The sequence below is a fragment of the Mobula hypostoma genome, chromosome 2 (assembly GCF_963921235.1).
Source record: "Mobula hypostoma chromosome 2, sMobHyp1.1, whole genome shotgun sequence".
Taxonomy (NCBI): Eukaryota; Metazoa; Chordata; class Chondrichthyes; order Myliobatiformes; family Myliobatidae; genus Mobula; species Mobula hypostoma.
The window spans coordinates 175,775,582-176,040,816 of record NC_086098.1 but is presented as its reverse complement, the minus strand read 5'-3'; the positions used below and the strand labels follow the sequence as shown (position 1 = coordinate 176,040,816).

General features: G+C 43.8%; 2 protein-coding genes and 3 non-coding genes across 6 annotated transcripts; 4 read left to right on the top strand and 1 right to left on the bottom strand.

The window, feature by feature from the left end:
* The first annotated feature begins 107,964 nt into the window (after positions 1-107,964).
* On the top strand, positions 107,965-174,119 carry pigu (phosphatidylinositol glycan anchor biosynthesis, class U). Of its 2 annotated transcripts, none has more exons than XM_063041122.1 (12): positions 107,965-108,120; positions 116,269-116,333; positions 126,330-126,389; positions 126,482-126,544; positions 131,498-131,607; positions 153,384-153,484; positions 155,981-156,078; positions 161,136-161,290; positions 164,425-164,568; positions 166,000-166,124; positions 169,230-169,372; positions 171,834-174,117. In XM_063041122.1, exons 1-12 carry the CDS (start codon positions 107,991-107,993, stop codon positions 171,945-171,947), a joined length of 1,308 nt encoding a protein of 435 aa, XP_062897192.1. In that variant the 5' UTR covers positions 107,965-107,990; the 3' UTR covers positions 171,948-174,117. The 2 variants fall into 2 exon arrangements, with proteins under 2 accessions (XP_062897192.1, XP_062897193.1); XM_063041123.1 differs by lacking the exon at positions 107,965-108,120 and adding an exon at positions 115,563-115,780 and having other exon boundaries at positions 171,834-174,119.
* A 5,053-nt stretch (positions 174,120-179,172) lies between these two features.
* LOC134342694 (microtubule-associated proteins 1A/1B light chain 3A) lies at positions 179,173-225,543 on the bottom strand. The gene is made up of 4 exons (XM_063041125.1): positions 225,389-225,543; positions 222,749-222,804; positions 214,420-214,526; positions 179,173-180,278 (listed from the first exon to the last, which is right to left on the bottom strand). Exons 1-4 carry the CDS (start codon positions 225,426-225,428, stop codon positions 180,116-180,118), a joined length of 366 nt encoding a protein of 121 aa, XP_062897195.1. The 5' UTR covers positions 225,429-225,543; the 3' UTR covers positions 179,173-180,115.
* A 30,533-nt stretch (positions 225,544-256,076) lies between these two features.
* On the top strand, positions 256,077-256,149 carry trnam-cau (transfer RNA methionine (anticodon CAU)). The gene has a single exon. It is a non-coding gene; the product is annotated as a tRNA-Met (tRNA).
* A 2,933-nt stretch (positions 256,150-259,082) lies between these two features.
* On the top strand, positions 259,083-259,155 carry trnam-cau (transfer RNA methionine (anticodon CAU)). The gene has a single exon. It is a non-coding gene; the product is annotated as a tRNA-Met (tRNA).
* A 4,753-nt stretch (positions 259,156-263,908) lies between these two features.
* trnam-cau (transfer RNA methionine (anticodon CAU)) lies at positions 263,909-263,981 on the top strand. The gene has a single exon. It is a non-coding gene; the product is annotated as a tRNA-Met (tRNA).
* Positions 263,982-265,235: the final 1,254 nt, after the last annotated feature.

Here is a 265,235-nt window from a genome sequence, read left to right as displayed (position 1 = left end):
GAACCAGCCCAACCCTTGCCCCTGGTCCCCAAACCCTGCCTTCTCAAACCATCTGGCCCAGCGCATAAAACACCCAAGTATCAGGTCATTCCTCACTGCAAGACCTGGCCCCTGTTGCATCGATCAGTTCTGGGCATGAGTGTTACTTTTATATCCTCATTTGGGCTCTAATGACACTATGATGTTATATTTCATCCTCCAGGATACTGTGTGCTTTCATTTCATTTATATACAAGCTAAATTGTTCTCAAGCTTAATCATACATGCCAGAACTCCTAACATAGCCAGTCATGTCATAGTATTGCAATCACTCAAGTCAGGTCTGAAGTTCTCCTAAGCGATTGTCTATTGGTAGCTCCTCAAGTAGCTGGAGAGGCTGATCTGGCATCCACATATACTGGTGCAGTGTGGGCAAGGGTAAATGTTGGCTGTGGTTTGTGGTTGGGTCTTTTGATTGTCAGTCTCTCCATTCGCAGCCACCGCTTCTTCTCTGTGACACAGCAGAGGTCGTTCTCGTGTAGTGAGGCTCCCTCCTGAACTGGTTTTCTCCAGGTGTATCTATTGAGTGCAAAGTCCTCCCCGTTTTTAGATGTCATGTTGAAATGTTTCCTTTGCCCAGTCATGTAGCCCACTGTCTCACTCTCACTCAATAGTGAAACAACTAAGGTTGATCACTGTGACAACCCAATGATAGACGAACACCACTACCCTGGCGAAGAGTCTTGGCCCGAAATGTCCACTGCTTATTCCGCTCCATGACCTCATCTGCTGAGTCCCTCCAGCATTCTGTGTGTTACTCATCACCACCGTCTCCTGTTACTCTGACTTCATACCACAGGACAACTCTGCCATGGACGGTCCCAAGCCCAGCTGCAAAGGAAGGAGGGTTGGGCACGGGGCGAGCAACCCCATCCTGTTTAAACCCAGAGCTGCATCACCGTCTGGTATTGTGGGGGTTGGGGATGCCTACTGCACAGGAGCAAAATATGCTGCAGAGAGTGGTAAACTTAGTCAGCTCCATCGTGAGCACTAGCCTCTGTAGTCTCCAGGACATCCAGGAGTGATGCCTCTGAAAGGCTGTGTCCATCATTAAGGACCCCCACCACCCAGGTCATGCCTTGTTCTTATTGCTACCAGCAGAGAGGAGGTACAGGAGCCTGAAAGCACACACTCAGCATTTCAGGAACAGCTTCTTCCCCTCTGCCATCCAATTTCTGAATGGACATTGAACCTATGGACACTATACCTCACTTTTTTTTTAACTTCTAGTTTTGCATTACCTATTTCTTAACTGCTTTGTATATATACATACTGGATGGCATCCGTTAGTCTTGCGAGAGCATGGATCTGCACCTGGAAAGTCTTGCTTTAGTCTCTCCAGGGCGCAGGCCTGGGCAAGGTTGTATGGAAGACCGGCAGTTGCCAATGCTGCAAGTCTCCCCTCTCCACGCCACCCATGTTGTCCAAGGGAAGGGCAAGGGCCGATACAGCTTGGCACCAATGATGTCGCAGGAGTTGCCAGAGCGAGGTTGAAAGCAACCTCGGACTGCCTTAGGGACTCAATCGCCGGATTAGTCATAGTCATAGTCATACTTTATTGATCCCGGGGGAAATTGGTTTTTGTTACAGTTGCACCATAAATAATAAATAGTAATAAAACCATAGCTAGTTAAATAGTAATATGTACATTATGCCAGTAAATTATGAAATAAGTCCAGGACCAGCCTATCGGCTCAGGGTGTCTGACCCTCCAAGGGAGGAGTTGTAAAGTTTGATGGCCACAGGCAGGAATGACTTCCTATGACGCTCAGTGTTGCATCTCGGTGGAATGAGTCTCTGGCTGAATGTACTCCTGTGCCCAGCCAGTCCATTATGTAGTGGATGGGAGACATTGACCAAGATGGTATGCAACTTAGACAGCATCCTCTTTTCAGACACCACCGTGAGAGAGTGCAGTTCCATTCCCACAACATCACTGGCCTTATGAATGAGTTTGTTGATTCTGTTGGTGTCTGCTACCCTCAGCCTGCTGTCCCAGCACACAACAGCAAACATGATAGCACTGGCCACCACAGACTCATAGAACATCCTCAGCATCGTCTGGCAGATGTTAAAGGACCTCAGTCTCTTCAGGAAATAGGGACGGCTCTGACCCTTCTTGTAGACAGCCTCAGTGTTCTTTGACCAGTCCAGTTTATTGTCAATTCGTATCCCCAGGTATTTGTAATCCTCCACCATGTCCACACTGACCCCCTGGATGGAAACAGGGGTCACCGATACCTTAGCTCTCCTCAGGTCTACCACCAGCTCCTTAGTCTTTTTCACATTAAGCTAGAGATAATTCTGCTCACACCATGTGACAAAGTTTCCTACCGTAGCCCTGTACTCAGCCTCATCTCCCTTGCTGATGCATCCAACTATGGCAGAGTGATCCGAAAACTTCTGAAGATGACAAGACTCTGTGCAGTAGTTGAAGTCTGAGGTGTAAGTGGTGAAGAGAAAGGGAGACAAGACCGGGTCTCAGGGTTTACTCCTGAAGCCTTTCCCATGAGTGGATATGGCCGCAAGGCAGTGGAGGTTTGAAATCAGCGTTTTCCCTCTCTTCGATGGACTGCCTTCCCAGGCTGACGAGCTCCATCTACTCAAAATATCTACATACACACTTACAGTAATTCATATTTTTTCAGTTATTATGTATTGCATTGTACTGCTGCTGCAAAGACAACAAATTTTGTGACATATGCTCAGACATCCCACCCTGTAAAAACTCATTTCAGGGAGGTAGCACTGTCAATTTGCGGGAGACTCCCGGAGCTTCCGGGAGAGGTGGGATGTCGGTATGCTAGAGACATTAAACCTGATTCTGAGCTACAGAGATGGCAGCAGAAGCTCCAAAGACTTCATCCCTGGGAAAGGAAGGCTCTTTGAAGATGGGCTACACCTGGGGACAACTTGAAAGACGGGCCCGGGACAGAGGGCTCCAGTGAGCTGCTGTTGGTGGCCTATGCCCCAGTAGTGGGGCTGGGTGTAGCAGGAAGAAGAATATCTCAATACGTTCAAAATTCCGATGAGGTGGTTGAAAGAAACAGACAAGGGATTCATCAGTGTTGTTCAACAAGTCCTTCAACTTCCTCATTGCCAATTAGAAATGTCCTCACAATGTATTAAGATGCAGCATTTCAATCAAAAAGAGGTTTATTTACAAAAGAATGCCCTTATTTACATGCTCTTAGAGTTTGCTGAAAGGGAATATCTGTGAAACAGTCCCGTTGTATGAGAAGAAGGCAAACCATGAGACTCGACTGCCCAATAGGATCACAGTGTAAACGTACACACATAGAGGCAGAAAACAGAAGATTCCATGTTTAAAGAAATGTTACATTCTAAAATTTTTTTTTTGCAGGAGGCTGCTACATTGGTACTCTATGTTCAGTAGGCTTTGTGTCATGGGAAAGATGTCATACAGCAGTTCCATTTTTATTATAAAACGGAGGGAATGACATTTCAGATTGAGGTATTTCATCAATTCCTCATGAAACAACTCGGTCCGAAACATTCACTTCTACTGATGCCGCCTAACTTATAGGGCAGGTTTTATTCAAAGTTCAAAGTAAATTGATTATAAAAATACATATATGTCACCATATACAACACTGAGATTCATTTTCTTGCGGGCATACTCAATAAACCCAATAACTGTAATAGAATCAATGAAAGTCTGGACTAACAGGGTACACAACCAGTGTGCAAATACAAAAATAAAAAAAATAAAAGAAATAATAGTAATATTGGTCATAATAATAAAGACATAGACAGAAATGAGTCCATAGGTTGTGGGAACTGATCAGTGATGGGGCAAATGAAGTTGAGTGAAGTTATCCCCTCTAGTTCAGGAGCCTGATGGTTGAGGGGTATTAACTGTTCCTGAACCTGGCGGTGTGAGCCCTGAGGCTCCTGCACCTTCTTCCTCATGGCAACCGTGAGAAGAGAGCACGAGCTGAGTGTTGGGGGTTCTGATGATGGATGCTGTTTTCCTGCGACTATGCTCTGTGTAGATGAGCTCAGTGGTGGGGAGGCCTTTAGCCATGACGGACCGGGCTGTGTCCACTATTTTATGTAGGATTTTCTGTTCAAGGACACTGGTGTTTCCATAACAGACTGTGATACAACCAGTCAATATACTCTCCACTATACACCTATGGAAGTTAATCAAAGTTATAAATGTCATGCCAAATCTTCGCAAAGTCCTAAGGAAGTAGTGGCGTTGTCATGCTTTCTTCGCAAATGAGATTAAGTGCTGGGCCCAGGACAGGTCTTCTGAAATGATAACACCAAGGAATTTAAAGTTATTGACCCTCTCCACTTCTGATCATCCAATGAGGATAGGCTCATGGACCTTGGCTTCTCTTCTCCTGAAGTCCATATCAGCTCTTTAGTTCTGCTGACACCGAGTGAGAGATTGTTGTTGTGATACCACCTAGCCAGATTTTCAATCTCCCTCCTATATGCTGATTCATCACCACCTTTGATTCAGCCAACATTAGTGGTGTCATCAGCAAACTTAACTATGGCATTCTAGTTGTGCTTAGCTACACAGTCATAAGTTTAAAGTGAGTAGAGCAGGGGGTAAGCACATCGCCTTGTGGTGCACCTCTGCTGATGGAGATTGTGGAGATGTTGTCGCCAATCTGAACTGACTGGACTCTGTAAGTGAGGAAATTGAGGATCAAATTGTACAAGGAATTATCAAGGCAAAGGTCTTGAACCTTATTGATTCATTTTGAAGGGATGATCGTATTGAATACTGAGCTGTGGTCAATAAAGATCATCCTGATGTATCTTCGCTGTCCAGATGTTCCAGGGTTGAGTGAAGAGCCAACGAAATGGCAGCTGCTGATGACCTGCTGTGCTGGTAGACAAATAGGAGCGGATCCAAGTCACTTCTCTGGCAGGAGCTGATATGTTTCATCACCAGCCTTTCAAAACACTCCATCGCTGTGGATATAAATGCTCCTAGATGATAATCATTGGAGCGGATCACCACGTTCTTCTTGGGCACGGTATAATTGAAGCCTACTTGAAGCGGGTGGGTACCTCAGACTGCCGAAGTGAGAGGTCAAAGATCTCACTGAACACTCCAGCCAGTTGATTAGCACAGGCCTTTAGTACTTGGCCAGGTACCCCATCTGGGCCGGATGCTTTCCATGGTTTCACTTTCCTGAAGGATGGTCTCGTGTTGGCCTCAGAGACTGAAATCGCAGGATCATCCGGGCCTGTGGGAGTTTGTGTTGGTTCCTCCATGTTTTGATGTCAAAGCAAGCATAGAAAGCTTTGCACTCATCTGGAATTGAAGCCCCCTTTGTAAGAAGTGATAACATTCAAGCCCAGCCACAGCAGTCGAGCATCCTTCATTGAATCAAGTTTAATCCAGAACTGCCACTTTGCCTGTAAGATGGCTTTCCAGAGATCGTACCTGGACCTCTTGTAACTTTCTTGGTCGCCAGACCTGAATGTCACTAATCTGGCTTCTAGTAGATTGTGGATCTCATGGTTCATCCAGGACTTCTGGCTGGGTAAGACTGAATGATTTTGTGGGGACCCATTCATCCACAGATGTTTGAGTGAAGTCCATGACAACTGTGATGTATTCATTCAGATCTACAGATGTGTCCTTGAACACGGCACAGTAAACTGACTCAAAGCAATCCTGTAGCCACTCCAGCCTCCTGCGACCACCTCTATGTTGTCTTAATCCTTGGAGCCTTGCTCTATACAGGCAGGAGAAGAACAACCAAGTGATCAGATTTTCCAAAAGGCGGTCTGGGCATGGAACGGTAGGCATTCCTTATCTTAGTATAACCGTGATCTAGTATGTTGGGACCTCTAGTGCAACAGGTTATACGCTGATGGTAATTAGGCAGGGGTTTCTTCAAACAAGTCTGATTGAAATCCGCAACATTCTTATCGAATGGAGATAATATGAATTTTATAATTCAGGGCAAGACCCTTTAACAAGTTCTGATTCTGCATATATTTCATGTGTTCAAATATAACACCTGCAGTCCTCTGTTCTTCACCCTTTTCAAATTCATCCCATTGATTCCAACTTTGCTCTATCATCTGCCTGTCCTCCCTCACAGTCTCACTACTTGTTTATCAACTGCCCCATCCTCTGCCAAATTCCCCTGCCAAATTAGTTTAAATCCTCCTCCTCAAGTTCAAGTGTAACCCATCCTCCAGAATGGGTTATACCTTCTCCAGAAGAAATCCCAGTGATCCCGAAATCTGAACCTGCACCAGTTCCTCAGCAACACATTCATCTGCCAGATTACCTTACTTTTACCCTCACTGGTGTATGGTACAGACAGCAATCCAGAGATTACTAGCAACACACACAAAATGCTGGAGGAACTCAGCAGGCCAGGCAGCATCTATGCTGAAGTACAGTTGATGTTCCAGACCGAAACCCTTAGGCAGGACTGACTGTACTTTCTTCTATAGGTGCTGCCTGGCCTGCTGGGTTCCTCCAGCATTTTGTGTGTATTGCTTGGATTTCCAGCATCTGCAGATTTTCTCTTGCCAGAGATTACTACCCTGCAGGTCCTGTTTTTCAGCTATCTATCTAACTCCCTGTATTCTCTCTTCAGGACCTCCTCTCTTTTCCTATCTATGTCGTAGGTACCAATATATACCACAACTTCTGGCTGTTCACCCTCCCATTTAGAGCTGCTATGCAATATTTGTTTTACTATCCTGATGTAATTATGTACAGTATTCCACAATCTGTCTGCATGACATGTAAAAAAAAAGCACAAGAGATCCTGCAGATGCTGGAAATGGACAAACAAGCACAAAATGCTGGAGGAACTCAGCAGATCAGGCAGCATCTATGGAGGGGAATGAAAAGATCACTTTACGGGCCGAGAACCTGCATCAGGACTGGAAAGTCAAGTCATTTATTGTCATTTAACTATATTCATGTATATAACGTATATAACCATATAATGTATATAGAAATGAGACAACGTTTTTCCGAACCAGGGTGTAAAGCGCATAACGCACGATAACTTATGAAGGTAAGGATACAATCTACAGATGAATCACACATAACTAACAAACTAAAGTGCATTAGTATTAAACTTTGTAAGGTATGGAACAGATTAACCAGTTACACTTCGAATGCAGACAGGAGTTCAGAAGCCTGTCTGAAGAAACAGGCGTGGGGGAAGAAACTGTTTCTCATCGGGACCATTCTTGGTTTTTTGCAAGAATAAGAAGGGGGGAAAAGCCAGAATAAGAAGGTGGAGGGTAACAGAATATTTCCTCTCGTTCTCAGTACGTCTCTACTCTACTGCCCATTATGCCACTGGTGTTTAGGGCATAAAGGTTCTCCATCTCTGGCAGTGTTCAGGGCTTTCTTCATTGTGTCAATTGCTCAGTTTTCACACTGTCAGTCATGCAAGTCCCAGGTGGAGACTCAGGAATACTGTCGCACTCAGATGTAGAAGGATTCTTCATTGCTCTTTCAACTTTGTTTTACCAGCCAGGGTTGTTAGCCCTGAGCTGAACCCCCAAACCTGGAGGACCGGTGGTCCACCCTTAGTCTGGCCCCTACCCTTTGACCTGTTTGACATGGGTGACCCTACCAAGAGCCAAAGCGTAAAGCCATGACCCCAACCAACAGAGCTCAATGAGACACTGAGGCATGCAAGCCTCCGAACCACGTCAAGGATGTTGTCCTCTTGGAGGTTCTCAGCACATAAGACAATAATAAACCAATACCAATACTTTTGATCTTCCCTTATTTTATTCTACCTTTTATTTCTTGCACACCCCAAGATCATGCTACTAAACAAAAATAACATCAATATACTCCCTGCGGCCACTTTTTTGGGAACTTCCTAAGTTACAATCGTGGTCTTCTGATGCCGTAGCCCATCCACTTCTAAGTTCAACAAGATGTATGTTCAGAGACGTCCTTCTGCACACCTTTGTTGTTACGTGTGTATGCGAACACAAAATAATCTGCAGATGCTGGGATCAAAGCAACACTCACAACACGCTGGAGGAACTCAGCAGGTCGGGCAGCATCAGTGGAAACGATGAGTCAACGTTTCGGGCCAGAACCCGTCGTCAGGACTGAAGAAAGAAGGAGGGGGAAGGATTTGAAGAATGCTTGTAGGTTCAGTTGAAAAACCAGTAATTTGAAAGACAAAGGGGTGGGGGAAGGGAAGCAGGGACGTCATAGGCAGGAAAACAATGGGTAGTAGAAGAAGGAGGCGGAACCATGAGGGAGGTGATAGGCAGCTGGGGGAGGGGGCAGAGTGAAACTGGGATAGGGGAAGAGAGGGGGAGGGAATTACCGGAAGTTGGAGAATTCTATGCTCATACCAAGGGGCTGGAGACTACCCAGACGGTATATGAGGTGTTGCTCCTCCAACCTGAGTTTAGCTTCATCATGGCAGTAGAGGAGGACATGTATGGACATACGTAAATGGGAATGGGAAGCAGAGTTGAAGTGGGTGGCTACTGGGAGATCCTGTCTGTTGTGGCGGACGGAGCGGAGGTGCTCGACGAAGCGGACCCCAATCTGCGTCGGGTTTCACCGATGTAGAGGAGGCCGCACCAGGAGCACCGGATGCAATAGATGACCCCAACAGACTCACAAGTGAAGTGTTGCCTCACCTGGAAGGACTGTTTGGGGCCCAGAATGGTGGCAAGAGAGGAGGTGTAGGGACAGGTGTAGCACACGCTTACAGGGATAAGTGCCGGGTGGGAGATCCTTAGGGAGGGACGTGCGGATAAGGGAGTCGCGGAGGGAACGTACCCTGCGGAAAGCGGAGAGGTGTGGAGAGGGAAAGATGTGCTTAGTGGTGGGCTCCTGTTGAAGGTGGCGGAAGTTGCGGAGGGTAATGTGCTGGATCCGGAGGCTGGTGGGGTGGTAGGTGAGGACAAGGGGAACTCTGTCCTTGTTGTGTTGCAGGAGGATGAGGTGAGGGCCGAAGTGCAGGAAATGGAGGAGATACGGGTGAGGGCATCATTGATGACAGTAGAAGGGAAAACACGATCCTTAAAGAAAGAGGACATTTGAGATGTCCTGGAACGGAAAACCTCATCCTCAGAGCAGATGCGGCGGAGACGGAGGAACTGGGAATAGGGAATGGCATTTTTGCATGTCGCGGGGTGGGAAGAGGTATAGTTGAGGTAGTTATGAGAGTCAGTGGGCTTGTAGAAGATGTCAATGGACAGTCTGTCTCCAGAGATGGAGACCGAGAGATCGAGAAAGGGGAGAGAAGTGTCCAAGATAGACCAAGTGAATTTGAGGGCTGGGTGGAAGTTTGAAGTAAAGTCGATGAAATTGACGAGCTCAGCATGGGTGCAGGAAGCAGCACCAATGTAGTCGTCAATGTACCGAAGGAAAAGTTGGGGAGCAGTACCAGAATAGGTTTGGAGCACAGACTGTTCCACATAACCAACAAATAGGCAGGCATAGTTATAAGCCTATCACCTCCCTCATTGTTCTGCCTCCTTCTTCTATTACCCATTGTTTTCCTGCCTATGACGTCCCTGCTTCCCCGACCCCTTTGTCTTTCAAATTACTGGTTTTTCAACTGAACCTACAAGCATTCTTCAAATTCTTCCCCCTCCTTCTTCCTTCAGTTCTGACGAACGGTTCCGGCCTGAAATGTTGACTCATTGTTTCCACTGATGCTGCCTGACCTGCTGAGTTCCTCCAGCGTGTTGTAAAGTGTGCATGTGAGTTCCTGTCAAAACACCTTCCTGTCAGCTTGGATCAGTCTGACCATTCTTCTCTGACCTTTCTCATCAACAAGGCGTTTTTGCCCACGGAACTGCTGCTCCCTGGATGTTCTGTTTTGTTTTTCGCACAATTCTCTGGAAACCCTAGGCCAGTGGTTCCCAAACTGGGGCCCACAGACCCCTTGGTTAATAGTAGAGACCCATGGCATAAAAACGATTGTAAACTCTAGAGCCTGTTGTGTGTGGAAATCCCAGGAAATCAGCAGTTCCTGAGATACTCAAACCACCCTGCCTGGCACCAACAATCATTCCATGGTCGAAGTCACTTAGATCACATTTTTCCCCATTCTGATGTTTGGTGTGAACAGCCACTGAACCTCCTGACCCTGTCTGCATGCTTTGATGCATTGAGTAGCTGTTACATGACTGGCTGATTAGATATTTGCATTTATGAGCAGGTGTACAGGTGTACCTAATGAAGCGGCTACTACAGTATAAATGTATTGTTTTAATCTGTGCTACTGATTCTCTCCTGTGTCCATTCTTAAATGATCAATTAGGAAGCATTCCAGGGTACCGCTGTCATCAGGAGTATCGAAACCATCTGTTGCCTGCACTGCTGGTCCTTAAACCATTCTTATATCTGACAAATAGATTGACATTGTCATCCATCAATCTCTAATTAACAAAATAGCAATTCTAAATAGGTACTTTTGAGGACTGCTTTTTGTCCCAGTCTTGATAAAGGCATTGAAGAATCTCTTGCGTGTCATAGTTGGTATAATTATTTATCTTATCTGCTGTTGCATTTCTTCTGGTAACCTTTTTGAATTGAGCATGTGTTCTAAATTGGTTAGGTAATCTTTGTCCGCTGTATCTCTCATTTTTCTTTCGGCGTGTGCCTACGTGCGTGTGAGTCTGTGCGTGTGCGTGCATGCGTGTGCATGCGTGTGTCTATGATGATGTCTTTTTCATGGTTTTTACAAGGCACGGAGCGAGAGAGAGACTGTGTGACACGCCACTCCTCGCGCAGACATTTTCACAGTATTTTCCCTTTGTTTTACGAGGTCGAGTTGAGATCTCGACACTCAACCTGACGCGGATAGAAAGCGTACTCGGGAGCGGACCCGACTGGTTTCGAACCCAGGAACCTCCGCTCCCGGGTCTGGCGCCGATGTCATTGTGCCACCAGCCGGCCCTGCTGTACTTTTAAATTACAATTGAGACCTCTTACAAGGACTTCTTCTGTACTTGACAATGGTCTATTGGACAATCCAACCATCATCAACCGCCTGAGCTATACATTTTTTGAGCAACACACACAAAATGCTGGAGGAACTCAGCAGGCCAGGTACTATAGATGGAAAGGAGTAAACAGCCGATGTTTCGAGCTGAGACCCTTCATGAGACCCGATGAAGGGTCTCAGACCGAAACGCTGAATGTTTACTTTCTTCAATAGATGCTGTCTGGCCTGCTGAGTTCCTCAAGCATTTTGTGTGTGTTGCAACACACATAAAAGTTGCTGGTGAATGCAGCAGGCCAGGCAGCATCTCTAGGAAGAAGCACAGTCAACGTCTCGGCCCGACGTGTGCTGCTTGAAATTCCAGCATCTGCAGGTTTCCTTGTGTTTTTGCGTGTGTTGCTTGGTTTTCCCGCATCTGCAGATTTTCTTGCTTTTATACACATTTTCCGAGTAATTTCCAAAATAGGTATGGATGTTAAGCTTAAAATTCTCATTAAAACAACAGAAAGTATCAAATCCAAAAATCACACAATGTGCAAATGATCAGTTTAACGCCTTTGGTGTACATCAGTCATGAAACAGCTCAAACAAACTGGCAGATTAGCCTTTGTTCAAACCAAACGACCTGCTAATCTGCTTTACCGAGCGTATTATCTTTCTTGATCACTGTGCATTATTTGATAAATTTATCATATAATTCTTTAACAATGCTCATGTAACGCACACACAAAATGCTGGAGGAACTCAGCCTGTCAAGCAGCAACTATGGAAAGAACATCAAAGTAAATTTATTGTAAAAGTACAAACATGTCACCATATACAACCCCGGGATCTATTTTCATGTGGGTGTACTCATTAAATCTATAGAGTAATAACCATAACAGAATCAATGAAAGAACACCCTATTTGGATGTTTAACCAAGGTGCCTAAGACAACAAACTGCAAATACAATACGAAAGAAATAATAATAATAATAATAATAATAATAATGATAATAAATAGTGAGGGGTATAGGTCAGGTAAATGTAAGCTGGTTATTTCCATTGAGGTTGGGTGGGACAACAACTAAAAGTCATGGGTTAAGGGTGAAAGGTTAAAAGTTTAAGAGGAACATGAGGGGAAACTTCTTCACTCAGAGGGTCGTGAGAGTATGGAATGAGCTGCCAGCACGAATGGTGCATGATTTCAACATTTAAGAAGTCTGGATAAGTACGTGGATGGTAGGGATATGGAGGGCCATGGTTTCTGTGCAAGTCAATGAGTTGAAGAGCCTGTTTCTGTGCTGTGCTTTTCTATGACTACATGAAAATAAGCAATAAATATCAAGAGCATCAGAGGAAGAGACTTTGAAGGTGAGTCCATTTGTTGTGAGAACATTTCAGTGATGGGCCAAATGAAATTGAGTGAAGTTATCCCCTTTGGTTCAAGAGCTTGATGGTTGAGGAGTAATAAGTGTTTCTAAACCTGGTGGTGTGAGTCCTGAGGCTCCTATATCTTCTCCCTGATGGCAACAGCGAGAAAAGAGCATGCCCTAGAAGGTGGGGTCTCTGATAATGGATACAGAGGAATAAAGAGTCAATTTTTTGGCCTAGACCTGGAATCAGGACCAGTGTCTCAGCCCAAAACATGTACTGTTAATTCCTCTCTATAGATGCTGCCTGACCTGTTGAGTTCTTCCAGCATTTTCTGTGCGTGTACCATTCATTGGGGCCCTTAGTATTATCAAGGATCCCACCCATCCATCCAACATCCTTTTTGACTTTCTATCATCAGGCAGGAGACTACAATGGATAAAAACAAGAATGGTCAGGATGAGAAACACGTTCTTCCTCCAGGCCATTCAGCTTCTGAACTCCTAGCTGCACCCTCTTCAAAATGTCACTGGTTAATCTGTTCCATACCTTCCAATATTTCATATTAATGCACTTTAATTTGTTCTTTATGTGTGATTCATCTGTAGATTTTATCCTTACCTTCATAAATTATCGTGTGTTATGTACACTACTGTGCTTTACACCCTGGTTCAAAGGAACATTGCCTCATTTCTGTATATGGTCATATGGTTATATGGTTATATTTATATATATATATAAATGTATATATACATTTTATATACAGGTATATAGTTAAATGACAATAAACCTGACTTGTGTGTTACTCTGGATCTCCAGTATCTGCAGAAACTCTGGTGTCAACAATATCGGTTTCATTGAATTAATTTGTTTGGTCCCTACCCCATCCAATTACAGCTGACTCTGCTTTTGTCATGGACATTCAGATTCAGCCTCACTTGTTCCAAGGTTCAAGATTCGAGATTGTTTAATCTCATTTCCACTGCACACCTGTAAAGGAAAAGAAAAATAATTGTTACTCCAGATCCGATGCAAAACCAAAACAACACAATAAGATAAAAAAACACAATAAATATATAAATACATATGAAGCTCCCAGGATCACATAGACATCAAAAAATACAGTGAAATACGTCATAAGCACAAACAACCATCACAAGTTAAGATATGCTGGGGACAACCTGCTAGCGCTTTACACATTTTGATGGATACATAGCATGTCACAATCCCTGAGAAGGGGGGAGACTCCTTGTTTCCTTGTGCATAAACCCCTTCACTGAGATTCAGGAAATACATTGTCCTTTTCCTCGGTGGCATAATTATAAAAAAGGAGAGAAAATAAACCTCTTCCAGTGCACAGTGCAACCTAGTTTGCCTCTCTCAGTAAATGTTAATTCCTAGGAATAGCCTAGAAAAATATCCGTAGAAAATTCTTTGAGGAACTTCTGGGAATACTGGTCCATAATTCATTGAAAGTGACGTCACAGGTTGATAGGGTGGTGAAGAAAGCTTTTGGCACATTGGCCTTCATAAATCAAAGTATTGAGTACAGGAGATGGGATGTTGTATTGGACATTGGTGAGGCCTAATTTGGAGTATCGTGTGCAGTTTTGGTCACCTACGTACAGGAAAGATGTAAGTAAGGTTGAAAGAGTACATAGAAAATTTATAAGGATGTTGAAACCACTGGAGGACCTGAGTTATAAGGGAAGATTGGATTTTATTCCTCGGAATGTAGAATATTGAGGGGAGATTTGATAAGAAACAGATACACAATTATGAGGGGTATAGATAGAATAAACGAAGCAGACTTTTTCCACTGAGGTTGGGTGGGACAACAACTAGACTTCACGGTGTAAGGGTGAAAGGAGAAAAATTGAAGGGGAACATGAAGGGGAACGTTTTCACTCAGAGGGTTGTGATTGTGTGGAACGAGCTGTTAGTGTAAGTGGTGCATGTGGGCTTGATTTCTACATTTAAGGGAAGTCTGGATAGGTACATGGATGGCAATGGTCCCGACTCAGGTTGAAGGGACTAGACAGTTTAAACGGTTCAGCATGGGCTAGATGGGCTGAAGGACCTGTTTTGGTGCTGTACTTTCCTCTAACCCTATGGCTCTAACTTCCTTATCAACTCCCAAGGAAGCCAAGGAAACCATGGCTACTAACACATAATGCACCACGAGACACAAAATGACTGTCTTCCCCACTGCCCCATTACTCTTAGGCAGATGTTTCAACACTCAAACAAAAAAAAATTATAACCATGCTTGAATATTTTGTTTTATTTTTGATTTGTTTCTAGTGTTATTAGCCTTTGGCAAACTTGGGTCTTCTTAATTGTGAATAAAACTTCTGACTTCAAATTTCTGAGTCTGTATTCAGTAATGATAGCAAAAGATGTCCAAACAAAGTCTTCTTAATGTAACTGGTAACCATGAGGTCAGCACCATCACTCCATTGACCAGTCCAATCCACATGGAAGTGGTGTCGGTCACTTCCCTGGGTACCGCTTTATCTATTCAGAGATGGTAACAAGCCCTTCCAGCCCAACGAGCCTGCGCTGCCCAATGACACTCATGCGACCAGTTAACCTACGTGCTTGGATTGTGGGAGGAAAGTGGAGCACCCGGAGGAAACCCACACAGTCCTGGAGAGAACGTGCGAACTCCTTACAGACAGCGATGGAACTGAATCTGTTTCAATTGAGCTGTAATAGTGTTATGCTAACTATACCGCCATGCCACCCGTAAGTCTCAATCCTGTTAGACCTCACATACCTAAAAACAAACCCCAAATTCTCCTACCACCGATCAACTTACAGCACGCAATAAACCTACAGTAAGTGTCGTACAAAAGTACATATACACAGCCAGGGAGCCGAAGACTTTTGCACAGTAAAGTAAAGGCATCCGTTAGTCTTGCAAGACCATGGATTCTGCGCCTGGAAAGTCTTCACTCTCCAGGGCACAGGCCTGGGCAAGGTTGTATGGAAGACCAGCAGTTGCCCACACTGCAAGTCTCCCCTCTCCACGACAGCGATGTTGTCCAAGGGAAGGGCATTAGGACCCATACAGTTTGGCACCGGTGTCCTCGCAGAGCAATGTGTGGTTAAGTGCCTTGCTCAAGGATACAACATGCTGTCTCGGCTGAGGCTCGAACTCGCGAACTTCAGATCGCTAGTCGAACGCCTTATCCACTTGGCCACGTGCCCACGTGCACAGTACTGTAGTAATATTATGTACTGCATTGTACTGCTGTTTCAGAAAAACAATCTTGACATATGTGAGTGATGTGATATGGGTTCTGATTCTGATATGGGTCTCTATTGTGGACGAGGAATGGGAATGGGACAGGGAGAGGGTAATTGTGGTTGGGAAAGGGGGAAGGGAGAGGGGAGGGAGCAGGAAGCACCAGAGAGACATTCTGTAATGATCAATAAACTAATTGTTTGGAATCAAATGGCCTTGCCTGGTGTCTCAAGGCTGGGTGTGTCTGCACATGTGGCACCTCCCCCGCACCCCTAGTGCTCTGTCTCTGCCACCTGTCCCACACCCCTCCTGCGGCACTCCACCCTCGCGATTCCTGCCTTCCTTTGCTCCCGCCAGATTTACAAACTCGCTCTCTGCTCCATGTTGACAAGGACAGTACTGTGCAAAAGTCATAGGCACCCTAGTTCTGTATACGTGTTCAAGACTTTTGCACGGTACTGTACCAAATCAGCATGCCTTTCAGACAACCAGGAGACTGCTCACAGGAATCTGGAACAACAATCTGCAGGAGGAGCTTGGCAGGTCGAGCAGCACCCTCAGTGGGGAGGGGCAGGACTGTCAACACTTCAGGTCAGAGGTCAGGATGCAGCATCTGGGTTTCATCTTTGGGATGTGGGAGGACACAGGCATTCCAAGGAGGCATGCACATGGTCGTAATGAGAATGTGCACATTTCACACAGCATACCAGGTCAGCGTCGAACCTAGCTCCCTGGGGCTGTCTGGTAGCAACACGATCCTCCAGACCACAATGCAACTGCTCATGGTCATAACAAACTGTGTGTCAGCATGGTGAACGGTAGGGTAATGCCTTCACACAGTGAGATTCACTGCAAAGGCAGAAATTAATTGGTGAAAATGAAGAATTGACTAAGTAAATCTTTGTGGATATTTTAAATCATTTTATCATTTAAAAAATCAAAAACTGAAAATACAAATCAAAATATATTGACAGAAAATGTTTGTTGGCAGCTAATTTTTAAGAGTTTTTAAAGGATTGTGATGGTGATACTGTGCTACTAACGTGGAATTTCCAGTGCTTTACGATCATTGTGTAGATATTGCCAGCAGGATTAGGATTTAGCTTAATCTAACATTGAGAGTGGTGGGTGCGTGGAACGCACTACCAGGGGTGGTGACAGAGGCAGATACATTAAGGGCATTTAAGAAATTCTTAGATAGGCACTTGAATGACAGAAAATAGAGGGCTATGTGGAAGGGAAAGGTTAGACAGGGTGTTTCGGGTCTTTCAACATCCGACACCCTCGCCCGGACGACCCTGGTGTCTGAGTAACATTCTGCCACAGATCTCCGCTCCTGATCCACAGCTATCTTGAGGCTCGCATTGATGCCTGTGTGGTATTCCTGATGGCTTTCCAGTTCTGGGCTCCCAAGATGCCCACCTGACTGCAGGCTTGGCAGAGGCATTGACCAGCAAACGCCCCCCCCCGCCACCCCGCAGCCCACCTCTACGGGCATGCAATGTGCCCGCCACCCCTTGCAGCAGCACTCCTCCACCAAGTCTTGGTACTTTGTCCAGGAAGGTTAAAAAGTCCGGCCAGAATTGTGGGCTGAGGACCCTGCGCCATGCCATATTGTTCTATGTCTGTATTCTACACTCCGCACTCAGCCCATCTTCCTGCCACTTTAACAATGATGGAGTTCCCCTTGTCCTAACCTACCACCCCCTGAGCCTCCACATCCAACACATCATCCTCCACAACTTCCACCATATCGTACCACCAAACATACCTTTCCCTCCCACTCCTCTCCGCTATCCACAGGGATCGCTCCCTCCGCAATTCCCTTGCACATTTGTCCCTCCTGGCACCAATCCTTGAAAGCAGCCAAAGTGCTACCCCTGCCCATTCACCTGCACTCAGGGCCCCAAGCCGTCCTTCCGGGTGAGGCAACACTTCCCCTGCAGATCTGCTGGGGTCGTCTGTGGTGTTGGGTGGTCCTGATGCAGCTTCCGCTACACAGGCGAGACCCGTCGTAAATCGGGGTACTGCTTCGTTGAGCACCTCCGCTCCATCCACCAGAAGTGGAACTTCCCGGTGGGCAAACATTTTAATTCTGAGTCCCATGCCTATTCCAACATGTTGGTTCCTGTCCTCTTGTGTCAAGATGAGGCCACCCTCAGGGTGGAGGAGTAACACCTTAGATTTCATCTGTGTTGCCTCTAATTTGATGGCATGATTATCGATTTCTCCTTCCAGATAAAAAATATTTCCCTCCCCCTCCCCACTTCCTCTATTCCCCACTCTGGCCTCTTACCTCTTCTCACCTGGCTATCACTTCCCCCCGTGTCCCGTCCTCCTTCCCCTTCTCCTGTGGTTCACCCTCATCTCCTGTCACCCTCGTCTCCATGGTATTACCATGGCTAGAACACTGCCCAACTTCACGCAGTATGTGAGCTGTACAACCAGAGGGGAGAGGACTCTGGATTTGATGTACGCTAACGTTAAAGATGCATACAGCTCCTCTCCTCTCCCCCCACTGGGAAGATCAGATCACGACCTGGTGCATCTAAAACCCTGCTATGTGCCTCTGGTGAAGAGTAAACCTGCAACCTCGAGGACAGTGAGGAAATGGTCGGAGGAGGCTTATGAGGCGCTCCAGGGTTGTTTTGAGGTGACAGACTGGCAGGCACTCTGTGAGCCACATGGAGAGGATATTGATGGCCTCACAGAGTGCATCACTGATTACATCAACTTCTGTGTGGACTGCAATATTCCGACAAGACCTGTCCTTTGTTATTCAAATAACAAACCATGGGTAACAGAGGACATTAAAGACATCCTGAACGCTAAAAAGACGGCGTTTAGAGATGGAAATAGGGAGGAGCTGAGGGCAATACAGAGGGACCTGAAAGCCAGGATCAGGGAGGCTAAAGACAGGTACAGGAGGAAGCTTGAGTGGAAACTCCAGCAGAACAACTTGAGAGAGGTCTGGAGGGGGATGAGGACTATCACTGGGTTCCAGCAAACTAGCAACAGAGGAGCCGAAGGCAGTGTGGACAGGGCCAACGAACTTAACCTGTTCTTTAACAGATTTGACAGTGTGGCCCCTGCCCATCCCCCACGTGAGCCATCTGTTGTCGGCCCCCAACCAACACATATTCCACTCTCCCCTCCTACCCCTCCTCACAGTCCCCCACCCTGCTCTCTTGACTATACCCCTTCCCCACATGAAACCACCACGGTGGGCTTCACAGCTGAACAGGTGAGAAGACAGCTGAAACGTCTCAACACAAGCAAGGCTGCAGGGCCGGATGGTGTCAGTACCAGGGTGCTCAAAGCCTGTGCCCCTCAGCTATGTGGAGTACTTCGCCATGTATTCAGCCTGAGCCTGAGGCTCCGGAGGGCTCCTGTGCTGTGGAAGACGTCCTGCCTCGTCCCTGTGCCGAAGACGCCGCACCCCAGCGGCCTCAATGACTACAAACCGGTGGCATTGACCTCCCACATCATGAAGACCCTGGAGAGACTTGTTCTGGAGCTGCTCCGGCCTATGGTCAGGCCACACTCAGATCCCCTCCAGGTTGCTACCAGCCTCGACTAGGAGTTGAGGATGCCATCGTCTACCGGCTGAACTGTGTCTATGCCCACCTGGACAAGCCAGCGAGCACTGTGAGGGTCATGTTTTTTGACTTCTCCAGTGCGTTCAACACCATCCGTCCTGCTCTGCTGGGGGAGAAGCTGACAGCGATGCAGGTGGATGCTTCCCTGGTATCATGGATTCTTGATTGCCTGACTGGCAGACCACGTGTGCTTGCAACACTGTGTGTCCAACAGAGTGATCAGCAGCACTGGGGCTCCACAGGAGACTGTCTTGTCTCCCTTTCTCTTCACCATTTACACCTCGGACTTCAACTACTGCACAGAGTCTTGTCATCTTTGGAAGTCTTCGGATGACTCTGCCATAGTTGGATGCATCAGCAAGGGAGATGAGGCTGAGTACAGGGCTACGGTAGGAAACTTTGTCACATGATGTGAGCAGAATTATCTCTAGCTTAATGTGAAAAAGACTAAGGAGCTGGTGGTAGACCTGAGGAGAGCTAAGGTACCGGTGACCCCTGTTTCCATCCATGGGGTCAGTGTGGACATGGTGGAGTATTACAAATACCTGGGGATATAAATTGACAATAAACTGGACTGGTCAAAGAACACTGAGGCTGTCTACAAGAAGGGTCAGAGCCGTCTCTATTTCCTGAGGAGATTGAGGTCCTTTAACATCTGCCGGACGATGCTGAGGATGTTCTATGAGTCTGTGGTGGCCAGTGCGATCATCTTTGCAGTTGTGTGCTGGGGCAGCAGGCTGAGGGTGGCAGACACCAACAGAATCAACAAACTCATTCGTAAGGCCAGTGACATTGTGGGGATGGAACTGGACTCTCTCACGGTGGTGTCTGAAAAGAGGATGCTGTCTAAGTTGCATGCCATCTTGGTCAATGTCTCCCATCCACTACATAATGGACTGGTTGGGCACAGGAGTACATTCAGCCAGAGACTCATTCCACCGAGATGCAACACAGAGCGTCATAGGAAGTCATTCCTGCCTGTGGCCATCAAACTTTACAACTCCTCCCTTGGAGGGTCAGACATCCTGAGCCAATAGGCTGGTCCTGGACTTATTTCCTGGCATAATTTTACATATTACTATTTAACTATTTATGGTTTTATTACTATTTAATTATTTATGGTGCAACTGTAATGAAAACAAATTTCCCCCGGGATTAATAAAGTATGACTATGACTATGACTATTCCTTCCTCTCCAGCACTTTACCTTTCCCACCCACTGGCTTTCCCTGTCAGCTCCCAGCTTTCCTCCTTCCCCTCCCCCCACCTTTTTTTTCTGACGTCTTCCCTCTTCCTTTCCAGTCCTGAAGAAGGATCTTGGCCCAAAACACCGACTGTTTATTTATTTCCACAGATGCCCCCTGACCTTCTGAGTTCCTCCAGCATTTTGTGTGTGTTGCTCTCTGTATTCTATGTTCCCTATTATGAAATGCACCATTCCGTTCATGATCACCTAAATTTCCTAACTTTATAAAAATGGTTTCCTGTTTCAAAAGAGTCAGTAACCAGGAAGTCACTCAGTCCTAGCAACAAGCCACCATTAATTATGCTCACCTAATAATTTCTCACAACCTCCAATAAACTGGTCTTTCAGGTTGTCGAAACAGAGTGAGATAGAGTAACTGAAAGGTATGAAGTTTCCATGGAGTCATGGAGAGGTACAGCACGCAAGCAGGGCCCTGCAGCTCACCGAGTCCACACCAAACACAAACCATCTAGTGTAGTTATATGAAGGCAAATCCCACTGCTGCCTGTAAAGAGTTTGCACGTTCTCCCTGAGACTGCACGGACCTGCTCCAGTATCCTGCCGCATCCAGTCAGCAGCAGCTCTGTGGGCGAAAATGCCTTGCTAATGAGAGAGGTCAAGAGAGGAATGGCCGGAGTGGGTCAAGCTGACGGGAAGGTGACAGTGACTCAGATAACTAGGTGTAACCTCAGCAGTGTGCAGAAGAGCATCTCTGAACACAACGCGTCAGACTTTGAAGTGGATGGGCTACAGCAGCAGAAAACCATGAACATACACTCAGTGGCCACCATGTACGGGAGGTACAGGAGGAATTTAACAAAGCGGGCGCTGAGTGTAAAGCAACACACATCAAAGTTGCTGGTGAACGCAGCAGGCCAGGCAGCATCTACAGGAAGAGGTACAGTCGACGTTTCGGGCTGAGACCCTTCGTCAGGACATAAAAAATGCTGGTGAACGCAGCAGGCCAGGCAGCATCTACAGGAAGAGGTACAGTGGACGTTTCGGGCTGAGACCCTTCGTCAGGACATAAAAAATGCTGGTGAACGCAGCAGGCCAGGCAGCATCTGCAGGATGAGGTACAGTCGATGTTTCGGGCTGAGACCCTGAGACCAATTGCTTGAATTTCCAGCATCTGCAGATTTCCTAGTTACTGAGAGTAAAGGCTGATTTATACTTGTGTGTACTAGCTTATGCCGTGGCCTACGCAAGTGGGCTACGCTGTTGTGAGCACTTATACTTGTGTGTTGGTGTGTCTGCGTCACTCTGCAATTCACCGCCAAAACGCTAGTTGGTGATGGGATTTCTATGCCACTCTGTTGAAACTCAACACGAAGAAACTCAAACTTCAAACAATGGCGACTGAAACTGAAGGAGGGTGAATTTTCTGTGCTTGTCCGACCACTGAGAGACATGGACGAGGAAATGCATTTCAAATATTTTTGGATGTCGGCGGGTAGATTTGGCAATTTGGTTCATCGTCTCCAACAGTGTACGCACAGTATACTCAGAGACTGGCAATCACCATTCGAGTTTTAGCTCCAGGTGGAAGTCAACAGGCTGCAGCAGCTAGATACAAAACGGCGTCAAGCACAAGGTCCTCCATAATTTCAGAGGTCTGAAAAGCTTTATGGAAAGCATTGCAGCCAGAGTTCCTTCCCTGCCCTTCAGTCGCCCAGTGGGAAGCTATTACAGGGTAGGACGAAATGCAATGCTACCAAGCGGACCAATCACAGTTGTTCACGGTCTGCATTGCCGTGACGCGTAGTTACATTTTGGGAGAGGTTTGCGTTAGGCTACGGCGTCGGGTTCGGCATAGGGTATGCAGCTACGCTGTACCTACGGCGTGCATTTGATGCACAAGTACAGATCAGCCTTAAGTCAGAATCAATTAATATTTCGATGATCAAAATAAACTTTATTCATAATTTAAAAAATATTTACAAGACTAAGCCAGCAATACATTTTCATTCTTACATTCATAGTCAATGCTTTCAGTAGTGTTCGATTACATTCCTTAAAACCAGTAGGACTGCTGCCACTCATGTGGCTGCCTGCGGGGGTACACTACTACAATAATCGAGGGGCTTCCTCACCCATCCTGGCCCCTCCCTCTCCAGTAGCGGAAGAAGCCTTTTCTGTGGTCCTTTCCCACTAAGGATCAATGAAATTAAATTGTCAAGGAATATAAAGCACATAAGTCAAAGAGGAAACGGTGATAGTGATTTGGCAGCCGTTTTGTTCCTCTTGTTTCAGGGCGTATCAAAGAAATGGTTCAAACGATGACAACTGATGACGAGATGAGAAATGAAAGGCTGCATTTTAAAACAAAGAACGGAAATATTAAGTGCTATTCAAAGGAAGACAAATGAAATCCTGATCTGGATGAAATGCATGCAGGCATTTTCTATCATTCAATAGAACAGATAGTTGAGGGGCTGCTACACAAATTAAATATTTATTAGAAAAGATCCTGCAGCCCATTATTGGTGAACAACTTACATGGTTACTGCTAGTTAGTGGAGCGGAATATCCTTGGGGAGCACTTTGAAATCCCAACTGAACATGAAGAGGAAAAGCAAACATTGAGCAATATCCAATAAAATCTGAAATTATTATATTGATTCAAAAACATACATCTTGCTTCACCAACCTCATTAAATTATTTGAAGTCAAAGTCAAATTAAATTTATTTCAAAGTACATATGCATATGTTCAAAGTTCAAAGTACATTTATTATCAAAGTATGTACAGTATACATTATGGAACCTTGAGATTCATCTCCTAACAGGCAGCCACAAAACAAAGAAACCCAATAAAACCCAATTAAAAGAAGAAAACCATCTAACACCCAGTTACTTGTAAAAATGCCATTCCCTTTTCTCAATTCCTTCGTCTCAGCTGCATCTGGTCTCAGGATGAAGTTTTTCATTCTAGGATGAAGGAGATGTCCTCCTTTTTCAAAGAAAGGGACTTCCCTTCCTCCACCATCAACGCTGCCCTCAACCGCATCTCCTTCATTTCACACACGTCTGCTCTTACCCTAATCTCCCGCCACGCTACCAGGGATAGGGTTCCTCTTGTTCTCACCTACCACTCCACCAGCCTCCGCATCCAGCATATAATTCTCCCTCCGTGACTCCCTTGTCCATTCGTCCCTCCCCACTGATCTCCTTCCTGGCACTTATCCTTGCAAGCAGAACAAGTGCTTCACCTGCCCCTACACCTCCTCCCTCACTACCATTCAGGGCCCCAATCAGTTCTTCCAGGTGAGGCAACACTTCATCTGTGAGTCTGTTGGGAGCATATACTGTGTTTGGTGCTCCCAGTGTGGCCTTTTGTATATCGGTGAGGCACAACGTAGATTGGGGGACCACTTCGCTGAGCATCTATGCTCGTCTGCCAGAACAAGTGGGATCTCCCAATGGCCACCCATTTTAATTCCACTTCACATTCACATTCCGATATAGAAACATAGAAACATAGAAAATAGGTGCAGGAGTAGGCCATTCAGCCCTTCGAGCCTGCACCGCCATTTATTATGATCATGGCTGATCATCCAACTCAGAACCCTGCACCAGCCTTCCCTCCATACCCCCTGATCCCCGTAGCCACAAGGGCCATATCTAACTCCCTCTTAAATATAGCCAATGAACTGGCCTCAACTGTTTCCTGTGGCAGAGAATTCCACAGATTCACCACTCTCTGTGTGAAGAATTTTTTCCTAATCTCAGTCCTAAAAGGCTTCCCCCTTATCCTCAAACTGTGACCCCTCGTTCTGGACTTCCCCAACATCGGGAACAATCTTCCTACATCTAGCCTGTCCGATCCCTTTAGGATTTTATACGTTTCAATCAGATCCCCCCTCAATCTTCTAAAATCCGACGAGTACAAGCCTAGTTCATCCAGTCTTTCTTCATATGAAAGTCCCGCCATCCCAGGAATCAATCCGGTGAACCTCCTTTGTACTCCCTCTATGGCAAGGATGTCTTTCCTCAGATTAGGGGACCAAAACTGCACACAATACTCCAGGTGTGGTCTCACCAAGGCCTTGTACAACTGCAGTAGTACCTCCCTGCTCCTGTACTTGAATCCTCTCGCTATAAATGCCAGCATACCATTCACCTTTTTCACTGCCTGCTGTACCTGCATGCCCACTTTCAATGACTGGTGTATAATGACACCCAGGTCTCGTTGCACCTCCCCTCTTCCTAATCGGCCACCATTCAGATAATAATCTGTTTTCCTATTTTTGCCATCAAAGTGGATAACTTCACATTTATCCACATTAAATTGCATCTGCCATGAATTTGCCCACTCACCCAACCTATCCAAGTCACCCTGCATCCTCTTAGCATCCTCCTCACTGCTAACACTGCCGCCCAGCTTCGTGTCATCCGCAAACTTGGAGATGCTGCACTTAATTCCCTCATCCAAGTCATTAATATATATTGTAAACAACTGGGGTCCCAGCACTGAGCCTTGCGGTACCCCACTAGTCACTGCCTGCCATACTGAAAAGGTCCCGTTTATTCCCACTCTTTGCTTCCTGTCTGCTAACCAATTCTCTATCCACATCAATACCTTATCCCCAATACCGTGTGCTTTAAGTTTGCACACTAATCTCCTGTGTGGGACCTTGTCAAAAGCCTTTTGAAAATCCAAATATACCACATCCACTGGTTCTCCCCTATCCACTCTACTAGTTACATCCTCAAAAAATTCTATGAGATTCATCAGACATGATTTTCCTTTCACAAATCTATGCTGACTTTGTCCGATGATTTCACCGCTTTCCAAATGTGCTGAGGTATGTCCATCCATGGCCTCCTCCACCATCGGGATAAAGCCACACCTATGCTGGAGGAACAACACCTTATATTCCTTTTGAGCAGCCTCCAACCTGATGGCATGAACATCGATTTCTCTAATTTCCAGTAATACCTCTACGTCCCGCCCCACCCTTTCACAATTTCCCATTCCCTTGTCCCTCTCTCATGTTATCCCTTTGTCTGACCATCACCTTCCTTTGGTTCTCCTCTCCCTCCCCTTCTTTTTTCCATGACCTTCTGTCTCTTTCACCAATCAACTTCCTAGCTCTCTGCTTCATCCCTCCCCCTCCAAGTTTCACCTATCACCTGGAGTTTCTCTCTCCCCTCCCCCCATCTTTCAAATCTGCTCCTCAGCTTTTTTTCTCCAGTCCTGCTGAAGGGTTTCAGCCCAAAATATCGACTGTACTTTCTTACATAGATGCTGCCTGGCCTGTTGAGTTCCTCCAGCATTTTGTGTGTATTGCTTGGATTTCCAGCATCTACAGATTTTCTCCTGTTTCTGACTATGGCCTATTTTATCTTGTGCTCCAGTACCCTGAGACCTCATCCTTAATTATTAACATCTTCCCAACCACTGAGGTCAGACTAACTGGCCTGTAGTTTTCTTTCTTCCACCTTTCTACCTTATTGAAGAATGAAGTGACATTTTCAATTTTCCAGTCTTCTGGAACCATTCCAGAATCTAGTGATTCTTGAAAGATCATTACTAATGCCTCCATGATCTCTTCAGCCATCTCCTCAGAACCCTGGGGTGTACACCATCAGGGCCAGGTGATTCATCTACTTTCAGACCTTTCTGTTTTTCCAAGAACCTGCTCTCTAGTTACGGTAACTTCACACACTTCATGACCCCTGAACTTCCACTATATTGTTACTGTCTTCCACAGTGTAGACTGATACAAAATACATATTCTGCCCATCTGCCATTTCCTTACCCCTCATTACTATCGCTCCAGCATTATCTTCCAGCAGTCAATATCTAGTCTTGCCTCTCTTTTACACATTATATACCTGAAGAAACTTTTGCTATCCTCTTTGGCTAGCTTGCTTTTGTATTCCATCTTTACCTGCTTAATGACTTTTTTAGTTGCCCTCTGTTGGTTTTTAAATGCTTCCCAATCCTCTAACTTCCAACTAATCTTTGCTCTATTATCTACCCTCACTTTTATGTTGGCTTTCACTTGTCTCGTTAGCCATGGTTGTGTCATCTTTCCTTTAAAATGCATCTCCCTCTTTGGGATTATACCCTGTGCCTTGCAAATTGCTTCCAGAAATTCCAGCCATTGCTGCTCTGCTGTCATCCCTACCAGTGTTCTTTTCCAATCAATTCTGGCCAACTCCTGCCTCATGCCTCTGTAATTCCCTGTACTCCTCTGTAATACTGATACATCTGACTTTAGTTTCTCCTTCTCAAACTTCGGGGTGAATTTGATCACATTATGATCACTTTCCCCTAAGGGTTCTCCTACTTTAAGCTCTCTAATCAATTCTGGTTCATTGCACAACATCCAATCCTACATAGCTGATCCTCTAGTGGGCTCAACCAGGAGCTGCTCTAAAAAGTCATCTCATAGTCACACTAGAAATTCCCCTCCCATGATCCATCACCAATCTGATTTTCCCGATCTACCCGCCTATTGAAGTCCTCCATGACTATTGTAACATTGCCCTTATGGCATGCATTTTCTATCTCCTGTTGTAGTTTGTAGGCCACATCCTTGCTACTGTTTGGGGGTCCGTATACAACCCCCATCAGGGTCTTTTTACCCTTGCAGTTCCTTAGCTCAATCCACAATGATTCAACCCCTTCTGACCATATATTACCTCTTTCTCATGATTAGATTTCATTTTTTACCAACAGAGCAATGCTACCCTCTCTGCCTTCCTGCCTATCCTTTCAATACAATGTGTACACTTGGACATTAAACTCCCAGCTATAATTTTTCAGCCATGTCTCCATGGTGCCTACAGCATCATACCTGCCAATCTGCAACTGTGCTGCAAGTTCATCTATCTGATTCCGTATACTGCACGCATTCAGATACAACACTTCCAGTCCTGTATTCACCCTTTTCAATTTTGTCACACATAGAAATATAGAAAGAAACATAGAAAACCTACAGCACAATACAGGCCCTTCGGCCCACAAAGCTGTGCCTTACCATTAGAAATTACCTAGGGTTACCCATAGCCCTATATTTTTCTGTGCTCCATGTACCTGTCCAGGAGTCTCTTAAAAGACCCTATCATATCCACCTCTACCACCGTCGCCGGCAGCCCATTCCACGCACTCACCACCCTCTGCGTAAAAAAACTTACCCCTGACATCTCCTCTGTACCTACTTCCAAGCACCTTAAAACTAGGCCCTCTCGTGCAAGTCATTTCAGCCCTGGGAAAAAGCCTCTGTCTATCCACATGATCAATGCCTCTCATCATCTTATACACCTCTATCCGGTCACTTCTCATCCTCCGACGCTCCAAGGAAAAAAGGCCGAGTTCACTCAACCTATTCTCAAAAGGCATTGCTCCCCAATCCAGATAACATCCTTGTACATCTCCTCTACACCCTTTCTATGGTTTCCACATCCTTCTTGTAGTGAGGTGACCAGAACTGAGCACAGTACTCCAAGTGGGTTCTGACCAGGGTCCTATATAGCTGCAACATTACCTCTCGGCTCCTAAACTCAATCCCACGATTGATGAAGGCCAATGCACCGTATGCTTTCTTAACCACAGAGTCAACCTGCACAGCAGCTTTGAGTGTCCTATGGACTCCCCAAGATTCCTCTGATCCTCCACACTGCCAAGAGTCTTACCATTAAAACTATATTTCGCCATCATATTTGACCTACCAAAATGAACCAACTCACACTTATCTGGGTTGAACTCCATCTGCCACTTCTCAGCCCAGTTTTGCATCCTATCAATGTCCCGCTGTAATCTCTGACAGCCCTCCACACTATCCAAAACACACCCAACCTTTGTGTCATCAGCAAATTTACTAACCCATCCCTCCACTTCCTCATCCAGGTCATTTATAAAAATCACAAAGAGTGCAGGTCCCAGAACAGATTCCTGAGGCACACCACTGGTTACCGACCTCCATGCAGAATATGACCCGTCTACAACCACTCTTTGCCTTTTGTGGGCAAGCCAGTTCTGGATCCACAAAGCAATGTCCCCTTGGATTCCATGCCTCCTTACTTTCTAAATAAGCCTTGCATGGAGTACCTTATCAAATGCCTTGCTGAAATCCATATACAATACATCTACTGCTCTACCGTCATCAATGTGTTTAGTCACATCCTCAAAAAATTCAATTAGGCTCGTAAAGCACAACCTGCCCTTGACAAAGCCATGCTGACTATCCCTAGGTCTCTATTATGCCTCTCCGAATGTTCATAAACCCTGCCTCTTAGGATCTTCTCCATCAACTCACCAATCACTGAAGTAAGACTCACTGGTCTATAATTTCCTGGGCTATCTCTAGACCCTTTCTTGAATAATGGAACAACATCCGTAACCCTCCAATCCTCTGGAACCTCTCCTGTCCCCATGGATGATGCAAAGATCATTGCTAGAGGCTCAGCAATCTCCTCCCTCATCTCCCACAGTAGCCTGGGGTATATCTTGTCCGGTCCCGGTGACTAACCCAACTTGATGCTCTCCAAAATTTCCAGCATATCCTCTTTCTTAATATCTACATGCTCAAGCTTTTCAATCCACTGTAAGTCATCCCTACAATTGCCAAGATCCTTTTCTGTAGTGAATACTGAAGCAAAGTATTCATTAAATACCTCTGCAATCTCCTCCGGTTCCATACCCACTTTTCCACTGTCACACTTGATTGGTCCTATTCTCTCACGTCTTATCCTCTTGCTCTTCACATACTTGTAGAATGCCTTGAGGTATGCTCAACCTTTTGATTCCTAACTTCGTCTGAGGTCTTAACACTATCTGCCTCCACAACTTCTCCACTGTTCTGGCACTCTGGTTCTCATCCCCCTGCAACTCTAGTTTAAACCTCACCATGCAGCATTAACAAACCTTCCCACTGGGATATTAGTCCCCCTCCAGTTCAGGTGTAAAGCATTCCTTCTATACTGGCCCCACCCTCCCTGGAAGAAGACCAATGATTCAGAAGTTTTCTGCCCTCCCTCCTACTCCAACTCCTTAGCCACATATTAAACTGTATAACCTACCCAGTTCTGGTCTCACAAGCATGGAGCATGGGTAGCAAACCTGAGATCACAACCCTGGAGGTCCTGCCCTTTAACTTAGCACCTAACTCCCTGAGTTCCCTATGCAGAACCTCGTCACTCATCCTACCCATGTCATTGATACCTACATGGACCACAACGTCTGGCTGTTCACCCTCCCACTTTAAGAACTTTGAGGACTCAAGGACTGGGCCTCAAAACTATGGTGTCATCTAGAGGGCGTCAAGGTGTGTTGACATATGATCTCAGTGGGCTGGGGGGGGGGTGGTCTGGACTATATCCATGCATTTTCTGCCTTATTGTATTTTATTGATACTCATGGGTTTGTTGACGTGTATGTTTGAGGGCTGGGCATCAGGCCACGGTGTTGCGGGGGAATGGGGCATCTGTACTCTTATTTCGTGAATGTGTCCCTGTGTAGGTAATGTGCTTGAACCCAGAGTAACACTATGGGTTTGACTGCATTTATGAATATTCATATACGGTTGATGATGATGATGTGATGATGATGATGATGATGATGATGTCATCATCGTCATCATCATCATATGGTTGAAAAACAATTAAACAAATTGAATTGAATTAAATATTGATAATGGCTGTGGTCACCTGCTTTGTGAAGACACTGCCCAGGAGAAGGCAAAGGCAAACCACTTCCGTACAAAAATTTGCCAAGAACAATCATGGTCATGAGATCATGATCACCACCGTCATACGACATGGTGATGATGCTCTGTGTAGATGTGCTCAGTGGTGGGAGGGCTTTTCCTGTGATGGACTAGGCTGTATCCATCACTTTCCATTCCAGAAAACAAGAGGAATCTGACATGTTCCTGTTACAAATAGCTTGCAGGAACAGAGGAAGCAAGGATCATGTGTGCAAGATTCATTGAAAGTAGCTGGGATCTCAGGAATCAGAGGCATCATTCGTGAAAGTTATGTTTATTACTAATAGTGCCTATAGCCTCCTTTTATGTCTGAGAAAATATGAGATGCAATAAAAGAGTGCAAGATTATGACTTTATTTTTCTCTATTATGTATGCTTTGAACGACCACCACAAAGACAGCAAATTTCACAACATATGCCTTTGATATTGAACCTGATTCTGACTAGAAACATAGAATCATAGAAAACTTACCGCACAATACAGACCCTTCAGCCCACAATGCTGTGCTGAACGTGTACTTACTTTAGAAATTACTAGGGTTACCATAGCCCTCAATTTTTCTAAGCTCCATGTACCTACCCAGGAGTCTTTTAAAAGACCCTATCGTATCCACCTCCACCACCATCACTGGCGGCCCATTCCACGCACTCACCACTCTCTGCATAAAAAACTTACTCTTGACATCTCCTCCATACCTACTCCCAAGCATCTTAAAACTGTGCCCTCTCGTGTTAGCCATTTCAGCCCTGGGAAGAAATCTCTGACTATCCACACGATCAATGCCTCTCATCATCTTATACACCTCTATCAGGTCATCTCTTATCCTCCGACGCTCCAAGGAGGAAAAGCCGGGTTCACTCAACCTGCTCTCATAAGGCATGCTCCCCAATCCAGGCAAAATCCTTGTAAATCTCCTCTGCACCCTTTCTATGGTTTCCACATCCTTCCTGTAGTGAGGTGACCAGAACTGAGCACAGTACTCCAAGTGGGGTCTGACCAGGGTCCTATATAGCTGTAACATTACCTCTTGGCTCCTAAACTCAATCCCACAATTGATGAAGGCCAATGCACCGTATGCCTTCTTAGCCACAGAGTCAACCTGCACAGCAGCTTTGAGTGTCCTATGGACTCAGACCCCAAGATCCCTCTGATCCTCCACGCTGCCAAGAGTCTTACCATTAATACTATATTCTGCCATCATATTTGACCTACCAAAATGAACCACCTCATTGAACTTCATCTGCCACTTCTCAGCCCAGTTTTGCAGTCTGTCAATGTCCTGCTGTAACCTCTGACAGCCCTCCACACTATCCAAAACACCCCGAACCTTTGTGTCATCAAGAGACGATTCTAAGAGAAGTTGTTCCAATTAGCAAATGGTTGAAGGATCAAGGGGCAGCTATTTTACATTTTGAGCACGAGTGCACAGAGGATGTCTGATTACATCTCTACTCGGAATAGCTCTTGTCTGAGATTCAATGGCTGTAAGTCTAGTGGGAACAGAATCACCCAGAGCCTTCAAAGGGGAATTGGATGGGCACTTGGCATGAAAACATAACGCTCAAGTCTGAGGGGTGGGAGGAACAGGAGAGAGAGGAACTGAATGAGAGAGAGAGAGAGAAACAAGGAGACAGAGAGGGAGGCAGAATAAGGAGAGAGGGAGGAGAGAGAGGGGGAGAAAGAAAGAGAGGGAAAAGGAGGGAGGGAAAGAGGAAGGAAAGAAAGAGATGGAAGGAGGGAGAGAGAGGGGGAAAGAGCTATAGAGATGGAGTGAGAGGGAGGGAGTAGTGAAAAAGAGAGAGAGAGAGAGAGAGAGAGAGAGATTTTGTCCAACTTTCCAACTTTTTCTCAAATCTCCAACAAGGGCTTGAACACCACAGCTCCTCTCTCTGAATCACCAAATGATGCTGCTCTAGAACACTCTCACTGATCCTGCCCATCATCCCCTATTCTCCTGTTCATTCCTCTCCCCATTTAACTTCCTGCGTATGTAAAAGGTCTGCTCCAACCTCACGACAAGTTGAGCCCAGTACAAGGTGGAGTATCATAACTTTCCCTTTCAGTGTTCAACTTCTACAGCTCATATCAAGTCCTGATGAAGGTTCTCAGCCTGAAATGTTGAGTGCTTACTCTTTTCCGTAGATGCTGTCTGACCTGCTGAGTTCCTCCAGAGTTTTGTGTGTGTTGCTTTGGATTTCCTACATCTGCAGATCTTCTCATGTTTGTAATGCCTTGTCATTCATGATAACTGTGCAATATCAAGTGGTCCAAACTGTGTATTTTTACTTTAGATGTAAAAGTTCAATTTGAAGTCAGGTTCCTTAAAGATGGTGTGACAAATAGCAGGAACATGGGCAGTAGGGAGGAAGTGGGGAAGTCAACCAATGGGGCATCATCTCATGGAGCCTCCCTAAACACATTGTTACCAAACCCAGCGGTGTGAAAATCAAGTGTCAGTTCTCAGTAACATAAACAATATGTGACTAATTTAGTCACTGTACGGTCATAAGCTTAAATTCAGAACTGGACTCAGTGGCTATTTTATTAGGTACACCTGTATATCTGTTCATCAATGCAAACATCTGGCCAAACATCAGAATGGGGAAGAAGTATGATCTAAGTGCCTTTAACCATGGAATGACTGTCGGTTGCTGCCAGACGGGGTGGTTTGAGTATCTCAGAAACTCTTGATTTCCTGGGATCTTCACTCCCCTCGAATTTACAGAGAATGGTGTGAAAAACAAAAAGCGGCAGTTCTGTGGGTGAAAACTTGTTAATGAGAGAGGTGAGAGAGGTCGGACAGGCCGGTTCAAACTGACAAGAAGGCGACAGTAAATCAAATAACCACACATTACAGCAGTGGTGTGCAGAAGAGCATCTCTGAACGCACAACACGTCAAACCTTGAAGTGGATGGGCTACAACAGCAGGAGGCTATGAACGTGAACATACAGTGCACTCAGTGTATTTAGTCACTGTAAGGTCATAAGTTTAAGTTTGGAGCTATTTTGAGTTGTCACCTTTTCTGGTGCTGCCTCAGCTCTTTGCGCACTTCTTATCGGCTTTCACATAAATTGTAGGATGGCGTGTCTGGATCTTTCTCAGTAAAATTTCCATAGAACATCCTATCACTGAAATGTTTGTGCCTTTGCTCATATTTCCTTTAAAGGAGAGCTGCAGGGGAGTGGATGTTCCAGTGGATTAACACAATGTCCTTCCAACACACTATTTCAACAGCTACAGTACTGAATCCCTTGGCAACCAGAGCTTTAAATCAACCCAAGCAGACTGATTGGATGGGATTAGAGCTCTCATGACTGCAGAAGCATCAGGGATGTACAGAGTGGTTAACATAACTTGAATATTCTTTACTTCATAATGTAAAGCAGGTTACAATGATATCCTAATGTGAAGTTTCCCCACCCACCTTCCTTCCCCCTCATCTATCACCTTCCAGTTTATATTCCTTCTCCTCCTCCCTCCCACTTTCTTATTCTGGCTTCTTTCCCCTTTCTTTCCAGTCCTGATAAAAGCTCTTGGCCTGAACCGTTGACTGTTTATTCCTTTCCATAGATGCTGCCTGACCTGCTAAGTTCCTCTTGCATATTGTGTGTGTAACTCTGGATTTCCAGCACCTGCAGTATCTCTTGTGTTTAACCTGGACAACAAAGGTTTTGCTTCCTGAATACTTTTTGGGTTTATCTTATGGATTTTGTGCTATTGATCATGAAAATTGCTATGAAATTTCCCTATCAGGCACCATTTTTAAAAAAATCATCTATATTTGTTATTTCAATTAATAATTCAAGTCAATTAAAATGTAGCTCACAATGTAGGCTGAAAAGTTTTCTATCTTGTCCAGGTATGCTTGGGCATGCTTAGGCAGGATGATGCTGAGTGGCAGGACAGGTTTTAGAAAGGCTATAAATTTCCGTGAAGGATTTTTATATTTGAGACAGATGTTTCCGAGAATAACTGAAAGCTTTTTTGTTGATCCACAGATCAAACAGGTCATCAGTGACAGGCAATTTGAAGAACTTCTAGTGGGACCGGAGAAAATTGCATGGAAGGCATTCAAGGATGTCGCTGAAAATTTTCCTGGCAACTGCAGAGCACCAGACTACGTGCAGCTGGTTGACAACATGCTTCAAGCACACAAAACCATGAAGTGCAACATGTCACTAAAGATTCATTTTCTGCATTCCCATTCAGACTGCTTCCCTGCAGATCTTGGCACTGTCAGTGACACACATGGTGAAAAGTTTCACGAGGACATTGTGGTCATGGAGAAACAGTATCACGGCAACTGGAATCCATCAATGCTGGTTGATTATTGTTGGACACTTAAGCGAGAAGCTGCAGACCCTCAGTACAAATGAAAATCATCAACACAACATTTTTAGCTTGGTTGAATGATTGCAAAGTGTCAGCACTGCTATGCAAGTCAATGCATTATATTCAATAAGTTAATTTCTTGTTTCTCCAAGTTCCTACGTGATACAAGTAGTCTGAAATTATATTGTGTTCAGCTTCAAGTGGTCTATCATAAACAAATAAAAAATTCTGAGGAAACAACACTTCCGAAAAAAATTGTTGTCCAGAGTAATTGTCATTCCTAATGTGCTGAGTCATATATCACAGAATGAGGTTACTAGTCCCTTTGGGGCTTGTTCTGCCCAATAGGTTCCACTGAAACCTCTCCTTGAACGGAAATGGGAGAAGTCCACAAGACCATTACCACTCAGTGAGATCATGGCAGGTCTCCACCCAATCTACTTCAGGGTTATAGAGCCATAGGGCTCTACAGCACAGAAACAGGCCCTTCCGCCCATCTAGTGTATGTTGAACTATTATTCTGCCTAGTCCCATCGAGCTGCACCCAGACCAGAGCCCTCCATATCCCTTGATCCATGTACTTATGCAAACTTCTCTTAAATGTTGCAACCAAAGCCACATCCACCACATCTGCTGGCAGCTCCTTCCACACTTGCACCATTTTCAAAGAGAAGTCCCATTTGCTTCATTTAAATGAACAATTTACCATTAACCTGGTATAGACAACAATCATTCTCTCAATGTCATTGGCTTAGATTTAAGTTTCCAATTGTCAAGTGAACAGAGGTACAGCGAAAAGCTTGTCTTGCAGACTGTTCATACGGATCAAATCATTACACAGTGCACTGAGGAAGAACAAGGTAAAACAATAATAATGCAGAATAAAGTGTAAAAGCTACAGAGAAAGTGCACTGCACTTAGATAAGGTCATAATGAGGTACATTGTGATGTCAAAGGTCCATTTTATTGTGCTGGGGAACCATTCAATAGTCTTATAAAAGCAGTGTAGAAGCTGCCTTTGAGGCCAGTGGTATGTGCTTGCAGGCTTTTATATCTTCTGCCCGATTGGAAAGGGAAAAAGAGAGAACGTCGGGGGGGGGGGGGGCGGGGGAGCCTTTGATAATGCTGGCTACTTTTACTGAAGTACCAGGAAGTGTTGACCATGGAGGGGAGCCTGATTTTCCACAATTAGCGTGGAATAAGAACAAAGCACCCATCAGCAAGTGGGTGGAGGGGGTGGGCGACATTCCATTTGTCACCCAGGCAACTTACTGGATGATAGCCTGGATCCATGATCAGCAATCCAGCAATCAACATGTCTCCCTGAGCTTCAGAGGGCATAGTGGTGTACCTTCCTCAGCAGGAGCTGTCTGTGTGGAGTTTGCATGTTCTCCCTTTTACTGCATGGGTTTCCTCCGGGTGTGTCGGTTTCCATCTACACCACGAAGGCATACCAGTCAGTAGCTCATTGCCTATTGTAAACTGCAGTCGAGGTGAGTAGGGGAATAAAATGAGATCAACATAAGATGAGAGGAGATGGGTGCTTGGTGGTTGGCACGGACTCGAGGGCAGTTTCCTTGCCGTTTTTCTCCATAACTTTTTTCTAGTGTAAAGTACCTTCTTTCAAAAGATAATAGTATGATTTTAAGCATTTCTGTAAACACTTGCTAAGATGAGTTTTCTTTGCCATATGTACATCAAAACATCAAAATATGTAGTGACTAATCATCATCATTATACACCGTGTCGTATGATGTGGGCGATCACAGTCTTTCCATGACCGAGATTGTCCTTGGCAAATTTTTCTACAGAAGTGGTTTGCCATTGCCTTTTTCTGGGCACTGTCTTTACAAGACAGGTGACCCCAGCCATTATCAATACTCCTCAGAGACTGTCTGCCTGGCGTCAGTGGTCACATAACCAGGACTTGTGATATGCACCAACTGCTCCCATGGCTTCATGTGAGCCTGATCAGAGGACTAAGCAGGTGCTACACCTTGCCCAAGGGTGATCTGCAGGCTAGCAGAGGGGGTAGAGCGTCTTACACCTCCTTTGGTAGAGACCTGTCTCCACCCCACCGCCACCCTTTTGGACTGATACAGTCCGTATATGTGCTGGAAGCAACGCACCAGTGTTGCCACGATTCTGACGCTAATACAACGTGCTGACAACTCACTTACCCAAACTCTAACTATCTGTGTGCCTTTGGAATATGGGAGGAAACCGGAGCACCCAGAGAAGATCCATGCAGTCATAGGGAGAATGTACAAATTGCTTACAGCAACAATAGAAATTGAACCTGGATTTATGATGGCTGCAGAGCGATTTTGCTAACCACTACGCTACCATGCTGTCGTGTGAAATGTCTGGCTTTCCCAACTAACTGAAGTTAAAGGAGCTAGGGTCTGTGGATGTGAGGTGTGGGTTCAGCTGAGGTCTTCTTGGATGATAGAACGCAAAACTGCTGCTGTTCCCTACTACCTTGGCGGAATTACTCCTGTCTGCTGGCAAATTAAACTGTGGCTCAGGTTTAGAATCTGTCAGTTATTTTTGAGGGCTCTGCCACAGCTGTTGATGATCTATGTCAGGGGTGGCCAACCGTTTACATTCCATGCGTTAATCTTTTCACGCACGAGCTCAGATGCGATTTTTTTCAGGCACGAGTTCTATATTAACATATTTTTACAAGAATTGAATGGGGGTACAAGAGTGAAGAAATTGATGCATGGGATGTAAAAGGTTGGCCACCCCTGATCTATGTGATATTTGCCCTGTGAATGTCTCACCAAAGACAGCTCCTAGAACCTGTCAGAGTCAGTGACACCCCTCATTGTGGGAAGGAGCTAGTGAGACAGATCCAATAAAGCATAGCCACACCTTAAAGTCACAGAGTTATAGAAAACTACAGGACAGAAACAGACCTTTCATCCCATCTAGTCCATGCTGAATCATTTAAACTGCCTAGTCCCATTGACTTGCATCCAGTCCATAGCCCTCCAGAATCAGAATCAGAACCAGGTTTACTATCACCAGCTTGTATCGTGGAATTTGTAAACTTAGCAGCAGCAGTTCAATACCTCTGTTCAGGTCTATCAAGTTTCCCTCAATTTCCTACATTCTAGAGCAGGGTTTCTCAACCGGGGTTCCACAAGAGACCATAATTTTTAAAAAATTCAACTTTGTGCGATGTTAGCGCTCACAGTGGTAGGCAGTGACCGAGCAGCCCCGATAGCAATCTCAGCTCGGTGTGGCAGTGTGCAGTAGGACCGTGGTTATTTAGTTGAGTCCATTCTCAGTTTCTGATGCAAGGTAAGGGAAGCCGTTGGTAATTGGTGAGCGCTGTATTGCGCAGGAGGACGGCAGGCTGATGAGCATGAAGTGTGGTTTCCAAGCATTGAATGGACTTGCCCAACTTGGGCTGTGACGTCAACCTCTTCCTCCGGAATTGCCTCCCCAGTTTCCCCTTACAGCCGCCGACTGGATTATAGGAGCAAATAGACTGCCAGAGTCAGAGAAAATTGGAGGGAAATTTTCATTCTAAAGACAGTCCAGTGTGGTGATTTTTGGAGAGGATGTGTGAGGTGGAAGAGGAGGACTCTACGCCTACGAACAATTCTGATAAGGTTAATGATGAAGAATTACAATCTTCTGAGTCATTTCACTACACCAGTGCAACAACGGAAGAGAACGTCTGACTTTAAAATGAAAGCTATTTATCAATGGGTTTTACATGGACTGGTGATCCAAGTTGTCCTGTTCCATTGTGCCTAGTCTGTGGCAAACAACTTACAAATGTAGCAAACAGATAACAGACAGATAACACGTAAAAGTGCTGATTATATTAAATGACTATTGGAATCTCAAATCAACAGATTAAAGCTTTTGAAAATAAAGTCACAATCAGTAAAAGAACTCAGAAAGCAAGCTATTTAGGAGTTTTATGACCAGCTCACTCGAGAGCATTTAAAAAACTGTGTGAAAATCTGGACAAAGAGCACACCAATCTCCTGCTACATAGAGAAATCTGGAGGCTTAGCGGGGGAAGAGTTCTCAACAGGGTGCTTGAGCCGAAAGGTGAATTGCAGGAGTACTTTCAAGAAAGTAGTAGGCCAGATTTTGCGAAGTGCTTTGAAGATGAAGAATGGCTGCAGAAATTAGTCTACTTAACAGACATTTTTCATCATATGAACCAGTTGGACAAGGATCTGCAAAGCCCTGGAGAAAGTGTTTTGACTTCAAGTGATAAGATTCTTGGATTTAAAATGAGGCTGAACCTTTGGAAAAATCATGTTAAAAAAGGAAATCTTGAAATGTTCCCACTGTTACTTGGGTTTGAGAGTGAGGAAGGATATCAGAAAGTCTTAAGTCCTATTGAAAATCACCCAGAAGAACTGGAGAACAAAATTGAATAGTATTTTTCCTCTCTTTTGACAAAAGTGCATGACTTGGTGAGGGTCCCTTTCTCTGAATCTTCTGCTCAGCTTAAGAACTTGATTTTGAGAGAAGAGGACAAACTTTGTGAGCAGTACTCTGATCATGCACTCAAGATGAGATTTACTCACCTACCTCGGATAAGTTCTGGATTTCTGTGAAAAAAAGAGCATCCTGGCATTCATAGCAAAACAATAAACATTTTGCTGCAGTTTTCAACTTCCTACATGTGTGAGCGAGCTTTTTCTTGTTTAACAAGTATCAAGAACAAAGATAGAAATCAACTAATTTCAGTTGAAGGTGAAATCCGTGTGTGCTTATCTCAAGTTCGACCCAGAATTGAGAAATATATTTTGTTTTCCTTATGAGTTTTTAAAATTTATGAAAGGGAAAGAAAGAGATTAATTTCAAGAAAGGTAAGCTAAGCTTAACTATCTGTATTTTTTTCAAGAAAGGTCGGCTAAAAATTCATTCTGTACTCAAAAGAAAATTGACAATTATTTTTGGATTATTATATCTACAACTCACTGATAACACTAATGTACCGTGAGCTGTAGATAAAACAATTTTTACACGGGGGGTTTCCTGAGACCTGAAAGCTATTTCAAAGATTCCTCCAGGGCAAAAAGGTTGAGAAAGGCTGTTCTAGAGCATAAAGTTCAATCTTTCCTTGTAACTCAGGTCCTCCAGTGCTGGCAACATCCTTGTAAATTTTCTCTGTACTCTTTCAACCTTTCAGAATATGCTGCAACATTCCCCTAAACCGAAGGTACCCTGAAGAGGTGTAAAACAATGGCCTTATTGAGAGGAGCTGAGGGTCTCCGAACTTGCAATAGATCAGAATAAGAATCTGGTTTATTATCATTGTCTTATACAACATGAAATTTATTGCTTTGCAACAGACAAAAAAAAGAGATGAAGTAAGATAAAGTCCTGAAGAAGGTTCTCAGCTCGAAACATGGACTGCTTACTCTTTTCCATAGATGCTGCCTGATCTGCTGAGTTCTTCCAGCACTTTGTGTGTGTTGCTTAACATAAAAGATTAACTTTATTTGTCATTTTTATATACACTGGAAACAATAGTCTGTAACTTCCCTTTCGGAGTTGAGCTTTTGAACCGCCTGCATGACCTGGCATTTGTGCGGTGTGAAGCCTTGACTGTGCAATATGGTTGCAGCATGGTGGGACGGAGAGTGGGGAATGAGACAATGTACAGTCATTGCTGGAGCAGACTTGGAGGCATATTGATGTGGTATGGAGGACAGGTAGAGTCAAGGCAGAGCCCAAGAGCGAGGAAAGACCTGAGGTTTGATTGATGTAAGTGCTGGGTTGAATTGGAAAGGTCTGGTACAGGTCAAATCGAGCCGGCAGGATCTGGGCCCCAGAGCGCATCGAAGTGACAGAGCCTGGATCTGAGAGCGAGGAACGGCCTGATGTGCGCACAATTGAAGCACTGGGCCACATTGAAAAGGTCAGGGTGTTGGGTCCGGAGGCGAGGGACAGGCTGGTTCAGCGCACTGCTCTGCGCAGAACTGAGGCTGTGGCTTCATCTCTGAGGATGGACTCTCTTTTGTATACTTCAGTTCTGAATACTTGCTTACTTTTATTGTTTCCACAATTCGTTTTTTTCTCTCTCTGCACACTTGATAGACATTTCTTTTATGGGTTCCTCTGTTTCATTGTTTTCTGGCTACCTGTAAGGAAACAAACCTCAAGGTTGTATAATGTACACATACTTTGATAATCAATGTCATTTGAATTTTGAACTTTGAACATACAGCAAAATGGATTATTTGCATCCATTCAAATTGGTGAGGAGGTGCGGAGTCCAGCCCAGAAGTGCCACCGTGGTCCCAGTGGCAATATAACACAGGCACAACTGTCGAACCCTAACAGTACGTCTTGGGAAGGTGGGAGAAAACTGGGGCATGCAGAGGAAGCCCACGTGATCACGGAGAGAATGCACAAACTCCTTACAGCCAGTGGCGGGAATCGAACACCAATCAGTGATCGCTGGCGCTGTTATAGTATTACGGTAGATGCTACACTACCGTACCTCCCACAAATAGTTCAGGGAAAGAGGATAGTGAGGGAGTGGTCATGGACCATTCAAAAATCTGACGGCGGGGGGGAAGAAGCATTAGGACAAGAACTGTTAGGATGGGAAACAGCTTCTTCCCTGGGCCGTGAGCCTACAAAACTCCCAGCCACCATCCAGGTCTCATCATGAATGAAACTCCAATAACATTACACTGTTTATTTTTTACCTTGTGATGTAAATGCACCTTATTATTTGTTAATTTATTTGTGGTAACATTACTTCGTATGTTGTGTGAGTCAGATGTACTGTGTCGTGCACCTTGGCCTAGGGGAACATTATTTTGTTTGGTGGTATACATGGATGCAGTTGAGTGCCAATAATTTCAAACTTGATTTGCTCTGAGAAGCACTTTGCTCCTACGATGTGTCTCTTAGAGATACTGATAGGTGAGACACTGTCCCCAGTATCAAAGCTCAGATAGTAATGGACTAACAGATCTGTAAACTGCTTTTGCTGCTATCCTTTCTGGCTACAAGATGGTACCTCTTGAAAGGCTGACAACCGCTACAGTATATTTATACTCCATCCAGCATAAATTCAGCTGCATTATCCATCATCCTTTTAGTATAAGTAGAAATCTTCCATGTTTAAGCAGCATCTTCTTAATACATAATGTTGTTTGTCAAGGGACAGCCAACATCAGCTGAAATGGAATGTATTTTTTCTGCGTTTTGCTGGTGAAATGTATTGTTGCGTAGATGAAACAGAGTTGTCAACCTCAACCCATCTCCATAAGACATAGGAGCAGAATAAGGCCGTTCAGCTCATTCAATCATGGCTGATTTATTTTCCTTCTCAACACCATTATCCTCTCATCTCTCCATAACACCCTTACTAATTAATTACTTATCAACCTCTGCTTGAAATCTATCCAATGACTTCATACCATAAAATGTAAGAGCAGAATTGGGCCATTCAGCCCATCAAGTCTGCTCTGCCATTCCATCTTGGATGATTTACTTTCCCTCTGGACACAGTCCTCCTCCCTTCTCCCCATAATATTTGCCAGCCTTACTACCTAATTGCTTATCAATTTCTGCTGCTTCCTTAAAGTTGTTATTGCCGGCGGGACAGGGGGTTGGAGGTAGTGGGGACAAGCTCCCACTGCCTACTTAATGCTCCCAATAGTGTGTGTCTCAAATAGCCTCTGACAACCACGTCCAGCTCCCGGCCTTCACGTGTGGCTTAGCTGCCAAGCCGGGCGGAACTGCATCTACTGACAGGAGAAGGGGCAAAGGTGGGTTACTGGAGCCTTAAAACCAGTCGCTTCAGGCAGACGGGGCTTGTCAGCCATGGTTGGCAGCTCTGCCTTCAATCCTGCACTGTTTTGCGGCTATACCTACTCACTGGGAAGGCTTTGGGAGTAAACCCTGTGGGAAAAACCCAGAGCTGGCGTCCCTAAGACAGTCCTACATTGAGTTCAACACTGACTGGCAACTCCTGTGATGCTGCCAGTGCCAAGCTGTATCGGTCTCTGCCGTTCTTCAGCTGCATGGAGAAGGGGAGCCTGCTGTGTGGGCAACAGCATTCTCTCCATATCGTACCGCCCTGGCTTGTGTATCACCCACAGCTAGATCGCAACATCCATGGCTGACGCTGACTAACGGATGCTCTGAACCTCTGTTTTAAATATGTCTGGCAACCTGGTCTCTAAGGCCATCTGTGACAATGAATTCCATAGATTCACCACCTTCTAGCTGAAGAAATTCCTCCTCATCTCCATTCGAAAAGGACATCCTTGTACTCTGAGGCCGTGCCCTCTGGTCCTAAACTCCCCCACTACAGGAAACATCCTCTTCACATCGCTGTATCTTGTCCTTTCAGTCTCTTTTCCATGCAGTTTTGATTCAAGTCATTAAGAAAATGTGAGTATCTCTTGCAAGGCCAACATGTAAAATTTGTCAGCAGCTTCCACTAAGGAGATGGCATTTAGCTGTCATTTTCAGCAGTTGCAATCCTGGTCATAGAGACAGGCCCTTTGGTCCATCTAGTCCATGCCAAGCCATTTAAACAGCCTACTCCCATCAATCTACACCAGGACCATAGCCCTCAAAATTCCTACCATCCATGTACCTATCTAAAGTTCTCTTAACATTGAAATCTAGCTCGCGTGCACCACTTGTGCTGGCAGCTCATTCCACACTCTCATGACCCCTTGAGTGAAGACGTTTCCCCTCATGTTCCCTTTAAACTTTTCACCTTTCACCCTTCACCCATGACCTCTAGTTGTGGTCTCGCAATAACCCAGGGTACAGAGATCCAGGGTTTAGACCCAGCACCACAGAGGGAATTGCAACTCGTCAAGCCAGTAGAGACATCAGAAAAACATCAGGTATCCTTGCCAATCTGGTAACTGAAGAGAGTCAATGGCCAAACCCCTCTCCCACTTGACATCTTAATGGCTCCAATACCTTTGGTTGCTAAGACCCTAAGCTCTAGAACTCCCTCACTAGATCATCCCACTTCTCCCTCCTTCTTGTATTTTAACCCTTTTTTGCCATGGATCCCTACCAGTAACCAAGGGGCCCGTGGAACCCCTGCTTTAAGTAGATCAGTGTCACCTTTTGCCCCTGTCAGATGCTACGTAAATGGTTCAGGTTCGGATTTATTTATCAGATGTACATGGAAATTTACTGTAAAGTGAAAGGCATTGTTTGTCTTAACAACTGAAGCACCTAAGGGTGTTCTGGGGGCAGCCCTCAGGCAGGTCTCACCACCCATTCTGATGCCAACATAGCATACCCACAATGCTCAGCAGAGCAGCACGGAACACAACAAGCAACCAAACAACAACAGCAAAACAGACCCCGTTCCTCCCTCCCACCCAGGCACATGGACAGTCTTTCAACTCCAGTTCAGTAGGACCAGAAGGCAGAGCCTCAGAATACAAGGATGTCCCTTTAGAACAGAAATGAGGAGGAATTTCTTTAGCAAGGGGGTGGTGAATCTGTGGAATTCATTGACACAGGCGGCTGTGGAGGCCACGTCATTGGGTATATTTAAAGTGAAGATTGATGGGGTCTTGATTAGTAAGGGTATCAAATGGTAGTAGAATGGGATTGAGAGGAGTAATAAATCAGCCATGGTGAAATAGCAGAAGAGACTCAAGGGGCCGAATGGCTAATTCTGCTATTATGTCTTGTGGTCTTATGGACAGGCCTCTGGGACTCCAGTCTCCAGATTCCATCAGTGCTCAACTTCCAGTTTTCTGATTGACCTTTAAGCTTTGATCTTCGGTATTGACCCCCGGAGTAACTGATGACAGGACCTGAAACTCCAGACTTGAACTCTGGGCTCACCAACCGGCTGTCCCTTTTTCTTATCCCAGAACCCACCGACTGGCACAGCCCAATACCCGCAGACGTCACTTGTCACCTGTCCACTCTGCTGCTCTTCAGCTGTAGAGCAGAGGCCTAGTCTCCGAATGTTCCTCGTCCCCTTGCCACATCACTGGGCTCTGAGCTCAGAGCAGTGTCCTTGCAGTTATTGTTGTTGTTAAAGAGAGCAGAGCAATGGTTGGTTACTAAATCAAAGGCCTGCCTTATGATGTTTGAATTTGGTTTATGTTTTTATCAGTGGAGATGATTCCAGCTTCAAACTTGTAATGGGCAATTGCTGGAAAGATGGTTTGTACACACTACACAAATCTTTCTCAGCTTGTAGACAGAAAATATTGCCGGCCGCAGACCAATAATATTGAGATGAGTTTGACAATGTCTTTGCTCTTGTCACACATTTAGAAAATGTCAGCTTTTGAGTGTGGCACCATGCCACGGATCAGTCAGAGGGCAAAAGTACCAGATGGCTAATGGAAAGAGGCAACTAATGCATGGGTGCTGGAGTAATCTCAGGCAGCTAACAAAGACATTATTCACCAACATGACAAAGGCTTAGGTTTAAAATCTTCGGTAGATTTCAGTAAATTTGAGACAACCAACATTAAATGATAAAAATAACAATTTAATAATTTGAAGATGTAAAAAAGATTTAAAGCACCCATTGGATTTCAGTGGAGAAGAACTTAGAACAGAATGGTGCCAAGATGAAGCAACTTACATCCTTGTTCCCTTGAACCAAAATATCTTTCAAAGCCTGCTGTTGCTATGGTGACACTGCCCATTTAAGGTGTCCATTTAAAAATAACAATTCACATTCCAAACTTGTTCTGTTTACAAGAATGCATGGTTAAGATTTGGGATCAAGGTCTAAGGATTTCTGTGCTTTAGATAGCATTCTTCCCAAGATAATTCCCCAAATGGGTTTGAAATGTGGCATGTCTATTTACTAATAAGGATTCTTTTTTCAAATTCTGGCTCAGATGAAAAGGTGCAACCTCAACCCAATTCTAAAACAGGAAATTACTGGACAATATTTTAATAAAGAAATTGTACCAAAGTAGAGCACATATACAGAGAGGCACATTACTAGGTACAGCATGTACCTCATAAAGCGGCAACTGAGTGTGTGTTCATGGTTTTCTGCTGCTGTAGCCCATCCACTTCAAGGTTTGATGTGTTATGCATTCAGAGATGCTCTTCTGCATACCACTGTTGTTACATGTGGTTATTTGAGTTACTGTTGGCTTCCTATCAGCTTGACCTAGTTTGGTTGTTCTCCTCTGACCTCTCTCATTAACAAAGCATTTACTCCCACAGAACTGCCACTCGCTGGATTTTCTTTTGTTTTTCACACCATTCCCTGTAAACTCTAGAGGCTATTGTGCGTGAAAATCCCAGGAAATCAGCAGATTCTGAGATACTCAATCCACCCCGCCTGTCACCAGCCAACAATCATTCCCCATTCTGAACCTCTTGACTATGTCAACATGCTTATATGCATTGAGCTGCTGCCACATGATTGGCTGATTAGATGTATGCATTAATGAACTGGCATAGAGGTATACCTTATAAAGTGGCCATGTGTATGTTCTCATATGCATGGTAATGATGAAGTAAGCTTTGAACATTCTGATGTTATTTGTCTCCATCCTATGAACCACTCTGTTCATGATATGGGGGCAGCACTGTAGAGTCGGGGTTAGCGCGTCGCTACTACAGCTCGGGGCGTTCTGGAGCTTGGAGTTCAATTCTGGCGCAGTTCTGTAAGGAGTCTCCGTACATCCTCTCTGTGGAATGTGTGGGTTTTCTCCAGGATCCCTGGTTTCCTCCACAGTGCAAAGACACAGCGGTTAGATTAATCAGTCATTGTAAGTTGTCCCGTGATTAGGTTAGGGTTAAATCAGAGTTTTTGGGGTTTGCCGGGTGCGTGGCTCAAAGGGCTGGAAGACCCTATTCTGTTCTGTATCTCTAAATTAAAAATAAATATATAAATAACACTCTGGGCAACCTGGGCACAAAGTACGTGGGCAGGACAATGGATTATTACTGTCAGATGTACTGAAGTACAGTGAGAAACTGAGTTTTGCATGCCATCCATACAGATCCTTTCACCCCAGTAGGCCGGAAGGGCTAAAGAAACAATTACAATTCTTCCCTTGTTTTCAGACAAAGATTCCCTCCTCTAGCGCAATCCCCCGATGATTTGACCCACAGGGTATTCATTTCCTTGTGTTTATGCCCTGATCCAGTACCACAGTGTCACTAAATGCTGAAATCCTTGCAGCATAGAGCGGTTAGCTTAACGCTTTACAGTGGGTTCAATTCCCGCCACTGTCTGTAAGGAGTTTGTACGTTCTTCCCTGTGACCATGTGGGTTTCCTCCGGATGCTCCGGTTTCCTGCCACATTCCGAAGGCGTATGCGTGTCGCCAGCCCTGCGAGCCTCTGTGGTGTGCCATACAGCGTTGGGCTTCTGAAGCACCTGTATTTGCTAATTGTTGTCTTAACGAGGGCCATTAAGCCCTGGTGCTTTCTGCTTAATCTTGTCACCTTAATTGTGAGTGGCACGGGTTTCCCACATTCTATGATTATGTAAAGGGGACTCCTGTTTAGCACTGTTTCTGAGTCATTGTGTTTGTGGAGAATGATTTGTCTCACGGTGTCGCTCGGTTGTGCCTCCAATGTTCTGTCGGTATTCCTATGTCTGAACTTTTGCTTCCATCTCTTCATGGGGACTCTGCTGTCCTCTGAACCTGGGTGAGTCGTTACCAGTGCTCGCCGTGACAGAGTCTGCTGTTCCTCCACACCTGGGTCCAGTCCTGCTAGCAGCCACCGTGACCATACGTTAGTAATTTGTTGGCACCAGAAGCACGAAGAGACTCGTGACCTGCCCCCGCACTTCTCAGACTGTCGGTCACTGACAAAGCCGACACATTTCACTATTTGTTTCAATGTCCATGTGACAAATAAAGTTTCTTCTCCGCAACTCCAAGGAAGTTCATACTGGATGGTGTACGATGGGCTGGTGAGGTATTTAGAATATTGAATTCGGTTCTGACCCTCTGCTACAGGACAGATGCCACTAAGCGCTGCAAAAATGCAGAAGGGATTTACAAAGATGTTACTGCAACTCGAGGGACTGAGGGACAAGATGTAAATGGTACTTGGGCGTGTACATGGATAGGAAGGTTTAGAGCGGGAGTTCCGAACCTTTTTTATGCCATGGACCAATGCATTAAGCAAGGGGACCGTGGATCCCAAGTTGGGAACCCCTGGAAACTGAACCAGTCACAGGGAGAAAGTACAGACTCCTTATAGAGGTACATATAGGGATGAAACACAGACAAATGGGACTAGCTTAGATGCTCAGCATGGACTTGTTGGGCTGAAGGTCTGTTTCTGTGCTGAAAGACTCTAAGGCTAGGTGCAGACACACCAACTGATCAGTCTCAAGACATCCTGGGAAGTTGATCTGTAGGCACACTCCCTAACTCCCATCTCTCATCTCTCCTGGACTGAGACGTTTCTGAAGAGGAACATCTTCAACTACAACCACATTGGCTAACAGACAGTCCAAGACATACTTAAAGTCCCGAGGCTGTGGAAGCTGCAGCACAGCAAGAGTCCTTTTATCAAAATAATCTTTATTTATAATTTTTAAAAATTATTTCATTTACTTAAAGATACAAATTTCAAAGCTCAAAGTAAATTTATTATCTAAGTACATATACAGTATGTCACCATGTACAACCCTGAGATTCATTTTCTTGAAGACATACTCAATAAATCCATAATTGAATAATAACCATAATAGAATCAATGAAAGACCGTACCAACTGAGCCTTCAACCGGTCTGCAAAACACAACAAACTGTGCAAATACAAAAATGTCTGTCTGTCTAGGTATCATATCCGATGCGGACTTTGGTGACCGTGGTTTTCCATATAGACCTATCCTTCGTTTTTTGGATGACTTCCATTTCCTCGATGTGTAGCCACCTGGCTATGCTTTTGATGTACATAAGCCGAGGTCTTCCTCTAGGTTTGCTCCCCTCAATCTTTCCAGAGAGTATGAGTTTTTCTAGTTCATCTTTCTGCATGATGTGTCCTAGGAATCTGAGTTGTCTTTCTCTTATTATTGGTATGAGTGATCGAACTGCTTGGGCTCTTCTGAGAACTTCTTCATTTGAGGTGCGTGTGGTCCATGATATTTTTAATATTCTCCTGTAGAACCATAATTCAGCTGCTTCTAGTTTCTTTTCCATTGCTGGGGAAATGGTCCAGCATTCACTTCCGTAAGTCAGGATAGAATAAATGTAGCATTGCAGTATTCTGTTTTTAGTGTACGTGCTCATCTTTCTGTCTGTTAATATGGTCTTCATTTTTTTCTTTTTTTTACAAAAATAAAGGGAAAAAAGAAATAATAATAATAATAAATAAGCAATACATATGGAGAAGATGAGATGAAAAGTCTTTGAAAAGGAGTTGTGGATATAGCGTAGAACAGGCCCTTTCAGTCCAATGAGCCGCAGTGCCCAGTGACCCACTGATCTAACACTGGGCTAATCACAGGACAATTACCCTACTGACCGGCACGTCTTTGGACTGGGGGAGAAAACTGACCCGGTCACGGGGAGAATGCACAAACTCCTTAATGACGGCGTCAGATTTGAACTCTGATGCTCCAAGCTGGAAGAGCGTCGTGCTAACCATTACATTACCTTTATTTATTACTGTTTACAAGAATAAACCACCTCTTGCCTTTTCATTCTTATATTCACAGTCAATGCTGTCAGTACCCTTTTATAACTTTCCACAAAACCAACAGGACTGTTGCCACTAACCTGAAAATATCTGCAATGGGAAGTCAAAGCAACAGACACAAAATGCTGGAGGAACTCAGCAGGCCGGGCAGCATCTATGGAAAAGAGTAAACAGTTGACGTTTCGGGCCGAGACCCTTCATCAGGACTGGAGAGGAAGGGGAGAAGACAGAATAAGAAGGTGCAACTGTTGCCACTCATGTGGCCCCCTCGGCTGATACATGATGACAATAACTGAGGGGCTTCCTCACCGAACCCCACCTCTCCTTCTCCGGTAGCGGAAGAACCTTACACTGTGGTCCTCCCCCACTGAGCCCTTGTGGTGGCTGCACCAAGCGTCAGTGTGTTCTTTCAGCTCTGAGTGTGCCAGTTGGCAACGTTCTTCCACAGGTATCTCAATGTGTTGGCAGACCAAAAAGTTTCAGACAGCAAGGCAAAGGTTAAGGTAATGTCCAGGCAAGAATAGTTTACAGACAGTGTTCAGTCAACCCAGGCAAGAAAGGTCTTTGAAGAGCATAGATTCCCTTTGCACAGCAGGGAACCGGAGCCATTTAGCATACCAAAACGAGATATAAAGATACAGCCAACGGTGACATTTTCCATTGTTCAGTTACTTTACTCATTCTGAAGTATTATTGGCCTTTATAATATTTTTATAAAAGTCTTGAAGAGCTTATTAGAACTTTTCAGGTTAAAGACAGATGGAAGACCTTGATTGCCCCCCGTCATACAAGACAGCACATAATGATGATAATGATTGGCCTTTAACACATAGATTCTATTGGCTATTAACACCTGTATTATTGTAGTGTGATTGGTGGTTGGTTATTCAAATGAGGAAGTTGAGCATCCACAAGGTTACCAATTGGTTAATATCTGTATCCAACTTGTCAATTTCTGTATAAAAATGGCATTTCTTTCTTCATACTTCCTAACAGTTTGGTGTCAGGGACCAGGCTGTTCTCCTTGAGCACTTGTAAATAATGTGTGATTGAGGAACAAGTGTGAGCTTTCAGAGTCCGGTGAATCACCGATGACAAGGAGAGCAGAAAACGTACTCTAAACCAAATTGGGCTCTGCCAAATCACGTTGCTCACATCATTTTGCAAATCATCCCATCACCAGAACCATCCGGAAGGCATCAGAAGATAGGCTGGATGATGGAGAGGAAGGACCTCTCTTTGTGGTCTTGCAGACATGCTCTGAGGCTCAGCGTTGTCCTGAGATGAGCTGAACTCTGCAATAGGGGGAAGTCTGTCAGCTACCTCCCACTGCCCTGCCATTCAATCAAGGCTGATTTATAATCCCCCTCAACCCCATTCTCCTGTCTTCTCCCCATAATCTTTGCCCTTACTAATCACAAACCTATCAACCTCCATTTAAATATACCCAACGATGTGGCCTCCACAGCCATATATGTACACATCCCACAGATTCACCACCCTCTGGCTAAAGAAATCCTTCCTCAGCCCTATTCTAAAATGACACCCTTCTATTCTGAGGCTGTATCCTCTGGTCCAAAACTCTTCACTATAGGAAACACCTCTCCACATCCATCTTTCTAGGCTTTTCAATATTGGATAGGTTTCAATAAGATCCCTCTTCATTCTTCCAAACTCCAGCAAGTCCCAAAGCCATTAAATACTTCTTATACATTAACACTTTCATTCCCAGGATCATTCTCATGAACTACCTCTGGACCTTCCCATATGCCAGCACATCCTTTCTTAGATAAGGGGTCCAAAACTGTTCACAATACTCCAAGTGAGTCCTCACCAATGCTTTATAAAGTCTCAGCATGACATTCTTTGCTCCTGAATTCTAGTCCTCCTGAAATGAACGCTAACATTGCATTTGCCTTCCTTACCACTGACTCAACCTGCAAGTTAACCTTTAGGGAATCCTGCAGGAAGATTCCCAAGTCTCTTTGCACCTCTGAGTCCTGAATTTTCCCCCCATTTAGAAAATACTCTATTTGTGATATATGCACCTCCGTGGGCTCCTGGACACAGGTGCAGTAGCATGCAATCTGCAAACAGTAACACTAGGAGCTCAAAAAGGTATGTCTGATTTAATTCTTTTTTTTTTCAGTTTGCCCTTATGCACACAAGCATATACGTATGATTATAAACACAAGAGATTCTGCAGATGTTGGAAATCCAGAGCAAAATGCTGGGTGAATGCAGCAGATCAGGCTGCATCTGTGGAGAGGAAGAAATAGGTGATGTTTGGGGTGCAAACTGTTTATTCTTTTCCATAGATGCTGTCTTATCTGCTTAGTATTATTTATTTAATGGTTCAATGGTTCCATTTAATATCAAAGAATGTGTATATTATACAACCTGAAATTCATAGTCTTCACAGACATCCGCAAAATAAGAGAAAAACCACCAAGAATGAATGATAGAAAAAACATAGGAATCCACCTCATGCACAAGCAGCATCAGCCCTCCCCTCCCCCCACTTATTCCAGCATGAAGCATCAGCTTTCCCACTGCACACCTTGTCAGCAAAAGCAAACCCCAAAGAGAGACCATGGTCTACACTCCATCAAAAACTACTGTTCACCCCAACAGTTCGACATCACTCAGGCTCTCTCTCAACTGAGAGCCGTGGGTTCATCCTGAAAGACTTATTCCTCAGTCATACTCTGTGCTTTAAGTACACCTTCCCTCTTGCCATCAGATTTCAGTACGGTCAAGGGAGAGACAGATACCACCCCTTCCACAGCGGGAGGGGAGACAAACAGTTGCTGTCTCGATGTTACAGTCACAATCTGCAGTGTTGCTTTTTATTTCGCTCCCCCAACTCAAGAATCAGCAGCGAACTCCCACTTACCATCGAGAGAGAGAGTGAGTTATTACTGGAGAGCAGAGGCTTTTGACAGCCGCTCTCTTTGTCCCAATGTTCCAGCTCCCTGTGACACTCCAGTTCGTGACACCAGCGAGAGTTCATGTCCACAGGGCTGTGCAAGGCCAGACCTCGAAGGCGCCTGACTTCAGACCGCACCTCAAGGTATCGAAAACGCAGCTGATCGCCGAATTCCAAGAACGGGAACACACCACTGTAGATCACAGACTCCGACAAGATCACAGCCACCTTGAAAAAGAAAATAGAGACATTTATTTATTATTTACTTGTTTACATATTTATTTATTATTATTATTATATGTCTTGTTTTGTATTTGCACAGTTTTCTTCTTTTGCACATTGTTTTTTTGTCAGTCTTCGTAGGTTTTCGTTGAACCTATTGCATTTCTTTGTTCTACTGTGAATGCCTGCAAGAAAATGAATCTCAGGGTAGTATATGGTGACATATATGTACTTTAATAATAAATTTATTTTGAACTTTGAGTTCCTCCAGCACTTTGAGTGTTTTATATATGATTAAATCCATCAAATTGGTGCATCACATTTATTTACATCCACTGTGCTGCTTCCCTGTTTAAAACATGAGTCAAACGAGTTTAACAACATTTAAAGATTTGCAAATTAACTGGGAGTCAAATGCTCTTCACCATTCATATCTGCAGGTGCTGCATATTTTGGAATATGGAGACTCAACAGAAGTTGATGCAATGTCCACCTCTGGGCCCCACTGAAAGTGACGCTTCCTGTCTCTCCTCAGTCACATTTTTGGTGGGGCAAAACTTCCTGAACAATTGTCAGACACTTACACAATCTCCTCATCTTCCTCACTGTTCTCCTGAGCATCTTGTACTGTGTCAAATAAGCTGATTTGAATCTTTCACACAAAATAATCTGCAGTTGCTGGGGTCAAAGCAACACTCACCACACACTGGAGGAACTCAGCAGGTCGGGCAGCATCTGTGGAAATGATTGGTCAACGTTTCGGGCCGGAACCCTTCGTCAGGACTGAAGAGGGAAGGGGCAGAGGCCCTATAAAGAAGGTGGAGGGAGGGTGGGAAGGAGAAGGCTGGTAGGTTCCAGGTGAAAAACCAGTAAGGGGGAAGATAAAGGGGTGAGGGAGGGGAAGCAGGGAGGTGATAGGCAGGAAAGATGAAGAAATAATAGGGAAAAACACAATGGGTAGTAGAAGGAGGCGGAACCATGAAGGAGGTGATAGAAAGCTGGGGGAGGGGGCAGAGTGACATAGGGATAGGGGAAGGGAGGGGGAGGGAATTACCAGAAGTTGGAGAATTCTATGGGGCTGGAGACTACCTAGACGGTATATGAGGTGTTGCTCCTCCAACCTGAGTTTAGCCTCATCATGGCAGTAAAGGAGGCCATGTATGGATATATCTGAATGGGAGTGGGAAGCAGAGTTGAAGTGGGTGGCTACTGGGAGATCCTTTCTGTTTTGGCGGACAGAGAGGAGGTGCTCGACGAAGCGGTCCCCCAATCTGCGTCGGGTTTCACCGATGAAGAGGGGGCCGCACCGGGAGCACCGGATGCAATAGGTGACCCTAACAGACTCCTTTCTTGCCACCATTCAGGGCCCCAAACAGTACTTCCAGGAGTTGTCCTGTTGTGACACATAGCATTGTTCCCTAGCTCAGAAGAAAATCTGTGACGGTTGACGTTTCATCCTGAGGTCCCATCTGCCATGATCAGACCTCACTATGAAACATCAAATCACAGGTATCAAAGTTCAAAGTGAAACCTTATATTCAAAATATATATATGCCACTGTATACAACCCTTAGATTCATTTTCTTGTGAGCATACTCAACGAATCTATAGAATAATAACCATATCAAGATAAATGAAAGACTGCCCAACTAGGCTGTTCGACCAGATTGCAGAAAACAGCAAACCGTGTAAATACAAAAAGAAGAAACGATAATATAAAGAAATAAGCAATAGATATCGAGAAGATGAGATGAAGAGTTCTTGAAAGTGAGTCCATTGGCTGTGGGACATATCAGTGATGGGACGAGTGAAGTTATCCCCTTTGGTTCAAGAGCCTGATGGTTGAGGGGTAGTAAGTTTTCCTGAACCTGGTGATGTGAATCCTGAGGCTCCTGTATCTTCTTCCTGATGGCAGCAGTGAGAAGAGAGCACGTCCTGCTGGTGGGGATCCCTGATGATGGATGCTACTTTCCTGTGACGGTGTTTCATGTAGACGTGCTCAATGGGTGGGGTGGGCTTTACCTGTGTTGGACTGGACCATATCCAATATTTTTTGTAGGATTTTCCATTCAAGGGCATTGGTGTTTCCATACCAGGCTGTGATGCAGCCAGTCAATATGCTCTCCACTGCACATCTAGAGAAGTTTGTCAAAGTTTTAGATGTCATGCCAAATCTGTAGAAACTCCTAAGGAAGTCGAGGCACTACAGTGCTTTCTATGTAATTACAACAGTCCAGTTAACATTACTTAGGGCATTGTCTATGGATGTAAATTGAAAATCTTCTTGTAAATAATTTTTGTTATGAATGAAGTTTATTTTGATAAAAAAAAGGCTGTACACTCACTGACTTGTTCTTCCAATCTTTGTCTATGGTGAGCGAGAACATGCTTTCATTTTTACAAAGGCCAAATGTAATGAATCAATTTTCCTGCGGCGGTTCCATTCACAGATCCCCCCATTCAAGAAGAAAAAACAATCACGCAATGAAACAAGAGCAACAAAACACCCCACGCTCAGAAAAACAAATCATGCAATCTGCAAGAATATTAAACCCCAACCACTTCCCCGCACAAAAAAAACTTACAAATAGCACCAAATTAAATCACAACAAGAAAGAACGGATGAAAACACAGAATATAAATGACATAAAACTGAAGACCCCAGTCCAATCCATAAATTCACAGTTCCTTAGACAGAAATACCTGTGTTCAAATGTGCCCATCTACTTCAACTATATGCATTTACTTTCTTCAATATCCTGAGCAAGCATATTCTTACCTACGAGAGAATGAACTTGCTATATGGAGAGCATGACAACGTTCACTAGACTGGGTCTAGGAGAGGCAGGTTTTCCACAGGAGGAGAGAGTGATTAGACACCATGTTGTCACTGGACTTAAAATTATCAGTTCTGGACACATAAATGCAAATTTTTATAAAACAAATGTTTGCCTTTTAACCAACACCTCTGGAACACAGCATCTACTGATCAACTTTACTAACTATGCGATGAAGCAATTTAAAGTCACACATTGTTCACTGTGAGAGTTTACATAAGGTGAAACTTCTTAAGATTAGCTTTATTTCTCACATGTCCATTGAAACACACAGTGAAATGCGCTGTTTGCGTCATTGACCAACACAGCCCAAGGATTGTGCTGGGGGTAGCCCGCAAGTGTCGCCATGCTTCCGACTCCAACATAGCAAGCCCACAACCCACTAACACCAAGCCTTGTGTCTTTGGAATGTGGGAGGAAACTGGAGCATCTGGAGAAAGCCCACACAGTCATGGGAAGAACATACCAACTCCTTACAGACAGTGGTGGGAATCGAACCCACCACTAGCGCTATAAAGCGTTTGTGTTAACTGCCATGCTGCCTCCCTTTTGGGTCCCAATTGGAAGTTCAAGCAAGAGCAGGGCCACGGAATTCTCTATTCCTGCGTACTTCCAGCCTTTAACAACTCGATCAGGGTTTCCCAACCCGAGGTCCACTGGCCTCCGTTAATGGTAGGGGTCCATGGTATGAAAAAGGTTGGGAGCCCCTGGTTTAGATGAAGCTAACTAGAAAGAATAAGCGCTTCCACAGGAAGTGTGTAGCAAAGGTCTTCCTGAGATTCTGCAAATGCTGGAAATCCGGAGCAACAACACAAAATGCCGGAGGAGCTCAGCAGGTCAGGCAGCACCTTTGAGGAAAATAAACAGTTAACATTTTGGGCCAAGCCCCTTCATCAGAACTGGAAAGAAAGGGGGGGGGGAAGGATAAGAAGTTGGAGGGTAGGGATGAGGACAAGCTGGCAGGTGGTAAGTGAACGCAGATGAGGGGTGAGGTGGGATGAAGTAAGACGTTGCGAAGTGATAGGTGGAATAAGTAAATTTATTGAGATACAATGTGGAATAGGGCCTTCCAGCCCTTTGAGGGATGCCACTCAGCAACCCCCTGATTTAATCCTAGCCTAATCACGGGACAATTTACAATAACCAATTAACCGGCCAACCCGTAAGTCTTTGGACTGTGGGAGGAAACTGGAGCACCCGGAGGAAACTCACGTGATCACGGGGGAAACGTACAATCTCCTTACAGAGAGCGGTGGGAATTGAACCCGGGTCAACTGCACTGTAAAGCGTTGTGCTATGGAATCTGATAGGAGAGGACATCAGACTATGAAATAAAGGGGAAAAAGGTCTTTGTGAAATGTCAGTGGCAATTTGGTAGATAGTAGCTGTGCTCAGCTGGTAGGACTCTTGTCTGTAAACCAAAGTCTAGTGGACTCAGCGTCTCAAGCACAAGTCCAGATTGACGATCCAGTGCGGAATTGAGGTCAGGCCGTGTTGCCATACAGATAGGCTCTCGGCACCACTATAGTGTAACGATTAGTGCGAAAATATTACAGCTCTGGGTGTCGAGGTTCGGAGTTAATTTCCTGTGCTGTCTGTAAGGATTAAGATTAAAGTCTGTCCTGAGCCTGTGGCCCATCAGGCCGGTGCTTATGCCAGTTTCCGTGGCGTGAAGCAACTGACAGCACGAGACATCCCCCCCCCCCACCGGATAGGACGCCAGTCTATCACAAGGTTAACCCCCAGCATTTTTGCTGGTACCCATTCTCAGCTGGGTAGACTGGAGCATTGTGTGGTCAAGTGCCTTGCTCAAGGATGCACACACTGCCCCAGCCGAGGCTCGAACCCACGACTTTCAGATCGCTAGTCCAACACCCTAACCACTGCGCCACATGCCACTGTCTGTAAGGAGTTCTGCCCATAATTGTGTGGGCTTCCTCTGGGTGCTCTGGTTTCCCCCCACATTCCAAAGACGTACGGGTTAGTAGGTTAATTGGTCATTGTAAACTATCCTGTGACTAGGCTAGTGTAAAATAGGTGGGTTGCTAGGCAGCACAGCTTGTTGGGCTGGAAGGGTCTGTTCCACACTGTCTCTCTAAATCAGGGGTTCCCAGTCTGGGGTCCATGGACCCCTCGATTAATGGTAAGGCTCCATGCCATAAAAAAGGTTGGGAACCCCTGTTCTAAATAAAATAAATAAAATAAAATACTAAATCAAGGCCCTGTAAAAGACGCAATGGTTTTGTTTTGAAGCAAGTGCAAGGATTCTTCAATGGTAGTTTATCAACATCAATTGAAAAATCAAGCTTACTGGTTATTAATATATTGATTAGTAGATGCTGCTCGACCTGCAGGTGATTCTTTGCTATTTGGTAAGCTAGTTGGCTGCTGGAGATAATCCCTAGTTTAGCTGGGCAGTAGGAAAGTTAGAAACGAGTTAATAGGCTTGTGAGAGACTATGTTAAAGGAAAATAAGTGGGGGAATGGATTGATTGGGTTGTTCTAAGGAAATACGAGTTGCCATGGCACTTGCTTGCATGGGTTGCTGTCAACTTTTCCTTGCTAGTACTCCCTTGAAACTTCACAATGTCGAAGATGCTAAATATACAGGGAATTAGAATCAGCTTTAATATCACCAGAATATGTCATGAAATTTGTTGTTTTGCAGCAAAAATACATTTATTATTATAATACATAATAATAAACTATAAATTACAATAAAAGTATATATTAAAATATATTAATTAATTAAGTAGTGTGAAAAAAAGCAGTGAGGTAGTGTTCATGGGTTCAATGTCCACCGAGAGGGGAAGAAGCTGTTCCTGACTCACTGAACATGGGACTTCAGTCTCCTGTACCTCCTCCCTGATGGAAGCAACAAGAAGAGGGCATGTCATGGGTGATGGGGGTCCTAAATAATGGATGCCGCCTTTCTGAGGTATCGCTTCTTGAAGATATCAATGCACAATGATTCTCAAGGTTGTATACGTACTGTGTCCTGAGTAAATTTATTTCATTTGGCTGTATACATGTGTGAGGTATTGCCTTTTGAAGGTGTCCTGGACGCTGGGAGGCTAGTGCCCATGGTGGAGCTGTCAGATTTAAATACTTGCTGCAGCTTTTCTCTGATCCTGTGCAATGACCCCTCCAGACCAGACAGTGATGCAACTAGTTAGAATGTCCTCCACTGCTATAAGGTCACTATTGTACCACTAAAATCTTCTACATCAGGGGTTCCCAACCTGGAGCCCACAGACACCTTGCTTAATGGTATTGTTCCATTTCCATTTATTTCAAAAGGCAGGAAATAAGTGTTGATAAGGACAAAACATATATTGAACTTCAATGTCCAAAAGAACAAAAAGGGAGAGTTTGCAATGTGGGCTTTTGTTTGCTCGCGAACACGAGGAAATCTGCAGATGCTGGAATTTCAAGCAACACACATAAAAGTTGCTGGTGAACGCAGCAAGCCAGGCAGCATCTCTAGGAAGAGGTACAGATGACGTTTCGGGCCGAGACCCTTCGTCAGGACTAACTGAAGGAAGAGCTAGTAACAGATTTGAAAGTGGGAGGGGGAGGGGGAGATCCAAAATGATAGGAGAAGACAGGAGGGGGAGGGATGGAGCCAAGAGCTGGACAGTTGATTGGCAAAAGGGATACGAGAGGATCATGGGACAGGAGGCCCAGGGAGAAAGAAAAGGGGGAGGGGGGGAGAGAAGCCCAGAGGATGGGCAAGGGGTATAGTGAGAGGGACAGAGGGAGAAAAAGGAGAAAGAGAGAAAGAATGTGTATATATAAATAAATAACAGATGGGGTACGAGGGGGAGGTGGGGCATTAGCGGAAGTTTGAGAAGTCAATGTTCATGCCATCAGGTTGGAAGCTGCCCAGACCAAGTATAAGGTGGTGTTCCTCCGACCTGAGCGTGGCTTCATCTTTACAGTAGAGGAGGCCGTGGATAGACATATCAGAATGGGAATGGGAGATGGAATTAAAATGCGTGGCCACTGGGAGATCTTGCTTTCTCTGGCTGACAGAGTCGGGTCTCGCCAATGTATAGAAGGCCACATCGGGAGCACTGGACGCAGTGTATCACCCCAGCCGACTCACAGATGAAGTGTCGCCTCACCTGGAAGGACTGTCTGGGCTCTGTTGCACAGGTATCAGCTTGCACCATGCACGTATATGGTCAAATCTACTGTCTGACTCTTTTAGTCTTGCCATGGTGATAACTTGCGTTGTTCTTTATGTTCTGACTTTCATTAACAGTCCACACCCTTTGGGATAAATTCTATGACTGGCAGAAATCTCAACACCCTTTTAAATCACTCTTTTTAATATCAAAATACAAAGTAGCACTGTGGTTTGCATAGCATCAGTGGAGCCTCCAACTCGATGTCATGAATATCTATTTCTCCTTCCAATATAACAAGTTTTCCCTCCCCCTCTCCTCTTCTTCTATTCCCCACTCTGGCCCCTTACTTCTTCTCAATTGCCTATCACCTCCCCCTATCTCTATTCCTCTTTCCCTTTCTCCTATGGTCCAATCTCCTCTCCTAACAGAGTCCTTCCTCTCCAGCCCTTTATCTTTCTCACCCACCTGGCTTCACCTAACCCCTTCTAGCTATTCAACTTCTCCTCCACCACCCGCTACCTCTTCATTCTTGCGTATTCCTCCTTCCATTTCAGTCCTGAGGAAGAGTCCTGGCCCAGAACACTGACTGCTTATTAATTTCCGTAGATACTGCCTGGTCTGCTGAGTTCCTCCGGCATTTTGTACACGTTGCTTTGAATTACCAGCATCTGCAGACTTTCTCCTGTAGAGGATACAAAAGCCTGACAGAACATACCACCAGGTTCAAGGACAGCTTCCATCCCATTGTTACCAACTCTTGAACAAATCTCTTAAGGCCTCTTGGCATACAATCTACCTCGTTATGATCTCATACTTCAACGTTGACCTTTCCATGCTTTGAAGTGCATCGGGCAGCAACCTTGCCATCTCTTTTGCATTTTAGTCTGTTTTTTACAAGGCCAAGTTGCTAGCTCAACCATCAACCCAGCACAGGTGGAAAGCATGCAAGGAGCCTGCTGGTTTTGAACCTGTGACCACTCGCCTCAAAGTCCAGTGTGGATGCCACTACACCAGTAGTCACTTACATTGATAATGTTTTACCTTATTCTACCTCAATGCACTTCGACTGTATCCTGGTACATGTGACAATAAGAAACCAATACCAATACCCTGTGTGTTCCACATCTGCTCTGTCAAGCACCTCCAAGTCATCCTCGACTTTAAGGAATTGCCACAGAAGTAGAAATGATATGAACATTAGCAGATGGTAGAAGAAATAAATATTTTCCTTCACACCTTTAATGGAAGTGGGATCACCAACAGAGACTTGGAACAATGTCGATGATTGTGCTCAGACAGTGGTTCTGATAATACGGTGCGGCAGCGTAGCAGTTAGCCCAACGCTATTGCAGCTCGGTTCAATTCCAGTGCCTTCTGTAAGGACTTTGCACGTCCTTCCTGTGAACGTGTGGGTTTCTTCCGGGTGCTCCAGTTTCCTCCCATAACCCAAAGATATACTGGTTAGTAGGTTAGTTGGTTATGGTGAATCGTCCTATGTTTAGGCTAATGTTAAATAGTTGGGTTGGCGGGCATCTTGGCTCATTAGGCCGGAGGGGCCTGTTCTGCACTTTAATTGCTAATAAATAAATAAATAATCAATCAATCAATAAATACATGGATAAGTAAATAAATAAATATGCAGCTTAATTTCTTGATATACCCTTTATTAAGTAATAGAACCTGGTTGGTCTTCCACTGCTGTTCTTCTGCACATCACTGTTGTAACATGCGTCATTTGGTTATTTGTTGCCTTCCTGTCAACTTGAACCAGCCTGGCTATTCTCCTCTGACCTCTCATTAACAAGGCATTTTTGCCCACAGCTCTGCAGCTCTCTGGATGTTTTATTTTATTTTTGCACCATTCTCTGTAAACCCTAGAGACTGTTGTCTGTGAAAATCCCAGGAGATCAGCAGATCCTCAAACCACCCTGTCTGGCACCAACAAACATTCCACAGTCAAAGTCACTTGGATCCCATTTCTTTCCCATTCTGATGTTTGGTCAAACAACAAATGAAACATAGAAACATAGAAAATAGGTGCAGGAGTAGGCCATTCGGCCCTTCGAGCCTGCACCGCCATTTATTATGATCATGGCTGATCATCCAACTCAGAACCCAGCCTTCCCTCCATACCCCCTGACCCCTGTAGCCACAAGGGCCATATCTAACTCCCTCTTAAACATAGCCAATGAACTGGCCTCAACAGTTTGCTGTGGCAGAGAATTCCACAGATTCACCACTCTCTGTGTGAAGAAGTTTTTCCTAATCTCGGTCCTAAAAGGCTTCCCCTCTATCCTCAAACTGTGACCCCTCGTTCTGGACCTCCCCAACATCGGGAACAATCTTCCTGCATCTAGCCTGTCCAATCCCTTTAGGATCTTATACGTTTCAATCAGATCCCCCCTCAATCTTCTAAATTCCAACGAGTACAAGCCCAGTTCATCCAGTCTTTCTTCATATGAAAGACCTGCCATCCCAGGAATCAATCTGGTGAACCTTCTTTGTACTCCCTCTATGGCAAAGATGTCTTTCCTCAGATTAGGGGACCAAAACTGCACACAATACTCCAGGTGTGGTCTCACCAAGGCCTTGTACAACTGCAGTAGTACCTCCCTGCTCCTGTACTCGAATCCTCTCGCTATAAATGCCAGCATACCGTTCGCCTTTTTCACCGCCTGCTGTACCTGCATGCCCACTTTCAATGACTGGTGTATAATGACACCCAGGTCTCGTTGCACCTCCCCTTTTCCTAATCGGCCACCATTCAGATAATAATCTGTTTTCCTATTTTTGCCATCAAAGTGGATAACTTCACATTTATCCACATTAAATTGCATCTGCCATGAGTTTGCCCACTCACCCAACCTATCCAAGTCACCCTGCATCCTCTTAGCATCCTCCTCACTGCTAACACTGCCACCCAGCTTCGTGTCATCCGCAAACTTGGAGATGCTGCATTTAATTCCCTCATCCAAGTCATTAATATATGTTGTAAACAACTGGGGTCCCAGCACTGAGCCTTGTGGTACCCCACTAGTTACCGCCTGCCATTCTGAAAAGGTCCCGTTTATTCCCACTCTTTGCTTCCTGTCTGCTAACCAATTCTCCACCCACACCAATACCTTACCCCCAATACCGTGTGCTTTAAGTTTGCACACTAATCTCCTGTGTGGGACCTTGTCAAAAGCCTTTTGAAAATCCAAACATACCACATCCACTGGTTCTCCCCTATCCACTCTACTAGTTACATCCTCAAAAAATTCTATGAGATTCGTCAGACATGATTTTCCTTTCACAAATCCATGCTGACTTTGTCCGATCATTTCACTGCTTTCCAAATGTGCTGTTATCACATCCTTGATAACTGACTCCAGCAGTTTCCCCACCACCGACGTTAGGCTAACCGGCTTATAATTCCCCGGTTTCTCTCTCCCTCCTTTTTTAAAAAGTGGGGTTACATTAGCCACCCTCCAATCCTCAGGAACTAGTCCAGAATCTAACGAGTTTTGAAAAATTATCACTAATGCATCCACTATTTCTTGGGCTACTTCCTTAAGCACTCTAGGATGCAGACCATCTGGCCCTGGGGATTTATTTGCCTTCAATCCCTTCAATTTACCTAACACCACTTCCCTACTAACATGTATTTCACTCAGTTCCTCCATCTCACTGGACCCTCTGTCCCTTACTATTTCTGGAAGATTATTTATGTCCTCCTTAGTGAAGACAGAACCAAAGTAATTATTCAATTGGTCTGCCATGTCCTTGCTCCCCATAATCAATTCACCTGTTTCTGTCTGCAGGGGACCTACATTTGTCTTTACCAGTCTTTTCCTTTTTACATATCTATAAAAGCTTTTACAGTCCGTTTTTATGTTCTCTGCCAGTTTTCTCTCTCATAATCTTTTTTCCCCTTCCTAATTAAGCCCTTTGTCCTCCTCTGCTGAACTCTGAATTTCTCCCAGTCCTCAGGTGAGCCACTTTCTCTGGCTAATTTGTAAGCTACTTCTTTGGAATTGATACTATCCCTAATTTCTCTTGTCAGCCACGGGTGCACTACCTTCCTTGATTTATTCTTTTGCCATACTGGGATGAACAATTGTTGTAGTTCATCCTTGCAACCTTTAAATGCTTGCCATTGCATATCCACCGTCAATCCTTTAAGTGTCATTTGCCAGTCTATCTTAGCTAATTCACGTCTCATACCTTCAAAGTTACCCCTCTTTAAGTTCAGAACCTTTGTTTCTGAATTAACTATGTCACTCTCCATGTTAATGAAGAATTCCACCATATTATGGTCACTCTTACCCAAGGGGCCTCTCACAACAAGATCGCTAATTAACCCCTCCTCATTGCTCAAAACCCAGTCCAGAATAGCCTGCTCTCTAGTTGGTTCCTCGACATGTTGGTTCAAAAAACCATCCCGCATACATTCCAAGAAATCCTCTTCCTCAGCACCTTTACCAATTTGGTTCACCCAGTCTACATGTAGATTGAAGTCACCCATTATAACTGCTGTTCCTTTATTGCACACATTTCTAATTTCCTGTTTAATACCATCTCCGACCTCACTACTACTGTTAGGTGGCCTGTACACAACTCCCACCAGCGTCTTCCCTTGATCATGTCTGCATGCTTTTATGCATTCAGTTGTTGCCACATGATTGTCTGATTAGATATTTACATTAATGAGCAGGTGTACTGGTGTACCTAAAAAAAAGTGGTCACTGAGTGTAGGTTTTCTCTGGGATATGAACGCTTGACTAACTGTTAAGTATAGTCCACATATTCAGAGGAGTGTTTGGGAGATGGGAGATGGGAGATGGGAGACGGGAAGGATGGATTTGTTGGAAGCTGCAGGCAACTGTTCTTGATGCCAGCTGGAACACTGACAAGCTAAGAAGAATACATTTAAGTTAACAACACATTGATACCCATTTTGTGAATCCTATCCAGAGACATGCCATAAGACCATTAGACATAGAAGCAAAATTCAGCCATTTGGCCCATCAGATCTGCTCTATTATCCCTCTCAAACCCATTCTCCTGCCTTCTCCCCATACCTTTGATGCTTTTACTGATCAAAAACCTATCAACCTTCTCTTTTGATACACGCAATGACTTATCCTCCACAGATTCCCCACCCTCTGGCTAAAGAGATTCCTCCTCATCTGTGTCCTAAAGTACATGCACATATACTATGGCTTTGCCCTCCCATCCACAACTTCCTTCATTATAGGAAACATCCTCTCCATGTCCACTCTAGGTAGGCCTTTCAATATTTGCTAGATTTCAATGAAATCCCCACCCATTCTTCTAAACTCCAACAAGTACAGGCCCAGAACCATCAAATGCTCCTTTCTTTCCCAAACTTCCTACATGACTACATCCCAAACCATCTACTCGAGGCACTGCAGCATCTAGCTAAGGATTCCTTAGCTCACTTCTCAAACCGCCGATGTCTGCGATGTAGAATGTACAAGGGAATGGCACCACGTTCCCATTCTGAGTCTCTCACTATTCACTTGGAAGTCTGGGCCACCACTTCAGCACTATCATTGCTAAATCAAGAAACTACTTTGCCAAAGGCATCAAAAAATTACCTTCAATGGAAAGATTGCAGTAATTTGAGAAGCTGACACACCACCACCTCCTCAGGAGCAGTTAGGGATGGGCACTAAATATTGGTCTTGGCACTGACATCCACATCCTTAGCACAGTTGAAAAATAGAAACAGTATCTATGGACAAAAATAAACTCTGGCAAATATTTATGATGGACAAATATCTACATCAGAAAGTAGAGTATCCACTTGAAACAGGCCAATAGGTGGGATTGAACCTTCACTTGAGTCACTGGCAGCTGGATCAGAGAGGGATTACTGATGAGGTTGTACTTCACACTTTTCATCTTCGTGTCACGTCCTGATTCATGCAATCTACACACCCTTCCACAAACCACACCATTTCATTTCATCCTGGAATTACTGGATCACGGAAATTTATTCTGCAGGATGTGACCATTCAGCCCATCATGCCTCTGCCTGCCAAAAGAGAGCCTGAGATTAATAAGCACAAAATGCTGGAGGAACTCAGCAGGTCAGGTTTATGGAGAGGAGTGAACAGTCAACATTTGGTACCAAGATACTTCATCAGAACTCGGCCTGAAACTCAACGCTTCATTGCTTGAGCTGCTGAGTTCCTCCAGTATTTCACACAAAATGCTGCCTGGCCTGCTGCGTTCCACCAGCATTTTGTGTGTGTTGCTTGAATTTCCAGCATCTGCAAATTTCCTCGTGTTTGCGTTCCTCCAGTGTTTTGTGTTAGTTCCTCTGGATTCCCAGCATCTGCAGAATCTCTTGTGTTCCTGAGTTTAATTCCAGTTCCCATTTCCCAGTGCATAGTCCTGCAGATGAATGCTTTTCAAGCGCTCACACAGGTACCTGTGAAACACAGTGAGAGCTTTTGCCTCCACTGCCATTCAGACTTTCAAACCTCTGCTTACCAGAATATTCTTTCCCCCACACTTCTTTCTTTCTTTTCTGGTTTCCTAGGCATTGAACTCTCTCCTAAGTAAAATCATTGTCATTATGTGCCATGTTTTATGACGTGGGCGATCATGTTCTTTGAACATGACTGTTCTTGACAAAGTTTTCTACAGAATTGGTTTGCCATTGCCTTCTTCTGGGCAGTGTCTTTTCAAGACAGATGAACTCAGCCATTATCAATACTCTTCTGAGATAGTCTGCCTGGCGTCAGTGGTCATATAACCAGGACTTGTGATGTGCACCAGCTGCTCATACGATCATCCACCACCTGCTTCAAATGACCCTGATCAGGGGTGGGGGGTGGGGGGGGCTAAGCTGGTGCTGCACCTTACCCAAGAGTAACCTGCAGGCTAGTAGAGGGAAGGAGCACCTTAGATAGACATCCTTTGGTAGAGATGTCTCTCCACCCCACCACCCTCTAAGAAAAATAGTTCTCTCTTGTTCAGTCTGCCCCAGCCTCTGGTAACTTGGAGGTTCTAGATGGCAACTGAGATGGATTTTATGCTTACAGGTTGTATCTCCCCATGACATCTTCCTCATTGGTTTTCATTAGTCCGGGTCTGAGCTAAAGAGCCGTGAATTAATGTTGCAGCTTTATAAAACCCTGGTTAGAGTATGCTTGGAGTACTGTGTTCTGTTCTGGTCAATTCAATATAGAAAAGGCATGGAAGCTTTAGAGAGGGTGTAGAGGAGATTTACCCTGATTTCTGCCTGAATTAGAGAGCATGTGTTTATAGGGATAGGTTGAGCAAGCTAGGGCTTTTCTCTTTGGAGTGAAGGAGGATGAGTGATTATTTGATGGAGGTATTCAAGATGATAAGAGGCATAGATAGAGTACACAACCAAAGATTTTCCCAGGGTGGAAACGGCTAATACGGGGTGGGGGGGTGGGCATATTTTTAAGAAGATTGGAGGAAAGTCAGAGATACAGTAAGTTTTTTACACCATGAGTGGTGAGTGCATGGAACACTATGGCAGTGGTGGTAGTGGCATATACATCATGGTCATTAATGAAGATCTTATTTAGGCATATAGATGAGAGAAAAATGGTAAGCTATGTATGAACTTGGTTTTGAGAAAATTGGGTTGCTTTCTCTGGAACATCAGAGGCTTAGGGGAGACCTGATAGATGTTTGATGTTTGCCGCTGAACACCTTTTATGTTTTTTCTTTGTTGCATGGCTATCTGGAGAAGACGAATATCAGAGTTGTATACGGATACATACTTTGATAAATAATGAACCTTTGACCTTTAAAATAATGAGAGGCAAGTCTTTTCCCCAGGGTAGAAATGTCAAATATCAGAGGACATGTATTTAAGGTGAGAGGGAGGAAAGTTTAAAGGAGATGAAGCTTAAAGTTTAAGGACACATTAGGGACATTTAAGAGACTCTTCGATAGGTACATGGATAATAGAAAAAAGGAAGACTATATGGGAGGCAGGGGTTAGATAGATCTTAGAGTAGGTTAAAGGGTCAGCACTACATCGTGGGCCAAAGGGCCTGTACAGTGCTGTAATGTTCTGTGACTCTGGAATCACCTTGCACATCAAAATAGCAGTCACCTCATCTCGGGTAACCAAGCCATCAGGAGCCAGACCAAGCTGATTCTTTTCAGAGCTCAGCTCTTGGCATTCAATCAGCCCCAAGTGTTGATAGTTCCATTTGGATAAGCAACACTGTAATTTCTGTTGCTTCTATTTAAAGCAGTTTTCCCATCAAAACAGACTCACAAATCCTTAAGCTGCTGTGAGCGGCTAATTATAGTTGAGACACTTTGAGGGGTTTTTGTCTCATTTATTCAATTCATTCATGGGTTTTGAGTGTGATTGGCTGGGACAGAATCAGACACCGGATAGAGTGCCTCTCCGGAGCAGTTAACAGTTAACCATGTTGCTGGGTCTAGGATTGTATACAGAATGGCTAAAAATAGCAATCATCAGTCAGTTATTAAGATGACTTCAAATTATAGAGACAATTTCCCTTTGCGGCTTTATTTAGCCTACTTATTTATTTTTTGTAAGATAGTATTTTTTATGCATTGCACCCTACTGCTGCCACAAAACAACAAATTTCTCAACAGATTCAAGATTCAAGATTCATTTATTATCGAAGAATGTATAAATTATACAACCTTGAGATTTGCTTGTTCACAGGTAGCCACAAAGCAGGAAACCTGAAAGAACCTAATTTAAAGGAAAAAAGAATAATAATTAAAAATAAAAGAATGCTCATTGCCCAAGAGAGAGAAAAACCATGCAAACAATTGAAGCGAACAACAGCATTCAGAACCAAAACGGAGTCCTCAGATCCAAACCCCAGAGCAGCCCTGAGTGTTATGTTCTCTATATTTATATGTACCATGGGTTACTAATAAAGAATCATATTCTGGAAGACATAGAACTTTTATTTACGGCAACAACCAAACCACGTTTTTACAGTACCATGTTCTCGATCATTCTAACATTTCTGTACATGCTCAGAACTCTCTCCAATCACGTTCAGACATGTCATATCACCACATCTTCCTTTCCTTAGAAAGAAAAATGATTAGCAAGATTGACCATTAAAATACATAATTTAACCTGTCTCTATCAGTCTCTGGGGGTTTACAAACATGAGTACACCTTCTAAGTGATTCACACAGTTCTTGTGTTTTGTTGTTATTTCCATGTTTTGCCTGGTCTGCATCAGTTAGCTGAAACTCTGAAGTTGGTTCTTTCTTAAGGTCTTTGTGATTTCTTCTTAACACTGCTCCTACTTCTGTTTGGACCATGTATGATCTGGGTTGGACTTCTTCAAGTACTGTAGCTTTCTGTGTCCATGTGCTCATTTTGTCTTGTGTCCTTACTTCATCTCCTTGATGCAGTTCAGGTAATGGACGAGAACATCTGTCAAAGTATGATTTCTGTTTTGCTTTGTGACCATTATTGTATATATTGACTAGATATTATATGAACAAAGCCCCATTCATGAACAAAATGTCTCATGCATTAACCATTGAATTGTGGACCATTGTCTGTGAAAACTTCATCAGGTACACCATGTCTGGAAAAAACTGATTTCATGCATGTAATTACATTCTCTGCTGTTGTTCTGCTCAGACCACACACTTCAAGATACAATGAGTAGTAATCTGTTATTAATAGATAATCTTTGTTGTTAGTTATAAAAAAATCACCTTCTGATAAGGTCTCTGAGGTCTAGGATGTGGATGCAGTGGCTCTTTAGGGTTGCTAGGTTGGTATTTAAGGCACATTTGACAAGAAGACACCAATTCTGCAATTTATTGATTCATCCTGGGCCAAAGCATCACTTCCTGCGCCCTTCTCTTACAGTTTTCAATACCTAGGTGGCAAGCATTCCCAAACATTTCTTTTCAGAGACTTTTAGGAATCACAATTCTGCTACCTTTGTACAATATCCTATCCACAACAGACAGTTCTGATCTGTGGTTCCAACATTCTTGTACTACTGAGGTACAGTCATGCTTATTATCTGGCCATCCATCCATCACCACTTGTATTACCTGACTGAGAATTTTGTCCTTCTCTGTCTCAAGACGCAGCAGTTTCAACTTTTCAGCAGAAACAGGTACGGTCTCTATGATCATATCAACAAATGCCTGAACATCAACAGCGTCCCTGTGACTGTCTATTGTTGTTGGATCCACAGCTCTGGAAAGTGTATCAGCCGTGTACATGAATTTCCCAGGTGTGTATGACACATTCAATGCATATCTTTGCAATTTGATTATCATTCGCTGAATTCGCAAAGGACAGTTTTTTACAGGTTTACGAAACAATGCAATCAGAGGCTTATGATCAGTTTGAACATCAATAGATTGCCCTGACACAAACTGATGAAATCTCTCGCAAGTAAATATAACGCTGAGCAATTCTTTTTCAATTTGGGCATACCTTGTTTCTGGATCAGATAATGAATGAGATGCACATGTCACTGGTAGCCATTCCTGATCATGTTTCTGGAGTAATACTGCCCCTAAGCCTCCCTGAGATGCATCACATGAGGTCTTGATGGGTCTCTCAACATTGTAGAATTTCAACACAGATTCTTTGGTGAGCACTTTCTTGAGGTTTTGCCATGCCTTCTCCTGTTCATGATTCCAGCTCCATTCGTTTCTCTTTTCTGTTAGCTACTCAATTGAACAAGCTGATCCGAAAGACTGGGTATGTATTTTCCCATGTAGTTGACCATGAACCTTTGAACATCCTTTTTACATTGCGGTCTTGACATGTTCTCAATAGCAGAAACCTTCAATGGATCAGGACGCACACCCTCAGTGCTGATGATATCACCCACAAAGGTAAGTTCAGTCTCTCCTAGCTGACATTTGTCTTTATTCAACTTCAGGTTTGCCTTCCGTGTTGCCTCAAAGACTTGTCCGAGTCTGGTGTCATGCTCTTGTTTAGCTGATCCCCAAACAGCAGTATCGTCCATGGAAGAATCTACCCCCTCAATGTGCTCATATAGCATGTGAATGGTTTTATGGTACACTTCAGGTGCTGATTCAATTCCAAACAGAAGCCGAAGAAAACAGCATCTGGCAAAAGGAGTGTTAGAGGTACACAACTTTGAACTCGGTTCATCTAGTTTAAGTTGCCAGAATCCAGAGGATGCACCTAATTTACTAAAGTACTTGGCATTAGCAAATTGTGACATAATTTCTTCACAAGTAGGCAATTTGAAATGCTCTCTTTTAATGGCTCGATTCAAGTCTCTTGGATCTAAGCAAATCCACAGATTTCCATTTTTCTTATCAACAATGATAAGCGAATTGACCCATTTAATAGGTTCATCAACTTTTTTATGACTCCTAGCTGTTCCATTCTGTCAAGCTCTGTTTTCAGTTGATGACATAATGCACAAGGTACTTTTCTACATGGGTGTACTACAGGTTGCACTGTGTTGTCAACTTTAATCGTGTGCTCTCCTGGAAGACAACCAAGCCCTTTGAACAAGTCCTCATACTCTTTCATCAAGTCACTGTATTCTGACTCTGAGTTACTGTCCAGGACTAATACTCTTTTCACCAATTCAGTCTCCTACAGGCAGATAAACCCAGTATTGACTCTACATTCCTTGGCACCACTACAAATGAAAGCCTGTGCAGAATATTTTTGTGTGACACTTTTGCCACACATGTTCCTTTAACTGAAATGTCTGCACCTGAATACCCAGTCACTTTTATATTTGTCTTATGTAACTTTGATCTTGGCTTTAATGCAGTAAACTCAGATTCTGCAAGAACATTTACTTGTGCTCCAGTATCAAGTTTAAACAGAATATTGTTTTGGTTCACTTGCAATGAAATAGTCCAGTCATTCTTACTTTGTTTGTTTTCACAAAGCACATCTATATAGAACTCCTCAAGTTCATTTCCAAGCGCTGCATTTACGTGTTTTACTTTCTTTCTACTTCTGCAACAGCGTGAAAAATGATTACTCTTACCGCAGTCGTTGCACATTTTCCCATACGCTGGACGCTGTTTTGGCCGATGCTGCTGCCCACAGCGATCACATAGCTTTTTTCTCTCAGATGACCTCTTGCTCTCTGTGGGTTTTGTCATCGTTTTATTAGTTTTTCTAATATGTTTGCTTTCTCACAGCGTCTATGTTGTAGCTCTCAATGAAAAGGTTTTTAGCCTGTGACGTCATGGTTTCCGAAGCTTTACAGAGCATCAAAGCTTTTTCCAAGTCTAAATCTTGTCCTCTTAACAGTCTTTCTCTCAGACCATTATCCTGAATGCCACAATTAATTCTGTCTTTAATGAGAGAGTCTGTCAGTTCTCCAAACTTGCATGTTTTACTCCGGTGTCTCAGCTCAGTAACATATTGATCAATTGTTTCACCAGCTCTCTGTGCACATGTGAAAAATCTATTCCTTTTGTACGTCACATTACGCTTTGGTATACAAAACGCTTCAAATTTTTCCATTATCAATTCCAACTTTAAATTATCTCCATTTTCAAAAATAAAATGATTATATACCTCAATTGCGTCGTCACCTATTATGTGGAGTAGAAGCGCTGCTTTCGTTTTTTCCGGTTTTCCATCCGCTTCGATCACCGATAAATACAGTTCAAAATGCTGCTTAAATTTTCTCCAGTGTTCAGCTAAGTTACCAGATAATTGAAGTGTCGGTGGAGGTTGCAGCCCTTCCATTTGCAAAACTGTTAGCACAGGGGTCCCCAACCTTTTCTGCACTGCGGACCGGTTTAATATTGATAATATTCTTGCAGACCGGCTGAACCGGGGGGGGGGGGGGGGCGGGGGGTGGTAGGGATGCCAACGGACAAGAGTAGCAGTCAAATACGTTGTTTACCCAGAGAAAGACTACAATGACCACGAAGCCTTGCGCGGGCACCAGTGCGCATGCGTGTACGTGCCAATTTTTTTTCTACAAATCGTTTTTGCCAATTCTGTTCGGGTGGTGGGGGGGGGGGTGTTAATCACGACTGGAATATAGGTGATAAGTGGCTAATACACTCAATTTCCTTTCTAAAAGGGTTTATCTAACGAATTTAATATTAAACACACAGCGCATATTTTCCTCGCATGAATATAGTGATAAGCCAATTATCAGGGGAGCTTGAAGTAAGTGTTGAAGGAATTTCCAGTAGAAGTGGTAGAGGCAGGTTCAATATTGTCATTTAAAGAAAAATTGGATAGGTATATGGACAGGAAAGGAATGGAGGGTTATGGGCTGAGTGCAGGTCGATGGGACTAGGTGAGAGTAGCGTTCGGCACGGACTAGAAGGGCCAGGATCGCCTGTTTCCGTGCTGTAATTGTTATATGGTTACATAAGTAAGTCAATAGCATCATAACATTTTAAGTAACGTTTGGATATTAAACACATAGCACATATTTTCCCTGTATGAATATATAAAATCATTGCAACACACCAATATCGCTGAATCAGTGGGAGCCCTGGGCTTGTTTCCCTGCAACAGGACGGTCCTATCGAGGGATGATGGGAGACTGCGATACTCGAAGGGGGTTCCTTATGTTCAGTCTATTCTGAAATTTAGTTTTCGTTGCATTCATTGCAGAAAACTCCGCCTCACAGAAAAATACTGGAAATGGAAGCAATGTTTTCAGTGCTTTCGTGGCTATCTCAGGATATTTAGCCTTGACATTGATCCAGAATACGGAAGAGATGTTATGTCAAACATACTTTTCAGCCCGTCGTCATTTGCAAGCTTGAGGAGTTGATCTCCTTCCCGCGCTGACATAGATGACGCGCGGGTAATGACCTCGCGTGCGTTCAAGCTCAACAGTGGGCTTGACAGGGAATGAGGGAAGGTGCAGCTGACTTATGTCGCCAAATCATATTGTTTCCTCGCGGCCCGGTAGCACATGCTTTGCGGCCTGTTACCGGTCCGCAGCCCGGTGGTTGGGGACCACTGTGTTAGCACACCAAAACAGTTCAAACTCCTTTCGATTATCTTCGATTCTCCCGTGTTAGGTAACGTATTATTCTTCCAGACCGACTTCTGACACCATGTTGTCTTCCAGATCAACTTCTGACACCATGTTGTGTCCTTTATATTTATACGTACTGTGGGTTACTAATAAAGAATCATATATTCCGGAAGACATAGAACTTTCATTTATTGCAACAACCGAACCATGTTTTTACAGTACCATGTTCTTGATCATTCTAACATTTCTGCGCATGCTCAGAACTCTTTCCAATCACGTTCTGACACGTCATATCACCATACTGAGTAGGCCCAAAGCCTCCCTTATCAGCTCATCCTATTAGCAGGCACGGAGCACCGTAGCCGAGGCAGTCTCCATGGTCTTAGTGCCATGGAGATGACCATTGCAGAGAACATATGTCAGTGATAATAAACGTGATCTGGATTCTAATTCAACACCCTGGACATGCCCCCTTCTTGTTACTACCACGAGGGAGGAGGTACAGGAGCTTAAAGACCCCCACTCAGTGTTCTAGGAAGAGCTTCTTCCCCTCTGCCATCAGATTTCTGAGCGGTCCATGAACCCATGAACACTACCTCACCATTCCTCTTTTGCACGATTTACTTTTTTTTGTAACTTACATTAATTTTTTATGCCTTGCTGCCAACAATACAACAAATTTCACAGTTTACTGTATGACTGTGATAATAAACCTGATTCTGATTTTAATAATACATTCAGTAACAAAATAACATGTCAAACACAAGAAAATTCCGCAGATAACACCTTACATTCCGTCTGGGTAGCCTCCAACCTGATGGCATGAACATCGACTTCTCTAACTTCCGCTAATGCCCCACCTCCCCCTCGTACCCCATCTGTTAATTATTTTTATACACACATTCTTTCTCTCACTCTCCTTTTTCTCCCTCTGTTCTTCTGAATATACTCCTTGCCCATCCTCTGGGTCCCCCCCCCTTGTCTTTCTTCCTGGACCTCCTGCTCCATGATCCTCTCGTATCCCTTTTGCCTATCACCTCTCCAGCTCTTGGCTCCATCCCTCCCCCTCCTGTCTTCTCCTATCATTTTAGATCTCCCCCTCCCCCTCCAACTTTCAAATCCCTTAATCACTCTTCCTTCAGTTAGTCCTGACGAAGGGTCTCGGCCTGAAACGTCGACTGCACCTCTTCCTAGAGATGCTGCCTGGCCTGCTGCGTTCACCAGCAACTTTGATGTGTGTTGCTTAAAATTCCGCAGATGCTGGAAATCCGGATCAACGCACACAAAATGCCTGAGGAACTCAGCAGGTCAGGCAGCATCTCTGGAAAAGAGTAAAGACTTAACGTTTCAGGTTGAGACCTTTCACCAGGATTGGAAAGGAAGGGGCAAGGAGTCAGACTGAGAAGGCGGGGGAGGGGTGGAAGTAGTACAAGGTGGCAGGTGATAGGTGAAAGTAGGAGGGGGGAGGGGGGAAGTAAAGAGCTGGTAAGTTGATTGGTGAAGGAGATACGGGGCTGGAGAAGGGGGAATCTAATAGGAGAGGGCAGGAGATCATGGAAGAAAGGGAAGGAAGGGGAACAGCAGAGGGAGGTGATGGGCAGGTAAGGAGGTAAGGTGACAGAGGGAAATGGGAATGGAGAATTGTGAAGGGGGGGAGGAACAATTACCGGAAGTTCAAGAAAATAATATGTTCCTGTTTATATATTCTTATTGTAATTTATAGTAATTTTTATGTATAGCACTGAACTGATGCCACAAAACAGCACTCCATGATGTATGGCTGTTGTAATAAACCTGATTCTGATTTGATGCTTGGATTTCAACAGCTGGTTGTGGTTAAAACAAGGAGTTGTGCAGATGACAGCTGCCTGCTTACAAGGACTGTAAGAATAACACCAGCAGTTAAAATATCCCTTTCACAGTGCGGGAAAAAGGGGATGTTGTCAAACCTAGTCACCACACCAGTTTTGGGAAGTGGCTGGAATCTATGTTTCGAAGAAGGAAATGGAAGGAGTGAGGTAATGAGGTTGACAAAGGGTGTTCCAGAGCTGAAGATCTTGGCAGTTGAAGCACAGCCTCGAATGGAAAAGCAATTGAATTTGTTCCTCTGCCTTTCACAGCGCTGAGTTCAGGCACTTTCTCACAGTAAAACCAGTGTGCAGGGTGGGGCGAGTCATCACCATCATGTGCTGTGTCGTATGACATCACCATTGTGTGCCATGTCATATGACATCATCATTACGTGCCGTGCCGTATGACGTGGGCGATCACGGTCTTTGACCATGATTGTTCTTGTCAAATTTTTCTACAGAAGTGGCTTGCCATTGCCTTCTTCTGGATAGTGTCTTTACAAGATGGGTGATCCCAGCCATTATCAATACTCTTCAGAGATTGTCTGTCTGGTGTCAGTGGTCGCATAACCAGGACTTGTGATATACAGTACACCAGCTGCTTGTACAACCATCCACCACCATGGCTTCACGTGACCCTGATCGGGAGACTAAGCAGGTGCTACACCTTGCCCAAGGTTGACCTGCAGGCTAGTGGAGGGATGGAGAACTTACACCTCCTTTGGTAGAGATGTATCTCCACCTTGCCACCCATGTGGAGCGATTATCAAAGCAAAATATACCAAGTCACTAGCTTACATCACTGATTGCAGATTTGAAAAAAAAATCCAACTACTGCCAATTTACGACAAATAATGATATGATTGTCATATTTTGGTATAATGAGTTAATCTCCTCTTATCATTACAGGAGCATAAGGGTGTCATCTTAAATCATTGCCTATAAATAATCTCCAGTCAGTATTAGATTGCAAACATTTTTGTGGTGCTAGATCAGGTTATACTGACCCAATTACGTCTAGTTTGTTTGACATTAAATTACAGCTGGCTTATTGATCCGAGTAACAGTAAACATAAACCTGTTGGATTGTGGCAAAAACTCATCTTGTTTAGTGATGTCCTTCAGGGAAGAAAGTTTGCCATCCTCACCCAGTTTACCCATGCGTTATTCCACAATAGCTGATCCTCAGTTGCCATGCATTGATGGCATATAGTTCAAAGTGGTACTTATTATTAGAGTACATATATTTCACCATATACAATCCTGAGATTCTTTTTCCTGCTGTCATACTCAACAAACCTATAGAATAGCAACTATAGCAGGATCAGCGAAAGATCGAAAGATCGAGTGCAGAAGACAACAAACGGTGCAAATTCAAATATAAATAGCAGTGAATAACAAGAACATGAGATAACAAGATAAGAGGTCCTTATTTTGAGATAATTTGCTGTGGGAACATCTCAATGGATGGGTAAGAGAGCGTAGTTATCCCCTTTGTTCAAGAGCCTGATGGTTGTGGGGTAGTAACTGGTCTTGAGCCTGGTGGTGTGAGTCCTGAGGCTCCTGTACCTTCGACCTGACGGCAGCAGTGAGAAAAAGAGCATGGACCAGGTGCTGAGGATGTCAGATGATGGATGCTGCTTTCCTACAGCAGTGTTTTATGTAGACATTTTCAATGGTTGGGAGGGTTTTACCCATGATGTACTAGGCCAAATCCACTACCATTTGTAGGATTTCCCATTCAAAGGCATTGGTGTTTCCAGACCAGGCCATGATGCAGCCAGACAATACGCTCTCCACTACACAACTATAGAAGTTTCTCAACGTTTTTGATACCATGCTGAATCTCTGCAGACTCCTAAGGAAGTAGAGGCTGTGACAAGAGTCCTTGCCAAGGATAGCTTGGACCCAAATGCTGAAGTATCCAAACAAGAATTGAGACACGGTATCAAACTGGATCGAGAACTGAGCACAAAACAAGCACTAGGTGAAATCACGAGTGAGGCTTCGATTGAGCATCGAGCCACAACTCAGGTGTTCCTTAATTAGTCAATTTTTGAACCATGATTACCAATTAGCGGGACAGTTCTGAACCCTTAAAGAAGCCATGTCAGCTATCTGTACTCCAGTGAGTTTGAGCGTCTAAATCCCAGAAGCTGGCGCTGTTGGGGGGGCGGTGATGCTGGGACCTCTCATTTGCATAGACTCTAGTGCTGCTGACCTGCACGGGTGCGACTGGATCTCGAGCAGGTGATGGGCTGGTCTTGGTCCAAGGTTAGGGAGTGGAACTGTGTTGTATAGGGACCAGGCTCGGACTGACTCTCTTCAACCTCCTAAAGGGGTCCTACTTTTACTCTGTCAGACGATTATTGAGAAGAATGGATTGGTTGATCAGAACCTGTAAGTCTTCAGCTGATTCTCCTAAGATGAGGGCACCCTTCAGTTCATCTCAGAGTCTGGGTGGTATGGCATGGTCAAGGCCGCCCCGTTCCAGCCACTCTCTTGGACCACGGTCCAAAATTCAATTGTGTAGTCAGCTGCTGATCTTCATCAGGTGGTCTGAAGCTTTGCTGATTCCAGTGGCATGATGGAACTCCTTTTTCATAATGGCCACAAATTCCTCCAAATCAGGCAAATCTCTGATCTGAATTCCAATGTGCGATGGCCCAGGCCAGGGCTCTTCCAGTCAGAGGAGGGATAATGAAGGCCACCTTTCTGCACTCCGAATGGAACCAGGGTGGCTGGAGTTCAAAAGCTAATGAACACTGGATGTTGAAGCCCCAGCAGGAGCCCAGGTCACTGTCGAATCTCTCCAGGGTTGGAACATGGACTGGCTCCGCAGAGCGACCGACAGCCTCATTCGAACGACCTTGGCTTCCCTCCTGCAATAGTTCGGACATGACGACCTGGAGGTGATGTATCTCCAGGCTCTGTCTGGAAATTTTCTCGCTATGGCTGGCCACAACTGATGAAAGGCTCCAATACTCTGCTGAGTCCATGTTGGCCCAGTCGTACTGTGATGAGAGTCCTTGAGAAGGATGGCTTGGACTCAGATGCTAGAGTATCCTTGGCAAAGATCGAGACATGGTTTCAAGCTGGATCGAGAACTGAGCACTAAACAAACGCTAGGTGAAATCACTAGTAAGGCTTATGATTGAGCACCGAACCACAGTTCAGGGGATCCTTAAATACTCAATTTTTGAAACATGATTACCGATTAGCAGCACGGTCCTGAACTCTTAAAGGGGCCACGTCAGCTATACCTCAGGGAGTTTGAGCGTCTAAATCCCGGAAGGTGCCTCAATTAGCGGCTCTCGTAACAGAGGTGCTGAAGTGCTTTCTTTGCAATTTAATTTATATGATGGGTCCAGGACAGGTCCTCTGAGATAGTGACATCCAGAAATTTTTTAAGTTACTGAGCCTCTCTACCTCTAATCTTCTGATGAACACTGGCTCATGGACCTCTGGTTTCCCTCTCCTGAAGTCTACGATCAGCTTCTTGGTCTGCTGACATCGAGTGAGAGGTTGTTGTTATGACACCACTCAGCCAAATTTTCAACCTACCTCCTGTATGCTGATTCATCACCACCTTTGATACAGTCCACAGCAATGGTGTCATCAGCACACTTGAATACAGGTGTTGGAGCTGTACCTAGCCACCAAGTCATAGGTGTAAAGTGAATAGAGCAGGGGGCTAAGCACACATTCCTGTGTTCCCGACCAAGACCGGAAGAAGCTGTAGAAGATCACACAAACCAATCTTCTGTCCTTGGGACTCACTTCACACCGCACGCTGTCGGAGCAGTGCTGCCAGGATAATCAAGAACACGACCCACCCAGCCAACACGCTTTTCGTCCCTCTTCCCGCCGGGAGAAGGCTCAGGAGCTTGAAGACTCACACGGCCAGATTTGGGAACAGCTTCTTTCCAACTGTGATAAGACTACTGAACGGATCCTGACCCGGATCTGGGCCGTACCCTCCAAATATCCGGACCTGCCTCTCGGTTTTTTTGCACTACCTTACTTTCCATTTTTCTATTTTCTATTTATGATTTATGATTTAAATTTTTAATATTTACTATCGATTTGTAATCCAGGGAGCGGGAAGCACAGCATCAAATATCGCTGTGATGATTGTACGTTCTAGTATCAATTGTTTGGCGACAATAAAGTATAAGGTATAAGTATAAAGTCCTCCTGTGCTGATGGAGGTTGTGGAGGAGATGTTTTTGCCAATCCAAACTAACTAGGGTCTGCAAGTGAGGAAATCCAGGATCCAATTGCACAAGAGGGTATTGAGGCCCAGATCTCAGAGTTTACTGATTAGTTTTGAGGGGATGATAGTATTAAATACTGAGCCGTAATGAATAAAGAGCATCTTTGCAGTCCAGATGTTTCAGGGTTGTGTGAAGAGCCATTGAAATGGTACCTGCTGTGGACCTGTTGTCCCAGTAGGCAAATTGGAGCGGATCCAAGTCACCACTTATACGGAAGCTGATATAGCAGCACCAGCCTCTCAAGACATTTTATCACTGTGGATGTAAGTGCCACTGGGCGATAGTCAAGGTGTGATACACTTCATTAGTTTGGGGATTGCATTCAAGGTCCGCAAGGTAATGTTGCAGTTCTATCACACCCTGGCTGGACAACACTTGGAACATTGTGTTGAATACCAGTCCTCTCATTACAGGAAGGACATGGAAGCTTTAGAGGGTGAGAGGAGATTTTCCTGGATGCTGCCTGGATTGTAGAGGACAGGGTGACCAAGCTAAGGCTTTTCTCTTCGCAGTGAATGTGCATGAGAGGTGACAGAGATGTACAAGGTGATAAGAAGCATAGATAAAGAGGAGAAATGGCTAAGATAAGATTACATAATATTAGAGTAATTGAAAAAAGTGTTGGGGAGATGTCAGAAGTAGGTCTTTTACAGAGAATTGTGCATGCATGGCACATGCTGCTGGGTGTGGTGGTAGAGGCAGATACATCGGGGACATATAAGAGGCTCTTAAGTAGCCACATGAATGAAAGGGAAATGGTGGACTATGTGGGAGGGAAGCTAACCCTGGAGTAGGTCAAAAGATCAGCTCAATATCGTGTACTGTGCTGTATTGTTCTATGTTCTAAGAGATTCAGAAAAGTATGTGCAAAACAACACATTAGAACAAAATCTCAGGGTTCCTCCATCTCTGTCTGTCCTTGGCCATCCTGTCACACACCATATAGGATTCTTCATTGCTGTGTCCATAACAAATTTTTTTGACCATTCAGTGTTTATAGCTCTGAGCTGAACCCCTGACCACTCTTAGTGTGGCCTCTACCCTTTGACCTGTTTGGCATGGGTGGCCCTACCAAGAGCCAAAGCACAAGGCCCTAACTCCAAGTAATATAGCTCTGCAGGTTATTGAGGCACGCAAGCCTCCAAACCCAACACAAGGCTGTGGTCCTCTTGGAGGTTCTATAGCATGCTGTCTGATTTTATTTAATAAGACAACTTGGAATGTTTCACCCCATCAATATGACTATAAACACACAGTGGTCACTTTATTAGGTGCCTGTCCTCCTGTCAGGTATCTCCGCTTCATTTACCTAATAAAGGGGTCACTGAGTGTATCTTCATGGTTTCCTACTGGTGTAGCCCATTCATTTCAAGGTTTAGCGTATTATGTGTTCAGAGGTGGTCTTCTGCACGCCACTGTTGTAACACATGATTATTTGAGCAATTGTTGCCTTCAAGTCAGCTTGTACCTTTTACCCAGTTCGGATATGGCCCAAGTGCGGAGTGAGAGACACTGAAGCAGGTCGATAGTTCACAGACTTTAAAGTGAGCAGTGTTAATGGGAAAATAAAACAATAAACACTAGGCCAAACAGGGCTTTTAACTAAAACTCTCAAAAGGAAAATGAAGCCTACACTGTGGCTGAAAAGAACAATTAAACATTAAACGAATACCACCAGTCTTCAGAGTCAGTTGACTTGAAAGTCCAATATCACAGGGAAGCTAGAAAGCAAAAACAGCAGCGAAACGTGGCTATGCTCTGTCCAAGTCTTGACAAGCACTACGACGACAAGTATTGAGTTAAATACTGTCATGATTAAATAATAATTAGCTTACACATGCAAATTCACAAGCGCAATTGCCGTATCTACTGCACTGCCGAATCTGTGGTTATGACAGTACCAGTCTGGCCATTCTCCTCTGACTCTCTCATTAACAAGGCACTGTCACGCACAGAACCACCGCTCACTGGATTTTTTTTTTTTGTTTTTTGCACCATTCTCTGTAAATTCTAGAGACTGTTGTGCATGAAAATCCCAGGAGGTCAGCAGATACTCTGAGATACTCAGAGTATAGTCTGAGATACTCAAACCATCCCATCTGGCACTAACAATCATTCCATGGTCAAAGTCATTTAGATCACATTTCTTCCCCATTCTGATGTTTGGTCTGAACAACAACTGAACCTCTTGACCATGTCTGCATGCTTTTATGCATTGAGTTGCTGCCACATGATTGGCTGATTAAACATTTGCTGAATCAATCAGGTGTCCAGGTGCACCTAATAACTTAGCAACTCAATGTAAATGCTACTTGTTGTCACATCTGCTGACAGATAATTCCATGGCTGATCAACTCAAGAAACATAAATAACATTAAACAGGAGATAAGTAATTCAGTGCATAAGGATGATCTTCAGTGCAAAGGACACTTCTGTCACATGAATTATATCTCTGCATTTGGATTGTTAGATGCTGCAGCAATGATTTTTTAAAAGGTAATTTTGGATTCCTTTACAGAGGACAAAATCCAGCATAGAGGCGATGTCTAGGAGGCTTGTAGAGTCACAGAATGCTGTAGCATTAAGGCATCCATTGCATCTGTTCTGGCTTGCTTAAAATGCCAGTGAGTTAGTCCCACATTTCCCCGAGGCTATTTTTCTTTGCACAGTGGGATGGACCTCAGTGGAGTTTTGACATTGGATCAAAGGCTTCGGTGAACTGGGGTGGGGGTGTCAGCTAATTCACATGTGTGCTGGACCATCCCCCCAGGCAGCTTGCTCTGCTCAGAAAGACTCATCAGTTCCCCCTGAGAGTCTTGGAGCTCGAGTTAGCAGGACGGAATTCAAAACAATTAGTCACTCACGAAATTGCCAGAAAAACTTTATCTTGTTACTTCCAGTCAAGATGGCGCCAGCAAACGATGATTCCTCGGGCGCCATCTTTCAGATAGCAAATCTTTCCAATTATTTCACTTTTTCTACGCTTTCTGCTTGTTCTTTTTGTCTGTTGCAGAAACTGTTGAAGCCTGTGATGTACAGTTTTGAATCTCAGTCGAAGGATCCAGCAGTATGCTATATCTGGAGAGCTGCCCTGTGGAGATTAGAGACGGGAAGGGGGAGAGCGAGGGGTTCGAAAAGGACCGAGACACAGGCTGACTTGGGGAAAAGATGAAAGACAAGGCAACAGGGTCATGAATGGCTCTATCTTGAAGAGGTGAGGAGGATTGAAGCATCGAGATGAATATGGTGGGGGTCAGTGATGGCTCCCAATGGAGACGGTCAGCAGCCGGACCAGCGTGTTCGGCCATGGACCTGCAGCATTAGCAACCGGGTCTGTACTCCCTCCTTACAGAAGGACTGAGCTCGTGCGACTGCTCTCCTCATATGCAGACGAAAAGATGTTTTTGATATTCTGCGATTTGTGTGATTATTGAACTGTACTTTATATTGGTTTCCTTCAGTTTTCAGTGTTTTCTTTCTTGTGGCTGATCTGTTAATTTTTTGTGTGGGGGGGTTGGGGGTTGGGGGTTTGGTGCTACTGTCACTGCTCTATTCTACAAGTGAGGGGATTGGGGACTGTTATTGTTGCTGTTATTTTTGTTGCAGGAAAGGGGTGGATTTTTGGAGTCTGCGAGTTTTATTTCTTTTCTTTTATGTGCTGGGAGGAGGAGGAGTTGATATCTTTTCTTTCATCAACACCAATAGTCTTTCTGTATTTAACGGCTATCTTAAGAAGACAAATATCAGTGCTTAGCCCACTGCTCTACTCTCTGTATACACATGACTGTGTGGCTAGGCATAGCTCAAATACCATCTACAAATTTGCTGACGATACAACTATTGTTGGTAGAATTTCAGGTGGTGACGAGAGGGTGTACAGGAGTGAGATATGCCAACTAGTGGAATGGTGCCACAGCAACAACCTGGCACTCAACGTCAGTAAGACGGAAGAGCTGATTGTGGACTTCAGGAAGACTAAGATGAGGGAACACATACCAATCCTCAGAGGGATCAGAAGTGGAGAGAGTGAGCAGCTTCAAGTTCCTCGGTGTCAAGATCTCTGAGGGTCTAACCTGGTTCCAGCATATCGATGTAGTTATAAAGAAGGCAAGACAGCGGCTATACTTTATTAGGAGTTTGAAGAGATTTGGCATGTCAACAAATACACTCAAAAACTTCTGTAGTTGTACCATGGCGAGCATTCTGACAGGCTGCATCACTGTCTGGTATAGAGGGGCTACTGCACAGGACCGAAAGAAGCTGCAGAAGGTTGTAAATCTAGTCAGCTTCATCTTGGGTACTAGCCTACAAAGTACCCAGGACATCTTCAGGAAGCGGTGTCTCAGAAAGGCAGTGTCCATAATGAAGGACCTCCAGCACCCAGTGCATGCCCTTTTCTCACTGTTACCATCAGGAAGGAGGTACAGAAGCCTGAAGGCACACAGTCAGTGATTCAGGAACAGCTTCTTCCCCTCTGCCATCTGATTCCTAAATGGACATTGAAGCTTTGGACACTACCTCACTTTTTTTTTAATATATAGTATTTCTGTTTTTGCACATTTAAAAAAATCTATTCAATACACGTAATTGATTTACTTGTTTATTTATTATGATGTTTTATTTTATTTATTTTTTTTCTCTCTCTGCTAGATTATGTATTGCATTGAACTGCTGCTGCTGAGTTAACAAATTTCACGTCACATGCCTGTGATAATAAACCTGATTCTGAGCTGTATTGTACATGCATACTTTGACAATAAAATTAACCTTTCAATCTTACATGCTCTCATTATTTATTTCTATTTATTTATATTTGCATTTGCACAAATTGTTGTCTTCTGTGTTCTACTTGATCTGATCCTGTTTACAGTTACTATTCTGTAGATTTGCTGACTATGCCAACAGGAAAAAGGAACCTTGGGGGTTGATTACAGTGATATATATGTGCTTTGAGAATAAAATTTACTTTTGAACTTTTTTTTAGAAATATAGGGCAGCATGATGTTGTAGTACAACAACCCAGGTTCAATTTCACTGCTGTCTATAAGGAGTTTATACCTCCTTCACCATGTGGCTTTCCTCCGATGCTCTGGTTCCCTCCCACATTCCAAAGAGATACAGGCGAGCAGGATAATTGGTGACATGGATGTAATTGGGCAGCCTGGTCCCATTGGCTCATTAGACAGGCATAGCGTTCTGTATTGTGCTCACTGCAGTTTCTTGGGATTGCATGCTGAGCAGTTGCCTTGCCAAGCCATTATACATCCAGACAGAATACTTTCTATGCTCATTCGTTATGTGCCGTGTCGTGTCACCCCCGGTTCAGATATGGCCCAGTGAGAGTCACTGAAGTAGGTTGATATTTCATAGACTTTAATGCGGACAGTGTTAAAGGGAAAAGAAAACAATAAACGCTAGGTCAAACAGGGCCGTTAACTAAAACTCTCAAATGGAAAACGAAGCCAACACTGCGGCTGAAAAGAACAACTAAGAATAAAATGAACGCAAACACCAGGAAATCTGCAGATGCTGGAATTTCAAGCAACACACATAAAAATTGCTGGTGAACACAGCAGGCCAGGCAGCATCTCTAGGAAGAGGTACAGTCGACGTTTCAGGCCGAGACCCTTCGTCAGACTAACTGAAAGAAGAGCTAGTAAGAGATTTGAAAGTGGGAGGGGAAGACGGAGATCCAAAATGATAGGAGAAGACAGGAGGGGGAGGGATGGAGCCAAGAGCTGGACAGTTGATTGGCAAAAGGAATATGAGAGGATCATGGAATGGGTGGCCTAGGAAGAAAGAAAAGGGGAGGGGGGAAGCCCAGAAGATGGGCAATAACGGATGGAGTACGAGGGGGAGGTGGGGCATTAATGGAAGTTAGAGAAGTCAATGTTCATGCCATCAGGTTGGAGGCTACCCAGACTGAATTTAAGGTGTTGTTCCTCCAATCTGAGTGTGGCTTCAGTGTGGCTTCATCTTTACAGTAGAGGAGGCTGTGGATAGACATGTCAGAATGGGAATGGGATGTGGAATTAAAATGTGTGGCCACTGGGAGATCCTGCTTTCTCTGGTGGACAGAGCGTAGGTGTTCAGTGAAGTGGTCTCCCAGTCCGCGTCGGGTCTCGCTAATATATAGAAGTCTGCATCGGGAGCACCGGACGCAGTATATCACCCCAGCTGACTCTCAGGTGAAGTGTCGCCTCACCTGGAAGGACTGTCTGGGGCCCTGAATGGTGGTAAGGGAGGAAGTGTAAGGGCATGTGTAGCACTTGTTCCGCTTACAAGGATAAGTGCCGGAGGGAGATTGGTGGGGAGGGATGCGGGGTGGGGGGGGGAACGATTGGACAAGGGAGTCACGTAAGGAGCAATCCCTGTGGAAAGCAAAGAGAGGGGGTGAGGGAAAGATGTGCTTAGTGGTGGGATCCCGTAGGAGGTGGCAGAAGTTACGGAGAATTATATATTGGACCCGGAGGCTGGTGGGGTGGTAGGTGAGGGCAAGGGGAACCCTATTCCTAGTGGGGTGGCGGGAAGAATAAAATGAATACCGCTTGTCTTCAGCGTCAGTTGATGTGACAGTCCAATTTCTCAGGCAAGGCGAAATGTCGAAAACGAAGTGCAGCTATGTCCTGTGTTCAAGTCTTGACAAACACTACGACGGAGTGATTGGAGTTAAATACTATCACAGTAAAATAATATTAGCTGACACTTGCATATTCACGAACACAATTGCTGAATCTGATGTGCTGCTGAATCTGTGGTTGTGACAGTGTCGTATGACATGGGCAATCATGGTGTCCATAATCATGATTGTTCTTGGCAAATATCTCTACAGAAGTTCATTGCCATTGCCGCCTTCTGGGCAGTGTCTTTACAAGATGGTGACCCCAGTCATTATCAATGCTCTTCAGAGATTGTCTGCTTGGCGTCAGTGGCCACATCACCAGGCCTTGTGATATGTACCAGCTGCTCATACAACCGTCCACCACCTGCTCCCATGGTTTCACGTGACCCTGATCGGGGGGACTAAGCATGTGTTACACCTTGCCCAAGGGTGACCTGCAGGCTAGCAGAGGGAAGGAGCACCTTACACCTCCTTTAGTAGAGACGTATCTCCACCACGCCATCCAAGTGGTGCATCAATGAAAACTGGCAGGAGTCAACAGGGATGTGTCAAAGTTCTTTGGCCTCCTAAGGAAGTAGATGGAGAGGTGAACATCTTTGGCTGTGACATCAAATTCATTGGACCTTGCCAGGCCATTGGTGATGTTCACACCTTGAACTTGAAGCTTTCAACCCTGTCAAAGTCAACACCATTGATGCAGAGAGGCACAGGTACTCTGAACCCCCTCCCCCCGCATCCCGTTCAGAAGTCAGTGACCAGTTCTTTTGTTTGCTGACATTGAGGGAAAGGTTGTTGCCATGACACCCTGTTACTAAGCTCACTATCTCCTTCCTGCACTCCAAGGTCAATTTTGAATTTATTTTCAATGTACAGGCACATGAGTGTACAGGTGAAATGAAAGACTGACTTCCTGCTGCATCACAGGCACATAGTATCAGAGACACCACATTCACAAGAGCAACACACACAAAATGCTGGAGGACCTCAGCAGGAAAACTCAACTCAACCCGTTGAAGGGGAGTTCAGTGAAGCCTTCTCTGACTGCTCCCCTTCTGTGATCTCAGCTGCCCTCCGATTATTTGCACTTTTTACCTGTCACATTGCACTACTCCTCCCTTATCCCCGTCTTCCTATCCTGACTTCTCCCTTCTCCCCTTCCTTCTCAGTCCTGAAGAAGGGTCTGAGCCCAAAACGCGGCTGTTTTCTCTTTTCCATAGAGTTGTCTGGCCTGCTGAGTTCCTCCAGCATTTTGTGTATGTTGCCCTCGATTTTCAGCATCTGCAGATTTCCTCGTGTTTCTGATTCACAAGAGCTACGGCCAAAACATACAGCCTTAAAGTACACCTGTATTGATAGTCAGCGAGGAAGAGATGTTGTTACAAATTCTCACTGGTTAGAAACATAGAAACATAGAAAATAGATGCAGGAATAGGCCATTCAGCCCTTCGAGCCTGCACCGCCATTCAGTACGATCATGGCTGATCACCCAACTGAGAACCCTGTACCTGCCTTCTCTCCATACCCCCTGATCCCTTTAGCCACAAGGGCCATATCTAACTCCCTCTTAAATATAGCCAATGAACTGGCCTCAACTGTTTCCTGTGGCAGAGAATTCCACAGATTCACCACTCTCTGTGTGAAGAAGTTTTTCCTAATCTTGGTCCTAAAAGGCTTCCCCTTTATCCGCAATCTGTGATCCCTCGTTCTAGACTTCCCCAACATCGGGAACAATCTTCCTGCATCTAGCCTGTCCAATCCCTTTAGAATTTTTTACATTTCCATCAGATCCCCCCTCAATCTTCTAAATTCCAGAGAGTTTAAGCCTAGTTGATCCAGTCTTTCATCATATGAAAGTCCTGCCATCCCAGGAATCAATCTGGTGAACCTTCTTTGTACTCCCTCTATGGCAAGAATCTGGTGAACATAGTCATAGTCATAGTCATACTTTATTGATCCCGGGGGAAATTGGTTTTCGTTACAGTTGCATCATAAATAATTAAATAGTAATAAAACCATAAATAATTAAATAGTGATATGTAAATTATGCCAGGAAATAAGTCCAGGACCAGCCCATTGGCTCAGGGTGTCCGACCCTCCAAGGGAGGAGTTGTAAAGTTTGATGGCCACAGGCAGGAATGACTTCCTATGACGCTCTGTGTTGCATTTCGGTGGAATGAGTCTCTGGCTGAATGTACTCCTGTGCCCAACCAGTACATTATGTAGTGGATGGGACATATTGCCCAAGATGGCATGCAACCTGGACAGCATCCTCTTTTCAGACACCACCGTGAGAGAGTCCAGTTCCATCCCCACAACATCACTGGCCTTACCAATGAGTTTGTTGATTCTGTTGGTGTCTGCTACCCTCAGACTGCTGCCCCAGCACACAACAGCAAACATGATCGCACTGGCCACCACAGACTCATAGAACATCCTCAGCATTGTCCGGCAGATGTTAAAAGACCTCAGTCTCCTCAGGAAATAGAGATGGCTCTGACCCTTCTTGTAGACAGCCTCAGTGTTCTTTGACCAGTCCAGTTTATTGTCAATTCGTATCCCCAGGTATTTGTAATCCTCCACCATGTCCACACTGACCCCCTGGATGGAAACAGGGGTCACCGGTACCTTAGCTCTCCTCAGGTCTACCACCAGCTCCTTAGCCTTTTTCACATTAAGCTGCAGATAATTCTGCTCACACCATGTGACAAAGTTTCCAACCGTAGCCCTGTACTCAACCTCATCTCTCTTGCTGATGCATCCAGCTATGGCAGAGTCATCAGAAAACTTCTGAAGATGACAAGACTCTGTGCAGTAGTTGAAGTCCGAGGTGTAAATGGTGAAGAGAAAGGGAGACAAGACAGTCCCCTGTGGAGCCCCAGTGCTGCTGATCACTCTGTCGGACACACAGTGTTGCAAGCACACGTGGTCTGCCAGTCAGGTAATCAAGAATCCATGACACCAGGGAAGCATCCACCTGCATCGCTGTCAGCTTCTCCCCCAGCAGAGCAGGGCGGATGGTGTTGAACACACTGGAGAAGTCAAAAAACATGACCCTCACAGTGCTCACTGGCTTGTCCAGGTGGGCGTAGACACGGTTCAGCAGGTAGACGATGGCATCCTCAACTCCTTGTCGGGGCTGGTAGGCGAATTGGAGGGGATCTAAGTGTGGCCTGACCATAGGCCGGAGCAGCTCCAGAACAAGTCTCTCCGGGGTCTTCATAATGTGGGAGGTCAATGCCACCAGTCTGTAGTCATTGAGGCCGCTGGGGCGCGGCGTCTTCAGCACAGGGACGAGGCAGGACATCTTCCACAGCACAGGAACCCTCCGGAGCCTCAAAGAACCTTCTTTGTACTCCCTCTATGGCAAGAATCTGGTGAACCTTCTTTGTACTCCCTCTATGGTTCATATCTAGAGAAATAAAGAAGAGAATAAAAGTGAAAAATAAGAGACAGAATGGAAAAGAGAGATAAAGTTAAAATGTTATTTTTTTTTTCAAATCACCATAAAAAATGCAGCCAGAGTAAGGATCCAACTAAGGAGCTCCAGGCCATTGTCTCCCACACCATCACCAACCTATTGACTCTGAGGATCTCCCATCCACTGCCACCAACCTCATGGTTCCTGCACCCTGCACCTCCTGTTTCTACCTCCTACCCAAGATCCACAAACCCGCTTGTCTAGGTAGACCCATTGTTTCAGCTTGTTGCCACCCCACTGAACTCATATCTGCATACCTCAACTCTGTTTCATTCCCCCCTAGTTCAGTCCCTTCCTCCCACATCCGTGACACTTCACGCTCTGGACCTTTTCAATGATTTCAAGTTACCTGGCCCCCAGCATTGTCATGGTCCGGTCCGTGAAGTCTGCATTCCGGTTCACGGTCCGGTCCATCGATCCTTGTTCTGGGATTTCCTGTTTTCTCCCTTGTTCTGTTGGGTGCCTTAACTGAGGCACCTGATTCTCATTGTGGGCCGGCACATAAATACCTCTCAAACCAAGGATTCCCTGCTGGACTGTTCCCTTCCCCTTCCTTCTGAAACCTCGTCAGTATCCCTATCCAATTCAACCACTGGAGTGAGAGCGGAGCCTTGCCACGCCAAGATAAGGAACTATCTATTGTTGAGTTTGGAACTGTCTCTTTGAGTCCCTGTGTTTGGTGTCTGTGTTCTGCATATGAGTCCTGGCCCTACATCCTGTCCCCAAGGAGAGGTTCTGACTCTGTGTTCTCTGTTCCTGTGCTCAAGTCCAAGGCTCTGTGTTCCTGTGCTCAAATCTAAGGCTCTGTGTCCCCGGGTTCCAAGACCAAGTCCAGGCACCATGTTCCAGCCCTGTCCAAGTCTGAGCTTCGTGTCCTCATCCAGTTCTGGTGCCTCACCCAGCCCGGTGCTGGAGATTCCTTGCCCGGTGCTGGAAATTCCTCACCCTGTGCTGGATCGTCCCCATCTGAATCCTCAGCAGTTTACCTCGGCAGTTCCCTCGGCAAGTATCCTCAGCAGTCATCCTGGCCCTGTGTCCTAGAAAGGGTCCCAGCCCTGCGCTCAAGGAGGAGCCCGGGCTCTGTACCAAAGAGCCTAACCAAGCTGAGTCCAAGAGCCGAGCCAAACCTAGCCCAGGATTACCTCGTCCAACCTGGTGCTGGAGATTCCTCGTCCTGTCCTGTAGCCACATCCTGTCCTTGCCAAGATCCTAGTTCCGGTTCCTTGCCTGGACCCGGGTTCCGGTTCCTTGCCTGGACCCTGGTTCCGGTTCCTTGGCTGGACCCGGGTTCCGGTTCCTTGGCTGGACCCGGGTTCCGGTTCCTTGGCTGGACCCGGGTTCCGGTTCCTTGCCTGGACCCGGGTTCCGGTTCCTTGGCTAGACCTGAATTCCGGTTCCTTGCCTGGACCTGAGTTCCGGTTCCGAGTGCTTGTCCAGACTCTGGTTCTGGAGTTGCGAGTTCCTAGTCCAGGCTCCTTGTTCCTAGTTCCACATCCGGGTCCCGTGCTTCTAGCCCAAGTCCTAGCCCAGGCCCTGAATTCTAGTCTCATCCAGGGCCTGTGTCAATGTCCAGCATAATTTCTTCCTGACTCACCTTGCTATCTCGATAATCCTAGTCCTGTTCCTAGAACTTCAGTGTCTGTGCTTTACAGTTGGGTCCACTACCAGTGCCCCACTTGTAACAAGCATCTTATTTTCACTATGGATGTCTACTCCCTTTACACCTCCATTTCCCACCAGGAAGGCCTCAGAACTCTTCATTTCTTTCTGGATACCAACCTCAACCAGTTCTCCTCCATCTGGTGGAAATTGTCCTCTCAATAATTTCTCCTTTGGATCCTCTCACTTACTTCAAACAAAGAAAGCCACGGGCACTCGCATGGGTCTCAGTTATGTCTGCCTTTTTGTCAGCTACGTGGAATAGTCTGTGTTCAAAGCCTACACTGGTGCCCGTTCCCCACTTTTCCTATGCTACATCGATGACTGCATTGGTGCTGCTTCCTGCACCCATGCTGAACTTGTTGACTTCATCCACTTTGCCTCCAGCTTCCACCCTGCCCTCAAATTTACCTGGTCCATTTCTGACACCTCCCTCCACTTTCTCTATCTTCCTTTCGCTGGAGACAACTTATCTACTGATATCTATTATAAACCCACTGACTCTCACAGCTATCTGGACTATACCTCTTTCCACCCTGTTACTTGTAAAGACACCATCCTCTTCTCTCAATTCCTCCATTTCTGCCACATCTGTTCTCAGGATGAGGATTTTCATACCAGGAAGAAGGAGATGTCCTCCTTCTTCAAAGAAAAGGGCTCCCCTTCCTTCCCAATCAATGCTGCCGTCAACCGCATCTCTTCCATTTCAGGCACATCTGCTCTCACCACATCCTCCTACCACCCTACCAGGGATAGGGTTCCTCTTATCCTCACCTACCACCCCACCAGCCTCTGCATTCACATAATTCTCAGCAACTTCCGCAATCTCTGATGGGAGCCTACCACCAAGCACATCTCTTGCCTTCCCCCTCCCTCCCACTTTTTGCTTTCTGCAGGGATAGCTCCCTATGCGACTCCCTTGTCCATTCATCCTTCTTCACTGATCTCCCTCCTGGCACTTATCCCTGCAAGCAGAACAAGTGCTACACACGGCCCTACACCTCCTCCCTCACTACCATTCAGGGTCCCAAACAGTCCTTGCAGGTGAGGCAATACTTCACCTGTGAGTCTGTTGGTGTCATTCATCCACTGTAGCCAGTGCTCCGGGTGTGGTCTCTTGTATATCGGTGAGACCGACGTAGATTGGGAAATCGCCTCACAAGCAGAAAAAGTGCCAGAAAAAGTGGGATCTCCAATGGCCACCCACTTTAATTCCACTTCCCTTTCCCACTCTGATATGTTTGACAGTCTCCTTGACAGTCGTGATGAGGTCATAATTAGGTTGGAGGAACATCACTTTATATTCTGTCCGGGCAGCCTCTAACCTGATGGCATGAACATCAATTCCTCTGAATTCTGATAATGGCCTCCCCGCCCCCCCAGCACCTTCACCATTCTCCATCCCCTTTTCCCTCACTCATTTTATCTCTTTGCCTTCCCATCACCTCCCTCTAATGCTCCTCTCCCCTTTTCTTTCTTCCATGGCCTTCTGTTCTCTCCTATCAGATTTCCGCTTCTCCAGCACTGTATCTCTTTCGCCAATCAATTTCCCAGCTCTTTAGTTCACCCTTCCCCCTCCCGGTTTCACCTAGCACCTTGTGTTTCTCCCTTCCCTTTCCCCACATCTTAACTCTACACCTCATCATTTTTTCTCCAGTCCTGATGAAGGGTCTCGGCCTGAAACGTCGTCTGTACTCTTTTCCATAGATGCTGCCTGGCCTGCTGAGTTCCTCCAGCATTTTGTGTGTGTTGCTCTGGATTCCCAGCATCTGCAGATTCACTCTTGTTTGCAATAAGGCTCAGCTGTGTATTGATTGGCTTTTGACTAAAGGGGGCAGCACAACACTTTATAGTACAGAGTTCAATTCCCACTGCTTCCTGTCAGAAGTTTATATATTCTCCCCATGACTGTGTGGGTTTCCTCCGGGTGCTCCAGTTTCCTCCCACAGTCCAAAGACATACTGGTTGGTAGGTTAATTGGTCAGTGTAAATAGTTATGTGATTAGGCTCAGATTAAATTGCAGATTGCTAGGCAGTGCGGCTCAAAGTGCCGGAAGGGCCTACTTCGCACGGTATTTCAATAAATAAATGCATTTTTAAGTTGTTAAAGAGTGCTTATTTTGTTGCATACCCATTTTAAATTTTGGCAGAGATCAGCTTAAGAGGCAATCCACCCATTAACCCACCCCATCACACCCACCAGCATTACATCCACATCAACCACTCCTCTCCACAGCCCCTCAGCACCCTTCACCCCCTCATACATGGTCACTTTACACTTACACTCCACACCTCACGCCTACAGTGACACAGTTACTGGCCTGAAACGTCAACTGCACCTCTTCCTAGAGATGCTGCCTGGCCTGCTGCGTTCACCAGCAACTCTTATGTGTGTTACTTGAATTTCCAGCATCTGCAGAACTCCTGTTGTTTCAGTTACTGTCCTACTGTGTTTTCTGCTGCTACCTAGAGGAGTTCCTATCGCCAAGAGCCATTTTGTTATTTTAACTGCTCATTGTAAATTGTCCTGTGATGAGGGTGGGAGTAAATTGGGGTGTTGCTGGGCAGAGTAAGGGCTCAAAGTAAGGGCTTATTTCGCATTGTATCTCAACGAAAAATAAAAGTGAAATCATTTCCTGTTGCAGTCACATTTGTGCAGATACTCCTGCACCTTGGGTCATTTTAGGTGTGTTTATGTATATAAACTAATCTTATGTACTCAGTAACTTAAGTGTTGTTTTTTATAGGATTGGGTGGCGGGTTGGAGATAAGCCTCAGCCAAAGGAGGTGTAAGGTGCTCCTTCCCTCTGCCAGCCTGCAGGTCACCCTCGGGCGAGGTGTAGCACCTGCTGAGCTCCCTGATCAGGGTCACATGAAGCCATGGGAGCAGGTGGTGGATGGTCGTATGAGCAGCTGGTGCACATCACAAGTCCTGGTTATGCGACCACTGACGCCAGGCAGGCAATCTCTGAAGAGTATTGATAATGGCTGGGGTCACCCATCTTGTAAAGACACTGCCCAGAAGAAGGCAATGGAAAACCACTTCTATTGATAAATTTGCCAAGAACAATCATGGTCATGGAAAGAACAGATCGCCCACGTCATACAACACGGCGCATAATGATGACGATGATGTTTTGTGTATATATTTATTATTTTTTTATGCGGCATTGGATCTGGAGTACCACCTTTTTTTTCCTGCTTTACACTCATGTACTGAAGAATGACAATAAACAATCTTCAAGTTGTAAGATTGACGGTTAGAATGGACAGAAGTAAATCAAGCAAAGTGCATTTTCTTTCGTGCAGTGAGTCTCTGGGACCTGGACACCAGCGGCAAAGTTGTCAACAGAAGTGAATCAAACTAGTATGTTGGAACTTGGTAATACATAACCATAAGCCCATAAAATATAGGAGCAGAATTGGGCCATTTGGCCCGTCGAGTCTGTTCCACCATTTCATCATGGTTGACTCATTTTCCCTTTCAGCTCCAATCTTCTGCCTCATGCCTGTATCCCTTCTTGCCCTGTCTAATTAAAAATCAATCAACACTGCCTTAAATATACCCAGTGACTTGGCCTGCATAACCACCTGTGGCAATGAATTCCACAGATTCACCACTCTCTGGCTGAAGAAATTCCTCCTCTTCTCCCTTATAAAATGGATGTCCCTTCTAAGGCTATGTCCCCTGGTCTTAGACTCCCTCACCATAGGAAAGATCCGCTCCAAATCTACTCTATTGAGACCTTTCAACATTTGATAGGTTTCAAGAAATTTCCCCTCATTCTTCTGAATTCCAGTTAGTACAGACCCAGAGCCATCAAGCACTCCTCAACAGGGCACTTGCTGGGACTCTACAATGAAGCAGAATGCTGGAAATACCCAGCAGATTAGGTAGCTTCTACAACGTCTGTCAAAGGCAAAGCCCTTGTACAGTTGCAGAAAATCGGAAACCTATCTTCTCCATAAAATGATAGTAGATTTTAAAACACTTTCAAGTACTGGCACATAAGAACCATGATTGCTTCAACTTAAATTGGGACACCACAACTCGAAGTCAAAGTTGAGTTTCATTCGCACAAGTACATATTTGCACAGTCTTCTTGTTCTTGGGCCCTGAGCTCCCAGTGGAGTATAGGCTATTGATGACTGTCCATCATCCAAAGTCGATGGTCTGGTTGGAGTTCATCAACGTTTCTGCAATCCTTCGTATCCGCTGTACAGGGGATTGGCCTAAACAGCTTCACCAGAGCCCTGTTGGTTAACCTTACCCATTTCGACCTCTCATGATGGGCTGGACTTTGAGAGGCAATGTATGCACAGTAACATTCATAAAGTGCTGAAGGAACTCAGCAGGACAGGCAACATCAATGGAGAGGAATAAAAAGTCAACATTTTGGACCTGATGAAGAGTCTCAGCCTAAAACTTTGACTCTTTATTCCTCTCCAAAGATTCTGGCTGTCCTGCAGGGTGCCTCTGGAATTCTGAGTGTGTTGCTCTGGATTTCCAGCATCTGCAGAACCTCTTGTGTGTGTAACAAGTATGCCCAGGTGCATTGAAAAACTCACTTGCAACAGCATCACAGGCACATTGCATCATGTAAGTAGAATTCACAAGAAAAACATAAACAAATTATACACAGCTTTTACAAGAAAGAACACAATTTAACATAGAACATTAACTATATTACTATACTGTATTGATTAAGGTTGTGCCAGTTCGTTCAAGAACTGATTGGGATCCAGCACACTATCACTATCTAGCACACCTAGAGCAGGGGTTCCCAACCTTTTTTATGCCATAGACCTATACTGTTAAGCAAGAGGACTGCGGGCCTCAGGCTGGGAACCCCTGATCTAGAGTAGCACAAACAAATGCTGGAGGAACTGAGCAGGTCTGGCCGCATCAATGGAAAGGAAAAAATAATCGACATTTCGGTTTGAGATTCTTCATCTAGTACATTGCCTAACTAACTGCAGTTATTGGCCGTTGCTATGGAAAATGAAATTAGTTTTAATGAAAGTTGTTTTCCAAATAGGTTCCCTTCTTGATATTTCAGACATTCATAAATACAAAGAAGCAGCCCGGTCGATTGCCACAGTAAACTTGGCGTCCATTTCTGTTTCCGTGGATGAATAGAGGACATATCTTTAAAGAGCAAATGAACAATTTGCTGGGATAAACCTCTGGCTTGAAGCTGATTGGGTAGATGCACAGTTGTATAGATAAATCATAAATGTACTAGGAATTAATGACCAATAAGATATAGGAGCACAATTAGGCCATTCAGCCCATCGTGTCTGCTCCCCATTCCATCATGGCTGATTTATTATCCTTCTCAATCCCATTTTGTGCAAACTCATTTACAGTGTCACAGTGGAGATAAGAGTGCCATAATACAACACAAAAATCTTTCATTTTGTTTATTCATGGAATTGCAGGCACAGTAGCTTAGCAGTTAGCATAACGCTTTACAAAGCCAGTGATCGGGGTTCAATTCCCACCACTGTCTTTACGTTCTCCCTGTGAACGCGTGATTTTCCTCCAGATGCTCCTGTTTCCTCCCACATGCCAAAGACGTAATAGGGGTTTAGTGAGTTGTGGGCTTGCTATGTTGATGCCGGAAGCATGGCGACACTTGCTGGCTGCCCCCAACTCATCCTCGGACTGTGTTGGTTCTTGACGCAAATGACATATTTCGCTCTAATGTTTCGATGTACATGTGACAAATAAAAGCTAATCAGGGCGGTACAGTAGCATATTGGTATGTAACACTGTTATAGCACCGGTGAACTGGGTTTATTTCCCTCTGCTGTCCATACATTTTCCTCGTGACTGTGTGGGTTTCCTCCGAGCATGCCAGTTACCTCCCACATTCCAAAGAAGTATGGGTTCGTAGGTTAACTGGTCATGTGGGTTTAATTAGGCAGCATGGGCTCGTTGGTCCAGAAATCCTGTTGCATGCTGTATTTCTAAATAAATACAGTAAACATGTACATCATTCATCTCCAACTGGCACCCGAGACTGAGTGCCTTCACAGCCCATTTCAAAAAGAGTTACCAGTTAACCACATGGACTCAAATAAAGGCCAGATTTTCTTCCCTGAAGCACCTTAGGTTTTCCAACTGGCTGGTAGTTTCACGGCTGTGATTACTGATTCTGCCATTTTAATTCCAGCTTTATTTCTTTGCTTGAATATAAATCCTCCATCTGCCATTTGGGGATTTGAGCTCCAGCCTCTAAGCCAACAGCCCAAGCTTTGTTCAGGCAAGTAGGTGAATCTCCATTCTGTCGTACTGCTCCACACAGTAAATGGATTGTACGTCATATTCTACCTCCGACATTGAATGGACTGGAGTGTGTGTGACATAGGAGCTGGTATGTGACTGAATGTGAATTGCACGGCTGTGTTGTGCAACACACAGAGGAACATGGGTTTTAGCCGTGTCACTTACTCTGACATGTCAAATAGAACATAGAACCTGGAACACCACAGCACAGTACAGGCCCTTCGGCCCACATTGTTGTGCCAATCTTTTAACCTACCCTGAGGTCAATCTAGCCCTTCCCTCTCACGTAGCCCTCCATTTTTCTATAATCCATGTGCCTATCTAAGAGTTTCTTAAATGCCCCTAATATCTGCCTCCTCCACTCCTGCTAGGGCATTCCATTCATTCACCACTCTCTGTAAAAAACTTACCTCTGACATCACCCCCACTATACTTTCCTCCAATCACATTAAAATTATTCCCCCTTGTGTTAGCCCTTTCCACTCCGAGAAAAGTGTCTTATTGTCCACTTGATCTATGCCTCTTACCATCTTGTACATTTCTGTCCAATCACTTCTCTTCCTCCTTTGCTCCAAACAGAAAAGCCCTCGTTCACTCAACCTATCCTCCGAGCAAATGCTCTCTAGTCCTGGCAGCACACTGGTAAATCTCCTCTGCACCCTCCCGACATACGGGTGAACATCTTAGGGTAAAATAATAAAGGGTTGTGCTCTACTTCTTTTCATCTCCCTAAAATGCAGCATAAATTGCGGACGAGGTCAATGGTTTGATTTTGCGGATAAAAAAAACTCTAAATTCCTTTCTATAAATTTATTGATTGAGATACAAAGTGGAACAGGCCCTTCCGGTACTTTGAGCCATGCCGCCCAGCAGCCCATCTATTTAACCCCAGCCTAACCACAGGATAATTTACAATCACCAATAAACTACTAACTGATAGGTCTTTGGACTGTGGGAAGAAACTGGAACACCCGGAGGAAACCCCACACGGTCATGGGAAAAATGTACAAACTCCTTACAGGCAGCAGTGGGAATTGAACCTGGGTTGTTGGTACTGCGAAGCATTGTGCTGACCACTGTGCTACTATGCCATCCTTTTTGGACATTATCCTCATAAATATAATAGAGAAATTTATGCCGAGGCCAATCAATATGAACTCTACAAATTTCTGACTGTCTTTTCTGAAATAAAAACAGAAAATGCTGAAAGCACTCTGCGGGTCAGGTAGCACCAGTGCAGAGAGTAGGAGCATCTTTAATGCTTGAAACATTAACTGCAACTCTTTCCCAGCTGTCTGAATTGCTGAGTGCTTTCAGCATTTTCTATTTTTACTTCAGTCTCTAGGATTTGTAGCGTTATGGGTGTCAATTCAAAGACATTTTATAATGAAAATTACATTATGGTTACACCAGATCTTCCTCGAACATTGAAGGCAGAAAGGAGTAGAGCATGATAAACTGTGTACTATGAATAGTGCACAGTTCAGTCGCAGGCACAGTAGTGCAGCAGTCTGCAACCCGGGTTCAATGTAGGTCAAATATGATGGCAGAATATAGCATTAATGGCAAGACTCTTGGCAGTGTGGAGGATCAGAGGGATCTCGGGGTCCAAGTCCATAGGACTCTCAAAGCTGCTACGCAGGTTGACTCTGTGGTTAAGAAGGCATATGGTGCATTGGCCTTCATCAATCGTAGGATTGAGTTTAAGAACCAAAAGGTAATGTTGCAGCTATCTAGGAACCTGGTCAGACCCCACTTGGAGTACTGTGCTCAATTCTGGTCGCCTCACTACAGGAAGGATGTGGAAACTATAGAGAGGGTGCAGAGGAGATTTACAAGGATGTTGCCTGGATGTTGCATGCCTTATGAGAGTAGGTTGAGTGAACTCGGCCTTTTCTCCTTGGAGCAACGGAGGATGAGAGGTGTATAAGATGATGAGAGGCATTGATCATGTGGATAGTCAGAGGCTTTTTCCCAGGGCTGAAATGGTGGACACGAGAGGGCCTAGTTTTAAAGTGCTTGGAAGAAGGTACAGAGGAGATGTCAGGAGTAAGTTTTTTACGCAGAGAGTGGTGAGTGCATGGAATGGGCTGATGGCGGCGGTGGTGGAGGCGGAAACGATAGGGTCTCTTAAGAGACTCCTGGATGGATACATGGAGCTTAGAAAAGTAGAGGGCTATGGGTAAAGCCTATGTAGTTCTAAGGTAAGGACATGTTCGGCACAGCTTTGTGGGCCAAAGGTCCTGTATTGTGCTGTAGGTTTTCTATGTTTCTAATATCACTCTTGTCTGAAAGGAGATTTTTACGTTCTCCCCGTGACCATGTGGGCTTCTTCCAGCTGCTTCAGTTTACTCCCACGTTCAAAAGATGTACGGGCTAGTAGGTCACTAGGGTGTAAAATTGGCATGATGGGCTCGCTGGGCCAGAGGGGCCTGTTATCATACTCCGAAAACTAAAACAAAACTAATTAACAGTAAAGACAAAACTCTAGATAAATCAGTCACCAAAGAAATATTTGTAACAGTTGCTAATTTACTCTTCAAAGCACTTTTAAAAATTGCCCTTCCTTCAAGTGAAGGTAAAACTTGGAAAGCGAGCGAAGTGCCGGCTAAAAGAAGTAGCAAGGGCAACGATTAATAGAAGGCAAGAACATATGTCAGGGATAATATACCCAGGGGATTTGCAATGGAAAATAGACTGCCAAGGTCCTAAGCTCCCTCTCACTCTTCTTTTAAATTCTACCTCTTCAAACCTACCCTAAGGTGAATAACGTTAATTTTTGCCTGATGATTCTCCTCTGTGGCATCATGGGATATTTGTGATGGCTGAAAGGCGCTATATAAACACAATTTGTTTTTTTTTAAACTTCTCTCCCCCCCCCCCCCCCCCGCAGCAGTATGGCATAATTTTAGCCTGTAATTTCCTATTGCATCAGAGTGTAAACAGGATACAGGAGGAGTTGTGCCGAACACAAGGCAAAAGCCTGATTGCCAGTTTTCCACTCTGATGTGCTTATGTGGTTGGACAGATGGTCAGAATACAAAAGTCTGGACATCTCCATTCCTATCCATAAGACAATGGAGCAAAATGAGGCCATTTGGCCCATTAAGTCCACTCTACCATTCCATTCATCTCAACCCCATTCTCCTGCCTTCTCCTCATAACCTTTGATACCCTTACTAATGAAGAATCTATCAACCTCCACTTTAAATATACCCAGTGACTTGGCTTCCACAGCCATCTGTGGCAATGAATTCCACAAATTCACCACCTTCTGGCTAAAGAAATTCCTCCTCACCTCAGTTTGAAATAATATCTTTCTAATCTGACATGGTGCTCTCTGGTCCTAGATTCCCACACAGTAGGAAACATCCTCTCCACGTCCACCCTGCCTAGGCCTTTCAATATGACAGAACATCGAAGATTTTGCTTCCTGAATACTTTCGAGTGTATCTTATGGATTTTGACTGATCATGAAAATCATCGTGAAATTTCCCTTTCACGCACCATTTTTTATAATCACCTATGTTTGTTATTTCAATTCATAGTTCAAGTCAGTTAAAATGTTATCCACAATGTAAGCTGAAAAATTTTCTGTCTTGTCCAGGCATGCCTGAGCATGCTTAGGCAGGGTGGATACTGCACGGCAGGACTGGTTTTAGAAAGGCTATAAAAGCATCACACACATGCTGTTCTATGCACAAACAAGAGAAAATCTGCAGATGCTGGAAATCCGAGCAACACACACAAATGCTGGAGGAACTTCAGCAGGTCAGGTAGCATCTATGGAAAAAAGCACAGTTGACGTTTTGGCCTGAAATGAAGCCTAGCCTGCTGAGTTCCTCCAGCATTTTCTGTGTGTTATACCGTTCTATACATTGTGTTTACATTTATATTGGTTTGCTCTACACACATAGTATATTGAGAGTGAGCAGTTTCAAGTTCCTGGGTGTCAAGATCTCTAGGATCTAACCTGGTGTGTAGTTATAAAGAAGAAAAGACAGCAGCTATACTTCATTAAGAGTTTGAAGATATTTGGCATGTCAACAAGTACACACAAAACTTCTATAGTTGTTCGTTGGTGAGCATTCTGACAGGCTGCATCACTGTCTGACATTGGTGGGGGGGGGGGCTACTGCACAGGACTGAAAGAAGCAACAGAGGGTCGTAAATCTAGTCAGCTCCATCTTGGGTACTAGCCTACAAAGTAACCAGGACACCTTCAAGGAGCGGTGTCTCAGAAAGGCAGTGTCTGTTATTAAGGGCCTCCAGCACCCAGGGCATGCCCTTTTCTCACTGTTACCATCAGGTAGGAGGTACAGAAGCCTGAAGGCACACACTCAGCGATTCAGGAACAGCTTCTTCCCCCCTGCCATCTGATTCCTTAATGGACATTCAATCCTTGGACACTACCTCACTATTTTTAATATACAGTATCTGTCTTTTGCACATTTTAAAATCTATTCAATATTGGTATACTGTAATTGATTTACTTGTTTATTTATTATTATTTAATTTATGATTTTTAATTCTATTTATTTTCTTCTCTCTTCTAGATTGTGTATTGCATTGAACTGCTGCTGCTAAGTTAACAAATTTCATGTCACATGTTGGTGATAATAAACCTGCTTCTGATTCTGATTGTGTTTATTTATTATAATAAAGTAATTATATTTTCAGGAGTGTTTGTGATAGTAAAATATCTCACCAATATTGCAACAGCTGAGTTACTTTCTGTTATATTTGTGGTGAGTATACGTTTAAATCTCAAAGATGGATCATGACTCCTCTTATTTAAAAAGCTCTACTTTGGCTGTAATATTGGTGACCAAGGCAAAGCCTAGGCTCCACACGTTTGCCGCATTCCCATTGTAACTTCTTCCCTGCAAATCTTGACACTGTCAGTGACGAGCATGGTGAAAGGTTTCACCAGGATGTTGTGGTCATGGAGAAATAGCATCAGGGTAACTGGAATCCATCTGATTTTTGTTGGACACTGAAGCAAGAAGCCTCAGACACTGAGTACAAATGAAAATCATCAACAAAATATTTTTAACTTAGATGAACTATTGCAAAATATCAGCTCTGACATGCAATTAAACACATTATATTCAATAAAAGTTCACTTCTTATTTCTCCAAATTTGCATTCAGCTTCAAATGGTCTATTATAACCGCAAATGAGGAAGTAATACTTTTGACAAAGTTTGTTGTCCAGTGTATTCGATAGGTTACAATGAGAATCCTCCTCATTCTGCTAGACTCCAGCGAGTGCAGGCCCAATGCCACCCAACTTCCCCTCATACACTCCTCACTCCCTTGAAGTCTGAACACAAGAAATGTGTGAGCATTGACTTGCATGTGTCAGTGTGACTAGGGGTCCCCCTGCTGGGTTAGGTTCAAGAAGGCAGTGTGAAGAAACAGTACTGACAAGGTAACAGAAGAACAATGAGCCCAAAACGTCACTTCTTTTACAGCAGCATGAGAGGAGGTTTCTTCCTTGACCAGATATGTGTTTACTAAAGGAGGTGTAAGGTGCTCCTTCCCTCCGCTAGCCTGCAGGTCACCCACGGGCAAGGTGTAGCACCCACTTAGCCACCCACCCCGATCATGATCATGTGAAGTCATGGGAGCAGGTGGTGGATGGTCGTATGAGCAGCTGGTGCAAATCACAACTCCTGGTTATGCGACCACGGATGCCAGGCAGACAATCTCTGAAGTGTATTGATAATAGCTGGAGTCATCCATCTTGTAAAGACACTGCCCAGAAGAAGGCAATGGCAAACCACTTCTGTAGAATTTGTCAAGAACAATCATGGTTGTGGATAAAGAAAAGAACTTGAAGAGCTTCAGATGAAAGACAGATGGAAGACCATGATTACCCACGTCAAATGACACCACACTTAATGATGATGATAATGATGAGAGACTTGTAATCATAGACCCATTCAACAAAGAAACAGGCACTTTACAGGAAGTACAGAAACCCTTGGTCCCACAGTGGAATTCATGCCACAGATGGGTGTGGAGGCCAAGTCACTGGGTATATTAAAGTGGAGGTTGCTAGCTTATTGATTAGTAAGGATATTAAAGATTATAGGGTGAAGGCAGGGGAGTGGGGTTGAAAGAGATAACAAATGCATTGGTGTTTCCATACCAGGATGTGACGCAGCCAGTCAATGTACTCTCTTTGAAAAGCTTTGATACATGTGTAGTGGAGAGTATATTGCCTGGCTACATTACAGCCTGATATGAAAAGACCAATGCCCCCTAAGGGAAAAGGCTACAAAAAGTAGTGGATACAGCCCAGCCTGTCACAGGTAAAGCCCTCCCCTCCATTGAGCACATCTACACAGAGCGTTGTCGCAGGAAAGCAGCATCCATCATCAGGGACCCCCACCACCCACGTCATGCTCACTTCTCTCTGCTGCATCAGGAAAAAGGTACAAGGAGCCTCAGGACTCACACCACCAGGTTCTAGGTCAGTTATTACCCCTCAAACATCAGGCTCTTGAACCAAATGCAATAACTACACTCAACATCACTTGCCCCATAACTGAACTGTTCCCACAACTTATCAAATCACTTTCAAGGACTCTTCATCTCATGTTCTCGATATTTATTCCTTATTTATTTATTACTATTAATTCCTCTTGGTGTCAAAATGGTTGTTTTGACGTGTCCAGTGTGGTAGTGTAGTAGGTAGTGCTTGTCACCCTCACTTTCAGCTTCCTCCATTGGCTAGCGGTCTCGCAAAAAGGAGAATTGAATGAAGTGAATTGAATTGACTTTATTACTTACATCCTTCATATACATGAGGAGTAAAAATCTTTACATTACTTCTCCGTCTAAATGTGCAATGTGCAACTTATAGTAATTTATAATAAAGAGTATGTGCAACAGGACGGTCAATATTACATAGAAATACAGTTGTATCAGCATGAATTAATCAGTCTCATGGTTGGTCCTAGCATTTACATTGTGGTACTGTTTACCGGATGGTAAAGTTTCTCCCTGCCAGTACATAGCCTCTCCAACAGCAAGCCTCATGTAATGCCTCCTCGCCTGCGACACACGGAAACTGAACCCCTTTTGGTCTCTGTCTGAACTACAGAGGACGGGGAGGAGGTCTGGCCCCTGCACGTGTAGCACCCAAGCCCACGGGTGTGAGGACACGCCCTGGTGCTTGTGAACCAGATCCCCAGCCGTGGGTAAATAGCCCTACTGCCTTGTGGGCAGCCTCGGGAGAGACGAAGGCTACGGGAGTAAACCCAGACAGCAGATCCAGAGTGGTGCACCTAAGGTGGCTGGATGTGATTGAACATCCTTCCGGCAGCTCCTGCAGCCAAGCTGGTGACAAACGTATTGCTTCATAAGCTTTCCTTTGGACTACGCTGGTGAGGCCGAGAGGGGATCTTGATGACTGGGCATCTCAGGATCTCCATACCTTCCGCCCAGGCTTGTGATGGTGATCATCATCACCCATTGTCCCGCGAGACAGATGGTGCCAACCTCCACCAACTATTATTTCTTTTTGTACTTGCACAGTTTGTTATCTTTTGTACACTGGTTGAACCCCCAAGTTGGTGCGGTCTTTCATTGATTCTGTTTTGGTTATTATTCTGTTGAGGATTTACTGAGTATGCCTGCAAGAAAATGAATATCAGGGTCACATATGGTGACATATTTGTACTTTGATAATAAGTTTACTTTGAACTTTGAAGTCAGCTTTGATCAAATGGTAGAGTAGACTTGGTGGGCTGAATACCTAATTCTGCTCCTATGTCTTAAGGTCTTATGGTCTATGTAGGCATGCAGGGGAAAACTGTGCAGTTCTGGTCACCACACTAGGGGGAGGATGTGATTGCAGTGGTTCAAAGTTGAAAGTTCAGCGTTCAAGCAAAAATTATTATCAGAGTACATACATGTCACCACAAACAGCCCTAAGATTCTTGTCTCTGCAGGCATACTTAGCAAATCTATCGAACAGTCACTGTGAACAGGATCAATGAACAAGCAAATGCAAATGCAAATACAAATAAAAAGTAATAAATAAAGAGTGCATGAAAAAAAAGATAAAGGGTCCTTAAAGTGACAAAATTGGTTGTGGGAACACCAAAAGTAGAATGAGTGTAGTATCTTCTTTTGTTCAAGAACCTGATGGCTGAGGGTAGTAACTGTTCTTGAACCTGGTGGTTCAAGTCCTGAGCCACTTGTACCTTAAACCTGATGGCAGCAGCAAGAGAAGATCATGGCCTGGTTGGTGAGGATCTCTGAAGGTGGATGCTGCTTTTCTACAGCAACGTTTCATTTAGATGTGCTCAATGGTTGGAAGGGTTTTTCCCATTATGTACTGGGCTGAATCTACTATCTTTTGTAGGATTTTCCGTTCAAAGGCACTGGTGTTCCTGTACCAGGCCGTAATTCAGCCAATCAATACACTCTGCATTCCACATCTGTAGGAGTTTGTCAAGTTTTTTGATGACATGCTGAATTTCCGCAGACTCCTAAGGAAGCAGAGGCACTGCCATGCATTCTTTACAATTACATTTATACGACGTGTCCAGGACAGGTTCTCTGAGATAGTGACGCCCTGGAGTTTAAAGTTACTGACCCTCTCCACCTCTAATCTTCTGATAATTACTGGCTCATGGGCCTCTGGTTTGCCTCTCCTGAAGTCTACAATCAGTTCCTTGGTCTTATTGACACTGAGTGAGAGGTTACTGTTGTTACATCACTCAGACAAATTTTCAATATCCCCCCTGAATGTTGATTTATCAGCACCTTTGATACGTCTCACAACTGAGGTGTCATCAGCTGTACCAGAAGTTCATTGGGATGTTGTCAGATCTGGAGCTATTCAGCCATGCAGAGAGGTTGTGTAGTCTGGGTTGTTTTCCTTGGAGTGGAGGAGGCTGAGAGTTCATCAATGGTGGCATACAACATTAAGATGAGTAGATAGTGAGAAACCTTTCCACTTATCAGAGGCATCTAACATCAGAGGCAGTGGTTTAAGGTAGAAGGAGAGCTGAGGAAGATATTTTTCTCCCAGAGTGTTGTTGGAACCAGGAAAGCAGAGGGGGTGGGGTTTGGGAGATAATGTCTTTGTTGAGATTTCTCAAGTTTTGCTTATGCAGGTGGAGGTGAGCTTGGAACATTGAGGAGAATTTGAAAGGCGAGCAAGGGTTCAGCGCCGACTGCCTGCCTTTTGAACCACTGGTGGGACGGATCTGTCTGATGCCAGATGAGGAGTCTGTGGATCCTATTGCAGTGGTTCAAAGTTGAAAGTTCAACATTCAAGCAAAATTTATTATCAGAGTAGACACATGTCACCACATACTGGGGTGGGGGGTTGGTTTGATTTTTTTTTTGTGAATGACCTCTATTTTTTCTTGTTTCGTGGTTATCTGGTAAAGACAAATCTCAGAATTGTGTATGGCACTTTGATAATAAATGAACCTTTGAACCTGAGAGAATGGCGGAGGCTGAGACTTACACAACATCTCAGAAGTTTTTTTGATGAACACTTGAAATGTCATGGTACAGAAATCTTTGGCTGAGTGATGGAATACAGAAGTATAAATAGATTCCTAATAGTCAGTACAGTCTCTGTAGGATGAAGGGTTTGCTTTCATGCTTTGTGACTCCATGACTCCTTAAGGTAAATGCAAACAGGTCTTTTCCACTGAGGTTGGGTGGGATAATGAACAGAGGTTATGGATTAAGGGTGAAAGGTGAATAGTTTAAGGGGAACATGAAGAGAAACTTCTTCACTCAGATGACGTTGAGGGTGTAGAATGAACTGACAGCGCAAGTGGTGTGTGTGAGCTCGACTTCAACGTTTAAGAGCATTTTGGATAGGTACATGGGGTATGGAGAGCCTTGGTCCGGGTGCAGGTTGATGGGAGTAGGCAACTTAAATGGATCAGCATTGTCTAGAAGGGCCTGTTTCCGTGCTGTACTTTTCACCGACTCTATGACTCTGCAGCAAAGTTTCCCATAATTCATAAACACAAGAGATTCTGCAGATACTGAAAAACTTGATCAACACACATACAATTCTGGAGTAATTCAGCAGGTCAGGCAACATCTATGGAGGGGAAGGTTCCTCCAGCATTTTGAGTGTGTACATCCACATATACTGCTGCTTTAAAAAATGTATTAATTACAAACTGTTTAATAATTCAAGAGGTAATAAATTTCCCAAAGTATCTCTCCCAAGCAGGAATTCCCAACCTGGTGTCCACAGACCCCTTGGTTAATAGTAGGGGTCCAAGGCATAAAATAGATTGGGAACCCCTGCTCCCAAGAATAAATAAGAGGTTTAATATTTTAGAGACTGCAGATGCTGGACTATAGAGGAATAAACAGTCCCCTGGAGGAACTCAGCGGGTCGATAAGCATCTGTGAAGGAGGAGGAAGGAACAAAACCCCAGCACCTTTAGGGTCTGTGAAACCCTACTGGTTTGTTGCCGAGAGGAACTACATATCCCAGTGACGATCGCGCGCTGACGTCATTTCCGTTGTCCTCTCCACTTCCCCAACTGGGGCTGGTGGTTGGGACAATGGCAGCTTCCTTGGTGCTGCTGGTGGCCGTGGCGATCACCGTCAGGGCTGTGCTGTTCCGCTCTTCGCTGGCGGAGTTCATCTCGGAGCGAGTTGAGGTGGTGTCTCCTCTGAACTCCTGGAAGAGAGGTATTTGTTGTAGTAGTGTCGGGAGTGGAGGTGGCGGGCCGGCCTTGAGTGTCAGCTCCATGACAGACCTGCATGGATTCCCGGTGGGCCACAGCTCCAGGTGTCGACACACCCCCGGCACCGAGACACAGGAGATACCGCAGGTGCTGGAAATCTGACCCAACACATAGACACAGAATGTGCTAGAGAAACTCAGCGGGTCAGGCAGTATCTATGAAAGGAAATGCTCGGTCAACGTTTCGCGCGAAAACCCTTCATTAAATGCTGGTGAACTCAGCAAGTTAGTCAGCTTCTATGCAGGAGAGCATCTCATATTCCATCTTGGTAGTTGTAGAGTGCTTCAGCGCAGAAGCAAGCCTTTCGGCCCATCTAGTCTATGCAGACCGATCTGCTTAGTCCCACCTACATGCACCCAGACTACATCCCTTCAAACCCCTCCCATCCATGCACGATTGCAAACCTCTTAAATACACAATTGAATCTGTAAGTATAACACTTGTGCTTGTTCCACACTTGCAGTGAAGAAGATCCCACAGACTCCTCTTAAATATTATGGCCTGAAATGTTACCATTCCTCTCCTTCTTCCACAGTTGTTACTCACCCCACTGAATTCGCACAACAATTTGGTGCTTCAAAATCCAGAATCTCTAGTCTCTTGTGTCACTTCATTGTGACTCTAGTTTCATTAGTGTGGCCTGCTGGATTGGAACTAAAATTGTGAAATTATGGTAAATGTCTACATTTAAGCAGTTATTTTTTATTTATTGAGATACAGCAAGGAATCTCCAGCCCTTCGAGATGCACTGTCCAGCATCCCCTGATTTCATCCTAGCCTAATCACGGGACAATTTACACTGACCAATTAACCTACCAACTGGTATGTCTTTGGACTGTGGGAGGAAACTGGAGCACCCGGAGGAAACCCACGCAGTCAGGGGAGAACATAAAAATTCTTTACAGGCAGCGGGTCAGAATATAGTAATTGCAATTGTTTTTTATTGTCACATGTACAGAGACACAATATGGAAGTAATTTATGGTCATATGCGCAAGTGCGTGTATGCATAGGTGCAGTGAAAAACTTGCAGCAGCACCACAGGCACATTGTATCAGATGAGCAGCATTCACAGGAAAGCCATAAATTAATCAAATTATACACAATTTTTTACAAGATGCACCATTAGAACAAACAAAAGTCTATTGCAGTGCAGAGTGATGATAGTGTTGCTATACTGAGGGGAGTGGTTAGGGTTGTGCAGGTTGGTTCAAGAATCGAATGGTTGAGGGGAACTAGCTGTTCTTGAACCAGTAGAACAAGAACAGACCTTTCACCCCACGATGTTGTCTCATACTAATTAAACCAGGACCTAGCGAAACTAATCCTTGTGTCCAGATCCCTTCATTCTCTGCTCATTCACGTGCCTGTCTCAAACCCTTTTAAATTCCTCAACCATGTTTGCATCCACTACTACCTCTGGTAGCGCATTCCAGATGTCCAGCACTCTTGTTTAAAAAAGAAATTCCTTCGCTCACCTTAAATATACGCTCTCTCCAGCAGGGGTTCCCAAGCTTTTTATGTCAAGGACCAATATCATTAACCAAGTGGACTGTGGACTCCAGGTTGGGACTCCCTGCTCTACAGTATTGGACATTACACTCCCCCCTCTGTGTACCCTCTCTCTCTCACTACTCCCCCTCTGTGATCTCTGCGGCTCTCCGATTCTTCGACCACGTGCTCGCCCAAACTCACTATAACAGCACCGTATCCTTCCTGCAGAATATGTCTTTGCCGTTTCGACCCTCTCCTACCAGATTCCCCCTCCAGCCTTTTTATCTCCGGTCAACTTCCCAGTTCTTTACTTCACTCGCTCCCTCTCTTCCAGTTTCACTTATCACCTACCACCTTGTACTTCTTCCTCCCCTCCCACTACCTTATGCTGACCTCATGTTTTTTTTCCAGTCCTGATGAAGGGTTTCGGCCTGAAATATTGACTGTTAACCCTTCTTCATAGATGCTGCCTGACCTGCTGAATTCCTCCAGAATTTTGTGTGGGTTGCTCTGGATTTCGGCCAGAATCTTCGACTGTACTTTTTTCCGTAGATGATGCCTGACTTGCTGAGTTCCTCCAGCATTTTGTGTGTGTTGCTCAGATTTCCAGCATCTGCAGATTTTCTCTTATTTGTGATGATCAACTTTTATCAACCTCCACTGCTCCAGTGAAAAAATTTGTTTGTACACCATCTCATTTATAGCTGTAGTTTTTGCCTGTAGTCTTTCTTGAATTAATGGTTCAAGTATTTTCCAGATACTTGTTGTGAGAAGAGTGAAACACTTTGCATGTCATTCGTACAAATAGATCCAAAACATGAGTGAATATATGTAGTTTGTTCGTTATGTGCCATGTCATATGACGTGGGTGATCATGGTCTTATCCATGAACATGATTGTACTTAACAAATTTTTCTACAGAAGTAGTTTGCTATTGCCTTCTTCTGGGCAGTAGCTTTACAAGATGGGTGACCCCAGCCATTGTCAATACTCTTCAGAGATTGTCAGCCTGGTGTCAGTGGTCGCATAACCAGGACTTGTGATATGCACCAGCTGCTCATACGACCATCCACCACCTGCTCCCATGGGTTCACATGACCCTGATCAGGGGGCTAAGCTAGTGCTACAGGCAATGACAGAATGCAAATATGTTTCAACAAAAGTGCATTGTAGGTAGATGCAGCTTACCAGCTGCTTATTACAGGTCAGTTTGTGCTCTGCAGTCCTCCACAAAGAGCATAGAATGAGATTGTAGAATCATTGCTGCACTGGTCTGTTCAGGCTCCTTGTAGAGCCTTCCACCTCTGCTCCATTTGCCAAAGGCAGAACTTCCCAGTGGCCAAACACTTTCATTCCAATTCACAGTCCCATTTCAACTTGTCGATCCATGGCCTCCTCGGGCCAAGATGAGGCCACCCTCAGGGTGGAGGAGCAACATCTTGTATTCCGTCTGGGTAGCCTCCAACCTGATGGCATGAATATCGATGTCTCCTACCAGTAATTAAAGCTCCCGTTCCCCACTCTGGCTTCTCACCTGTCTTTCACCTTCCGCTGGATCCCCTTCTGTCCTTTCTGCTGTGGTCCACTCTTCTGTCTCATCAGGTTCCTCCTTCTCCAGCCTTGACCTTTCCCACACACCTGGCTTCACTTATCACCTTCTGGCTAGCCTCCCTCCCTTCTCCACCCCTTTTTATTCTGGGGTCTTCCCCCTTTTTCTGTCCTGAAGAAGTGTCTCGGCCTGAAGCGTCAATTATTCTTTTCTCTAGCTGTTGCCTGACCTGCTGAGTTGCTCCAGCATTTTGTGTGTGTCACTTCATTCCCATTTCCCACACTCTTCAGCCTTGAAAATTATGTTCTGCCAAGTGTGTGCCTATCAGCCTCTCTTTTGAAAGATCTTTCAGGCAGCCAGTTTGAGATTGTGTCCATCTATCAAAGTATGTTTCCTTGATCGATTGGTAAAATGCAATGCTTATGTTAGCCTCAATGACGCTTAACCATGCAGGTTCGGGTCACGACCAGTTTTTATGCTTAAAACTAAAATTTAATTTTCTCATTCCCACATCAAGGACCAGATAATTTCTTTAGGTTGTGAAGACACACAGTCCTCTTTTATTGTCATTTAGTAATGCAAGCATTAAGAAATGATACAATATTTCCTCCGGTGTGATATCACAAAACACAGGACAGACTAAGACTGAAAAAAACTAACAAAACCACATAATTATAACATATAGTTACAACAGTGCAACAACACCATAACTTGATGAAGAAGTTCACGAATGTTGGTTGCTGAATAACAATTGACTAGGATGCTGGGGAAATTCTGTCTGCTATTCTTTGAAATAATGCCAAAGTATGATCTGTGCATACCAGTAATGGCGTGTGGTACCTCAAAAGAATGGCACTTTGTAGTTTACCACAATCTTACCACTGTTTCCCACAATACCACAACAGGGGCAATATGGCAGCGTAGCGGTTAGTACGACACTATTACAACTCGGGGTGTCAGAGTGCGGAGATCAATCCCAACGTTGTCTGTAAAGAGTTTGTACATTCCTCTCCTTGAACTGTGTGGGTTTCTTCCAGGTGCTCTGGTTTCCTCCCACAGTCCAAAGACGTACCGGTTAGTAGGTTAATTGGTCATTGTAAATTGTCCTGTGATTAGGCTAGGGTTAAATAGGTGGGTTGCTGGGCAGTGCGGCTCGTTGGACTGGAAGGGTCCATTCCTTGCTGTGTCTCTGAATAAAATAAACCTTATTAAAGTGAATTCTAAGTCCTGAAAGGTAGTGATACTTTGAAGTTAGTTGCTGGAACATTTTTCTGCCTCAGTGACTATTGTCTATTAGCACTTGCATCCACAGTGATGAAGTGTTTGAAGAGGTTGGTGATGAAACTCCTGCCTGGGAGAGACTTGGATCTGCACCAATTTGCCCACCAGCACAACACATTCACAGCGGATGCCTTCTCATTGGCTCTTCACTCAATGCTGGAACATCTGGCAGCAAAAATACATACCTCATACATAAATGCATGACTACAGCTTGGTGTTTAGTACTATAATCCCCTCAAAACTAATCAATAAACTCCGAGACCTTGGCCTCAATACCTCCTTGAGCAATTGGATTATCGATTTCCCCACTTGTAAATCCCAGTCAGTTCAGATTGGCAACAACATCTCCACCACAATCTCCGTCAGCACAGGTGCACCACAAGGCTGTGTGCTTAGCCCCCCGATCTACTCACTTTGTACTTATGACAGTGTGGCTAGCACAGCTCCAATGCCATATACAAGTTTGATGATGACACCACTGTCGTAGGCCGAATCAAAGATGGTGACGAATCAGCGTCTAGAAGGGAGATTGAAAACCTGGCTGAGTCGTACCTCACAACAACAACATCTTACTCAATATCAGCAAGATGAAGGAGCTGGTTATTGACTTCAGGAGGAGGAAACCAGAAGTTCGTGAGTCAGTCCTTATCGAAGGATCAGAAGTGGAGAGGGTCAGCAATTTTGAATTCCTTGGTGTTATCACTTCAGAGGACCTGTCCTGGGCCCAGCATGTAAGTGCAGTTACGAAGAAAGCATGGCAACACCTCTACTTCCTTAGGAGTTTGTGCAGATTTGGTATGACATCCAAAGCTTTAACAAAGCTCTACAGATGTGTGGTGGAGAGTATATTGACTGGCTGCATCACAGCCTGGTATGGAAACACCAATGCCCTTGAATAGAAAATCTTACAAAAAGTAGTGGATACGGACCAGTCCAGTCTATCAAAGCCGTCCCCCTCTTCATTTCATGTTCTTGATATCTATTATTTGTTTATTATTATTTATTTCTATTTGTATTTTCACAGTTTGTGCAAATCAATTTTAACCGATATTTTGATGACAAACTCTGCCACCTTCCTCAGGCATGTCTAGTCTGGTGGTATTTATACCCCCGTCATCCATCCTTCCTGATTGGTTAGTCCTCATCCAATCAGTTTTCCGCTGTCCCACCTTGTTTACAATCAAATTCCAGTTGTTACTTAGAGTGAGACCTTATTCTTTGTTAAAATTCATTTACTCTAGTTTTATTTCAATGGCTTCCTTCACCAGGCGACCCCAAAAGCCATTGTCGCGACACTGTAGTTTTGCACCATCGAAGTCAATTCTTTGGCCATTGCGAGTACAATGTTTTGCTGCTGCTGATTTCTCTGGGTAACCCAAATGGCATCTCCCATGCTCCTTGATGTGGATATCCACTGTGCGTCCCATCTGGCTGATGTACACTGCTTTGCTTTCACAGGGAATCCTGAGAGTCTCCATGAGGAAATAAGATGATGATGCATGATGTTCCTATAGAATGGCTACAAGGTGAAGGAAATCAGTCAGGCCCTTAAAAGGGCTGACGGAAAAACCAGGAAACCTAACAATGAGGAGGAACCCTTTGTTACTGCTACCTTCCCTATATTTCCACCGTTTCTTGAAGGATCGCCAGGATCCTGAAGAAAAACTGGATTAATACCATCCACAAACCCCTAAGGAAGCTCAGATCGCAGCTTATGTGTGTCAAAGATGACCTGGGACTCAGGATGGTTGGCGTTTACAGGATTCCCTGTGAATGGGAAGTGAAGTGAGGTATGATCCACCTGATGTGCAAGATTTCTCGCAACTTCTCTGCTTGCAGCAGACACTGAGAAGTCCTGTGCATTGATGGGAAGTATCTGAATTCTTGATTGGAGCAAAATCCCAAGACTCAGATACATTTTTAGAAGTGGCAGATGGAGTTCAACCCTGAAAAGTGTGAAATCATACATTCAGGAAGGTTAAATTTGGAAGCAGAATGCATGGTTAATGGTAGAATTCTTAGCAGTGTGGTGCAGCAGAAGTACCTTGAGATCCATATCTGTAGATGCCTCGAAGTTGCCATGCAAATTGATAGGGTGGTTAAGAAGGCATATGGGACATTCAAGAGCCTAGAGGTAATGTTACAGCTCTATAAAACTCTTGAAGTATTGTGTTCAGTTCTGGTCACCTCATTTTAGGAAGAATGTAGAAAATTTATAGAGGGTGCATAAGAGATTTACCAAGATTCTGCCAGGACTGGAGGGCATGTCTCATGAGGATAGGTTGAGAGAGCTGTGACTTTTCTCTTTGGAGCGAAACAGGATGAGAAGGGACTTGATAAAAGTGTACAGGATGATAAAAAGCATAGATACAGTAGACAGCCAGAGACTTTTTCTCTGGGTGAAAATGCCTAATACAAGGGGACCAACAGACCTGAAAGTCAGGATGCAGAACAGCTCTTCCATCCCCATCATCCTCAGCATGGGTGTCCCCCAGTGCTCTGTGCAGTCGGCTCACGTATGACTGCATGACCAAATGCCCGAGTAATCACACTGTCAAGTTCTCCAATGACTCAGCAGAGGTGGGGCTCATCACCAACAATGAGATGGCCTACAGAGTGCAGGTGGAAGAGCTTGAGGCCTGGTGCCAGGTAAATAATCCCTTCCTCAATGTCAACAAGACAAAGAAGATGGTTATTGACTTCAGGAGAGCTCACACCCCTTTTTATGTAGATGACGCCGCAGTGGAAGCTGCAATCTGTTTCAAACTCCTGAGTATATCTCGCACAACTTATGGCCACAGAGCATATTCTGCACAATTAGGAAAGTTCACCAGTGCCTCTTCTCTGTGGGAAAGCTGAAGAGAGCTGGACTATGCACATCTATCCTCAGTGCCATTCTATAGATGTGCAGTAGAGAGCATCCTAATAAGCTGCATCCCTGCATGGTATGGAAACTACACTGTGGCAGACAGAAAGACTTTACAATGGATAATCAAAACTGCACAATGCATCTCTGGCACCTGCCTATCTGCCATCAAGGACATATATACAGAAAGGTTCCGGAAAAGAGTCATTAACGTGATTAAGGATCCCACCCAACCTGCTTGTGGACTGTGTGTGCCACTCCCATCAGGGAGGAGTCTATGTAGCATCCACACCTCCTCCCACTAACCCACCTCTCCACACCCCCACCACCATCACTTAATAATTTCCTGTCAAGTCACCTTATGTAGAGACACGACTATGCCTAGCATCACTTTATGGACATACAACCGATCTATGTACGTAAGCTATTTTATGTATTTATATTTATTGTGTTTTTTTTTCATTATTCTTTATTGTGCTTTTTTGTGCTGCATCAGATCCAGAGTAACAATTATTTTGTTCTCCTTTACATTTGTGTATTAGAAATGACATTAAGTAATCTTGAATAATTTTAAGTTGATTAGAGGAAAGTATAGGGAGGTCAGAAATAGGTTATTTACACAGAGGCTGGTGGATATATGGAACACCTTGTCAGGAGTGTGGGTAGAGGCAGATGCAGATGCATTAGGGACATTTAGGAAACTCACAGTTAGGCACATGGATGGGCTATTTAGGAGGGAAAGATTAAATTCATCTTAGATTTTAAGGGTGGCACAATATTTTGGGCCTAAGGGTTTGTAATGTTCAATGTTCTAAGTCTCTTAAATTGATGAGTTCAGTCACTTCATATTTGATTCTGTGTTTTGCAACTGAGTTAAGTAATGTTTGTTTGCATTTGTTTCAGTCGTGGAAGGGCTATCTTTGCTGGATCTAGGTGTGTCCCCATACACTGGGAATGTGTTCCATGAAGTAAGTACAATATTATCAATTATATATTGGTTGTAAACCTTGGTTTACATAATGTGAGATTTATTGACAACTTAATTTATAACGAGACATGTGGTTCTGGATCATCGTGTCTTCTGAGTCCCAGTGTGCAAGTTTGACCACAAGACACAAACAGAATTAGTCCATTTGGCCCATTAAATCCGCATCGCCTTTTGATCACGCTGATTTATTTTCCCTCTCAACCCCATTCTCCTGCCTTTTCCCCATAATGTCTGACACTCTTACGAATCAAGAACCTATCAGTTCTCAGCTTTCAGTATACCCAATAACTTGGCCTCCACAGATGTCTATGGTGATGAATTCCATAGATTCTCCACCCTCTGGCTTTAGAAATTCACCCTCATCTCTGTGCCAAAGGGATGCCCTTGTATTCTGAGGCTGTTCCCTCTTGTCCTAGACTCTCCCATTATTGGAATCATATATGTGCTTCATCCTGCTCAGAGACTCAATTCCCATCAGATAACCTATAAATTGATCAAAATTAATGTATGTATTGGAAAAGTAAATTTTTGTGGCATGGTAGTGGAACATATTTTATGTAAGGTCTGAAACTCACTTTCAAGGGCTCTTCATCTTATGTTGTCTATATTTATTGCTTATTTATTTATATGACTGTTTCTTTCTATATTTGCACAGTTTGTGATCTTCTGCAATCCAATTGAGCACCCTAGTTGGGCTGTCTTTCATTGATTCTGATATAGTTATTTTTAACCATGTATAACCATATAACAATTACAGCACAGAAACAGGCCATCTCGGCCCTTCTAGTCCGTGCCAAACTTTTACTCTCACCTAGTCCCACCGACCCACACTCATCCCATAACCCTCCATTCCCTTCCTGTCCATATAGCTATCCAAATTAACTTTAAACGACAACATCGAACCTGCCTCAACCACTTCTGCTGGAAGCTCGTTCCACACAGCTACCACTCTCTGAGTAAAGAAGTTCCCCCTCATGTTACCCCTAAACTATTGCCCTTTAACTCTCAACTCATGTCCTCTTGTTTGAATCTCCCCCACTCTCAATGGCAAAAGTCTATCCACGTCAGCTCTGTCTATCCCCCTCATAATTTTAAATACCTCTATCAATTCTGTAGATTTGTTGAGTATGTCCACGAGAAAACGAATCTCAGGGATGTATTTGGTAACATATATGTACTTTACTAATAAAATTTATTTTAAACTTTATATTAAAGGATTTGTTGATTGTATGATGTCTTCCACAATCTTGAGTTGTCCCAAGGTATCTTACAGCTACTGAAATGCTTTTAAATAGTAATCAATGTTGTTGGATAAGCAACCAATTTGCAATCATCTAGATCCTACATTGGGTAATGAGAACCAGTACCGGGCTTATTATCACTGTCATATGTCGTGAAATTTGTTGTTCTATGGCAGCAGTACAGTGCACCACATAAAAATTACTATACATATATAATGATAAGAATATACAATAAATAACACATAAAACAAATTCGTAAGGTAGTGTTTGAGGATTCTTGGTCTATTTATTCAGAAATCTGATGGCAGAGGGGAAGGTGCTGTTCCTAAAATGTTGAGTCTTCAGGCTCCTGCAGCTCCTCGCTGATAGTAATGTGAATAGGTATGCCCTAGGTGGTGAGGGTTCTTCGTGATGAATGCCACCTTCTTGAGGCATTACCATTTGAAGATGTCCTCAGTGCTGGGGAGGCTGGTGCCCAACATGGGCAACATACAGTACACAAAATGCTGGAGGAACTCAGCAGGCCAGGCAGCATCTATGAAAAAAAGTACAGTCAACATTTCGGGCCAAAACCCTTACAACCCTTTGCAGCTTTTTCCAAGCCTCTGCATTGGAGCCTCCATACCAGGTTTCAGGATGCTCTCCACAATAGGTCTGTAGAAATTTGCTAGTCTTCAGTGACATTGTCTTGTCTACATCAGAACAAATGACATAGGTAAGGGTAGGCTGTCAGTTCTGCAAGACAAATTTACAGAGTTAGGTTGGAAGCTTTGGGACAGAACTGACCAGGTGGTCTTCTCAGATGTTCTCCCTGTGCTGTGTACCAGTCCAGGTAAGGTGAAGGAGGTTAGAAAATTTAATGCCTGGCTCAAATTATGGTGTAGGTTAGAGGGGCATAAGATTTACAATCACTAAAAAAAGCAATCAACCAAATCACTGATTGATGAGCCAAAATTCCCTCCAGTTAAACAAAGAAATAACTGAAATAATTGTTTTGGTGCCAGAAAAGAATGATTAAAAGTTAATACTGATTTAGAATCCCTGTCATTACAGACCACAAACTAAGCCAGAAACCTTGGTGTTGTGATGGATTTTGACTTAAATTTTAACTGCTGCATTAAGACAATTGCAAAGCCAGCCTACAACCATCTTAAAAATATAGCGAGAGTCAAAGAGCTTATGTCTCAGCAAGATCTAGAAAAACTTGTCCGTGCATTTATTTTTAGTAGGCTTGACTACTGTAATGGCGTTTTCACAGGCCTCTGTTTAAAAAAAATCCCTCAGACAGCTGCAGCTCATTCAGAACGCTGCTGCCAGAGTCCGCACTAAGACCAAGAAAGTAAAGCATATCATCCTAGTTCTCAGATCGCTACACTGGCTTCCTGTCCATCAGATGATTGACTTTAAAATATTACTACTGGTTTATAAAGCACTGAATGGTCTAGGGCCAAAATACATCTCTGATCTCTTGTTGTATTATGAACCTTCCTGAGCTCTCAAGTCGTCTAGGGTGGGTCTACTTACCGCCCCCAGGGTCAAAAGTAAATATAGTGAAACAGCTTTCAGTTACTATGCTCCATGTATCTGGAATAACCTTCCAGAAGATTTGAAGTCTGCCCCTACTTTAAGCAGCTTTAAATCGAGGCTTAAAATTTGCTTTTCCCTGTAGCTTTTAATTAGAATCTCCTGCACTGTAACTTCTATTTATCATATCTATTTTTTGTTTGATTTTATTCTCTTATATACTGTCTGAAATTTAATGTTGGTTTTTATATCTTGCTCTATGTAAAGCACTTTGAACTGCCTTGAGTTTGAAAAGTGCTATACAAATAAGCTAGCTTGTTTATGGGACATTTAGTCCCTTTTGGAGCAGATGGAACTTGTACCACTGGGACAAGATGTATTTGAACTGGAGGGGCACTAATGTACTGGGCAGGGGTAGGCTTCAGTTAGCTGAGGACGGTTTAAACTAGGGATTTGGGGGGGCGGTTGGAACAGGGAACATGCCAGGTACAATTGTTTAAACATCAATGTGGAGAATAACATATTAAGACATAAACTGATTATAGGCTTTAAAAATATATAAATGGGTCGGAATAGGATGAAAGCATCAGTAATAGTCTGAGGATGGCTTGTATGAATGCAAGAAGTATTAGGAATAAAATAACCAAGCTGGAAATATATGCAAGTGTGTATAAGTATGATATAATAGCAATAAATGAAACCTGCCTGACCTCAAAGGATGGTGATGAATATAGTATTAAAGGATATAATTAGAAAAGATCGTAAAGGTGGAGGAGTAGCCATTTACATTTTTTAAAGTTTTTTTTAGATTATGAGGACACGCAGTCCCCTTTTATTGTCATTTAATAATGCATGCATTAAGAAATGGTACAATGTTTTTCCAGAATTATATCACAGAAACACATGACAAACCGGCTTAAAAACTAACAAAAACCACATAATTATAACATATAGTTACAACAACACAAACAATACCGTAATTTGATAAGAACAGACCATGGCATGGTAATAGTCTCAAAGTCACTCAAAAGTCCCATCATCTCACTCAGACGGTAAACCCCCAGCACCGCCAACTTGCCGATGCAGCATACTGGAAGCATCCGACCACAGTCCGACTCTGAGTCCGTCCGAAAACTCCGAGCCTCCGACCAGCTCTCCGACACCGAGCACCATCTCTGCCAAGCGTTCCGACCCTGGCCCCGGCAACTGTCAATAATGTTATGTGGGACCTCATTAATAAGAGAGAATTTAAACATGAGGCTACTTATGATAGGAAGTGAATTGAGATTTAGTGAAGATATTCTGGGTGAGAATTGAAAGCTATAAGGATAAAACAATAACATTGGGTGTATGTTATAGACTCCCTAATGCTGAAAGAGATTTTAATAAACAATTCTATCAGAATATTAGAAAGGCATGTTCTGAGGGTACTGTTATAGTTATGGGGGACTTTCTTAAATATTGAGTGAGAAACTGCACTGTGGTAGACAGAAAGGCATTACAACGGGTAGTCAAAACTGCCCAATAATGCATCACCAGAAGCAGCCTAGTTGCTAACAAGGATATATGTTCAGAAAGATGCTGAAAAAGGGCCAGCAACACACCCTATTCATAGACTGTTTGTAGCCTCCTGCCCGATGGGAGTGGGATGTAGCATCCACGCCAGGACCACCAGGCTCAAAAACAGTTAGTTTCCATAAGGAGTAAGGTTGGGCCAACACCTCCACCCTTCCATACACCCACCACTACTTTATAACTTCCCTTTAGTCACCTTATGTACAGCCTAGCGTAACTTTATGGACATAAAATCGATCTATGTATAGAAACTGTCCTGTTTATTTATATTTATTATGTTTTTAAAATTATTATTGTGTTTTTTGTGCTACATTTGAAACAGAGTAACAATTAATTTGTTCTTTACATTTGTGTACTGGAAATGACATTAAACAGTCTTGAATATCCAAAATGTTGAATACTTTGGATGTAATATGCAGGCGCAATAATTTAATGGTGCTTTGTGGGCATGATATGCATTATTGTTTTGGGAATCTTTAAGGACATCCAGAGAGTGAGAGAAAGAAGGTTCAGAAAGGTGGTGCCAAGAACATCAGTGTGTAAGGTTGTAAAGAAATAAAACATGTAAAAAGTCTGTTAACACGTTGTACTTGTACATCAATGTGTACATCTCTGGGCTGTTTCTGAGTAATTGAAATGGAGATTACATGCATTGCAGTTCTTCAAGTATTGTATTTTTGATCAGATAGGAATAAAAAATGGTTTCACTTGTTATTAGGATTATCAACTCAGAATTTCAAAGAATTCTTGACTTTGAAGATTAACTTTGTTTGTCACATATACATGGAAACATACAGTGGAATGTGACATTTGTGTCAATGACTCAGCACAATCCAGTGATCTGCAAGTGTTGCTGTGTCTCCGGCTGTTCACTAACCCTAACCTGTATATCTTTGGAGGAAATCAGAGCATCTGGAGGAAACCCACACAGCCATGGGAAGAATGTATAAGCTCCTTACAGACAGCAGTGGAATTGAACCCGGATCGCTGGTGTGTAAATAACATTAAGTTACGGCTAAGCTACCATGTCTCCTGAACCAAATCAGATGCTTTGAGTGCAGGTTAGGAAGTAATTGTGGTCACACCACTGAAGGAAATCATTCTGTCTTTTCTAAGAGGTCAGGTTGATCCTTCATTGAAGAGGAGAGCAAAAGCAGCTACAGTCCATCATTCCAGCACTATGGCACTGGAATGACTGCTTTGATATTCATGTTCAAATGTCCATAGGAGCAGACTTAGGCTATTTATCACACTGAGTCTGCTCTGTCATTCCATCATGGCTGATTTATTATCCCTCTACATCTGACATCCTTACTAATCTAGAACCTATCTCTCTCCACTTTAAATATAATCAATGACTTGGCCTCCACAGCCATCCGTGGCAATGAATTCCACAGACTCACCACCCTCTGGCCAAAGAAATTCCTCCTCATCTCTGTTCTAAATGGACATTCCTCTATTTTGAGGCTGTGCCCTCTGGTCTTAGATTTCCCCACTATAGGAAACATCCACTCCACATCCACTCTATCTAAGCCTTTTAGGTTCAATAGATTCAATAAGATGCCCCCTCATTCTTCTAAGCTCCAATGAGGAAAAAGCCCAGAGATATTAAAATTTCTCATATATTAACTCTTTTCATTTTTTGGATCATTATCGTGAACCACCTTTGGACTCTCTCCAATGCCGGTACGTCCTTCCTTAGATAAGGAGGCCAGAGCTGCTCAGAATACTCGGTGTGGTCTGACCAGTGCCTGTAAAGCCTCAGCATTACCTCAATGCTTTTTTTTTGTTCTAGTCTTATGGAAATGAATGTTAACATTGCATTTTCCTTCCTTACCACCGACTCGACCTGCAAGTTAACCTTGAGGGAAATCCTGCAAACAGACGCCTTGGTCCCTTTGCAGCTCTGATTTTTGAATTTGATTCCTGTTTAGAAAATTATGCTTCCATTCCTTCTCCCAAAGTCCATGACCATACACTTCCCTATTGTATTCAACCTGCCACTTCCTTGCCCTTTCTACTAGTCCATCTACGTCTTCTGAATTCAACCTTACAATTGAGGCAAGAGTATTATCAACAGATCCACCAAAGGTCAATGTCGTGTCTTACTGTGTTTTTGAACAGACTCAGTGCAGTGGTTGTATGTGAACTATGACAGATTGGGTGAAGTGCTAAGAGGGAAGACAGTATCCCCAGAACCATCTCCCCTTGGGTCATTTTATCATCTGCACAGTTTTGGATTTGCACTCAATTGGTTATAAACACAAGAGATTCTGTAGATGCTGGAAATCCAGAGTAACACACACAAAATGTTGGAGGAATTCAGCAGGTCAGGCAGCATCTGTTGAAAGGTCTCAGCCCATAATGTCTACTGCTTATTTATTCCTCTCCATAAATGCTTGATCTGCTGAGTTCATCCAGCATTTTGCGTGTGTTACTCAATTGGTTCTGGTGCTTTTATACTGGTATCTGTTTGGATCACAAAACATTGGCATTTGCAATGTTATAGGATCCCCTTTTTCATTTAACTGTTGATCCCGCCACAATGACAGACATGGTGAGCTGCCACAAGGAAGCAGTATCGATTATCAAAGACCCCTATCAACCTTGCCATGCCCTCTTCTCATTGCTATCATTGGGCAGGAGGTGCAGAAGTCTTAGATTCCACAACAGCAGATTCAGGAACAGTTAGTACCCTACAACCATCAGGCTCTTGAGCTGATATGGATAATTTCACTCCCCACCACCCTGTGGAATCACTACTCAGAACTGATTCCACAGCCTACAGGCTCACTTTCAAGGACTTTTTTACAATTTATGTTATAAGTATTATTGTTTGTATTTTTAAAATTTGTCTTCTTTTGTGCGTTGGTTGTTTGTCAGTCTTTGTTTATGCATGGTTATTCATAAATTCAATTATATTTCTTTATTTTCTTGTAAGTGCCTGCAAGAAAATGAATCTGAATATTATACATATTTCAATAATAAATTTCACTTGACTTTTATCATAAGACATAGGAGCAGAATTAGGCCATTTGGCCCATCAAGTCTGCTCCACCATTCAATCATGGCTGATTCTTTTCTCCCCTCCTCACCCCCACTCCCCAGCATTTTCCCTACAACTTTTGATGTCGCGTCCAATCAAGAACTTATCAAGCTGTGCCTTAAATACACCCAGCAACCTGGCCTTCACAGCGGCCTGTGTTAAATTCCACAAATTCACCATTCTCTGGCTAAAGAAATTTCTCTGCATCTCTGTTTTAAATGGATGCCCCTCTATCTTGAGGCTGTGTGTGTCTTTTTGTCCTGGACTCTCCCACCATTCTTTCCACATCTACTCTGTCTAGGCCTTTCAACATTCAACATGAGATAGTTTCAAAAGGTTTCAACTTTGACTTTGAATGAAGAGATGGATTTGAGAGTAAGTACAGTTATGGGGAGTAGATGCTAAGCTACTCATCTGCTGACTGAATAGGCCACTGTGGTAAATAACTGAACAGGCAACCTCTGGGTTGTCTCACTCCAGTAGACATGGCTTTCCCTTCTTTGTCATTTCAGCCATAATAATATTTATTTTATCACTGAGCTACAGTTACTTTCCTTATGTAAGTTAGTTATTTAAATCAATGATCAACTTTGTTTAGGTATATTAGGAATTTGCTGTGGTGTGTTGGTGCCTATGTTCTCTCTTAATTTATAATGAACGGTGTGTGCAAAAATCTTGTGCTGTGCAATTTTTTTGCCGAGTGACAGCAACATGTGCGCACTGAAAAACTTCTTCAATAAAAGCAGTATAAACAAGTCAGTTCTAAAATATACAGACAAATTAGAGCAAACTCCACGTTGTCAGCATTGTCCACATCAGAAGCCGGAAAAGGAAATGTGATTGTGTGTGATCCTGAAATATACTTAACATGCTAATGAGGTAGAGGGTGACAACCTTTTGTGCACAACTTAAATTTCTTTGTGCGCTTGTAGCAAAAGATGTGTGCACTCACACACAGCACAACTTAGAGAGAAAATTGGTTGGCTTGATAGGAAATAAAAAAACAATAACATTGCAACAATTATAAGAATGAAGAATTACAGTGGATTCCGGTTAATTGTCCCATTAGTTAATTGGGGCAGTTGCTTTTTTTGGGATACAAAACTTAATCGAAAAAGTAAACAACAGGAATTCTGCAGGTGCTGGAAACTCAAGCAACACACGTCAAAGTTGCTGGTGAACGCAGCAGGCCAGGCAGCATCTGTAGGAAGAGGTGCAGTCGACGTTTCAGGCCGAGACCCTTCGTTCTTCCTACAGATGCTGCCTGGCCTGCTGCGTTCACCAGCAACTTTGATGTGTGTTGCTTAACCGAAAAAGTAGCTGGGATTTCCTCGTTTGTTTTGGGACACTGTCACTTAATTGGGACAGGAGACTTGTAGAAAAGTTTCTAACTAACATCAGTCACATGAACTTATGTGGCCGTTAGACAATATACTGTGCTTAGAGCAGTTTTTAATTAGCATCAGTTGCGTGTATTTGTGTTCAAAAATCAGTGATTTTTGTCACTGTTAATTGGTGAGAAATAAGCAGTAAGACAATTCAGAACTGTTTTGCTCACTGCGGTTTCAAGCATTCAGACTTGGAGATGCGAGAAACAGCCCAGAGTGAAAATGAAACTATTTCACCACTGCAAGTTAGGATCTATGCAGAATTTGATGGTATCAACAATCAGCTTGAATGTTACAAAGAAAGTGGCCACCTTCTGAATCTACTCCTCATCATTTTTTCTCCAATCCTGCTGAACAGTTTCGACCCAAAACGTCGACTGTACTTTTTTCCATAGATGCTGCCTGGCAGTTCCTCCAGCATTTTGTATGTGTTGCTTGGATTTCCAGCATCTGCAGATTTTCTCTTGTTTGTGCGTGGACTTGGAGGATGTAACAGTTTCTAATTAGCATCAGTCACATGCACTTGTGTGGTCGTTAGAAATTACGCCATGCTTAGAGCAAAGTTTTTAAATAGCGTCAGTTGTTTGTGGTTGTGTTATGTGTTCATTTGGACTGACCGACACCTAATTAAAAAGCGGTGATTTTTGACACTACTTCACGCAGGAAGGCAATGAAGGTCGTCCGTGGTCTATACTAGGTGTCTGTGCTGATTTTGTTCATTTACAGCCAATCAAAAGAACATGGCAGTGTGTACTGTATGAATTCTTCTGTCAATAACTATTAGGAACTGATACACAGTTTTATAGTACTGTAGTAATATTACTAATGTTCTAGTTTGTTCTATAGTTCATTCAAATATGTAATTTGTTACTCAGTTAATAGGTAGTTTGCCTTTCAAAAAATAACTGGCAGCATGTATTTACAATGTAAACAGCATTATAAAATGTGATTTAAAGTGTTTGCAGTGCAGTGACTGTGGTAGTAGAGAGGGGCGGGGTGGCTAACTAGAATGGTTGATCAGATTGACTGTCTAGAGGAAGAAATCAATTGCACTAATGCATATGAAATGGTTCAGATATTGTGACCCAATACCCTGTTGAAATATTACAATAAATTCTGATGTCTTTATCTTTGTCATCAAATTTATTTGGTGAGAAGTTATCTTTTGTTAGCTGGTACATTTATTATATTTTATTTTACAGACTCCACTTATTATCTACCTGTTCCATTTCCTTATTGATTATGCAGAGTTTGTCTTTATGGTAAGTAATGTTAAAGAATATTGTCTCTTTGAGTATCTTTTAACTTCTGCTATATGGGCTTTTGACATCCCAGCTCCATTTTGTATTTGCAGGCAATGGATGTTATAACTGCAGTTGCACTCTATCTTGTTGCTGAGGATTTCAATAAAGTTGTGGTAAGAATATTGTACTTAATTTATTATAACGTTTAAGCTTCTCTTTTAACAACCAACATTTACCTACTATAAACACAAGAAAGTCTGCAGATGCTGGAAATCCAAAGTAGTTGTTTGTGGATGGCTCTCCAACAATAAATCCTTTCCCATTCATACTCATTCCAGATATGTCAAAAACTCCCTTTTCAAATTTTAGCAAAAGCAAATCATAGGTGTTCACCACGACCCATTTTTGTTTGTAGTTCACAATTTGGACCTGGCTAACTATGGGTTTATTAGGTCATTAAAATTTTATTTTCTTCATTTTTAATCTTTGTCCTGTTGTTAGTAATGGATAATCGTACGGCTAGCTGCAAACTAGCAGGTTCTATGTTTAGTTTATAAAGTGCTGATTCAGGTAGATGCATTTCCTGGCAAAGCTACTTTTAATAGGTGATATTTACATGAGAGAGGTCTGGAGGGGGATGAGGACCATCACTGGGTTCCGGCAAACTAGCAACAGAGGAGCTGAAGGCAGTGTGGACAGGGCCAATGAACTTAACCTGTTCTTTAACAGATTTGACATTGTGGCCCCTCTCCATCCCCCACATGAGCCATCTGTTGTCGGCCCCCAACCAACACATATTCCACTCTCCCCTCCTACCCCTCCTCACAGTCCCCCCACCCTGCACTCATGACTATATCCCTTCCTCACACAAAACCACCACGGTGGGCTTCACAGCTGAACAGGTGAGAAGACAGCTGAAACGTCTGAACACAAGCAAGGCTGCAGGACCGGATGGTGTCAGTACCAGGGTGCTCAAAGTCTGTGCCCCTCAGCTATGTGGAGTACTTTGCCATGTATTCAACATGAGCCTGAGGCTCCGGAGGGTTCCTGTATTGTGGAAGATGTCCTGCCTCGTCCCTGTGCCGAAGACGCCGCGCCCCAGCAGCCTCAATGACTACAGACCGGTGGCATTGACCTCCCACATCATGAAGACCCTGGAGAGACTTTTTCAGGAGCTGCTCCGGCCTATGGTCAGGCCACACTTAGATCCCCTCCAGTTCGCCTACCAGCCCCGACTAGGAGTTGAGGATGCCATTGTCTACCTGCTGAACCGTGTCTACGCCCACCTGGACAAGCCAGCGAGCACTGTGAGGGTCATGTTTTTTGACTTCTCCAGTGCGTTCAACACCATCCGCCCTGCTCTGCTGGGGGAGAAGCTGACAGCGATGCAGATGGATGCTTCCCTGGTACCATGGATTCTTGACTACCTGACTGGCAGACCACAGTACGTGTGCTTGCAACACTGTGTGTCCGACAGAGTGATCAGCAACACTGGGGCTCCACAGGGGACTGTCTTGTCTCCCTTTCTCTTCACCATTTACACCTCGGACTTCAACTACTGCACAGAGTCTTGTCATCTTCAGAAGTTTTCGGGTGACTCTGCCATAGTTGGATGCATCAGCAAGGGAGATGAGGCTGAGTACAGGGCTACGGTAGGAAACTTTGTCACATGGTGTGAGCAGAATTATCTGCAGCTTAATGTGAAAAAGACTAAGGAGCTGGTGGTAGACCTGAGGAGAGCTAAGGTACCGGTGACCCCTGTTTCCATCCAGGGGGTCAATGTGGACATGGTGGAGGATTACAAATACCTGGGGATACGAATTTACAATGAACTGGATTGGTCAAAGAACACTGAGGCTGTCTACAAGAAGGGTCAGAGCCGTCCCTATTTCCTGAGGAGACTGAGGTCCTTTAACATCTGCCGGACGATGCTGAGGATGTTCTACAAGTCTGTGGTGGCCAGTGCTATCATGTTTGCTGTTCTGTGCTGGGGCAGCAGGCTGAAGGTAGCAGACACCAACAGAATCAACAAACTCATTCGTAAGGCTAGTGATGTTGTGGGGATGGAACTGGACTCTCTCACGGTGGTGTCTGAAAAGAGGATGCTGTCTAAGTTGTATGCCATCTTGGACAATGTCTCCCATCCACTACATAATGGACTGGTTGGGCGCAGGAGTACATTCAGCCAGAGACTCATTCCACCGAGATGCAACTCAGAGCATCATAGTAAGTCATTCCTGCCTGTGGCCATCAAACTTTACAACTCCTCCCTTGGAGGGTCAGACACCCTGAGCCAATAGGCTGTCCTGGACTTATTTCATAATTTACTGGCATAATTTACATATTATTATTTAACTATTTATGGTTTTATTACTATTTATTATTATGGAGCAACTGTAACGAAAACCAATTTCCCCCGGGATCAATAAAGTATGACTATGACTATGACTTATCCCAGCTGGGTGGCAGAAAGTTACTTTGAGTCTAGGGCCAGAGGACTCAGCCATAGAATAGAAGGATGTCATTTTAGAACAAAAGTGATATTTCTTTAGCCAGGGGGTTGAATTCATTGCCACGGATGGCTGTGGAGGCCAAGATATTGTGCATAAATAAAGCAAAGTATGATAGATTTTTGATTAGTAAGGTTATGGCAAGAAAGCAGGAGAATGATATTGAGAGGGAAAATAAATCAGCCATGATGGAATGGCAGAGCAGATTTTATGGGCCGTATGACCTAATTCTGCTCCTGTGGCTTATAAAGTGGCTGATAACAATCTTTTCTTCATGATTATCTTGAGATTTAAAATTAGCAGGCAGCAGAGAAGGAGCCGGAAATAGGGTTTAACCTGTTGCATGTTGTAAGGCCTCGATAGAGTGGATGTGGAGAGAATGTTTCTTATGGTGGGGAAGTCTAAGACCAGAGGGGACAGCCTCAGGATAGAAGATTGTCTTTTTAGAACAGAGCTGAGGTTTCTTTAGCCAGAGAATAGTGAATCTGTGGAATTCGTTACCACAGGTGGCTGTGGAGGTTAAGTCCTTAGGTATATTTAAGCAGAGGTTGATAGATTTGTGATTAGTCAGGTCTTGAAGGGATACGGGGAGAAGGCAGAAAATTGGGGCTGAGAGGGAAATGGATCCGTTATGATTAAATGGCGGAGCAGACTCAATGGGTTGAATGGTTTAATATGCTCCTAAATTTTCAGAGTTTCAAAAGCAGTTTACAAATCTTAAGCACAAGAGACAGGGTTCCTCTTGTCCTCATCTACCACCCTGCCAGCCTCCATGTCCAGCACATAATTCTCCGAAACTTCCGCCATCCATAACAGGATCCCACCACCAAGCACATCTTTCCCTTCTTTCCCCAATTTCTGCCTTCTGCAAGGACAGCTCCCTTTGCGACTCCCTTGTCCATTCGTCCCTCCCTGCTGATCTGCCTCCTGGTATTTATCCTTGCAAGCGGAACAAGAGTTACGCCTGCCCCTTCACCTCCTCCCTCACTACCATTCAGGGTCCCAAACAGTCCTTCCACGTGAGGCGACACTTCACCTGCGAGTCTGTTGGGGTCATCTACTGTATCTGGTGTTCCCAATGTGGCCTCCTGTATATCGATGTGACCCGATGTAGATTGGGAGACTGCTCCACCAAGCATCTACGTTCCATAAGCCAGAAAAAGCAAATCTCCCAGTAGCCACCCATTTTAATTCCACTTCCCATTCCGACATGTCAATCCATGGTCTCCTCTACTGTCGCGATGAGGCACACCTTGTATTCTGTCTGGGTTGCCTCCAATCTGATGGTATAAACATCAATTTCTCTAATTTCCAGTAATGGCCAATCCCAGCCCTTCACCGTTCCCCAGCCCCTTTTCCCTCTCTCACCTTATCTCCATACCTGCCCATCGTCTCTCTTGGGTGCTCCTTCCCCTTTCTACCATGATCTTCTGTCCTCTCCTATTTAGATTCCCCCTTCTCTAACCCTGTATCTCTTTCACCTATCAACTTTCCAGCTCTTTACTTCACCCCTCCCCCATTTCACCTATCACCTTGTGTTTCTCTCTCCCTTCGCCCACATCTTCTAACTCTGACTCCTCATCTATTTTTTTCCAGTCCTGCTGAAGGGTCTCAGCCTGAAACGTCGACTGTTCTCTTTCCCATTGATGCTGGCTGGCCTGCTGAGTTCCTCCAGCATATTGTGTGTGTTGCTTGGATTTCCAGCATCTGCAGATTTATCTTGTTTTTAAAGTCTGCAGAGGTTCAGAGCCTCAAATTAATAGCAGAGAATGTATATAGTATACTGAAATTCGTACTCTTCAAGACATCCATGAAACAGAAAAAAACCCAAAGAATGAATAACAGAAACATCAGAACCACAAGGCCCCCCCCACACACAAGCAGCAACAAAAGCATCCTCCCTCCTCACTCACCCTCTCCTCATTTGCTCCAGCAAAAGCACTAACCCCCCTCCCCACCTTGCAAGCAATAGCAAAGCCCCAAAAGAGATATTGATCTAGAGTCCATCAGAAACCGCAGTCCATAGGCCAATTTTTGGTATCTTAGACAGGCTCTCTCTCAGAGAGAGGTCGCTCCTGCAAATCCAAAACAACACACACAAAATGCTGGGGGAACTCAGCAAGTCAGGCAGCATCCGTGGAAATGAATAAGCATTCAACGCTTCGGGCCAAAATCCTTCATCAGGACTGAAAAGGATGGGAGTAGATACCAGAATATAAAGGTGGTGGGAAGGGAAGGAGGATAGCTAGAAGTTTACAGGTCTGCTGAAACCATTTTTACTTTAAAATAATTTCAAGCTAGTTCTTGTTGAATATATCAATATCCAGTTTTTAAATAATATGCATACCAGTATTGTCGGCAATATGAATCAAAATCTTCAGACCAAGTAGCAGAAAAATTTGGGAATGAGTGGAGAAATAAAAACCCATTTCTTTTTGATTTGTTAGAAAAGCTGCTGTCTGTGTATTTTATAATCCTGTGTACAGTAAAGCAGTGACAAGGTTTACTGAGTGCTGTTAGGGGGAGAATGCAGTGTAAAGAAATTTAAGTAGAATGTGAAGAATTAATTTATAGGTGTGACGTTAATTTTTTTAAATTTTTATTTTTATTTCCCAGTTTAGGAAACAGCGGCTTGCATTTGAATTCAAGAAATATGCTTCAGATATCATCACACTTGTCAGGACTCCTAAAGAAATGTATCATATTCCTCTTAAGGTAGCACTGTTGTAAGTAAGAAAGCATATTGTCATTATCAGTACTGTGATATGTGTATGGTCAATCAGTTGGCCAGATGCCACAATATGTGCAGCATGACACGGATTGAAGTAGACTTGTGTTGTGATGCTGGCATTTTCCTTAGGAGCAAATGATGAATTGTGATCTTAGGCAGAACTGAGGATGAAGGAAGACATTTGGAGTGATTATATTACATCTTTGATATCCCCAAGCTTTCAGCCGATGAAAAACTTTGAGGTTCAGTAACTTATACCACTTATGATACATAGCAGCCAATTTTGCAGTGGGTGCTTTCATTAGCAATTGTGTGATTAGTGCCTAGATAATTTGAGTGGCACAGTAGCAGAGAGGTCAGCATAACATTGTTACAGCACCACTGTCCTGTGTTCGATTCTGTCACTGTCTGTAAGGAGATTGTTCATTTTCTCCGTGACTCCATGGATTTCCTGCAGGTGCTCCAGTTTCCTCCCATGTTCCAACAACGTACGGTTTAAGTTAATTAGTCACGGGTGTAATTGGGCGGTGTGGCTCGTTGGGCAGGGAAGGCCATTATTGTGTGTCTCTAAATAAGTAAAAATAATCTAATCTAATTTGGGTTTTCATGATGTTGAGGCTTATTAAGATAGGTGTATTGTAAGGACACTGGGGAGACCATTCCAACACTAATCTAGAATTATATCTATTTATTTGATTCTCAGAAAACTCTGCAGTGGCCCCTCCATACCAGACGGTGATGCCAGTTAGAATACTTTGCATGGTACATCTGTAGAAATTTGTAATGTCTTTGGTTATGTGCCAATTCTTTTTTAAACCCCGAATGTCATGCCTTCTTTGTAATTGCATCAATATGTTGGGCCCAGGATTGATCCTCAGAGATGTTGTCACCCAGGAACTTGAAACTGATCACCCTTTTCACTTCTGATCCCTCAATGAGGACTGGAGTGTGTTCCCTTGACTTCCCCTCCCTGAAATCCACAGTTAATTTCTTGGTCTGCAACACCATTCAACCAGCTGATCTCTCTCACTTCTGTACGCCTTCTCACCACAATCTGAAATTCTGCCAACAATAGCTGTGTCATTGCCAAATCCTACTCTTCTTGGGCACTGGTATGATTGTCGCCCTTTGGAAGCAGGTGAGAACCTCCGACCGCAGCAGTGAGAGATTGAAGATTTCCTTGACCATTCCTGCCAGTTGGTTGGCACAGGTTTTCAGAACTTCACTAGGTACACTATCAGTGCCTGATGCCTTGCGAGGGTTCACCTTCTTGAAAGATGTTCTGACTTCGCCCTTTGAGACAGATCACAGGGACACCAAATGGTGATCTTGTAGCGCAGTTAGAGGTTGGCAGGTATGATGTGGGCATTACTGAGTTGTGGCTGAAAAAAGAACATGCAAGGAATCACGTATCAAAAGGACAGGCAGGTAAGCAGAGGAGGTGGATGCCTCTGTTGGTTTTTTTTAAAAAAAAAACAAAATCAAATACTTAGCAAGAGGTGACATAGGACTGGAAGATATAGAATCCTTGTGGGTAGAATTAAGAAACTGCTAGGGTAAAAAAAGACCTTGATAAGAGTTACATTTTAGGCCTCCAAACAGTAGTCAGGATGTGGGATACAAATTACACCAGGAATTAGAAAAGGCATGTAAAAAGGGCAATGTTACAATAGTCATGGAGGATTTCAATATGCAGGTAGATTGGGAAAATCAGATTGGTGCTAGATCCCAAGAGAGGGAATTTGTAGAATGCCTAGAAGATGGCTTTATAGAACAGCTTGTGGTTGAGTCCACTAGGGGAAGGGCAATTCTGGATTGGGTGTTACGTAATTGACCAGATTTGATTAGGGAGTTTAAGGTAAAGGAACCCCTAGGAGACAATGATCATAATATGATGTAATTCACCTTGCCTGAGAGAGAGGAGATAAAATCACATTATGGTGGAGTAAAGGACATGAGAGAGGAGCTGAGAGGTCTGAAGGTAGATAAGTCATCTGGACCAGATGGGGTTCTGAAAAGAAGTAGCTAAAGGGATTGTGGAGGCATTAGTAATGATCTTTCAAAAATGATTAGATTCTGAAATTATTATGGAGGACTGGAAAATAGCAAATGTCACTGCACCCTTTAAGAAGGAAGGGTGCAGAAGAAAGGAAATTATAGGCCAGTTAGCCTGAATTCAATGGTTGGGAAGATGCTGGAGTCCATTATTAAGGATAAGGTTTTGGGATCCTTGGAGGCACATGGTAAAATAGGCCAAAATCAACATGGTTTCCGAAAGGGGAAATCTTGCCTGACAAATCTATTGGAATTCTTGAGGAAATAACAGGAGGAATAAACAAAGGCGAATCAGTGAATGTTGTTAACTTGGATTCTCAGCCGGTCTTTGACAAGGTGCTGCACTTGAGGTTGCTTAACAAGATATGAGCCCATGGTACTACCGGAAAGATACTAACATGGATAGAAGATTGGCTGACTTCAGGGGCAAAGAGTTGGAATAAAGGGTGCCAGTGCCTTTTCTGGCTGACTGGAAGTGACTAGTGGTGTTCCACAGGGGTTGGTGTTGGGACTGCTGCTTTTATGTTAAATATCAATGATTTGGATGATGGAATTGATGGCTTTGTGGCCAGGTTTGAGGACGATGTGAAGATAAGTGGCGGGGCAGGTAGTTTTAAGAAAGCAGAAGGCTTAGACGGATTGGGAGAACGTGCACAGGAGTGGCAGATGGAATATAGTACAGGAAAAGTGCAGTGTCAGGCACTTTGGTAGAAGGGATAAAGGCATAGACTAATTTCTAAATGGAGAAAATTAAAAAATCTGAAATATAAAGGGACTTGGGAGTCCTCATGCAGGTTTCCCTAAAGGTTAACTTACAAGTTGAGTTGGTCATAAGGAAGGCAAATGCAATGTTAGCATTCATTTGGAGAAGACTAGAATATAAAAGCAAGAATGTAATAGGCTTTATATGGCATTGGTCAGACTGCACTTTGTGTATTGTGAGCAGTTTTGGGCTCTTATCAAAGAAAAATGCATTAGGCAGGGTCCAGAGGAGGTTCACAAGAGTGATTCAAGAAATTAAAGGGTTAATGTATTAGGAGCATTTGATAGCTCTGGGCCTGTACTCACTGGAGTTTAGAAGAATGAGGCAGGATCTCATTGAAATCTATTGAATATTGAAAGGCTTGGATACAGCAGATGTGGAGAGGATGTTTCCCATAGTGGGAGAATCTGGGTCAGAAGTAACAGCCTTGGAATAGAAGGATGTTCATTTAGAACAGATAAGGAAGAATTTCTTAAGCTAGAGTAGTGAATCTGTTTAATTCTTTGCCCCAGATGGCTATGGAGGCTGGGTCATTGGTAATGTTTAAAGTAGAGTTTGATAGGTTCTTGATTAGTAGGGAATCTGAAGACAGGAGAATGAGGATCGGGGGGATCATAAATCAGCCATGTGGAAATGGCAGAGTTGACTTGAGGGCCATATGGCCTAATTCTGCTCCTATGTCTAATGGATACAAACAGGTTACAAGTCAAACATTTAAGTGTAATGGGTTAACAGAACAATGCAAAACCAAATTATTTTTAAGTCCAAAATCAATGCAAAAAATGTCAGATTGATTACATCATTTGTCAGGCTTGGCATTCAACAATATTTTTTTCAAAGCCTGTCGGGTGTTTTTGTAGATCAAAGAAGTGAATTTTTGATAAAATGTTCAATTAGCAAACTCCAGATTGTAGTGAATGCTTTATTAATCATATATCTGTCATTAATGTTCCTTTTAAAAAAAAGTTTATGTCACTTAATATCATCTAGTACTGGTCTAGTTTGATATGCATCAAGGCACATGGTCAATACAAATAATTCTGCAGTATATCCTATAGTTGAAGGTGGGTGGTGAGTGAAGATGCATCTCTACCACAGGAGGTGTAAGGTGCTCCTTCCCTCCGCTAGCCTGCAGGCCACCCTTGGTCAAGGTATGGCACCTGCTTAGTTACCCCGATCAGAGTCCCGTGAAGTTATGGGAATAGGTGGTGGATACTCGTATGAGCAGCTGGTGCATATCACAAGTCCTGGTTATATGACCACTGATGCCAGACAGACAGTCTCTGAAGAGTATTGATAATGGCTGGGGTCTCCTGTCTTGTAAAGACACTGCCCAGCAGAAGGCAATGGCAAACCACTTCTGCAGAAAAAATTGCCAAGGATAATCAGGCTCATGGAAAGACAATGATCGTTCATGTCATCTGACACAGCACACAATGAACGAACAATTGAAGGATTAAACTCATGTATTTGACTGGCAGTAATTATTTAAATAACAGAATTAAATGAGTCAGAAGCTCATTGTGTTTTAACTGGTTTCAAATGAAGCTAAGGAAAAAGATAAGGGGGCAATTTATCTATCTCTTTTTGTTCTCTTCTATTCTTTATTTCTAATACCTGGGTATTGTAGCGATGTGCTACACACAGAGCTAGAAATAACGACAGGCAGTCTTTAAGCTGCACTCGAGACTCGTTTATTCAAACTTCGCAGCACTGGCTTTTAAGCAGTTCCCTTCCAGTCCTCTCTGGGCGGAAATGACGTCAGAGGTGCATTACAAAAGTCTCTCCCCGCACGCAGGCTATTTTGTGAACCGGTTCGCTTGTGTAGAAAGTGGGTCACCACATAACCCCCCCCCCCCCGAACTGGCGATACACCCCCCCCAATGTCCACAGTCTGGATCAGTCTCTGTTTGGGCGGTCTGCCTCCGCGCCGCGGTGCCTGAACCTCGACCGGCTGCGCCAAGTCCACATGGGCCGGTTTGAGTCGGTCCACCGTGAAAACCTCTTCTTTCCCCCCAATGTCCAGTACGTACGTGGACCCGTTGTTACTGATCACCTTGAACGGCCCCTCGTATGGCTGCTGTAGCGGTGCCCGGTGTGCGCCCCTTCGTACGAATACAAACTTAGAGTTCTGCTGGTCTTTGGGTACGCAGGTCGGGATCTGTCCGTGTTGTGAAATAGGTACGGGGGCCAGGTTGCTGAGCCTTTCGCGTAGTCTGTCCAGGACTGCTGCGGGTTCTTCCTCTTGCCCCCTTGAGGCTGGTATGAACTCTCCTGGGATGACCAGGGATGTGCTGTACACCAGCTCGGCCAACGAGGTGTGCAGATCCTCTTTGGGTGCTGTGCGGATTCCAAGCAGGACCCAGGGAAGCTGGTCCACCCAGTTAGGCCCTTTCAGGCGGGCCATGAGAGCTGACTTTAAGTGACGGTGGAAGCGTTCCACTAGTCCGTTCGACTGTGGTTGGTAGGCAGTTGTGTGGTGTAATTGTGTTCCCAACAGGCTGGTCACGGCTGACCATAGGCTGGAGGTGAACTGGGCACCTCTGTCGGAGGTAATGTGGGCCGGTATCCCGAGCGTGCTACCCAGGTTGCAATCAGTGTTTGGGCGCAGGAATTGGTGGTGGTGTCGTTGAGCGGGACCACCTCTGGCCATCTCGTGAACCGGTCTACCATAGTTAGGAGGTACCGCGCTCCTCGCGACACTGGCAGGGGCCCCACGATATCCACATGAATGTGGTCGAACCTCCGGCGGGTGGGTTCGAACCGCTGCGGCGGGGCTTTGGTGTGCCGCTGCACCTTGGCCGTTTGGCACTGCATGCACGTTTTGACCCATTCACTGACTGTCTGCGAAGTCCGTGCCACATGAACTTGCTGGAGACCATCCGGGCGGTTGTCCTGATAGATGGGTGCGCCAAGCCGTGTATGGAGTTGGAAACTCGCTGCCGCCAGGCTGCCAGGACGATGGGGCGAGGTTGGCCGGTAGCCACGTCACACAGGAGGGTCCTCTCACCTGGGCCTACGAGGAAGTCTTGTAGCTGCAAACCCAAGACTGCGGTCCTGTAACTGGACATCTCGTCGTCTGCCTGCTGCACGTCCGCCAGTGCTGCATAGTCCACCCCCTGGGACAGGGCCTGGATAGCTGGTCTGGAGAGTGCGTCCGCCACAACGTTGTCCTTTCCCGAGACATGCTGGATGTCCGTCATGTACTCGGAGATGTAGGACAGATGTTGCTGCTGGCGGGCTGACCAGGGATCGGACACCTTTGTGAATGCAAAGGTCAACTGTTTGTGGTCCGTGAACTCAGTGAACGGCCTGCCTTCTAAGAAGTACCTGAAATGCCGGATTGCCAGATATAGTGCCAACAGCTCCTGGTCGAAGGCACTGTACTTGAGTTCGGGTGACCGTAGGTGCCTGCTGAAGAACGCCAGGGGTTGCCAGCGCCCCTCGATGAGTTGCTCCAGCACCCCACTGACAGCTGTGTTGGATGCGTCCACTGTGAGGGCGGTTGGAACGTCCGTTCTGGGGTGCACCAGCATCGCGGCGTCTGCCAAGGCTTCCCTGACTTTAACGAAAGCGGCTGCGGCCTCTTCATCCCAAGTAATGTCTTTGCCTTTACCCGACATCAGGGTGAACAAAGGGTGCATGATACAGGCTGCTGAGGGGAGGAAGCGGTGGTAGAAGTTCACCATACCAACGAACCCCTGCAGGCCTTTGACTGTGTTGGGCCGGACGAAGTGGCGGATCGTGTCTACCTTGGCGGGCAGAGGTGTTGCCCCATCTTTGGTAATCCTGTGGCCCAGGAAGTTGATGGTGTCGAGCCCGAACTGACACTTGGCCGGGTTGATTGTGAGGCTGAAATCACTCAGGCGGGCATAGAGCTGGCGGAGGTGGGACAGATGCTCCTGATGACTACTGCTGGCTATGAAGATGTCGTCCAAATAGATGAACGCAAAGTCCAGGTCGCGTCCCACCGCGTCCCATTAGTCGCTGGAACGTCTGTGTGGCATTCTTCAGGCCAAATGGCATTCGGAGGAACTTGAACAGGCCGAACAGGGTGATGAGTGCTGATTTGGGGATGTCTTCAGGGTGTACCGGAATTTGATGGTACCCCCGGACGAGGTCTACTTTGGAAAAGATGCTTGCCCCATGCAGGTTTGCTGCAAAGTCCTGTATGTGCGGCATGGGGTAGTGGTCTGGAGTTGTAGCCTCATTCAGTCTGTGGTAGTTGCCACATGGTTTCCAGACCCTGGCTGCTTTGGGCACCAGGTGCAAGGGGGAGGCCCATGGGCTGTCGGACCGCCATACGATCCCCAATTCCTCTATCCTCTTGAACTCCTCCTTCACCAGGCGGAGCTTGTCCAAGGGGAGCCTTCGTACGCGGGCATGGAGGGGTGGTCCCTGGGTCGGAATGTGGTGCTGTACTCCGTGTCTGGGCATGACTGCTGTGAACTGTGGTGCCAGAACCGATGGAAAGTCTGCCAGGATTGTGGTGAATTCGTTGTCAGACAGCATGATGGAGTCCAGGTGTGGGGCCGGCAACTTGGCTTCGCCCAGGGAGAACGTCTGGAAAGTCTTGGCATGGACCAGTCTTTTCCCTTGCAAGTCGACCAGCAGGCTGCGAGCTCGCAAGAAGTCCGCCCCCAGGAGTGGTTGGGCCACTGCGGCCAGTGTGAAGTCCCACGTGAAGCGGCTGGCGCCGAAATGTAGCTGCACTGTGCGGGTGCTGTGGGTCCAAATTGTGCTGTTGTTTGCGGCCCTCAGGGTGGGTCCCGGCTCCCTGTTGTGGGTGTCATACCCCTTCGGGGGTAAGACGCTGATCTCTGCTCCAGTGTTGACCAAGAAGCGGCATCCCGACTGTCCCAAACGTACAGGAGGCTGTCCTGGTGGCCAGCCGCCATAGCCATTAGTGGCGGCTGGCCCTGGTCGTTTCCCGGGAACTTGCAGGGCAGGCGACAACGGCGGGCTTCTGTGCCTCACCGCTGGTGGTAGAAACACCACTGTTCATTGGCCTCCTCACTCCTTCCTCTGGGTTGCATGTGCTCCGTTTCCATGCCTAGTCTGGCCTGCTGTTGGGCGCGTGGCTTGGTAATCTGTCCGACGGACGCCCTGCTCTCCCTCTTGGCTTTCCACAGCACGTCTGCCCGGGCCGCCACTTTCCGGGGGTCACTGAAATCTGCGTCGGCCAGCAGCAGATGTTTGCCCTCGGACAGTTGTTCTCGGGATGCCTGCACAAACATGAGGCAGGGCTTGTGTCCTTCAACCAGGGCCAGCATCTCATTCATTAATGCTGACGGCGGCCTGTCTCCCAAGCCATCCAGGTGCAGCAAGCGGGCACCTCGCTCACGCCGTGAGAGGCCAAAGGTCTCTAAGAGCAGCGCTTTGAATGCTGCATATTTGCCTTCTTCGGGGGGTGACTGTATGAAATCCCCAACCTGTCCAACTGTCTCCTGGTCAAAGGAGCTCACCACGTAATAGTAACGTGTGGAATCCGAAGATATCTGCCGAATCTGGAACTGGGCTTCTGCTTGGTCAAACCACACGTGTGGTCACAGCGTCCAGAAAATTGGCAGTTTTAGCGAAACTGCGTGAACAGATGGAGAAGGGTCGATCATCTTTGGTCCAAATCCCGTTTGGACCATCGGGGTCACCGATGTAGCGATGTGCTACACACAGAGCTAGAAATAACAACACGCAGTCTGTAAGTCGCACTGGAGATTAGTTTATTCAAACTTCGCGGCACTGGCTTTTAAGCAGTTCCCTTCCAGCCCTCTCCGGGCGGAAATGACAACAGAGGTGCATTACAAAAGTCTCTCCCCGCACGTGGACTATTTCGTGAGCCTGTTCGCTTGTGTAGAAAGTGGGTCACCACAGTATCAAATTAACATTAAGTACCTCTGTACCAACAAATGTCTTTACTTTTGGTGATGTTCAACACCATCCGCCCTGCTCTGCTGGGGGAGAAGCTGACAGCGATGCAGGTGGATGCTTCCCTGGTATCATGGATTCTTGATTACCTGACTGGCAGACCACAGTACGTGTGCTTGCAACACTGTGTGTCCGACAGACTGATCAGCAGCACTGGGGCTCCACAGGGGACTGTCTGGTCTCCCTTTCTCTTCACCATTTACACCTCAGACTTCAACTACTGCACAGAGTCTTGTCATCTTCAGAAGTTTTCGGGTGACTCTGCCATAGTTGGATGCATCAGCAAGGGAGATGAGGCTGAGTACAGGGCTACGGTTGGAAACTTTGTCACATGGTGTGAGCAGAATTATCTGCAGCTTAATGTGAAAAAGACTAAGGAGCTGGTGGTAGACCTGAGGAGAGCTAAGGTACCGGTGACCCCTGTTTCCATCCAGGGGGTCAATGTGGACATGGTGGAGGATTACAAATACCTGGGGATACGAATTGACAATAAACTGGACTGGTCAAAGAACACTGAGTCTGTCTACAAGAAGGGTCAGAGCTGTTTCTATTCCCTGAGGAGACTGAGGTCCTTTAACATCTGCCGGACGATGCTGAGGATGTTCTACAAGTCTGTGGTGGCCAGTGCTATCATGTTTGCTGTTCTGTGCTGGGGCAGCAGGCTGAAGGTAGCAGACACCAACAGAATCAACAAACTCATTCGTAAGGCTAGTGATGTTGTGGGGATGGAACTGGACTCCCTCAGGGTGGTGTCTGAAAAGAGGATGCTGTCTAAGTTGTATGCCATCTTGGTCAATGTCTCCCATCCACTACGTAATGGACTGGGTGGGCACAGGAGTACATTCAGCCAGAGACTCATTCCACCGAGATGCAGCACAGAGCGTCATAGGGAGTCATTCCTGCCTGTGGCCATCAAACTTTACAACTCCTCCCTTGGAGGGTCAGACATCCTGAGCCAATAGGCTGGTGCTGGACTTATTTCATAATTTACTGGCATAATTTACATATTACTATTTAACTATTTATGGTTCTATTACTATTTTTTATTATTATGGAGCAACTGTAACGAAAACCAATTTCCCCCGGGATTAATAAAGTATGACTATGACTACTTGTCCACAAGTGAAATAATAACTTTTTATGCATCCAGCTAACTAACAAAATGCTGGAGGAACTCAACAGGTCAGGCAGCATCTATAGTGAGGAATGACCATTTGACATATCAAGCTGAGGACCCTTTATCAGGAATGATCGTCCCCACTTGACCCAAAACCTCAACTCTTTATTCCTCTGCGTAGATATTGCCTGACCCTGTCAAGTTTCTCCAGCATTTTATGAGGGTTGCTCTGGATCTCCAGCACCTGCAGAATATCTTATGTTTATGATTTATAGCCATTAGACAATTTATTTTAAGTGTTTCAGCAAATTGTTCTTTTCTGATTTGGTTCTAAGCTGTCAGACTATTGAACATTAAAAACATTCACGGATGATAGAAAAATGGAGGGAAGGTTTAAATTGATCTTGGAATAGGTTATTGTAGCTGGCTGTACAGCTTCCTCTCAAAGTTCATTCTGTAATGGCACAGCACTGTGGGCTGCAGGGCCTGTACTGTGTTGTAATGGTCTATGATCTGAAAAAATCAAGTGGTAATAGTGTAATTGCATTTTCAAATATCCTTGAAACTTGGTTACCCACCCCTGCAGTTAGTATTATATAAGTTGTGAGTGCTCTGCTGAAATAAGATAACAAATGCATCCTTTTTGTCAGTTAAGGAGAACTTTTTGTCTCCGTAATTTGCTTCAAGCATTCCATCTTGGTACATTGTAGGAAAAGAAGTCAATGTTCAATGACTTCAGGGTACTGACTGTCATCCAATGGAATTGAGTGACTGTTAAATTTAGAAGAAGCTGCCAGATAATCATGTTTATGGAACAAATTGTGCAGAGTATTTGAAATGAACGCCTGAGGAAGGAACTAAGACAATTGACCAAAAGTGAAGCAATCAATTGGTGCTGGAAATGTGTCAAGTTAAAAGCTCAAAGCAGGGCTTACATTTCCATTCTTACCTCCATAGGCATCTCAGAGCTCTTTAAACCATTTATACTACAACTGTAATATAGGAAGCATAAATCCATATTCCCCTCAGCAAATTTCCACAGCAATGTGCTAAATGCTTACAAGAAAATTGTTTTGTTTTTGTGGGATAAATATTGACAAGGACACCACGCAGTTCTACAGAATAGAATGATCTGTGTTTGGCCTCAAGGTCTTTTCTATCCACGTACATGTCCAAATTGTTTTAAACATTGTTATTGTAGCTGGCTCTACAGTAGTGGTTGCCAACCGGTCGATCTTTGAGACTTTCCCAGTAGATCCCGAAAAAAAAAAGAAAAAAGAAATACACAAATACATTATGCCTGATAAACTTTTTGATGCAAATATGTAGTAACTTCTACTTTGAAAAAGGACCACTCGACAACTTCATGCCCAAAAGGAACAATTTTATCTAGGACGGTAATATGATATTCGCATACAGAGGTTTTCACTAATGCGCACCGGGCAGAAAAGACCGGAAGGAAAACCCCGCAACCCCAGAAACAATCTCTCTTTACAAACAGCTTTCCGTAGTGGGAGTATTGCTATATTACCATGGTCCTAATTGGTATTAACTTATCTTTATAATGCTCACATTACAACGCCTCTCCCCCTTCAAATTCCAACATTCCCCAAATGTAAAAGAAATGGGAAACAAAGACGGTGTCATTAGCTTGCGTACCCCTGAAACTTATACTAGTGTCTCAGTAACAGTTTACCAATACCAGGAAAGTTGAGGAGCTGAAATTGGGGTTGAAGGCCCAGCAAACATGCTACTCAGAGGACGTGGATCGATAAGTGTTAAAGGACTTGTCACCCTGTGAGTATTTTTCACGACTGTTTGATGAATCCCTGGATGTAATGCAAACAGCTCAGTTTGTTGTATTTATCAGAATGGCTTTCCAGGATTTTACAATAAATGACTTCCTCACTCTTTTGCACTTAAAGGAGAGAATGAGAGGTGAGGATATTTACAATGAGTTTTAAAAAAATGTCTGTGAAAATTACATCCCCATTCATAAACTGGTGGCAATTACTACAGATGGGGCCCCAGCAATGCGCGGTGTGCACGTTGGTTTTATAGTACTGTGCCATAATGACCCTGATTTTCCCGACTTCCTGAATTATCACTGTGTGATTCATCAGCAGGCCTTGGCTGGGAAGGTCATGGACTTTTCTCATGTAATGACACTGGTGGTCAAACTGATAAACTTGATTCGAGCAAAAGTGCTTCAGCACCGCTTATTCAAGGCATTATTGGATGAGCTCGATGCCGCTATGACCTGTTTGATATGCTAGTTACAGTGTTTTCTTGGTTGAATTAATTTGAAAGTTTGACAAAAGCATTTTATTTAATTAAAATACAATTAGCCCAAATAAAGGGCCTCAAGTTGGAAGTACAATCTGAGCTGTTTATTTCTCTAAGCGGTTTAGTAGGTCGATCTTGCTTTTCACTAAGGCCTAGGTAGGGGATCTTGCGTTTAAAAAGGTTGGTGACCACTACTCTACAGGTTCCTCTCAAAGCTTATTCTGTATATGCACTATCCTCTGTGTAGAAAAAGTTGCCCTTCAGCTCTCTATTAATTGTTTCTTTTCTTGAAATGTGTGTCCTCGAGACACGCTGGAAATAGTTCTAGTCCTTTGAAATTGTATCTATTACGTTTGCTCTTGGAGGCATGCAGGGAACCTTGTTTTAACCTCAGGGAACATCTACATTCCTTCATACCTGGATAAATTTCTGTTCTAGTTACTAGATGACTCTGATACATCAACGTCTTTGCATCCTTTGTCCTGTCCAACACTTTAAGTTGCCATGTTGCACATCTGAATGGAAAATCCTACAACAAGTGTGGGTATGATCCAGCCCATCACAGGTAAAGCCCTCCCAACCATTGAGCACATCTACATAAAACGCTGAGACAGGAAAGCAGTGTCCATTATCAAGGACCCCACCACCCAAGACATGCTCCCTTCTTGCTGCTGCCATTGGGAAGGTGGTACAAAATCCTCAGGACTCTCACTACCAGGTTGAGGAACAGTTATTACCCTCAACCATCAGGCTCTTGATCCAAGGGACAAAACTTCACTCAACTTAATTTGCCTCGTTGCTGAAATGCTTCCACAACGAATGGCCTCACTTTCAAGGACTCTTCATCTCATGTTCTCGATCTTTATTGCTCATTTATTAATTATTATTTTTGTATTTGGGCAGTTTGTTGTCTAATGCTGTCTGGTTGAACACCCTAATTGGGTAGTCTTTCATTGATTCTGTTAAGGTTATTATTCTAAAGATTTATTGAGTATGCCCACAAGAAAGTGAATCTTAGGGTTGTATATAGTGACATGTATGTATTTTAATGAAATGTACAAACGTTTGTACTTTAACTTTGCTTCTTTCTCTACCATGGTGCAATTCCCTCTTGCAATTTTCACTTGTGCTATCTCCTGCTTTATTTCTGACTACTATCTCTACAGATCAAAGCATCTACTGCTCAACTTGGGTGTTGCAGTTTTCATTTTCAAATATTGTTAGGGCTTGTAAGTTTTGCTTGACCAAGACTTCGCATAATTAAAAAAACACCAGCAACTGATGTTGTATGTCTAAACACGCAGACTGGAACTCCTCTCCTTAAGTATTGCTGAATCCTTATTTGTTTGCTTAAGCTTTGGCGGATGCCTACAAGATGAGAATTTTTTCTACTTCATACCATGTGTCATTTACAGTACATATATTTAAAACCAAGATATTGGTCTCTTCAATTTAACCTCCTACGGAAGGGCAGGAGATGATAGTCAGTTCCGGAGTGCCTAGGTGCAACTCAAGTAGCAGCAGTACCCTCAATGGATATGATTAAGTATTCCTATTTCAGCCTGATACAGCTAAAAAGCACAACTGCTTCCAAGGTCAGTACAGTCAACAAAGATGTCTTAATATGTTTAAATGAAGTATTGCTGCTTAAGACCGACGGAAACAACACCAATTGTGGTCGGAAACGCCCACGTAGGATACCTAGGAGGAAGCACAGGTGTAGAGCGGGGTTATAAGTGCGTTTAAAGAAATGGGGTTTTTTAAACTCCCTATACCGACTACCTTGCTGGGAAATGTGTAGTCTCTGGTGAATAAAATTGATCTCAGAGCTAGGGTGCTGAATCAGAGGGACATTAGGACCTCATGTGTCCTTTGTTCCAGGGAATCCTGGTTAACTCCTTCTGTACCGGATGCAGTGATTCAGATCAACGGGTTTACTATACAACATCAGGATAGATCTATAGAGTCTCTCAAAAGCAGAGGTGGAGGAGTATGTCTCATGATCAACTCTTCTTGGTACACAAATATATCATAAATATAAATATGCTGTCCCAATTCTGCTCACCAGACATGGAATATCTAGCAGTAAAATGCCGTCCTTTTTACCTACCATGAGAGTTCTCTGGGTCATTTTGGTAGCAGTTTACATTCCACCTCAGGCCAATGTCAAGCAGGCTTTAGATAATCTGAGCAATGGAAACAACATGCACAAAACAGTGCACCCTAACGCCTTCACCATCGTTTTAGGAGATTTTAACCAGGCCAGTCTGAAAAAAAATCACTAAGCAACTACCATCAATAGATCACTTGCAATACCAGAGGAAACAGCACACTGGACCATTGCTACACCACCATCAAGAATGCCTACTGTGCTATTCCACGCCCTCACTTCAGGAAGTCTGATCACCTAGCTGTACTTCTACTCCCTGAGTATAGGCAGAGGCTGAAGACTGCAGCACCAGCAGTGAGGGCCAAGAAGGTTTGGACAAGAGAAGCACAAAAGGACTGCTTTGAATTGATGGACTGGATTCTATTCAGGGATTCATCTTCGAACTTGGATGAGTATGCTGCAGTTGTTACCGACTTCATTAAAACCTGTGTGGATGAGTGTGTGCGTACAAAGTCTTGCTGTACATTCCCAAATCAAAAGCTGTGGCTGAACCAGAAGGTACATTGTCTGCTGAAGGCTAGATCTGTGGCATTCAAGTCTGGCAACCCAGGCCTGTACCAGAAAACTAGCTATGATTTGCGGAAGGCTATTTCAAGGGCAAAGAGACAATTTTGTACGAGGTTGGAGGCAACATTGGAAGTACGGAAACTCTGGCAGGGTCTGCAAGACATTGCTTCCTACAAAACGAAACCCAACAGCGTGAATGGCAGCGATGCTTCACTACCAGATGAACTCAACGCCTTTTATGTAGGCTTTGAAAGGGAGAACACTACAGCTGTGAAGATCCCTGCTGCACCTGATGACCCTGTGATCTCTGTCTCAGAGGCTGATGATAGGCTGTCTTTAAAGAGAGTGAACCCTCGAAAGACGGAAGGTCCTCATGGAGTACCTGTTAAGGGTCTGAAAACCTGTGCCAATAAACTGGTGGGAGTATTCAAGGACATTTTCAACCTCTCACTGCTATGGGCGGAGGTTCACACACTTGCTTCAAAAAGGCAACAATTATACCAGTGCCTAAGGTGAATAATGTGGGCTGCCTTAATGACTATCATCCGGTAGCACTCACATCGACAGTGATGAAATGCTTTGAGAGGTTGGTCATGACTAGACTGAACTCCTGCCTCAGCAAGGACCTGAACCTGTTACAATTTGCCTAGCACCACAATAGATCAATGACAGACACAATCTCAATGGCTCTCCACACGGATTCAGACCACCTGGACAACACAAACACCTACGTCAGGATGCTGTTCATCGACTATAGCTCAGCATTTAACATCATCATTCCCACAATCCTGATTGAGAAGTTGCAGAACCTGGGCCTCTGTACCTCCCTCTGCAATTGGATCCTCAACTTCCTAACCAGAAGATCACAATTTACGTGGATTGGTGATTACATCTCCTCCTCACTGAGGATCAACACTGGTGCACCTCAAGGGTGTGTGCTTAGCTCACTGCTCTACTTTCTATATAAACATGACTGTATGGCTAGGTATAGCTCAAATACTGTCTACAAATTTGCTGATGATGCAGTCATTGTTGGTAGAATCTCAGATGGTGATGAGAGGGCCTACAGGAGTGAGATATACCAACTTGTGGAATGATGCAGCAGCAACAACCTGGCACTCAATGTCAGTAAGATGAAAGAGCAGATTGTGGACTTCAGGAAGGGCAAGATGAAGGAACGCATACCAATCCTCATAGAGGGATCAGAAGTGGAGAGAGTGAGCAGTTTCAGATTCCTGGGTGTCAAGATCTCTGAGGATCTAACCTGGTCCCAACATATCGATGTAGTTATAAAGAAGGCAAGACTGCAGCTATACTTTATTAGGAGTTTGAAGAGATTCAGCATGTCAACAAATACACTCAAACACTTATATAGTTGTACCATGGAGAGCATTCTGACAGGCTGCATCACTGTCTGGTATAGAGGGGCTACTGCACAGGACCGAAAGAAGCTGCAGAAGGTTGTAAATCTAGTCAGCTCCATCTTGGGTACTAGCCTACAGAGTACCCAGGACATCTTCAGGGAACGGTGTCTCAGAAAGGCAGCATCCATTATTAAGGGCCTCCAGCACCCAGGGCATGCCCTTTTCTCACTGTTACCATCAGGTAAGAGGTCCAGAAGCCTGAAGGCACACACTCAGCGATTCAGGAACAGCTTCTTCCCCTCTGCCATCTGATTCCTAAATGGACATTGAATCTTTGGACACTACCTCACTTTTTTTTTATATACAGTATTTCTGTTTTTGCACATTTTTTAAATCTATGTATACTGTAATTGATTTACTTGTTTATTTACTTTTTTAAAATTTTATCATTATTCTTACTTTTTATTCTCTGCTAGATTTTGTATTGCATTGAACTGCTGCTAAGTTACAAATTTCACGACATATGCCAGTGATAATAAACCTGATTCTGAGTGGTGGGCATACAGCGATACAGAAATAGTGTGGGGTAGAGAGTGGATTCCCTCGTACAACCCTGTCACTCCCAAGGTATAAAATCACAAAATTACACAAATCATAATGTGTGTAATTTTGAAAATGATAAACCTCCTTAAAATTAGCTTTTTTTACACAACTAAAATTTATATATTTATTGAGATACACCATGGAATAGGCCCTTGGCACTTCGAGCTGCCCGCCCAATGACCCCCAATTTAACCCTAGCCTAATCACAGGACAATTTACAATGACCAATTAACCTATCAACCGGTCTGACTTTGGACTGAGGGAGGAAACCAAAGCACCCGTACAAAACCCACATGGACATGGGGAAAATGTACAAGTTCCTCACTGACTGCAGTGGGAATTGAACCTGGGTTGCTGGTACTGTAAAGCGTTGTGCTAACCACTGCGTTACCATACCACCTTGTTGTTCTGTATCTGAGAAAAGTTTGGGCCACCTGCAGGTGAGACTATGTGAGCAAAGGCAAACAAGGAAATGGTCCCAGGAACTTGATGTTGCCTTAATCTTCTTAGGTCGGTATTTGCTTATTTTACTTGTTACCAATTCTCTAATTAGCAGTTGTTGCCAACTGATGGTAAACTAACAGGTGAAGCAAGTGATTAGGAGGACAAATGTTATGAAAGCTTTTATTATGAGGGAATTTGATTAGAAGAGTAAGGAAGCCTTATTGTAATTGTGAAAATTGGGGAAATCACACCAGTGGTATTGTGCACAGTTTTAGACTCCTTGGCATAGAGCAGAGGTTCCCAACGTTTTTTCATGGCATGGAGCCTTACCATTAACTGAAGGATCCATGAATCCCAGATTGGGAACTACTGGTATAGAGGGAATGCAACAATGGATCACCAACACACATCGAAGTTGCTGGTGAACGCAGCAGGCTGAGGTGTAGGAAGAGGTGCAGTCGACATTTCAGGCCGAGTCCCTTCGTCAGGACTAACTTCGTCAGGATGGATGGATCACCAGTCTAGTTCCAGGATGACATGTTTGCAGTACGAAGGAGTGACTGAGTAGAAAGAAACTGTACTTTTTGTTGTTTAGAAGGATGTGAGAAACAATGTTTTTATTTATTTTATTTGGAGATGCAGCGCGGAACAGGCCCTTCTGGCCCAGTGAGCCGTGTCACCCAGCAATCCACCTATTTAATCCTAGCCTAATCACAGGACAATTTACATTGAGCAAATAACCTGCCATCAGGTATGTCTTTGGTCTATAGGAGGAAAACAATACATACACAGGAAGAACATACAAACTTTCTTACAGAGGACGCCGGAATTGAACTCTGGACTCCGCCCCGAACTGTTATAGCGTGGCACTAACCACTGTGCTACCGTGGATGTTCTTAAAGGTTAGGTGCAGGAAAGATGTTTCTGCTGATTGATGTCTAGAACCAGCAGGTACAACGTGAGAACTAGTAATAAGCCATTTAAAGCTGAGGAGAAGCTCAGTATTGTGTTAATTTAAAACAAAGTTTTAGATATTTTGGCATTAAGGGAATTGGGGGATAGGGTGATAGTGCGGGAACATAGCATTGATGTGGAAGGTCACCCTTGATCTTGTTGAACGGAGGAGCATACTCAAAGGACCATAAGGTCTACTCCAGTTAATCTTGTTGAATCTTACTGTTGATGATTCTGTGGCCTTTAATTTCAATCCTCTGTACAGACTTAGTCCTTCTTGTTCAGCATTGTTATAGAGTCATACAGCATGGATACAGCCCATTCAGTCCACCAATCCGTGATGATCAGTGGGCACCCGTCCATATTAACATAGAGAAGATATTAATCCCATATTCCATCAATTGGCCCTTCCTTCAATGTGCTGATAGTTCCAGTGCTCAGCTGGACAACTGTTAAATGGACTCTATTTCCACCACTACCCTGGTACAACCGTACAATCAGTACAACCAGATACCCACTGCTCTTTTGGTTTAAAAGGCCCCCCTCAGATCCACAAGTAATCTCTCGCCCCTTACCTTAAATCTATGTCCTCTAGTTTTATTCACCTCTGCTGAAGTGAAAAGATTCCTGCAATCTTACCCTAGCTGTACCTCTTATCATTTTATATCTCTGAGTTTGTATTTGTTGATCAAGTTCACATCTCCTATACCAATTCTCTGATTGCTCATCTCTGCTGTTTCAAAATGAGCTACCATGAGTCGACAGAGAAACCTGACAAGGGTCCAGAGCAAGAGTGTAACCTAGAAGCTAGAGCCAAGTTATGTTGGACTGATGTCAGGAAACACTTCTATGCACAAAGGATGACAGGAAATTGAAATTTTTCCTTCAAAAAAATTTCTCTCGAGGTTGCATGGTACATGACCATTTTAGCATTAAAACTAAAGGATATTTGTTAGGCAAGGAAATTAGAGTAACAGAACCAATATGGATAGTTGCTAAGATCTGGAACGAATGGCAGATTAGCTTCACTGTTGGGTTAGCATAGAACTAGGGGACATAGCCTCAAAATGTGGGGCAGTAAATTTCGGATGGAGATAAGGGAGGAATTGCTTTTCCCAAAAAGTAGTGAATCTGTAGAATTCTCTGCCCAATGAAGCAGTGGAGGCTACCTCAGTAGATATATTTAAGACAAGGTTAGATGGATTTTTGCATAGTAGGGGAGTTGAGGGTTATGGGCAAAAGGCAGTTAGGTGGCGAAGAGTCCATGGTCAGATCAGTGGTGATCTTATTGAATGGAGGAGCAGGTTCAACAGGGCAGGTGGCCTACCCCTGCTCCTTGTTCTTATGTTCAAGGAGTTGAGTGGACTTTATTATAAGCATTTTGCACCTTTTATACAGCAACATCTGATCAACAAAAAAAGCCTCAAAAAAGATGGTTTGCCAGCTGTGTTATCTTCCTGCTGTGACTTTATTCTCTGAAGAAGTGTAGTATGAATCAGAATCAGGTTTAATATCATTAGTATACAGTATGTCATGAAATTTGTTGTTTTGCTGCAGCAGTAGACTGCAATAATAATAAAAATCAATAAATTACAATGAGAAAAAATATATATGCACACAATTATAATTAAACTAGAAGTGCAAAAATAGTGAGATAGTGTACATGGGTTCATTGTCCATTCAGAAATCTGATGGCAGAGGGGAAGAAGCTCAAGTCATGTTTGTCATTTAACTACATACATGTACACTGTGAAACGAGACAACGTTTCTCTGGACCAGGGCGCAAAGCACAGTAATACATGTAACATGCAATAACTTAGGAAAGTAAGGATAAAATCAGCAGATGAATCACACGTAAATAACAAACTAAAGTGCATAAATTAAATATTGTAAGGTATAGAACAGATTAACCAGTGACACTTCAAATACGATGCGGCAGGGATGTATTGCTAAAGGCCTGAGGGAAGAAACTGTTTCCCATCCTGACCGTTCTTGTTTTTATGCATTGGAGTGCCTGATGGTAGAAAGCCAAAGAGAGGATGCTGGATGGATGAGTAGGATCGTTGATAATACTAAGGGCCCTGCGTACGCAGTGTTCCTAATAAACGTCCCCAGTGGATCGTAAGGAGACCCCCAATGAACCTTTCTGCCATTCTCACAGTCTGTAGGGACTTGTGGTCTGTTGCTCGGCTGCCCCCAAACCAGATGGGGATATAACTGGTCAGGATGCTCTCAACGGTGCTCCTATAAAATTCAGTTAAGATAGGGAATTTTAGGGTTCTGAAAACATTGACTGGGTGTCTTCATGCTCCTGTTTATTGATTATTCATGCTGAATCAAAATTCGAAAGGCCATCTGTGTTTAATTTGACATAATATAACTAATACAATAGAAGACTTGGACAGATTAGGAGAATGGGCAAAAAAGTGGCGGATGGAATACAGTGTTGGAATGTGTGTGATCATGCACTTTGGTAGAAAGAATAAAAGCATAGACTATTTCTAAACCAGGAAAAAAATTCAAAAATCTGGGGTGCAAGGGGACTTGGGAGTCTTCATGCAGGCTTCCCTAAAGGTTAACTTGTAGGTTGAGTTGGGGGTGAGGAAGGCAAGCGCCATGTTAGCATTTGTTTCGAGAGAACTGAAATATAAAAACAAGGGATGTATTGCTGAGGCTTTATAAGGCACTGGTGAGGTCTCACCTGGAGTATTATGAGCAGTTTTTCTTAGAAAGGATGTGCTGACACTGGAGTAGGTTCAGAAGGAGGTTCATGAAAGTGATTCCAGGAATGAAAGACTCCTCGTATGAGAAGTGTTTGAAGGCTCTGGGCCTTTACTTGCTGGAATTTAGAAGAAAGAGCGGGTGCTTATTGAAACCTATTAAATGTTGAAAGACCTAGATAGAGTGGATATGGAGGGGATATTTCCTCTTGTGTATGAATCTTGGACCAGAGGGCACAGCCTCAGAATAGAGGATTGACCTTTTAGATTGCAGATGAAGAGGTTTCTTGCTCTGACTCCTCATCTTTTTTTCTCCAATCCTGATGAAGGGTCTCGGCTCAAAACATTGACTACTCTTTTCCATAGATGCTGCCTGGGATGCTGAATTCCTCTAGCATTTTAAGTGTGTTGCATGAACAGGAGTTTCTTTAGCCAGAAGGTAGTGAATCTGTGGAATTTGTTGCCACAGGAAGTCATTGGGTATATTTAAGATTGATCATTCAGGGCGTGAAAGGTTACGGGGAGAAGGTGGGAGATTGGGACTGAGAGGGACATGGATCAGCCATGATGAAATAGCATGGGCTAAATAGCCTAATTCTGCTTCTATGTCTTGTGGTCTATAAGTAAGAAAATATCAGATACTAATGTAGACTAAACCAATTTGGATCATCTCCATGTCAGGCAAAAATGGAATACCATAATCATGAATTAACAAGCATTCAGAAGTTATATTTGTTAACATTATTTTCACTTATTCAAATAAGGTCATGCTCGGGATTGTTGTTTGTGCACAGGACTGAACAATGTGATGAACTCTGTCCCTCATGGTTGCTGCATATAAACAGCTCTGTTTTCTCTTCCAGTTACCTCCTGAATCCATTCACTGTGCTCACCTGTGTGGCAAAATCAACCTGTGCGATCAACAATGCAATCGTTGCCATTTTTATTTTAGCCACCGTGAAAGGTGAGAATTGCTTATTTCTTTGTCAGTCACGCAATATGCAATATCTATTTCTTGGCAGTTGATCAGTTGTACGTAATCATAAGCTGAGATGAATTTAAACACCAGAGATCCTGCAGCTGTTGCATATCTTGGAACACATGCAGAATGCCGGAGGAACTCAGCAGGTCAGGCAGCATCTGTGGAGAGGAATAAACAGTCGAAAGTTTGGCGTGAGGCCCTTCAGCGGGGCAGTAAAGGAAGGGGGAAGAAGCCAGAATAAGAAGGTGGTGGGGTCGGGGGGTGAAGGAATACAGACTGGCAGGTGATAGGTGAGACCAGATGAGGGGGAAAGTAGGGGGGATGAACTAAGAAACTGGGAGGTGATAGATGGAAAAGGTAAAGGGCTAAAAAAGAACAAATCTAATAGAAGACAGTGGACCATGGGAGAAAGGAAAGGAAAAGGGTGGTGATGAGCAGTTGAGGAGAAGAGAACTGGTAAGAGGGGAGCCAGAATTGGAAATGGAAAAGGAGAAGTGGGGTGGGGGAGAGTGAGAAATCAATTTTCATGCAGTCAGGTTGGAGGGTGCCCAGAGGGAATATGAGGTGTTCCTCCTCCAACCTGAGAACATCCTCATCATAGCAGTAGAGGAGACCATGGACATATGTTTGAATGGGAATGAGAATATGTCCATGGTCTCCTCTACTGCTATGATGAGGATGTTCTCAGCTTGGAGGAGGAACACCTCATATTCTCATTCCCATTCAGACATATGAGGTGTTCCTCCAACCTGAGAACATCCTCATCATAGCGGTAGAGGAGACCATGGACATATGTCTGAATGGGAATGAGAAGGTGAATTGAAATAGTAGCCACTGGGAAATCCTGTCTTCAGTGCCGGACGGCACAAAGATGCTTGAGGAAGCAGTCCCCCAATCTACGTTGGGCCTCACTGTTGTAGAGGAGGCCACACCAGGAGCACAGGATTTACCTGTTATTCTCTGAATGCTGGTGCCACTTAAAATTTCATTAAGGTGAGGTAATAATAAATCAAATTAAATTGGTTTAAATTGGTGGAATTGCAGAGATGAGGGAAGAAGTAGCCTTTGATGTGATATTTTAGTTGTCTCACCTTACTCATAAAATCTTGACAGAGACCCACTTCATCGGGGTTGGTGACAAAAGCTGTTATCCCGGTATTGAAGCTGGATGCAGGTGTTGTAGGTTCCTCCCGCATTACAAAGATGTGCTAGAGGGTGGGTTACGGGCCATAGTAACTTATGCATCTGTGGGTATGTGGAGAATAGTAAGCGTACGAGGGAAAATAACCTACAGTGGAAGAATGGGTTTGGTGGGGTCGCTTTGAAAGCCAGCATGGACTCGCTAATGTTATAAGGTTGGCTTGGTTAAATTTGTGATTCCTTCTTGTCTCTACTACAATAAGAATTGGTCTTTAACCTCTTTTGGTCAATCAGGGCTCCCTCTCTGCTATATCAGCATTCAGTAGCCACTTTCTGTACAGGAGTGTATCTGATAAAGTGACCATTGAGTGTATGTGTGTGGTCTTCTGCTGCTGTAGCCCATCCACTTCAAGGTTCAACATGTGCCTTTAGAGATGCTCTTCTGCACACCAAACCACTGTGTGACTAATGAAGATCAATGAGGGAGATGCAATGGGAAGAAAATGGTAACATTCAACCTGTGAGCATAAAATCAATCTCAGATGTCACCTAAGACATCTAGCTTGGCAAACACAAAAGATTCTACAGATGCTGGAAATGCAGAGCAGCATACACAAAATGCTGGAGGAACACAGCAGGCCAGGCAGCATCTATGGAAAAGTACAGTCAATGTATTGGGCCAAGACCCTTTGGCAGGACATTTAGTTTGGCTATTAGTTATGATAGACAGAGACAGACTGAATAAGTGATCTGTTTTACTTAGGAGAGAGTTCAATGTCTAGGAAACAGGAGAGTGTTGAGGAAAAATATTCTCACACTAAGATAAGCAGGCATTTGAAAGGCAGTGCAGACAAAAGCTCTCACCACATTTCAGAAGTAGCTGAGTGAGCACTTGAAGAACATTCACCTGCAAGGATCAAGTATCAACTTTCAAGGCTGGAGCGTCAACTTTATTCAGCATATACTGTATACTCAGTGCCCATGTTATAGGTATCAACTGTGTGTTTTATATGTTCGTGGTCTACTGATGCCATTTAGGAGGGGAAATGGAAAGTAAATATACAAAGCATTTCATATTTTGGAATAAAGCATTTAATTGTTCAAATAATGGAAAGAAAATTAAGAATCTGAAATGAGAATGCAAAATACTTCATTGCAATAAGCTAGTATCTTGGGAGATGTGTATTTGATCTAACCTTGCAGAGTCCTTTGAAAATGTTTTCAAAACATTGACTTTTCTTGTTGTGTTCTGTGTATTGTTCAATAAGGCAGCATTTTAAAATTGTCTGGAGCTTTCAAATGTCTCTCAAATTGAATCAACCTGTTTTCTGATTTCAGGAAATGCCTTTATTAGTGCGATATTCTTGTCCTTGGCTGCATACCAATCTTTGTATCCCATGGCATTGTTTGCCCCTGCCTTGCTGTACCTAGCACAGGTGATGTATTTTTAATCAGCGATTTCTTATGACTGATAGGTTTTTAATACAGCCAATTCCTTTCCCGAAAGGTTCATGAACAGCCCCTGAGGTGGTAATGGGTTAGTTAAACTGTGTGTAATGTGGTCTATGACCTGTAGACAAGAGCACAGTCAAGTTCAAAGTCTAAGCTGCGCTGTACTACATAAAGGCTGTGCTGGACCTACAATAATTATGCTTAGACAGCATAAGCATACTCAAGTGCATGTTAGCACATTAAGTGAAGAATGGCTTGTCATGCACTCCTGAATCAGTGTTTTTGGGAAAGAATGTTGGACTATTTGTTTATACAATACTGTGCAAAAGTCTTAAGCACATATATGTAGCTAGGGTGCCTAAGACTTTTACACAGTACTGTGGTAATTTTATGTATGGCACTGTACTGCTGCAAAAAAAAAATTCCCGACGTATGTGAGTGATGATAAACCTGATTCTGATATGGGTGTCTATTGTGGACTGAGAGTGGGAAGGGGGCAGGGAGAGGAGAGTCATGGTTGTGAAAAGGGGAAGGGAGAGGGGAGGGAGCAGGAAGCACCAGAGAGACATTTTGTAATGATTGATAAATCAATTGTTTGGAATTAAGTGACTGCCTGGTGTCTCAGGGCTGGGTGTGTCTGCAACTGCACCAACCCCCTGCATCTGGCAGTCCTTCGCTGCCACCTGTCCCACATCCCTCCTGCGCACTCTGCCCTCACCATTCCCAGCATCCTTTGCTTTTGCCAGATTTACAAACTCACTCCCCGAGGGCTCCACATTGACAAATATAGTACTGTGCAAAAGTCTTAGGCACCCTAAATATATATATATATGTGTGTCTAAGAGTTTTGCACAGTACTATATATTAAAAGTTTTCCACATTTAATGCCCTGATTTTTAAAAACATTTCAATTAGCTAGCATGAATTGAAAAAAACAATTTATTTTTAAAAGTTATTTCAGCAATATAGACTTGAATCCCTGTTATTATGATACATTATTGATTAGAAATTAAATTTTTAAACCTACCGTGTGTGGTCAGTTAAGACCATAAGTCAGAGGAGTGTAATTAGGCCATTCAGTGCATCGAATCTTCTCCACCATTGGATCATGGCAGATTTATTTTTCCTCTCACCCCCATTCTCCTGCCTTGTCTCCATACCCTTTGACGTCCTTGCTAATCAAGAATCTATCAACTTCCACGTTAAATATACCCAGTGACTTGGCCTCCACAGCTGTCTGTGGCAATAAATTCCAATGATTCATCACCCTCTGGCTAAAGTATCTCCTCCTCATCTCTGTTCTAAATGGACATCGTTCTATCCCGAGGCCGTGCTGTCTGATCCAGATTCACCCACTACAGGAAACATCCTCTCTGCATCCACTCTATCCAGGGCTTTCAATATTCAGTAGGTTTCAATGAGATCCCGTCGTTCTTCGAAACTCTTTTACTGAGTTGTCCATGCCAAGCAAGTCTTGGGATTGATCTTGGTTAGGTAATTTTAACCAATGCAAAGAATGTGTGTGGTGCAATTGGCTCCTTGTTTTTGGGCAAGTGATCAGAAACGATATTCCAGATTATACTCAGTGATGTTCTTGGGGATTAGCTGAGGGCAGCAGTACACCAATGACATAATATTTCTCTCTCTACCATTGACAAAGTTCAAAGTAAATTTATTATCAAAGTACAGATACGTCACCATAAACAACCTTGAGATTCATTTTTTTGTGGGCATTCACAGGAAAATAGTAAATACAATAGAATTTATGAAAAACTATAAATAACAAAGTCTGATAAGCAGTCAATATTTAAAAGAAAGCTGATCGTGCAAATAATGTGAAGAAGTAAATAAATAATACTGAGTTGTAAATTTTTTAAAAAGTGAACCGGTAGGTTGATGAATCAGTTCAGTGTTGAGGTGAGTGAAGTTATCCATGCCAGGTCAGGAGCCTGATATTTGTAGGGTAATAACTGTTCCTGACCCTGATCGTGTGGGACCTAAAGTTCCTGTACCTCTTCCCTGATAGTATTCGCCAGAAGAGAGCAAGAAGGGGTCTTTGGTGATGGATGCTGCTTTCATGTAGCAGTGCTGCTTGTAAATATGCTTTGCCTGTGATGGAATGGGCTGTCAAAGTAACTTGCTGAGGCCTGCTGAGATTAAGATTTCCTTATGATTTGAGATGCCACTGACTTCTGAGGTTTACGGAATTATGTATTAGCATTGACAGGCGAGATGGAGAAGAGAAAAAAGTTGAGGGAAAGATCTTCAGTTTGATGGACTGGATCCCTCTGAAGAATGAGGTTACAGAGATGTTAGTTGATATCATAATTTGGTTCCAGCAAGCTCCAGGGATGTTCATCAACTTAGCATTTGTAGCTTTGAATTAGACCATTTGGCCCATTGAGTCTCCTCTGCCATTTCTTCATGGCTGATCCATTTTCCCTCTCAGCCCCAATCTCTTGCCTTCTCCCTGTAACCTTGCATGCCCTGACTCATCGAAGATCGATCAACTTCTGCCTTATCTCAATAACCCTCATGTCCTGACAAATCAAGAATCTTTCAACCTCTACCTTAAATATGCCCAATGACGTGGCCCCCACAGCTGTCTGTGGCAGTGAATTCCACAGATTCACCACTCTCTGGTTAAAGAAATTCCTCCTCGTCTCCGTTCTAAAAGGACGCCTCTCTATTCTGAGGCTGTGTCCTCTGGTCTTAGTCTCCCCCTTGAATCACCTGCAAGGAGTTCTTTCCTTGTAGCTGGTTCCCTGTGTACCCTGCTTCCCGAGTTTAATCACTTGGGATGGCAGAGTAGAGCTACTGCCTCACAGTCCCAGTGATCCAAATTCAGTCCCAATCTGTGTGGAGTAAACATATCCTCCCTGCATCTGCGAGGGTTTCCCCTGACTGTTCCAGTTTCCTCCCTCATCCTAGACAAGCTGGTTAATTGGTCATTGTGAGTTGTCCCTTGTGTGGAAATGAATGGTAGAAGTGAGGGGAGTCGGTGGGAATGTGGGGGGGGGAGTGAAATTGGATTAGTTTAGGAATAGCGGAAATGATACTTGTTTGCTGTGAACAAAGAAGGCATAATTTTAAGGTGATTGGATAAAGTGTAGGGGAGGTGACAGAGGTAAGTTTTTTTTACACAATGAGCACATGGAACCTGGCAGGGGTGGTGGTAGAGGTAGCAACATTAGAGTCATTTAAGAGACTCTTAGATAGGCACATGGATGAAAGAAAAATGGAGGTATATGCAGGAGGAAAGGATTGAACTTGGAGTAGGTTAAAAATTCAGCACATCATGGGCCGAAGGGCCTGTATTGTGCTGTAATGTTCTATGTCCTAAAGCAGGGATTTCCATCCTTTTTATGACATGGACTAATATTATTAAGCAAGGGGTCCTTGGACCTCGGGTTGGGAACCTCTGCTCTAAAGGAAATACTGCCTTTAGCATGAAGTTAGCATTAGCTGACGAGCGAACACTTCCCTGGTGAGCAACTGGAAATGGCATTGTATGCACTAATAGTCAGGAGAATTGGGAGTTCAAAACTCATCTTCAGATTTAAGAACAACTTCTTCCTCACTGCTATCGGACTTCTGAACCAATCCCCTCTTTCTCACCCCCTTCCCGGTGGTACAGCTACATCTTTGTACTCTTAACTCCGCCTCTGTCAGTTACCCTGTTATTGTCACTTAAGGAATTCTTTTTGCCCTACTTTAGTCTTTGCATCATTCTGCTGTTTTTCACTTGTCGTTGTATTTATTATTACCACATGTACAGTTAACACTGTGAGCTTGATGTCAATAAGGAATTTCATTGCACCCTTGTGTACATAACGATGAGCTAATCTAGATCTGAATCATATGGAAAGGAAATGAATTTTAATATCAGAGGAGACAAATCCATTAAGTCTCATTAACCAGGCTCCCTTACCTTTTAAAGCAAATATCTGAGTAGATGCCATAAAATGGTGTGATAGAATTTTAAGAGACATTTAAGAACTTGCATTTTGACTAAATATGTCAATGACATTGAAAATAACTGCCCCCTTGACAGCCGAGTGATGCTCTTGTATTGATTCAAGATTCAAATTTATCCATCACATGTACATCAAAACATACAGTGACTGCGTTGTTTGTGTTAACTGCCAAAACACCCGGGGGTCTGCTTGGGCAAATTGATACAATATAATGGACCACTGAGTTTGAAAATGCAGATGTGCTTAGAAAAATCACATGCACTGTGTTTCCTCATAAAATATTTTCTCAATTCCAGATCCTGCTCTGTAGTTTAAGGATGTAACCATCGTTCCTATATTATTAGCTACTGCAGTGGATCTGAGGTACTATCTGAGCAAAATAAAAGAACCTTCATTCTGTCTCAAATGTACCTGAGCTAAAGGTCCTCCAAGCATATAGCAGCACTTTATCCAAGTGTTTGATGGCTTTGGGGCAGTACTCAATGGAGTTCTTAAAGTTGAAGAGGTTTCTCATTGAGATCTACAAAATACTGAAAGACCTAGATAAAGTGGACATGGAGGGAATGTTTCCGTTATTAGGAGAGTCTAAGATCCAAGGACACAGCCTCAGAGTAAAGGAGTCCCCTTTAGAGCAGAGATGAGGAATTTCTTCCTGCAGATAGTGCAGCAGTTTCCAATCTGGAGTCCACGGACCCCTCGGTAATGGTGGTGGGGGGGGGGTGGTTCATGGCATAAAAAACATTGGGACCCCCTGAGATAGAGGTTTAGCTGTGGAATTCATTGCCACAGAGGGCTGCGGAGGCCATCATTGGGAGTAGATGACAGAGCCTATTAGGTTCTTGATTGGAAAGTGGATTCAAGGTTACGGAGACAATGAAGCTGAGAAAAAAATTCAGCCGTGATTGAATAGTGGAGCTAATTTGATGGGCTGAATTGCCTAACTCTGCTTCTATATCTTGTGGTTGGAATATCCATACCATTTGCAGAAAACAGTATTTTTAAACATTTGGTGAAAAAGAGCACTCAAGTTATACCTAAAATTCTTTTTTTATATGTTGCTACAGAAAAACCATGTAACAGTGAGTCTCCATAGTACGACTTTCCTGGCACTTTTGCTCAAATATGCAGTCATGTTTATTGGCTGTTTGCTGATCAGCTTATGCTTGTCGTTTTTCTTACTGAGTTCGTGGAGTTTCATTCCCTCTACGTATGGCTTCATGTGAGTTTTTCTTTTTAAAAAATATTCTAAGACAAAGTGTCAGCTGATTTCTGAAATCATTACTTCCAAAATTATAGTCTTTTTTTTTACAGTAAGGTGTGTGGTAACAGCTGTTGCCTAAGGTTGAAAGGGAATGGAACAGACATTTGAGAGGCCAAGAAAACTCCTACAGGTTTTCAATCACCTTTACAATTGATTAACCTGTAAGAGGTAATGGGAACAAAGTGAACTTTTAAAGATATACCCACCTTACTGTCTAGCCGCCACAAGTCAGAAACAAAACGGAAATTCTCTTATTTAGAGTCTATGATCCTCACATTTAAGGCTGTTTAATCAAAGTTAAGCCTCCACTACTTAGACACCAGGGCACCATCTCAGTCAACCAATAGCCTCACCTGAGCCAAATTATATGTAGTCATTCATTTTCATCCTTGGATATCCAGGACTGTTTACACCTTCCTGTCCTTTAATCTCACTTTCAAAAGCAGGTGAGTTGCATGTCACAAGTTAAAATAACAAAAAAAAACAAAAACTAAGCCAGCCAATTTCAAATTTTAACAAAGGCCTAGTAAGGTAACCACTCTAGTTACAGGTACAGGCATTCAAAATTTATTTTAATTATTTAGTGATACAGCGCAGAGTAGGCCCTTCTGACCCTTTGAACCAGGTCGCCAGAACAACCACTGACATACCCGATTAACCCTATTCTAATCACGGGACAATTTACAATGGTCAATTAACTTACCCGGTATGTCTGGTGATGAGGGCTTTCAGGAGCGAGATATACTATCTAGTTAACTGGTGTCACTGTAACAACCTTGCACTCAACGTCAGTAAGACAAAAGAACTGATTGTGGACTTCAGAAAGGGTAGGACGAGGAAACACACACCAATCCTCAGAGAAGGATCAGAAGTGGAAAGAGTGAGCAATTTCAAGTTCCTGGGTGTCAGTATCTCTGAAGACCTAACTTGGTCCTAGCATATTGATGCAGCTATAAAGAAGGCAAGACAGTGGCTATATTTCATTAGGAGTTTGAGCAGATTTGGTATGTCACCTAAAACGCTCGTAAATTTCTACAGATGTACTGTGGAGAGTATTCTAATTAGCTGCACCACCTTCTGGTATGGGGGAAGGGATGGGCACTGCACAGGACTGAAGTAAAATTAGTCGGCTCCCTCATGGGCACTATCCTCCATAGTGTCCGGGACATCTTCAAAAAAGTGACATCCATCATTACGTACCCCCACCACCCAGGACATGCCCTCTTCTCATTGTTACTATCAGGAAGGAGGTACAGAAGCTTGAAAGCACACGCTTAATGACTCAGGAACAGCTTCTTGCCCTCTGCCATCTGATTTCTGAATGGGCATTGAATCCTTGAATACTACCTCACTTTTTTATATTTCTGTTTTTGCACTACTTATTTGATTTGACTGTTTAAAAAAATATATATATATACACATATGCACACATGCATACACACACACTGTAATTCAGTTTTTTTCCCTGTATTATCATGTATTGTATTGCATTGTGTTGTTGTTGTGCAGTTAGCAAATTTCACATATATGCCGGTGATGTTGAACCTGATTCCGATTCTTTGGACTGTGAGAGGAAACTGGAGGACTAGGAGAAAATCCACACAATCCACAAGGAGGATGTGCAAAGGCATCTTACAGAATGGAGCCAGAATTGAACTCCGGACTCCAAAACGCCCCAAGCGGTAACAGCGTCGCGCTAACCGCCACACCACCATGGCGCCAAAATTTCCGGTCATCATATTCATGATCATTCTGTTTTTAGCCACAGGTAGTTGTGTTTTGCAGACTGCTTGACACATTGTAGCTGCAAGAGGCCGGGGAGGACTGAATCCATAAGGTGAATGCCTGTAGTATTGGTGTTGGTCAGGAAGTGCAGAAGTGCTTCTTCCAACTGGTACATCAAAGTTCAAGTTCCAAGTAAAATTATTATCAAACTTACATATATGTAATCATGTACTATCCTGAGGTTCATTTTCTTACAGGCATTTACAGGAAACTGAAGAAATGCAGCAGAAGTTATGAAAAACTATAAGACTGACAATCAATCAATCTGCAAAATAAGTAAAATTGTGCAAATAATAATAAAAAATAAATAATACTAAGAACATGAGTTGTAGAGTCTTTGAAAGTGAGTCTGTAGGTTGTGGAGTCACAACCCAGAAAGCACCTTTATCCCTTCACCCATCAGGCTCCTGAACAGTATGGATAACTTCACTCACACTGAACTGATTCCGCAACGTATGGATTCACTTTCAATGACAGTACAATTAATATTCTCAGTATTTATTTATTTTATTTGCTCAGTGTGTCTTTTATAAATTAGTTGTTTGTAGTTTTTGATTATTTTGTGTTTCTTTGTTCTACTGTGAATGAAAGAAAATAAATCTCATGGTTGTATATGGTGACATATACAGTACATAATTTGATAATACATTTACCTTGAACTTTGAATTACCTACTCTTGTGATGTCTTCTGTCCCTTGATTGACCTCTGCCATCTTCTCACCATTTTCACCACTTGCCCAAACAACAAGATCCATGTAAATTATAGAAGGAGCGCAAGAGCTCTAATGATTGTTAAATATATTTAGAGGTACATTTTTACTAGGTTTTGTACGTGGCATTATGTTAAAGTGAGAAAAATGCATCTTTCTTCCAGTTTCCTCTAAGCCATTCTCTGAGTAGCATTTTGGCAAAGCAGATATCTCGGCTGCTTCCTAGCTCCAACAACCCAGTTTTGATTCTGACTTCCTTGTGTTGTCTGTGTGGAGTTTGCATTTTCTCCCTGTGACACCATGGTTTCTAGCATCCCAAAAACACATGGTTACTTGCCAGCTGTAAATACCCCCGAGTGTAGGTAGCAGATAGGAGAATCAGGATGAAGTTCATGAGAACGTGAGAAAGAGCAAATTACAAAGAAATAGGAGAGTTGAATTGCCGTGAAAATTAGCATAAATTCAGTGGGCTGAACGGTTCCTTGTGATGAGAAAGGACGAAATTAGTGTGAATTGGCTGTTAAATATCACTAGGCATAAGTTTGTGAATAAAAGCTAAACCCATTTTAACACCTAAGATCTTTTTGTTTCTTCTAGCCTTTCTGTTCCAGACCTTACACCAAACATTGGCTTATTTTGGTACTTCTTTGCCGAGATGTTTGAGCACTTCCGGCTATTTTTCGTGTGTGTGTTTCAAATCAATGTATTCTTCTATACTCTTCCATTATCCGTGAAATTAAGGTAAGATTTCCTTTACTATTTACGATGTTAACTCCATTTTTTGTTATAATGACATAAATTTGCTGAGAAAGCAACAACTGTGGAATGAGAAACAGTTCAGGTCTGAGTTTCCTTAGACACACCTTTGTGGTGCTTTATTTTAGACCATAAGATGTAGGAGCAGGTTAGGCCACTTGGCCCGTCGAGTCTGCTCTGCCATTTCATCATGGCTGATCCATTTCCCTCCCCAGACATTGTTGTACATTGTTCCACAAGTATTGCCATCCCTCTCATACATCATCCATACATCCTTATACACTAAGAGCATGACTGCTGGAAAGCTGTTTCGATAAAGTGACCATTCCCAGTACATTCTTTGCCGGACTTTAGTAACAGGTTACTGCTTGCTTTCTATATATAATCTCTATGATCTCACCCACCCTGCTCATGGACTATTGGTCCCACTCCAATCTGGGTGGAGGCTACGTAGCATCCATGCCAGGACTACCAGACTCATAAACAGTTACTTTCCCCAGGCAGTAAGGCTGATCAACACCTCCACCCACTAACCCACCCCGTCACCAGTACTTTATCATTCCCTGTCAGAGTCACCTTGTGTACCGCCACTCCTGAGCCTAGCATCACTTTATGGACATATAATCAATCTATGTATATATGCTATTGTATGTAATTATATTTATTCTGTTTTTTTATTTTTATTTTGTTCTTTGTCTTTTGATTTTTGTGCTGCATAGGATGTTGAGTAACAATTATTTCATTCTCCTTTACACTTGTGTACTTGAAATGACGTTAAACAATCTTGAATTTTATGCCGGTGTCAAACACGCTGTCAAATTAAACTGAATCCCTTACACCCGTACAAGATCCTTATCCCTTCCTTCTCAGCATATTCATGTGTCATTGTAGTATCTGCTCCCAGTAACCAGTTCAGACACTTACCACTCTGCAAAAAAAAACCTTACCCCGTTCAGTACATCTCCTTTAAACTTTCCCTCTCTCACCTTGAGTGCATGTCCTCCAGCAATTGACATTTACCAAGAGCACAAAGAAAAAAAACTCCTTTGCTCACTGGAAGAAGAGATCTATATTTGTACCATCACGGTGGAGGGTATTTCTTATATTTCATTTATAATGAATGGATCATTTGAGGTGATCCTTAACCTATCTTTTAATTCATTCTGTTGATGGAAAGGATGACTTAATAAGGCAAGCAAGAACAGCCCACTCAAATAAATTACCATTCTTTAGTTTGTAATGAATTATAAAAAGATTAATTAACTGCCAGAATTATGTGGCATCGTGTCAGCTGTTGGGCATTTAATGTTCAGAACTGACTGCAGTGCGTGGGTTCTACATCTGTTGGCTTATCCATAGTTTTTGTTTTTACTAAACTGTTCCTGAATGATGTATTACTCTGTATTCATTTTGCAGAGATCATCCCATGTTCTTCATGTTCATTCAGATTGCAATCATTGCAATTTTTAAGAGTTACCCGACTGTAGGTGATGTAGCACTGTATATGGCATTCCTACCCATGTGGAATCACCTTTACCGATGTAAGTATAAAACTGAATTAATATGTCTGACACTAACAATATGTTTCTTTCTCTGTAATATTTCTTGCCGATCAAGCAGATCTCCACAGGGAAATGTCGCCTCCTATATCATCAATCCTACAGTATCTTACTTTCTTTCTCAATCTTTTTTATTAAGTTTCAAATTGATAAACCTAACAATGATAATGATACAAAGAGATCAGGATTACATTAACGTATACAGACACAGACTCCGAGTAACATGTAATTTAAGCCTCCCAATCTCTTAATAACTGAACATGAAAAAGATTCAAAAAAATTTTATACAAAGGAAAAAATCCCCCTACACTAAAAAAAACAAAACAAAACAAAACAAAGGCTGGGCTGCCATGTTTCATCGGTTAAAATCATTATTTTGTTATTAACTCCGCTCCTCTATACACAAACAAAAAGTTATTGAAAGGGACTCGGAAAAGATCAGCTTACATCATATGAAAATGCTGAATAAATGGCCTCCAGGTTTCTTCAAATTTAATCGAAAGATTGATAGTATCACTCCTAATTTTTTCCAAGTTTAAAGATGTTATAGTTCGGGAAAACTATTGAAATGTAGTAGGGGGATTAGAATCTTTCCATTTAAATAAAATGGATCTTCTGGCTATTAATGTAACAAAGCAGTCAAACGGCAAGCTGAAGGGAATAAATAATTAGAGTCCATCACTGGTAATCCAAAATTTGCAGTAATAGGATGAGGTTGTAAATCAATACGCAAAACTACTGAAGTAATATCAAAAATGTCTTTCCAATATTTTTCCAAAAGAGAGCAAGACCAGAACATATGTGTCAAGGAAGCTACCTCAGAATTACATCTGTCACAGACAGGATTTATATGGTAATAAAAACGAGCTAACTTATCCTTGGACATATGGGCCCTTTGAACCAGCACAGTATCTTAGTTACTTGATGGCTTTTTGTACAAGCCAGCAGTGGATTAACAACCAGGTTAACATTGGAGAGCAATGTTGCAGAGTCTGAGCTACTTCAGCCTCTCCATGTAATCACAAATCCTCATTCTTGGAACCATTCTGGCTAATCTCTGAAATCTCCAAAGCTTTGAGACCCTTCCTAATATGCGGTGCCTAAAACTAGTCGTCCGACTCTGGATGGAGTTGTAATGCTGTTTCATAGGGGTTCATGATAATTTGCTGCCTTTGAACTCTGGATCATTGCGAATGAAGTTGGGTCCTGTTCTTTTCCACTCTTCCTCATCTTATTGACGTATCTGTCAGTCTAACACTCTCACGCTATAACTCTGGGATCTGATGTGGGTCAGTTATCAGGCTCTCGAATGGACCTCTTATACGGAGGTGAACTTTTGGGCTCACTACCTACCTCCTTACGATTTTTGCTCTTTATCATCTATTTGTACTGCACACTTGGTGGCATACTGTGCCAAAGTCTTAGAGCCATGTAAAAAAAACTCTAGAAAGTGAAGAGGCTTTCAAAAATAATGAAATGAAACATTTCTAAATATCAAAAAATTTACTATAAAGAGCAGTAAAGAGTAAAAAATCTAAATCAAATTAATATTTGGTATGACCACCCTTTGCCTCTAAAACTGCATCAATTCTCTTAGGTACATTGTCGTGCAGTTTTATAAGAAAATTGGTTGGTAGATTGTTCCAAGCATCTTGGAGAACTTGCCGCTGTTTTATCTATGGGGATACAGTGCAGAGTAGGCCTTTCCAGCCCTTCCAGCTCCTCAAGCTGCACAGACCACATTCCTCTGATTTAACACTAGCCCAATCATGGGACAATTTACAGTGATCAGTTAACTTACCAACCAGTACACCTTTGGACTGTGGGAAGAAACTGGAGCACCTGGAGGAAACCCACATGGTCACAGGGAGAGCGTCCTTCTGCAGACTTTGGCTGCCTCGGTTGCTCCTGTCTCTCCAGGTAATCCCAGACAGTCTCGATGATGTTGAGATCAGGACTCTGGAGACCATACCATCTGAAATCATATAAAAAAATCTAGGGTGCCTAAGATTTTTGCTCAGTATTGTACATTTTATTCTGCATTACTATTGTTTTACCCTATATTAGCTCAATGCACTGTGTAATGATTTGATCTGTATGAACAGAATTCAAGGCAAGCTTTTCACTGTATCTTGGTACACGTGACAATAATAAACCAATTCCAATAAAATAAACAGGCTAATAAGTTTGTTTTTCTTTCATGGTCAAGTGACCTAAATGCTCATCTTTGAACCTTTTACATTCTAGCAAAGCAGAAACAGTTATCCTTCAAGTCTGTTGAGTAAAGCAAATGGCTTTTCGGTTATGATGTACTGTCATGTTGGTGAGCAGCAGGCTTATCTCTCAAGCTCTGATCAAATTCAGTGCAAATCTGCAGCATTGCAATTATGCAAAGGAAAGATACAGTAACCTCTCCTGTTGGCTATAGTAGGACTGAGATTGATTGCCTCTTGCTTCAGTATTTAAATTAAAGAAGCCAGATAAACTATGGAAAAGGCGAGCAGCTTCAAGTTACGGGACGTCAACATCTCAGATGATTTATCCAATATTGATGCAATTACAAAGAAGGCACATCAGTGACTACATTTCAGTAGAATTTTGAGGAGATTTGGTACGTTACCAAAGACCCTAGCAGTGTCTACAGCTGTATCGTGGAGAGCATTTTGACTAGTTGCATCATCGCCTAGTACGGAGGGTCCAAGGCACACAATTGAATAAAGCTGTAGGGAGTTGCAGACTCAACCAACTCCATCATTGAAGATATCTTCAAAAGAATGTGTCTCAAGAAGGCAGCATCCATCCTTAAGGGCCTTCACCATCCAGAACATATCCTCTTCTCATTGCTACCATGAGGAGTGAGGTACAAGAGCCTGAGGGGGTCACTCAACATTTTAGGAACAACTTACTCCCCTCTGCCATCAGGTTTCTGAGCAATCGATGAACCCATGAACACTACCTCACTACCTTGCTTTCTTATTGCACAGTAATTTTTATTTTTATTGCATTGTACTGCTACTGTATAACCAACTTCATGGCATCAGTGTTAATAAAATTCATTCTGATTCTAAAATTGTTTGTACTTTTCAGTCCTTCGGAACATCTTTGTGGTATCGTGCATGCTGATCTCCTCATCTGTGTTGTTCCCAGTTTTGTGGCATCTTTGGATCTATTCTGGAAGTGCAAATTCCAACTTCTACTATGCCATTACCTTGGCATTTAATGTTGGGCAGGTAAGAGGATAGGGGATCCTGGTGTTCGGGTCACAGAATTCCCTAGCCAAAAATTTGAGAAACAGTGTTAGAATTTGCTCTCTCAAAATTTATGAGTAGGGTGGGGGAGAACTTAATAAACTGCTTAACATGGCTTCATGTTAGGGAAAGTCATGATATGGAGCATTTTCTAAGAACGTAACTTGGCCCTAGTATTGCGGGGGTTTGCTGTAATTGTTGAGCCCATTGGATTGATATCAGAGAAGGTTTGTCTGGGTAAGTGGGAGAGTAATTGTCTGTGCATTTTCCCCACTCTCATGAGATGAGGAAGGGTGCTTGTCATTTGTGTTGTATGCAGACTGGAGTCCTATAGGACCTGACACTGTACGCATTGGGATCAAGTCAGATATATGTTTTGAAAGAACCTATAGGTACAAACCAGAGGGTGTTGTGCTAGACAGATTGGATGATGTATCCATTTCAGGGTTATTTGCTTGGTGTCATCTTGTGCATGCTTTACTTTTGAGTAATAAATACAGCAGAGCAAGTCTGTTTTTGTTTGTGTTTCTGCAAATGCACTTGATTGATAGCTCTGGGTCAGTACTTGGAGTTTAGAAAAATTGCAATCCTTTTGAATATTGAAAGACCTGGACAGAGTGGATATTGAGAGAATGTTTCCAATAGTAGAAGACTCAAGGACCAGAGGGCACAGCATCAGAATAGAAGCCTTCCCTTTATAACAGAGATGAGAGGAATTTCAGAGGGTGGTGAGCCTATGGAATTCATTACCACAGACAGCTGTGGTACCAAGTCATTGTTGGGTATTTAAAGCAGAGGTTGATAGGTTCTTGATCAGTAGAATGGGGTTGAGGGGCATAATAAATTTGGCCATGTTTTTTTATTAAGGCACAGCACGAAGTAGGTCTTTTTCAGCCCTTCGAGCTGTGCCACCCAGCCCTCCCCGGATTTTAGTACTACCTTCATCACAGGACAATTTACCTACCAACCGGTTCGTCTTTGGACTGTGGGTGGAAACTGGAGCAGCCAGAGGAAACTCATGCAGTCACGGGGAGAACATACAAACCCCTTACAGACAGCGGTGGGAATTGAACATGGAATGCCTGTACTGTAAAGTGTTGTACTAACCACTACACTGCCGTGCCGTCCCTAAATTGGAATGATAGAACAGACTTGATAGGCTGAATGGCCGGATTCTGCTCCAATGTCTTATGGTCTTAATTGCAGAGGACTACATTTATTGCCATTCCTAATTGAGCTTGAGATTGCAGTGGTGAGCAACTACTTCGGTCTGCTGCAGTCGTTGTATGCCGGCAATAGTGTTGGGTAGAGTGTTTCAGGATCTGCCTATGAACTAATGACCTATTTCCAGGTCAGAATAATGTGTGACATGGAGGGGAATTGCAGGCAGCAGAGTTTATGTCAACACAAGATTCTACAGATGCTAGAAATCCAGAGTAACACACAAAATACAGCTTCTATGGAAAGGAATAAACAGTCAACATTTTGGGCCAAGACCCTTTCATCAGGACTGATGTGTTATACTGGATGTTGATGAGCCGCTTAAGTATTCTCGGAGCTGCATTCATGATCTTGTAAAACATTGCAAGCACCTCACCCAACTTGAATAGCACCCTGGAACACTTAATTTATTTTAATAGTGATGGGTAATAATGGTTACAAACTTTATAACAGCAATTTATAGAGTCATGAAACACTAAAGCACAAAAAGAGGTCCTATGGCCCGTCTGGTCCATGCCAACCTATTGATCTACCAAGTCCCATTGACGAACAGCGCCTGAACCATCCCCTTCCTATCCAAATTTCTCTTAAATGTTGAAATCAAATCTGCGTTTACCATTTCTGCTGGCTGCTTGTTCTACACTCTCACTACCCTCTGAGTAAAGAAGCTCCCCCTCAAATTCCACTTGGAATATTTAACCTCCACTCTAAACCTGCGACCTCTATTTCTTTCCATAGATGCTGACTAACCTAAGTCAGGAGTTCCCAACCTGGGGTCCACAGATCCCTTGCTTATTTGTCCATGGCATAAAAAAATCGGGAACCCCTGCTCTAAGTGAAAAAGATCCAATCATGTTCCTCTTAAACGTTTCATCTCTCACCCATAACTCATGACCTTCCTATCAGAGCATTAGTTAAAGCAAAGGACATGTGCATACGTGTGTACAGCATTACCTGTTTTAAATCTTTAGCAAACACGAGGAAATCTGCAGATGCTGGAAATTGAAGCAACACATTCACCAGGCCAGGCAGCATCTATAGGAAGAGGTACAGTTGACGTTTCGAGCCGAGGCCGGCCCAACACGTCGACTGTACCTCTTCCTATAGATGCTGCCTGGCCTGCTGCGTTCACCAGCATTTTTTTTTAACTTTTATCTGTGTAGTTTGAGGCATTGGTATTTAACACTTTTGTATTGACTGGTTATGTCTCATTCTTCCACAGATTCTGTTGGTTTCTGATTATTTCTACGCCTTCTTACGGAGAGAGTATCATCTTGTCAAGGGACTTCATTTAAAATCCAAGGATGGGAAAGAAGCACACGTCATTCTTTCTTAAAGGACCATTAGCACCCACTTATTAACACGGAAGTTCCTGATGTTATTTTGTACGAAAGATACTGTTGCTAAGGGCATCGTTAACTGATGTACCTATTGTGGGGCAGCAACGGATTGCAGGATTCAATCACTTAAAATGTATTTGTTTTTAACAGAGCTGAAAACACAGGAAGATTTTTAAGTTCAGATTGCAGTCAACATGAAATGTTATAGAATATGTTTTTTTTAAAGTTGTCCTTAATTTTATTTTCTAATTCTGAACAACAAAGGGGCATTTCACTGGAACAATACCGGCCTGAGAGTTCAGGTACTTCTGGCTCAGTATTTGTATTTGTACACGTTTCCTTTTGCAATACGTTACCTGATGGTGGGTCTCTAAATACAAGGGCTCCCACAGAATGTGAACACATTTCCTTTTTCTCAGGTGTTTTCTAGTTTGAGTCACAAGGCAGGAACTTCCAACACTGCTATCAAGGGGCTCAGGAAAACCAGTCTTAATGGCTGAGTTACATAAATGCCAGGTGAAGGGTTGTCTTTTCTGTTGGGTTAATGTAACATCTGGTCAGCTGTTCATCATAATGGGAAGTGGAGTTGGTCTTGCTGCAAAAATGTGTGTCTGTGTGTGTGTGTGTGTATGTGTGCCGCCTGTGTCTGTGATAAATGGGATAAAGTATTGTCAATCATTAACTGTACAATACATCATCTTCCTTACAATCTTGTGTTATACCACACTCTGCTCTACATCCCAAAATGATTGAAAGATGCTATTGATAAAGTTGATCAAAAGCTTTTCTCTGAATTTTTTAGTTCACATTATTATCCCATGTAATGGAATGTTTTTCTTAAGATATAAGAGTCCATCAGAATAAGACAATTCCATTAGAACAGAGAGTGTGGAGAGCAAGTTTCCTATTATGAGGGAGTCTAGGACCGGAGGCCACAGCCTCACAACATCCTCTTAGAACAGACGAGAAGGATTTCTTTTATATAAAAGTTCAAAGTAAATTTATTATCAAAGTACTTGTTTGTCACCATGTGCAACCCTGAGATTCATTTGCCTATGGGCATACTCAGCAAATCTAGATTAGTATCTATAAAAGGATCAACGAAAGATCAACCAGAATGCAGAAGACAACAAACTGTGCAAATGCAAATATAATTAAATAGCAATAAATGATAAGAACATGAGATAAAGAGTCCTTAAAGTGAGATCATAGGTTGTGGGAACATCTCAATGGATGGGCAAGTGAGTGGTGTTATCCCCTTAGTTCAAGAGCTTGAAGGTTAAGGGGTAGTAAATGTTCTTGAACCTGGTGGTGCAAGCCATCTACCTGTAGCAGCAGCAAGAAAATAGGATGGCCTGGATTAAGGGATCATTGGAAGGTATGGGGGTTCGTGAAAGCTCGCCATGTTCTGACAGTCAAAGTGAGCATGGAAGGCATTGAACTCATCTGGAAGCGAAGCCTTGATGTCTCCCAGGTTGCTTGATTTAACTTTGTAGGCAATGATAGCATTCAAGCCCTGCCACAGCTGTCAAGCATCCCTTGATCTGTTTGGTCCCAGAATCTCCATTTCACCCATGAGATGGCTTTCCGGAGATCATACCCTCAGCAAATTCCAGATCTTATGGTTCATCCAGGGCTTCTGATTGAGGAAGACTCAATCATTTAGTGGGGACACACATCTACAGCTGTTTTAATAAAGTCCATTACAACCATGGTGTATTCATTCAGATCTCTAGATGAGTAATTGAATACAGCCCAGTCCACTGACTCAAAGCAATCCTGTAGCCTTTCCTCTCTCCCCACAATCACCTTACAGTTTTCCTGATCTCTGGAGCCTTTCTTTTTAGGCTTTGCCTGTATGCAGGTAAGAGGAGGACAGCCAAATGATCTGATTTACCAAAATGCGGTCTGGGCAAGGACCAGCAGGCATTCCTCATCTTAGTGTAGCAATGGTCTAGTATGTTGGGACCTCTGGTGCTATAGGTTATATGCTGGTGATAATTGGGCACCATTTTCTTCAAACAAGCCTGGTCTCCAACTATAATTTGAAATGTGTCAGGAGTTTAGGCAGAGGATGGTGAATCTATGGAATTCATTGTCACAGATGGCAATGGCAGCCATGTCATTGGGTGTATTTAAAATGGAGATTGATAGGTTTGTGATTAGTAAGGGCATCAAATGTTGCAGGGAGAAGGCAGAAGAGTGGAGTTGAGACGGATAATACATCAGCCATGATGGAATGATGGAGCAAACTCAATGGACCAAATGTCTTTATCATCTTATGAGCAAATTCTTTGGTTAAGAGGGCAGTTTGAGTGGCAGTCATCAACACTTGCTTTAAAAATAGTTCAAGTGGATGTGGACCACTATAAATGTCACTGGGGAACATTTCTAGAGTGTACATGATATTCTTTCATACGCTTGCTCTATATCTTTCTCTTCATCCTTGACTTGTAATGAGGACAACAAAGTTATATTCCCAAGGATTATAATATTGAGAGGCTGGATAATGTAAACATCTTCTTGTTATGAAAATGGTTGGGCGATGTTCTGGGCCAGAGCATCTTTAGCTGCTTCATCTGTGACCTCTGCTCCATCACAAAGTCAGACTGTGGGCGTTCGTTGCTCACTGCGCAAGTATTCCATTTCATTTACAAATCCTCAGGAGATGAAGCTGCGTACACCTGTCCCTCACAAGATCAAGGCACAGGCTGATGTGGTAAGTGACACTTATACTGAGCATGTGTTGTAGGCAATTACCACCTCCTGGGGCGGCACGGTAGTGTATCGGTTAGCACAATGCCTTTATGGTGGATGTGACCCTGTAAGGAGTTTGTACGTTCTCCCCATGTCAGCATGGGTTTTCTCCTGGTGCGCCGGTTTCCTCCCACAGTCGGAAGATGTATCAGTTGGTAGGTTAATTGGTTATTGTAAATTGTCCCATAATTAGACTAGGATTAAATTGGGCAGTGTGGATGGAAGGGCCTATTCTGCACTGCATCTCAAATAAATAAAATAAACGGAGACTAACTGCACAGTAGTGTAGTGTCTAACACAACACTTTACAGCAGATCGGAGTTCAATTCCCGCCAGTCTGTGAAGAGTTTGTACATTCTACCCGTGGCTATTCTCTGGCTCTTCCGGTTTCCCCCCACATTCCAAAATGCATGGTTGTGGTTACTAAGCTGTGGGCATGCCATGTTGGCATCAAAAGTGTGGCGACACTTGTGGGCTGCCCCCAGCATAGTTAACTGATTTGACGCAGATGACACATTTCACTGTACATGTGACAAATAAGCCTAATTTAAGAATAAATACATCACTCCGCCCAATACACTTTTCCAAGCCCAGAAACCAGTCGCGTAATTACTGTGACAGGAGGAACAGTTCAGAGGCTTGGTATCTTGTCACTTGTTTTCATTATTTTTAGTTACTTTTTGTACTTTGTGATACTGCACAGAACGGGCTCTTCCAGCCCAACGAACCTCACTGCCCAGCAACTTACCTGTTTAAAACTAGCCTAATCACAGGACAATTTACAATCAGCAGTACATCTTTGCACTCTGGAGGAAACCAGAGCCCCCAGAGGAAATCCACAGAGTCACAGGGAGAACATGCAGACTCCTTACAGATGCAGCCGGAATGGAACTCTGAGCTCAGAAATGCCTAGATCTGTAATACTGTTGCACTAACTGCTACCCTACCATGGTGCCCTGCTCTTGATATTCCAAAGTTTTTTCTACTTTCTACAAGAAGCAAAAAACAAGTCAGGAGTGCAATAGAATGCTTTCCGCTGGAATTCCCAGCTGGATGAATGCAGATATAACACTTCAGAAACTATGTTCCATGCAGGATAAAGCAAGCCACGTGGCTGGTACCCCCCCCCCCCCTTTACTAGGAGTACTAGTGAAGGGACATTCTGCATAAGGTCATAAGATATAGGAGCAGAATTAGGCCAATTGTCCTGTCAAGTCTGCTCCCCTATTTCATCGTTGCTGACTTATTACCTTCTCGACCCCATTCTGCTGCCATCTCCCTGTAACTTTTGACAACCTCACTAATCAAGAACCTATCAACCTCCACTTCAAATACAGCCAATGACTTGGCCTCCACAGCTGTCTATGGCAATGAATTCCACAGATTCACCACCTTCGGGCTAAAGATAGTTCCTCCTCATCTCTGTTCTAAAGGAACATCTTTCTATTCTGAGACTGTGCCCTCTGGTCCTGCTCTCTCCCACTATTATAAACATACTTTCCGCATCCAAGCCCTTCAATATCCTGTACACCCCGCCCCCCCCCCCATTCTTCTAAACTCCAGCGAATACAGACCCAGAGCATCAGAGGCTCCTTGTATGTTAATCTTTCCAATCCCGGGATTATTCTCAAAAGCTTTCTCTGGACTCTCTCCAATGTCAGCACAGCCCTTCTTAGATATGGAGCCTAAAACTGCTTACAATCTCCACAAAGCACACCACAACAACTGGATACCTTCTCTGACAGTACCTCCCAATACCATGACCTCTACCACCAAGCAACTGGGGACACCACCACCACTTGCAGGTTTGCCTCCAAGTCACACCTCATCCTCAGCTGGGAATGTGTTGCTGTTTCTTAATCATAGGCTTAGCACAGGGGTTCCCAACATTTTTTATGCCACGGACTCCTACCATTAACCAAGGGTCCACAGACACCAGGTTGGGAACCCCTGGCTTAGTGAGAGAACCCAGGGATTGGTAGTAGATGATTGTCGTTCTAACTGGAGGCCTGTGACCAGTAGTGTGCTGCAAGGATCAGTGCTAGGTCCATTGCAATTTGAATGATAATATAGTAAATTGGATCAGTGAATTTGTGTATTGGGGCATAGCAGACAGCGAGGAAGACTATCAAACTTTCCAGTGGGATCTGGACCAGCTGGGAAGGTGGGCTGAAAAATGGCAGATGGAATTTAATGCAGACAAGTGTAAGGTGCTGTATTTTGGGAGGACTTATACGGTGAATAGTAGGGCAGTGAGGTGTGCGGTAAAACAATGGGACCTGTGAATACAGATCCATAATTCCTTGAAAGTGGCATCACAAGTAGGTAGGATTGTTAAAAGGAGACTTCGGTTCATCAACCTTCATAAATCAGGGCATTGAGTACAAAGGTTGATGAACGTGATGTCGGTGAGGTTGAATTTAGAGCCCTGTGTGCCGCTCTGGTTTGCTACCTCCAGGAAAGGTAATTCTCCGTAACTTCAGCTATCTCCAACTGGATACCACCACAAATATATCTCCCCCCACTTTCTGCTTTCCGCAGGGATCACTCCCTGCACAACTCCCTTGTCCATTCATCCCTCCCTGCACAACTCCCTTGTCCATTCATCCCTCCCCACTGATCTCCCTCCTGGCACTTATCCTTGCAAGCAGAATAGGTGCTACACCTGCCCCTACACCTCCTCCCTCATTACCATACAGGGCCCCAAACAGTCCTTCCAGTGAGGCGACACTTAACCTTTGAGTCTGTTGGGGTCATACACTGTGTCTGGTGCTCCTGGTGTGTCCTGTACAGTATGTCGGTGAGACCCGAAGTAGATTGGGAGACCGCTTTGCTGAGTATCTACGCTCCATTTGCCAGAACAAGCAGGATCTCCCGGTGGCCACCCATTTTAATTCCACTTCCCATTCCCATTCCGATTATGTCCATCCATGGCCTCCTCTACTGGCAGCATAAGGCTACACTCAGGTTGGAGGAACAACACCTTGTATTTCGTTTGGGTAGCCTCCAACCTGATGGCATGAACATCGATTTCTCAAACTTCCATTAATGCGCCCACCCCCTTCACCATTTCCCTACCCCTTGTCCCTCTCTCATGTTATCTCCTCGCCTGCCCATCGCCTCCCTCTGGTGCTCCTCACTCCCCCTCCCCCTTTCTTCTTTCTTCCATGGCCTTCCGTCTCTCCCAACAATCAACTTCCTAGCTCTTTGCTTCATCCCTCCCTCTCCAAGTTTCATCTATCACCTGGTGATTCTATCTCCTCTCCCCTCACCTCTCAAATCTACTCCTCAGCTTTTTTCCTCCAGTCCTTCTGAAGGGTTTTGGCCCGAAATGTCGACTAAACTTTTTTCCTTAGATGCTGCCTGGTCAGATTAGGCGGCACCTACAGAAGGGAATAAATGGTCTGAAACATCAGATGAGTCCCTTTATCAGGACTGGGAAAGAAGGGGGAAGAAACCAGAATAAGAAGGTGGGGGAGGGAAAGGGAAAGAGTTCAAATAGGCAGGTGAGAGGTGAAGCCAGGTGAGCAGGAAGGTAGGTGAGTGGGGAAAGGAGAGATGAAGTAAGCTGGGAGGTGAAAGGTGGAAGGAGGAAAGGGCTGAAGAAGGAGGAATCTGATTGAGGACAGAGGACCACGGGAGAAAGGGCAAGAGGGAAGCCAGAGTGGGGAATGGAAGGGGGGGGGTAGAAATTACTGAAAGTTAGAAAAATCAATGTTTATGCCATCAGTTTGAAGGCTAACTAAATGGAATGAGGTTTCCAATCTGCATCAGCTCTCAATGAGTTCTGCACCAGATACAGTAGATGATAAAACCTAAGACTTCCCTGGACAGTGGGGTTGTAACTGTTCACTCCCTGTCCTGCATCAGGGGCACCAGCTTACCCACCATCAATGATATATATAAAAAAGGTGCTGGAAAAGGGCCAATAACCATGAGGATCCCACACACTCTGTTCGTGGTGTGTTTGTCCCACTCTCAGCAGGGAGGAAGCTACACTATCATCCACTGCAGAACTGCCAGACTCAAAAACAGCTACTTTCCCCAAGCAGTAAGGCTGATCAACACCTCCACCCACTAACCCACCCCTCCACACCCCCAACCAATGCTACTTTATCATTTCCAGTCAGAGTCACCTTAATGTACAGATACCCCTGTGCCTAGTGTCATTCTACAGCCATACAATCTATGTCTATATAAGCTATCTTATGTCTTTATATTTATTGTGTTTTTATGATTATTGTGTTCTTTATTATTATTGTATTTTTTTTTATCTTATTGTATTTCTTTATGTGTCACATCAGATTCGGAGTAACAATTATTTTGTTCTCCTTTACACGTGTACTGGAAATAACATTAAACTTGATAGTACCCGGCTCCTTAGAAGAACTAGAAATCCTAGATAAAGACAATTTATGCTTTTCACCATACAACATAGATTAAGGAGACATGGGACTTTTTTTTTTAAATCAAAAATTTTGTATTGGACATTTTTTTTTGCAAATTATGTCATTTTGTTCCAAAAGGAGAAATAAAAATCAACAATTATGAGAATTTCCATGAATGCAATTTCCTTTTTATCACGCACACACACACATTAACAGGCACCGTAACTACATTAAAAATTAAATATTACCCAATGCAACTGGAGAGCAACGTAACTAGAGTGACGAATTTATAATAGTGTTACGATTAACAGGAGCTGATTATCTACATTAAAACCGACTTGGTTTACGCTACACTGTGACAGTAGATGGGTCCTCCTACACACCCGTGCTGTTTATAAAGTGCATTAAAAGCAAATTCTACATAAAATAGCCGATTGTGAAAGCCAGGAAAGAGCATTATGCAGTCCCAAGTTGCTTTTTACCATTTCTCTCACCCCATGCCCTGTCCCATCCAACACCTCACTCTGTGTTGTAAGCACCAATATTCAATATGGACTTTGAATCAGTTCTAAAGTCATTGGTACTTTTTTAAAATATATATATATAAGTATCTATGTATATATATCCCTCAATCTCTGTCTCCAGCCTCCAGAATTTCATATCAGTCATCAATAACGTCTTAAAACTCCTCACTGCTTGGGTAGGTGGACCATGCATTAATCACATTTGTTTTTGTTTAATTACAAAACCATGAAAAAAAATAAAGTAAAATAAAGACCGATAAGTAGCAAATAAACAATTGCCAATCATATAGATACAGGTGAGAGAAGACTGTTCAATGTTTTACATAACCCTGGTACACTATGCGACCTTAGTATGTGTGAGTGACAGAGTACAGGATGGCAATCCTGATCTTTTGCTTTTTTTGTTTTCTTTTTTAAAAACACAGTGAAATTTGCTCTTCCTCGACCAGTTAATGAAATGCAGGGAACTTCGGCATGAGTCCGCTGCGGTCACCCTCAGCATCCAAAGGTTTCCTGGGAGGCGTACACCATGTAAAGGAAGCCATCCTCGTCCTTCTCCTGCTCGTAGATCTCCGAGATGGAGGTCGAGACACTGACCATGCTCCTTTGGTTCACCAGCAGAAAGAAGGCCTGGTTGGGGTTCAGCTGGAGTCTGCGCCTGTGGAAGAAAAGACAGCCTTTAACTTCTAACAAAAGGCAATGGCCAACGTGGTCTGAGCTGCCGTGTGTGGCACACAGAACGCTGGAGGAACTCAGCAGGCCGGGCAGCGTCTGCTGAAAAGGGTACAGTTGGCATTTCGGCAGGAGCTTTTGTGTGTGTGGCTTGGCTTTCCAGCATCTACAGATCTACAGCATCTTGTTTGTGGCACAGCAGCATAGCGGTTGACACAACGCAATTATAGCTACTGTTCAATTCCCGCCACTGTCGATAAGTAGTTTGCACGTTCTCCCCATGACTGTCTGGATTTGTTCCGGTTCCCCCTCCTCACCCCCCATAAAAAGACATATTGGTTAGTCGGTCAATTGGTCACGGGGGTGTAATTGGGCAGTGCAGGCTCGTTGGGCCAAAGGCCCTGTTACTGTCCTGTATCTCTAAGTAAAATAAAAACAAAACACTGATACACTAAATGACCTCCTAAGGAGCCAAGATCCTGACCTAAATAAAAACAGAAATCGCACAGAAACTTAACAGGTCAAGCAGCATCTGTGGAAAGAGATAGGGTCAACATTTCAGGTCATACTCACCATGGTCCCACCCTCACTGCAAACACTGAAGGGTCAGCAACTCTACATATATTTTGGAGGTTTCTTCTAACACCATGTTGGACAGACGTTGAAGTCATGAGCATTGGAAACAGGCCCTTTGGTCCAACTAATCCATACTATCTAAGGTGCCTCACCCAAGCTAGTCCCGTTTGCTAGTGTTTGGCCTAAAACCTTCTGAACCTAAATCCAAATTTGAAGTGTGTGGCACAGTAGCATAGAGGTTAGCACATCGCTTTACACTGCCAGCCATCACTGACTGGGGTTCAATTCCCGCCACTGCCCGTAAGGAGTTGGTATGTTCTCCCCCATGATTGCCTGGGTTTCCTCCCACAATCCAAAGACATTAAGCTTAGAGTTAGTGATTTATGTAGCTGCCAGAAACATTGCAACAATCCCTGCTGATCAGATTTGACACAAACTATGCATTTAACTGTACTTTTTGATGGGCATGTGACAAACAAAGCTAAAACCCGCCGATAAAGGGGGGTGCTGTTGTAGTCTGGCGTACTGACCTCTACCTTGCCGAGACACAGCGACAACTCCCGGATACCTCCTTTTATTTACCCCTCAATCGTGACCCCACTAAGGATCACCAGGCCATTGTCTCCCACACCATCACTGACTTTATCCGCTCAGGGGATCTCCCATCCACTGCTACCAACCTTATAGTTCCCACACCCCACACTTCCCGTTTCTACCTCCTACCCAAGATCCACAAACCTGCCTGTCCTGGCAGACCTATTGTCTCAGCTTGCTCCTGCCCCACCGAACTCGTTTATGCATACCTCGACACGGTTTTATCACCCCTTGTTCAATCCCTTCCTACCTATGTTCGTGACACTTCTCACACTCTGAAACTTTTCGACGATTTTAAGTTCCCTGGCCCCCACCGCTTTATTTTCACCATGGATGTCCAGTCCCTATATACTTCCATCCCCCTTTAGGAAGGTCTCAAAGCTCTCCGCTTCTTTTTGGATTCCAGACCTAGTCAGTTCCCCTCTACCACTCTGCTCCGCCAGCGGAATTAGTCCTTACTCTTAATAATTTCTCCTTTGGCTCCTCCCACTTCCTCCAAACTAAAGGTGTAGCTATGGGCACCCGTATGGGTCCAAGCTATGCCTGCCTTTTTGGTGGCTTTGTGGAACAATCTTTGTTCCGTACCTATTCTGGTATCTGCCCCACACTTTTCCTTCGCTACATCGACGACTGCATTGGCGCTGCTTCCTGCACGCATGCTGAGCTCGTTGACTTTATTAACTTTGCCTCCAACTTTCACCCTGCCCTCAAGTTTACCTGGTCCATTTCCGACACCTCCCTCCCCTTTCTAGATCTTTCTGTCTCTATCTCTGGAGACAGCTTATCCACTGATGTCTACTATAAGCCTACTGACTCTCACAGCTATCTGGACTATTCCTTTTCTCACCCTGTCTCTTGCAAAAACGCCATCCCCTTCTCGCAATTCCTCCGTCTCCGCCGCATCTGCTCTCAGGATGAGGCTTTTCATTCCAGGACGAGGGAGATGTCCTCCTTTTTTAAAGGAAGCCCCTGTCCTTTTTTAAAGAAAGGGGCTTCCCTTCCTCCACCATCAACTCTGCTCTCAAACGCATCTCCCCCATTTCACGCTCATCTGCTCTCACTCCATCGTCCCGCCACCCCACTAGGAATAGGGTTCCCCTGGTCCTCACCTACCACCCCACCAGTCTCCGGGTCCAACATATTATTCTCCGTAACTTCCGCCACCTCCAACGGGATCCCACCACTAAGCACATCTTTCCCTCCATCCCTCTCTCTGCTTTCCGCAGGGATCACTCCCTACGCGACTCCCTTGTCCATTCGTCCCCCCCATCCCTCCCCACTGATCTCCCTCCTGGCACTTATCCTTGTAAGCGGAACAAGTGCTACACATGCCCTTACACTTCCTCCCTTACCACCATTCAGGGCCCCAGACAGTCCTTCCAGGTGAAGCGACACTTCACCTGTGAGTCGACTGGGGTGATATACTGTGTCCGATGCTCCCGATGTGGCCTTCTATATATTGGCGAGACCCGACGCAGACTGGGAGACCGCTTTGCTGAACACCTATGCTCTGTCTGCCAGAGAAAGCAGGATCTCCCAGTGGCCACGCATTTTAACTCCACATCCCATTCCCATTCTGACATGTCTATCCACGGCTTCCTCTACTGTAAAGATGAAGCCACACTCAGGTTGGAGGAACAACACCTTATATTCCGTCTGGGTAGCCTCCAACCTGATGGCATGAACATTGACTTCTCTAACTTCCGCTAATGCCCCACCTCCCCCTCATACCCCATCCGTTATTTATTTTTATACACATATTCTTTCTGTCACGCTCCTTTCTCTCCCTCTGTCCCTCTGACTATTCCCCTTGCCCATCCTCTGGGTTCCCCCCCATTTTTCCTTCTCCCTGGGCCTCCTGTCCCATGATCCTCTCATATCCCCTTTGCCAATCACCTGTCCAGCTCTTGGCTCCATCCCTCCCCCTCCTGTCTTCTCCTATCATTTTGGATCTCCCCCTCCCCCTCCCACTTTCAAATCTCTTACTAACTCTTCCTTCAGTTAGTCCTGACGAAGGGTCTCGGCCTGAAACGTCGACTGTACCTCTTCCTAGAGATGCTGCCTGGCCTGCTGCGTTCACCAGCAACTTTGATGTGTGTTGCTAAACTTTCTTTACCCTTCTTTTTCTTTAAATTTTTCCTATCCATGTACTTGGCCAACTATCTTTAAAAATTTTTATTTACAACTAATAAGAGTCTTTTTTTGTCATCAGAAACAAGAGAAAGTCTGCAGATGCCGGAAATCCAAGCAACACACACAAAATGCTGCAAGAACTCAGCAGGCCAGGCAGCATCTATGGAAAAGAGTACAGTTGACATTTCAGGCCAAGACCCTTCATCTGGACTTTTTTTTTAAACATCATCATCATGTGTTGTGACCTATGATGTGGGCAATTAAGGTCTTTCCATTTTGGGGGGGGGGGGACACGAAGCAGGTGCTACACCTTGCCCAAGGGTATCCCGCTGACTAACAGGGAAGGCATGCCTTACACCTTTTTCTGGAGACGTATCTCCACACTGTCACCCCATTTTTTAAAAAAACATGCTCCTGTATCTTTCTCTGGGAGTTGCTCTCAGCAAACTTTGGTGGGTGTTGGGGAAGGACTGATCTTCCACGATTGGAATCTCTGACGAGCAGACAGCCTGTTCTCAGGCTCTGAGAAAACTACCCTCAGTTAGACAGAGAGGATGCTCGGTTTGAAGCGGGGATGAAGCCCATTTATACTTCTAGTACCCGCGGCATTTCAAGTTCATCACAGCAAAAATTTTACTCACTTAACTAGAAGGAAGGAGAGCTAGACTCACTTTATCAGCTTTAAAATTAACACCAGCTTTAAGAAATTTTAAAATGTGAATGTCACAGGATCTGTAGTTTCTAAAAATCCTTTTGTAATATCAGGACACCCAAAAGCACTTAGCAATTTGATATTAATATTTAAAGTCTGTTTCACTCTAATTGTTTACATTTACTGACGACTCTCAGCACTTCCATTTTTTATTTTATCTTACCGACATGCAACGTGGAGCAGGCCCTTCCAGCCCTGCACTCAGCAACCTCCCAATTTAAATCCAGCTTAATCACGGGACCATTTACAATGACCGATTAACCTACCAACCGGAGCACCCTGAGAAAAGCTGTACCATCACAGGGAGAAGGTACAAACTTCTTACAGGCAGGGCCGGGTCACTTGCTCCATAAAGCGTTGTGCCAAGCACTATGCTACGGGCAGCAGCAGGAATCCGGCTCCTGCTTTAGCTTCTTGGTGAGTTTGGGTAATGATGTTACTAAATACCATAGGGCAGGGGTTTGCAACGTTTTTTTATGCCATGGAGCCTTACTATTAACCAAGGGGTCCATGGACCCCAGGTTGGGAACCCCTGTCACAGAGTCATAGAACCTTACAGCACAGAAACAGGCCCTTCAGCCCATTTAGTCTGTGCCAAACTATTATTACTCCCATCAACCTACACTGGGACCATAGCCCTCCATACCCTCCCAACCATGTACTTATTTAAAACTTCTCTTAAACGTTGCAATGGAACCCACATCCACTACTTCTGCTGGCAGCTCATTCCACACTCTCATGACCCTCCGAGTGAAGTCGTCCCCCTAAATATTCACCCTTAACCCATGACCCTTAAGACATGTTCTTGTCTTTCCCCAACCACAGTGGAAAAAAACTGGTTGTATTTACCCTATTATTAACCCTCATAATTTTGTATACGTCTATCACATCTTCTTTCAACCTCCAGGAAATAGAGTCCCAACTTATTCAGCCTTTCCCTATAATTCAGGTCCTTAAGTCCCAGCAACATCCTTGTAACTTTTCTCTGTACTCTTTCAATCTTATTGATAACTTCAGAAGGAATTCCTTTGGTTCCATGACCAAGGAAATCTGATGGTATTGGATTATTATCATCACACTTATCGAGATGCAGTGAAAAGCTTGTCTTGCCTACTGCTCATACACATCCAATCATTCCATAGTGCATTGAGGCAGAGCAAGGTAAAGCAATAACAATGCAGAATAAAGTGTAAAAACTACCGAGAAAGTGCAGTGCAGGTAAATGATAAAGTGCAAGAATATTACGAGGCAGATTACCAGACCAAGAGTCCATCTTATTTTTATTTTGTTGAGAAAGAGCGTGGAATAGGTTGGAGGAGTCTATCGAGCCACGCCTGCAAGCAGCCCCCCAATTTAACCCTCACCTAATTATGGGACAATTTACAAATGACCAAATAACCTACCATCAGTATGTCTTTGGACACTGGGAGGAAACCGGAGCACCCAAAGGAAACCCACGCTGTCGCAGGGAGAACAAGCCAACGCCTTACAGACAGCATACATCAAAGTTGCTGGTGAACGCAGCAGGCAGGCATTGTGCTAACGACTACACTATATTGAAGAATTTGATAACAGTGGATAGAAGCCTGGTGGTACATGCTTTCAGACTTCTGTCTGTTGGGTGAGGGGAGAAAGAGAATGTCAGGGATGGGTGGGGTCTGATTATGATGGCAGCTTTACTGAGGCAACGAGAAATGTAAACAGAGTCCGTGGAGGGTGATGTGCTGAGCTGTGGAACTTCCTGGTCCAATATTTTGATCTCTCGTAGAGATCTGTACTCATCAGTTCATTCTAACTAAATACAAAAAGTAACTAAATACAGTGCTAATCAAAGCTCAAGTTCAAAGTACATTTATTATCAAAGGACATATATGTCACCATATACGACCCTGAGGTTTGTTTTCTTATGTGATACACAGTAAATCCAAGAAACTCAATAGAACCAATGGAAGACCACATTCAACAGGGTGGACAAAAAACTGTGCGAATATAAAAGCGATAAAATTATAATAAATAAATGATAAATATCAATTACATGAGACGAAGAGTCCTTGAAAGTCAGTCCATAGGTTGTGGGAACAGTTCAGTGATGAGGCAAGTGAAGTTACACTCTCTAGTTCAAGAGCCTGATGTTTGGTGGATAATAACTGTTCCTGAATCTGGTGGTGTGAGTTCTGAGACTCTTGTACTTCCTTCCAAATGGCAGCAATGAAGACAAATTTGTAGCTAATTAACTTACCAGAGCAACCTGAAACCACAGTGTTTCTGACTCAGGTAAACTTAGGAGTACAAAAAGTGAGGATGATACTTGGGGGGGGGGGGGGGTTCAATTTCAAGGTTCCAAGGGTGACATATCAAGTTGTTTATTGTCATTTAACTAGATACAGGTATATAATGTATATAACCATATATAGAAACGAGACAATGTTTTTTCAAACCAGCGTGTAAAGCACAGTAGTACCCATAACATGAAGGTGAAGGTGAGGACAAAATCTACAGGTGGATCACACATAAAAAACAAACTAAAGTGCATTAATATTAACTATTTTAAGGTACGGAACAGATTAACCAGTGACATTACGCAAACACGAGGAAATCTGCAGATGCTGGAAATTCAAGCAACACACACAAAATGCTGGTGGAACGCAGCAGGCCAGGCAGCATCTATAGGAAGAAGCACAGTTGACGTTTTGGACCCTTCTGGGTAGCCTCCAACCTGATGGGAACAACACCTTATATATTGTCTGGGTGGCCTCCAACCTGATGGCATGAACATTGACTTCTCTAACTTCAGTTAATGCCCCTCCCCCCTTCTTACCCCATCCCTTATTTATTTATTTATTTATTTTCCCTTTTTTTCCTCTCTCTGTCCCTCTCACAATAACTCCTCGCCTGCTCTCCATGTTCCTCTGGCGCTCCCCCCTTCTTTCTTTCTCCCTAGGCCTTCCATCCCATGATCCTTTCCCTTCTCCAGCCTTGTATCCCTTTTGCCAATCAACTCTTAGCTCCATCCCTCCCCCTCCCACTTTCAAATCTCTTACTATCTCTTCTTTCAGTTAGTTCTGACGAAGGGTCTCGGCCTGAAACGTCGACTGTGCTTCTTCCGATGGATGCTGTCTGGCCTGCTGCGTTCCACCAGCATTTTGTATGTGTGACCAGAGCCATTCTGAAGATTACGCAGCAGGGAGTTCAGAAGCCCAAAGGCCCAGGGGAAGAAACTGTTTCTCATCCTGACCATTCTTGTTTTTATGCATCGGAGTCTCCTGCCTTATGGTAGATGTTTTTGGGGGGGGGGGGTGCCTTACTTGCCTTAATCTTAGGAAGTGGAGGTGCTGCTGTGTCTTCTTGTTCAGGAAGGTGATATTAAGGGACCAGGTGAGCCCATCCATGATGTGAAATCCCAGGATCTTGGTGTTCTTAACTCTCTCTACAGTAGCCATGAATTCGCAAAAGGGGATGGTTCATCTGCACTTCCCTGAAGCCCACAATGATTTCCTTTGTCTTTAGGCTTAGGTTGTTGTTCTCACACCAATCCAGCAGCCTCTCCACTTCTTCTCTACACTCTATACTATATAGATAGGAGCTTAACCTGTATATTTATTGATTTATTCAGTACAATAACCAGCCTTTTAACATAACTTATTCATGCCAACCAAGGTGCCCATGTGAGTCCCATTTGCTCAGCTTTGGGCCATATCGCAGGGGTTCCCAACCTGCAGTCCATGGACCCCTTGCTTAATAGTGTTGGTCCGTGGTTGGGAACCCCTGGTCTAAACCTTTCCTATCTATGCACCCGTCCAAATTACCTAAATATGATGTTTGTACCTTACTCAACTATTTCCTCATTCTGCACGGAGATGTTGCCCCTCAGATCTTTTCCCTCACCTTAACCCTGGTTTGTGATTGTGTATCCCTATGGAAGAAGACTGGTCACTGGCCCTCATAATTTTATACACCCCCTAGTCTTCCCAACCTCTCCCTACCGCCTGGGCCCAACGTTCTTATAAACCTTGTGATGCACTAACAATTACTCCAAAAGACTGGAAGTAGAGTAAATACTGAAAGGCTTTTATTAACAGTAAATGGACCAACGTCCATGCTGAGTATCTGCCCCGGACGAGGGAGGAGCAGTGGCACAATGGCCTTTATTCAGGGGTCTGTGGGAGGAGCAACAGGAGCTGTCAGCAGAGGGGCATGTCCAACAGGTAACCCAATTACAACCTACATACATGGTTTACTACACCTTGTCCTTCTTTCCAGCCTAATATGATGTGAAATTTGTTGTTCTGCAGCAGCGCAGTACACAAACTGAATAAATAATACAAAATAAAAGGAGTGAAGAGGTCGTGCTCATGGTTGAAGGGAAGGAGCTGCTTCTCGGTTGTGTCTCTTTGCTAAAACTGTACAGAAATACTCTGGGTGTGACTTCACCCATATGCTATATATTCCTTCATGAGATAAAAACCCGATTGCTAAAGTCTGTGTTATCACTCAAACATAGGGATGAGGCTGGCCACTTGAGACAAGGATGGCAGATTGACCATTCTGTGAGACGTAGCTAACCCCTGAACTGTAGTCATTTGTGTAACTTAGGAAGCCCCGCAGCCACAATCTGTACTCTGCAGGATCTCACAGACAATTTAATAATGGCCAGGTATTCTGTGATGCGAGTCCAGAGACAAACAACCAGGGCACCGGTCAGGCAGCACGGTATCAGAACTATTACAGCTCTGGGCATTTCAGAGTTCAACTGTCTGTAAAGGGTTTGTACGTTCTTCCCTTGAACCGTGTGGGTTTCCTCTGGGTGCTCCAGTTTCCTCCCACAGTCCAAAGATGTACCTGTTAATAAGTTAATTGTTCATTGTAAACTGTCCCATCATTAGGCTAGGGTTAAAAAGGTGGGTTACTGGGGGATGCAGCTTGTTAGGCTGAAGGGCCTGTTCTGTACCATCTCACTAAATAAATAAATATTGGATATTGCTCCAGAAACAGTGGGATCTGTTACATCCACCTGGGTATCAGTTTAACACATAAATAAACCTTAGCTGAATTTACTGGTGCTTGCAAAATGCAAAAAGAAAATCCAGAAGCTTCTTATTGCTGATTAAGCCAAAAGCAGCAGCTGTTGACTGGAGTTAAATATTTATTTCTGCAAGAGTGCATGTGTAATACAATCCCATCGTTTTTGTTCAAGTACTTAAGAGAAAGAGGATTAAGAAAAATGACTGATCACTCAAGCCGTGTGCTGATGTGTCGTTTGTTGTACCTTGAAGGCACTCAGCGAGTGATTACTTCTCGGGAATTTAGCACAGTAAGACGGCATTACAGAGCGCAAACTCACAGCAGGGGTCAGAAATTTTATTTATTTTTATTTAGATATACAGCACGGAACAGGCCTCTCTTGCCCAACGAGCCGCGGTAGTGTAGCGGTTAGCGCAACACTATTACAGCGCGGGGTGCTGGAGTTCGAAGTTCAGCTCCTCTCAGAAAGTCCTTCCCTGTATGCCCATGGGTTTCCTCCCACGGCTGGTAGGTCGACTGGTCATTGTACGTTGTCCTGTGATTGAGCTATGGTTGCTGGGCAGTGTGGCTTCCTCTTCTTTAGATACAGCACGAAAGAGGCCTTTCCAGCCCACTGAGCCACTCCGCCCAACAACCCACCTATCTAACCAAAGCCTAATCACAGGACAATTTACAATCACCAGTTAACCTACCAACTGCTACGTCTTTGCACCGTGGGAGGAAGCCAGAGCACCCGGTGGAAACACACAAGTTTCACGGGCAGAAAGTGCGAACCTCCTCTGGAATTGAACTCCGACTCCCGCAAGCTGTAATAGCGTCTTGCTAACCATAATGAAATGCTTCAGTGAATCCAGGGCCATGAAATGAACTAAAAGTAAGGTAGCACAAAGGCGAGGAAATCTGCCAACGCTGGAAATCCAAAGCAACACACACACACACACACACACACACACACACACACACACACACGTAAGTGCTGGAGGAACTATTTAAAACAGACTATTTGAGGCTGCGTCAGCAGTATTGACCTTCAAAGGAGCATGCAGACTTTGTCACCAGTCTACCAAGGTTGCAGTGATCCAGACGGATGTGAACTGGATGCTGCAGGCACTCGGGATGTCAGGCAGCATCTATGGAAAAGAGTAACAGGGACCCAAACCCGATGAAGGGTCTCGACCCAGAATGTCAACTGTTTTCTCTTTTCCATAGATGCTGCCTGGCCTGCTGAGTTCCTCCAGCATTTTCTATGTGTTGCTAAAGATAAGGTACAATCAACTTTCTGTAAAAACAAGACAACAGAACAAAAACCCCGAGAACAACAACTGATTATTTTTTGCCAGGTGCTTACTGAAGCTGAAAGTTTTGGCCACAGTTCAGAGAAAACATTTCTCTTCTTCCAGAACTGCTGAAGGACTTTTGTATCCATCTGGATCACCGCAACCTTGCAGACTGTTGAAAAAGACCTCATGCTCCTTTGAAGGTCAATACTGCTGATGCAGCCTCCCATCATTTGTTTTTAAATTGGTTACTTGCATTCTAGGGTGGTGGGGGATGAAATATGTCTTTACCAAAGGAGGTGCAAGGCACCCTTGGGTCAAGGTGTAGCACCTGCTTAGCTGCCATCCCACCACTGTCACCAGGCAATCTCTGAACAGTACTGATAATGGCTGGGGTGACCCATCTTGTAAAGACACTGCCCAGTAGAAGGCAATGGCAAATCACTTCTGTAAAAAAAAATTGCCAAGAACAATCATGGTCACCCACATGATGGGACATCATAATGACGACTTATGCTGAGCTCCAAAACTAGACTTTGTAAGGTTTGGATTTTCCTTCCCCACTCTAGACATTTTAAAATGTATCCAGCAACTAAACCCAGACAGAGTTAAGGTGGTGTATGGATGTTGGCCTTCATCAGCTGGGGGACTGAGTTTAAGAGCCATGAGGTAACGTTGCAGCTCCACAAAACCCTAGACAGACAACCCTTAGATTCTGCATTCAGTTCTGGTCACATTATAGGAAAATGAATGCAGGTGGTTTACCAGCATGCCCTCCGGATTGGAGACCATGTTTTATGAGGAAAGGTTGAGTGGGCTAGCACTTTTCTCTGTGGAGCAATGGAAGATGAAAGACAACTTGATAAAGGTGTACAAGATGACAAGAGGCACACATAGAGTGGACAACTAAAGACTTTTTCCCTGCGCATAAATGGCTAATATGCACATAATTTTAAGGTGAGTGGGCAAAAGTATAATGTCAGAGGCAGGCTTTTTACACAGAGCGTTAGGGGCATGGAATGGGAACATAATTTTAAGATATTGGAGGAAAGTATAGAGGGGATATCAGAAGCAAGGTTTTTTAAAAAAAAAGATTCATAAATGTGTGGAGAATGATGCCTAGGGTAGTGGTAAAGGAAGATATGTTAGAACATTTAAGAAAGTTTTCAAAATGGAGGACTATGTTGGAGGGAATGTTTAGATTGATCTTAGAGTAGGTCAAAAGGTCAACACACATTGTGGGCCGAAGGGCCTGTACTGTTCTGTGTTTAAAGAGGCTGCCTTTCCTCACTATTCATAACCATAACTGATGATTGCACCTGGAAAAAGAAACTGTGACAGCCAATTTGAACACAGTAGACCCCCCACAAAGAGGCACACGATGAAGACGAGTTCCTTCAGGGCTGATTGTGGGATCATTATTGGCTAGATTCCTGGACAAGACTGCCAACGCTTCTTCACAACTGTACTGTGGGATTGTCTATCCATGTCTATCTAAGTATGCAGACAGGACCTCGATTTAGCACAGGACAGGAAGAACTCACCACAACTCTGAACTGATTCTCTGTAATTTTTTTATTTGCAGAGTTTGTCTTTTGCACATTGGTTGTTTGTCAGTCATTGGCCAGTTATGTTTTTCATTGATTCTATTGTACTTTATTTTTCCGTAAATGTCTGCAAGAAAATGAATCCCAGGGTAGTATATAGTAACAAATACCTACTTTGATAGGAACTTACTTTGAACATTGCCAACTTCCTCCAGGACCACAACTTTGTCGGAGGGTTTGGAGGCTTGCATCCCTCAATGACCCAGAGAGTCACGTTGGTTGGAGTCAGGGCTCTATGCTTTGGCTCTGGATAGGGTCACTCATGCCAAACAGGTCTAAAGGTAGAGCTGAGATTAAGACTAGGTCCAGTGGTCCTCCAGGTTCGAGGGTTCAGCTGAGGGCTAACACCCCCGACTGGTCAAAAAAATTTGTTACAGAATCAGCAATGAAGAGTCCTATATCTGTGTGTGACGTCACATGGCCAAGGACAGACAGAGATTGAGGACCTTCATTACTGCCCTAAATGCCAACTTTATCTCGGGTAACTCTTCAGAACTGATGATAACTTTCATCTCTGAAGATCTATCCAGGGCCCAACAACAAGGGCACAGCAGCGGCTATATTTCATTAGGAGCTTGAGGAGATTTGGTACGTCACCAATGACTGCAGATGGACTGTGGAGAGCATTCTAACTGGTTGCATCACCGCCCGGTATGGAAGGCCCACTGCACAGGATAGTGACAGACTGCAGAGGGCTGTCAACTCAGACAGCTCCACCACAGGAACTAGCCTTACCACCACTGAGAACATCTTCACTAAGGATCACCCAGGACATGTCCTCTTCTCATTACTACCATCAGACACATACTCAATATTTTACGAACAACATTTTCCCCCTCCGCCAACAGAGTTCACAACGAACAATAAACCCATGAACACCAACTCACTATTTTTGCTCTCTTTCTGCACTCACCATCGTTATGTGCCGTATCATACAACGTAGGCAATTATGTAGAAAAACTTGTCAAGAACAATCATGATCTATGACCATGATTGTTTCTTGGCAAATATATATATTATATAAATATGTAAAAATAACAGAAGTGGTTTGCCATGGCCTTCTTCTGGGCAGTGTCCTTACAAGACAGGTGACTGCAGTGATCATCAATACTCTTCAGAGATTGTCAGCCTAGCATCAGTGGTCGCATAACCAGGATTTGTGATGTGCACCAGCTGCTCATACGACCATCCACCACCTGCTCCCATGGCTTCACATGGCCCTGATCTGGGGCTAAGCAGGTGCTACACCTCGCCCGAGGGTGACCTGCAGGCTGGTCGAGTGAAGGAGCGACTTACACCTCCTTTGGTAGAGATGCATCTCTACCCCACTACCCAACTTACTTGATCTTTTAAAAAATACACATTTAATGCCTTATTACCATTTACAGAATATTTTACACATTGCAATGTATTGCTACTGCAAAACAACAAATTTCATGACCTATGTCAGTGAAAATAAACCAGATTCTGGGGTTTCACTTCATCTCACCTTTTGGTTAATTTATTGAAATGAAAATAAACTTCACTTGGCCGCCATGGAGGCTTTAATTGGAAAGCAAATCATCAGGGATGCAACAACATAAGCAGCCGAAGTTTTTGCAAAACCAGTGATTGGTAACGTGAGGACAAGAAGAGCAGGCAAGTGCGCATTCTATCCCTTCCCCATCGAGTCACTGACAACATGAATGTAATCGCTGTTTCTTCACCATCACCAGGCCAGAGTGCTGCAATGCACTGCACTGGGGAGGACCTCCACCACAAGGACTGCAGGGGTTCAGCTCAAATCAAGGCTACGGCAACGAGTGGTAAATATTGTCCTTGCTTGCCACTTACCGTACCGTTTGGTACTTTTTCCAGTAGTCTTGAAGAAGCAAGGGGTTTACAGGAGGACCCAGACAGATTAGGAAAATGGGCAAAGAAAGAACACAGTAAAGGGAAGTGCAGCCATGCATTTTGGTAGATGGAATAAAGGCGTAGACTATTTTCCAAACAGGGAGCTAATTCAGAAATCAGAGGTGCAAAGGACTTGAGAGTCCTTGTGCAGGATTCCATAAAGGTTGTGTGGGTGGTAAAGAAGGTAAATGCAATGACAGCATTCATTCAAGAGGACTAGAATTTAGAAGCAAGGATGTTATGTTGAGGCTATACAGGACATTGGTCAGACCACAGATGGAATATTGTTAGCAGCTTTGAGCCCCTTATCTAAGGAAGGACGTGCCGGTATTAGATCCAGATGAGGTTCATGAGAATGATCCTATGACGAGTGTTTGATGGCTCTGGGGCCTGTACTTGCTGAAGTTTAGAAGAATGAGGGGAGAATCTCATTGAAACCTCTCGAATATTGAAAGACCTAGATAGAGTGGACATAGAGAAGATGATTCCTATAGTGGGGTGGAGAGTCTTTGATCGAAAGACACAGCCCCAACATTTAAGGACATCCCTTTTGAACAGATGAGGAAACAAAAATTCTCCAGCCAGACAGCTGTGGAGGCTACATCATTGGGAATATTTAAAACAATGGTTGATGGGTTCTCGATTGGTAAGGGTATCAAAGGTTACAGGGAGAAGGCATTAGATTGTGATTGAGAGGGATAATAAATCACCTATGAAGGAATGGTGGAGCAGACTCAATGGGCCGAATGGCCTAATTCTGCTCCTATGTCTTATGGTCAACTGATCAGATTTACTGTTTTAAACTGCGCATTAATATTTGATGTGTTTATCAGTTCAAGTTTTTATTTTAAACCAAAATGTTCAGGTATTAATGATCAGAAATGCCTTGGGCTATGTACATGTGACACCAGATCTCATTCTCACATTACAAACATTAGCTTAGTTTACTGATGTGTTTCAGTGTAGGTCGATTTGGAAAAGGACAGGGTTTCATAAGGCTGAAATTAAAGCAATTTGGAGATGTTGGAAACCTGAAATAAAAACGGAAAATGCTGGAAACATTCCTCAAGTTAAAACATTAACTCAGTTTCTCTTTCCACAGATGCTGCCCGACTTGCTGAGTGTTTCCTGCACTGACTGATTGCCACAGGTTCCCATTTATGAGCAGAGAAATCGCTAATTTTAGACATCCTAGAGAGGTTAATGTTTAAAGGTTGGGTTCCTCAAGTCATTAGAAAAGTATACGCACCAGTGATTAACTAGTAATCGGAACTTGAGAACAAAAGCTAAAAGCATTTTTTAAATGTTTTATGAGGAAGCAAATTTAGTTACTAATTGGTTTATTACTGTCACATATTCCAGAAGAGAATGCGTGAGGTGAGAGGGACCACTGATTGCGGTATCTGTTATACAGAAGCCACAAGAAACAGTACAGTTTTAGCATACAATTTATGAATTTTCCAAATCAGGTTTATTATCACCGGTATATGTCACGAAATTCGTTAACTTTGCAGCAGCAGTCCAGATGAAAGCCGCAAGGATGTTGCCGGGTCTTGAGGACCTGAGTTATAGGGAAAGGTTGATTCGGTTTGGACTTTATACCCTGGAAAGTAGGAGAATGGGGGGGGGGGGTATACAAAATTATGAGTGATATAGATACGAGAAAAAAGCCTGCTTACATTAACCTTAAGGTTGAGTGAGACCACAACGAGAGATCATGGATTAAGGGTGTAAGTTGAAGTATTCATGGGGAACACAAGGAGGAACTTCTTCACTCAGGGGTTGGTGCGAGGGTAGAATGTGCTGCTCGTGGAAGTGGTAGATGTGGGTTCGAGTGCAATATTTAAGAGAAATTTGGATAAGTAATGGATAGGAGGGGTATGTAGGGCTATGGTCCAGGTGCAGGTCAATGGGAGTAGGCAAAACAGCTCAGCACAGACTAGAAGGGCCTGTTTCTGTGCTGCAGTGCTCTACAAATTCTCACACCCTTTGAAAATTTTCTTGTAAATTAATACAGAATGGGTCAGAATTCACAAGATCACCACTCACAAGCATCACATTCAACTTAAAGGAATGTTTTTACAGCAGAATTGGTAACAAAGCACAGTAAAATTTGAGCAGGTTGCAACCTGTTTGACGAGAGATTGGATTGTATCTGAACACACCAGAACTTTGGTATTTATAATGCTGAGGCTGTGAGTTTGTGCCTCAGGCAGAGCATTTGGTGCCAGGGTCGTGTAGCGGTTTGCACAATACACAACAGCTTGGGGCATTCCAGACTTCAATTCTGGTGCCATCCTGCAAGGAGGCTGTACGTCCTCCCTGTGGAATGCGTGAGCTTTCCCCGGGTGCTCTAATTTATTCCCACAGTCCAAACACGCACCGGGTAGATTAACTGGTCATTGTAAATTGTCCTGTGATTAGGTTAGGGTTAATCGGAAGGGTGCTGCTGGGGTGTGGTGACTCGAAGGGCCGGAACGGCCTACTTCACTAAATAAAATAACGATTTTTAAAAAAGATACTTCTAATAATTAGTCCATGTTTTTGGCTAGGATTTAATCTTTTAACAGAAACAAATGCTGTGAAAAATATAACACAGAGACAGGCTGCCTGGACCAATAGGAATGTGGTAATCCTCATAGTTAACAGGAGGATCAGTGCTCATCTAACATCCCAGAGCACTGCATTCAGATTCTTTTATCACATGTACATTGAAACAACGAGAAATACATTGTTTGCATTAACAACCAACCATACACTCAGGGACGTGCTGGGGGCAGACCGCAAGTTTGCCACACATTCTGGCGCCAACATTGTTTGCATTAACAACCAACCATACACTCAGGGACATGCTGGGGGCAGACCGCAAGTTTGCCACACATTCTGGCGCCAACATTGTTTGCATTAACAACCAACCATACACTCAGGGACGTGCTGGGGGCAGACCGCAAGTTTGCCACACATTCTGGCGCCAACATTGTTTGCATTAACAACCAACCATACACTCAGGGACGTGCTGGGGGCAGACCGCAAGTTTGCCACACATTCTGGCGCCAACATTGTTTGCATTAACAACCAACCATACACTCAGGGACGTGCTGGGGGCAGACCGCAAGTTTGCCACACATTAACAACCAACCATACACTCAGGGACGTGCTGGGGGCAGACCGCAAGTTTGCCACACATTCTGGCGCCAACATTGTTTGCATTAACAACCAACCATACACTCAGGGACGTGCTGGGGGCAGACCGCAAGTTTGCCACACATTAACAACCAACCATACACTCAGGGACGTGCTGGGGGCAGACCGCAAGTTCGCCACACATTCTGGCGCCAACATTGTTTGCATTAACAACCAACCATACACTCAGGGACGTGCTGGGGGCAGACCGCAAGTTTGCCACACATTCTGGCGCCAACATTGTTTGCATTAACAACCAACCATACACTCAGGGACGTGCTGGGGGTAGACCGCAAGTTTGCCACACATTAACAACCAACCATACACTCAGGGACGTGCTGGGGGCAGACCGCAAGTTTGCCACACATTCTGGCGCCAACATACCGTCTACTTGGTTAGAAGTTTATGCAGATTCAGCATGACATCTAAAACTATGACAAACTTCTATAGATGTGCGAAGGAGAGTGTACCAACTGGTTGCATCACTTCCTGGTATGGAAACACCAATGCCCTCGAACGGAAAATCCTACAAGATCTAGCGGATGTAGCCCAGTCCATCACAGGTAAAGCCTTCCCCACCACTGAGCACATTTACAAGGAGTGCTGTCACAGGAAAGGACCTCCTCACCATCCAGGACATGCTTTCTTCTCGTTGCTTCCATCAGGAAGCAGGTCAGGAGTCTTAAGTCCCATACCACCAGCTTCAGGAACAGTTATTACTCCTCAACCACCAAGCTCCGAACCAGAGGGGATAACTTTACTCATGCGAACACTGAGCTGGTTCCATACCCATGGACAACTTACAGACTCACTTTTAAGGACTCTACAACTTATGTTAGAAGTTTATTGATTATTTATTATTATTACTTTTTTTCCCCTCTTTGTATTTGCACAGTTTGTCTTTTGCACATTGGTTATGGGGTGGTCATTCTTTGATTCTATTGTGTTTCTTATATTTACTGTGAATGCCCACATAAAAATGAATTTCAGGGTTGTAGATGGTGACATACTGTATATGTACTTTGATAATAAATTTACTTTGAACTTTAATACATCATTATGACATTGAAACCCCTACAAAAAGTCAAAGGAAACATATTCAGTGGTATTTTTTCCCCCAAAAGGGATTTAGAAAAGTATTTGGAACAAAAATCAGTGTTGGGGAGAATGGGGTACATCTATGAAAAAAATGCATCCTCCTTGGGTATTGTGAATTGTTACCCTAATGGATTACCCTATTAGCTTAAAATGCAAATGTTTTTTCTTTGTTTGTCCCAGCTCTCCATCTTTACCAGCTGTCATCATTCAGCAAGCTAATTTTGTTTTTCTTCTTACCCCAGTTCACAGAAACAGTTAATAGTTCTTGGTGACGTTGTAAGCACCAGAGCAATTTCTCACAACAAGTATCCAGTGACCTCCACTTGGAACATGTGCTCACTTGGCCAGACTCCAGCCACAACATCTGAGCACCCAAAGTACCTTCTGCAGCCCTGTTGACAGAAAATAACTCCCAATAACCTTCCAATTTTATTTGTTTACAAGACCACAAGCCACAGGATTGGAATTACGCCATTTGGACCAGTGAGTCAGTTTTGCCGTTCCATCGTGGCTGATTTATTATCCCCCTCAACCCCAGCTCCCTGCCTTCTCCCCATAACCCTTACTAATCAAAGACCTATCGACCTCTGCTTTAAATACACCCAATGACTTGACCTCCATTACCATCTGTAGCAATGAATTCCATAGATTCAACAACACCTTTCTTAAGAAGTTTCTCCTCATTCCATTCTAAAGAGATGTCCTGGTATTCTGAGGTTGTGCTCTCATCCTAGACTCGCCCACTGTCGGAAACATCTTTTCCACATCCACTCTATCTAGGCTCTTCAACGTTCAATAGGCTTCAACGAGATCCCTCCCCATTCTTCTAAACTCCAGTACATACAGGCCCAGAGCCAAACACTTCCCATAATTTAACCCTTTCATTCTCAGAATCATTCTTGCGAATCTCCTCTAGATCCTCTTCAACGTCACAGGTAAGGGGTTCAAATCTGCTCACAGTACTCCAACTGTAGTCCAGCCAATGCCTTACAAAGCCTCAAATTCAAGTAGTACAGGTCCTTCCTCAATTCTGAATACCCAGCCTTGGACACTCCATACATATGAGCAAATGAATGGGTTGAATTTGCTGGTTGCTGCAACCATTTTTGAAGGGTGGGAACGGATGGTGCATTTCCGTGTGCTTTCCCAGACACCCTCACTTAAGCAGAGCAAACTTGCTCACTCACCAAGCGAGTGAGGCTGGTGTTTGCTCTTCCCTCACCAGCTCACTCTCCCCTCAGCTGTTTCTGTAATCCTCTCCCTCCCTCTGTTGTTCATTTCTGACTTACAAACAGTTTGGTTACACAAAATTCTCAGGATCAGTACCCCATTTTGAGATGGGAACTGTTTGTCTAAGAATTTTTGAAGATGCAATCCCATATTTCTTGAACCATGTTCATATTTATGAACCTCTCGCTTGTTTACGTTGTGGTATGGATTGTCATGGTGGATTCTGAGCTCTGTAGTTCTACACTCAGTGGGGAATACATAATAGGATACACCTGCTTGTTAATAGTCATTGAGTCATACAACACTACAGAAACAGGCCCTTTGGCCCATCTAGTTTGTGCAAAAAGGTCTTAAGGTGGATAAGTCACCTGGACTACATCCCACAGTCCTGAGAGAGGTGCATTGGTTATGATCTTTCAAGAATCACTCGATTCTGGCATGGTCCCTGAGGACTGGAAGATTGCAAATGTCAATCCACTCTTTAAGAAGGGAGGAAGGCAAAAGAAAGGAAATTATAGGCTAGTTAGCCTAACCACTGTGGTTGGGAAAGTATTGTAGTCTATTATTAAGGATAACATTTCAGGGTACTTGGAGACTAATGATAAAATAAGTCAAAGTCAGCATGGTTTCTGTTAAGGAAATCTTGCCTGACAAATCTGTTAAGAGCTCTTCGTGGAAATAACAAGAGGATGTACAAGGGACAGGCAGTTAATGTCATTTACTTGCATTTTCAGAAGACATTTAATAAGATAACACATGAGGCTGCTTAACATGATTAAATCCTATGCCATTACAGGAAAGATATTGGCATGGACAGAGGAATGGCTGACAGGCAGGAGGCAGCGAGTGGGAATAAAAGGAGCCTTTTCTGTTGGCTGCCATTGAATACTGTTATTCCTCAGGAGTCAGTATTGGGACTGCTGCTTTTCACATTGCTTGTCAATGATTTAAATAATGGAATTAATGGCTTTGTGGCAAAGCTTGCAAGTGATACAAAGATAGGCGGAGGGGTAGGTATTGCCAACAAAGCAATGTGATTGCAGCAGGATTTAAACAAATTAGGACGATGGGTAAAAAGGTGGCAGATGGAATACAGTGTTGGGAAATGTATGATAATGCATTTTGGTAAAAGGAGTAATAGTGTGGATTATTATCTAAATGGGGAGAAGGTTCAAACATCAGAGGTGTAGAGGGACTTTGGAGTCCTCGTGCAAGACCCCTGGAAGGTAAATTCACTGGTTGAGTCTGTGGTAAGGAAGGCAAATGCAATGTTGGCACTTATTTCAAGGGCAATCGAATACAATAGCAAGCAGATAATACTGAGCCTTTATAAGACACTAGTCAGGCCACACTTGGAGTATTGTCAACAGTTTTGGGCCCCATATCTCAGAAAGGATGTGTTGTCATTGGAGAGAGTCCAGAGGTTGTTCACAAGGATGATTCTGGGAATGAGGGGATTAACATATGAGGATCATTTGGCAGCTTTGGGCCTGTACACACTGGGATTTAGAAGAATGTGGGGGGGGGGGGAATCTCACTGAAACCTTCCAAATGTTGAAAGAACTAGATAGAGTGGATGTGGAGAGGACGTTTCCTATGGTGGGGTATTCAAAACTAGAGGGCACAGCCTCAAAATTGAGGGACGACATTTTAGAACAGAGGTAAGGAGTAATTTTATTTTGCCAGAGAGTAGTGAATCTGTGGAATGCTCTGCCACAGTCTGCAGTGGAGGCCAAGTCTGCAGGCATATTTAAGATGGAAGTTAATCTTCTCCTCATTGGTCAGGGCATCAAAGGATAAGGTGAGAAGGCAGGTGTATGGGGTTGAGTGGGATCCAGAATCAGCCGTGATGGAATGGTGGAGCAGACTTGATGGGCTGAATGGCTTAATTCTGCCCCATGTCTTACATCTTATGGTCTTATTAAGTTGCTTACTCCCATTGACCTGCTCCTGGACCAAAGCCCTCCATACCCCTCTCATCCATGTATCAAATTTCTTTTAACTGTTGAAATCGACCCCGCATCCACCACTTGTACTGGCAACTCATTCCGCATTCTCACCACTATCTGAGTGAAGTTTCCCCTCATGCTCCCCTTAAACATTTCACCCTTAACCCATAACCTCTACTTCCAGTATCACCACTCTCAGTGAAAAAAGCCTGCTTGCATTTATCCTGTCTCTATCCCTCATAATTTTGTATACCTCTATCAAATCTCTCCTCAATCTTCTATTCTCCGAGATAAAGTCCAAAACTATTTAATCTTTCCTTATAACTCAGGTCCTCAAGTCCTGGCAACATCCTTGTAAATTTTCTCTGCACTCTTTCAATGTTATTTACATTTTTTCTGTAGGCAGGTGACCAAAACTGCATACAATACCCCAAATTACACCTTACCAACATCTTATACAATGTCAACACAACATCCCAACTCCTGTACTTAATGCTTTGATTTATGAAGGCCAACGTGACAAAAGCTTTCCTTATGACCCCCACCTGTGTGTGATGCCACATTCAAGGAATTATGGATCTGTATTCACTGTTCCACTACTCACTGTGTAAGACCTATCCCGGCTGGCCCTCCCAAAGTGCAACACCTCAGTCTTGTCTGCATTGAATTTCATCTTCAATTTTTCAGAGAGTTTCCCTTTTGATCCTGATCCCACTGCAAGCTGTGATAGTCCTGCTCACTGTCCACTACACCCATAATCCTGGCAGACATCTGCAAATTTGCTGAGCCAGTTGACCACATTATCATCCAGATCGTTGATGTAGATGACAAACAACGAAGGATCCAGCACCGATCCCTGAGGCACTGCACTAGTCACAGGCCTCCAGTCAGAGACTCTCTGACTTCTCCCACAAAGCTAATGTCTAATCCAATTTACTACCTCATCTTGAGTGCCAAATAACATCTCATGCGGGACCTTGTCAAATGCCTTGCTAAGTCCACGTAACAACATCCACTGCCTTGCCTTCATCCACTTTCCTGGTAACTTTCTTGAAAAACAGATTGGTTAGACATAGCTTACCACACAGAAAACCATGTTGACAACACCTAATCAGTCCCTGTCTATCCAAATACTTATACATCCGGTCCCTTACAATACCTTCCAATAACTTTCCCACCACTGACGTCAGGCTCACCAGCCTATAATTTCCTGGCTTATTCTTAGAGCCTTTTTTCCTTAAACAATGGAACACAAGTTATCCTCCAGTGCAAATATCTGATCAGCCAATCATGTGGCAGCAACTCCATGCATCAAAGCATGCAGACAGGGTCAAGAGGTTCAGTTGCTGTTCAGAGCAAACATCAGAAGGGGGAAGAAATGTGACCTAACTGACTTTGATTGTGGAATGATCGTTGGTACCAGATGGAGTGGTTTGAGTATCTCAGAAACTGCCTCTTGGGATTTTCATACATGACAGTCTACAGAGGTTACAAAAAATAGACCAAAAACCAAAGAAAATCCAGTGAGTGTCAGTTCTGTGGGCAAAAATGCCTTATTAATGACAGATCAGAGGAGAATGGCCAGACTGTTTCATGCTGACAGGAAAGTGACAGCAGCTCAAACAATCATGCACTACAACAGTAGTGTACAGAACAGCATCTCTGAATGCAAATGTCAAACCTTGAAGTGAATGAGCTACATCAGAAGACCATGGACATACGTTCAGTGGCCACTTTATTGGGTACAGGAGCTAGCAAGTAAAGTAGCCACTGAGTCTATGCAGAAAGTGAAAAACTACAATCCCCAAGATGCCTGGTTGGCTGAACCTACTGCACTTTGCCTCAAGGATATAAAACTTGTGGCCAAGTTGAAGTTCCATGTCTGGACCCTCCTCTCCACGCCCCCCCCCCCACATCACCATTCTCTGGGGCGCCTACAGTGTGGGATGTCACAACAGAGTATTCCTAACAGCAGCATGCATTGTGAATTGATATCCTATTCCTCCAGCCCTTCCCCCGTAACAAATCAGAGACACACAGCATGGGAGCAGACCCTTCAGCCCAAATGGACAACGCTGACCAAGAGCCCCACTCGAGCTAGTCCCATTTGTCTGCGTTTGACCCACATATTTCTCAACAGGGGTTCTATCCTGGGGTCTATGAACCCTTCGGTTAATGGCATAAAAAAGGTTGGGAACTCCTGCTCTAAATGTATCTCATCCATCTACCTGCCCAAGTATCTTTTAGAAGATGTTTCTGTACCTGCCTAATCAATTCCTCACAGGGTCCATGGCATATAAAAGAGGTCAGGAACTGCAGATCTAGCAGACAGACAGACAGACACAGACACACAGACACACACACACACTTACTTCCTAGGGCTTTACAAGTTCCTACCACTGATGAGTTCACAACACTGTCAAACAGAAACCAGAATTCCTTCGCTGTGTGTACATTTTGTGGATAAGTCACCTCAACTGACCCAATGCTTCGGTTAGTCCAGGTCAGTATAATTAGTGCCCCGCTCAGCTGCCCATGAACTGGCACAGTGGAGAGAGGCCCTCTGAGTTAATAAATAACAGCAGTAATCTAACACTCAAATTCCACTGACTGCAGATCCCTCCAATCCACCAGATTCAATGGCTAGCAGTGTCCAGCTTTTCCAAAGCATATTCCATTTGGAATCAAGGATTTTGTTGGTAATGCTGGAGCAAGCAATTGAGTACATCCACAGGAAAGCAACATCCATCAAGGACCCCCACCATCTGAACGATGCTCTCTTCAGGAACAGTTATTACCCTACAGCCATCAGGCTCCTGAACCAGCGTAGATAACTTCACACAGCTCAACACCAGACTCATTCCACAAACTACAGACTCATTTTCAAGGACTCCACTCTCATGTTCTCCGTACAACTTGTTTACCTTTGCACAATTTGTCTTCTTCTTCACAATGGCTGTTTGTCTATTACAGTTTTTCATAAAGTCTATCGTATTACACCAGCAGGCACAGGAAGAGCTTCTTCCCTGAGGCTGTAACCTTGCTGAACCTCACATCCCAGCACTAAGCAGTATTGTACTGTCTCAGTACTTTTATATTTGTGCTGTAGCACTTTTTATTCACAGTTATTTTGTAAGTAACACTATTCTGTGCATTTCTGGTCAGATGCTAGCTGCATTTCATTGGCTTTGTATCTGTACTCGGCACTATGACAATAAAGTTGAATCTAATCTAATCTTTCTCATTTTCCTGTAAATACTGAATTGACTGAACTCAATGTTTGGACGGAGACTGTGCCAAATCAGAAAGGTCGGTTACAGGCTGAATCGAGGCACTGAGGTCCTGGCCTCAGAGTGTTCTGAGGCAACTGAACCCGATGTTTGGATGATGATCTAAGACCATAAGACATAGGAGGAGAATTAGGCCATTTGGCCCATCGAGTCTGCTCCATCATTCAATCTTGGCTGATCCTTTTTTTTAAAATCCTCCTCAACCCCATTACCTCCCCTTAACCTGGTGCCATGTCCAATCAAGAACCTATCAATCTCTGCCTTAAATACACCCAGTGACTTGGCCTCTACAGTTGCACATGGCAACAAATTCCACAAATTCACCACCCTTTGGCTAAAGAAATTTCTTTGCATCTGCTTTGAACGGATGCCCCTTTGCTCTCTGTCCTGAGGGTGTGCATTCTTGTCTAGGGACTCTCCCACCATGGGAAACATCCTTTCCACATCTGCTCTGTCTCAGCCTTTCAACATTCAAAAGGTTTCAATGAGGTTCCACCCCGCGCTCCCCCCCCCGCATCCTTTCGAATTCCAGCGAGTACAGACCCAGAATCAAACGTTCCTCACATGATAACCCTTTCATTCCCAGAATCATCCTTGTGAACCTCCTCTGGACCCTATCCAATGCCAGCACATCCCTTCTAAGATGAGGAGTCCAAAACTGTTCACAATACTCAAAGTGAGGCCTCAACAGTGCCTTATAAATCCTCAGCATCACATCCCTGCTCTTGTATTCTGGATCTCTTGGAATGAGGTGCTGGGCCAGACTGAAAAGGTCAGGGTGTTGGGACCTGAGGCAGTTCAGGTCACTGCTGCATGACTCGGCTCTGCCCCGAACTATATTGATTTATGGGGCTCTTTGCCGACTCCAGTTCAAAACATTATTTGCTCGCTCGCTCGCTCGCAGCATATTGCATCATTTGCATGATGTGTTTTGTTTTCTCTCTGCACACTGGTGTTCTGATAGTCTTTTTTTACAATCGGGTTCTTTTGGGTTTCTTTGCCTTGCCTGTTAGGAGATAAATTTCAAGTTTGTAATGTATACAAACATTGATAATTAATGTACTTTGAACTTTGAAATACCTGCAAGAAAATGAAACTCAAGGTAGTATGTGGTAGCAAATACGTACTTTGCTGTACATTTGCCAAAGTCAAAGTAAATGTGTTCTCCGAATTACAGGTTATTAACAGTCACATTAATGCTGTGTTCCTGGTCAAGCATACAGTGGCCATGCAGTGGTTAACAGACTCATCCCCCTTCGAAGTGTTGACTCAGAGTAGGAAAGCACTCCTGAAAAGCCATCGCCAAATCTTAGCAACTCAATGTGGCTCCAAAGGTGTCCTCTAATAAAGATCTGTGCAGAGCAATTCCTAGTGGGAGACCTACCTAAACTTTCCATTCCAGACACCCCCTCCACCTGCGCACCCCCCCCCCGCCTGCATGGCTGCTTGTAGCCCACAGGTAAAAATTCAACAGCATTCATGACATCTCATCCCACAACTCTTGAAGACTAATACATTCCTCCGACTCCAGCCTCTTATGCACCCGCATCCTTTGTGCCTCTTCTAGCGCCCAAAGCTGAAGCCTAGAAACCCGTCCCTACACTGCTCTAACTTCCTACAACACCTCCATCTTTCACCACACTTACTCCCTCTTTGGGTGTCTTAATTTGTTTTGTTCAAATATGCTTCTAGAAGCATGTTGAAAACATTTGCTTTCTGAAAAGTGCTATATAAATGGAAGCTGTTTCAAAGTTATTAGCAAAGTATGTATATATCACCATATACTACCCTGAGATTTATTTTCCAACAGGAACTTACTGGAAAGTAGTGAAATACAACAGAATTTATACAATACTATAAGTAAAAAAGACTGACACACAACCAATGTGTAAAAGACAAATTGTGCAAATAGAGAAAAGATACTGAACACGAGTTGTAGAGACCTTAAAGTGAGCTCATTGGTTGCAGATCGCAGTTGCAGATTGCAGACCCAGGTCAGAAGCCTGATGGCTGTAGGGTAATAACTGTAGGGAACTGGTGGTGTGAGACCCAATAAAGGTTTCCTCTGCCATCCGAAGGTACAGCGTTCCTATGAAATGGTTGGTAAGCCGAAACGTCGTAAAGCGAAGAAGCAATTACCATTTATTTATATGGGAAAATTTTGTGAGCATTCGCAGACCCAAAAATAACCTACCAAATCATGCCAAATAACACATAAAACCTAAAATACCAGTAACATATAGTAAAAGCAGGAATGATATGATAAATACACAGCCTATATAAAGTAGAAATACTTCTCCACAATGATTGCCTGCACAGATCTCCGTAGCGAAAATCTCACGCAAGCGCTGTTGGCATAAACGCGCTCTCCAGTAACCTTTAAGCTATGAAGCTGCCAAATCTACCAAATAACACGTAAAAATACACAGCTTATATAAAGTAGAAGTAATGTATGTACAGTATATCACTTATCGGAATTGGGAAAACAGCGCCGAGCACACTGATGATGGTGTGTTAGACTGAGTCGTCGCAGGCTGGGTGGTGCAGTGGCCCCCACCCTCCGGGCCGCCAACCCGATACATTGCCACGAAAAATGCAGTGGGAGGCACACAGCACATCGTTGAAAAAAGCCAAAATAAAAATGCTAATTAATTACATGTTACGCGGCACCTAATTAATTAGCACGTTTATTTCGGCTTTTTTCTTAAAGATATGCTGTGTGCTTCCCAGCTACCGCTGCGTTCTTCGTGAATCGGTACAGTATCTGTCCGGGGCCCGGGTGTTGGGGTGGTGGGACACGGGGGTGTCATCTCACTGTCGATCAGGGCAGGCAGCTCATCTTCTCCTATGACTGCCCGCCTCGATGTCGAAGATCGAGGTTCGTCGTCTGCTGTGGCTGATGCGGATGGCTTGCTTGACTACTGAGCCTCGCACATTTTTCTATCATACAGTTGTTTGTAAAAACTCAAACTGTCCTGCAAATATCCCCTAAACCTACGTACCCTTTCAAAATTAAAGTCGTACTTTATCATTGCAGCGAAAAGTGCTTCACTTTCTGCATTCGGTTTCGATTGTTATCCTTTCCTCTTCCAATTGCATTAGCTCTTCATCTATCAGTTCTTGGTCATGGGATGCCAAAACCTCTTCAACATCATCTTCGTCAGCTTCCACAAGCCAAACTCACTTTGTCCTTGCTTCGTTCACCACGATCGAAACGCTTAATTATGTCTAGTTTTACGCTAAGTGTAACACCCTTACTCTTTCAGGCTTTTCCGATACCTTAGAACTCATCTTGCTAACGGCTGCTCAATGCAACGTGTTTAAGCAATGCCATTCCGAATCCGGGGGAGAGTGGCTGCTCGGGGCGCGCGCTGATTTTTTATCGTGCGCTGCCTTTCTTCGTAACAGTGAAAACACCTTCTGAAAGCCAAAACAGGGTACTAATGTAGGTCTTTCGTAACAGTGAGGTTTCGTAAAGCGAACGTTCGAAAAGCCGGGGGGCACCTGTACTAGCAGTGAGAGGAGAGCATGCCCTGGATGGTGGGGGTCCTCGACGATGGATGCTGCTTTCCTGTGGCAGCGCCCCACATAGATGTTCTCTGTGATGGTGAGGGACTTTGCCTGTGATGGACTGGGCTGTATCCGCCACTTTCTGTCGAGTTTTTCCTTCCTGGGTGCTGGTGCTTCCATTACAGGTCATCGCACAGAAGATCCAAAAAACAAAAAAAAAAAGCCAGGTATTGTCAAATCAATTAGCTCCGAAGGTCTGTGAAGGTGAACCAAGTTAATAATATTAACTCCTAAACCCTTTATCAGAACAAAGAAAGAAAACAAAGTCAGGTTTCTAACATTAACCGTTCCTTTCTCCACAAATGCTGCCTGATCTGACAGGTCTTTCCAGCATTTTGTTTTTAATCCAGCATCTGCAGAGTTTTTGAGGGCTGAAAAGTCTGTACTGTACTGTTCTATGTTTTGCTTGATGTCAGGCTCTTTGCTTTAGAATACTGAAGGATCTTTTAGGCTGCAAGTGAAAGACATCACAAATGTTTTCAACAAACAGAACAAATGGATTTTTAAACTTGGTTTTCTTGTCTTTAAAGAAAAATTCAAGTTGCTCCTCCATGTTATTTCCAAACTAAATAATGAATTATATGAAGCAAACAATTACAAAAGAGAGATGTTTATACAAAATATTGGGGACATATGCACTGAGAAGGTGTATTCTGTGTATTTTGGTAGAATTTCCCCATGTGTGGAGAGCAGAGCATGGTGGGAGATATATCAACAAGTTAAAGACATTGACCTCAAAGAGTCAATAACACCCATGGTAAAAAGTTCATAGATTAAGTGCTTATAAAACCAGGAGACATGTGGATCTCTGTAAACATGGTATCATTGTGTCAGGCAAGGCTTAGTCACTACTGCTTGGAAATTTAACAAGATTCTGGGTTCAAATCCCAGTCCAGTAATTGTAGCACTCCTTTTTCCCTGCTGAAGGGTCTCAGCCCGAAACGTCAACTAGGGCTCTTCCACAGACATCCCACCTCTCCCGGAACTTCTGGGAGTCTCCCGCATATTAATAGTGGCTCTCTGATGCCCGCAAATTATATACAATATCACAGAAATCAATTTTTTTGAGAGCGAGAGAAAAGCATGAGAGAGCGCGAGAGCGACGAGAGAGCACGCGAGCGAGAGAGCGCAAGCGAGGGAAAGAGCGCGAGAGAGGGAAAGAGCGCGAGAGAGGGAAAGAGCGCGAGAAAGAAAGCAAGCAAGAGCGCGCAAGCTACCACGAGAGAGAGAGCGTGCGAGCGAGAGCGCACCATGGCAGAGTGTTTCAAAAAAAATATAAAATGTACGTCACAACCAGACCACACTAAAGTGTACCGCTGCCTAACAGGGGTCAAAATAATGACAGTGTTGCTCACTGCACAGTTTGCAACAGTGACTTTTCTATTGCCCATGGTGGGTTAAGACTGTAAAAGACAAGTTGAGGTGAGTTTAACAGGTGTCATTCATTCATTAGCATAGCGAACATTATTTAACCTAGCTGGCCAGCTGCTAAGGAGCTACTCTGTTGCAGGCATCCCACCTCTCCCGGGAGTCTCCGCAAATTGATGGTGCTACCTCCCTGAAATGAGTTTTTGCAGGGTGGGATGTCTGCTTCCACTTGCAACATGAAAGATTCCACAGTATTCTAAAGAAAAGAGCCCAGGTTTATTTCTCTCCATAGTGCTACCTGAGTGGCTGAGTTCTTCCAGCATTTTGTGGTACTCTCCATAGTGACACTGTTTAGCTGGGTAAATAAGCTGGCCCCACTCTAACAACTCTGCCTAAACAGAACCTTCTGTCAACTGAATGTATCAGATAAAAATCTTTCAATGTTCTTCAAAGGTTTTAAATTACATGCAAGTTTTTCCTTTCTTTAAATGGACAGCCGTGTTAAATTTATAAAGAATGCAAAGTGTCAGCACATGCTGAAAGAGGCTTTGAATTAACACATTATTATTATGTTTCATGTTGTATGATGTAGGTGATCTTTGACCATGATTGTTCTTAGTGATCTTTTTCTACAGAAATGGTTTGCCATTGCCTTTCTCTGGGCAGTGTCTTTACAAGATGCGCAACCTCAATATTCCTCAGAGAACATCTGCCTGGCATCAGTGGTCACATAACCAGGACTTGTGATATACACCAGCTGCTCATACGACCATCCACCACCTGCTCCCATGGGTTCACGTGGCCCTGGTTGAGGGACTAAGCAGGTGCTACACCTTGCCCAAGGGTGACCTGAGGCTAGTGGAGGAAAGGAGCACCTTGCACTCCTTTGGTAGAGACAAATCTCCACCCCGCCAGCCAAATTAACACATAATCTTTGCATTTACTGTGAATGCCTACAAGAAAATGAACCTCACCAAAGTATATGGTAACATGTGTTAGTGCCCGTGATGGAGCTGACTAAGTTTACAACTCGCTGGTTCGATACAAGCTGCAGAGAGTTGTAAACTCAGTCAGCTGCATCATGGGCACTTGCTTCTGTAGTTTCCAGGTCGTCTTCAAGGAGTGACGCCTCAAAAAAAAAGGAGGGGGCATCCATCATGAAGGACCCCCATCACAGACATCCCACCTCTCCCGGAAGTTCCGGGAGTCTCCCGCATATTAATAGTGGCTCCCTGATGCCCGCAAATTATATACAATACCCCTGAAATCAATTTTTTTTTGAGAGCGAGGGCGCGAGCGCGCACCATGGCAGAGTGTTCCAAAGAAATATATATAAAACGTACGTCACCCCAGACTACACTAAAGTGTACCCCTGCCTAATAGGGGTCAAAAATAATGACAGTGTTGCTCGCTGCACTGTTTGCAACAGTGAATTTTCTGTTGCCCATGGTGGGTTAAGACTGTAAAAGACATGTTGAGGTGAGTTTAACAGGTGTCATTCGTTCATTAGCATAGCTAATGTTATTTAAACTAGCTGGCCAGCTGCTAAGGAGCTACTCTATTGTAGACATCCCACCTCTCCCGGAAGTTCCGGGAGTCTCCCGCAAATTGATGGTGCTACCTTTCTGAAATGAGTTTTTGCAGGGTGGGATGTCTGCTATCATGCACCACATGCCCTCTTCTCATCGCTACCATCAGGGAGGAGGTACAGGAGCTTGAAGACACATTCAGGATCACCTTCTTCCCCTCTGCCCTCCGACTTCTGAATGAACACTGAACCCATGAACACCACCTCACTACTTTTTATTTTTGCGCTATTTAATATATTTACTGTAATTCAGTTTTCTCCCCCTCTATTATGTATTGCATTGAACTGCTGTCACAAAGAGAATAAATTTCACAACATATGCCGGTTTTAATGAACCAGATTCCGATTCTGACTTTAATAAGTGTACGTTGAAGGTGCCAGGGAGCTGGAGGAGGAAACTGGAGCACCTGGGGGGAAATCTGTATGGTCATGGAGAAAATGCATAAACTCCAGACAGACAGCATCGGAGGCTGCGATTGGACCTGAGTCACTGGTGCTAAGCAGCAGTCTACCCGCTGATCAGTGCGCCACAACCCTGCTTTTCTCCTGTGTCTTGGCATGGGGGTGGGGGAGGGATCTCCCATTTTTGCCACTGTGGTGACATGTGCTGCTACCTTTAAGGACCTTTAGGATAAATGCAAGCAGGCTTTTTCCACTGAGGTTGGGTGGGACTACAACTAAAGGTCATGGGTTAAGGCTGAAAGGTGAAAAGTTTAAGGGGAAATGAGGAGGAAATTATTCACTCAGAGAGTCGTGAGTGCGTGGAACGGGCTGCCAACACAAGTGCTGCATACGAGCTCGATTTCAACGTTTAAGAGAAGTTTGGATAGAAACATGGATGGTAGGGATATGGAGAGCCATGGTCTGGGTGCAGGTCAACGGGAACAGGCAGTTTAAATGGTTCTGCACGGACTAGATGGGCCAAACAGCCTGTTTCTGTGCTGTACTTTTCTATGACTATGACCTGTGAGTATATACCGTTCCCCAACACCGCTCCCCAATCCTCTGGGGTATGTTGTTGTTCTGCTGAGCATGGAGGGCGTGTTATGTTGGCGTCAGAGGGCGTGACAACACTTGCAGGCTGCCCTCAGCACCCCCTTGGGTTGTGTTGTGCTCGTTTCGATGTACTTGTGATAAACAAATCTGAAGGCAGCAACGTCAGCTGTGGGTCCAGCTGCAAAGCTCAGAGCCTGAGCTCCTCCAAATGACATAATTTCTGTGTCAGTGCTCAGGATGTGGGCAGCGGGCAGCGGACTGGAGTTCCCGCACAGCTGAGGGAGTGCGGTCCCTGGAGCCCGAGGTACCCTGCCATGCCCATACTAAACTAGATTAACATGGTAAGTGTAAGAATAACAGTGCGCCACCCTCACCCCCAACCTCCCCGTCAAACCGAAGCCCCACACTGGGAACCAGAGGGCTGTAGCAAAGAGTTAGTTGCAGAACAGATTGAATTTACTGAGAAAACACCAATTACACATCTTATTTCAGAAACTACTGCAACCACTCCCAATAAGAGCAGGACCACTTCTAAGCAAATTTGCATTTGGAGGACAGTCAGCTGCTCTGCCACAGAACAAGATAAAGCTACTTCTGTGAACAGCTTCCTTTTTTCTTGTCATCAAATGCTTCATTGTCTACACTTCATTGCCCCTCTTTCACTGACTCAATATCCTTGGATTCCTTCAATTCCCCCCCCCCCCAAAAAATCACTCTGAAATGAAGAATACAAGGTAAATGACAGGATTCTTAGCCATGTGGAAGAAGAGGGACGTTGAGGTTCACATCCCTCAAAGTTACCATGCAAGTTGATAGGATGATTTTGAAGACATATGCTGTGTTGGCCTTCATTAAAGTTCAAAGTAGATTTATATCAGTGTACGTACAGTATACAACTTTGAGATTCATCTTCTTGCCTTCAGCCACAAAACTGGGGCAGCACGGTAGTGTAGTGGTTAGCACAACGCTTTACAATACCAGCGACCTGGGTTCAATTCCTGCCACTGCCTGTAAGAAGTTTGTACGCTCTCCCCATGACTATTCTGTGTGCTCCAGTTTCCTCCTACAGTCCAAAAATATACCAATTGATAAGTTAATTGGTCATTGTGAATTGTCCTGTGATTAGGCAGGATTAAATCAGGGATTGCTGGGCAGCAAGGTTTGAAGGGTCAGAAGGAACTATTCCATGCTGTAGAAGCCATTAAGAAACCTACACAATAAACACCAAACATCCAATGTGCAAAAAAAAACCCCAAAACAATAAAGTAGTAAGCAAATAATACAGACGGTTAACCACAGAGTTACTGAAAGTGAAAATCAGTTGGGCACTAAGGTGAGTGCCGATGGTTGTAGGCCTCAGCTGCAGACTCAGTTCAGTACTGAAGCAAGTAAACCTTACTGAGTAGCAAGCTGACCACCAGTTTGTCCTCCATCCTCAGCCTTGACCAAATCACGCAAATAGTTTTTTAAAAAATGTAAACAAAAACACATGGAACATGAACTGCAAAGTGACCAAAAGTGAGCCCACAGCTGTGGAATCAATTCAGCGCTCAGGTGTGTGAAGTCAGTCCAGGCGCCCGATGACTGCAGGCAACAACTGCTTCCAAACCAGGCGATGTGGGATGCAAGGCTCTTGCACTTCCCAGCTTCTCCCTCTGCCCTTTCAGGCATTTCTGCCCTGAGATGATTTCCACTACCTACTCTATCCATTCCATATGAACATCGACTTCCCTCTGTTTAACCGAGTTATGAAGCTCTTCCTTACAAAATCTCTCCTCAACCTTCCTGGCACCAAAATAAACCTCGGTAAGTCCTGGCCAGATTTTTAACTAAAACCTTTTATCCATGCAATCCCTAATTGAGGGTTAGTCCATTTATTCTATGTTCTAAATGTCCATCAAAGGTCAATGGAGGCTACATTGGCTAAAGGATAAATTCTCCATCCTCTTCCGCTTCTATTTTTAAACAAACTCCAGACAATGTCCGGCATTTCCAATCCAGAAAAGTACTTCTCCTCTGCAGACTGGATGGTTATACTCACCGAATAATCTTAACAAGCTCACTCATGTTGACGTGGTCAGGAACGAGGAATTTGGTCTTGTCCAGCACTGGCAGCTGTTTCTCCCCCTTGTATCTTTCGATGATTACCTGTCAACGAAACAGATGCACAGTCAAAAGGTTCTACTTATTTACTTAGAGACCGAGTGCAGACAGACACTTCTAATCCAACAAGCCACTGCCCAACAACCCACCTCTTTAACCCTAGCCTAATCATAGGACAACTGCAATGACCAATCAGTCTACTAACTCCTGCACCTCTGGACTGTGGGAGGAAGCCCACGTGGTCACGAGGATGAACGTACAAACTCCTTACAGACGGCGCTAGAATCGAACTCCATAATGCCCCGAGATGTAATAGCACACGCTAACCGCTACACTACCGTGCCCTTGAAGGAACAGGAGACCCAAAACGATGGGGCAAGAAAGCTTAATAATGTGGGAATTAACCAGGTAGTGAATTTCCCTTTTCAAACAGACAGTTAGGTTAAAAAAAAGTGTCAAGACCACCTTGGATCCTTCCAGAGAGGAGTATCCCCAGTAGATATGGGAGGATAACTGACAGCCAAAAATGTTGATCTTGCACAGACAGCTTAACAAAACCTCTGGGAGGACAGTGCAAAGGAAATAAAGCTCTATAATTTAACACTCTCAGTGGCCACTTATTAGGCAACACCTGTATACCTGCTCATTAATTCAAATATCTAATCAGCCAATCACATGGCAGCAACTCAATGAATAAAAACATCCCAGGATATCAGCAGTTTCTGAGATACTCAAACCAACCCATCTGGCACCAACAATTATTCCATGGTCAAAGTCATCTGCATCACATTTCTTCCCCGTTCTGATGTCTGGTCTGACTAACAACTGAATTGCTTGACCAGGTATGCACTGTATTGAAAAAACAAGCAGGTAGGCAGAGAGGGTGGGGTGGCTCTGTTGGTAAAAAATGAAATCAAATCCTTAGAAAGAAGTGACAAAGGACCAGAAGATGTAGAATCATTGTGGGCAGAGTTTAGAAACTGCAAGTGTAAAAAGATGCTGATGGGAGTTATGCACAGGCCCCCTAACAGTAGTCTGGATGTGGGATATAAATTCCAATGGGAAATAGAAAAGATAATAAAGGCAATATTACAACAGTCTGGGGGATTTCAATATGAAGGGTGACTGGGTAAATCAGGTTGGTGCTGGACAAGAGGGTGAATTTGTAGCATGCCTATGAGATGGCTTTTTGAGCAGCTTGTGACTAAACCCACTATGGGGAAGGCAATTCTGGGTTTGGTGTGTTGTGAACCAGATTTGATTAGGGAGCTTAAGATAAAGGTACCCTTAGGAGACAGTGATCATAATATGCTAGAATTCACACTGCAGTTTGAGAAGGAGAAGCTAAAATTGAATGTATCAGTATTACAGTGGAATAAAGGGAATTAGAGGTATGAGAGAGGAGCTGGCCAAACTTGATTGGAAGCGGACACTATAAAGAACGATGGCAGAGCGGCAATGGCTGGGGTTTCTGAGGGCAATTTGGAAGATACATTCCAAGTATTCTACAGGAAGGATGAGGCAACCATGGCTGACAAGGGAAGTCAAAGACAGCATAAAAGTAAAAGAGGACGTATGATATTGCAAAAATTAGTGGGAAGTTAAAGGATTAGGAAGCTCTTAAAAACCAAACAGCAACTTAAAAAAAAAGCCATAAGGAGAGAGAAAAATGAAATGTTTATTATTTGGCAATACAGCACCAAGTAGGCTCTTCTGACTCTTTGAAACACACCACCCCAGCACCCCATTAACCCCAACCTAATCACAGGGCAATTTACAGTGATCAACTGTACATCTTTGGACTGTGGGAGGAAACCAGAGCACCTGGAGAAAACCCACACATTCCACAGGGAGAATGTACAGAGACTCCTTGAAGAATGGTGCCAGAGTCAAACTCTAAAACGTCCCGAGCTGTAATAGCATCACACTAATTGTTTTACTACCTTGGCGTAGGTAAGCTAGGCAATAATATAAAAGAGGGTACCAAATGTTTTTTCAGATATATTAAGAGTGAAAGAGAGGCAAGAGTGGATATCAGACCGCTGGAAAATAATGCTGGGGAGGTAGCAACGGGGGCCAAAGAAATGGCGGACAAACCTATTAAGTATTTTCCATCAGTCTCCACTGTGGAGGACAATAGCAATATGCCAGAAATCCAAGCGTCAGGGATTTGACAGAGGAGGCAGAAGTGAGTGCAGTTGCTATTATTAAGGAAAAGGTGTTTGAGAAACTCTAAGGTCTGAAGGTAGATAAAACACCTGGACCAGATGGACTACATCTTGGTGGTCTGAAAGATGTAGCTGAAGATATTGTGGAGGCATTAGTCATTGGGTATACTTAAAGTGGAGGTTAATAGTTTCTTGATTAATCAGGGCATCAAAGGCAACGGAAGAAGGCAGAAGAATGCGGTCGAGAGGGATCAATCAACCATTATGGAATGGCAGCGCAGACTCAAGGGCCTAAATGGCCTAATTATGCTCCTATGTCTTATGATCTGTGAACTCGGAAGTTGGCTCTCTCAGGCTTTTGCATCTTGTGCCTGATGGAGGAGAGAATGACTGGGATTGGGGGTGGTGAGTTTGATTATATTAGTTGCTTTCCCAAGGCAGGAAGTGCAGTGGGAAATCAGTGGAAGGGAGTTTGCTCAGTGTGATGGACTGGTCTGTACTCACAACTCTCTGCGATTCCTTGCACAAAGCAAGATCTTGCATTATATCAAGTGTTGCTTCACCACGCCAATGACCCAGGTTGAACCGTGACCTCTGGTACTGTGTGTAGCATGCATTGTCTCATGGTGAGTGAGTTTTTAGATGTAATGTTAATATTCTCTTACGGTATTTTATTGAGGGATAGAAATACTGCAATCACTCGAGTCGAGTATGATGTTCTCCTAAGGGGTTGTCTATTGGTGGGTCCTCGGGAGTCTGTAGAGGCCGATCCGGGATCCACATATTCTGCTGCAGAGTGGGTACGAGTAAGTGGTGGCTGTGGTCAGTGGTTGGGTCTTTGGGCTGTTCATTCTCTCCTTTCACAGCTGCCACTTGTTCTCTGTGGCACAGCAGAAGTCGCTCTCACGTAGCGCAGTTCTCTCTTGAACAGATTTCCTCCAGGTGTATCTATTTGTGCAATGTCCTCCCAGTTTCTAGATGTAATGTTGAATTTCTTCAGGCTGATTTTCATGTCATCTTTGAAGTGCTTCCTTTGCCCACCAGGGGCTCACCAACCTTCCTTCAACTTGCAGTAAAGGATCTGTCTGAAGAGACGCGAGTTAGGCTTCCCAGATGACATGACCTATCCATCAGAGTTGGTGTTGCTTTCTCATGTTGGCAATGCTGTTCAAGTTGGCCTCCTCCAGTAGAATGGTGTTAGTGGGTCTGTCCTTCCAGCTGATCCTCAATCTTTCATAAGATTGTTTGTGGAGATTCCACCCATGTGACCAATTATCTTGCTAATCCCAACGTCTTTGGAATGTGGGAGGAAACCAGAGCACCAGAGGAGACCCAAGTGATCACAGAGAGATGATACAAACTCCTCACAGGCTGTGTCAGGAATTGAACCCAGGCCGCTGGCACTATCATAGTATTACCCAGTAAGACCCAGGGGTTCTTACTGGTACAGACCAATACCATTAAGCAAACGGTCTATGGTACGTGGCCAAGTGGTTAAGGCATTGGACTAGCGACCTGAAGGTCGTGAGTTCCAGCCACAGCCGAGGCAACGTGTTGTGTCCTTGAGCAAGGCACTTAACCACACAGTGCTCTGCGATGACACTGGTGCCAAGCTGTATGGGTCAATGCCCTCCCCTTGGACAACATTGGTGTCACGGAGAGGGGAGACTTGCAGCATGGGCAACTGCTGGTCTTCCATACAACCTTGCCCAGGCCTGCGCCCTGGAGAGTGAAGACTTTCCAGGCGCAGATCCATGGTCTCGCAAGACTAATGGATGCCTGTGGTACCCAGGTTGGGAATCCCAGCACTAACCTCTACACCATCGTAACATGCAATGTAAGCATGCAGGAGGTTAAATGATCAGTGTAAATTGCCCTTCAAGCAGGGGGTCCCAATTGTTTTAATGCCATGGACCAATACCATTAAGCAAGGGTTCCGTGGACCCCAGGTTGGGAACCCCTGCTCTAGAGTATGGAGGGGTGACAGACTCTGGTAAGAGTTGATGGGAATGTGGGGAGGATGGATTACAGGAGAATTGGTGGGGGATTGGGGTGGAGAATGGGAACACCGAACCAGCAGATGACGTTTAAACATAGGATGAGTCACTGAGCAATAGAGCACGGATACAAGCCATTCAGCCCAAGAAATCCATACCGACCATGGTGCCCACCCATGTCATCTGAATTTCCTGCATTTTGCCCATCTCTCTCCAAGCCCCGCCTCTGCAGTTATCTGCCCACCTGTTATCTATTAACACTTAAATCCAGGTGTGCTTGTTATTAATATGTATAGTGTTCACCCTGTAGGCCTCACATGAGAGGGGAATTTCAATGCACCCTGAATTATTGTACCCCTGCAATCAATGAAGTTTAATGTAATTGCTATCCAGTACCCAATCATTGCACCCGATAGCAATGACAGCATTGGGAATGGCTGACCTCGATACTCAAAATGGCAATTTGTTGACAATCTTACTTCTGCCCTTCAAGTTTGTCCAACATGCACTAAGAGTAACCAGTGCCTCTGTAGGCAGGAGCTCAGGGAAGTACATACACTCAGTAGCCCTTTATTAGGTACACACCTGTACACCTGCTCATTAATCCAAATATAATCAGATATAATAATGAGTGGCAGGGTGGAGATGTCTCAACCAAAGGAGGTGCAAGATGCTCCTTTCCTCCGCTAGCCTGCAGGTCACCCGTGGGCAAGGTGAGGGTCACATGAAGCCATGGGAGCAGGTGGTGCATATCACAAGTCACGGTTATACAACCACTGACGCCGGGCAGACAATCTCTGAAGAGTATTGATAATGGCTGGGCTCACCTGTCTTGTAAAGACACTGCCAGAAAGCGGCAATGGTAAACCACTTCCGTAGAAAAATTTGCCAGAAACAATAATGGTCAAAGTCTACGATCACCCATGTCATACGACACAACACATAATGAGGATGATAATCAGCCAATTATGTGGCAGCAACTCGATGCATAAGAGCATGCAGCCATGGTCAAGAGGTTCAGTTGTTGTTCAGACCAAACATCAGAATGGGGAAGAAATGTGATCTAAATGACTTTGACTGTGGAATGATCATTGCGGTCAGACAGGACAGTTTGAGTATCTCAGAAACTGCTGATCTCCTGTTTTTTTTCCATGCACACCAGTCTCTAGAGTTTACAGAGAAGGGTGTGAAAAGCAAGTAAAAAAAAATCCAGTGAGCGGCAGTTCTGCGGGTGAAAACACTTTGTTAATGAGAGAGGTCAGAGGAGAATTGGCAGACTGGTTCAAGCTGACAGGAAGGCAACAGCAACTGAAATAACCACATGTTACAGTAGTGGTGTGCAGAAGGTGTTGAGGGGCTACAGAGGCAGAATTTCACAAACATGCGCACAGTGGCACACATTATTAGGTAATAAAGTGCCCACTGAGTGTAGAATGCTTTCAAAGAAATAGAGAAAATATGCAATGGTGCTGGGTGAACAGAAGCAGACATTTCAGAACACAGCAGTTTGATGGCATGTAAGGCAGGAGGGTTACCCAGGAGAGAGATGCACTTGTCAGTCTAGATGTGAAGTACAACAGGCATACCTCAGTGCACGCTGGCAGTTGTCCAGCATCTCATATTCCCACCCATTCTCCATCTGGAAGCAAGTTAGTTTTATTATTAAATGGGAGGACATTTGCTATAAACAAAAAGATTATAAAACAAATGCCCTTTTAAAATTAAAAAGAAAAATATTTATCCCCAGTCTCAAAATAGCAGGATGTACTTGGGCAGATCATTTCAGATACAAGAGCATCATAAACAAAGTGCTGGACCCAACAACTCCCGTTCTCAATATTATTTATTTACTTTATTATTATTATTTGTACAATGTTTTCTTTTACATATTGGTTCTTTGTCAGTCTTCATGTACAATTTTCATTGATTCTATTGTATTTCTTTGTTCTGTGAATGCCTGCAAGAAAATGAATCTCAGGGTAGTGTATGGTGACGTGATGGTACTTTGATAATAAATGTACTTTGACTTTGATCTTGAGCAACACACACACACACACAAAATGCTGGAGGAACCCAGCAGGTCAGGCAGCATCTGTGGAGAAGGATAAACACTCAATGTTTCGGGCTGAGAGCCCTCAACAGGACTGAAAAGGAAAGGGGCAGAAGCCAGAATAAAAACATAGGGGAAGGGAAGCTGATAGGTAATAGGCGAAAGCAGAGGGGCGAGGATTTGCTTTTCCTATAGTGGGGGAGACTGAAGACGGATCTGGGAGAGGCAAGTTAGGAGTGGAGTAGATAAAGGGCAATAGTAAAGATCTTTTCTCCATGTTGGAGCTCGATTTCAACGTTTAGAGAAATTTGGATGGTTATGTGGATGATAGGAGCATGGAGGACTATGATCCCAGTTCAGGTCGATTGGGCAGGTTAAATGGTTCAGTATGGACTAGATGGGCCGAAGGGCTTGTTTCTGTGCTGTACTTTCCTATCACTATGTCTAAAACAAGACACAGGTGTCAGGCACAAAGTTTAGAACTGATCTGAGGGCGTTTCACACACAGAACCTAGATAATATCTGTGTGAGGTGCAGTAGGAAATGGGTACTGTTAAGCTTTAAACAGTATTTAAATAATCACACAAATCACTAAGGCTGGGTAAATGGAACTATATTGATAAATGCAGTGGAGATATAGGAGACTGCAGATGCTGGAATCTGTTTGAGGAACTCGTGGTCAGGCAGCATCTATGGACGGAAATGTTGCAGGTTAAGAACTTTCATCTAGATTGACAGTGGAGGACAGGTAGCGATATAAAGAGTGAGGAAGAGGCGGGACAAGAACTGGCAGGTGATTGGTTCATCCAGCTTGAAAAGGGATGATTGACAGGTGGAGAGTGCGACTAGCGATAGTCTCTGAGGTGACAGATAACAAAGGGCTGGAGATGATGATGTAATATAAGTGAAGGTGGGGCACTGAATCAAACAAAAGGAGATGAATGGATAGATGGGACGGGGGGAGGAGTGTGTGGGTGATGGACAGATAGAGTGGGCTGGAGGAGGGGATAGAAGCCGGGTGCTGGAAGAGGAATTGGGTAGGCGCTGAACAAAGAAACAAGAGACTGCAGCTGCTGGAAATCTGAAGCAACCAGCAAAAAAAAACTGGAGGCTTGCAATACAGTGGCTAGCATGGTCACGACGGGCCGAAGGTCCGTTCCTGCGCTGTGGGACTATAACTTATGCCAATAATACTACCGTGATAGTTCATTCTCGTCCTGTCTAGGAAACTTGATTTAAACGGTGTGTGAAATAAACGCTATTAATCGCCAAGAGATCCTGCCCCTTTAAGACGAAGTTCCCAACAGGCAAACGCATTAGCACGCTCTTTAATTTTAAAAGTGGTGCCAAGCGGCTTGCAAAGGAGAAAACGGCGCAGGAGGTTGTTAGCTCAATGCTGTCGACTTCCCGAAACGCAATGCGGTAAAATGCAATGATGTAATGCCGTCTCTGCTCGTCACCGAGAAGCCGGCTTCATCCCATCCCATCCCACCTGCCCATCGCAGGGCTGCGCACACAGTACCGCGAAGCAGCACGTCCACACCAACACATTTAAAGATAGTCAAAATCCCACTTAACAATCGTTTTACAACTGAGAAGTTAGTAAGAATAATTGCAAAAAAAAATGTTTATCCAGCCTTGACGGTCATTAGAAAAGGATTATCGACTGTTAGAGAGCCGTCGGAATCTATATGGCTGGCCAACCCGAGACGGCTTCCATCATTAAGGGACTTCACCACCTAGGGCACGCCCTCATTACTACCAGAGAAGAGATACAGGATTTCTGAACGGTTAATGAAACTATGAATTCTACTTCGCTATATTTGCAATACTTATTTATACACATTATAACTTGTATGTCTTGTACTGTAGAAAACTATCTTAAAACAAATTTCACGACATATGTCAGTGATGATAAACCTGATTCTGGCTCTTTGAAACATTCCCGTTTATCCAGTCAATTCTCAGCAGTAATCCAAAGCGAAACTCTATTTTTAAAAAAAACAAGCAATTCCAACTCTAGTCTCAGTACTGAAGTGAACGGTGACTTACTGGTATCTTGTTAGGATGCTGGTCCCGAATCTGCTGAACTTCCTTAACTCTGTCAGCTGCAGTACAGGAAAACAAGATACATTAAGATGACCCGGTTGTCAAGACAATAGATTTATTTAATAGATAGCATCAAATTAGGCAAGAGGGTTGAAAGTAAATTTATTATCAGAGTACATGTATTTACCTTCATTTTCTTGTGAGCTTCCTCAATAAATCCATAATAGAATAATAACTATTATAGAATCAATGAAAGACTGCACCAATTTGGGCATTCCATCAGTGTGCAAAAGACACAAATTGTGTAAATACAAAAAAATAATAATTATAATAAGAGGCAGTATTTCATGAACTTTTGCAAGCCATTTGTTGGCTTGTAGATAACAAATGTCCACACCCTGAAATGGATTGCAAATATGTGATTTAGAGGTTTGAAAGTTTTGAGAGATATAGGCCAAACAAGGCCATCTTAGATGAAAATCCTGATTGGCATGAAGCAAGCGGTTGGGCCGAAGGGCCTGTGTGCGATACGAAGTCTTGATTCCCTGGACAAAGGGGCGGATTGGAACACAATATCACCTGGTAGATACAAGGATAAGGAGACAACTATTCGTACCGAGGGTGGACGAGTGAGTCACTAACTCACTGTTCCTCCCTATTATTTATGATTATTATTTGCAGAGTTTATCTTCTTTTGCACATCGGTCAGTCTTTGTGAGTGTTTTTTTAAAATTGATTCATCTGCATTTCTTTGTTCTACTGCGAATGCCTACAAGAAAATAAATCTCAGGGCAGCATATAGGCACTTTGAACTTTCTGGGGTCCCTTCATCTGGAGAGGTAGTGGAAACCCAGGGTACCTGGACCCTGGGTGGATCTGCAGGCATTTACAACTCAATTACATGGGATACACCCAAGTACCAGAAACAGTACTGCGAGTTACTGCTCTGAAGGCCGTCAATAGGTCTCTTGTCACATTAAAACTCTCCCACCTTTTAGAATATTACATCAAAAATTTAGTATAGACGGTAAAGTACTAACGTTTTAGTATAGAAAAAAAGGAAATTATAATCCGTTTATTAAGCGTTAGTTCGAGTCACACGAACACAGGATGCAGACAATACTTGGTTTGGCTCCGACTAAGAAAAGGCGATACGAAAATAATTTAATCGAATCACGATATTCCGGAAATTTAAAGGACTCAGTAATTAAAATCTGATTTTTAGTTTCCATAATTTCGATCCTGCCCAAAAAGTTTCAGGAGCCAATATTTGAACGTAAATAAGCAAACAAGACCCAAATCTCCATGAGAAAATAGTTTGAGAAAAGGGCCTCTTGCAGGAATTGTTATAGCAAGTCCCGGTATTTAACGCCAAACGCAGCTTTGCACGCACCACCAAAAAAATGGACGAAACGTATTTAAATAACAGTGCCTGTAGCCAAAGTCAAACCACTTAAGAGTCATTTATAACTAGATGTCAAAATATGTATCCATTACGTATTACGTCATTTGTCACGGCCTGACAAACTAGTCAAGTTTTTGAAAATAATTTTTAAAGTAAAGCCGTAAATGAATATTAAAATGTTCATTATTCCAAATTGATGTGTCTTATAAACTATCATTATAACATACAATTGTGGCAAGAACAGAAATTACTTCTGAAACAGGAGCGATCAATAGGGAATAATCGCTGTGGTTATTGTTTAAACAACGTCCATCACTTTTAAGAGTTATGAAATAAACATTAATTTGCCCTAAATGTAAAAATTGCACGTTATACATAAAGAACTGGTGCTCCGCCCCACCCCACTACCAAGTCGCTGGCAAAATATAATGTCGTTACGTTTTATTTTTAAAAGGAAAGGCAACATTTTAAAACATTGTAGCTTGGATCGGCTGACAAAATGGGACTTTTTTAACATTAAATTTCCGATTGGTGGTGGAAGGGAAACGAGAAAAAAAACACCTGCAGAGATGTAGGAATTCTTTGTCCATAACAGATTTGTTTTTTTTTAAAAAGAGGCGACTTTACTGTAAAATGGCTTCCAAAGGACGGTAACAATAACAAGAATTCACAGTTCTTTTTTGTTTTGAAAGCGCTTTCCCGAGAATTGCTGTTAATGTTAGCTCGAGTCACGCTGATATAGGTTGTATATCAACGCTGAAAGATATAACTTGGGTTTGTCTCCCATTGACAAGGGAGATAAAAGAAAGATAATCAAGATTTGTGTCAATTATAATGCTGAGAGTTGGGCTTTGAATTTGTAATACATTGTCCCCAGGCAGAGCGCGTCCTCTTTGTTTAAACACGTTAGCGAAGGCTCCTTCTTCGCTCTGCCTGCGACTGGGCGCTTGATACCACCCTCTCTCTCCTACCACATATTCGGCTAGGGCTCTACCCTCTGAGCAGCTGTCTAAGAGAATCCACAGCGGCATCACTCCATATCCCAGTCAGCTGAGAGGAGGTCAAAGGCAAATAAGCCCCGCTGAGGAAGGAGCGAGAGGGAGACAGAGAGAAAAACACAAGCCAAGACTCCTCGCCAAGTATTTCATTTCTCGCTTTACCCGCCCCCTCTCGAAGATCCTTCATTTCTCCCATTTTTTTTCTCGCTGCCCCGCCGCCTCTACAGCTCGACCACCTACCGTAGCTTCTCCTCTGTTTGAACGACTTGTCAGAAGGCATTTTCTAGGTTGGAGAATCCGAGGATAAGACGTGCAGCGGACGCGGCTGTTCCCGATGTGTCTAAACACAGGACGATGTAACAAACCGTATCACGTGAACACCCCGACGTCAACGCACAGACACTAAAGGGGGAGGGCGCCTGTTCGCCGATTTTTAATCGCATTTCATCGCTCGCTGCAAAGGAAAAAGTGCCAGATCAAAACTTTTCTTTTATAAAGTTAAGCTGTGGAACTGTAATCGAATAACATTCAGTTTAAAAGTTACTTAGTAACACCGTCAGAAAAGGTTAATAGTTTTAATATTTATGTATACTTCATCATCTCTATTACGCTTGCAGATTTCTGAACGGTCCATAAATACGACCTCGTCATACGTCTTATTTTAATAATGCTTATGTCTTCCCGCTGTAATGCTGCCGGCATTTGAGGGCATATGTCAAGTGATAATAAACCTGATTCTGATTCAGGAGTTGTGCGAACTTTGGATGGCCATGTTTATGAAAGGTCAGAACACCTCTGTTTACAAGTCATGGACCTCAGATGTTAAATGTTTCTGTCGACGCCCCCTCCCCCCACTGTGCTGCTTGACCTGCTGTGTATTTTCTGTTTTTATAGGAAATCTCTTCTGCCTATACGGTAAATGTTTTCGACTCAAGGTTATTTTAATGGTTGTTTCACTGTAATTGGGTATATTCACTGAAGATTCTCAGCATCCAGATCCTGGTTCAATCGAGATGATAATGCTACTAAATTAGGCACCAAGGTAGCGTAGCGATTAGAGCGACACTATTACAGCTCGGCCTAGTCTTATCTACCCAGATTTGATCCACAGTCCTCTAAACCTCCGTGCTGGGCAAAGGGACGGTACAATTAGAACAGAGGGAACACTACTATTTCAAAGATGGGAGTCCAATTCCACAGTCATCTGTAAGAAGTTTGTACGTTCTCCTCATGTGACCACGTGGGTTTCCTTCAGGCGCTCTGTTTTCCGACTTAAAGACCTACATTTTAGACCATAAGACAGGAGCAGAAGTCGGCCATTCGGCCCATCGAGTCTGCTCCGCCATTTTATCATGAGCTGATCCATTCTCCCATTTAGTCCCACTCCCCCGCCTTCTCAACATAACCTTTTAGTAGGCTAATTGGTCATTGTAAGTTGCCCCATTAGATCAGTGTCAAATCATTGAGCCCAAAGGGTCTGTTCTACACTGTATCTCATAATAAAAGTAAATAAATAAATGTTATGATCAAATGAATTTGGTGGCATTAGTCTATTATTGTCACATGGATCCAGATACAGTGAAAAGCTTGTCTTGCGTTTTGTTCACACAGATCAAATCATTACACTGTGCATTGAGGTAGAATAAGGTAAGACAATAACAATAATAAAGTGTAACAGCTGCAGAGAAAGTGCAGTGCAGGTAAATGATAAAGATAGTAAGGTCAAGATTTCAACAGTTATGAGGAAATGAATCTCGGTTGTACGTGGTGACATATACCGTATGTACTTTGATAGCAAATTTACTTTGAATGTTTAACTTTGATCTTACAGAGAAGGTGTTCTGGTAATGACTTCTGTGGGGGTGACCAAAACTGGGGAATGTATTTAAAGACAGTCACAGATAATTCAGGAAAATCTTGTTTATCCTCAGAGTAGTTAGAATGTGGGACTGAGGCTTTATAAGGCATTGGTCAGACTGCACTTGGAGTATTGTGAGCAGTTTTGGGCCCCTTATCTAAGACAGGATGTGCTGACTTTGAGGAGGGTCCAGAGGAGTTTCACAAGGATGATCCCGGGAATGAAAGGGTGTTTGATGGCTCTGGGCCTGTACTCAACTGGAGTTTAGAAGAATGAGGCAGGGATTTCATTGAAATCTATCAAATATTGAAAGATCATTTCATCGTATGGGTACGTTGAGGTATTTCGAGAGAAAAACAGTAGCAGAATGCAGCATTAGGTCCTCCAGTTACTGAAGGCAGGCATTAAGGTGCAAGAACATTGAAATGTGGACAGAGTGCATGTGGTGAGGATGTTTCCTGTCGTAGGGAGGCTAGGACCAGAGGGCACAGCCTCATAATACAAGGACTTCTCTTTAGAATAGAGATGAGGGGGAATTTCTTTAGCCAGAGAGTGGTGAATCCATGGAATTTGTGTCACAGATGGCTGTGAAGGCCAAGTCTTTGGGCAAATTTAAAGCAGAAGTTGGTAGAGCGTTAAAGTTACAGGGAGAAGGTGGGAGAATGGGGTTGAGGGGGATAATAAACCGGCCATGATGGAGTGGTGAAGCACACTTGATGGGCTGAATGGCCTAATTCTGTTCCTATTGTCTTACCACAGGGTTGATGGCTAACAGTATGGGAGCATTTAAGTCCTCTAAGTAGACATACAAGGAAGGAGGTACTGAAGGAGGATGGGAGGAAATTAGATGAAGCCACACTCAGGTTGGAAGAACAACACCTTATATTCCGTCTGGGTAGCCTCCAACCTGATGGCATGAACATTGACTTCTCTAACTTCCGCTAAGGCCCCACCTCCCCCTCGTACCCCATCTGTTACTCATTTTTATGCACACATTCTTTCTCTCACTCTCCTTTTTCTCCCTCTGTCCCTCTGAATATACCTCTTGCCCATCCTCTGGGTCACCCCCCCCCTGTCTTTCTTCCCGGACCTCCTGTCCCATGATCCTCTCGTATCCCCTTTTGCCTATCACCTGTCCAGCTCTCGGCTCTATCCCTCCCCCTCCTGTCTTCTCCTATCATTTTGCATCTCCCCCTCCCCCTCCAGCTTTCAAATCCCTTACTCACTCTTCCTTCAGTTAGTCCTGACGAAGGGTCTCGGCCTGAAATGTCGACTGCGCCTCTTCCTATAGATGCTGCTTGGCCTGCTGCGTTCACCAGCAACTTTGATGTATGTTGGGAGGAAATTAAGGTGGAATGGAAAGTGTCATGGACCACTTTGGTTCAATGGAGTGCCTCTATGCATTCTGTGTAATTCCATGTTATTTTACTTTCCTGCATCCATCATCTCCAGTACCTCTCTTTGGCCAGTGCAGAGCTTTGGAGGGCTGTGGTTAAATGGGACTAGCACACCGGGCAACACAGCTGACATGGACAAGTTGAGCTGAAGGACCTGTTTCCATGTTGTAGTAATGTGAACCCTCGAGTTGAATTTGATATTCTCCAAAGAGGTCATCTATCGGTGGGTCCTCAGGTGGCTGTAGGGACTGATCTGGGATCCGTATATTCTGCCTTTACTGGAGAATGTCCATGTGTGACTTTGTATACCACAGGGAGGGTGATGCATCAGCAGCCTCTGCATGGGCCTTGACAGATTGGAGTCATGGAACACAAGGCGACTGGAGAATCTTCACTGCTGCAGCCTTCACTGTCACTTAGATACGCCATCATCTTCCACCAGCTCCACCATTGAGGTCTTGGTTGGATCTCTCTCTGTCTGGAACCTCCCTGTTGAACTCACCACCATGGTGACCCTACCAGGAGTTAAGGTCCTGATGGGATCTCTCTTGGGATCTCAGGAACTCACTAGTTTCTCCACCATGGCAAGGTGATAATCCTTGGAGAAGTTCCATGCTGTAAGACTCTATGACTATGACACAGACTGTTCTGCAACACCTAGTATCAATCAGAATTTTTGCAAATCACTTAAATTGGTTTATTATTGTCACATACCAAGGTACAGCAAAAGATGTTTGGGGTGCCATTCATACAGATCCTTTCATCACATCAGTACATTGAGGTAGTACAAGGGAAAAAAATAACAGAATGCGGAATGAGGTACTACTGATAGAAAGAAAGTGCGGTGCGGGCAGACAGTAAGGGGTAAGACAATAACGAGGTGGATAGTGAAGTCAAGTGTCCACCCATCCTGGAAAGCTGCATGCATTGGGAAGGTGGGGAGGCATATGGGGCAAATGGGACTTGGTTTACAGGGGTACAGTATATTGGTCAGCATGCACCATTTGGCAGAAGGACCTGATTCCATGCTATGTGACTCTATGATCTGGGAATCAGAACTCACTCTTGGGAGCCGTAGCCTCCACGCCTTATTTAAGACGACATATTTTATCAGTATGTTGCTGCTCACCGTATAATACCGTAGAACAGTACTGATGCAACACACGCAGGTCCTCTATTCATCATCATCATCATCATGTGCCGTGTTGTATGATGTGACCATGATTGTTCTTGGCAAATTTTTCTACAGAAGTGGTTTGCCATTGCCTTCTTCTGGGCAGTGTCTTTACAATACAGGTGACCCCAGCCATTATCAAAAGAGGGAGAAGAAGATGGCGGCGCGACGCAGCGTGCGCGGCCGTTCCGAATGAATATCGATATGTGTAACTAGGGGTGCCATGCACAATCCGGATTTGATGGGGATAGCCGTGAGAAAGCGCAGAGGAACATCTAGATTAACTTCACTGTCGCTGCTACTGTTCGATCGAGAATCTCCGGAGACGAAGGCCCCAAATCCTCGGCTTTGCGTATCGCCTGTTGCTGGGGCCGGGGTCGAAACGCTCAGCAGAGATGGTGCTCGGTGCTCAGTATCGAATAGGTGGTCGGAGGCTCGGAGTTTTTCGGACTGACTCGGAGTCGGACTGTGGTCGGATGCTTCCGGGATGCTGCATCGGCAAGTTGGCGGCGCTGGAGGTTCACCATCTGCGTTACGGACTTTATTTGGAAATGCACGGAGGACTATGTATCTCACAAGACGATCTGGGTATTCCCTAACCGGAAACCTTGGATGAATTATGAGGTCAAGTCCCTTTTAAAGGCTAGAGCTGTGGCTTTTAGGTCCAGGGATACACGGAATCCAGGCGTGAACTCCGGAAAGCCATTAAGGGTGCCAAGAGACAATATCAAACCAAGTTGGAGGCCCAGGCTAACCAAAGGGATGCCAGTAGACTATGGCAGGGAGGGTCTAAATGAGATCACTGGGCGCAAAGAAAAGGCTGGGAATATCAATAACTGTGGCGTTTCTCTTCCTGACGAATTTACGTATTCTACGCAAGATTCGAACTGAAGAGGAGCGTCCCACTCCCTCCGGAGGAACCGGACCTGGTGGCATCGAGATTCATCATCACTGAGGAGGACGTTAGAAGGGCCTTCCTGAAGATAAATCCAAGGAAGGCAACGGGCCCAGATGGCGTCCCGGGACGGGTTCTCTGGGCCTGTGCTAGTGAGCTAACTGGAGTGTTTGCTGACATCTTCAACTGCTCCTTGCTTCAGTCTAAGATCCCCTCGTGTTTTAATAAGGCAACGATAATCCCAGTGCCGAAGACGAGCAAGGTGGCATGCCTGACTGACTATTGACCTGTGGCTGTGACATCAATTGCTATGAAGTGCTTCGACAGATTGGTTATGGCACACATCAACCACAGCCTACCGGTCAAACTCGACGCGATGCAATTCGCCTACCGGAGCAACAGGTCAACGGCAGATGCCATCTTTCTGACCCTACATTCCTCCTTAGAACACCTGGAGAATAAAGACGCATACGTAAGGCTCCTTTTCATTGACTACAGCTCTGCCTTTAATACCATCATTCCAAATAAACTGATTCCTAAGCTCTGGAACCTGGGCCTTAGCACTCAGATCTGCAGCTGGATCTTCAACTTCCTCACAGACAGGACCCAGACTGTCAAAATAGGGGACAAGCTCTCCTCTACAATCACTCTGAGCACTGGTGCCCCACAAGGCTGTGTACTCAGCCCCCTGCTGTACTCACTGTACACCCATGATTGTGTAGCCAAGTTTCCATCGAACTCAATATATAAGTTTGCTGATGACACCACAATTGTAGGCCGTATCTCTGGTAATGATGAGTTTGAGTACAGAGAGGAAATTAAGAACCTGGTGGCATGGTGCAAAGACAATAACCTATCCCTCAACGTCAGCAAGACGAAGGAATTGGTTGTTGACTTCAGAAGGAGTAGCGGACCGCACGACCCCAATTACATTGGTGGTGCGCAAGTGGAACAGGTGAAAAGCTTAAGTTCCTCCGGGTCAATATCACAAGTGACCTGACTTGGTCCAACCAAGTAGAGTCCACTGCCAAGAAGGCCCACCAGCGCCTTTACTTCCTGAGGAAGCTGAAGGAATTTGGCCTGTCCCTTAAAGCCCTCACTAATTTTTATAGATGCACCGTAGAAAGCATTCTTCTAGGGCGCATCACACCCTGGTATGGAAGTTGTCCTGTCCAAGACCGAAAGAAGCTGCAGAAGATCATGAACATGGCGCAGCACATCACACAAACCAATCTTCCGTCCTTGGACTCACTTTACACCGCACGCTGTCGGAGCAGTGCTGCCAGGATAATCAAGGACCCAGTCAACACACTTTTCGTCCCTCTTCCCTCCAGGAGAAGGCTCAGGAGCTTGAAGACTCACACGGCCAGATTTGGGAGCAGCTTCTTTCCAACTGTGATAAGACTACTGAACGGATCCTGACCCGGATCTGAGCCGTACCCTCCAAATATCCGGACCTGCCTCAGTTTTTTTTGCACAACCTTACTTCCCATTTTTCTTTTTACTATTTATGATTTATAATTTAAATTTTTAATATTTACTAATTTTAACTATTTTTAATATTTAATATTTGTAATCCAGGGAGTGGGAAGCGCAGAATCAAATATTGCTGTGATGATTGTACATTCTAGTACCAATTGTTTGGCAACAATAAAGTATCAAGTCTTGATGGGACTTTCGAGAGACTCTGAGACTTCTACTGTGCCATGGTCTGTTCTTATCAAATTACAGTATTGCTTTGCACTGTTGTAACTATATGTTATAATTATGTGGTTTTTGTTAGTTTTTAAGTCGGTTTGTCATGTGTTTTGGTGATATCATTCTGGAAAAACATTTTTATCATTTCTTAATGCATGCATTACTAAATGACAATAAAAGGGGACTGCGTGTCCTCATAATCATACTCTTCAGAGATTATCTGCCTGGTGTCAGTGGTCACATAATCAGGACTTGTGATATGCACCAGCTACTCATATGACCATCCACCACCTGCTCCCATGGTTTCACATGACTCTGATTGGGGTGGGGGTAGGGTGTGGGGATGAGCAGGTGCTACACCTTGGCTCGTGGAGGGTAGGAGCAGCTTTGGTAGAGACTTATCTCCACCCCACCACCCTGTCTGCATTATATCTCTCAAAATTATTTATACCCCTATCAAATCTCCACTCATTCTCCTACTCTTCGGGGAATAAATTCCTAAACTATTCAACCGTGCTCACCCAGAAAACAAATCTCATCCATCTTCTGCCAGCCTGAACTCCTCCCCCCCCCTCCTTTTCAGTCCTCACTACAGGAAGGATGTGGAAACCGTAGAAAGGGTTTACAAGGATGTTGCCTGGATTGGGGAGTATGCCTTATTAGAATAGGTTAAGTGAACTTGACCTTTTTTCCTTGGAGTGATGGAGGATGAGAGGTGACCTGATAGAGGTGTATAAGATGATGAGGGGCATTGATCGTGTGGATAGTTAGAGGCTTTTTCCCAGGGCTGAAATGGCTAGCACGAGAGGGCACAGTTTTAAGGTGCTTGGAAGTAGCTTCAGAGGAGATGACAGTTTTTTACGCAGAGAGTGGTGAGTGTGTGGAATGGGCTGCCGGTGATGGTCGTGAAGGCAGATACGATAGGATTTTTTAAGAGACTCCTGGACAGGTACATAGAGCTCAGAAAAATAGAGGGCTGTGGGTAACCCAAAGTAATTTCTCAGGTAAGGACATGTTCGGCAGAGCTTTGTGGGCCAAAGGGCCTGTATTGTGCTGTCGATTTTCTATGTCTCTATGTCTATGTTTCCCTGTGACTCAGGTCCTCAAGTCCCGCCGGGTTTACAATAGCGAGTTACACAGAAATAGATTTGGCTCATTCTGTGTAAACGAGGCAGAGACAGATCATCGATCGTTGATCATTGATCCTTGTGGATAGTTAATACCAGCTTTCAATTCAGGTGAAGCTTTTTAAATTCAAAGTTACATTATGAATAGAGCAGAAAAGATGAATGGCCACAGTCTTTTCCCCAGGGTATGGAAGTCTAAAACTAGATGGCGTAGGTTTATGGTGAGAGGGGAAAAATTTTCCCACAGAGGGTGGTGGGTATGTGGGAGCTGTAGAGGTGGGTACCATTATAATGCTTAAAAGACATTTAAGCAGATACATGGATAGGAAAGGTTTAGAATGGATCTCAAAGTCAAGGTAAATTTATTATGTTACCTTATAGAACCCTGAGATCCATTTTTATTTTCCTGCAGGCACACTCAGCAAATCTATTGAATAGTAACTATAACAGGATCAATGAAAGATCAATTGGAGTGCAGAAGACAATAAACTGTACAGATTCAAATATAAATAAATAGCAATAAATAACAATAACAAGTCCTTAAAGTGAGATGATTGGTTGTGGTACATCTCAATGGATGAGTAAGTGAGTGCAATTATTTCCTTTTGTTCAAGAGCCTGATGGCTGAGGGGTCGTAACTATTCTTGAACTTGGAGGTGCGAGTCCTGAGCTTCTTGTACCTTCTACCTGATGCAGCAGCAAGAAGAGAGCATGGTCTGGGTTGCTGAATGGTTGGGAAGACTCTACCTGTGATGTACTGGGCCAAATCCACTTCCTTTTGTAGGATTTTCCATTCAAAGGCATTGGTTTTTCCATACCATGCAGTGATACAGCCAGACAATACTCACTCCACTATATTGGGGTGTATGGGGTGTCAGGGAGCAGTAGCACCTCTGGCGGGGGAACATGTCGCGTCCTTTTCAAGGCGGTTAGTCCATCTTTGGTCCCCACCTGGCACTCAGCTCTCACCTGTGGCTCCCCGTAGCTGTTTGCGTGTGACAGCGGCCAAATCCCGGGCAACGGCTTCGACAAGCCGGCTAAACCAGGTGAGGGTAGCCGACGGGTCTCAAACCCTCGGTGAGACAGGGAGTTGTCTATCCCAGCATGAGAAGACAGACAGGCGGATTGAGCGGATGAGACCAATGGAAGGTCCAACGGTCAAGAAGGCGGTCTCTGCAAGCGTCGTGGAACGTGTAGAGCAGGACAAGACACAGAAGACGTCCTGGTCATCCACTGCGCCTAGTCCCATCTCCAGCCGTCTCAACTCTGTCTTGCCACTGGATCCAGCTGGGAATTGGGAAGAGAGAGTGAGGCTGGCACTGCGCAACTCTCCCTCACTTAAATCCAAATCTCGTGCTAGTCTCGACACCATCATAATGGTGTTGAGGTCCTCATCAACGTCGACGATGGATGAACTCTCACTCCACTGCACATCTGTAGACTCCTAAGGAATTAGAGGCGCTGGTGATGAAACCTACCAGCTCTTGCCTAAAAGGCAACTTGGATCCGCTCCAATTTGCCTACCAGAGCAACAGGTCTACAGCAGATGCCAACTCATTGGCTTTTCACTCAACTCTACATGAGCCAAATGCAAGCAAGTAGGACTAGTTCAGATAGACATCTTGGTCAGTATGGGCATGTTGTGGCTGAAGGGCAGTTTCCATGCTGTTAAACTCTAACCTTACATTTAAAATATTTTTTTTCAAGCAGTGTCATGCTGTTGAATTCTTTGCAATATACACAAGGAGTAGCTAGCTTCATGGCTGGGTGCCAAATAAAATGAGGTAACTTCGGTACAGCAACAAACACAAAATACTGGAGGAACTCAGCAGGTCGGGCAGCATCTACGGAGAGGAATAAACAGTTGACGTTTCAGGCTGAGGCCCTTCATCAGGACCGCAAAGGAGGGGAGGGGGAGGAGTACAGGCTGGCAGATGATAGGTGAGATTGTTTTCTGGGTGAGCAAGGTGGCATTCATTACTGAGAACCCTCACCGACCTGGACGTGACCTCCTGTCATTACTACTATTAGGGAGGAGGTACAGAAGTCCGAAGACACACACTCTAATGTTTTAGGAACAGCCTCTTCCCCTCCACCATCAGATTTCAGAACAGTCCATGAACCCATGAACTCTACTTCACTATTTTGCTTTCCTTTTGCACTTTTTAAAATATTCTGAGAGTGATTTATGCACTGCACACTGCTGCCACAAAACAACAGATCTCAGAGTGTGTGTCAGTGATAATAATCCTGGTTCTGGAGTGGGAATGCACAGTTCACCACGGCTAATGGGGTAGTTAGTTACGGAGCTAACTATAGAATATCGTCAATGGAAGAGTGCGGCCATCAATAGCGAGCTGATAATGAGGTGATCAATAATAGAACAATTGATTGGTAATGACATTGCAGGTAGCATCACTAGTTATGGAGTGGCTATTGGAAGAGTGTTATTGATTGGGGAATAGCAATTTACAGACCATTGACTGGTAATGGGGTAGTTTGTGATAGAGCACCATTATTAATGGAGTCATAGAGCACTTGAGTCATTTATGTTGGGCATGTGGCCAAGTGGTTAAGGCGTTCATCTAGTTACCTCAAGGTTGCTAGTTCGAGCAGCTGTGGCAGTGTGTTTGAGCCCTTGAGCAAGGCACTTAATTACACATTGCTCTAGTCTGTGCGAGGAGTGGCGCCCCACACTTCCATTCTGCGCCTTGTGGGGCGACGCAGGCCTCTCATGGTCTGAGTCGACGTTCCCCTCCTCATAAAGCACTGCAGCACACAAAGAGGTCCTTCGGCCCATCTAGTCCATGGTGAACTGTTCTGCCTAGTCTCAACATGCACCTGTGTACCCTTCCCATCCATGTAACTATCCAAATTTCTCTTAAATAATTTCATTAAAACCGACATCCACCCTTGCCACACTCTCACCGCCTTCTAAGTGAAGAGGTTCCCCCTCAGGTTACCCTTAAACCTTTCACCCTTAACCTATGACCTTGAGGTGTAGTCCCACCCAACCTCAGTGGAAAAAGCCTGCTCGCATTTGCCTTATCTCTACCCTCATAATTTTGTATACCTCGATCAAATCTCCCCTCATTCTCTTACACTCCAGGAATAAAGTCCAGGCTTATTCAACCTTTCCCTATGACTTAGATCCTCAAATCCTGGCAACATTCTTGTAAATTCTTTCTGTACTCTTTCAGTTTTATTATCTTTCCTGGAGGTTAGTGACCTACCTACATTTGTTATGATATAACATATGCATAAGACTGTTTATTTATTGTTATATTTATCTGTCTATTAGTTATTTATTTGTCTCTCTATGTATTTGTTTGCTTGTTTATTTATAGATATAGTGCAGTATCAAGCCTTTCTGGCTCATGAGCCTGTGCTGCCCAATTTCACCCATGTGACCAATTAACCTGCTTACCCACAGTTATTTTATTTATTTATAGAGCTACAGTGCAGAACAGCTCTTCCAACCCTCCGAGCCAAGCCACTCACCAACTCCCGAGTTAATCACGGGACAATTTACGATGACCAATTAACCTACCAACCGGTACGTCTTTGGTCCGTGGGAGGAAACTGAAGCGGTCACGGGGAGAATGAACAAACTCTTGATGGACAACAGTGGGAGTTGGAAGGTTCAAAGTAAATTCATCATCAAAGTACGTATACAGTATGCCATCATATACAACCCTGATTCATTTAGAAGTATTGTACGTAGCCAGTAGAACATCGCTGTGTTTCACCAGTGCTATGTTGCATCTATCTAAAGTATATATACTGTAGAATGGGTGTGGATAGATATGACACACTATTGTAATGGACTGGCCACTGGTAGAGCAACACCAGGAATGGAATGACTGGGAATGGGCTGGTTAACTAAAGACAAATAATGTGAGTTGGGTGGCTACTTATACACACTGCTGAAACAACATAATACATGATCAATTATCAGCTAAAAATAATAAGAAAGATGAGAGAGAAAAAAAAACATCTAACAACAAAACATATAAAACTAAATAATATGTGTGATGCACAATGTATTTAATGTTTTGAATTTCACATTTAATATCTTGATTGCTGACATTTACTGGGAGTGCTGGAGCATTGTTGAGGATCCCGTCCACACATCCCACTATCTCTTTGACTCACTACCATCAGGAAGGAGGTGCAGGAGCATCAGGACTAGGACTGCCAGACTAGCTAACAGCTTCTTCCCCCAGGCTGTGAAACAAGTGAATACCCTGCCACCACTGAGGTCTCACCTCCAGGACTGTGAGCTGTTTACTGTTTACCTGCACTGCACACTTCACATGCATTCTGAATTATATTTTGTTAACTTACTTGTGGTAATATTTTGTTTTACGTGCTGTGTGTGATATATGTTTGGTGGGTGCACCTTTTGGTCTGGAGGAACATTATTTCATCTGGTTGTATATATATGTACAGTCAGTTGACAATAAACTTGAACTTGTCTCGTCTTGACTTAATATTGCATCTGTGCAAAAGTCTTAGGCGCATATACATACTAAGGTTAGGGTGCCTAAGACTTCTACACAGTGCTCTATTTATCAATGTGGAGTGGAGAGCAAGTTGGTAAATCTGGCAGGAGCAAAGGATGTTGAGAATGGTGAGGGTGAAATGCCATGGGAGGGGTGTGGGACAGGTGGTAGAGAAGGAGTACCCAGGGCAGGGGGTGGTGTGGGTGCAGACACACCCAGCCCTGAGACACCAGGTGAGGTCATGTGATTCTGAACAATTGGTTTATTGCATTACAGAATATCTCTCCAGTACTTCCCATTCCCTCCCCTCTCCCTTTTCCTTCTCCCAACCACGATTCACCTTCCCACCCTGCCCCCTTCCCACTCTCAGTCCACAATAGAGACCCATATCAGAATCAGGAATATCATCACTCACAGACGTCATGAAATTGTTTTTTTTTTGCAGCAGTACAATGCAATACATAAAATTACTATGGTACCGTGCTCAAGTCTTAGACACCCTCACTACAATAATGTGCTGTGGCACAGTACCGTACTGTACTTCCTAGATGAAATTTTGCTTGCAGTACAATGACATCAGCACTCACAGTAAGGGCTATGGTTTAAAAGCTACGTTAATTGATCTATTTGCTTCATTCCACTAAACAGCAGAGCCCAGTGGCAAACCATTTACACCAAACCATAATGCGCTCTGGTAGATCCTACAATAAAACAGAGAATGTTCTACATATAGATGGGAGTGTTGAGAGCATTTTCCTTTTTTATGGCAGACATTTGACACCTCCAGATTTTTGATGATCATTTACTTGAGATTGATGAGATTAGTAGTGACCTCTAATGCATTATGTTGAAGAATTGAGGTGAGATATACAAGTGGCTTTTAAGATAACTCCATATTTCTGAGCCAAGCTTCATTTATATCCTGCTGCACCTCTAGCTCTGTGTAAAATTTTGAATCGAATTAGCACTAAAGTGAATTAGGTATAATGGAGCACAAGAATATTTTGTATCTTCCATTGGCATGATTGTGTAGCAGTTAGGATGTTGCAATTACAGAGCCTGTGACCGACCAGGTTCAGTTCCTGCCGCCGTCTGTAAGGAGTTTGGACATTCTCCCTGTGACCGTGTGGCTTTCCTCAGGGTGCCCCAGATTCCTCCAAAAACTAATGCATTAGTAGCTTACATGGGTCTAATTGGGTGGCATGAGCTCGATGGGCCGAAGGGCCTGTTACAGTGCTGTATCTCCAATTGTGTAGCTGATAAACAGGATCTTGCTGTGCAGAATGAGAAGTCTGTGAACATGGTGCCCCTTGAGAACCCCTGCTAGGGAGTTCATGCCCTCGGGATAAAGGAAAATAATTATAAAATGGACAACTCTTAGAAAGGAAACAGGAGAAAATCTGCAGAGGCTGGAAATCCAAGCAACAGGATCAAAATGCCGGAGGAACTCAGCAGGCCAGGTAGCATCTATGGAGAAAAGTAAACAGTTGATGTTTCGGGCCAAGACCCTTCAGCAGGACTGGGGTATTCTTAGATAAATATTTCTTGGCTCATCTCTTCCTCACTGGCAATCAACACAGGTTCTCCTCAAGTATGTATGCTTAGCCCACTGCTCTACTCTCCCTACACTCTACACTAGGCACAGATGAAAATGCAACTATAAATTCACTGATGACACAACTATTGTTGGCAGAATTTCAGATGGTGATGAGGGAGCGTACGGGAGTGAGAGACATCACCTGGTTGAGTACCACTGTCGCAACAACAACCTTGCACTCAACGTCAGTAAGGCCACAGATTTGATTGTGGACTTCAGGTAGGGGAAGTTGGGAAAACACACTCCAGCTCTGATTGAGAGGTCAGCAGGGGAAAGGGTGAGCAGCATGCGAGTTCCTGGGCATCAACACAACAGAGGATCTATGCTGGGCCCATTACCTCGATCCAATCAGAATCAGAACCAGGTTGGAAAAATAAATACTGAGGAAAGTGTTCATGGGTTCAGTATCCATTCAGAAATCTGATGGCAGAGGGGAAGAAACATTCATGAAACATTGTGTGTGTGTGTATTCAGGCTCCTTTATCTCCTCCTTGATGATAGCAATGAGAAGAGGGCACGTCCTAGGTGATGGGAGTCCTTAATGATGGATGCTCCGTTTTGAGGCATCGTCTTTTGAAGGTGTCCTTGATGCTGGGGAGGCTGATGCCTAAGATGGAGCTGTCAGAGTTTGCAACTTTTTGCAGCTTATTCTGATCCTGTGCAGTGGCTCTTCCATATGAGATGGTGATGCAGCCAGTTAGAACGTTCACCATGGCACATCTGTAGAAATTTGCGAGTGTCTTTGATAACATACCAAATCTCCTCAAACTCCTGACGAAATATGGCCGCTGTCATGCCTTCTTGATAATTGCATCAATATGTTGGGCTCAGGATTGATCCTCAGAAATATTGATAGCCAGAAACTTGAAACTTCTCCCTCTCTCACTTCTGATCCCTTGATGAGCACTGGAGTGTGTTCCCTCATCGTACTCTTACTGACGTCCACAATCAATTCTTTGGTCTTTCTGACATTCAGTGCAAGGTTGTTGCTGTGACCCATGCCAATCAACTGATCTGTCTCACTCCTGTACGCCTCCTTGCCACCACTCAAAATTCTGCCAACAGTAGTTGAGTCACTGGCAAATTTATTGATGGCATTTGAGTTGTGCCTAGCCACAGGGGTGCAGAGAGAGTAGAGCAGTGCTGATTGCCAGTGAGGAGGAGATGTCATGCCAGACATTCTACTCCATTAGGAGTTTGAGGAGATTTGGTATGTCACTAAAGACTCTTACAAAGAACGATAAATGTACCATGGAGAGTTGCATCACATTCTGGCATTGAGCCTCCAATGCTTAGGATCATGAGATACTGCAGAGGGTTGTCGACTATGCCAGTTCCATCACGATCAAAATCCTGCCCGCCATCGAGTCAATAAGGCAGCATCCATCATTAAGGACCTTCACCAACTGGGACATGCCCTCTTCTCATTATTACCATTGGGAAGGAGGTTTAGTGGCCATTTAAGCTACCAACCCACCTGCCTTTGGGATATGACCATATGATATAGGAGCAGAATTAGGCTAATTGGCCCATCGAGTCTGCTCCATTATTCAATAATGGCTGAGTTCTTTTCTACCCCCTTCTCTTGGCTTCTCCCTGTAACCTTTAACCACCCGCACCCCTTGCCAATCAAGAACCTATCAGTCTCTGCTTTGAATATACTCAACTGCCCTCTGTGACAGCACATTCCACAGATCCACCATCCACTGGATGAAGGAATTCCTCCTCAACTCCATTCTAAAGGGACGTCCCTTTGCTGTGGGGCTGGTTCCAATAAAATCGTCTGTATTACATCAAAGCAGTCTGTAGTTACTGTCAGCTCCATCACAGGCACTACCCTCACTACCATCGAGGACATCTTCCAGAAGCATCATGAAGGACACTCGCCATATGTCCTCTATTCAGCACTACCATAAGCAAGGAGGCACAGGAGCCTGAAGATATACCCTCAACCATGGTGGTGTAATAGCTAGCACGACGTTATCACAGCTTGGGGCGTCGGAGTTCAGAGTCCAATTCCGGCATCCTCTTTAAGGAAAGTTTGTACGTTCTTCCCGTGTGCATCTGGGTTTCCTCCGAGTGCTCTGGTTTCCTCCCACAGTCGAAAGTGGGCCGTTGTAAATTGTCATATGATTGGACTGGGGTTAAATAGATGGGTTACTGAACGGTGCGGCTTGATTGGCCAGAGGGGTCTGCCCCACACAGTATTACTAAATAAACAGATACCTTAGCAACAGCTTCATCCCCTCCACATCACATTTCTGAACAGTCTAACACCTAACCTGCACCTTATTCCTTTTTTCTGTACTTACTAGTTATTTTGTAATTTATAGTAATTTTATGTCTTTGCACTGTACTACTGCTACAAAACAACCAGTTTCATGAATTACATGTGACTGATAATAAACTTGATTCTGACTCTGAAGCACAGGAGCCTGACAACTGAACACAGAAAGCAAGTATACACTCGGTGGTGACTTTATTAGTAACCTTCGGTACCTAACAAAGTGGCCACTGTGTGTACGTCCGTAGTCTTCTGCTGCTGTAGCCCATCCACTTCAAGGTTCAACATGTTATGTGTTCAGAGATGTTCTGCACACCACTGTTGTAACATGTGGTTATTTGAGTTACTGTCGCCTTCCTGTCCGTTTGAACCAGTCTGGCCGTTCCTCTCATTAACAAGGTGTTTTTGCCCACAGAGCTGCTGCTCACTGGATGTTTTTTCAAAGATCAAATTCCCTGAGATTTGTTTTCCCTGTGGGCATACTCAGCAAATGTATAGAATAGTAACTGTAAACAGGAGCAAGAGCATAGTAGACAACAAACTGCAAATGCAAATATAAATAAATAGCAATAAATAATGTGAGCATGAAATAACAAGGTAAAGAATCCATAAAGTGAGATTATTGGTTATGGGATCATCTCAATAGATGAGCGTGGTTATCCTCTTTTGTTCAAGAGCCTGATGGTTGAGGGATAGTAACTGTTTTTGAATCTTGAGGCTCCGGTACCTTCTACCTGATGGCAGCAGTGAGAATAGAGCCTGGCCTGGGTGGTGAGGATCTCTGACGATCTTTCAGGAGCTTTGCTTTCCTATAACAACATTTCATGTAGATGTGTTCAATGGCTGTGACGTACTGGGCCAAATCCATTCCCTTGTGTAGGATTTAAAGGCATTGATGTTCCCATAGCAGGCCGTAATGCAGCCAGTCAATGCACTTTCCACCACACATCTATAGAAGTTTGTCAAGGTTTTTAATGTTATGCTGAATCTTTGCAGACTCCTAAGGATGTAGGGGTGCTGTTGTGCTTTCTTTGCAATTACATTTATATGATGGGTCCAGGACCGTTTCTCTGAGATAGTGACACCCAGAAATTTAAAGTTACTGATCCTCTCCACCTCTGATCTTCTGATGAATACTGGCCCATAGACCCCTGGTTTCCTTCTCCTGAAGTCCACAATCAGTTCCTTGGTCTTGCTGACATTGAGTGAGAAGTTGTTTTTAGGACACCACTCAGCCAAATTTGCAATCTCCCTCCTGTATGCTGATTCAGAATCAGAATCAGGTTTATTATCACCGGCATGTGACGTGAAATTTGTTAACTTAGCAGCAGTAGTACAATGCAATACATAATATAGGAGAAAAAAAATCAATCAATCAATTACAGTATATGTATATTGAATAAGTTAAAAATTGTGCAAAAAACAGAAATACTACTTATTAAAAAAAGTGAGGTAGTGTCTAAGGGTTCAATGTCCATTTAGGAATCAGATGGCAGATGGGAAGAAGCTGTTCCTAAATCGCTGAGTGTGTGACTTCAAGCTTCTGTACCTCCTACTTGATGGTAACAGTGAGAAAAGGGCATGCCCTGGGTGCTGGAGGTACTTAATAATGAATGCTGCCTTTTTGAGACACCTCTCCTTGAAGGTGTCCTGGGTACATCATAGGCTAGTACCCAAGATGGAGCCGACTAAATTTACAATCTTCTGCAGCTCCTTTTGGTCCTGTGCAGTAACCCCCCCCCCCACCCCCCATACCAGCCAGTGATGCAGCCTGCACTCAGGAACTTGAAGCTGCACACTCTCTCCACTTCTGATTGGTCTGTGAGGATTGGTATGTGTTCCTTCGTCTTACCCTTCCTGAAGTCCACAATGAGCTCCTTCATCTTACCCTGATGTTGAGTGCCAGGTCGTTCATCACCACTTTCAATATGGCCCACAACAGTGGTGTCATCAGCAAACTTGTATATGGTGTTGAAGCTATACTTAGTCACACAGTCATAGGTGTAAAGCGAGTAGAGCAGGGGACTAAGCACACAGGTGCACCTGTGCTGATGAAGAATGTGGAGGAGTTGTTTTTGCCAATCCGAACCGACTGTGGTCTGCAACTGAGAAAATCCAGGATCCAATTGCACAAGGAGTATTGAGACCCGGCTCTTGGAGTTTACTGATTAGTTTTCAGGGGATGATGGTATTAAATGCTGATCTGCAATTGATAAAGAACATCCTGATGTATGCTTCTTTGCTGTGCAGATGTTCTAGGGTGGTATGAAGAGCCAATAAGATGGCATCTGTTGTGGTAATCCAGGAAAGGAATGATAGGCATTCCATATCATAGTGTAGCAGTGGTCGAATGTGTTGGGACGTCTGGTGTACAACTTATATGCTGCTGACAATTGGGCAGGGGTTTCTTCAGATAGATATGAAATCTAGGTGTTCTTGTACATCAGTCACTGAAAGCAAGCATGCGGGTACAGTAGGCAGTGAAGAAAGCTAATGGCATGCTGGCCTTCATAATAGGAGCAAAGAGGTCCTTCTGCAGCTGTACAGGGCCCTGGTGAGACCCCACGTGGAGTACTGTGTGCAGTTTTGGTCTCCAAATTTGAGGAAGGACATTCTTGCTATTGAGGGAGTGCAGCGTAGGTTCACAAGGTTAATTCCCAGGATGGCAGGACTGTCATATGTTGAAAGATTGGAGCGACTGGGCTTATATACACTGGAATTTAGAAGGATGAGAGGGGATCTGATTGAAAAATATAAGATTATTAAGGGATTGGACACGCTGGAGGCAGGAAGCATGTTCCCACTGATGGGTGAGTCCAGAACCAATTTAAGAATATGGGGTAGGCTATTTAGAACGGAGTTGAGGAAAAACTTTCTCACCCAGAGAGTAGTGGATATGTGGAATGCTCTGCCCCAGAAGGCAGTGGAGACCAAGTCTCTGGATACTTTCAAGAAAGAGATGGATAGAGCTCTTAAAGATAGCGGAATCAAAGGTTACGGGGATAAGGCAGGAACTGGATACTGATAGTGGATGATCAGCCATGATCACAGTGAATGGCGGTGCTGGCTTGAAGGACCGAATGGCCTGCTCCTGCACCTATTGTCTATTGTCTATTGGCGCAGTTGAAGTCACCGACAATAATTTGCAATGTGTCTTTTCACACCACTCTCTATAAACTCTAGAGACATGTTGGTCCATGGCCTCCTCTACTGCCATGATGAGGCTGCTGTCGGGTTGGTGGAGCAACACCTCATATTTTGTCAGAGTAGCCTCCAGCCAGATGGCATGGATATCAATTTCTTTAATTTATGGTAATTTCTCCCCACTCCACCTTCTCTCTTGTTCCATTCCCCATTCTTACTCCCCACTTACCTTTTCTCCTCACCTGTCAATCATCTCCCTCACGTTCCCTCCTCCTTCCCTTTCCCCCATGGTCCACTCTCCTCTCCTATCAGATTCCTTCTTCTCCAGCCCTTTACCTCTTCCACCGATCTCCTCCCAGCTTCTCACTTCATCCCCATCCTTCACCCACACACCTTCCTCACCTGGCGTCACCTCTCACCTGGCTGCTCGTACTCCTCCCTCCCCCCACCTTCTTATTCTGGCTTTTCCTCTCCTCTTTTCCCATCCTGATGAAGGGTTTCAACCTGAAACATTGACTGTTTATTCCTTTCCGTAGATCCTGCCTGACCTGCTGAGTTCCTGCAGCTTTTCTGTTTTTTTCTGGATTTCCAGCACCTGCAGAATCTCTTGTGCCCGGATATTGTCCATGTGCCCCATTGAGCAGGCATATAGACACCAAAAGTTCTTTGAGAAGATCTCTATACAATGGATTAATGGGGCATTATTTGCCATTTCTCTGTCGATATTGTTAAGTTCAGGCATGAGGAGAAGAGAAGCAGCACGCCGCGCATGCGCAGCCCTCCGATGAAAAATGATATTGTATCTGTTAAACAGGGGCCGTAGACAATTCTGATTTGATGAAGATGGTCGTGAAAGCACAGAGGAACATCTGGAAAAATTTCTGAAACGCTCGTTCGCTGCTGTTGTTACTGCGCGGTCGGGAATCTTCCGGAGGCTAGGCCTCAAAATCCCCGGTCTTGCCTGCCCTTGGCGACCGAGAAGGAGGTTGAATCGTTCGGACAGAGATGGCGCTCAGTACTCGGTGTCAGAGGGCTGATCAGAGCACGAAGTTTTTGGATGAATCAGAGTCGGACCGTGGTCGGATATGGCAGGGAGAGTTTTTCTTCCTTCTCCCGTCTGCGTGAGATGTGGGACATTTGAGTGAATTTGAACTTTTACTGTGCTCATGGACTTCTTCATCAAGTTATGGTATTGTTGCACTGTTGTAACTATATGTCATAATTATGTGGTTTTGTTAGTTTTTTTCATTCTTGGTTTGTTCTGTGTTTTGTGATATCACACCGGAGGAAATACTGTATCATTTCTTAATGCATGCATTACTTCATAACCTAATCTAAAGTTCAATTTCTAATCCTTTGATGCTTACTTAATATTTGGCTAGGGATCAACCTTTGTCTTGTTAGCTGAAATATAGCGGGATCTTTTGTTAAGAACAGCTCTTTACCCACACCACCAGCTCCAGGAACAGTTGTTACCCTTCAACCTTCAGGCTCCTGAACCAGTGTGGATAACTTCACTCACCTCAACACTGAACTGATTCCACAACCTATGGACTCACTTTCAAGGACTCTACAACTCATGTTCTCATTCATTCATTTATTTATTTATCTGTTTATCTATTTATTATATTTACACTATTTATCTTCTGCACATTCATTCTTTATCTTTGTGTATGGTTTATCATTGATTCTATTGTATTTCTTTGTTTTACTGTGAACACCCACAAGAAAACGAATCCCAGGGTAGGATATGGAGACACATATGTACTTTGATAATGACTGTACTTTGTACTTTGAACTTCAAATGTATGTTGTGGGGCTGAGATTGGGCAAAGGAAAAAGTAAGGGCTACAGACATACCTTTACTTTCTTCCGTCATATAAGTCTGTGTCTTCTCCTGCTGGTGCTTTGAGGTTCACCATTAGTTGCTTCTGCACCTCTTTTGAGGGTTTTGAGGTGACTAAGAAGGCTAATGTGGGGGCCACAGACCTTTCCGCCAATAGGGTAGATGGATACTTTATCAATTGGTCTGCTCTTTCCCCGGCATACGCTGAGGCTAAGTACGCTCTGCATGTAGGGCCTTGTGTTCACATTAACATTCTCAATGGTCCTTCTCCACTTCAATTGGACTATAAAAAAAATGTAGATACACAGCACTGTAACCCTTATGTCTTTAGAATGTGGGAGGGAAGCACAGCAGCTGGAGGAAACTCACACAGTCATGGAAAGAACTTAAGGTTTCTTACAGACAGTGGTACAACTGAAGGTGGATTGCTGGTGCTGTGATAGTGTTACACTAAGCTGCAGTACGCTAACCCAATTCCAGCATTTCTTATTCGACGTTCTAATTTTTGTTTTAATGATTCCGCGATTGACGTTGCACAGAAGATAAAACCCCTGAACTTTAAGTGTTGGAGAATGTCCAAGCTCTTGTGGTGTCTTCCATATTCCATAAAACTGGTGGCCCGTGTGAAGGTCGAACTCACAACCTCCAGATCAGGAAACCGACACACTGCCTACTGTGCTAACAAGGCTCTGTGCCATGGAGTGGAAATTCCAAGCAAAACTGAAGGTATTTCAACTCTTCAAGGATTCTTGCAGCATATCTTTGAATAGACATCTCAAAATATACCTTTATGAGTCTGGCAATCCATTCACAGAGAAAAACACACAAGGGAATATCTGTCAAAGTTGCTGGTGAACGCAGCAGGCCAAGCAGCATCTATAGGAAGAGGCGCAGTCGACGTTTCAGGCCGGCCTGAAACGTCGACTGCGCCTCTTCCTATAGATGCTGCTTGGCCTGCTGCGTTCACCAGCAACTTTGATGTATGTTGCTTGAATTTCCAGCATCTGCAGAATTCCTGTTGTTTAAGGGAATATCTGTGCCAGGAGACTAATGTCAGGTTTAGGAAAGATGCACTCTGCCCAATGGAATTGGCATTGGTTTATTATTCCCACTCTATGGAGGTACTGTGAACAGTTTGTTCTTGCACACTGTTCATACAGATAAAATCATTGCATAGGGCATAGAAATACAAGGTAAAGCAATAACAATGCAGAATAAAGTGTAACAGCTGCAGAGAAAGTGCAGTGCGGGCAAATAATAAGGTGCAAGAACGTAGCAGGGTGACGGATTTGGCTGAGTGTAATTAGAGGCTCAATTCTATTGTCCTTGACAGTATCTTGCTTATCCTTTCAAGTTCTCTTCATTTCATGTTCTCGATATTTTTGCTTATTTATTAATATTGTTTCTTCTTTTTGCATTTGCACAGTTTGTTGTCTTCTGTGCTCTGGTCGAACAACCGAGTTGGATGGTCTTTCATTTATGCTGTTATAGTTCCTTCTCTATAGATTTGTTGAGTATGCCCACAAGAAAATGAATCTCAGGGATGTATAATAATAATGATAAGTACTTTATTGATCCCAGGTGGCAAATTCTTTCGTTACAGCAGCAACATTTAAAAACACACTTATCAATGTGCAGACTTAACTAATAATAACGTGCAGAATAATAATATACACAATAATAATGTGCCAATGTGCAATAATAATGTACGAAATAATAAAACAGAGACTATTGTATATGATGTGTGTTCTCCCATCGCACGGAGATGAACTGTTGTATATGCTTATTGCATTTGGTAGGATTTTCTGTAACAATCCTTCTGATGGTGGAGCTGAATGCGCCTGTTGGAAAGGGTGCTCTACTGCTTATTCAGTAGGTCATGGAGAGGGTGTGCCAGGTTGTCCATAATGGATTAAAATATGGTGACAAATATGTACTTTGATAATAAAATGTACTTTATAATTTGAACTTACACTGGATTTGGATGATTTTCTGTGGTATTGTTCCATGTCAGCTGTAGGGAGTCCACACCTCAGAAAATAGAGGTGGTTAGGAGATCATGAGCTTGTGCCAGGTTTGAGGACATATATCTCTGTTGGATCTGGTGACAAATTTTCCAGAGGTTCTTCGGAGGTCAAGAATAAGACATGAAACTGGGTGGTTTTACTAAATGTTACAAGAACAACGAATGAGCAAAGAGAGACAATTCAGAAAGAAAAACAACTCTACACTGTAAACCAAGTCCTCACATATCCTTTAAACACAATTGACCAAAGACAGGGTGCTGCCCATTGAAAGCAATGTTGAAGGTCATCTTCAAAATCTGCCTTCCCGAGCAGTCAACCACATGTTGAACCTTTACTTTTGTCTGACAGTTTAGAGCAGCAGGATCAAGTAGGTGGAGTACCTGTGTCTTGTGGGTGTTCAGCAAAACTCCATAGTAGTAGTACCGTGACCACTCGAGTTGAGCATGATGGAATTGTCTATCAGTGGGTCTTCAAGCGGCTGATCTCAGGTCCGCATGTGACCCTCAGTTTCGGTCGGCGGCGTTAGTCTTGGGAAGACAGTCTGTGGCCCACCAAACGTGTGAAATCTGAGGTGTAAAGCCTCTTTTTTGTGTGGATGCTGCCTGATGTGTCCCCTGTTACAAATCAGCACTACAAAATAACAAACAGTACACTGTATGCAATTGAACAACTTAGCTTTATAATTCTTAATTCGACTGAAGGGTTAGTAAAGAAAACAAAAAGAAAAGGGCCCATTTCAATGAAACAGTCTAATGTGCATGTTGGAGCTCACGGTTTCCTGTGGGTTAGTCTTCCATCAATTTCCCCCGGGCGGCGTTGACTCCTGGCCCCATTCTAAGTCCACTCCATCCTGTAGTCTACGGCCTCTCCGTTCTGGCATCTTCTCTCTCCATCTCCCGCCAAACAAAAGCCCGCGAATACCTCTCTCTTGAGCACACAAGAAAGAAAAAAACACTCCCTTCATTGGCCGGCACACATTCCAAAGCTCCTGTTATCTCTAGTCATAACCCAAACACTGCTCCTACAGAGAAACCATTACATTAGCAGTGAAACCTTTCCCAGGGCATTACACACATGTTCTGGTGCAATGTGGGCAAGAGTAAGTGTTGGCTATGGTTGGGTCTTTTGGTTTCTCAATCTCTCCTTCTTCAATGCAGCACAGCAGAAGTCATTCTCATTTAGCACAACTCCCTCCTGAACAGATTACCTCCAGGTCTATCTATTGACTGCAATGTCTTCCCAGCTTTTACTTACTTACTTTATACTTTATACTTTATTGTCGCCAAACAATTGATACTAGAACGTACAATCATCACAGCGATATTTGATTCTGCGCTTCTCGCTCCCTGGATTACAAACCGATAGTAAATATTAAAAATTCAAATTATATATCATAAATAGAAAATAGAAAAATGGAAAATAAGGTAGTACAAAAAAAACCGAGATGCAGGTCCAGATATTTGGAGGGTACGGCCCAGATCTGGGTCAGGATCCGTTCAGCAGTCTTATCACAGTTGGAAAGAAGCTGTTCCCAAATCTGGCCATATGAGTCTTCAAGCCCCTGATTGTGTTGGCTGGGCGGGTCGTGTCCTTGATTAACCTGGCAGCACTGCTCCGACAGCGTGCGGTGTAAAGTGAGTCCAAGGATGGAAGATTGGTTTGTGTGATGTGCTGCGCCGTGTTCACGATCTTCTGCAGCTTCTTCCGGTCTTGGACAGGACAACTTCCATACCAGGTTGTGATGCACCCTAGAAGAATGCTTTCTACGGTGCAACTATAAAAATTAGTGAGGGTTTTAGGGGACAGGCCAAATTTCTTTAGTTTTCTCAGGAAGTAAAGGCGCTGGTGGGCCTTCTTGGCAGTGGACTCTGCTTGGTTGGACCAAGTCAGGTCACTTGTGATATTGACCCCAAGGAACTTAAAGCTTTTGACCTGTTCCACTTGCGCACCACCGATGTAAATTGGATCGTGCGGTCCACTACTCCTTCTGAAGTCAACAACCAATTCCTTCGTCTTGCTGATGTCACGTTTAGTTTCTTCTGGCTGATTTTGATGTTACATTTGAAACATTTCCTTTACCCTATTCTTCTATGTTTCATAGTTCACATTCTTGTACGTTTCAGTGAAAGTGCCAATGATGGATTGGAGCTCAGTCTTGAAGTATATGGAAATCTAAGCATCATCTCTGCCCAAGGATCGGGAATCTTGCTCCAGGAGTGTAGTTATATGGGAAAAGAAATTTCCCATTAGTTCTATAGATTAACTGCTTTCCTAAGTTTAAGACACAATAATGGAAACAGAAAGACTAAGAGTGGAGACACAGAGACTGCAGATGCTGCAGTCAGGAGCAACAAACTTATGCTGATGACCTTTTGCTCTACGTTTCTAATGTGGAGTCTGCTTTACCTTCTCTACGTTCTTTAATTTCCTGCTTTAGTCAGTTTCCTGGATATAATCTTAACTTTCATAAGAGTGAACTTTTCCTTTGAATAATTTGGTAGTAGTTAATACTAACCTTCCTTTTAAAATTGTAAGAAATCAATTTACTTATTTGGGCGTAACAATTGCTAGGAATTATAAATTGCTTTTTAAAGAACATTTTTTTACACTTCTGAATTATGTGAAGAAGGCACTTTCAAATTGGTCACCCCTCTCTTTATCATTGATTGGCCGAATCAATTCCATTAAAATGAATATTTTGCCTAAAGTTTTGTATTTATTTCAGGCTATACCTGTTTTAATTCCTAAATCCCTTTTTTTGATTCTTTGGATTCTATTATATCTTCATATATATGGAAAAATAACATTTCTTGATTAAATAAAGTTCATCTTCAAAAAGCTAAAAAGAATGGAGGTTTAGCTTTCCCAATTTTAGGTTTTATTACTGGGCAGTCAATATACGGAATCTTATGTTTTGGTTATATTATATTAATCGAGAGGACTGTCCGGTGTAGGTTTCTTTAGAAGCTAACTCTGTTAATAAATTCTCTATCATTTCTCTTCTCGGATCCTCAATTCCTTTATCATTAAGTAATTTAGCTGAGTAGTTAAACACGCTTTGAGGATTTGGGTACAATTTAGAGAATATTTTGGTTTATTGAGTTTTTCACTTTCAAGTCACATTTTTTCTAACTATTTTTTAAACCTTCTATGATTGATGTAGTTTTTATAGAGTGGAATAGATTGGGTATTAAATGTTTTCATGATTTGTTTGTTGGAGATACTCCCTCTTCATTTGAACAACTGTCAGTTAAGTATAGCCTACCGAGAACTCAATTTTTTCGATATTTACAAATTAGAGACTTTTTGCATCTCAAGTACATACATTTCCTAAAAGTCCAGATAAAAATTTACTTGATATAATTTTTAATTTGAAATCCTTCCATAATGCATCTATATCTAATATTTATGGTATGTTGTTGGGAATAAGAAATATTCCTTTAGATAAAATTAAAAATCTTTGGGAACAAGATTTGCAGATTTCAATTTCTGAGGATGCTTGGAATGAAATTTTTAAATTGGTTAATACCTCATCGCTATGTGCCCGTCATTCCCTTCTACAATTTAAAGAGGTTCATAGAGCCCATATGTCTAAAGATAAGCTGTTTTGTTTTTATTTGGATATATCTCCCTTTTGTGATAGATGTAATAATGGAGAAGCTTCATTAATTAATCCATATGGTTTGGACTTGTCTAAGTCTTGAAAAATATTGGAAGGAAATATTTCAAACTTTTTCGGTGCTTTTTAAAGTAAATTTTAAACCTAATCCTTTGACTGCCTTTTTGGTATTGTTGGTGACTCAATCTTTCCTCATAGTCTAACCCCTCATCTCCGGAATCAATCTGGTGAACCTGCTCTATACCGCCTCCAAAGTGCTAGTTATTGATTCATATGCTTACATCCAATTTGTTACCTAGATGACATCATCCCATAGGACCTCATTAGTGCAGTAGGCAGCATGTCAGTCTCATAATTTGAAAGTCGAGTGTTCAAGCCTCACACAGGGCACTGGTTTTATGGGAGACAATACAAGAGCTGTGAAACACATCTCAGACAATTGCCAACTCTTTATGTTCAACAACTGCCTCTCCTGTAATTTGTCCTTGTGCATTCATTGAAAATCAGGATTAATCTGCAAATGCCAGAAATTGGGAAAAAAAGATGCTGGAAGCACACCGAAGGTCAGGCAGAATCTGTGGAAAGAGAATGTTTCAAATCAGAGACCTTTTGAATAGAACTGGGAAACAGAGGAAACAAATTAGTTTAAAGTTGCAGAAAAGGAACAAGAGAGGTGGATAGGACAAAGGGAATATCTCTGGCAGGGTGAGACCGTACTGGACACAAAGGCTGGTGGGGTGCTAGGTTAGGACAAGAGGAACTCTGCCCCTGGTGGGGTGGTAGGGTATGGGGTGAGGCCAGACATGTGTGAAATGGAAGAGATGGAGGTGAAGGCAGCGTTGATGGTGGAGGAAGGGAGCCCCTTTCTTTGAAGAAGGAGAACGTATCTCCTTAGTTCTGGAAAATAAATCAAGTCATTGATTTGTACATTGACTTCTGATTCGTTACTTGATTGACATCACCCCATAGGGTTTCATAGGTGCAGTAGACAGCACGTCAGTCTTACAAACTGAAGCTCATGAGTTCAGTCTCACATGGGGCACTAGTTTGATGGGAGATGCATTAACGATCTGGAAGAGGGGACCAAGTGTAGTGTATCTAAGTTTGCTGATGATACTAATTTAAGTGGAAAAGAAAATTGTGTAGAAGATACGGAGAGTTTGCAGAGAGAGATAGATAGGTTAAGTGAATGGGCAAGGGTCTGGCAGATGGTGTACAATGTTGGCAAATATGAGGTCATCCACTTTGGAAAGAAAAATGGTAGAGCAGATTATTATTTAAATGGTAAAAACTTGCAGCATGCTGCTGTGCAGAGGGACTTGGGAGTGCTTGTGCATGAATCACAAAAAGTTGGTTTGCAGGTGCAACAGGCTATCAGGAAAGCAAATGGGATGTTGGCCTCCATTGCTAGAGGGATTGAACTTAAGAGCAGGGAAATTATGCTGCAACTGTACAAGGTACTGGTGAGGCTGCACCTGGAGTACTGCATGAGGTTCTGGTCTCCTTACTTGAGGAAAGATATACTGGCTTTGGAGGTGGTGCACAGGAGGTTCGCCTGGTTGATTCCAGAGATGGGTGGTTAGACTATGAGGAGAGATTGAGTCACTTGGGACTGTACTCATTCGAATTCAGAAGAATGAGAGGAGATCTTATAGAAACATATAAAATTATGAAAGGGATAGATAAGATAAAGGCAGAAAAGTTGTTTCCACTGGTAGGTGAGACTAGAATTAGGGGATTTAGCCTCGAGATTTGGGGGAGTAGATTTAGGATGGAGATGAGGAGGAACTGCTTTTCCCAGAGATTAGCAAATCTGTGGAATTTTCCGCCCAATGAAGCAGTGGAGGCCACCTCAGTACATACATTTAAGACAAGTTAGATAGATTTTTGCATTGTAGGGGAATTAAAGCTTATGGGGAAAAGGCAGGTGGGTGGAGATGAGTCCATGGCCCAATCAACCATGATTTTATTGAATGGTGGAGCAGGCTCAACGGGCCAGATGGCCTACTCCTGCTCCGGTTTCTTATGTTCTTATGAGAGAATACAACAGTCGTGAAAATCCCTGTGACAATATCTAAACCTTGATGAGAATGTCACTCCACTCTTTAAGAAGGGAGGAAGACAAAAGAAAGGAAATTAAAGGCCAGTTAGCCTAACCTCAGCGGTTGGGGAAGTATTGGTCTCTATTATTAAGGATGAGGTTTCGGGGTACTTGGAACAAAGTCAGCATCGGTTTCTGTAAAGGGAGATCTTGCTTGACAAATCTGTGAGAGTTCTTCAAGGAAGTAACAAGCAGAGTGGACAAAGGAGAGGCAGTGAATGTCTTTTACTTGGATTTTTAGAAGGCATTTGATAAGGTTCCGCACATGAGGCTGTATAACAAGATAAAATCCAATGATGTCACAGGAGAGATACTGGCATGGATAGAGGAATGGTAGACAGCCAGGAGGCAGTGAAAGGGAATAAAGAGGGCCTTTTCTGATTGGAAAGGCTAGATAGGGTGGATGTGGAGAGGACGTTTTCTATGGTGGGAGTATTCAGAACTAGAGGGCACAGCCTCAAAACTGACTGGCAACCTTTTACAACAGAGGTAAGGAGGAATTTTTCTAGCCAGAGAGTAGTGAATCTGTGGAATACTCTGCCACAATCTGCAGTGAAGGCCAATTCCGTGACTATATTTAAGATGGAAGTTGATAGTTTTCTGATCGGTCAGGGCATCAAAGAATATGGCGAGAAGGCAGGTGTATGGAGTTGAGTGTTATCCAGGATCAGCCATTATGGAATGGTGGAGCAAACTCGATGGCCTAATTCTGCTCCTATATCTTATGGTCTTATGTGTTTCACACCTCATTAAAGTCCACTGTGCACTCAATGAAAATCAAAGCCAAAACCTCTGGAATCTTGACATCTGGAGTAAAAACAGAAAATACTGGAACCACTCATCAGATCAGGCTGCTCTTGTGCAGAGGAAAACAGTTAAATCTTCAGGTTGGAGAACTTCCTTGATAACTAGAAATGGGAGAAAAGAAATTAATTTCAAGTTGAAGAGAAGGTAGGGAAGGATGGATAGGACAAAGACAGAGAGGGACAAAATGGTTTAAGATCATGCATGTTGATTCATTGACATGTGCATACAAATGTCTGACAGATGCTTGTCAATGGCTTCTTTACAAATTAGAGCGTTTTCCCATGGCCCGGTAGAACAGTGATGGTCAATGTAGGGAATACAGACCCTTCCAGTGATGGGACAGATGGATAACTCATGAGATGGACCACTCATTACAACGGTTTCACACGGCCTCAAAACACTCTGGATGATGGCCTTGAGGTTTTCAGTGCATTTTGAATACTCCCTCTCTTTTTTGAGAGGACAACAGCCAGAGATTCACAAGAGAAAGTGGGGGTAGGGGAGGATGTACTTCTTTAGCACGCCCTTGAACCTTTTAATTTGTCTCTCTATGATCCCCTCCCATGGTACTGTAGATTCTCTTTTTCAGTTTATTGGTCTCAGGCATTGGAATGAGTTGTGTGCCCAGTGGAACTGGCTGAGAGTATCTAGAACCTCAGTGCTAGAGACATCTTGTAAAAGAATATGGTCTCAGTTGCTTCTCCTCCCAGTGAATCTGAAGGATTTTGCAGACTGAGTTGGTATTGGCGAGAATTCTTTAAAGCATTTGATATTGTGTTTGTGAAAAGTGCAAAATATTGATTTCTATATTGACTTCTGATTTGTAACCTGGGTAATGAGCTCTCATAGGCCTCGTTAGCGCAGTAGGCAGCGCATCAGTCTCATAATCTGAAGGTCGTGAGTTCAAATCTCACACGGGGCACTAGCTTTATGAATCTGCTGATGTTGGAGATCTGAAACAAAAAGAGAAAAATGCTGGAAACACACATAAGATCTGGTAGCATCTGTGGAAAAAAAAGAACCATTCAGATTCGAGGCCCTTGGGAAAGGGAGAAAAAATACTTTAAAATGCAGAGGAGGTGTAGGAGGAGTGGATAGAGTAAAGGGAATATCTCCAATATGGTGATACCAAATAGTTAATTGTCTTGCACATAGACTGCTTAACTAGTGCACATAAATGCAATGGAAAGACTGGCCAATCATGATCTTGAGGTTTAACTTTTTTGACTTTTGCTGTGAAGTGCACTGTCTTCTAAAGGATTGAAGATCACTTGCTACTGCAAAGGTCTTTTGGGATTCTCTTTTTTTTAATTTAAAAAAAAATTTTATTGAAGGAATGACACAATACAGAATATATAGTGGATTACATTTTCTTCCATTTTTCTTTTATATCTTACCCCCAAACAAACCTCACCCCACCTGCCCTCCCCGAACATATCATGGCAGCTAATATATTTACAACACAACAATTCACAAATACAAGTACGGACATTTCACAACCATACCCCCAGACTACTTCAAGACGACGGCTCACACACATCTGCAACATGTCAGATGATCCAAAATGCACTCATATTTACAATTCATCAACCACCCTGTGAGGTAAATTATAAACGTGTTAAATGGGAGGCAACTTCCCAAGTACAATCAAATGCCCTCAACTAGTAGGTCATTCCTTAAGACTCCCAAAATACGATAAGAAAGGTCCCCATTTCGAATAGAACTTTTTCACAGACCCCCTCAAAGTGAATTTAATCTTTTATAATTTCAGAAAAAACATTACATCTTCTAACCAAGCAGCAGCAGTTGGGGGAGTGGCAGATTTCCAAACCAGCAAAATTCTCCTATGGGCCAATAGCGATGTAAATGCAATGGTATCCGACTGGCTTGCATATAAACCCAGATCATCATCTGCCACACCAAATACAACTATAAGCGGGCAAGGTCTCAGTGTCACCCCCAAAACCTCACTGATAATTTTAAAAACCAGTGCCCAATAGTCATCAAGCCAAAGGCAAGACCAAAATGCATGTACTAAACCAGCCAGAGAGAAGGAACACCTGTCACAGCCAGCGTCTGTCCCAGGGTATATGTCTGCAAGTCTGGCTTTATTTAAATGTACCCTGTGTAAAACTTTATATTGTATGAGCCCCAGTCTAGCACATGATGATGAGAAATGAACCCTATGCAATACTTTTGCCCAATATTCCTCAGCCAGATCCATACCGAGGTCATCCTCCCACCTACTCTTAGTTTTGTTTAGATCTTGAACTCCCAAAGACATCAGCTGAGAGTATAGTTCAGAGATCAGATCTTTATTGTTAAAGCTAAGAATGAATTTTTCCCATAACATAGCAGGTGGTAGAACAGGAAAAGAGGGAAATTTTTCCTTGACAAAGTGGCGAATCTGCAGGTATTTAAAAAAATGATTATGCGGAAGGTCATACTTACCGCACAGGTTATCAAAACTATCAAATATGTTATCAGTATACAAATCCTTAATGCGCATAAGACCATTCAAACCCCATTGTCTGAAAGCTGAATCCAATGTGGAGGGAGGAAATAAATGGTTTTTATGAATGGGGCCCAAAACTGAAGCTGATATGAACTTACAGTGGCAGTGAAATTGATTAAAAATTTTGAGGGTGGAGAGCACGACCGGGTTAGATGTGAATTGAGAGGATTTCAATGGTAAGGAAGAATACACCAAAGCTGGGAGAGACGAGGAGTGGCAAGACCGTGACTCAAGCAGGCACCAGATTATATCTGGCCGGTGGAGCCAAAATAATACTTTTTGAATGTTCGATGCCCAGTAATAATGAATAAAGCTGGGAAGACCCATTCCACCTACGTCACGACCTCTTTGGAGAGTGTGCTTATTAACCCTTGGGACCTTATTTTCCCAAATAAAGGAGGCTATAGCTTGGTTGACAGATTTAAAAAATAACTTAGATAAGAAAACCGGCAAACACTGAAACAAATAAAGAAATCTAGGAAGTATAGTCATTTTCACTGATTGAATTCTCCCAGCTATAGTAAGGGGTAAACTGCGCCATCTCTCGAAATCAGCCTTCATTTGGCTAACCTGAGGCCTGTAGTTAGCTTCAAACAGAGATGTAAAAGAGCGAGTAATATGTATTCCTAGGTATACAAAACCATCTTGAGATAAAGGAAAAGGCATAGATTCCTGTCGGATCTGTAGGGCCAAGTTAATTAATGGGAAAGCATTTGCTTTTTTGAAAGTTCAGTTTATAGCCAGGGAAGGCTCCAAATTGACCTAATAATGACACAATAGCAGTCTTTTGGGATTCTAAAGGTTAATAATGACAGTGTGCTAGAAATGCCATGACTCAGGGTTTTGCTCCCCCTACATTTTCCTCAGAAGTTTTGTTCTGTGAAAATCAGATATACTCTTCCCCTGGATAGACAGAGCCCACAGTGTGACTCCGGAGCAGCTTCTCGTCTCCTCGGAAGTGGCAGCCCGGGAGGACCCAGGGAATGACCTTCCCTTTAATTGGTAGAAGGAAGATTGTTCTGCAATAGCTGCGGTCTGACGTCTGTTTAGTCAAAGATAGTAAAAATTACAGCATCTCTGAGGTCCTCTAAAATAACCGCCTCTTCCCAGATGTGGGGACTGAACAAATGAACAATTGAGGTGCTGATGAAGGGTTTTGGCCCAAAATATCAGCTGTTTATTCCTTTCCATACATGCTGCCTGAGATTCTCCAGATCTTTGTGTGTTACTCTTGAGTTCCAGCTAAAGCTTCGAGCTTGTGAGAACAATGAAAATAAATTAAGTAACTGATTTGTACATTGACTTCTGATTCATTATCTGAGTGATACCATCCCCACAGGGCCTCGTTAGCGCAGTAGGCAGCGCGTCAGTCTCATAATCTGAAGGTCGTGAGTTCAAGTCTCACATGGGGCACTAGTTTTATGGGAGCCAATACCAACAATTGTGAAAATCCCCTGTGACGATCTCCAAGCCTTGATGTTTGAGGGTTTCACACCTCTTTAGCAGCCCACTGTGCATTCAATAGAAATCAAAACCAAAACCCTATTGAAAACTAGAAATCTGAAATAAAAGCAGAAAATACTGGAGTCACTCATCAGATTAGGCAGCTCTCGTGCAGTGGAAAAGGGTTAAACCTTTAATGCAACAGTTGTGAAAATCCCCTGTGACGATCTCCAAGCCTTTATGTTCGAGGTTTTGAAATCTCATTGAAAGTCCATTTCAAAAATTAAATCCCATGCCCTTTGGAAACTAAGGAAGTAAAAGCAGGAAATGCTGGAGTGACTCAGCAGATCAGGCAGCTCTTAGAACATAAGTACAGAAGAAATAGGAGCAAGAGTAGGCCATCTGGCCCATCGACCCTGTTCTGCCATTCAGTAAGATCCGGTCATCTCCACCCACCTACCTTTTCCCCATAACCCTGAATTCCCCTACTATGTAAAAATCTATACAACATTGTCTTAAATATGTTTACTGAGGTAGCCTCCACTGCTTCATTAGGCAGAGAATTCCACAGATTCACGACTCTCTAGAAAAAGCAGTTTCTCCTCATCTCTGTCCTAAATCTACACCACCGAATCTTGAGGCTATGTCTCCTAGTTCTTGTCTCACCTATCAGTGGAAACAACTTTCCTGCCTCTATCTTATCTATCCCTTTCATAATTTTATATGTTTCTATAAGATCTCTTCTCATTCTTCTGAATTCCAGCGAGTACAGACCCAGGTGACTCAATCTCTCCTCATAGTCTAACCCCTCATCTCTGGAATCAACCTGGTGAACCTGCTCTATACCGCCTCCAAAGCTAGTATAACCTTCCTCAAGTAAGGAGACCAGATCTGCACGCAGTTCTCCAGGTGCAGCCTCACCAGTACCCTGTACAGTTACAGCATAACCTCCCTGTTCTTAAATTCAATCCCTCTAGCAATGAAGGCCAACATTCCATTTGCCTTCTTGATAGCCTGCTGTACCCGCAAACCAACCTTCTGTGAATCATGCACAAGCATTCCCAAGTCCCTCTGCAAGGCAGCATGCTGCAAATTTTTCCCATTTAAATAATAATCTGCTCTACCATTTTTCCTTCCAAAGTGGATAACCTCACATTTACCAACACTGCCAGACTCTTGCCCACTCACTTAACCTATCTATATCTCTCTGCAGACTCTCTGTATCTTCTGCACAATTTGCTTTTCCACTCAATTTAGTATCATTAGCAAACTTAGATACGCTACACTCGGTCCCCTCTTCCAGATTGTTAATGTATATCGTGAACAGTTGCGGGCCCAGCACCGACCCCTGCAGCACACTGCTCACCACTGATTGCCAACCGGAGTAACACCCATGTATCCCAACTCTCTGCTTTCTATTGGTTAACCAATCCTTTATCCATGCTGATACATCACCCCCAACTCTATACATCCTCACCTTGTGGATAAGTCTTTTATGTGGCACCTTATCGAATGCCTTTTGGATATCCAAGTAAATAATATCCATCTGTTCCCTCTATCCACTGCGCTCGTTATATCCTCAAAGAATTCCAGAAAGTTTGTCAAACAGGACCTGCCTTTGCTGAATCCATGCTGCATCTGCCTGATGGATCCATTTCTTTCCAGATGCCTTGCTAATTCTTCTTTAATGACAGCTTCAAGCATTTTCCCAATGACAGATGTTAAACTAACTGGCCGATAGTTCCCTGTTTTTTGCCTACATCGGTTGTTGAACAGGTATGACATTCACCGTCTTCCAATCCAGTGGGGCCTGGCCAGAGTCCAGAAAATTTTGGTAAATTATAACCAAAGCCTTTACTATAACTTCTGTCATTTCTTTCAGTACCCTGGAATGCATTCCATCAGGACCAGAGGACTTGTCTATCTTCAGGACCACAAGTTTACTCAGCACTACCTCTTTAGTGATAGCTATTGTATTGAGGCCTTCACCTCCCAATGCATCCATAACATCTCTCTTTGGCACGTTAGATGTGTCCTCCACCGTGAAGACTGACACAAAATAGTCATTCAAAGCCTCTGCCATTTCCTCATTACCCAATATCAATTCCCGCTTCTCCTCCTCCAAGGGACCTACATTCACTTTAGCCACCCTTTTCCGCTTTATATGATTATAAAAACTTTTACTATCTGTTTTTATATTTTGTGCTAGTTTATTTTCATAATCTATCTTTCCTTTCTTTATTGCTTGCTTAGTGGTTCTTTGCTGTTTTTTAAAGTTTTCCCAATCTTCCAGTTTCCCACTACTCATAGCGACTTCATATGCATGACCTTTTAATTTGATGCCTTCTTTTATTTCCTTAGTTATCCAAGGCTGGCTCTCCCCACCCTTACTGTTCTTGCTTTTAACTGGAATATATTTCTGTTGAGCACTGTCAAAAATCTTTTTGAAAGTCTTCCACTGTTCCTCAAATGTCCTAGCATATAGCCTGTATTCCCAGTCTACACTAGCCAAATCCTCCCTCATCTCATTGTAGTCTCCATTGTTTAGGCATAATACACTGGTTTTAGATTGAATTATTGCTCTTTCCATTTGTATGAGAAACTCAATTATACTGTGATCACTCTTTCCATGAGAATCCCTAACTATAAGATCATTAATTTTACCTGTCTCATTGCTCAGGACCAGATCTAAGATAACACATTCCCTTGTAGGTTCAGGAACATGCTATTCAAGAAAGCCATAATGGATGCATTCTAAGAAGTCCTCCTCAAGACTGCCTCGACCAGTTGATTCACCCAATCTGACAATGGGACAAGTTAAGGTCCCATCACAATTCAGGTGGAGCCCTCCTACAGCTCCCTCCTTCCCCAATACTGGTGCCAATTTCCCATGAATTCAAACTCACTTCTCCCACACCAATCCTTGAGCCATGCATTTAACTCCCTAATCTTCTTGACCCTATGCCAATTTGTACATGGCTCAGGTAGTAATCCAGGGATTACCACCTTTTTGGTTCTGCTTTTTAGTTTAGTTCCTAGCTGCTCAAATTCCCTCAGCAGAACCTCTTTCCTCGTTCTACCCATGTTGTTGGTACCCACATGGAGCACGACAACTGGACCTTTTCCCTTCCACCGCAAATTTCTCTGAAGGTCAGATAAGATGCCCTGAACCTGGGCACCAGGCAGGCAGCACAGCTTTCGGGAATGCTCTATCCTCGTGACAGAGAACTCTGTCTATTCCCCTGACTATACTATCCCCAATTACCACTGCATTTCTCTTCTTCCTCCCCCCCGCCCCCGAACTACAGTGCCACAGTTAGGTTGCTCGTCATTCCTACAGCCCCACTCTCATCCACACAGGGAGCAAAAATCTCAGACCTGTTGGACAAGCTCACGGGCTGAGGCTCCTCCAGCATTGTCTCTTGGATCCCACTACCCGCCTCACTCGCAGTCACACCCTCTTGTCCCTGACCACAGACTGTATTTGAGGCAGTTAATCTAATGGGTGTGACTACCTCCTGAAACAGAGAATCCAGGTAACTCTCCCCATCCCTGATGTGCCACAGTGTTTGAAGCTCAGATTCCAGGTCATCAACTTTGAGCATGAGTTCCTCGAGCAGCCAACACTTCTGCAGATGTGGTCACCAGGAACCACAATGGGGTCCACCAGCTCCCACATCATGCAGCTACAGCACATCACCTGATCCTGCGTCATCCCTACTTTATTTAATTAGCTTAATTTAGTGACTTTTTTATTTAACCACTACAAAAGCCTTACCTGCTACTTACCTGTGCCTCCTTGCTGAAGTCTCTTGAGCCAAAGTCTCAAGTTCCCACTCTTACACTGGTCCACTCACACAATGGCCGCTCTGCTTTACTTTTATTTGCTCCTGCTGATGAATCGTGAATCGATTGGTCCACTGCTAATGTGCGGAGGAAAATGGCTATACCTTCAGGTTGGAGACCTTCCTTGAGAACTAGAAAAGGGAGAAAAGAAATTAATTTAAAGTGGGAAGGGATGGATAGGACAAGTGAAATATCTCTGACAGAGAGAGAGAGACATAATAGTTTAATATCATGCACATTGATTGACTAACATGTGCATACAAATGTCAGACGGATGCTGGCCAATGGTTTCTTCACAACTTAGAGCATTTTCCCGTTGCCCGGTGGATCAGTAATGGTCAATGTAGGGTACACAGACCCTTCCACTGATGGGACAGGAGGATAACTTGTGAGATGGACCACTCATTACAGCGCTTACACACGGTCTCTAAACCCTCTGGATGATGGCCTTCAGGTTTGCAGTGCATTTTGAATGCCTCTTCTTTTCTTCAGTGGACTTGGTCCAGAGATTCATTAGGAGGGGAGGTTGCATTTGCTCACGACGCCATGTAGCACATCCTTGAATCTTTTTTTTTTGTCTGCCTGGTGATTCCGCTCCCCTGGTTGTATCACTGTTTCAGGACTCTGGAGCCAGACATCGGAATAGCGTGAGCTCAATGGAGCTGCCTGAGTGAAACTGGAATCTCAGTACTGTAGGCATCCTGAGAAAGCTAGTTTCTCCTCACAAATATAAAGGACTTTGTAGACAGAATTGTTATTGGTAAGAATTCTTTAAACATTTGGTATTGTTTGTGTGTGACAGAATAAGATGAAAAGTGCAAACTGTTGATTTGTGCATTGACTTCTGATTTGTAACCTGGGTAATGGTACCTCATAGGCCTCGTTAGCGTGGTAGGCAGCGCATCAGTCTCATAATCTGAAGGTCGTGAGTTCGATCCTCACATGGGGCATGAGCTTTTTGGAAGATAAGACAAGAGTTGAGAAACACCTCTGTGACATTTTCTACCCTATGGATTCCAACATACCATTTCCCATGCTGTATCAATTAGACCACAGGAGATAGTAGCAGAATGAGACCGTTCAGCTCATTGAGCCTGCTTTGCCATTCCATCATCAATTATTTACTATCCCTTTCCATCCTATTTCAGAATATCCCATATCTCAGAAAGGATGTGTTGTCATCAGAGGGATTCACGAGGATGATTCCAGGAATATCAGGAGCGTATGGCAACTTTGGGCCTGTACTCACTGGAGTTTAGAAGAATGCATGGGGATCTTATTGAAATCTACTGAATGGTGAAAGGACTAGATGGAGTGGATGTGGAGAGGATGTCTCCTATGGTGGGGGCATCCAGAACTGGAGGGCACAGCCTCAAAATTGAGGGGCGACCCTATAGAACAGAGGTAAGGAGGAATTTTTTTTAGCCAGAGAGTAGTAAATCTGTAGGATGCTCTGCACAGACTGCAGTGGAGGCCAAGTCCGTGCGTATATATAAGGCAGAAGTTGATTGTTTCCGATCGGTCAGAGCATCAAAGGATACGGCGAGAAGGCAAGTGTATCGGGTTGTGTGGGATCTGGGATCAGCCACGATGGAATGGTGGAGCAGACTCCATGGGCTGAATGGCCTAGTTCTGCTCCTCTGTCTTATGGTCTTATGGTCTAATTCTCCAGCCTTGTCCATGTTGGGAAAAAAATCAGTTGCTGCTGGAAATCTGAAATAAAAGGAGGAAATGCCGGAAGCACTTAGCAAATCAGGTAGTGTCTGTGATAAGGAAAACAGGTCAGAAACATTTCTTCAAAACCAGAAAAGAAAGAAAAGAAGTGAATTTACAGCTGCTGAGAAGGTGGGGGAGGGAAGGATAAGGCAAAGGGAGATATCTTTGATAGGGTGAGAACAAATACCAAGCACATTGATTACCTAATGTACAAACCAGTGCTTGGTGAAGGCATGATGATAGTTAATTTACATTTTGGAACATCTTCCCCTTGCCCGATGGGTCACTGATGTAGGAAACACAAACCCTTCCACTGATGGGACACATGGATAACTTGTGAGATGGACCACTCATTACAACAGTTTCACGTGGCCTCCAAACACTCTGGATGATGGCCTTGAGGATTTCAGTGCATTTTGAATACTTCCCTTTTTTGCGGGGACATGGTCCAGAGATTCACAGGAGAAAGTGGGGAGGCTGTACTTCTT

Excerpts from the sequence above, each read along its gene's own strand:
- pigu (XM_063041122.1), top strand. The coding sequence starts at position 107,991 with ATGGCAGCTTCCTTGGTGCTGCTGGTGGCCGTGGCGATCACCGTCAGG. Across the intron at positions 156,079-161,135 it reads CCTTGCTGTACCTAGCACAG|AAAAACCATGTAACAGTGAG; the intron begins GTGATGTATTTT and ends ATGTTGCTACAG. Across the intron at positions 161,291-164,424 it reads CCCTCTACGTATGGCTTCAT|CCTTTCTGTTCCAGACCTTA; the intron begins GTGAGTTTTTCT and ends TGTTTCTTCTAG.
- LOC134342694 (XM_063041125.1), bottom strand. The coding sequence starts at position 225,428 with ATGCCTTCTGACAAGTCGTTCAAACAGAGGAGAAGCTACG. Across the intron at positions 222,805-225,388 it reads CAAACAGAGGAGAAGCTACG|CTGACAGAGTTAAGGAAGTT; the intron begins GTAGGTGGTCGA and ends CCTGTACTGCAG. Across the intron at positions 214,527-222,748 it reads AGCATCCTAACAAGATACCA|GTAATCATCGAAAGATACAA; the intron begins GTAAGTCACCGT and ends TTTCGTTGACAG.